Source organism: Chamaea fasciata, unplaced genomic scaffold, assembly GCF_029207755.1.
Source record: "Chamaea fasciata isolate MVZ Bird 193981 ecotype frontalis unplaced genomic scaffold, bChaFas1.0.hap1 SCAF_4, whole genome shotgun sequence".
NCBI lineage: Eukaryota > Metazoa > Chordata > Aves > Passeriformes > Sylviidae > Chamaea > Chamaea fasciata.
The window spans coordinates 61,031,487-61,302,067 of record NW_027094089.1 but is presented as its reverse complement, the minus strand read 5'-3'; the positions used below and the strand labels follow the sequence as shown (position 1 = coordinate 61,302,067).

Genomic DNA, 270,581 nt, shown 5'->3' with positions numbered 1-270,581 from the left:
TTCCCTGAGCCAGTGGAAAAAATGAACAAACCCCCCTGATGTTGTTTTACACCACAACGACATGGACTCTTAGATTCAGAAGGCTGAAAATGACTCGTTTATTCTTGGGATGTGTCTCTCTTTTATACCATTTTACAAAGACCAGTTTGGTTGGTGAAACAAAGGCAAGCCTTTTCACATTGGTTAGACCAGAGGGACATCAAGAAGAAATCCCTCATAGGAAAAGGAATGAATAACAAAGTTACAGTTACAAAAACATTTCTCCTGTTTACAGAAAATTCCCTGGGAAAAGAATTTCAGAAAACCCAAATACCTCAGGCATGGAACTAGGGCTACACCCCCCCAAGTCAGACTATCCACATTGCTCCACTCCATCATGGCTGCTTGTGGCACTTGGGGTGCACGCACACTGCTGGGTTCAGCATTATGTGGCTGGACTGGGCTGGCCTCAACTCGGCTCCATGCTGCTCCGCTGTGTTTATCACTTGGACTTGCATTCTCCCACACAAAAGAGAAACAAAATGGCACCACTTCCACTGTGTGATGGCTGTTCATTCCCCCTGAAGCCATGTTCCCAGCAATGACCTGTGGTAGTGGTTTGAGTGTCTACCAGAAATCATTCACTTTTTCCTACTGTGAGATATAATTAGGAGAAAAGCAAAGCAGGCTCAAACTTAAAGGGTATAAAGATAGGTTTATTAACACACACTAAAAGAAGAAAATGAGAATCAAAATGAAACTTTCAAAACACTCCTCCTCCCTCCCAAAAGTGTTCATTTTCCCAAAAACAACATAAAGAGACAAAACTCAGAACTCTTAGTCAGTTACCTCCCATAAAATACTCTCTCATCAGTTCATTTGGAAAGAGAATTCTCTTTAGTTTGTCATGGAATTTCTCCGCTGACAACACAGAACAGTTCTCTTGTGGGTCGAAACTGTTCCCAGAAACAGCCACCCAGGAAGCTGCTTTTGTGAAGTACCTCCCATTGGCAGCTTTCCCGAACTGCATAGGGGTCATGGACATAACTGGGCTGTCATTTTAAAATGGACAGTTCAAACGAAAACGATTTTCTTCATCTCTTGGAACAGAGATCTCTTTTCACTTCTTCACTGGCACAGAGGGCTTCTTGTCTCATATCTCTCTGTGTTCAAACTTCTCACGGGATCACAGGATCACAGCTACTTAATTCAATATTCACTCAGTCAGTTACAGATACCTTTGGTCAACCCATCTCGCCAGTTCCTACTGTCCACGGTTTAAAGGAATACTCTAGCATATTACAGTCTGTTACCACGGCTCACGCAAAACTTTCAGTCTAAAATGCCAAGGCATCTTCTCTATCTCCTCATCTCTTAAAATACAACTTCTCTTTCACCGACCCTGGTATCTTCATAGTGTCTCTTTAAATGTCTCCCACTCTGACCTCTTCTCGCACCCTAGAGAGGATCAATGTTCTGCAAGTTTCATCCGTGCAATGAAAGAGTTAATGTCTTCCCGGGGCCTGCGGTGGTCACGTTATCTCTGCCAGGCAGCAGCCACTAGGATTTCTAAGCCATGCCGATGGGGGAAGAGAACTCACGCCGAGGGATCTCGGAGCAGCCTGGCTGCTGGGTGCCTCCTGCCCACCCCTTGGCGACAGTCGGGGCGGGCCCGGCCCCGCCAGGCCCGTAGCTGCTGTCAGGGCCCGGGTCGGCTGGATGTGAACAGCCGTGGCTTCCCCTTCCCCGCTGGCCCCGCCAGGGCTGCGGCAGCGGCAGAGCCGGGCGCACGGCCGGGACAGGGCCGGCTCCCCCACAGCAGGGAGGGGCAGCGGGGCCTGGCCGGCCTGGGCTGCTCCACGGAGAGGCCGCAGGGGCCAGTTTTTACCTGCTCCTCCGGCCGGAAGGAAAAGGGCAGCTCGGTCACAGTCTCAGCTGTATTTGTGTATTCACAAAGTCGCATCCGGCTTCCTCAGGGGTCATATAATGTGTCAATATCTAAAAACTGATCTCTGATAGGTCCCTGTCCTTTCCACAGGGAATTAACAGGTCCCTACAGGGAACTGTATCTTCTTTAGCTAAAAACCAAGCTGTGTTAACCCATGACACCTGTGTGGCATAGAATAGGAAGCTGGCCATGCCCACACAGCTCTGGGCTCCATGCCCTCTCAGCAACTGCCAGAAAACTCGGGCAGTGCATCAGCAGGAAACCCATCATAGAGGTGATGGAAAGTAGGGAAATGGGGAATGCTTTAGCAGAGATTGGCAAGACACGTCCAGCGAGGAGTGCTACTTCTGGAGCTTTTATTTTGGTTTGATTTGCAGCTTATTGTTTATTTCAGAACTTTTAATTTAAAAGGCAAAAGCTAACACTCTCTCTCTCTCTCTCTTCTAGATGCAGGTTATAAATGGAAGTATTACCTGTAAATCCTCTTGACTTAATTAACTTCATGACTGAAAAAATGCCTCAGGCTGCAGATACTCCTTCTAAAGTAACATGCACACAGTAGACAAGCTTACAGTATAGTCATGGTCTCAAGTTTCCTTAAGCAATAGAAATACAAGGTGTTATTTAAAACAAGGGTAGGTGACACTTTCTTATAATACTGGGCTAGACTCCTTGTTCAAGGTGTCCTTTTCATATTGAAGTCATTCTTCAACAGGAAAAAGATTCAAAGTTATGAAACATGTGTCATGCAAATAGAAGGAAAGGATGTTTTACTAGCAATCAGTCAGGTCCTTGACTATACAGGCCTACAGTGGAAAATCCAACAAAGAGCAAATTCCTCTCACTTAAGATATACCAGTATGTCATTCCAGATGGCAGGCCAGACACATTGCTGGATTAATGAGAGCGGAATTGAATGAACAGTATAAATCTGAAGCCTGAAAACCTAAATCTGTGTAATTCCTAAACCCACCAACAGGACAATTTCTAGATACAGAACAAGCAGGTCCACATACGGATGTCTCTAAACCAAGTAAGAAGAGGATTAAGAGTATGCTATATACAAGTCCCTAAAGGCATTTGTTGTTAAACAGTTTACCACTTCACTGCTATACACAGTAGGACTCCAGGATACTGTAGTTAACAGTGTTAACTTATGACAGGAGAGCTAGTATCAAACAATGCTAAACAATTCCTGCAGGATTTTAGAAGTCTGAGACTCAGACTTACAAAATAAGCCCTTTTAAAAATATTTTAAAGAGCTTGGGTTTTTCCCTTTTTTTGCATGTCAGGCTACAGCTAGTCTAAGAAAGTTAGGCAAAGATCCTATTATCTTTATTTGCTATTATTGATCAGGAAGTCCTCTTTACAGGGGAAAATAAAACTTCAAAATAAATCCACATAAGAAATTATTGCATCTTTTATAATTTAGTCATCCATTCTTAGAAGGAGGGAATCAGCCTGACAGTGGGCATTACAGCTAAGCAGCTGTCCAGAAACTGTTAATTTCTAAGGGTAAGTCCTTCAAATAGTGTTTATTTCTAAATATGAAACCATTAAATTGTTTCAGATTTTTTTACAGTTATATCTCCCAGGGTTTAGAGAAAGCCCTGATACACAAGAAAAATATGCAGGGGCAAGACCCCCGTGGATTTAAACAAAGATCTATTCCTATGTTCCAAGACCAAAAAAAAAAATTTAAAAAAAAAAAAAGAAATTGAAGTTCTTCTGGAAAGGATTACTAAATCAGAGGGCCACCTTGTCTTAACTCTCTAATACCTTGACTTGATTTCATAGGTCCCATTTTTCTATTTTTATGTGAGTCAGATGTTTTTGTCCATCACATCATGCCTTTTAATCAATACTTCCTCTGCGTCCCCAACACAGAGTGCTGATTTCTGCCAATAGTTAGAACTTAATATTTCCCCTTTTTGTTTCCATCTCCAGTAAAAGGCATAACTGCTGTCATGTTGTGAGGACACATGACCCCCTTTGCAACAGTGAGACTTTTTGCAGCCCTGAGGACTCAACAGATCATTTAAAAAAAAAAAAATTCTACATCTTAGAGTACAAAATCTTAGTGGCCAGAATCAAGATATCTTGATTATCTTTTAGGTTTAACAAAATACAAATACTGTGTGAGATAATTTCATCCATGAGTAGAGGACCAACATATAATCCTCTTAGATTCTCAAATACTTGTGGGAAACTGAATCATCTGAAAATAAGGATGCGATTTTAAAAAGCTCATTCCAACAACTATGTGTTTTATGTCATAATTAAAATATTCAATTTAGTTGAAAGCCACCTATATCATACATAACTTCTCCTGATTAGACTCATACTTATTTCAGTGATGAAACAGCCTCAACACTATCTCCAAAGACAAGAAAGTGTATGTTGGACTTAATGTCCAACACTTTGCACCAGAACTATGAGATATTGCCTCACCTGTATACCTCATAGCTAGCATTTAGTGGAAATAATTAACAAATATATTCCTTTTATTTGTCTTTTCTCTCCAGCTCTCGTCATTCAAATCTAATATATTCTGGATGTGTAAGGTAGAAAAACAGACAAAGGCTATTCAGTTCACATGTATCTCTTTCACCACAGACAGACAATTGTCTCAACTCTGTTTTCCTTATGGATAAGATTTAGGGGAGCTTCCATGTAGTGGGAGCTGTTCACATTTCCTGAAAGCTGAATATCTGCTTTACACAAGACAGTGACTTAAAAGGATTTTGTTATTTTAAAATGTTTGATAGAGTAAATAGTAGGCCAACTGGAGACTTAACCATTCTGGAGAACCTATGAACTCTGTCACGGTCTAAAGTTGCACTTGTCATTCATTTCATCGAAACGTAAGACCAATAAGAACAACACTTCTTGACACTCTTATGGATATGTTGTCTATAATTCTGATGGTTCAGTTTAATTCAAAACAGGAAATAGTTTCCATTCAATCCATCTCTCCAATATCACAGCCACATTCCTGGTCTGCTTTAAAATATTTTATAGGATATAAAAAGTGTTTATACTAGGCACTTGTCAGCTAGTAAGGTTATTGTTCATTCGAAGTGATTCCATAACTTTCATTATTGACATTGACAGTCAATAACAACACTTTCATAACTATATCCTACCTATTTAATTACTGTTGAGCTGCAATTAAAAGCTTTCTCTCGCTTTCTTTAAACAATACTTACTTGCAACATAATTTGGGCTAGACTCATACAAACTAGAGGGTTTCAGTGGAAAAAAAAACAACAAAAACAACAAACAGTATTTTGACATTACTTTTTGGCTTTCAAATAACAAGGTGGAGTGACAAAACTCCCCACCACAATTAATACATCAGAGAGCTCTGCCAGGTTTTTATAGCAATACAGGATTTTTCGGCTATAAAGAAACATATTGAATCTTCAGAACACAGCCCATTCTTCACTGCTTCAGTTGTCTTCTTTTGTTTACAAGTCCCTGCCATCCTTCTGTGTGAATTGAATGCTAAACTGTCTCTGGAGAGACGTTATATTGCTTACAGAATGCCTCAGCAGATGGTGGTTCCTGTTGCAACAGAAGGCTGTGATTACACCTGAACTCTTCAAGAACTCTAACTTACACAGAAAAACAAGATAAATGGAAGTCTTACAGCTCTATCCTTTTCCTTCTCTGTTCTCTCACCTTCAGAAAAAAAAAATCTAGACTTGGAAACTGCTAACATTTTACCACAGTAGTTTGGCCCAACCTCCAATTCAGACATTTGATCACTCCATACCTTGTTAGAGCACTTCTTATTATAGTTATAAAATAGAAGAAACCTCCACCAAGAAGAGTCCATAAACACAAAATGTAGCACCATGAACACCACTGGATTCAAAAATTCAATGTTCTACAATTGCAATTGCAATTCAGTAGCAATTTGCTACTGAATGTGAAATGGACCTTTTTACAGAAGGTCTAGGAATTCTTTGCAGGAAAAGATTAATCTCATCTGTTCCCTGGATCTATTAATTTCTGTAAAATGTAAAGCTGATTTTGGGACCATACAGCTTAAAACAAGAATCATAGCAGCGTAATAGGAAGTTAAATATGTATGTGTTCTCTTAATAATTAGTGGATAAATAATTACTATTGAAACAGACATCTCAAATAAAGAATTTCTGTAAATTCTTTTCCCCTGTCTCTATATCCCTAATACTGTTCTGCATGGTTTCTACAGATAGCCTGCATAGCTCATATGGACAAGGCAGGACAGAAAAAGGTCAGTACTACTCTCTGCATGTATTAGTCATGCAAATTAGACTTTTATCTGGGAGATATGTCCTTGTCTGTTGTGTGACTGCATTGGGCTCTGCCTACCGCTACCATTGTTATTTTGAGCTTTGATTATCTTCAAGCTTTCAGCACTCAAGTAGGTTCAAATCAAAACCAATGTTCAATTTGTTTGTAGAGTTCCAGGTAGCCAGGGACCTCCTGGGACCTTGCAAAACAGAAACAGATGAGAATAGGTCCAAGTCCTTTTCTTAAAGGAGTGTGTGGATCTGCCCACATCTTAGTGTCTATTCACTGAAGCTGGAAAGGCTGAATTCATCCGTGATTTTGTAGCCAAATGACAGTATTTCCACTATAAATGGATTCCCATCACAGATGACCTGCTCCTCCTCCCCCTCCCTGACTGAACTAGAGAGAAAAATAAATTTGTATCTGGGTTTTTCAACTTTTATCAATCTCTCACCTTTTATATAGATGATTCATCAGTTTAACTGTAAACCTTAGCAGAATTAAGTCTTTGGTGTTTTCTGTGTAACTTCATGAGTCTCACTGTACAAAATCATTTATACAAGTTACTAGTTTAAAAAAAAATCCCTTCAGAATCTTACAGGTTTCAACACTTAGTAATTTGTTACAATCTTTTTTATGGGTGTGTTTTCCCCAAGAAGTTCTGGCAGATCTGAACAGTGTCAGGTAATCATTAATTTCTTTAAATAGGAAGAAAAAAACAACCTTACCTTATCAGGATATTGTCAGTAAAAAAACCTCTCTTCCTGCCTTCCCTTGCATTCTCAGAATACACCTTATCTTGTAACAGAGAGGAATGTGACTGTAGCCAACTAATTGTATTACTGCAGTGTTTCACACCAGTTCACCAAGCTCTAATCAGACCTGTCCCAGCTGTCCTGTTTTCAGAGTGTCTCGCAGTGTGTGACTTCTCTTTTAAAAATTAGGATAGCACTCAGTCATTACCTTAGTATGAGCCTACCAGGTGTTTGAACAAGAGACCTCAAAAGAAGATGTGGGGGAATAAGTAGAATTCAGTTCAAATAATATTTTATTTTAAAGTCCAGTATCAATTCCAGTTTTAGTCAGCTTGATTAGCATCTTTTAGATGTCAGTTGATATAGATATACTTAGTTGTACGACTACTTAGGCATGATGAGCAAGTATAGGAACCGGACAGTAACACCATTTTTATTAGAACACAAAAATGAGAAAGTAAGTCACAATGACTAGGTTGAGAATCCCCATAGACTGTAAAGCACTTTTAAACACATGAAAAGAGATGGCAACATTTTCATCCACATTAAAGATATGCAGGTCAAAACCTGGTGGTCATCTCAGATTCCTTCACTTCTTTTTCCTCTACATCTATATAAATGGCAAATCTTCTCACTTCTCATCTATGATGTTTTAAAAACCTCTGCACCAGTCATTCTCCCATTGTGGTGGAATAAAATATATATTAAAAAAAAACAAAAACAAAAACAAACCATGCACAAAAACAACCGCTCACTTCAGTTTTTCTGTCATTAATATGATAATATATTGCATAATTATGTACATGCCTTACCTCATGTTATTTAAATCCTTCTATACTTCCTTTACTCTCCTTTATACTTGATGTATGCTCATCTGTTCATATACAGTTTTATCTTTTTCATATTCACCTCATGTTCTCCTACATTTGTTTATCTATTGGTGCCAGTAAAATAATTTCATCTCTCAGATGACTCTTCTTTAAAAAAACTCTGTCCCAAAGCTATCTATTCAGGTAAGTTTCTATACTAAATTTCCTATCTAAAAAAAAAAAAATAAATAAAAAAAAAAAAAAAAAAAAAAAAAAAACTCACCCAAACTAAATGCTCCCCCTCTAACAAAACAAAACAAAACAAAACAAAACAAAACAAAACAAAACACAGCTACATCTTATGTAATGGGAATAAAAAAACAAATAGACAAAACCAAAATTTTAAACTTCTTAGTCACTGTAAGGTATATTTCTTCACACTTCTTCTTGGCTGATGAAAATAAATGGTTCGTTGACTGCAAAAAATAGAATTGTTGCCTTTTATAAATGGAGAAGGTAAGCCTTAAACTCAGGCACATTTGAAAAAGCTCTGTGTCCTCAGCCATTAATCGCAATGCATGATTAGCACAGTTAAAGTTGCAGCAATGTAGCCAGGACAGCTTCAGCCAGCCAAAAGTCTACACCTGGAGAAATATTGTATTTTCATCCTGGTGTCCATGCACAGTCACGGCTTGCTTGCCTTGCATATCAGAGAAAGCCATTTCATTCTTTCCTCTTCAAGCAGTTCTGAAATTTCTATTATTTAAAGACCTCTATTTTTTAATTTCACACATTTTTATTAATATTATGGAGAATAATGATTCCTGTGGCATTCTCTAGCTTCTGGACAAAAATTTGAGGCCTGACCCCATCACAAGAACAATACCATTTCTAGTGTCACCATCAACTTTTTTTCTGAATGGATTCTTTTTGCTTCTTATGACAGAACTCTGCTTCTCAGAAAATCAGCCTAAATATTCCCATATTCATATGAACACCTTAATATTTTTCTTAATGTTCTTTGGGATCTCTTAAAGGGCAATAATTCTTGTGTATTTTTGTGAGGTGCTTCACAAAACAATGAATTATCCCAGATATTGCCAAAACGTTTCAAAACTTACCACATTCCATTTTTCATGGCTTTTGGTCTCGAATGAATGTTAGGAGGACAATAATGGAAGGAAATTGGTCTAAGCAGCTGCTGAAGCAGCACACCTTAGTGGTGTTATATGTAAAGAGCAATTCAAACTTCACTTACTAGATACATGCAAAGATGGATCACTAGTTCTCTCTACAGAAGTTTCAAAGCACTTTTTTAGAGGTAGGCAAAAAGCTGTTTCATAAATTTTACATTCCAGTCATACTAGAAATAGCATATTTTCCTGAATCTTCAAATATCAGAACTTCATCTGCTGTTCATCCTGTTCCTCATTTGAGGAGTAATTATGTGACACCTACTAATGAAATAGCCAATGAACTTCAAGACCTCTACATCCTCATCCTCATATCTATCTTTTCATGTATGTTGACACTTCAGATGTACTTCTTGGATAGGATAGTAAAGGGAAAAAATGCAGAAGACCCATGTTTTCATAGGAATTACACAAATATTACTGAGAAACTGGTTAAATGGAATTACATAAAATTGACAGAAAGTCACTGCTAGAGTACAAAACTGAATTCAAAGATCACTAATATCATTAGATAAATACCCTTAGTTTCAAATCTTCTTTCCAATGCAAAGTTGTTTTTTATCCTTGACTTTACTGGAACGTTGTACACAATCAGGAAAGACATGAGTCAAACTTTAATATTGGATATGACAAGGGAGTTGTGTTTCTCTACATTGCAAATATCACCAGGTTTTCAGATTTAAACTTTAGTGTTAGATGTATTTCAGCATAAACACTAACCAGAATGAAGATGATGACAAAAAAAGACCTCCACAAATCCAGGGTCTTCCTTCTTACTCCATCCAAGTCTTTTGAAAGGTTTTTGATATCAGCTGTTTTCAGGAAGGTCTGCTGTCAATATCAGAATGAAATTACATATCCTCCTTCTCCACAGGACATCACCAAATGAGATAATCAAGATGCTTATTCAATTTCATAGCATGTTTACAAGGCTACAACATTGATTATTTTAAAAAAATTCTCATGCAAGAAAATTTCATACTGTTTCCAGTTCAAGTTGATTTAAACCATTAAAGTTCACAAGAAAAATTCTAATGTGAAATACTAATATTTTGCATTTTGTTTCCCCCTTGGGGGGTTAGATTTTTTCTTTTTTACTTATAGAATTTTTTGCCATAAGTTGCCAGGAAACTAACTACTGAGTATTTATGGGTGCTTGAGGAAAACAAAGAAGAGGTCAAAGGAGAGGAGTGTAGGAGCCGGCTACACCTTTTTTGGTCTCTAGGAGTTTCTCTTGGAGGGGAAAGATACCTTGAGTTTTTGGGGGCAGGTAAAGGACAGGGCTGAGAGCAGCTGCTCTCTCGCGCTCTTGGCATCGGAAGGAGGATGGCCAAGCTGCTGCTTGCTGTGGGTAGAATTCACTGTCACCACCAAAATCCAGTCCTATCTAGGGATCTACCATCATCTGCTCATTTATATATAGGAGACCCAGAGGAAGGATAAGATTTTTTTTCAAACATCTGAGTGGTGTTCCATCATTTTTTCCAATTGCCTTGTTAGACTATCAAATTTGAGTCAATGAATATATGGTTATTACTTTTAAATATGGAGCAATTTCCGTTAGGATTCCTGAGCTACGTTTTTTAATATGAACTTACATTTATTGGAAAGCCTAATGAGTGGTGGAATTAAATCCTATTATCTGATGCATTTTATATTTTAAAAGTACAAAATCTTTTTTCATGGTTGATGAAGGCAATTCTGAATGTGTCCACTGACCTTTGGCTGGGTAAATTAACAATTACCATTCAGTTGTCTCCTAAAATCTGATATTTTGTAGCTACCAATCAATATATTTGCATTTGACCAAAGACATCAGGTAGTATCTCATCTAATCTATAATAATGTCACTTTCTTTCCAAAGAGTTGTGCTAGATGCTATCTTTTTTATTATTTCTTTGTGTACTGAAAGAAATACTTTTTTTAGCTTTTGACAGATGTAAGTATATAAAGTAACAATGATTAAAAAAAAAATGTTCTATCAAACACATCGACACCACTTATATGGAGATACCATCATGTCCAGAAATTCATGTTCTTCCTCTTCTGCTGGATGCAGGGGGACTGAAAGTGCAGAAGGACCCCACAGTAATTTTGTAACATTCCTGAATAAATATCAGGGTTCCTTCATGGTATTGTTACCAATAATTAAGAAGCTTTTTTCTTTTTTTTTTTCCTCCCCCAGTGCATTGCTAGGTGTTATAAATGATCATGAGCCAATCCAAAATCCAAAGATTTATTTAGCAATTTCAGAAATCAATTTCAAAACACCACGATAAATCAGGACAACTTAGATCGAATGCTGGGTGGGCAGTGGGACGGCAGCAAGGGTGCCTTCCAATCTTGCCCACAAATTCTGGGTCTCAGTACAGGGTTCTTATACAGTTTTTCTGCCCGGAGGCAATGTCCATTGAAAAGTCCGAATATTCATGTATTCTTTTCTCTCCGAGTGAGGTTTTGAAAGGATTTCCTGGTAAATTGAAAAGACGTCCCAAAAGATCTCCCACATCCTCTTTTGGGGCACTTGATGAACTCATCTCCTAGATCTTCCACCAGGATCGGTATCAGATTCTTGAGTAGCTGTGAAAGTGCAGTCCACCCTTGATTAATGGGTCATCTCCAGGTTAGCTTCACTGTTTCTGTTGCAAATTTTGTGGTTTCACAGCAGGACAATGGACTTTGGAGTTTTGGAGACGCCCTCGAATTGCTTCCGAGAATCCAGGTTTTAGTTACAGTCTATAATTTTACCACGTACAGTTTTAATACGCGAATTTATACACTGCATCTATTACACTAGGCATCATAGGAACTCTTTGGGAAAGAATCACTAATCCACCCACAAAGGATCTTTTCCAAGGTCTCTCCTCTCCACCAGCACCAAGACTGACACCTGGTGACCAAGCCGAGGAGTCCGCTCAGCTCCTAATGAAAACACTCACCCAAATTAACACTGATTTCCAATAAAATGTATTGATTTAACAAGGCTGAAAGGCTCCCATCCCTTTTGACCACCAATTTGCATACATATTCTAATTCTCATTCGGATTTCTTGGAAGTGTAGCAAGCTTATGGACTACAATTTCAGCCTTGTTCATCCCTTAGCAGTTAAGAGTTGCCGGATCATTAATATCAATAATGAGCTAGAACAGCAATTAGTGTCTAAATGAAATATGCCACAAATTACTGATTTATCATTACGTTTGTCAGTAAAAATACACTATGGCATAGCAGGATAAGTAATTTTATCATTCCAGAGACTGCAAAACTGCAAGTTTTTCCTAGAAGGTATTTGAGAAAAATAACAAGAAACACTGTCATTTTATTGCCAAACAATTTGTGTGAGAGACACAGCTTGTAGTACAAGAAAATCCAGCAATTTTTTAAAACAGCAAACTCTTAAGTGCTGTCAGTTAAACAGTTCTTTGTTTGCTGGCTTGTCTGACTCATTGGCTTCTTCCTCAGATGCTTCTCCTTTCACCAGTTTTAGCTCTGTATCTTCATTCTCTTCCTGGACTAAATTTCAGACACTTGCAATAAACTGGCTCAGACTGGCTCAGGTGGCTTAGCCACCCCATTCTTCTCCTTTCTCTTGTGCCTATTTTCCAAAATCTGTGGCAGAGCAAGGTCCTAAAACCAGGTTTGATCCTCACATATCAGTTTTGCATTTTCTGATGAAATCATTGAAATACGGATCTCAGAGATATGCTGCTTGTAGTGTACTAAAAGCATTTCTAATGTCATCCTATACAGATACCATTTCTACCACTCCATCTTCTCCAACATTCCACTGCAGCAGGAAGAATCACACTAATTTGAGGGGTTTTTCAGAGCATGTCACTGGCAATTTCAGCTGAGTTTTAACATGAGTTTCTGAATGAATCTTTTGACCTAACTGTTTTAGGATACAGAAAAGTCATTTCAGTTTTATAAAATTAGAGGCATTTTATTATTTTTATATGCTCACATATTAGTATAAAAGTATAAAGTATTCTAAATGCCTGGTATAATGTAAGAACTATCAACAGCAACCAAAAACCCCCAAAGCAAACAGAAAAACTAAAAACTAAAAAAAACAAAACAAAAACAAAAAAAAAAAAAAAAAAAAAAAAAAAAAAAAAAAAAAAAAAAAACCAAAACAAAAAACCACTCAAAATTTTATCTTAATTCTGTTTTCATTTATTCAAAGACTTTCAAATTATGTCCGTCAATCAGAATACATCGTTACAGCAATAGAGAAAATCACTTTCCTGGAATCATTTGCCAACAAAGAAAGACCAGAATTTGTAGTTGATAATCAGCAAAATACAAAGTAGCCAAATTGAGACTCTCTAATCACTAACTGTAACTCAGTTCTTTATATAGAAGTTTGCATCAGAAATGAAAACTGAGTGATTCCTAGCTGTTTGGAAGAAATTTATGCTGCAGATCATCTGCTGCTCAAGTTAGATTCTTTCTGCTATTTCTTTAGCATTTTCCAAGAGTTCCCTGGGAAGATGCCAGCAGCAGCTTATAAACTCTAACAATCTTAGAAAACACAAACTTGCCTATTCTAATAAAAGTGACACTCAAATATGAACAGTGAAGAAAAAGTCAATAAAAACTTTTTTGTGGATGAGCCACGTGTTTGGGGTTAAAGTTTATTTGTAGTCTCACTGTGACCAGTATCCCAAATGAATTTTTACACCACATAGTCACAATCTGTCAAGATATTTAGGAGAATGGACTTGTCATATAGCCATATCACTGTAGGAAGGAAAAGGGCATTCTCCCATCACTATCAGCCAGATCACAGTTGTGTGGTATCCACTTCTTCTCAACACAATCTCTAGAAAAGTCTCATTTTTTTCTGAATTCCTCCTTCACGGACCTCATCCCTTGAACTAGAGAGGCACAGAGCTGCCTGCTATGGAGTGGAAACATTGAAGAAGAATGTGAGGAAGTGTTGGAAGCAAAGCAAGAGGTAAGATCTATTTAAGTAATGGGACAGAATTATTCTACAAGCCTGTAAAGGTTTCAAAGCTTTTCCAACCTTGCGTCTCAAAAGCCACACATCCTGAGAACTGTCTCTGCAAAGATAAACACTGAGTTGTCAATCTGGCTTTCTTTTTAAGATGACAGCTTCTATTTTAAAACAAATAGCAAAGACAAAGAAAGCATTTGCCAGGCCTTCGGTGTAAGCTGGAAATTCTCAGTTTGTAACAAATTTTAAGTTTTTGTGAGAGGATATCCTTGTGCTTCTTAGCAGTTGTCTTAAGGACTCTACCAAGAAGAGCAAGTGACTTGGGAGACCCAGGTGAATAGTTGGTCGTGTTTAGCACCTTCAGTTCTAAGTAACAAGTGTGACATAAATCTCTCACTCCAAGAAACCACAGTTTTTTCACAAAGGAAAAAAATGGAGAGCTGTTCTTGGAAGGTTTAAGTTTGACTTGATAAATTGTAAAAGCAAAGGATAGAAAGTATATGTCGCATATCCTTACAGCCTAAAAAAATGATGAATGTTCATGAAAATGAAGAAAAATATTTTGAAAGTAATAAGCAGGAAAGCTATACCATTATCTAACTTCTCACGAATAGAATGTCAAGACTCAAATTTCTCATGCTACTGTAACCACTTTTGACTGTGTAGCTTTTTCTCCTAAATCAGATTTCACAGTCGAAAGAGTATTTTAAGCAGAGGAGCACTAGCAATAGTAAGAGATCCATGGAATGCAACACGAATAACACATCAAAAAAAGGATAAATATTACATCATTATTGTCTTGAAACACAAACTTATATCCCTGATGGTGAGTTCATGGATTTGACACTACACGTCATGCGACAGCTTTATTGCAGGTATGCAGAAAAACCTCTCAAATTTGTGTTCTGTAAGTCAGTTCTCTCAGTGCATAAAGTGTAAAGCATAGTCTGCATGGCTCCAATAACTCCAACTTACTTTCCACAGAGGCTTATGGCTACTCAGATTCTTCCACTGTCGCTTCTTTATCTTCTTTATAATGCGTGCTATCGAAAGAAATATTGGTCCGTCATTTTCAACAGGAAAGGCAAAGGACAGGCTGGCATTTTGTTATTCATCTCCAGACATGTCCTCATCAAAAAGGCAAATTTTCTATAGAAAACACTGTAGTGTCACTTTATTGCCGTGAGATAATTTGTGCTCAAAAGCCTCCTGTTAACTTAGACTCTTGCCTTCATCCTTTAAAGTTCAGCAACAACATCATACACCATTCTTCAACATCATCACCATCACAGACATTCATTCAGCATTGGAAACAAATCAGTAAAGGCTTGGAGGGTCAGTTCAAATAAGCATTCAAAAGTTCAACTGTTTATCAAAACCATTTCCATTTTTAGATCAGACTGGAAATCCTTTAAAAGTAAACCGCATAGTAAGTTTACGCTGTGACATGCAGACGACCCTGAGAAGGAGATACATTAAGACTTTCATTCATTCCTTTAACTGACAATTTCTAAACAGTAATGTCTGTCTTAAACAGAAAATTCTTGATGTTTAGAGGCAAAATTAGGAACAGAAGGAGTAAGGACAGACAGAACAAAAAGCCCAAACTACTGTGTCACTTAGGACACTGGAAACAACGTTTGCAGGGATCTATCTGTAGGCTCATTTCTGCACAGCTCCCACTCATCTGTCCTGTTATGGAAGTCCCTGAGTAAGAATAGACAAATATCAGCTCAGTGAAACTCATCTGTGACTCCCTTCCCTGTCTACTATACGAGTCAGTCATTTCCCATTCTTCCTGGAGTATGCACTTTGAGGAGAAGATATAGCACAAGCTGTCTTGAAGGGTGGATGGTCAAGAAATAGGACAGTGTTCCAGTTTGACTGGCCAGCTGGAGAAAGTTTATGTGCAGTCCAACAGCACGCTCTCTCTTAGCCAACTTGTTACTAAAGACATGCATAAGAGCAAGCAAACTGTACACATAAATCTGCAGCTCATTAAAAAGGAAAACACACACTGTCCTTGACAATATCTTTCCACGTTGCCAACTATAGAGTAAAAAAGTATGTTTTCCCACCTTATGAAAACCTCAGCTGATTGAAATTATTGTTTTCACTTCTCTTACAAAAATGTATCTTCATGGCAAATTTTAGTTCAAATGACTAATATTTGTGACAACAGTTGTAATGGCAATTTCTGAGCAAATGTCCCAGAATTTCAGTGTGAAAAATTATCAGATGTATTTGCTTAGTTTTTTTACTATTACAAGACTGATTGATGTACAAGCACAAAGACCTGGACAGGAAATCACTACATTGTATTATAAAGATTAAAATTAGAGGATGGTGAGGCATGGAGAAGTGTTCATGAACAAGTTAGAAGAAGGTGCATTGAAGATACTAAACAAAATGTGCAGGTTTTTATTCATAGATCCCAGAGAAGTGACAATACAAAAGTTTTTTTGCTTTAGTTTTGCACAGCAGCACTTACACAAAAGTCATAATGCGCAACCTCATTGCATTAGCCAGCTAGTGAGCGTTACTGCATCTGAAAAATCTGTCTGTACGAAATCATTCTGAATCAGAGGTAGCAAAGGAGCGGCCTTTTCCTCTCCCGTCTTCAAAGATCTGCCAAGCATTTCAGACCGTTCATGTTAAATTATGCTGGATGGCATTGAGATGTGCACTGCTGTCATCTAACGGCTGAGTTGCAGCTGTCAAATCCATCGCACTGTGAGCCTCCTGCAGCAATTCAGCACTAGTCCAAAACAGGGAAACAGGCCTTTATCCACTAATTTACGACTAGTTCAAACCTGACAAATAAAGAATACACATGACAATAAGAGAAGAATAATAATCTTATCAACTCTAACATCTTCTGCTTGCCTGCAGATGAACTAGTTTATTAAAATCCCATTCCTAAACTCAGTTCTGGCACAAAGTGAGTGGTTTTGTTGATTCAGTCAGCAGCTTATTTGGCTATACGTTTTAAACCTTCACATCAGGCAGAAAGAGGGGAATTACCAAAAATTAAAAGAATATCCATGAGATCAAAATATTTGTCAGTGTTTCTATACTTTGAATTGTGCAGTGGCTTTACCAATTTAACTCAAATTACAAACTGAGACTCAGTAATAATTAAGCTTGTACCTTTTACATATTTATTGTCCCTAGTGACCCCTCTTATTTACTTAGTAAACAATCTTTCTTAAGTTTTCTTGTGGTTCAGTCCGTGCCAGGAAAACACTAATCTCTCCCAGGTTTTAGCTTTCTCAGTTCCCCTGCACCATGGTTTGACCTGCAGGCAAATGAAGCCATTCAAATATTTGCTTATCTTGTCATCTGTTCTCATCAGACTTGCAATTCCTGTCATGCCCCACATGTCAGTTTAAAGCATAACGTCATTAATACCTCCAGTGCACTAATGGATGCTTCACACATGAACGAGTTAATGAAATGTGTTATTGTTTTCCCTCACAGGACATTAACAATCTCGCTCATGCTGAGCCTCTGAAACCCTGCAGTGCTGCTGAAAACCACTAGCTATCAAATGAACCCTCAGTTATGCCTCAGTAACTTTAAGTTCAAGTTTATCACTGAAGTGTCACTAATGTGAGGAGAAGATACAAGCCTCTAAGGTCTTTTGGGCCCGGCTTCAATTACCTTAAAGAGTAACAGGAGGTAATAGCTGCAAGGGAAAAATACACCATCATATAAATGAAATGCTGTCAAGACAAAATAGGAAAGATCTGGGTGTCAATGTGGTAATTTGTTTCTTGTTTCTACCCTTTGTCTGTGGACTGGTAGCTTGGATAATGAGAACAGGATTGCTTTTCTAGGGGATTTAAACACAAATAGTCTAGTTTCCTGGCAGAGATTTTAAATATAAGTGGCAATAAAAATTTCTTACACAAACCACATTTAAAATTGCTTTTTGGTACCTTTAAGAATTATTTCCAGAGGAGTTGTGAAATGGCCACAGCAGGTTATGCCGCTTTTACATACAGGTTAGCTAAAGAAGACTGCTAGTTTTCTGTTAGACTGTGGTTACAGGAGCTCTTTGGCAGCAGAAATATAATGGTGGCATTTTCACATCAGGAATAATGTCACTACCTTTTCTGTAAGTCAAAGGAGAACTAAAATGAAGGTTTTTCCTGCATTCATATCCACTATAAGGATCATCTTCTGATCTTGCATTAAAAGGTTTTGGGTTTTTTTGCAAAGCCAATGGATGAAGGTATCCACTGTATGGTTAGACTTAAAATTCAGAAGTCACAGTGGCTGGTAACTTTAAATTCTGTAATTGTAATGTATACTGTATAATATTATAATGTATTTTTTATAATAAATTTTGTAATTATATGTAATATATATCATTAGGTAAAGCTCTGAACAGGATAAATACAGAAAATTCTGACATTTTATCTGGTGTTTCAGGTATGAAATCAGGAAGTTCTCTTATATTACAGTCAACATTTGGCTCTCATTCTCAAGTAGTGATGCTTCTATATAAGAGGCTATGACCGCAGCTAGGAGTTAGGCCATGCTAGGAACAGGCAGTAGAGATCTCCAGCTAGAAAATTTGTAGAGGAAATAAATAAGTAAATCCTGGAAAGGCTATTCCTGGCTTGTTCTACTCTAGCATACCTCTAGCACCTCCTTCCTGTGAACTCCCCTGAAAGCTCCATTTTTCCTCATTAGTCCAAGACATGACATGAATCTCAGAGCTGTCCAGCACAGGAAGTTTCTGATGAGTAGCCTGCAAGGTCAGGCAGGTCAGCCACCCCTATTTCAGTTTATTGCCTATTAACCTTTTAAGACTATCCCTGCATGCCTTCATATAGTAATAGCATAAATCCCATATACATTCTGTATATTGTACCAGGTAAGTGTCACAGAAATAAAACATAAACAGGAAGAATGAGTCTTGTAAGCAAAATTAATGAAGTACTCCAGGAAATCAGGAACTTCTACTGCCACAAATATACAGTTGTCTTCTATAGAATTGAGTGGATTGCCAAGAAATGTTTCACTCTTCTCAGGGCACCAACATATAGTTGCTGTTTCTTGTTTCTAAAATTCAGATAAATGGAAATAATATTACAGAATTTCTTATATTTACAATCTAGCAGCATTTCTTATACTCATCCTCTTGTTCATAGAGTCAGTCTTCTTTTGTAAAACATTTTCTTTTCTCCATCATATATTTCCATAGAGAGCATGGTAAAGTTAGTGTCAGCATATGAGAGGTTTTTCTTCACTGTGGATTTATTAGTGTTATCATGTCCTCCTTCTCAGGATCTCACAAATCAGTAATGGATCACAGTGTCTCTGGCTCAGATATCACAGACTGTCTGCAGCATCCTAATTTTTTCTTTTTATTGCCATTAGCTAATCAATATGTTACATAAATCTGTGACAAGCTAATGCTATTACATGTCATACTGGACTTCATTTCTGAACATTTCAAACCAAGAATTTTTCATTACCTACCCATTTCTTCCTCTTAATTTGCTAATGGGAAGACTTATGCTGCAGTGAAGAAATTTTACCCCTTGTGCTGCTGAACAAGCTAAAAGAAGCTATGGACCACAGCTAGAAAGGATTTCCTAATGACTTACCTCTTTTTTTTTTCTTTTTTTTTTTTTTTAATGTGCACTCATATATACCAAAGGGAAGTGTTCTAGCACCAGAAATTCTGATTGTCAACTAATGGAAAGGATGAATTGCATGCCATTTGGAAATGTTGTACAGCGTAAAGTACATGGTGACATGCTTCCCATGTAGTTATGAGTACACTCAAGCAAATCAACCATTTGTTTGCTAACATGGACAGTGGTAAATTAAAGCACGAGGGAATATTTCCATACACAAAAATCCAGTTATTTCTAATGCTAGGTCTTTAAATGGCCCCTACTGCTCTACTAAAAAAATTCCAGGTGCAGCTCAGGAGTTGGGAAGGAGTCGTGTCCATGCTAATTGATGGTTTAGGAGCAAACGTTGTGTTTCAGATGTCAGCAGTTTAAAAGAATTTGGACATAGGCTGCTTTGTGTCAGTGTTAAGAAAGCTCTAACCTCATTCAGCCTACCTGAGTAGATTACAGCCTTCAATATCACTCCAGATATATATGTTTATATACGTGTAGTGATATATATACAACACACACATACACATTTCCATATTAAGTTGTTACTGAATTCCTACTTACTCACTACACGTTTTTGTAAAGGAGAATATATACATGAAATATTAAGGCGTGTTCAGATACTGTGTGTTAAGATAAGGTGTGCTACTTGCTATGTCAAATGGAGAGGAAAGTTTATCTATCTATGTCTACATTAAAAGGCAATTCAATGCATTTACAATGACAGGGATAAAACACTGATGCAGGTGGCCCAAGAGGTGATGGACATCTCAACCCTGAAAATATTCAGGATTTGGTTAGATGGGGCTCTGAGGAGCCTGGTCTAGTGGTAAGTGTCCCCTCCCATGCCAGGGAGGTAGGTGACCTTTAAAAGACCACTCTCAATCCAAAATATTCTATGGTTCTCTGATTCCATTTAGATTGGATCTGTACATTTAAAGAACAGGTACTGAGGTGATTGAATGTGTACATCTAGACAGCATGCAACAGAGGGGGGTACTAGTTAGCACAACCCAGGGCTGAGCATTCCAAACACTCAGTAGTCTAAAGCTATCCAGTTCTCTAATGCACACAGAAATTAATTTCTTGAAATACTGAGCACCAACAAAATATTATTTGTTATCTGTTTTACTATTGCAGTGTTTTTTAGCTTCTCTTTCCCAGGGAATGAGTCTCAAGGGCAGCAACAAGGCATGCATGAATAATTATGAGAAAGATCTTGCAGATGCAGGGCTCTCAGCTTACGAAGGTGCACCTCAAAAGCAATTTATACATATATTTTTTTTTCAAATTAACTTTAACTTTGGTTAAAAAGTTATTTTATCATAGCTGCTGAGGTATTAATTAATTTGTCTTTTCACTTTGAAGCAACATCTACTGCAAAGTATAAAATGTGAACAACGCTATTATGCAAATGAGAAACTAATCTAAAATTTGTTTGGTTAAGAGTTATCTTTTCTCTTTGCTTAGCATTTTCTTTCCACAGTCTGGGAGCAGATGCTGCTTTTACTCCTTCCTTCCCCATGAAAGCATGGAAAAAGCATCTCCCCAGGTTGGGGACAAGCTCTGCCCATTGGTACTGCCTGCCTGAAACTATTAGCTCTCTGTATGTTTAGCAGAGAAGCATCTAGTAAACATTTTCATTTAAACAATGCTCAGATACACGACGCTAAATCAGGAAAATATCTGTTGTCAGCATTAGAGATTATTATCCAATAAATACATACATACATATATTTATGTGTGTGTGTGTGTGTGTGTGTGTGTGTGTGAATTTGTGTTTGTGTTCATGCAGAAAAGTAGACAACTTTCGAAAGTGCCCAAGAGACACGTTTCTAGAGTTGTTCAGGTGTCTAAAGAATCAACACCAACTGGGTCTGTAGGTTGTATTAAAATACTTCCTATGGTACACTTAGATAAAGTTTTGAAATATTTGCAGAAGCCTAGTTCTCCATAACTAAAGTAATGTGAAAATACAGAGGTGGAGAGAAACTTAGCCCATAAGGAGAAAAAACGACTTTTGCTAAAGAGAGGAGCAGTGCCAACTCCTACTGGTCATGCCTGCATTGCTTCTAGTGAGCAGTTGTCATAGCAGCTGGGATCACAGCATGCTTCCTGTCCACATGGCAGCCCACTCTGAAGTGACTCCCTGTACACGACTTCATCAAACAGGCACACACAGCTTCATGGACTTTATAGAATTCCTTCTGGCTATACTTCAAGCCATGCTTTCAGACTTATTTTCTGTATGGGAATCTCATGGTTTAACTGCTCGCAATCAAATACCTTTCAGCCTCTCACTCATGCACACTCTCCAGGGGAATAGGGAGAATCATGAAAAGGTAAAACACATGGCTTGTGATAAGAACAATCTAATAGTGGAAAGAAACTAAAATAATAATAATTAAATGCAAAAGAGAGAGAGGACTAAAACTCAAGACAAACAAGAGATTCCCAATACAACTGCTCAGCAGCTGCTGAATGAAGCCCAGCCCATCCCAGCAGTTAAGTACCTCCTGGCCACTTCCCTGCAGTTTATGTACTGGGGGGCATGACATTCCATGTTATGGAATACCCCTTCAGCCAGTTTGGGTCAGCTGTCCTGGTCGTGCTCCCTCCTGGCTTTTTGTGCACCTGCTGGCTGGCAGAGCATGGGAAACTAGAAAAGTCCTTGACTTAGAGCAAGTATATTCAGCAACAACTAAAGTATCTGTGAGTTTCCAGCAGACACCTGTCTTTCAAACCAAGACAATTCTACCCTGGTTCTCTAATATAATTAGAAAATGTAAGTACTTTGCAATACTGAAACCGGTTTCTGAAGACAACTTTCAAGAGTGGTAATATATCAATGAGGTCTCTTTGTGAATGAAAGAAATTCATTTAATTCAGTTGTATTTGCCTTTCACATTTTGCAACTGTTTGTAGTGAATCAGATTCTGATCCTAAGATAAGGGGTTGATAAAATATAGCAACTTTCTTTCTTATGCTAATAATTACATAGGAATCATCTGCCACAGAAGCCCCAAAGTCATGGAGTTTTGATCAGGAGTTATACTACACCACCTGGAAAAGCAAACAGTACATGTATGCAGGGAACCGTAACCAAGAATTCTATGCGCTAAATAGAATTAGCGTATGTTTCTAAATAGTGTATTGCATAGCTACAGATTTTGAGAAACACTATAAAAAATTACAACTGAATGTCAGTCATCATTTATCATGAATGAATAAAACATTCCCTAGTTCAGGCTAGTGGCTTTTTGAATGGAGAAATTCTTGCATTTAAATTTTGCATCTATTCTAGAGTAGCTGCCATTCACAATTTTTGGACTGTAACAATTTCCTGCTGCATAAAGGTCTGGGTACACAGACATTCTTCAGGTTGAGTCATTATAAATCATGAATTTTCCACTATTTGCTCATGATAGTGGAAAATAATGGACAAGTAACATCACCTGGACCTTAACAAAATTCATCCTATATTTGCCCCTCCAACAGATTGTGCATCATTGATGTTGAATCAGAAACCAACTGACCTTGTTATTATTGCCTTCATCATAGTCATCTTTAATCATATCACCAAACCCAAAATTCATTTAGAAGTACTGTAACATTGAATGTTTATCACTTAAGAAATCAGAATCACCATTTTCAAGAACAATGGAAACCAAAAAATCTGTGACATCCACACATCTATCCTTATCTGAAAATGATTTTTTTTTACTAGCCTTAGTGATAACCATTTTTAAAAAAAGCCCAACAGCACAAGAGAAATATTTAAGATTATATTCCTTGGTGCCTCATTTGGACTTAAGTTGTTAGAGGTAATTTATTATAGAATAAGTATCCATTACTTAAGAGAAGATTGCATTGCAAGAACCTGGTAGCACGTGGAAAGACTTAAATTAGACTTCTTTATATCCATTGACTTTACATGGATAAAAGTGAATACTCACTGAAGCTGTCTAGGCTTCTGGAAACAATCTCAATTTTGTTAGCCTGTCTACTTCTAACCCTACTTCAGTTTAAGTGTATTGGAGCATTGCTTTTCCTTTGGTCTCTGGGGCCAAGCAGGCTGATCACATTACACCTTTGTGAAGATGAAACCTTTCAGCCATGCACAATAGGCATCAATTCTGATGAATCCCACACCTACCCTGAACTTGGATAAAATTCCTTTCCAAAATATCCCTTTTATCTGTGTCTTGGATTTAAACTAAACTTGGTGGACTCTGTGGGCCTTCCATAAAACCCACAGTGAAAGAGTATTTATAGGTAGTAGAACTATGTTACACAAAGAAATCAGGAAAAACCCAGGAAGAATAACATTTCCAAAACACCTGATTTTCCCTGATGCTTTGTTTGGTCTGACACATTACTTTTAACTACAGTATCCTGCCAAGAAATAAGACAACTTGTATAAATTAGACCATCATCTAATGTCATGCAGGATTTTGGAACCTAAGTATGGGGAATTCACAAGGTCCCTCTTGGTGATATTATCTGGATAGTAACAGCTGACATGACATGTGAGCATGAAGAGCATATATGAATGGCCCATGCAAAGTTTTCACAAAATGTTTGCCAAAAGCCTGATAATAGTGTGAGGCACTTAACAAGGTTTGCATGAGACTACCATCAGCCAAGATTAAACACTATAATCAGGGGAATATCAGAAGACTTTTAAGAAAGAAGAATGAGCTTGAAGAGAAGGGTGAGATTTTAACAGTGACTGAGGGAAAAGACCTTGGTAGCAGAGCAGCCATACAGAGTGGGTTTGACACAGCTAGAAGTTCTCACCGCTACTGTGACCTTTGCCTAGACCTGATGAAGCAGCTTCACTCCAGAGGTATAGCCTGCACTATTCTGAAGGTTGATAGGGCCTCCCACCTCAAGTAGACCTATGTGACCTTTTAGAGGGGTATCTCACCATTGAGTGGTCAGCAAGTTGTGGAAGGTTACATGGATGCAAACTCAGCTGTAGCACCTGCACCTCTCCCAGAAGGGGTGGTGAAATAGAGGTACCTGCCTGTTCAAGAATGTGGGTGAGCTAGTGATCCACAGATTCTTTGATAATGGCATTAGGACTTTGGAAAATTACTGTTTTTGAGGGTTAAAGAAGCATGTTGAGGAAGTTGTAAAAATCATATAAATACCTAGAGATAGTGTCCTATTGTGTTGCTGATATTGACCTTGAATTTGTAAGATTACTTGATAATTACACATTGATACTAAATCAACAACTATTATCTGATTTAAACAAGAATTGAGCCGTGACAATACACACAACAATATTTATTGCTTTCAGATGGTACCTGTAAGCCCTCCCTTCTGGAAAGTCAAAAAGCTTAAAGACAATAGAGAACTTCTTGGATTCCTTTTGAAACTAGGAAGCTTTTCTTCTCCCCTCCTCTTTTGTTATAGATGAGTTAAGTCTGAAATAGAAGTGGTCCCACAACTAAACAAATGCTTCTCCCTTGACAAAGAGCTTATTTTATACCTGTCTCCTTCATAGACTGTTCTAAAAATTGAGATTTTTCAGGAGCTTTATCCCATTACATAACCATTTTGCTGAAACAATTTTTTCCTTTCATTTAAGTCAATTTCTTAGAACATCAGTGAAACCTGCCCATTTAAACACTACCTGTGGGCTCGATAGAGCTATAAATAGGTGTAATTATGACACTGAGGAATCTATAGTTACTCTTTCAAACAACAACTACACTTAATTACACAGCATAAGCCAGAAATTAGGTATGGCATATCTTTCTTAAAATCACCACAGAATATAGATAGGCAAATTAGTCCCCAAGTTATTAAATTCAAAACTTGTACAGTGAAAGCAAAATGTTTTGTGTTAATGAGCAGTTTCTTTATAAAGACGAAACTGGTCTTTTCTTACACTTAATTTAATAAGAATATTGCTCATCAGCAATATTCTATCAGAACAGCACAGACCTGTGGGTAATTACCTTATCGGTTTACTAAAATAACATCCATCAGTTCCTTTCAGTCTGTTTTTCCCAGTTAAAAAGGGTGAAGGCAGAAATCTAATCTAATCTGTATTTTACCCCATCAATTCTAGGACAATGATGCTGCTATAATCATCTTTCCTTGTTTCCATGTCAATTACATGCCATCTCATTCATCACTTTATATCAGCATTATTCAGTCTTGCATACTCTTTCCAGAAAATTTTATAATTAAGAGATTCTTAATTGTAGCTTAATCATAATTTTATTTTTTAGGTAGAACAATTGTAATTACCATTGGACACCATTTCAGACCCAGGAAATAAAATGGTAGAACATTACATTCCTGGGTTGGTTTTTTTTGTTGAAAGATTGAATGGCCTTGATCATGGGAATATATTATGAATATTTCTATTCCTCATATTTGTTGTTTAAAAATGGGCCTATTTAAACCATACCAAGCATTCTCCAGCTGCATGCCTATCACCTGTTGTTGTGGTTTGACTCTGGCTCAACCCCAGGTACCCCTGAGAGTCACTTCCTCACCCTTCCCTACTACAGCTGAGCAAAGGAGGGGAAAAAAATTAATGAAGGTTTCGTAAGTGAGATAAGGACCAGGGGAAATATTTCAGGGGCAAAACAGGCTCAGCTCAAAGTTGCAAAGTGAATTTATTGCTAACACAGTCAGAAGAGGATAATAAGAAGTAAAATAAGCCCTTAAAACACCTTTCCCCCCTAGCCCCTCCTTCCTTCCCACTGACAGCACAGGGAGACAGGGCATGAGAGTTTTGGTTAGTTAATCACCGAGATTTTTTCCTCTGCTCCAGGACAAGAGTCCTTGACCATGGGGTCCTCCCACGGGAGACAGTTCTCTGTGAACTTCTCTAGTGTGGGTCCACTCTCATGAGCAGCAGTCCTGCCAAAGCTGCTGCGAGTCCCTACCGTAAGCACACAGTCCTCCCGAAACTGCTGGGGTGTGGGTCTCTCTTTCCACGGGGTGCAGCCCTCCAAGGACAGGCTGCTCCAGCCTGGAAACAAGGGGCCCCCTCTCTCTCTCCACTGAGTGTCCAACAGGATCACAGCCTCCTCCAGACATCCACCTGCTACAGCTGGGGCACCTCCATCATGGGCTGTGGGTGGATCTCTGCATCCCCCATGGATCCCCATGGGCTGTGGGTGGATCTCTGCATCACCTATAGATCCCCATGCCTGGAGGGGCACAGCTGCCTCACCATGGTCTCACTATGGCCAGCAGAGGAATCTCAGCTCTGGTGCCTGGAGCACCTCCTGCCCCTCCTTCTCCACTGGCCTTGGTGTCTCCGTGTTGTTTCCTTCACATGTTCTTACATCCTCCTCATCTCTGACTAGGAGCAAAAACCCTGTTCCTGTGTTTTGATTTGGTTTTTAAATCTGTTATCACAGAGGCATTACCAACCTCTTTCATTGGCCCAGTTTTAGCCAGCAGCATGTCCATCTTCAGAGCCATCAGGGACAGGCTGTGCTGCACAGGGCAGAAGCTTTCAGCAGCTTCTCACAGGAGCCACCTCTGTGGCCCTCCTGCTGCTAAAAACCAGGCTGTGCCAAATCAATACACCTGTGTAGTGAGATTTTCTGGTAGACCAAGAATTTTTGAATACATAAATTCAGAACCAGTTTTTATTCTAAAGATGAAGTTGGACATGTTAATAAGAAATAACAGATTTTGGAAGAGGAATATTTATTTTTGTAGAAAAGGCATTGTGAAGCACAAAATGAAGTAGTAGCAAGCATTTAAGATAACATCTACTTGGTGACCCAGAACCACTGGTCCTTAGTACAGAAATCTTAGGTAAAATAAAGATCCTTGTTCAGCTCAGTAGGCAAACCATTCAAGGGAATTGTCAGTACCAATACTGGAAAAGAACTTTGAGAATGGACAGTTTTCTAGCTGAAATAAAACATGCAAAATCTTTTACTTCCTAAGATTTCAGCAAGCTTCCCACTGTAATCTAAAGAAAGACATCATGGGTGTTTTGTTGTTTGATAGAATTATTAAAATCTTCTGCTACAGAAATCTTCATAGGAGTAAGACCAGTTTCAGTTCTGATGATATGATAGGGCTATAAAACACTTGTTTGCAGTTTAAAAAACCTCTCATTTATAAATAACCAATAAACAGAATTTCATATATTTTTAAACATGCAAAAGGCTTGAGCTTTTATCTTTAAAGACCTCAAGTCAACAGGTTCATTGAAGCAAACCAGCTGCCAAAAATAAATTAAACGTGATTAAAAAGAAAACAGGAAAAAAAAAAAAAACCAAACCAAAACCTCCAAATCCTTCCCACTCTGCTGGGAAGGGAGGAAAAATTCCAACACAAAAAACTAATCAATTTGCCTTTCTCATCACAGATGTAAATAATACCTTATAGACCAATACATTGCAAAGCAGATGAAAGATAACAGATCTATCATAATCTAGATTAGGTACCTACAGTTAGATATGGATTGCAAGCCCCAGAATTCAAGACCAAAGTTAAGCAGCTTTTGAGAATTCAGTGTCAATTAACCCATGTGGAACAGCCTCAGAAATCATAAAGCAACACAACTTCTCTATTTGCAGTGTATAAGCAACATGCCTCCAAGACAAAGTCAGAAATGTTTATGCAAACATCCAGGACAACCATCAGTTCTCACCATTTTGAAGCCATGACCTAAAAAAGTGTCACTAACTTGTAGTTTGTTACCTTAAGTAAAAACCTTTGGTTTTGATAACACTTCTGCAACTGTGCATGTTTTGGGAATGAAGAGAATACCAGGTACAGAGAATACCATGCATGGTTTTATATGTCTGTAATAAACTAATTGAATGAAGACAAACAGGAACCAGACTACTTAAAGTGTTGGAAATAACAGCTTCTGTAAGTGAAGTCACTGGAGAATGGAAAAAAAACCCACCTTTTTCACAGTATTCGTAACATTATAAATGACCAGAGATAGTGATTCTCAAGTAGATCTAACAAGAACTAACATGTTGTCACAGATGTAAATTATATGATGTGGATCCTTATCCTAAAGGACATCTAACATTCCCTGCAAAAAAGGCAAGAGAGTCCATTGCTGTACTTAGTGGATTCCCAAAGGGAACTGGAGCACCTGTAGGCTGAAGACAAGGTGAAGAAACTCGGAAGGGGCAGCCTGGAGAAGATAACATGGAGATGTCGTAGTAAGCTCCCAGTATCTGAAGGAGGCCTACAGCAAAGCCTGAGAGAAGGACTCTTCATCAAGAACTGTAGAGATGGCACAAGAGGGGAAGGCATCAAGCAGAGAGAGGAGAAATTTGAATTTGGTATATAGAAGAAATTCTTTATTGTGATGCTGGTAAGGCACCGCAATAAGTTGCCCAGAGAAGCTGTGGATACTTCATCCCTGGAAGTGTTCAGGCCAGATTGGATGGGGATTTGGGCAGCCTCGTCTAGTGGGATGTCACCCTGCCCACAATAGGGGGATTGCAGTTAGATGATGTTTAAGGTCCTTCCCAGCCTAAAGCATTCTATGACTCTAAATCCAGACTGAGGTCGCATGTATCTGCATTTCGGTTCCATCCCTTTTGCAGGAGAGATAATGCAAGCGATGCTTTTCTCTGGAGCCAGTCACAAAATCCCAAAAGAAAGCATTATCTTCCTGTGTCTCATATTTTTGCTCTGCAATAGATTTATGATGCTTGACTTACTGAATTTTAAAAAAAATTTTGGCTGTTTCTCTCTAATATTCCCAAAAATATAGAGAATGAAAATTCATATTTATGATGCAAACTGATAGTTTCATAATACTTTTATTAATATGTCCACACTCTTAAGTTCTCAAGTTGAAGGAAGAATTAATTGTAAGTATTTATTTACACTGCTGAAACTATTATCATCTACTTGCTTATATAGTACCAATTTTTATATATGACAACCTCCCAATGAATCAGCAGTGCTAAATCTAGAACCCACTGAAAATATTTCAGATTAATTTACAGTAAGTTTGCTAGAATCTGATGCACAGTCAAATACAGCAGATTAATTGTTCTATAGGTTTATGGTTTATGCTTAGTGATGAATGTGCATTAAAATGTACTGAAGAATCAGATGGTGCTTATAGATAACCACCAAATGGATGTAAGGAAAATACGATGAGGTTGCATTACCTGCAATTGAAAATTAGGAGATGAAAATAGTAGAAAATAGGAGCAATATGTGAAGTAGAAAATGGTGAAACAAATGAGGAGGGTAGCAAGGTGTTGAAAATTAATGATCAAAGTATCTTGAACGGGAAAACTACTGTATAATTAGTAAGTATCATCATTAATCAATTTAAGTATCTTTTTTTTTTCTAGTAGGATGTTATACTGAAAGATTCCCCTACATGTTGTGGAAGAATGTATTACCTTCAGCATTTCTTTGAGCTGAAGGGCTTGTCAACTTACTGACTATTAGGGACACGAAGTTCAAATGCAGAAGCTCTGTAATAGTTCTTATGTTGAAACATAAGAAAGCCACAATAAAGCCATTTTGAAAAACAAGGCGGTCTAGTGAGATATCAGTGGATTTTGTGCACACAAAAATCCTATTAAAAGAGCCTTCATGTATGTCAGTACAAGTCAAATATATCAATGGATCATGTGAGAGTAAAGCAATTAAATATTGTCATGTTAAATATGAAAAGACATAGACATGACAGAGGGAGAGCAGTCAAGATTTTGACCAAGTGTTTCTACCTACACTATAGAATCTGTCAAGAGGATGTTTTTGCAAACAATCGATGTTTCAAAGTTATTATCACAGATCATCTGTTCCTCTGTTAAGGCCTGACCTGTTACTCATTCTGTTATTTACCGGTAGTTGTCATCAGATATCTCAATATTACACTTTTTCTGAAAGGTTACTCCTATGTGTACTTAGAGAAATTTGAGTAATGAGAGAAGCATCCATGAGCTGATCTCAATTAGATATGTATCTGTGCAAAGAAGTCTAGGATTATTTACCACACCAAAGATATGATTCCTACTTGAAAGTAAATCAGTGCTTTCACATACAGTTTCTCAACTAGAGAAAAATAATATTTTCAAACACTACTTTTTTCTTTCATATTTGAAAGAGATAATCCACCAGCATGGAATTTCTGCTCCAATAACTGCCCCAGCATGTGTTCTGCTGTCACTGATTGCAACACTGCCCTATTTGCTAAAACATGAATCAGAAAATTTATCTCATGTCCAGCAGGTCTTTTCCTCTTTTGTCCATTTTATTTATTTATTTATTTATTTATTTATTTATTTATTTATTTATTTATTTACTGGGTCTTACCTTCTAAAAACAATTCTGAACCACGGAATACTGGCACCATTGTTTGAGTGAGCTAAGGAACTCTATGCCTTAGTTGCCAGATATTTCTAAATCCAGGTCAACAGATGCTTACATTTGATCCAAATGGCTAAATCCCTCTCTCTTCAACCAAGAGATTTGAGCAAGAAAGCCACAAAGAAGGATTATCTTGGCAAGAGTACATAAGGCTTATTCTTTTACCTGATATTGTAGAAAATAATTACCTGAAATCTCTGTCACTTAGCAATCTCCTTTGAAAAACAACAATATATATAAATAAAGAAACACCTAAAAAAACCCCAACTCAGCTCCACAACTCTCATACTTAAGCAGAAAAGAATTGCACACATCAGCCTGAGCTTTGTCTGTCACAGAGCTTGGATTTCCGACACTTTTTGCCACAAAATAAACTTTTCTTCTTGACGTAAACAGGGACAAAAAGGCCATAAAATATTAGAAAATTTGATGTCAAATCGATTATTATACAATTGTTTGGCTGGGCCTTGTATATTTCTTTTTCGTGACAAAAAGGATAGTTAGTAGAATCAGACACTTGCCATATCCTTACAAGGAAAAAAGATCTCCTATCATATTCTATCATTTGCTGTCTAAAATTTGCTATCCTTCTCTGGTGTGAAAGATATTCTGTATGTCCTATCAGTTATGAATATACTTCAAGAGTGGCTAAAGTCCTTGCCACACATACTCTAAATTAAAGAATTATTTATTCAGAATGAAAACAAATGGAAAAGAAAGATAAGCTGATTTAAGTTTCATTGACTTCACATCCATTTATGGATGGTCCTTGGTACTATAGGTAGTTTGATTTAATTATGTTAGTCATGTTGTTCAGTACTGGTCCTTTTTAATCTACAGGATAGAAAATAAGAATAATCATATCTATAAAATTGTAGAACTTTTAGTGGAGGGTTGTCAACAATTCTTTTCAAATTCCCATTGCACAATCATCATAAAGCTCATTTGTAAACATAAGCAATTTCTCTTTCATAGTGTTTTAACCTCTTGATTAATTGCAAATTAGGCATCTCAAGCCAAAACTGAAGTCTCTGCATAAATAACACATTCACTGTCCATTTATAAACTGTGAGGAATTTGAGTGATTTCTCACATACTATGAATCTTAAGTACTAGCTTAAGTTTTAACATGTCTTTCTGAAAAGATACCAAAACCAAGTAACATAATTCAATTAAAACATAAAGGAGATCAAGCAGGAGCATTTCTCTATCAATAACAAAACCCACTCTACTGAGTCACATGAAAGGTCCTTTTCTGGCTAAGTTTCTGTCTCCAATAGCATCCAATAGTCAATTTCTTTCTATCTGCCTAAAAGGGAGAACTCTAAGCTTTTGCAAATGACACACATTTCTGGGGAGACATTTTCTTAAATATATTTTGTAACAGACAAGTGTGATGATTAATCCCAGCCAATACACAAATAATGCAGACAGCTGCTTGCTCACTCACTTTAGGGTGAAGAGAAAATAGGAGAAAGATGATAGGAGTCCACTGAGTTTGTTCAGCCCATAGATGGAGTTCCTTCTATAGAATACAGAATGGAATACAAGGCTTGTTGTGTTGTTGAGAAGCAAAGACAGCTCAGGCTGTCACAAGCTCACTCACCCAGCTCCTTCTGAGGTTGGTTCTCCATTCATTTGGGTTGCTCCTGCTATATCACTTCCTACAACATACAACTCAAGCCATCAGTTACAACATATATAAATGCTGAGGTTAATTGTATATCCATTTGAATCTGCACCCCTTTGGACCAGGTGATAGAGTTACCTTTGAAACAATATCCACACATTGCACTTGTGCCAGCACGAATCCTCCAGGGGTTGCATTTTTTCTGAGGGTGTGCCTGGTCCAGCATGGGTTTATTCACAAGCCACAGTCCCTTCAGGAGTTTTTAATCGGAATCTTTAAGTTCATTGTTTACTCCGTTCATGTCTGGTATAGCAGTACAGGAATGGAAGCATTGCCAGAGCCATATACCAGCCCAGGCACATGGGAATATATTCTTATCATAATATTACCAGGCATGGCAAAGTAAGATGATAAGCAGAACATCAAACAGCAAAAACCAAAAACAGACATCAGCAAGCCAAAGGCTCCAATACACAGTAAAGTAAATGAACCTCATGGCAAGCATGAGAGCCTGCCAATAAACAGTTAAGCAGTTATAACAGCTATAAATTCAAACTACAATCAATCTGATGTTATCTTGCACCTCTTAAGCCCCATTGTGCAACAAAAAATCCTGTGGTAGGTAGGGCAAATACCTACACATCTAGCTAGTCACTCCCTTTTCCCTCAGAAACAGGAGAAAACAGAACAGAGACAAGAATATTCACAGATTAAAACAGACAGTTTAATAGGGGAAGAAAAATTACATGTGGAAGCAGAAAAATTTCACTGTTTCCCATGGGCTAGAAGATGTTTAGCCACCTCCTGCAAAGCAGAGCTTTAGCACACACAATGATTACTTGCAGAAACACAAGCCAAAAACCAGAAATGTTCCTAATCCCTCCTCCTATTCTTTTATTGCTTTTATTGCTTTCATTGATGACAATGATATTATACGGCCTAAAAGATCCCTTTGATCTTTTGGGGTCAGTTTTCCTGCCCAGATCCAGCCTAATCCCTGAGAAGGGAAGGTGAGAGAAGAAAGAGAGACAAAGGGAAAACTTTGATGATGGGCAAGGAATACTCACCAACAGCCAAAACATGAATGGTTGGCAACAGCATTTCAGTTACAAGTTCAAAACAACACCATACAGCCTGCTATTTAAAAAGAAAAAAAAAACAACCCAACCCATACCCAAAAACACAAACAAAAAGAAACCCTCTATCTCAAATAGACACAGTACAGTAGGCATGAAATGTGGTACTTATCTGGTGAATTTCCTTAGTTTCAATAGGCCATATCTTAAGTTTTTCCTGAGATTATGGCATTAAGCATTTGATGGGACATCTTGTGCTATTACTAGAATTCATATCCCTCCTCTGTACTTGCTCCAACAGGTCCATGTCTTCCTGTACTGGACCCCAGAGCTGGATGCAGGGCTCCAGGTGGGCTCTCACCAGAGCAGAGCAGAGGGGCAGAATCCCCTCCCTTACCCTGCTGCCCACACTGCTTTGGATGCAGCCCAAGACATGTTTGGCTTTCCAGGCTGCAAATGCTCATTGCTGGGTCATGTCCAGCCTCTCATCCACCAGCACCCCCAGGTCCATCTCAGAAGAATCTTTTCACCTCACAGCGTGTGTTGGAAATGGGGGTTGCCCTGACCCATCTGCAGCTCCTTGCCCTTGGTGTTGTTGAACTTCATGTGATTCCCATGGTCCCACTCCTTCAATTTGACCATGCCCTTCTGGATGGTATCCCATCCATCAGGAGCGTCAATGGCGCCACTCAGCTTGATGTCATTTGCAAACTTGCTGGAGGTACACTTGCTCCCTTTCTCTGTGTCACTGTTTAAGTCATTAAACAGTACTGTTCCCAATATGGACCTCTGAGGGACACTACTTGTCATTGATGTTAATAAGGACACAGAGTCATTGACCACCATCCTCTGGGGAACCAACTCAATTCAACCAACTCCTCATCCACCAAAGACTCCATGCATCAAATCATCTCTCTAATCTAGAGGGAAGGATGTTGTGGGGAACCATGTCAAAGTTCTTACATAAACCCAGATGGGTGATGTTCACAGCCCTTCTTTCGTCCATTAACATCATCATTCCATCCCAATCATCTGAACACCCTGAAGGCTCTTTTGATCACCCAAAACCTATACATTGCAGCTTCATCACTACCCCCATGGGAGACTAGCAATGGGCAGTAGCCCAAGGGCCTTACCAAGATGTCTCCTGGTGATGTCCTTAACCCTGTCCTCAGGTTCATACAACATATTGGACTCCATTCCAATCTCAAGGCAATCACCTACAACTACATCCTGTCTTTTTCTTTGTTATGGAAGTGGTTCTGATTTGAGGTGTAGGTCTTTCAGACACTGGTAACACCTCCGGTGGAGTTGGGTCTTCATCCATCCTCATAATCCATTGACTGGCCTTCCACATAAAGACCCTCTTTTCCATTGTCTCCATTCACTCTTTGTTTTGTTTTTTGTTTTATGGTGGGTTTTTTTGTTGTGTTTGTTTGGGGGTTTTTTGGGTTTTTTTGTTGTTTTTGGTTTTGGGGTTTTTTTTTACCTTCTGCCCTACTACTTTCCTGTGTTGGGGGCATGACAGGCAATCCAGCTGATCTTTTTATTTTTTTCCTGGTGACTGGTTCTGTTTCACAGAGTTAAGGTGTTGCTGTTCTACAAGTGAAAAACATGCTTCATTGTGTTGGAGGTCTTGCACAAACAAGACGGGAACACTGTGAGATGTTCCTTGAACTTTTATTGTGGCATCAGTCTCATAACAGGGTTTGAGACAATTGAAAGATGGCAACAGTTCACATCTTGCCAGCAGCAGCCAAAGATCTCTTTGTAACAGGGCATTTTAAAAGTTTTCCAGCCAATAGCATGTTGCTAAAGCTTACAGACAATTGTTCTAGCCATTCACTGAAAGCACATCTACACCTGCTTCAAACAACGCTTGTTTATACGGTTTCTATTAACAATACACAATATTCCATTATTAAGCTTAAAACCTTCTATTATCTTGCTAAGCATATTTTTCTGCAGTCTTAAGGTCTATTCTAGTCAAGCCTAAAAACTCAAACTATTGTTTCATATCCTTGCTTACTGTATCATCTCTGCTTTCAGACTTTGCAAGTACAGCTAATTCTAAATTCTTCTGCTCTTTCTGTTTCTGGGGCCTGCTTTCACAGCTTCTGAAAGTCTTCTTACCTTTAGTATTTCCTGCACTTCATCTCTATTGGAAAGGCTCTGTCTGGGGAATTACACAGGGAAGGGAAAAGGGATGATGAAGGAAAAAGGACTACATGACTTTAGATAACCCTCAAAAATCAATACACAGATCAATCTTTCCTGCCACATAATAAGTTCTGCATCCACAGCAATTTGAATTGAAAAAAGAATCACAGAAAACTATCAAATAATTTTGTAAAAGTCATTCTGAATTTTCCATGTTGGATATTGATGCAGTAACAGATCACACACAAGTATGACTTTACATATTTTTCACCAAGTATAGAAGTAATCACTCTGACACATATTCTATTTCTCTCTCTCCACAACTTTCACTTCCGTTCTACTATTTTTGTGTTGCAAGTAAAAGAAAGATTGCATTATGCTCATTATAATTCTACCCCTTGCTTATAATTTCAGCAAATTTTACTAGTTAAGAATGAATTTATCATGCTTCTCTCTGCTTAAGGCTATATTGAATTTATTTTCATGTATCATCAGAAATTACTCAACTATTTCCCTGAAAAACCCATCCAAAAAAATCAAAAGTGAAATTACCCATTTGTATCAGGTAGTTTGTTGAACAGTACTAGCCATATCATGACATACATTCTGCAGACTATCAGAAAACAATCATAAAGTTACATTTTCTTTTTTGATACGAGTATACAGATTTGAGAACAAATAGTTGGAAACCAGAGAAATCTTCTTATGTCCAAGCTTAGACTGAGATTTGTATTTTAATTCTTCAAAAGCTCTAGCTTTCCCTGACATTCCCAAATCCCTTCAGCCAGCAACTTGGCATTCTTTACTTATTGACATGGGACTCTTACAAAAAATACACTTATTTATCAGAGATAATACTATGCATCTTGCAGTATCTTCCTGTAAAACCAAAAGAGAACTAAGTCTTCTGCCACACAGAGCTATAACATCTAGGATGAAAAGATTAAGCCTACACTTGATCATTCTATCTTCTGCGAGACTTTTTTTAAAAACATTTTATTCTTACACCAGAGTCAGGGGTCAGCTACAGGAATTTCAGGTATCAGCTTGCCCATGGTTTCCAGGTAACACACTCTAGTGATTCAAGTAACACCAAATCTCTAGTTACTTATGTCAACAACATAAGCAATAAAATGTAAGAATTTTTTCTTGTGCAAGATGAATCCAAGGCTGAGATGTGAACAATGAGTATTACAGGCCCTTTGGCCCAGTTGGGTTCCCTTGATCTCCTGAAACAATGGAAGAAAAAAGATTTACCAAATCAAACTACAACACCCAGACCACTGCTCCATCAGTCTAAGTGGCTCACAACATATACTTGCACTTTAGGCAAGGTTTAAAAAACCATGTTTTCATCTAGAAAAATGGTGTTTACCACTGAGGAGGGCTTAATATTCAGAATAATTTATTTCAGGCAATTTGTTTTAGATCTTATGCTCCATCATCATCCATTTAACGTGTTTCCAATGTATAGTAGAGATGAGATCCATAACCCACATGCTCCTGCCTCCTCATTGCTTGGCATTCAGCTGTCTCTCATTGAAGGTAATCTAGCTTTAATTAAGAAAACTTTAGCTCAAGCAGTTGTTTTGTGAGCTTGACTGATATGGACCAGCCTCACCAATACCTGATTTACCCAGACAGCACGAAAAACAACTTGGGCAGAGGCAGACAGCCTGGGGCTTTCTCAAAATAAATAGTTTTGCAATACAGGCAATGGTTCTTGCTCTAGACTTCATTTACCAGTGTAGTTTCATACTGAAACTGTAAATGGGGGGGGGGGGGGGGGGGGAGGTTGGAAGGGATGACACACACACTGAAAAAAAGGATCAGATAAAAATAAATTATAAATGAAGTTTAGACTTTCAGCAGTTCAGTTAAAGTTGTCTTGCAATGATTTTCAAAGTGCTAGAATAGCTTTACCTTTTCGTACACACTCAAAAAAAAAAAAATCCATGAGACCAAATAAGGAGGAATCATTTGTCTGCAGAGTTAAGTGACCAAACAGGGAGTTATTTTTTCCAAGTGCTTAAAGTGTACATACGCACAGTACATAGCCAAAAGATTAATTTCCATAGCTCAAGTATACATGCACGTCTTGTAGAAATGTTTCTGAATCATAAATGGAAAAGTCCTTGAAACAGCAAGTCCAAGATTGCCACAGAAAAAAAGAATAGCAAACATCTGATGTCAATATTTCATAGAATCATGAAATGGTTTGGGTTGAAAGGACCTTAAAGTTTATCTACTTCCAACCCCTCTTCCGTGGACAGGGACACCTTCCACTAGACCAGGTGGCTCAAAATTCCATCCAGTCTGGCCTTGAACACTTCCAGGTCACCCACAAATTCCCTTGACAACCTGAATTAGTGTCTAAGCACCACATTGTAGAAAACTCCTTTATCTGTTCTAAGTCAACTCACTTTCTGTTTGAAGCCATTCCTCTTGTCCTATGTTTACAAGTCCTTGTAAAGAAATCCATCTCCAGCTCTCTTTCAGCTCCCTTTTAGATACCAAAAGGGTGCTATAAGGATCTACCTGGAGCCTTTTGTTCTCCTGAATGAAGAGTCACAACTCTTTCAGCCCATCTTCATAGTAGAGGTGTTCCAGCTATCTGATCATCTTCACGGCTCTCCTCTGGACTTGCTTCAATGTCCTTCCTGCAAGGAGGACCCCAGAGCTGGATGCAGCACTGCGGGTGGGGTCTCACCAGAGCAGAGCAGAGGGGCAGAATCCCCTCCCTTGCCCTGATGGCCACATTGCTTTGGATACAGCCTGATTTTCTGGGATGTCAGCTCACCTCCAGCCTCTTATCCACTGGCATACCCAAGGCATTTTCATCAAGACTGCTCTAAATTCATTCTCTGTATTCATTCAAGCCTGTATTTGTGTTTGGGATTTTCCTGACCCCAGTGCAGAACCTTACACTTGACCTTGTCGATCTTCATGAGGTTCACACAAACCCATCTTTCAAACCTCTTTCAGTCTCTCTGGATAGCATCCTTTCCCTCCAGTGTGTCAACCATACTACATGATTTGGTGGTGTTCAGATAGACTCCATCCCACAGTCCAGTTTGCTGACAAAGCTGTTAAACAGCACTGGTCCCAGTACCAACCCCTGAGGACATCAGTCATCACTGGTCTCCATTTGGACCCTGAGCCATTGACTGCAATGCTCTGAGTGTGGCCATCCAGTCAATCCTGTATCCACTGAGTAGCACGTTTTCTGCTAGTTAAAAAAATGAAGCAAATCACCAGTGTAGACTTCTGTCCATTTCTGGCAAACATCTACATCTTAAAGATGCAGGAGAGCACTCTGAAGACAGTATAATAACCACAATTTGTCACGTTTCTCCCAATAAGTTCTCTAACTGATAGTCATCCTCTTGTTAGGATAAAACTTTCCAGGCAATCTTAGTCTCTTACTTACTAAGTTTTTATGGGATAAGCCAAGTGAATTTAACAATCTTGTAGACATTATCTAATAGATTCTACTGAGTCCAGCACTCAAAAATAGTTGCCCAAATACCTGTCACATCCCTCTTTCCCTAGGTGCAATCAGTTGTTCCAAGTCTGGATTGAATTCTAGGTTTGAAATTAAAGCTATTAAACTTCTAATGTATGGAACTCACTTGAAAGACAACCCTTCTGCTTTGCCATACTTGAGGAACTACTAACACCAGAACTTGAGATGGAATTTTAGTGATATATGAGAAGACGCAGCTGCTAAGACTCTCAGATTCAAAAAACTACTTTCTTACTTGTTCCAGATCAACCTTTATCTGTTGCTGGAACACAGTGGAAGTAACTGCGGAACTGCAAGAACCTGCAAGAAAGTGACTGGAGAATGACCAGTGAGTTAGTTGAAATATGGGCTATTCTTCTCCCACTCCTTGATTAACTTTTATCTGATGGAGTTTCACTCATCTGCTAGGACAGCCAATTCTACTCTGTCAGATTAATCATTTTGGAGTACTGGTGATATAAGGGTTAAGCCTGCTCTTGCAAGCTAATTTAAATTAGCATCAAAATGCCCTGTAGTAACTGTTCCACTACCACCTTGTAAAGGCTCCCAAAAGTCACATGGATATTTGTCTTCCTAAAATAACTTTCATAATCAATTCCTAAAATACACTGCCAATTAGGATTTTTTTAATTATTATTTATACAGGAATAAAGATCTCTTCATTTACAAAAACTGTGTTTGGCAATAGTCCACATTTCAATTGTACCACAATAAAAAGCAACATTTACATCAATTAAAAACAAGTGGTTCAGCCATCTATTTTAATATATATGTTTAAACCTAATTAACTTACTAAGTCAACCTGATTATGTCTTTTTAAATGCCTGCTTTACTTATTTGCTGAAAGCAAGCTTTTAAACACAAAATATACTAAGCAGCATTTCATCTGAATCCTATCAAACAAAGTTATTGAGGCATGAGTTCTACATAGCCAGTGAAGCAGAAGACCATGGTATTACATGGATAAATGCTCCAGAGTTACTGAAGCAACACAAAAACAATCATAGAAACATGACTTTTGAAACCTCATAAGCAACTCATTTTGGAAAAAGCTGTGTGGTGGGATGCGTGTATATATATTAATAGGCACACACACAGATATATATATGCCATTTGACATCAAATCTCCACAAGACATACACCTGGACTTGCTTCAAAATAATGTTATGTCACTGGACTCCTTCCAAAAACCACAGAAAAAGAGCCAGAAAATAAGGCTTTCTATGAGACATTAAAAAAAAAAAAATTCCTTTTTTTCTCATGGTTTAAGCCAGGCAAAGAAAAAGTAACAATTCACGACCCATTTTGTCTCTGGAAACACTATCACCTCACAGTAGCTTCAGCACCCACCATCTTACAAACTCTTTGTGAGGTCCAAGGGGTTTCTAATTCAACTTCTACTCAGTTACCATCTAATTTGGGATTAAACCCTACCTTTACACATCAAGATTATGCCCAAGTTTGTATGTTGTTTCAGCAGTTGCTCCCCAGGGTGACTGGAGAGGTCTATTGGGTACTTAAGCCTGAATGCCCCAGCTCCCATTCCCCAGCAGCTGCAGTCAGCAACCAACATGTCCTTCAGAGAGGTAGATGATGTCAGATCTGGGTCTCTTCCAGATAGTGCACATGAAACAGTCCTGAAGTTCTCTGTTGTAAAAAAAATCCAAAACTTACATGAACCACTGTATCTATAAAACTGTACAGCAGAGTCCCATAGAAGGGCTGTGCCCTGCTCCCCCACAGGGTGTGCAGGAGCTCAAGGCAGCACCAACAGCCAAAGTGTGGCAAGGATACATGCCATAGACAGGCTGGCTGAGAACAAAATACTATCCTTTATGCAATTCACCTAGCACTGCAGAAGAGCATGCTTAGAGTCTACAGTCCTAACACCCTCTCAAAATAGGTGCTGTTGTAGGCTATCCATATAAACAGCACTCTCAAATCCTCCACTCACTCATTTTGTGGTTTCTGTTCCCATCTCTCCCCAAGCCTCTGAGCCTGTTCCCTTTCATTAATTATGAAATTATTTTGTTCATTATACTGATTTCCTCTCCACACTCACCACAGCCTCACTAATCTGCAACAGAGAAATTTGTTTGCTCTCTCTTCTCCCTTTACACATGATATGGGAGAGGATTGGCTCAAAAAAATACACCCTGGGGCTTATCCCCAGCAGTAGATATCAGCACCCACCACCTCATCACACCATTCAGGCCAGCGGACAGTGTTTTATACATTGGGTACACTGGGCTGGGAGCCTACCTAGCCCTGCAGCTCCACCCTCTGCTGAGGGGGAGCACTGAGTGAGCCCCCAAAGCCAGGATCCTGATTCACTCTCACTCTCCAGCTCCCAAGATCCTTAGCCCACCTCAGCCACCAGCACTAGTCAGCACCTTGCAGGGTTGGGACCTTACAGGTGGGCAGAAATGTCATTTGGGCAGATCCATTTCTCTTTCGTTTATACAGCATATGGAAATTTTAAATTCAAGGATACCATGATCCCACAGGGGCATCAAGCTCCCCACAGCTGCAGGTACATAGCCTAGACCTCATTGGCAGGGGTTGTGGGAGCAGTGGTGTGATAGTTCTCACCTCAGTCCACCTCCTCCACAGTAAAGGCAAAAGCCACTGTAGTATCAGGTCAGTGTCTTTGTTCCAGGGTCAGAAGTTCACCACTTAATGAGTCATTTTTCCTATGTTTGCAAGTGTTTACCACTCCACAAAGGAAAGCTAGAATGGAGCTTATTTGTTTCCTATTGTAAACATTTGTTCACTACCCTAGGTTGATCAGCAGTGTAAAGAACTAACATTTCTGCATCAATGAAATGGAGTAATGAATAAATAACTACCTTGGGACTAGCCAGTCTAATGTAAACTAACATTTACAGCTGTTTTAATTGAATTAATTGTCAATTAATGCAAGCCTTTACACTACCAAAAATAATCAGGATAGTCTCAAAGTGAATTTCTTCTACTTCTTACATTTTTATTATTTGCTTACTCAAAATTAACATAGCCAGGATAGCAAGATACACACATAAAGAGATTCTTAGAAGTAATCTCTTAAGCCCACAAGATAGTCTAGGACACAAAATGCAGCACACATCACTCATTCTGTGACATGTCAGTCAGAGGACATAAACGGAGTTTTCTTCCCTCCATTCACAGCTATAATGAAATGCCTGTCATTACAGAAAATGTTATCATAATAATAAAAAAAATAATAATTTCATAATAATAATAGATTTTTTTCATAATAATAGTAGCCTAAAAGACAAAAGAAAGAAATCAAAGAATGAAATTCATCCAACCATTTTTGCAAGGCAGCAGTTGACACCCATAGTCACAGAAGTATCTGCTGTACCACAGACTCCAACAAGAGAACAGCCAAACCAGTCTATAGCAAAAACCCAACGTGATGGGGGTGGGAAGGAGGATCGGAAGGTGGTGTAAGATTCTTGAATGTGAAGTTTTAGGCTTGGGGGAGTTTTCACAAGCAAGTAATACACTGCTCAGAAAGGCTGATTTACCCTAAAATAGAATTGAATTTAACTAACATAGGGCAAATGTTCTGCTATACAAACCGACGTCTAAACTGTATGTGTTTCTAAAGTGGGGGGGGGGGGGGGGGGTTAGCTTTTGCAACACGAGCAAAACCTGAGGGATAAAATAGTTTTATGTTGGGCATTGCTGCCCTCCAGTGACAACACAGGACATGCAATTGAGGAAGAGAGTTTTGCTGCAAGAGGTTGCTTTACTCTCAAGGTAAGTGATCAGCTGATCACGGAACTATGACAGAATTTAATGAGACTGAAATCTTAATGAAGCTTAGCTTTAAAATATCGTTTGATTAAACAAAGTATTTGAATGTATATAAATACATATTTCTGCAAATGGAATGTGTAGTGCAATACAATTACAAACAGCAATACTTCTAATATACTTCCATATTGCAATAAAACTGTGTATGACAAACATTTCAGGAAAGCTGAAAGCAAGAAATCTATATTACATGACAATTAAATAACATGGGTATAATTTAGCTGTGAAACTTCTTATGAATGTGACAGTGTTTACACTACTGGGAACTTTCACAATAAACACTGTCAGATATTTCAACAAAAAGCAGTGTAAGTCATAAATATGCATCGTTTTCTTCATTTCATAAATTGCATATTTGCAGGATTCCCCAACATTTCGGTGGGAAAAAATGACTGCTTTAATGTTTACTAAAAATTAACCTTTATTTTTTTACAAGTGTGTTATACGGTAGACAAGTTGTTTGATAGTCCTTAATATTGCAGTTCCAAATTTCCAGTATTTTGTGACTTCTTTTCTCTTTGTTTAGCTTATAGATTTGCATTCTGATGGGACCTTGTCCATATTGCAAAATATTATGAAAGTCATATCCTTCCATGCAGTTTCTTGATGCAAAATCTTAAACCTACCTGTTTTACCAGGAAACAAGTGTGTACCTTATGGGAAACATGATCAGAGCACACACCCAGGCCTTACAGATCAGTCTGTCCCGAGGACACAACATTATTTTGATTTTGCAAACTTGTCTTCTGTAGCTAGTTTCAGTAAAATTCTCTTTTGAATCAGATTAATAGTAAAAAAAACGCATGCTCACACACTTTTAGTCTTTCATTTTGCACAGCTTTTGGATTCTCATGCACTTATGCTCTGACAAAACAGGACACATTCCTTTTTTTTTTTTTTTTTTTTTTTTTTGTTAACCTGGGACTACAATGCTCCAGATGAATGCAGCAAACTATTTCCTCTGTCATCAGTAAACCTTTTAGTTCTGCAATGAACCTGGCAGAACAGTTTGCTAAATACTAAACAGCTATCTAACTTATAATCAATCTCTGGGACACATAAATGCACTCTTCTAGGTTCCTGAACTTTTCTGCTTCACCAATAAGTTGTGATCTGAAAAGCAGTGATAAAAACACACTACCTGAAATGTCCCTAGCTGAATTTACCTACCTGAATTATCTCAGAGGAAATGTCTAGAACCCACTACCACCTAGGCCCCTTTTTAGTAACCTGGCAAAGAAACTATCACAATTATCTGAGAAAATTTTCTGTGACACAGGTCTGGGAGTGTCAGGAGACAAAGTCTTTGCATTGTTAAACAGAAGGGATGGATGTTTGCAAAAAAATAAATATGGGTGAAAGAAAATCCAAAAGGATTAGTAATTGCATGTAGATGAAGGGAAGGGCATGGAAAAGCATGGAAAGAGGATAGTGAGTATGGGATGGACAGACATGTAGAGACACAGGACAAAGAAAAAGATAAAAATATGAAAATAAGAATGAGAAAACTCCAGGACTTGGGAGCAGAACAGAAAGTCTTTCCATGTGCTGTGCAGACTTTTGGCCTTCAAATATTTTCTTACATTTTTTCAATAAATTACTTTCCTTCACAAAGAAAATATTTTAAATTCTTGATATATAAAGTACTCACTTGCCTAAATCCTAAATCTCAAATTTAAGATAAAAGTAAGGAAAAGATGGAATTTAAAAAAAAATCATGACTTAACAAAATGTTTATAGAACTTGTCTTCAAAGAAAAAGATTACAGATTAAACCTGCTTATACATCTTTCATTCAAAGTTACATTGCAATGTCCATAGTTCATTGGTTGGGTTTTAAGGCTCCCCATCTAACTTCAGACGTATTCATCGGAAGTAAAATTTTACTATTTTTATTTAACAAAATCCTATCAGTAACTAATCACCAAAGATATTTCACACTCTAAAGTACCTATTTTTTTCATTATTGCCACAACTGTGAGATGGGACTTCAAAAGAGGAGTGCAAGAAGTAGTCCAAGCAAGAAGTCAAAGCAAAAAGAAGTCACTTTATTGTTATCACAGATCAGTTTATATACTTTTGCAGTCACATCCTTAAGCAGAAATTTCCCACTAGTTATACAACCAGCCTACTGTTTGCATTACTTGGCAGCCTTACAAAACCACAGAGTTTTAAAAAACTTGATAGCTGCATATGCTGTATTTTCAAGTTCTTCTTTTCACATCTGAGGTTGCTTATCCCACAGTCTGTACCTGACCAAGGCCAGAATATCTCGATCCATAAGCTCAGCTGTGCTCTCTGTTTCATGTCCCATCTGTTCTCCCATACTTTCACTTGAAGTGTCGTATTTATTTTGAACTCGCTTAAAACCTTGATTTGTCATCATTCTCTCTGGGAAAGCAACTACACCCAGGCTCCATGATTTCTACGCACACTAGTACTTCATTATTTGTAAATACACTGAGAAAAAAAAAAAAAAAAGAGATCAAAAGACACAAGACTTTCTTCATCAGGAAAAAAACCTATCCATTATGCACACAAAATGATCTGTGTCTCTTTCCCACTTAAGAAGGACAGATTTCATGTCCATCACAGCACTTTGAGGCTACAATTATTCACGTTCCCTTTCAAAAAGCACAGCTATTCTGTGAGAACTGTAATGCTCAAATGGTCCATGAATTCTTTAGAAAAGCCACTATTTGTTCCTTAAGACCACCTTGCAGTGTAAATTATCCACATAAATCTTGAGAGAAATTCATTCTGAGGCACTTCTATACTCAAATGTTGATAGACATCCTCAGGTAAATAGAGAATTGGATGCAAAAAATTGTTACGATATCTGTGCCTGGCAACCTGGTTGAGTCACCAACCCAGAAATATTTAAAAGACAAGGAGAAGTTCCACTTTTGGTTTAGTTACATGGTTTAGTGATGACTCTACTGGGTTAACAGTTGTACTGATAACCTTTAGGATCTCTTCCAACCTCAATAATTCTGTGATCCTATATACAAAGTAGCCCATAACAGTTTGCAATGAAGCACTCAAAATTCTCTGCATTTCAAAAGCAAAAGTAGTTGCCAGTACGTATTTAGCAAGACACAGCCTTGAATACAGAGCAGACATACACTGAGAGAAAAACATGACAAGATGACTGATGTCACCATTATCTTTTATGAAAACCACTACAGGAAGGGTCCTGTGATCTAGGATTTTAATTATTTTAAGGGAAAGACAGTAGTCATTATTTCACATGTAGGTATGCATGCAGCATATATACATATATGTGCATATTTGTATATAAACAAAAAGAAGAAAGAGTATATATTCTATAGTTTATGTATACACGAGTATGTATAAGTATATACCTCCCTAAAACTGATTTTCCAGAACTGGAACATTGCTACACAAAGCAAGCGTAGCCTTACACTATCACTCAGGTCACTTCTGATGACTTGGAAACAAATGTGGAAGTGTATGTATTCTTGTGCATTTGCAGAAATCTCTTAGTAGAATTTACTTAATCTATGCAGCTTTGGTACAGATTTCCACCAGTTTGTTCAAGTATAATGAATAAGAATTGCAAGAGTTGGAAAAGGCTGTATATGGTTCAGTCAGGATTCTTGTGGCTCAGAACTCAGCTATGGGCAAATTTAATGCTACAGCTCTGATAATGCCAGAAAAATGCCTTCACTTTAACATAAACACTAGCAGAAATATTTTGGAAAATATTAACTACTCCACAAGCTATTACTATAATTCAGTTTGTGGTTTATGTTTATCTAAAACATTTCACTCAATTAATAGCTTCTATTTTTTTTTCATCACTTACACACATAGTTTAATACAATACCATCTGCTCTCACAGACCTGGTTTTAGTTTGGCATCTTTCAGAGTTAATTTGCCTCCTTATTTTATCTTAGAATGTGCATCTATTCAGTTTATAAATGTTACATGAGTTTGTTTTGTGGAACCATTGCAAATCTCAGGCACTTTGACTTATTCAACTGATAAAGAGAATTTTGATAAATTTACTGCAAAATGCCTGAAGATTTTCTCCGACTACTCCAATTACAGTTATCTCTTTAAAAATATGTTTGTGACATGAAAAGAACAATTCCCTAAAAGTTACAAAAAGGAAACACTCGACTGGAATGGATAGAGACTGAAGTGGAAAGCCCCTTTCAGAAAAAGCAAACATGAGGCAGTCAGTATTGTGTACTAAATATAGTCCCTTTCTTTTTTTCCTGTATCTTACATTTTGTTATTTGTCTTTTATTCTGGTGAAAATACTTCAAATTTTTGTCCTTGTAGAAGTTTTCATTTGGTTCTGGGGAGCAAGAAAAATAAGCAACTCACAGAGTATTTTTTCCACTCTTTTAAGAACTACGTCCTTGATTCTGTCTTTGAGTTGTTTCCTATTTTTAAGATTTAAAATATTTTTAAAATACCTTTGTCAAAATGAAAACAATAGCCTGTTCTTAGTAAATCTGTGATAATTGACAGAAAGTAACAGAAAAGTTTAAACACAAAACCACCAGGTATTTTTTGTTGTGGTAAGACCACCTTTTGTTGCTGCTCACCTAATTTTCCTTGGATTACATCACTAGCTTGTGAACAAGAACTCTTTGCTGGTTATATCAGCAAGAAGATATAGCCCCCAATGTAAGATTATAAAAAATGTTTCTGATTATATGCTGATAATACATAGGTGTTATATATGGCTAAATATTTCAGTTTCAACAATTTTTAATTTGTGCAAATAATAAAGAAAGTAAAATAATATTTTAATTCTTACTGCTTTTGTGGCTGGTGAAGAATAGGTTACAAAAATAGAAGTGAAAAATACCTTAAGAGGAAAATGAACATGAAAATTAAAATTTATGTCTTAGTATCTTTGTGTCACAGAAGAGAGGAAATCAGGTTTTGAAAAGGGCATTTTGTCAGTGATGCTCTCCTCATCCCCATCGCATCCTTCCAGGGCTTATTGCTCTGCTTCAGAAAGCAGCACACATTCATGTGTTAGCTCCAGATACAATCGCTAGTGAAGTCACATGAGCTTAGAAGAACGGGACTTGGTCTTACCCAATGGACTCAATCTTGGAGGTCTTTACTAACTTACATGATTCTGTGCTTCCATGGTAAAATTTAAATTGGCCAATTTTACCTGATGCAGCCTCTAGTTTTTATTTTGTAACGTTTTTGTCTTTGATATATGTACCCCTAAGTATTTTTTGCTTGATGCCTAGACCCCTTTATAAAGCATATTTGCAAGAGACTGGTTCTTCTGGGCTACTTTGCTTCTTTTCTTTCTTACTTTACCAATATCACAGCTTAGTGGTTAGAGACAGCATGGCTGAAGCATCTCTATAAAGAGGTACAGCAAGATTTCTTCGAGAATCACAGTAAGGGACATCTCTCAGCTCAAAGCTGATGACTGTTCATTGAGGCTAAAAATTTGGAGGCAGCCAGATACCAGTGATTGGTTGGACCACTCTTGCATGCAACTGGCTGCAGAAGTTGGTGAACCATAACAACATTAACCTGACAGGTCACAGATGTTATGCTGGACTGCTGTTCATAAGCACTGAATAAAAGAAAACACACTGAGGAAAAATGGCTATTGAAGCATTTTTTATTATACAGTAATTTGCAAAATAGAAAGGTATTAGTTTTAAACATATATTAACAAATTTACAGTAAATGAAGTGACCAGTTGTTTTAAGGAGGAACAAGCTGCATTAAATCCAGTTTTACTTGTTCACAGTATAAAATTTTAAAATACTTTTCACTATATAGAACCTTATTTATAGACTATACAGACTTTTACTGAAAGATGAACACACAATAGGCACATTTTCTTCCTCATACTGGTATGAAAATACAATTATATTTTACATACTTCCTTTTATGTTCAGTGGGAAGCATCCACAGCTTGGTTTTATTTGTTACTTAGCCACTTAATGACCAATTTCCTACTAGTCCAGCTACCTGAAACCATAACTCGAGCAGAATTGTAGAGAAAGTACTTCTTTGTACAAACTCAGTAACATTTAATCTATTGAGTCAGATTTTATTTTACAGGAAGTTTTCTCAAAATAAAAGTTTAAAAAAATTAATGGCATAATATTACTAGTCCTAAGGGTACCAATAGGAAAGGATTAGGACTGATAGTAATACAGAGGAAGATTAATTGAAAAAAAAAATAAAACCAAACCCAAAAAAACCCTAAAAAGCTTCTCTAATCCATAAGTAGCCCAGACAGGGTTAGAGAGAATTACACGCTATATCAAGTCTGGCAGAGGTAGTGGTAAAGGCCATTGGAACTGTATAGGAGATATTGGTCAATTTTTATAATTATGTAACACAGCTAGAAACATCTTGAAAATATGTTTCTTTATAACATAATGAAGTACCATGACTACATGAATATATTTCTCCCATTGGTTTATACATTGGGGATTGTTGACTGCAGTATTTTTACCTAAAATGTTACCCCTACCATTGCTGTATAGCAGTGGATAGGGGAAAAAATAGAAAACCTCTTTAAAAGGATATGTGGATTGCCTGCACTAGCACAGAACCTATTACTTTATTTGGAAATCTGCATGTGTGCACAGCTAAACGAAGTTCCTTGAAGGAGTGCCCTATAGATATTTTCCTTAAACTACATTTTAGCATCTTACACAGATTTATAACTGTAGTTTTTTTTTTCCTAACAGAGGATTTTCTAGTCAATACAAAAGTAGTTACAAAGAAAAATACTTAAACTATGTAAGGCCCTAACAGAAGTTAGAAGCTGCAGTTTGTCTTGTTAAGCCACTAATATATGCTAAACAGGCACACAGTGGTTACAAGAGGTTACATGATCAAAACATTTTTGGAGCATGTTACAGAAATTATTGCCTCAGAAATGTGTAATAAATTACAATTAAAAATGGTCAAAAATGCAGAATAAAATAATGTTTCCATGTCAGCTGAATAAAAATAATTTATTTACAGACCATGAGGAAAAACATAAAAGACTTTTCCTTTTCAAATAAATACATGTATTAAGGGAACACTTCCACTAACTAAAAAAAAAAAATTTGTGCGATTAAATAGCTCTTATGTACTAAACAAAACCATAAAAACATTCAAAGGACAATAGTGCAACCATGTCAAAGCATAAAGCTGACATTTGCCATTTTACCTTTTAGGGTGAAGACAAGGTAAACTTTTAAAGCAGAACAACAGAAAAATTTATGCATTATTCCCAAGTATAAATACATGCTTTAATTTCTAGATTTAAATCTTTTTCCAATTTCTTTTGCTTTAATATGAATTCAACATGGTATTACATGAGCATTCAAGACATGATGGAGCTGACCATCACAGGATTTCTAAAATGAGTTCCAACTGAGCTATAGCTATATCCCCATTAAATAGTGCATTTTCAGTCATCTAGACGTTGATCATAAATTTACTCCAAGGTAAAACTTTGTTAACAGCTAACAACATTGAACCCTGAATCTTATTTAGAAAACAACACTGTTTCAAATTAAAGTTGCTTTACATGACACAAAAAAACCTAGAGAACTTGATAAATGGATTCAGGCTACACAATTTGGTTAAATAACATAAGATAGATTCTGGTTATTAAAATAAATGAAAAAACTAAAGTACCCAAAACCTCAGTGACCTGCAGAGAGGGAAAGACTTGTGAAAGCAGGTCCTCGAACTCACATTCCTTCCACCAGCCTCTCTACAAACATGGATATTCACATGGCACCCTCTGTATGATAAAAATATTAGATACTAAAGCAATTACTACACATGCACACATGCCACTAATTCTGGGATGGGGAACCCAGAAATACTATGCAAGAGATACTCCTGCATCAGTGTTTACACTGATGGAGAGAAGGCCAAGGGAGATCTACAGATACTGAAAGGGAAGTCACCAAGATTGAAGTAAAATTCTTGTTAATAGCAGGAGATGATGTAATGTGGGAAAACTGCTGTAAATTTGTAGTCATTGGGGAACTGAAGTTGGACATGAAGGGAAATGTTTATCCAGAAAAAAAAGGACAAGTATGAGAACATGTTGCCCAGAATGGTAGTAGTACCTCTGTCTTGGGGCATTTTCACAGGCTGGCTACCCAAACCCACAGATACCCAAATCTGGGGCTGGCAAAAGTCCATCTCTTCTTGGGTCCTTGGAAGGCTGGACAAAACCACTTCCAGAAATTCTAACTGTAAATCACTTTATGTGATTCTCTGTATCCAGCCATGCTGATGTGTCAATAATGTTTAAGCAAACATTGCACCTCATTTACTGCAGGCCAAGAAGACCACAGAGCTGGTCAAACACAGCAGCTCAGGACACACACAGAGAACACTGATCCCCAGTCCAGGCTCTCCAAGTTAACAACACTGAAGAAGAAACATTTTGGAATATAAGAGCTTATAACCATGATCTTATCCTGAGAAAATGCAAATGCCTACACTTCACAAACCAAGCACTGTACCATCTTCCTCTCTTCTCCCTACTCCAAATACATTCCAAATTAATTTTACTTCCACTTCACTCGTATTGACAGAGGGGAGGGCGCACACAAAGAACACAGAAGAGGCCCTCATCAATGCAGTCAGTTAAATCTGGCTTTTCTCCTCAAAGAAGCTAACTGAAACAGTGGCATTTTTCTCTTTTATTGATATACGGTTAACAGCAAACAATATGTACGTGATATGGCATATGCCTGATACACGTGAGTGACCTGCATTCTCTGCCACCTGCTTCAGATAAGTCTCAGAATTACACTGAGGCCTCCTGTACTGCTGTGTGGGAAGATGCTATAACCCTCAATTCTCCTGCATGGAGTTAGGCAGCATGTGAAGATTCTCTCAGTACTTCAAAAAACCCTCATCAAACATGTTTTGTCTTCTAGGGCTGAACTATTATACAGTGAAATAAAATGACTTGTTCATTCTGGCATTAGATTTCTCTCTGTTGTTGAAAAGTTTTAGGATAATTACCCCAGGATCAGCTGCACTGATTACAGGTTTAAAAGGATACAATACTTTTCCTAGTTGAAACCTTTTTAATTTTTGTAAATTATGAACCATCCTGTTTCTCAGACCCCCATATTTTTTACAAGAGATAACATAGTACAGGCCATACAGTGTTCACATATGGGGCTGATAAAGTGCAGCAAACAGCTGCTAGTCATATGGGTTTTCCACCAGGTGATTAAACATTTTATCCAAGTTTGATTTACTGAACTAGGCTTCAGCCTGGCGATGCTTTATTAATGGAAAGAGAGAAGACAACAGTTTGCTGGCTCTGAAAAGGTCCTATCCTATTTTGATCAAAATCAGTGAAAGTCAAGAATAACTGGATTTTGACTGCTAACTATATAAATGCCTATAATTTTTTTATTACATTATGGAACTCTTGGGAACTATTTTATGTAATAGTAACTCAGTGTTTAGAGATGCTGACCCCTAAAGCTGCCACCCCCTGGTAAGTATCTCAGAACTTTTCTAAAATCAGGTGAAGGAACTCTCATTAGGGCAATTGCTGTTCATTCCAGGGTTCTCTTTTAATGAAAAATTTATACAAATGCTTGTGCATGTGCAGCAATTCTTTCAAATGCTGATTTAAAACTTATTAAAATGCATTAAAAATATCTATTAAATCAGACTCCTATATACTATTACAATCCTTCAATTACTGACTGAAGATATTTGAAAAAAACAAGGGAAAAATTACAACTCATATTGCTCTGTAGTGACAATAATGATCCAGCCTAAACAGGCAGATAGATATTAGATCATAACTCATTTCAGCAATCCTACATATCACAGGTGTTACATTCTCTCTGGAATTTTGAACTGTAATAGTCCAGACAAATTTTTCTCTCATCTGTGATGTGTAGGATCAGATGTAAAGTCTGCTTCTCAGTTCTTAGTCAAACCCCAACACTCAAAATGAAATACATTCTAAATAGCCAAGTTTTGAGGAACTACAACAGAACACTATGCATCTGCCACTGTCTTCTAGCAAAGACCATTCTGGTTCCCCTAAACTTAGGGATTACTTGGATCTAGGCAACCCTTAATGGTTTGGAGTTTTCTTAAGAAATGTTTAATCAATATATACTTGAGGCTGTCAAAAAGTAGATAAGCAGACATGATCAAAAAGAGATTAAATTAAATGAAGCTGTATTTTTTTCTTTAGACAATAATATATATTACAATATTGTACACAGTGACTACTGTAGCATTGATTCTGAGATCGTTGCACTGAATTATATTACTTGAGAAAAGTGAAACCAGAGTATATGGGGTGAAGCAATTTCTCAAATCTGAAAGTGCAGAAAGTAGAGTCTGGATTTTTAACATTATGTGTAGCTTCTAAATATAGAAATGCATAAATCCATAATAAAAAGAAAACACTACTGAAATATTTCAGTTTGGTTGTTGGCTTGGTTTTTTTAAAATATAGAAGTTATTTAATTAAGGAAAATTCTCTGTCATTTAAACACTGCAACAGTTTTTTGTGAGTGCCAACTTTTTGACAGGTGTCCCAGCCAGGCTGGTTACTGATCTTGTATCATCTTGATTATCACTTCGTTTTCGTACCTCACTGTAAAAATAACAAAACAAAACAAACAAACAAAAAGGCACTGAATTAACTTCTATTCATGTTCACTCTTCTATTTTTTCCCTCTATATATTGCAGAGATCATCACCATTATTGTACGGCTAATACAACCTAAATCAGCACAGAATCAACATGTCTCACAAGTTTCAAATTTGGGAATCATATTAATGTTTCCATGCAATTCATAGTGATAAAAATATGATTTTTTAATATCTAATAACTCCCCCATGTTCTGATTTATCTTCCGTTTTCTTTTGAGAAGTTTTTCTTATTTGCTTCTGTATTTTACCATAGAAAAAGAGTATGTTCATAGCTCTAAGTATAAAAACAAGTAACTTCAGTTTCAAGTATAAATTTACTTTTATAGAAAAAATGTATGCTGTTAGATGTTTTTTAGAAATGCAGACTAAAAAGCTGTGTACATATGACTGACTATGGATTACAAACCACTAGCCCTTCAAAATTATACTTCAGCCAAAAATGGTTTAAAAAGGTAGTAGAATTGTAATATTTGGCTCACATACTATCATAGAAATACCAGAGTACTAAATGAACATAAACAGAATTTCTATCTTGTAAATAATTTAGAGAATGGAATATCAAAGAAAATATGTCTAACTAGAATGGTCAGTAATAAAACTGAATACATATTAATATGTGTGAAAGAATTAAAAAATAATTACACACTGAATTATTACATTTCAAAATAAATTATGAAAGAGTTAAGAAAATGAATCCATGTACAATTAAAATTACAATTTATTCAGCAAAGCAGTCTTAAAATGGTTTGGGCTCTGTAACTGAGTCCTGGTTTAAATATTAATTATTGAGAGAGCTTTGTAACATTTTCAAGGAAAAATGTTACTTCATTAAACTGAGAATATATCCCATCTTCCACTTATCTACAATGACTTTACAGAGTATTCTCTTTACATTTTTTTAACATTGGAACAATTTGTAAACCACGTATATATCTTTCTATGTATATTCACACACAATGTCCTTTATATAAAATATACTCAGATGTGTTTAGGTGCAAATAGAAAAACAGCTACTTACCGAGCAAGATGAAGAACTGCTTCTACAATATTAGATCCATCTTTAGCACTTGTTTCACAGAATAGTGCATTATAAGTCTGTGAGGAAAAACAAAATATTAAGCTAACTGATCTGAGATGGTTCCCATCTGAGAATGGGTACATTTAATTACAAATTGTTTCCTGAAAAACACAAAGAATGACAGTACACTTAAATGAACAGGATTTCTTCTAGTGCTCTTCATTGTCCAACACATTCTCATTAGTACTGTGAAATAAAACCGTAGTTGTTTTTTAATTATTTCTGGTTTATAATCAATACATTCTGAATTAATAAACTGAATAAAAGCCATAAAATAAGCTTAATGCCCAAACTCAATTTTCTTGTGCACAAGACTGCAAAACAGTAAGAAAGTTGCCAGGACAGATTACTTAATCTAACTTGCTAGCTACTTTAGCTACAGCATCTGGGTATTGTAGGTTAACCAAAAAACATCATTCCATAAGTAACAGACATGGTATCTGCCCCAGTATAATCAATTGATTTTGCAAGCACTCAGCCATTCAAGACCGTTAAGGCTTTTCCTATTAATCTACAAAATACAGGATTTGTGCATTTCTTTTACCCCATATAAATAAATGCAAAAAAACCTTATCCACACTTCCATTTATACCAGAGAATTCCTTTTCCCTTTCTGCACATGTGGCAGGAATACAAGAGTGTATCTTGAAGATGAAAATACTCGACAAAAAATCTCGACAGACACAAATTAGTCAATAGTGTGCCTCATATTTGAACTGGCAACTTCTGTTTTGCAGCAGAAAAATTCAGTCTTCTGTCCATCCACTTTTTTACAAAAAGACTGAGAAGTCTTTCACAGCCAATAATGAAGTTCAGCTCAGCAGACACTGAGATGTGATTTAACCCACCAAATACCATCAAAACACAATAGTTTAATGAAAAGTATCCATGGGTCCTCATTACTTGACTTGGATAAATGAGCAGAAAATTACTTTTGTTTACTAGTTTCTCACACAGTTTTCAGATTAAAATTCTTAAGAACATTTTATACTAATAAGGTACACTTGGACCTTACCATAGCCAGCTTTTCTCCATAGTTTATAGGCACACACTTCTGCCCTTCTTCTGTAACATCTTGACGGAGATCTGCCTTGTTTCCCACCATCATAATTGGAATATTCTCGTGAGCTGCATCCTGGAAAGAAAATTTTATTTCCTTATTGCCAGAACACTCAGAATACAAAGCAGTGGCTAACATCATCATGTCATACCAATTTCCTCTCCACAAAGTCTTGCACAGTAGTGGAAAAAAATTGACAAATTATGAAAGCTATGCTGAGAGCTTTTTATAAACCACACAAAATGTAAGCAGTCAGCTTAACTATCACCCTGCAAAGATGTGCTTCCAATCCCATAAGCTTTGTTTCCCAAAAAGGAATTTAATGTGTTAATCTAATGGAATGGATTACTGTATCCAAATGCTGTAATGACAAAATTACTAAGAGAAAAAGTAACCAATTCCTACACCATGACTAAAAGAAAATGCTTTCAGAGAGGATTAACTAAGTATTTTGCTTGCCACTTTCCCTCCTATTAAGCACCTCCAGCACAAGAGAAAAAATCCTTGCACTAAATGAAAATTCATATTCAAATAAAAAACCAAGAAGTACAAGTAGAAAGAAATACTGAAAATTTCACTTGAGCTATAGCTGATTCACAGAATCTAATATATTGGTTTAAAATGCAAAGACTCCAAGGAATATTCAAGTCATCCACAAGAAGATATCTGAAATGTGCTGCCATGTTCATTTCAAAAGGAAGTGAATAGGGAGAGTGTCATCAACATCCTTTAACACAAAAAGATGTATCAGACTGAATTCTAACTGAGTACGTCAGGATATATTTAGGACTTCCATGTAGCTTTTATTTCTATGACAGCCTTTAGTCTGAATAATTACAATTTACATCTAATATAATTTTGTAAATAATAAGGCTAACAATGCCATGAAACATAGCTTCTAAGTTGTATATATGTAAGGGTCTTACCTCGATCATATCCACCCATTCTCTCACATTAATAAAGCTTTTTTCACATGTTACATCATATAGTAGTAAGACACCATCTGCTCTTCTGAAGTATGATTTAGCAATACTTCGAAATCTTTAAGAAAAAAAGAAAATATTTGTATAAGGCCACATTATCAAATAGTAGTTCAGTTTAACATCATTAAGAACACAGCATCATTTAATTTCACTACTGAGAATAATTCTTTCCATATAATACAATGAATTCTTGAAAACTGCCCCTTAATGGATCAAGGATCAACAGGACTCCGTCCTAAACTACAATCAACATTTTGTTTATCAAAACACAGTGTATCTATTACAGATAATCTAGTCTCAAATTGGGTGAGGGGAGGTTCAGACTAGATAACAGGAAAAATTTCTTCTCTAAATGGGTGGTCAGGCATTGGAAGGAGTTGTCCAGAGAAGCGGCAGAATCCTCATTCCTGGAAGTGTTCAACAGGTATGTGTGGATGTGGCACTCAGGGACATGTCTTAGTGGTGAACACAGCAGTACTAGGTTAACAGTTGGACCCCATGAGCTTGGAGGTCTTTTCCAACCTTAATGGTTCTATAATCCTACAATCCACCTACATGTAACTTCCTAAATTGATTGGTTCACTTTACTTCCTTTGAAAAAGATAGAAACCCAGTAAAATTATTCCAGAGCTTCATGATCAATTACAATCACCTTTGTCACCAAGTTCCTACAATCTACTCAACCAAGTACAGTAACTAGGTATTTATACTGGGTATTAAAATATTCATCACAAATTTATTACGTGAAAGAAAAGTGATTGGATCTTTACCTACATACAGCCCAATACAAATCTTGGTCAATGAACATATTAAACTGACTTCCATGTCACTAGATTAAGCTCCTACTAAGCATTAAACATACACTGTTGGGTAAAGAAGCAATGGCTCTCAAGTAAAGATGTCACAGGATTTTGAGGGAACTTCACACAATATTGAAGAATCTTGAATGTAAATTCAGCAATACGCAAAGATATTTTTGGCAAAATTCCAAAGTCTTTGGAAAGAAGTTTTTATATACTAAATACAACGCAAATCAGGACCAGGATTTTCAAGGAAAGAATAGGAAATGGGGAGGAAGGGAAGGGAATCTCTAAGAAAAAGCCTGTTTAAAAATACAGATGTATAAGAACAAAGAAAGCTAAAGACTAAAAATAGAAGAAACCACATGGATCTACTCCATTGTTTAGAATTGCCAAGGAGGGACACACCGATTGAATTAATTAATCCTGTGGTTAACCTCAACTATTTCTCTCAATGCCAAGAAAAGATTACCTCAAGCACCACCGAAGCTAACAAGAAAATATTCCACCTGTCTTGATGTCTCAGCCGAGAAAAATTTCATCTGTTTACAGATATTTACATATGGACCATACAATTAACGATTTTTCTCAGCTACATGAAAAAAGGCAAATGATTTTTACAAACAAAACAATTTAAACTAGGTAAGTGCAGAGGATCACTAACCTCTCCTGCCCAGCTGTGTCCCACAGCTGTAGCACTGTAGGTTCTCCATCAACAATGAGTCTTTTCATTTGAAAATCCACACCTGAAAAGAATCATGTGTATAGTCTAAAAAACCCATCAATAATCTTACAGAAACCACAGAAATTAAAAGATAGGGACTAGATTTACAACAATTTTTCCAAAATTCATCTCTTTAAGTTATGAGATTATAAGTTATGATTAATAGGTTCTGAGACTTCAGTCAGTCATGCACATACTTCTGAACTGCCATAATCCCCTGAATGTATTTGTCTTTTCCCAGAAGAATTGATTCCAATTGCATTCTGAACAACAAATAAGATCTCTCACTCCTTTATTTGGCTAAAAAGTTTTACCAAAGAAGTGAAAATGTTTTACAAAAAACTTGATTTCAAATATCAAGGAAGAAAAAGATAAATTAGGACAAAAATCATGACAAGAGAAAATAAAACAAGCATTTAAGCATGATTTGATTGGAAAACAAAATTCAATCTTTGGAATCATTAAGACTTAAGTTTGTTAGGTGACAACTATACTAATACACACAAGAAGTCAGCCAGAAATCCTTCTAGCTGTATTTAAACCAAAGCTTCAATAACACTTTGAAGAAATCACAACAAAAAACAGTAGGAAAGACATCAAAGGATAGTACAAAATACGAAGAAAAGAAGGAAGTGTTGAGAAAACAAGAAAGCAATGAAAAATGCAGGAAAGTTCATACACACACTGAAAGTTCCTTACACTGACATTCCTTGTCTGGAGCTTTGTGTTATTCAGAAAGAGGCTCCATAAAGAGAAACTAAATTAGACCAGTACCCTATTGTCCACTACAAACAGCTGTTATTACTAAGCTTTAGTACTCAATTAGATCTCACAGTCTGTGTGAGAAACTTCTTGTGTATACCCAGGAAACCCCAGAAAGCAATCACAAAGGCAAGCTTATCACCCACTTCACTCCAAAATAACATGAAATTTATTCTAATATTTTAAGAAGAGCACAAACTATACCCAGAGTTGCACTGGTATTGCCTCGAAATTCATTCTTGCAAAGTCTCATAAGAAAACTGGATTTTCCTACTGCTGCATCTCCAGCAAGAACAATCTTGTAAGCCTTCTCTGAACTGGGGTATTTTGGAGTGAATTCAGTTGCATCTGACTGAAAACAAAAAGAATCCCTCTATTACAACTCATTTTAAAAAAGCCCTCTGTATCATTCTTTTCCATTTTTCCCCTGAAGAACTGGTTACCTGAGGGGTGAGAGCAGATATGTGTTTCCTCGTTGAAGCAACTGAGCTGCTTTGACTTACTGGCTGTGAGGGCTTCCAGTCTAAAACTGCAGTGCTGCTAGCAGGGCTGTATGCTTCTTCATCCCTGATCTCTGGAACCTGAAAGTACAAGTTAGTTCTCTGGTGAGAAAAGTATGGTTTTTTGGAAAGGCACAGCTAAGACTGATTAAAACATTTTAACAGTTTGGATTAAACAGAGAAAAATGACCAGATACAGCTGTGCAGTTCTAATCAAAATACTGTGATTATTCTGTTCTCATTCATTTTTGCTGTTTACTATAATTACATTTTGTCTTACAACATTTTTATTGTTCCGCATGCATTCTTTCTGTACTCAAATACAGCAAATTAACTTCTATATGAAAATTTCAGCTTAAAATATAGTCACAATAAACAATTGTGACAATACAACTTTATTTCAAAGCTCATTTTGCAAACATCTTCCCCAAAGACATTACTCTCTATGCCGTTACTGCTCAAGCTAAATTAAGTAGAGCACAGCTGTAATCAACATTAGTCATAGCAAAGTCTCCACAGAGATTAATGTCTACTAAATGCACAGCAATTTACCTCAAAAAATATACACATTCTACTGTGCTTGATACAATTTTTGCTATGCAGTCCTCAGTAACTCTTTCAATGTTAAAACAATAAAACGGACACAGTAACACCTTCTTAGATTTTTTTAATTCTCCCAGACTTAGCCTGTAAGTTGATGTGTGCACTACCAGTATTCTCTCTCATACACACTTTTTTCTCCACTGCCACAGCATAGTAAGAGGAAGTGAACGGAAAGCTATTTTACTCCTATCTGCTTTTTTATCATTAGAAAATGAGCTCCTTTCCACATACAGTTTAACAACCTTCAAAAATCACAAACTTCAAAAATTAAGTTCTTAGCTCAAAAATGTATGAAAAAAATGTAAAAACAAAAAGAAAACTATTTATACATTCTCAAAAAAGTTTTCAGTAATAAATTTAAATGTGCATGACCCACATATTTACTTTTAACTGGGCTGTGGACAAAGATCCATTTTATTTTAAAAAGAGGAAGCTAATTTTATCTCCAATCAAAGGCCTTTCTCAGAGAAGGAGTAAATCTGGCACTTACATCGGTATCAGAAGCATCACCACCAAAGCCTTCTTGCATATACTGTGACCTTTGAAAAATCCTTTGATGCCTATATTCCACTTCTGAATCGTACTCATTTGAATCTCTCAGGGTAGACAAACCACTGTCAAAACAGCTCTCAGGTAAGCTATCAACTTCACAGTTTATCCTTTGCATCGGATCACAAAGCGCTAAAGAATCATAATCTTCATCGACACAAGACGAATGAGACGACCTAATAAGAAAGTATTGGAGGGGGAAAAACAAATTATTCCATATAATAAATTCCAATAATAAATAATTGCTCTTCCCAAAAAAATCTGAGCCCTTCTGGAACGGTCAATTCTTAGAAATGCTAATGTTAAGTCTAATATATATGTCAATCTGTATCTTGTCTTTATAAAGAATTTCTCTTTCTCAATCATATATCTTGGGAAGCTCAGATTAAATTATTTAATCTGTGTTATTGATGATGACTTTCCAAGTTTCAGTAATTATGACTATTTGTTAATTTTAAAAAACCTACCTAAAAAATTCAGAAAAATAAATACAATGTTTTAGCTAGTTTTGGCGTATTCTAAGACATAAAATGACCTTGACATACTGTATCTCCTTTAAATTAATGCATTTGCTCACAGAGGCACACATACCAATAAGAAACAACTATAAATGTAGCAGGGGGAGCAGCCAAGTTCAGGAGATCAGTAACAGGGGAAGAAGTCACTGAAAAATTTTCTTACCATTTGGTAGACTATGCAAAACAAACTCTTACACAGAATTCCTCTCTTTTCCCTTAACCTTCCTTCAAAAGTCTTTTGGTTTTTTTCATTCTGGATACTTCAATATATGAAAATACTTAATTGAATGCCTCAACGCCAGTATTGCTTACAGAAAAAAAAAAAAAGGTTTTATTTATGTAAATAAAACCACAGAAAAGGAAGGTTAATAGAGTGAATCTTAAAAAACCCAATCTTATAAAAAAGGTTACAATGGCTACAATCATTATCATGCTCCTTCGGCAAGACAGGGACAGGCATCAACTAAAGTGAGGCAGTAAAGGTCTCCAAGTCACAGCAGAAAAGATAGGGTCTGGCCCTGCTGAAAATGGATGTGATGCACTGAACTGCTAAACCAGACAAGGTCAGCATCAATCCTTGTAATAACAGCTTGCTCCCAGAGGGGCTCAGGCTCCCCTGTGATGGCACAACACAGGAGAGTACACTGGGGAAAGTCACCAAATTATGAAGTTGTTACTGAGTTAAATTCCACCCTTCAACTGGCCAAATGAGGCTAACAGTGGCATCGGTGTCCCATGCAGTAACATTCAGAAACATCTAATTTACACCCCTTCAGGCTAATGAATAATCACATGAATGCATGTGATCTTTGCTGCAGGATATCAAAGTGTAGATGGTCTTTGTATTCATGCACCTACTGGCATATTTCCAGTCACTGAAACACTGAGGAAGAGTTCATGCTATAACAAAGTTGAGCTTGTCGGGCATTCCCTGAAATAAAGCTCCTTAGTAGGCAAATTTCAGCTTCCCTGAACCATGAATTCAATGCTGGGAATTTCATATATGCTTAAAGCAAGTTAGACCAAGATGAATCTTACAGATCAAAAAATAAAAATCATAGCTTTTAGAACAAATTGCTTAAAATATGTTAATACGCAAACCAATACCTCTTAAGGCTGATCTGATGTCAGGAGACAAAGTACTGAAAATAAAGAGGTTTTGGGACACTCACATCTCTTTCTGTCTTTTGATACTATCAAGTCACATGTTAAGATTAAGCTTTATTCCTACCACATAAGCTTTCTTCTAAAGTAGCTTTTATTTCTCACTTTTGTGGGAATACAAGGATTGCACCATGTGGCAGGTTAGTAATAAATATTCATGGAGAACAACATAACTAAGCCTCCAGAGAGGTTTTAGTTACTCCCTCAGAAAGTTACTGAATGTAATATGCAACTTAGAGTGGATGCCTCCAAAAATTTGCAGAGGGTCTAACATTAGGGAATTGGGTTTACGTGTATTCTAAAAAAGGAAACAGCTTGTGACAACCAAAACTTTACAGCCAGAAAACACACCTCACATGGAGACAACAGAATAAGAATGACGCTACAGAATGAACGGGTATATAATAAGCGTGAAGCAGAAGTCAATTTAATTCCTATCCAAGATACTTTTCTTTCTAGCAAAATGTAAAACACAGACTACAAAGACCTCTATTAGAGATCTCTCTATGGTTTGGAATACCACTGAAAGAAGACAAAATAATCTATCAATGGAGTAGGGACACACATTTTGCTGATGGATCTAACTGTTAATAAAAACAAGTGTGACAGCACAGTATGACTGACAGCATTACAGCACTCCACTGTCTTCAGTGAGTCTCTGAAATGATGAGAGGAAGTTCTGATCAATGATCTGTATCCAGTAAGTACAAAAACAAACACCTCTGACCATCTAATTAGATAACTTTCGATAACTTACTGGTTTTGTACTCTTATCCCACTCATATCCAAGTGCATTCACTACTCTCACATGTCAGTGTGAGATCAGGTGGTTTATTCTTTTGAAGAATCAGGCTCACATTTGTAGTAATTATTACATGGGAAAAAAGGCACACAAGCTGAACACAAAACCAAAAATGTTTTATTTCTCAAGTACTGCGTAAGGCTAACAAAGGCCCTCAGAAGAGTTTTACAGCTTCTTGGAGACAAAGACACTGAGAATCAAACTACAATCAAAAGAGGTCAAGACCAGACAAGAGGCTGTCTGAATTCTCCGTAAGTTTATGGCTTCCACTGAGGAGGGTTATCCTGAGCTTTCTGAAGTAATTGAGAAGATTCCTATTGACTTCAGTATATTTTGGATCATGTGCTATGGTCACACATTACTTCTAAATAAGACAGAATTATTGTCTCTTACTTAACAGTAATCTGCTCTTTTAAAACAAGACATTTTCAAACTAACAGAAGCAAGCCCAGCTTACCTGTCATACCGTGGGTTCAAAGGAGAATGCTCACCATTAAATTTAGGACTGCTTCTAGAAATGGTACTTCCTGGTGAGGTATTTGCTAAACGCTGCAAAATAATAAATGCATTATAACTTTGATGAACACAGAGAAAGTATCTAGATTTGTTGAGAAAAAAAGTGTGCATCATCAAAATTACAAACTGGATGTATTTAATATATGCTTCTTTATATTATATATGTATATTTAGCTACTTACATTTAGTTAAACCTCATGGTTTATGTATTACTGAGCATCAGAAGGCCTATTACCTAGTGCATTTAGGCTTAACCACAGCCTTTATACTGAACCTACTACACACATTCAACCGCAAAAGACAATAGAATTTCCAAGAGGGTGATTTCATCCACACCTGAAGACTCTGAAATGCTAAGCTTTGAAAAGTGGTATTTAGACCCTGGCATGCTGACTACTAAATAGAAAGCGTAATTGTCACTAGTTGAGTTATTTTCAGGAGAGCTACCTCCTAGTTCTTGAGAGAGATAGTGAAGGAAAGGTCTTGAATGTGACAAAATATTTTGTACATTCTGCTGTGCCTCCATACCATACATTTATTCACTGGAAACAGCTTCTTCTGTCTTCTCTGTAATACGCTCATTTATATTTCCAGGCATGACAGCTGGAAATGGTATTCACTGTTGCATCTGTAATGAATCTCTGGTGGCTTGTACCAGCAAAAGGAGTCACATTCACTGGTATGGAATACTGGAAACAGGCAGACACCTGACCCCCTATTTTCCTCCTTCCTGTCCAGTATTATCTTTGTGGGCCCATTATTCTGCTTCCATCCTTCTAAAAAAAGCTATCTGCTTTCCTTATGATGCCAAATCATTAGTTTAAGAGTTTTAACACATTTCACAGGACTGCAAAATGACAGTGCAATAACTTCTTACTTTCAAGCCTTTCTTTCTCTAGTTCGGAGGATGTTGGGTGACATTTGTTAAAAGAGACTCCAATGCAGTTCTGAGAGCCCAAAAGGGTATGACTAAGGTCTCTGTCTAGTAGCCCATGCTATTCATTTTCCCTGTGACTTGCCTGGAAAAAAGTTCAAGCTAAGACCTTGCTCCTAAAACAGGGAAGTTTTCTGAGAAAGTGTGTTGTCAGTGGTCAGACACTCCCATGCAAAACACAAATACATTCCCTTTAGCACAAGGGAAACTGTTGATTTATTCACGTCACTAAAAATCACAACAAATTTTAAAAAGTTACTTTCCAGAGCACCTCAGAAAGCAGCTATGTTTTAACAAAACTTCCATTATTTAACAAAACGTAAGTAAAATCTAACAAAACTACACAAGATTATTCCCACAGTGAGTCCACTGAATAAAACTCAACTTTCTCAGTACCCACTGAGGTACTTTAAATTTGCTGTGTTGATTCCTACACCTTCCATGACAATGCATAAATACATACCAATGATCTGTTGTACTTGCTGAAACTGTTTTCAAGTGCAGTTCTTAAACCATCGTTGCTGTCATGTAACTTTCTATTAGCTGATCTAACAAGAGAACACAGTTTAACTTGCAGAACTAGAGAAAACATGAAAAAGTATATAACTTCTCAAAAAGAAAAACTTTAAAAACACTTTTGGAGAACCCCTTTTTTTCTTTAGCTAAACACTAAAGAGTAACATGAAACTAGAAATATATTGACAGATACTCAAATAAATTATCTGAAAACATCACTGTGCATTTTAAGCTTCAGTTGCAGCCAAGGAAGCCCATTTTCACTTGTACACATGGTCTCTGGTCAGCTGAGTGGAAAAAAATATACTGTAGGAATGGTCACAAAAAAACAAAAACCCTGCACAACAAAACAACTAGACCAGCCATTTCTGGTACAAAGTACAAAATGACTACCTTTTAAATATTGCTGAGGGGATTCTGAAGACAAATACAATTCATCATACATACTGCACACTCTTAGTACTTTCCAGACAACAGTAAGACAGGAGTTACTGGAGAGGCAAAGCCAGTAGAAAAAGGAGCCAGGCATTAATTTTTCTGATAGCATGTATAGACCCAAACTGCATTCAGCTTATTATAAAGAAATGAAAGTTAGTGGGGCTAAGAAAAGAAATGGAAAGAAACCAACAGAAGTGTTAGTGGGCCAGCACCACAGCAGAGTTATTATCACAGTAACATTTATGACAACTGAGAACACCTTTTATGGTAATTTAGGCCATTTCAGTCTTTTCACTTGGCACTTTTTCCCAAAGTTCAACCCGATCTTTTGCATACAAAAACATTTATACCAAATATGTTGGGACAAAGTTTGATAATAAAAAACTGAATTACTAAAAACTTACTGAAGTATTTCAATTTGTCTTTCCAGATTATCTCTGTCTTCTGTATACTCTCGGATAATTTCTAGATCCCTGGAAAAAAAAACAAAAACAAACACCGCAGTTAAATTAACTTATACTTAATAGGATATTCTTATATTTTCACCATATTGCCTTTGGCAGACTCCTTTAAAAGAGTAACTAGAAGTAACTTTCATTCACTTTAGAAAAATAAATGGTTAAGCGAGACATAGAAGGCTTCCAAAACTATTCTCCCTAATATTCATACAGATACTCATGTGAGTGCAAGCCATGAAGAAAACAAATGCCTGATGCTGTACTGGTGTTTTATTCCTAATAAAGCTCCACTAAAATCAATGGATATTCCTGCAAGATTGTGAGAGTTTGCATCAGAACCAGAACTTGCTCTTTCAGAAACCTAACAAGAAAAGTGAACAGCATTGATGACACGGTATCAAACATGTACCTACCCTTTAATGCAAACTTAGGAAAATAACAGTTGCCAACTGTATACATAATAATTACATCAGAAAATAGATTTTGTTTTTCCCTGGTGAAAATATCATGTAGAAGTAACTTACCTCTCAGTGCTCAAAGACTGATCTGCATACTCGCTTTTCAAGGCATCTAATTCACTCTGTAGAAAAGCTATATTTGTCTGCGCTTCTAGAAGATCTTTCTTAAGTCTCTGATTTTCCTTCAAAAAAGGAAGATATTAGATGTTAGCTGTCCTAGTCACCTCCACAAAATGTTGATATATTATAGTAATAGAATAAAAATCATCAAAGTTAAATAAAAACAAAAACACTATAAAATTTGGCATAGAGAGTGAAAGAACATGAAAGAACACTAAATCAACAAAAAAGTCAGTAAATTAACATGCAAGAATCTCTTAACTTTCATTTTTCCATTCAGTTACAAAAAAATGGGACCACATCATCTCAAGCCATTTCTAAATGTCCTGCACAGAATGTGTATACATTTAAACAGGTACTTTTTCATCTTAAAAGATCCACATACCCATAACTTTAAAAGTTTACTTTCTACCTTACCAGTACTAAAAGTAAAAAAAAAAAAAAAAAAACCCCAAACAAACAAAAATCAAAATCCAAATCCCCACTAGTATAACAACCTGTATTGCAGACACTAAAACTGAGGCTAATTTAGTATGTTAATGATAATAATCTCTTACTTACTAGCAACATATCATGTATTCTTTTTTTCAGTTCAACTACATCTTCCCTTCGACTGACGTATTTGGATTGCTCCTCCAGCTTGAAGTATTAAAAAAAATGCACAATTAATGTATTTGATTGTTCTGATTAAAAAAAAAAATTATGGAAATCACAATAAATAATCCTTGAAAGGTTTTACAGTAACTAAAGATTTTAAAACTTAGGAGTTTTTCCGAATGAAGCAGACAGCATTATTTCAAAAATTACTAGCTTTCTAGAAAATTGATATACATTTTGCACTCTTTGAGTAACAAATACTCACAACTAGTGAGACAGAAGACAAACTATTAAAACAGAAACAGATGGAAACATTAACTTAAAAAAAATACACAAAACCATTACTATCTCAGCTATATAGTATTTGGACAAGAAGATCTCATGTTCCATTTCTACAAACGTTCTTTAAAGTGCAATTAAATACAAACTCAAAAATATATCCACTTTGCTTGCTATAATTCTGGTAAAACTTACAGCAAAAACCAAGGACAAAATTAAACCCAAATTACAAAATACCCCAGAACATCATTCCTGAGATTTCAGTTTACTTTACTATTAGGTATCAAATTACAAGATCTGATTGCAGTTGGGTTCTAAAAGGCACTATACTGTAAATTACTATATCTGGACTACTAATTCCATCTTTATGTATAAATTACAAATATTTAGCTGCAATATATTGGACTATTTCTAATGGACCAAATACAAGACTAGGTAACTGCAATTTAATAATTTGATGGACCTAGAAAATTGTTAAGCCACAGAGTTTAGGTAATAGCTGCTTCTCCCCTTCCTAGGTATTTCAACAGATTACACAGCATAAATACAAAAGCACAGAATGACAACACAACTTAAAATTATGTGCAGTTGCCATTTACTAATACAAATTAAATTAGAAACCTACAGTTATGATTATCCATTTTGAGGGAGGCATTTCATAAGGACAAAATCTCTCAAAACATTTAAACTCACCAGACTCCAACTCACTTACCTTTTTAAGTTTTTTTATTGTCACCTGAAGATCCCCAACTTCAGTGTCATACTGGCGTTTCAGCTCATTTAGTGCTTCTTCAGCTTTTTGCTTCTCCTGAAACATTTTCAATCTCATTAGAAGTTGAGACAAGTTTCAAATGCTTATTAAAAGATTCATTCATTGGTTTGGAAAGCACATACTTTTCATTTAAACAAATGTGTCTTTCCATTCTGTCCCTTCCTTAAGATCCATAGATTCTGATTCTGTAACTGCAGCCCACTTATACAACACTTACAGAAATAAATTGGTGGCATGAAAGCAAAGTGTTTCAGTGTTTTTTATTCACGATTCCTGTGCTTAACATTCTCAATATCACAGTAGTTTTACTTCTGTTTTTCTTTTAAAGTTTTTTGCTTGCAAGTGCTGGAATGTTACAGACCCCTGTCAGTAAAAAGCAAGCAGATAGCACCTCTAGTTTCAAATAGTACTGTCCCAGAACAGAGACAAGCGGGTGGTTCCAGGGCTGTCTATTCAATACCATCCACATCACCAGGATTGTCTCAGCAGGAAAAATGTCGTGGATGGAAAAGAGAGCAGTGCCATCTTTTTCCAGGACAGGGTGTGTGCCGGGCTGGAATCAGGACTGCACAGATGTTGAGCACTGGGACAGAGCCCCTGTTGAAGCTGCTGAAGCCACTGTCCCATGACTGCTGCCATCACCATAGAGAGAGCCCAGATATCTGCACTGCTGCCACCATCACGGCCCCAGAGAGAGAGAGGGGCTGCATTGGTACTGCCACCACCACTGGAATCAGCATCTTGGCAGCATAACTCCTTATTCAGACAAACTCTCTTTCCAGGTTTTGGGTTCCCCCTGTCTTCTTCAGAGGTCCAGGGGGAGGAGATTGAGCCGTGAGAGCCTCCAGGAATGCTGCTTTTGTTTTCCTCCATGGAATGGGGAGCTGCCATCAGGATGGTCATCATTTTGCCTGTGTTTAGAGATTGTAGCAAGTACTGCACACAGGGACCTTTAGAGGTGAGTGCCCTTTTGTGGGTAAAACTCTCTCTTTGCCTTGTGTACCCTGTATTATTAATAGTGTTGTCATTATTGCAGCTTTCCGGTAAACTGTATTTCTAGTTTATAATTTCTCCTAGTTTCCTCCATTACTGGAAGGAGCAGAGGGGGTGAAAGGTGACAACTGGAATGAGTTTAGTTTTCTCACTGTGTTTGAAACCAGTGCAGGTGCTCAGTCTAAATACCAATATCTGTATACAGTACTCAGTCTGTGTATCAAACCATGTACAACATTCTGAAATTAATTTTAGTCAAATTAGAGAGATTTATTTTAACCAAATCAGGAATAATTATAATTTATATTAATCAAATTAGAGAGATTTTAGGAAGAGGCTGGATCAACCACAATGAGAAGAATTGTGTGTGCGGTGTGCTATAGACTGGTGTGTTTCACTCACTCCAGTCACTCCCCAAGGACTCCAGTTTCACAACACAAGAAATCGAAATGCAGCAACGACAAGTGCGGCCAATGAGACAGGTTGAATTTTCACATGGAAGAGGCCTGCATGGACTTTGCTTAGTATTCAGAATTAGAATTTCCTGTAGGTAACGCTGACATTGTGTTTTAAAACAATAATCAAAGTAATCAATTTAAGGTGAATTCCCCCACTGTTGACAACTATATAGACTCCTAAGTATTGTTTGGTAACTATTTGCTTCCCTTGAAGAAACAAAATACAGGATAGGCTCATTCAGAAGCAGGTGTCCCGGTGGCATGAGCGAGATCACTCTGACAAACAATAGCCTTGATTACAGACATTAAGATTAATGGCTTAGTACATTCCCACAAAGTAAACAACTTAACATTTACTCTCAGGGCGTTTTAGTAGGTGCGGTATGTGGAGCTAGGAGCTACAAGGAACACTGGAGAGTGAAAATGAAAAAAGCCTTGTGAGAAACAAGTTAACAGACCATCTTTCATACCTATGGCTAGATGCAAACAGTGACTGAGAATACAGACTAGAATTAGACAATACATAGAAGGTTGACTTTTGCATAATTCTAGTACACAACTGTGTATGTTCTCAGAGTAAGCAAACACACACATTCCAGTCATTTTTTAAGACAGTGAAAAAGAGTATTCAGAGCTTTTTCCGTAATTTATTATTTTTTGAGAAGAGTAATTTTTCAGAGAAAATGTACTTGATTTCTAAACATTAACAACTTAGTTTCTCTGCAAGTGAAAATTTATCCCCACTAAGAGCTGCATTACCATTAGTTAAACATATTAAAACACACCTTTTTTTTGTAGAAGTGATGGCTTTAACATTTTTATGCCATTATATTTTGTTTCTAGAAACACAATAGGCTTTTAGGGTGCAGCAGGACTGTTTTCTCTTGTACAGGAAAAAAAGACTATTTGAAGTAAATCTATCAGAATACCATTCACCTTAGCGTATCAGTTAGTGTGAACTACTTATAATTAGCAAGTTAGCAGACAGCACTTGGTTGCTTCTGGTTCTGCGAATACTCTGGTGAAAGAACCCACAGCAAATATATACATATGTTCAGTATACTGAGTGTCCTACCAAGCAATAATTATGCCCATAGTATATGTTTTAATTAATGCATATCTTATGCCCACATTACAACACTTCCACAAACTGTTATTTTTATGCCCATATAAAGTTTGGCTTATCTTAAATGAATATAGTAACAACTCAAAATGAAGCAGGGAGCTGGTCTTGCTCCTTTGAATTATGAAGTCACATGTTGCTCTAATGTATTTCTCCCTGGGTAAAAGAAGAGGATTTTTACACCTTTTCACATAGACAGCAACTGGGTTGAAACAACAGCTAAAATTGAGCAAATCAATCATCAGAACTTCCCATGAAGTTTAAAAGGCCCAGACCCTCACACACTGTTACCACAGCTACCCTCTCTTAGGTCGATCAAATGTAGTTACAAGGGAATGGAGGAAAGAAAGGCAGATATAGAAAGCAGGAGTAAACAATCCAAACAATAAATTCTACATAAATTCTTTTACTAGGAGTGCTAGACTGCATTCTTTACTGCCAAAATATCATTTTGCCCAGACTGTTTCCAATATTGGTCTCAGAAAAAAACTCTTCTTGTCCAGTATGTTCCCACAAAAAGGAAAGACTTTTTTTTCTTGGTTTATTACACTTAAACAGATACTTCTCTTTAGGAAAGCATTAAGATAATCCATTTTTTATCTCATGGATAAGCATTAAGATAATCCATTTTTTATCTCATGGATAACCTTTTTTTAATCCAGGCCCTGCCTACAGCAGCTTTGAGTCAGTCCATCAGGATCAAAAACCACACCATCAATCCTACATAAGACCACTGAAAGTTTAGTAATTATGAAATTCTGTAAATATAAAATACTCACTTCCTTTTTAACTTTATGCTCTGCAGCCTGTATCCGTAGTTCCATCTCTTCCTCTAACTCACTGAGTTGAACTGCTGCTTTGTCCTGAGCTCTAAAATTTTGAGGAAAATATTCTCTTAGGAATTGCCTTCAGGACTGAAATAAACATTGTGGGAAACACAACTGCTTACTTCAGCTGAAACAAATCAAGACAGACAGATGGACATGGGAAGAGTTTAACATTGCCCAGACCTTGAAACTACTGCAGCTGGGAGCCTAAATCCCGAATTATTTTGAAGATAATTCAAAATATCTGAGTGGAAATTTGAAGATAATTCAAAATAACTGGCAAATTAGATTTTAAATAATAGCTGCAAGCTGATGATTAGCATGAAATACATCACATCTGCATTTTTAAAATTAAATTACAAAGATAAAGGTTCCTCTTGATATCCTATGAAGAGTCTTCAAAAGCAACTTGTATCACCCACATGTACGAGATCTCTGTCCAATCTGTTTGGTTAGGGCAGCTACAACGTGAGAATGACAGTGCCAAGTAGTTAAAACAGATAAATACACTCCTTGAAGCTCATGAAGCAAAAAAAAAAGATTTCTAAAATGAAAGTAGAGTGGACAAATATGATAAAACTCAAGGCTGCAGCCAAGGAAGAATGTTTTAAGGCATTTACAAACAGAGTTTGCAAAAATTTGGTCCAGAATTTATCGAAAGTATGAACATCTTATCATTTGCAGGCTGCTATATGTGCTTTTGCACAAGGGTATGCATACAAACTAACTTTAGAACTCAGTTCATGCAAATACTTTGCATTGCCTATTTTGGCATTAACTGTCAGTAGTTTAATCAAAAGAAGCACGAGAAAAGAAAAAAAAAAGAAACTGCAGAACTGAATTAGAAACACGATTCACTATACCTTTTTACTGCTATGGCCAGAGTTTCCATCTCTATGCTTTGAAGTTTTATCTCTTGGATGAAGTTCTTAATGACATGCTCGTATGGCTGGATTAATCTTGGTTCTGCTATGTGTATGTTCTGATACAGAACACTGACCTGCTCGTGTCTGAAAAAGAAAGATATGCACATTTTAATTCACTTACTTGGAACAATGTTCTATTACAGGTTTGAAAACCTTACTACAAATTAAGATATTCCCATCTTTGCCTATTTTTAAAATTTACCAAACTAGATAGAGGCTTTGAACACTCAGTACAGTATGTCTAAATTCTTTTAAATTTATGTTTACCACTTCTCTGCTTTATTATAGCTATTGCAAAAAAGCCCCAAACTGCCTGATGAATTATTTTTTTACTTCTATCCATAGTGTAGTGAAGAGAATGCCACTGGAGTAACCCACAATGTACATCAAGTTTCTTGATTGCTGGAATGTTAACCATAATCTGTGAAGAAACCTAAGATTTCAGGAGGTTGCATAAAGATTGAAAATGGGTATGAACACCAACTACCTAAGTTAAAAGGGAAAGGGGATAGAGGGAGGTGGGCTGTAGGCAAAATAATAAAGCTCTTCAATTTCAGACAAATGAGTCTGGTCTATACCCAAATAAATTCGTTGTTATATGAAGTTAATTCTGGTCATGACTCTCATGTGAAAAATGACAGATATATCTCATAAAGAAGAAAGAAAACATTTCTGTAGGTATTTTAGTTGTTAAAAGTTCTCCTGAAATTCATAGTGAAAAGCTGCCCCAAAGCAAGAATAGTATATTCTAATTTCTATTTAATCTGGACTAACTTACATAGATTGCATACTGTTATAACTATCAGAACAAAGAACCGTTACAAGATTAAAAAAAAAAATAGCATAAGAGGCAAACCACTATTACAAAGTCCAGTACATAAATAGCACTGATTTCAGTTCATGCTACTGGTATGTCATGCAAACCTTTGTTTTACACGCTAGGTTCCAATTCCTGGATTACATTAGACAACACACCAGAAAATATTCTGTAACAGAATTTAGCTGTCCTAAGGAAAACTGAATCTGCTTGACATAGACTTGACATATGCTAGAACATGAACAGGTATTCAGCAACTTAAAAAACAAATGGAAAAAAAGGAACTTAGAAGATCAAGTCTAGAAAGGTGGAAAAAAACAGGCCAGTAATGAGGAAATACATGTTATCAGAAGAAGAAATGCAACCAAAAATAATGTTTTGCAAGTTTAAGTCTAACGCCATATCTAACATCACAAATATATGTCCTCTTTTTGGTGCTAATTAAAGCTTGAACTCTGATTAAACAATCCTCCTTGTCAGACAGCTGAAGTTTTCCTATCTTCAGTAGAGGTAGTGCTATTTAATACCTCCACCATACACACAGTATCAACAATCAGTGTATATTCTCTTCATTTTTTCCCACTTGAAGCAATTCCACAGCTTTAGCAATGTTGCAGCGCTCTGTTTCTTGTATGTGATTTCTCCACTGAAGGTCTAACTTAATTAAAACAGTACCAAAACTGTTATTATAGCTCAAATTCCCTTTTAAACAATTTAGCTACTTCAGGACATTGTAATACTTGTTTCCAGCTGAAATGTTGACATTCATTTTGAGACAGAGAAACATAAACGCAGCACAAAGAGACAAAGATTTACTGATGCCTGAGAAATTTCTATGCACATACATGTTTCTTTCTTGCAAACAATTTCCTTTACAAAGGCTTATGCTTCCCTGAATTTAGTAAGTTACATATCTTCCAATGTATGCACACAACTTTTTTTTTCAAAATGTATTCTAAACAGAATAATGCTGAGGTTCACAAACAGTTGCAATAATGAACAGATTTATCTGATCATCAGATGCTACATAACTGTACAAATAATATAACATTTAAGAACTCCTCAAATGTATATTTATTCATTTATTGATTTGCATTTAAAAAACTGCTGAAGTTATTTCCAGAATCGTCCTGGATTCCTCTAGTCAGTGGCATTCTCCAGGGATTAATACTGGAACCAGTCTTGTTCAATTTGTTTATCAATGGCTCAGATGAAGGGATAGAATGTAACCTCAGCAAATCAGCCACCTCACTAAATTGAGGGAGTGGCTGACCCACCTGAAGGTTCTGCTGCCATTCCGCGGGACCTGGATAGGCTGGAGAGTTGGGCAGAGAGAAACTTAATGATTTCAACATGGGCAGGCGTCGGGTCCCACACCTGAGTAGGGACAACCCCAAGTGCCAGGACAGGGCAGGGGGTGCTCCTACAGAGCAGCTCGTGGAGAAGGACCTGGAACTCTTGGTGGATCACAGGCTGTCCACGAGCTGGCAGTGCCCTTGTGGAGGGCCAGGGGTATCCTGAGGGGCACTGGGAACACCATGGCCAGAAGGCTGAGGGAGTTGCACCTGTACTTGGCCCTGGTGAGGCTGTATCTGGGGTACAGTGTCCAGTTCTGGGCTCCTCAGGACAAGGAAGACAAGGAGCTACTGGAGACGGTCCAGCCGAGGGTCACAAAGGTGATTTAGGGTCTGGAGGAGAGATTCCAATCTAGGAGAGACTGCTGGAGACTGCCTGTTTAGTCTGGAGAAGAGATGACTGAGGGGATCTCATTAACACATATAAATATCTTAAAGGTGGGTGCCAAGAGGATCACGTAAGACTCTTTTCAGTGGTGCCCAGTGACAGGACAATGAGCCCTAAACTAGAGCAATGGCCCTAAATTAAAACACAGAAAGTTTCACCTCAACACGAGGAAAAGCCTCTTTATGTTGAGGCTGACAGAGCCCTGGAAGAGGCTTCCCAAAGGTATTGTGGAGTGTCCCTCTCTAGAGACATTCAAAACACACCTGGCCAGATTCCTGTGTAACCTGCTCTTAGCTGACCTCGCCTTGGCAGGGAGGCTGGACTGGATGATTGTCACCGGTAGGCACACGAAAGAACCACAGTCACTCAGGTTCAGAGGTGAGCAGAGAAAGAGGAAGTTTATTATCATTTGCTATTTAAATAGGATTTGGAATTTGGTCAAGGATTGGTTGATGAGAGGAACACCTTTCTGACCTAGTGGTCAGTTCACCAGTCCATCACAGACTGGAATGAAAACAATCTACTTGTTTATGTTACATTCGTGAGACTCCACTAGAAATATGTAAACAGTCATCAGAAGGCTAAAGAATCAGGGCGACAGATGATCTCTGAAGGTTCCTTCGAAATGTTATTATCCTGTGATTTTTTCAAAATATATGCAAACCTGAGATCAGTTAGTTAGAGCATGGTGCTAATAAACACCAGGCTGTGAGTCCAATACCTGTGTGGGCCATTTACTTAAGAGTTGGCCTAGATGATCCCCGTTGGTCCCTTCCAACTCAGAATATTCTGTGACCTGGAAATACACATGCCTGAACTGAAGCTAGAAATCAGTATGTCTTTGATGCTGACCCTCTGCCATACAGCTAAGTCTACTTTAAGATGTAGTAGTCAGAAACTCAAAGTAGTTACTGTGACGTTTTATTCTCCCTCTGAGAATAAAAAAACCTTCTATATTTCATATCCCTTCTTAGCCCAATGACCAGCTACCACACAGATGGATTCAAAATAATTCAGCAACACAGTTTTAGAAAGCAGTACCTAGGATTAAGAAGGCAAGCAACATCCATACAACCACAACCATGCAGGATTCTGGAAAGGGCCTGGAAAGATCACAACTGGTCACTGAAACTCTCAATAATACCTATAGGAGTGCTTCTACAGCAATGATACAGGATGTATCATTTAATCGTTAATTTAAAAGTAGACTCACAACTACTACATCTACAATTTTAAAAAAATCATAAAAAACCACCAAAACAAAAGAAATGAGAAACCAAACTCATGCAACAAAATTAGCTGGATTACTTAATCACTTATACTTTCAGGAAGATGTAATACACTTTCATGAACTAGAAAGACTGTAAGTGATTTAGTCACTCCAAGTATCCATTAATCCATGATGAAGGTAGCAGCAATTATGTGGACTCTGTATCAACATGCAGTAAGTATTTGAAGACTTTCTGTCTTCAAATTTGTTCCAAATTGCTATTTTTATATTTTTAATCATTCCTCTGTTTTTACAGTCTTTGGTGAATATCAGTGACACTGCTGCAGCAGGGCAGATTAGCTGCAATGAATATTACCCAATTTGTTTGTCCTCACTTCTTCTTGAATACATGCTATTTCTTTCCGCAAATTCCTTAGGTATTCAAAATTAATTATCAAAGAAGACCTTACAAATGGATTTCACGAAGCTGACTTGAATTCTAAATAGTCTCTCCTTTTGCTGGACAAAATTTTCAGCAAAATTAATCTCAAATGCTTGGACATGTCCTTTAAAACTGGATTTCCTTGAAATCCTAGATTTATTTTTCAGTGTATTTATTTGCACACCTTTGAGTTCCACACCAACACAACTATGTTAGTGTGCAACTTAAAAGGTATTCACAAATACTAATGCATAGAAAGCATTATTTTTAATATATGGCATGAAAGTCTATCACTTTGTCCATCTGGCACTATGGTTACACTACTCATCATGCAGGCATTTATTTCTGCTGCTTCTGCAAAGTGTAGACACCAAACACTAGTACCCACAAAAAGTATAGCAGTGTAGCCAAGGACTGCTTTGGCTTTACCTTACCTCATTTCAAAGTTTTTATAGCATACACCATCTGTAAAATTAGTACTTAGTAAGAGTAATTAGTCAATATTTGCACAGCTTCATATGAGTTAACTTAAGCAAAGTTACAGTATTCACATGGTTTCAGAGCATTCCTGCAAGAACTGCATACAGAAAACGGCTCTGATTATAATGCAATTTCTAATATGATAGATTTAAAATACCATGGTTGAATAGAAGAGGAGCAGAAGGGAGCGGGAGGGAAGACCCACACCAAAAATTCCCACAACACTGATTTTGGGAATATCAGATATTTAGATTATATTGTGTCATAATTTCGTTTAATCCTTATCAATTCATAGTATTATTTCTCGTTTGCTGATTGTACAGTGACCATTTGCCTAATAATCCACACTCTGAATGCAGTTCAGAGGAAGGTGATGGAATTTTTCAACTAATAACAACTCCAGAGTTGCTCAGTATCTTACATGTGCTCCCTATATAGTCACCAGAAAGAATATGCTATGCTACACAGGCCCCCCAGTCTGACCCTAAGGGCAGTACTTGGTTTTAGAACACTATTCTAATGATCTCTTTCTACTGTAGGTCACCTTGTAAAATCGCTCTGATCACATGTAGAGGTTCTGTTCTGGTACAGACATGAAGAGATGAAGCGTAAGGTAGTCTGAACTGGGAAGGTCTGAGCTGGGTGGTCAGAACAAAACAAAGCTCAAGCATTATGCATCTCATAATTGCCCTTATACTGGAGACCAGCACCCTATGTATGCCTCCAAGAGATGGAGCCGTACACCTTTTCCAAAAGACTGACGCATTGGTTATGCCACTGTTACAGTGACCAGAAAAGAACAAAAAAATATGATACAGATTGGAAACTTTGTCACAGCTGATGAGTGCCGAACACTTTCTCTAGATTAAGTGCCTTAAGGAAGAACAGATTACACAGAATTTTAACACAGTGTAAAATTCAAACTAATTTGTCAATTTCAAGCACTATGGGTTTTTTAATACTACCTTTTCTTTTTATGTATCTGCCCCTTCAGAAACAGGCTGCATTAAAAGAAGATGATCAAACTGGTAATCCCCAGATCCGACAGCCAAGGTCTGATTCCCAGAGGAAGTATTTTTAATGCTCCCAAAGCATGAATGCTGTTCCCTTAGAGGCGTGATTTAGAGCCAGTGGAGCAGCAGTGGAAAAGACTGGGACAGGAAGGGAATGATGAAGTCTGTGGAAAAGGAGAACACCTCAAAGACATTATGGCAAATGATGACACCAGGAAAATAATCCAGGAAAATGAATGTTACAGTTCTTAAGTTAGTTGGTAAATATGCCATTTTAATTAAAGCAAAAATCCGAGGAGCAGTAAAACTTAAGGTAGCTCAGAAAGTCATTTAGCTCTCACAAAGGCATCCATCACATTTCCAGCAGAGCTCATCTCTCAACCTCCTGTCATGATACATATTAAAAGACAAGACAACATTCTTACAGAAGAGATCACCTCTCCAGCACTGTGACAAAAAAAATGACACAGCATCTGTTTTTTCTCTGGATTTGCCTCTATCCCCTCTCCAGGGAACATGCTTCAACTTCCAAGGAAACCTTTCCAGTTCTGACATCATGGCTCATCATCTCATGGAAGTAAACACAAATTGCTGACAAAAGTTAATATTGTGTTCTATATTGACAAAAATCCATCCTAGTTCATGACAGCAAGAGCATGACAGGTTTTGGACAGGTTTTTTATGCAGCAGAGCTTCTCTTCTTCGCTTTAGTACAGTAGTATATCTCACGAGCATCACCTGTGTTTACAGTTTAAGTAGCTCACATTAAGAACAGCATGCTTTTCTCATCTGATCACATCCCCCAGATATTTTCCATACAGGTCCAGATGACATGACTGGGGGCATACTGTTATCATAATAACATTAAGAGACTTTGGAACTGTATGAGGCACCAAATCTCACAATCAGGCAGCACTAAAATCTGAGTCTGATGAATAGTCAGTTTGGCTGAAAGTACAAGGTACACAAGTAAAACACTCAAAGACTAAAAAGCAATGGAGCATGAGGCCTCTCAGAGGCAGCAGAATTAACTGGAAATAGGGACACAAACTTTCTGCTTCTGATTAATCCACCCATTCATGCTCTAATTAATTTAGCTCATTTTCCAACAAGATTATCCTATTTGCCAAATATTACACAAAAGTTGCCTGGTAGGGCTTAGTCTTTTTGACAGTCCCAAACCTTTGTTCTTTCTGACTGAAGTCTTTCACACTGAAATTTAAAAATCTGTTTTCCAGAAAGTTTTTTGACTGTAATTTACAGAGAGAGAAATGTCATAACTTCATAAGAACAGGATTTCTCTTGTAGTGTCAAAGGATGTTAGATTATTCCTTGTTCATGCTGAGGAATGGAAAAGTATTGCCATTTGGGAGACATTCCCACACACCTAAAGGAATACATCTGTCTATTAGGAGCATGGAGGGAGCCTTTCAGCCTTGCCACCGAGACTGGCCACAAGAAAGAATGCAATATCCACTAACACCATCAAGGCCTAAACACTTCCAGTGTGGCAGTGCTCCACTGCCTGGAGCACCAAAAAGGTAAGTTTCTTTTTGGTCCAATCCTGTACCATTGCAAATACTTCCCAGAGGAATACTAACAAACATTGCTGACTTCTCAATAAAAAATATATCCAGCTGGCAATTCACTAGATATATCTAGATAGATATATATAGAGATATATCTAGATATATATTTATAGATATAGATAGATAGATAGATAGATAGATAGATAGATAGATAGATAGATATAAACTAAAGACATTGCATGATTCTACGTTTAATTACACATTATTCCTGATTAAATCTAACAATGCAGAAGGGTAGCTGCATTTAAATGAAATTAAAAACGAACAAAACAACAAACAAACAAAAAAACAACCCTCTGTACAATTCCAGTAAAGTCTGACTCTACATTATCAGCCTGGAAAGACTTTCCTCCTTTTTTTTTCTTAGAGGCTAATTGCCCCCCAAGCACAAGTAAAGGCTAGGGAAAACAATACTTTGACTCACAGTAACCACCTTACCAAGAAATCTAACTTAATTTAGTCAAAAAAATCTGTTCAGGTGAGGAAGAAAGGAGCAAGGCTGTAAAGAGTCTCTTTAATGTGACTCGGCCTGCTCAACTGCAAACAATAAAACCTCAGCTTCAGCACAGACTTGAATCTTTTGAAGTATAATCTGAAAGGACTGTGCAACTGATAACCAAATTGCAGGGGTATGATCCATCCCACAATAAAATCACCATTTTCAAACAAGTAATTAAATTCAAAATATGCTTATTGTAATATATGCTTATTTTAGTATCTGGCAATAAATACTTTTGCATTAAATGGCTGCTACTACACTAAGGACTGGACCAGGATACATATCTACTAATGGGTTTCACACTATGTTATGGAGGCTTATTTATGCTTTCAAAAAGATCGCTCACAGAAACTGAACTTTCAGTTTCTGAAATGGAGACAGAACCATGTGTATAGTGAAAATCTTCCCTGTGATTTCCATGGGTATTCACTCAAGCTGAGGAGTGACAGAGACAACAGGTGTTTACTGCAGCATTTTCTCCTGACTTCAACCCTTTTCTCACTACTTCCATTTGCTATGCCTCGTTTCTCTCTGTATAAACTTCAATTGCAACAAAGCATATATGTCTTGTGTCTTGCTAGTCGGTGGCCACGAGGCAGAGCATTTTGAGGAACTGAATTCCAAAATGATCAAGATAAAAACCACACAACTGAGTTTAAAAAATATGGATTACCAACTGCACTCCTCTGGCTTTGGGGAGTTTCTCCTCTGTAATTACTTTTCTCACAGATGTCAATGTCACAACAAATATAAGAAGCGCAATAAAACACAACGTAAGGATGCCAGCTCTTTTATAGCACTGAAGATGGAGGTGTGTTCCAAGCCAGTTCTAGTTTTCAAACTACTGCCTATTCCTGAATAAAAAGTTGAAATGATAAACAACTAAAACAAATCAAATAACTTAAAAAGATAAATATATTTTTTTAAGTCCAGCTTGTACTCCACTTGATTTTGTTATACTCTGCTTAAGGCTCCTCAAAGAATTTCAATATATTCATTACTCATGTAAATGGTCCTAATGATTTTAGTGGGATTACTCACATGAAAAAAAACACCTTACACATACGTTTCTACAGAAGAAGATGTGGGCGACAAATGGAAAAGAAGTTGAGCTGTAAAACAGACCTGCTTCCAGCACTTCAGCACAGGAGAGAGAAAAAAACAAAGGGCACACTGTTTTTCAGTTGACACTGACTCACACTTAATAAATACAGCCAACTATGAAGGATGTTCAAATCTGAACCTGAATAGGAAACATTTACATCAAATTACTGCCTACCTGATAGCATTTAACCATCAAATCTTAGTTGTTTTCAGTTTCTATGTAAAAGTATCATAACACAAATCACATTATGCCATGATGAGTTTTGCAAAACTACCAGATGTGTCTGCATAGTGGAGCCAATTAAAGCTGTACCTCTTCCTTACTATTATTATTCTAGATATTCAATTAGACTATACTGAAACTGCTGCTGCAAGCAGTAACCAAGATACTGAAACAAAACTATTACCAAGAGTTGACAGATACTTTCACAAGTTACCACTGTTCCTGAGTCAGATTTTTTTCAGCTCCTAATGAGTTTCTGACTTCAGGTTAACTGTGTCTGCAAGCTTGCAAACAGTCTTTTGTTCTTGTTCTCTTTCAGGTGAAAGCAAGTGTCTAACAAGGAAAGCACCCTGAACAAATTAAGACAGACCTGTAAGAATTTACTGATCTGTCTGAAATAGGGCAGTCCAATAAGACAAAAGAGAATTAGTCCAAAAAGAAAAGAAAATTGACTCCAGATTTGCACATGAGTAGTAGGTTAAGTAACTGAAAATTTCTCTGAAGAAACTTTTCACTTCATAATCCAAACACATTTTTAATGTAGCTGGAACCAAATTATTGGTATAAGTAGGAATTTAAGGAGCACTATATAGAGACAACACAGACATATATTCACATACATTACCTTTTTAAACTCCCTTGACTAGCTACCAAGTCCTGAAACTCAGATTACTTGTTTTCCATGATAAATTACAATTTTAAAATGAAGCAGAATCACTCTCTACTTTCTATAGCAAGTATTTTCATATTAATTTCAAGCACCTCAGCTTTCAGGCAGATTCCTGAGAGTCACCAAAATGCATCTCTGTACACTGGAACCAGCCTCTTACTGACAGACCCGTGGTAAACGCGTTTAATCTCAAACCGAGATGCCATCAGCTGCCTTCATTTCACTGAGACCCGGGACAAAGACTCTCACAAACTTCAGTGGGCTCATCAGACCGAGGGCCATATTTACCAACACCGTTAACGTGGTGGTGACGATGTTGCTGGTCAGCCTCTACCAGGAAAAGGTTGACAGGGCTGAAAGAAAAATGCTGTGGGCTAGTCGGGGAATAAATAGCACGGGGAGAAAGCTCCTGCGGAGGCAGCAGAACTTTACAACTCGTGCGTTCTAGAAGCCTGACTTTCTCACGTGGGTTGCCAGCAGAGCAGAGGAAGGCAGGAGCGGCTGCCCACTGGGAGAACAGCATTTGAAACCACCCCAGCCGGAATGCAGGTGTGCGGAGGGCTCTCTACATCTGCAGGCGCGGGGGGCGAGGGTCAGGCGGTTACCCGGCCGATACCCAGCTGGGATTGCATCAGCGACGGCGGCGGCTCCGCCAGGAGGGCCGTTCCCGCCCCGCAGGACGGCAGGGCCGGTTCGGCAGCGGCGGGGCCGGACTGCCCACGGCTCAGCCCAACAACCCGGGGGCCGCAGACCGCACCCACCGCCGGGGTCCAAGTGGAAGGGAGCGGGCGGGTCCAGACCTTACCTGGGGATGTACCTCGCCTCGTCCCCGAGCCGCATCTCGAAGTCCTTCCAGGGTTGTTCCAGCCCCGAGGCGACCCAAGCCGCTGACGCCTCCTCCTCCTCCATGTCCTCGCTCCCCGGCTCGCTGCCACCGCGCTGCGGCCGCGTGGCGCCGCGGAAGCCACGGGCGAACTCCGGGAAGGTGATGGCCCCGTCGCGGTCGCTGTCGAGGCGCTGGAAGATGGCCTCGGCCTCGGCCGGCCGCACCCGCAGCTCGGCGCAGAGAGCAGCGAAGTCCTCCCGTTCGATGCGGCCCGAGCCGCTGGCGTCGCACGCCAGGAAGAGGGCGCGCAAGCGGGACAGCTCGTCCCTCGCCGCCGCGGGATCCATCGGCCAGCGCCGGGGGCGCAGAGACTCCGGCCACGGGCAGAACGGGACGGGATCGGGGGGGTGGCTGCCCTACCTGCGGATCCGCGGGGCGGGCCGGGTCCTGCTCCGCCCCGGCGCTCCGCGGGGCCGGGCACAGCCGGGAGGCGGAACGCAGGTGGCGGCTCCTGGCCGGGGCAGGTGCAGGGCCGGGCTGCCGGCACCCCCGGGAGGGCAGGGCCGTACCGAGCCGGTAGCCGCCCCGCTGCCCCACGGAGTGCAGGAGCACGGGGTTCCTTCCCCTCCGACCCAGAATGTTGCGAACGGCACAGGTAACCACAGACAGCAACTCAGGGTAAAAAGCATGTCTCACCCCCTGCAGTAGTGAAATTTGAGTCCTGATACTATGCGGTCACCGTAAGGTGTTAAACCTAACTTCCGTTTTCCAACGTAAAAATACGCTTCACGTTCATGGGAGACCCGGAACCCAAGTGATGAGTCAAAGTTTGAACAGATAAATTCTCACTGACGCGAATAGTGATGGAGTTACACCTTTCGGATATGTGCTCGCAGATGTCTCATCACCAGTGATTTAGAAATGTGGATTGTAAAATACTATCTTAAACTGAAAATGCAAAACATGCTTTCAAATCAAAAAAGCAGAGGAGGCAGCCCTCTTCCTATCTCCCTTCTTAGTCAATGTGTTGGAACATTTCCCCAGAAGCAGAAGATTCTAGTTTAAATAACTGCCTTGCCTGAAGGGAATTAAGGTTACCTTTCTTTTTCCTCATGCAAGTGTCCTAACCACAAAGATACTGGAGACAGTGATGGAATTAAGCAACATACAGCTTCTCAAAGCCACTGTTCCAAGCATCTGTGTTTTATAGTGCATTATAACTAGACAAAAAAAGTCTTTATTGAAAATGCTAGATGACAATTTTCTATATGCCAGTTGGTCACTAGCCCATCTTTTATTTCTCTCTGGCTGGTCCAAAAAACCTTACATTATTTTCACAGATTCTGACTAAATGGTATCTATTCAATCACTTGAGCAGCTGTAAGACAGTCTGAAAGATATTTGCTTTCCTGGAGCAAGAAATACTTAAATCTGTTCAGACAGAGAAGGAGACTGAATTCATCTCCGATCTTGTATGTAATGCTGTTACCTTCAGGTTCCTCCTTAAAAAAGACACACACATTCAGTACTTCTTCCTACATTATCCTAGGCAAAAGTGGCTGCCACTCTTTCACGTTGTGACACCTTCTGCTGTTCATGTTAGGAAAACTCTGTTTACCGTCAACAGGGCAGGCCTTAAAAGAATGGGGGAAGAATGTCTCGCTTGTGTATCTGAAGACGGCTTTTTTGCCATTGAGCTGCTCAGTAACCACAGGATCATTGGACATTCTTACAACGTGAGGCTTCTGGGCAGTGTTCCTGTGGAAAACATCACTGGTCAATGCCCCATTGACAGCGGGTGTGGATGGTGACATGGTTGAAGTCCAGCCAGCAGCCAGTCCTCACCCAGCCGCTCACACATTCCTCCACCAGTGGGATCAGGGACAGAATTCGAAGGGTAAAAGTGAGAAAATTCATGGGCTGAGATAAAAACAGCTTAATAGGGAAAGCAAAAGCCACACACACAAACAGAGCAAAACAAGGAATTAATTCACTGCTTCCCAAGGACAGGCAGGCGTTCAGCCATCTCCAGGAGAGCAGAGCCCTATTACACATAAAGTGACCTGGGAATATAAATGCCATCACTTCAAACACCCCTTCTTCTTCCTCACAGTTTATATACTGAGCATGATATCAGATGGTCTGGAATATCCCTTTGGTCAGTTGGGGTGACCTGCCCTCCTGGTTGTTTGCCCTCACAAGCTTCCAGACACCCCCAAAGACCTCACCAGTGTGGCTGTACGAAAAAGCTGAGAAGGCCTTGGCTCTGTGCAAGCCCTGCTCAGCAATAACAATTTCCATGTTATTAACCCGGTTTTCAGCACAAATCCAACACACATCTCCATGCTAGCCACTGGGAAGAAAATTAACTCTACCCCAGCCAAAACCAGATGGTTTCTGTCAGTCCCCGTGATTGCAACTAATGATTCTGTAAGTGCTAGTTCCCAGACAAAGACTCTGAAATTCAACTACCAACACTGTTTCATTGTTTAAAACAATCCCTGGCATTGGTTTCAGCACAGCTAGCATCTCCCATGATTCACTGTCTAAATGAACAATATTTGGGAGGTGGGATAATCCAGTTTTAATGTGGTCACCCTCTTTTGAAAGATATGTCCAGTTCAAAAACAAAGTAGACACTGCTGTGTGCACTGACCTCTGTGTGCCCTGACCTCAGTGGCAGAGAACAGTCCTGGGGGGGGGGGTTTGGGTTTTTTTTTGGTTTTGGGGGGTTGTTTTTTGGTTTTTTTGTTTGGTTTGTTTTTTGTTGTTGTTGTTGTTTGGTTTTTTGGGGTTTGGGGTTTTTTTGTTTGGTTGGGTTTTTTAGTTGTTTTTTTTTTTTAATTTACAAGGGTAGGAAAATAATCTGTGTAGGCCTTTTTATTTATAAAAGGTCAGAATAACATTTGAGATGATAATCCTATTAGAATTTACTTCCTGAATATATCATACTTTGACAAAAGTTCAAATCTAAATGCTGGATAATTGTGAACATGGCCAGTTTGACTTTTCTTCACCTAAGGAGGGTTAATTTTGTATCATGAGAGACATAAGTGCATTCAAAAACCCTAAGTAATTAATTACCTTAATGCATGACCAAAAAATATTGCCATAAAATATTGGGGAGGTGGGCAAAAATGGAGATGTATTAAAGCATTCCTAAAGGATCTTCTAAACAGGAAAACATTAAACAAAATTAATAGGGAATTTAAAGCAAAAGAGATTAAAGATTACATGAATCAGAACGGAAAGTAAAACAAACCATAAAACAATCACGAAGTTATAAAGCCAGTCTAATTTTTCATTTCTATCAATTTAAGGAGTCTTCTTTTCTCAGCATGGAAATTGCAGAAAAGACAATTCATCTCAGCAACACAGTATAAAATCAGAAAGGAAAAAAGAGAATTCATTCTATTTAACATTTCTTCCACGAAAGGGTGACTAAAAGAGGGTTTCTTCTCAGCTGCCCTCAAAGCATAAAGAAAAATAGTATCTTCTTATGAGCCCAAATCCATTAAGAGACCTGATATACACTTTCCTCAATATTTACACGACTGGAGAAGACTACAACAATAAGTATTCCAATGTATTTTTTTTTCTACGGGTGAAATTGCCTCCCAGTATTCAAGAATACCTATGAAAATCAATTCTGTGTTTGTAGCATAAATGCTTTTGGTGACAGGCTAACCCTCCTTCTAAAGCACCTGAATTCTGAAACCCAAAAATAACAGCTGATGCATGCTCAGCCGCATGGAATTACGCTTTAGCCATGATGAGGTTCAAGTGCTTTAGCTGACTATACTACAGGACTAAAAGCTGTGGGATACTATATTTCATACCACTTTATAGCTCTATGAAAGTTGAATGTGTTCTGCTGACTCCTGGGGTTTTTCTCCGGCACAATGAGGCCGTCACGTTCTCCCAACTGATACAAGAGGAAAGACATCTCATGTCATTTTGTCTTCAACAGAAGTAAGGGCAGCTCTAATTTCAAATAATCACTGTGAACTGATAATTTTCAAACTAAAACTAAGGATGAATCAGTGGATAATTTTGAACATAGGAATCTGAGGGGAAAAAAAAAAAAAAGAAAAAAATCTAAAAATTGTTCACAAGCAATCCAAGCAACGGAAAAACAAACAATTTCTTAAATGATCCATTGTAACAGTGCCATGGGTTTTCGTAATTTTTCTTACTTTCATGGTAAACTTTTTTTAAAAGTGATATTTAAATAAAACACAATCTTTTATTAAAAAATCTACTCTTCATGGGTTCTGTGCTATGTAATTTTAAATATAGTACTTAAAATAACTATGTCATAATGCTGTAAAAATTCTATCTATGGGAGCTGAAATTTTGAAAAAGTAATGGACAACATATAGGAGTGAAAAACAACAGTCATTATGAATTAGTATAACATGAATATAGCATCCTAAAGTGCAAAAAAATTCCTGTACGAGTAACACAATGTGACTGCATTTTAGAAGTTAGCAATGAATGGCTTTTAAAACACATTTTGCACTTAATGACAATAATAATGCTTTCATATTTGAATTAAATCCTCAGGGTCTGAAAGGAAATGCTGCAGCCATAGTCAAAGACTGAAGGATATTCAAGCCCTCACTTGTCTTCTGCAGTTACTAAAGAGTATTTTAATGGCACTGAAAGTGGTGTCTCTGCAGAAACTGAACTTCACAGGTTCCAGACTGACCAAGAAAAAGCTGGCCAACAGCACTGATAGCCACAAACAAAAACCAAGCTAACCCTGCATTCTTCCAGGTGTCTTTAAAAACACCTTCATAGGTTCTATAGGCATAGAGACCTACACATAACACCATTTAAAGGCTGATTCAGCTTTATTTTTGGAAAATCATAAATAAATATTAAATGCAGAATATTTCAACAATAGTAATGTAGATGAAGTTTCAATTTCATTTTCTATCCTTTAGAAAAATCAAAGGAAAGAAAAGGAAATAATGTCTAAGTTAGCAAAGGAAGAATTTGAAGAAAATTTTAAGTAAGAGAGAATTTTAATGTATAGAGTTTGAAAGAGGTCTTCCAAATGCAACTTAAAGCTCCTTTACAATTCTTCTGACAAATAAGTAATACCATCTTACATTATTTTAATTTTGCTTAAGGATGGGTGACATAAATGAAAAGGCAAAAGATGGTTTTGGTTTGAACTCTTCACTTGCTTTTTTAGTGGTTTACCATTAAAGCTACTGCGGTGCAGCAGGAGCCAGCAGAGATCTCACTTGCAGCTGAAGCCTCATTAAGGATCAAACTGCTTTGAAAATACAGATTATGATTAGGGACTAACTAGAATTATTCACTGAACACCGTCTGTATTCTGCAACAAACCACGCTGCAGCTTAAACTGTCCATTCATCCCAAAGGAGTCACACAGGACAACGTGGTAGGTTTTGTAGCTGCTTTCACATGGCAAATATATGCCCAGATAAGAAAATCCCTGTTTAAATTTCTCATCATACACTTGAACGTGCAGTGTGCTGGAAACTTTATGGTGTGATTATTTCCTGAAACTAGTAGCATACAAAAGAGAAGATAATTTCTCCTGAAGAGAATTGTATCTTACTTATACATCTCATATTATGTCAAACTTCATTCTTTGTTCTTATTACCAGTTTCCTTTTACATATTTCCTTCTTTCTGATAAAAAAATATTTTTGAAGTTATCACGATTATTCTTTTTTGCCTCTTCCAGTTATTTTTCTTCCATCTGAAGAAGAGACAAATCAGTTATTTCATATTCCCTGCCTCTAATGCCATTTCTACTATTTTAGGAAAAAAAAGGAGCTCCCCTCTCCATGTATTGCATAACAACTTCCATCTGTCTTCATATTTTGCAAGACTAGAGTCACTTCTGTCTTACAAAATTTGAGGGTCAGAAGAGGGGATTCATATTTAGTACAAGACCTACGTGTAAGCAGAGGAACAGGTATTTGAAAGTGGTAAAAGAGAAGTTAGAGAAGAACTGTCAGGAGTGCCACTGAAACTTTAATTACAGGATGTGGATCCTGTCAGGTTTGTTGGTATTTAGTTGCACTTGGCAACCACCTGTCATGCAGCCTGATGTAGACATAAAGGAAATTGAAGAATTTGATAGTCAAGTACTTGGCATATTATCCCAGGGCTTAACCAAGCTAGTTTAAAGGCAGATATCCCTAAAGGACTTATTACTAATCATGGTGAAGAGTTTCCTGGGATAACTGTGACTGAGTTATCCATCCCAGGAAAGCAGAAGTTTCCTCTGCACTGGCCTGCCTAGATGTAGTCCTGCAGGGCTGCCTGCTGGGCCCCTGTGCTCCATTTCAATCCAGCCATTGACTGCCACAGGCACCTGCCGCTGTCACTGTGGGCTGCTCCAAACCAACTCAACACTTCTCTTTTCTTAAGTTGTGAAATTCAGTTAGCCCTGTGAAATGTACAATGGTTACACAGATTATGTTTCCCAGCTGAAAAAATCAGGTCAATCTTAAAGTTATTCTGTAAGTAACTAATTTTAGATGCCTAAGCTTGGAAGAGGAAACTCAAGACTAAAGATTGTGTCATAATTACAAAGGAAGATAATGTTTTCATTGTGTTAGAAAGGTCTTCATACTAAAATAGTATTAGCCAATGACTCTCAGAACTAACTGAAGCCTGCCATGAAAAATATAAAACCACACAAACAAAAATATCAGATAGATTTCTGAGAGGCCATCTGGAGCATTAGATGCTCCTGGGGCAAGGGCTTGCACCCTACTGGGTGTCCTTTGAATTAGTTGGGGCTCTAGTCCATCACAAACAATTATAGTTGACTGTGAGGAGTGGAGTCCTGCCTTAAGCTTTGATATACATTAATTTATGGTAATACCTGATACTGTGTGATATGAAATAGGAGGATCAGATGAAGGATTCAGCAGTTAATCACATAAAAATTATTTTATGTTATAGAGTCAAAGAACCATGTCAGTCTAAATAAATATATCTGTCAGATGCAACCTTAACAGAAAACATTTAAGCAACCTCAGAGTTTTTAAAACATGCATAATTTCTTTGTTGAAGAGAATCAGATAGATGGGAAAGAATTTGTTTTCAGCACCGTAATGTATAACATACATTGTTTGCACAGAGTGCTGAAGAACCACTTTGAGGACAGTACAGCTGTTTACTACTACTCTCCTCTCTTCTTGCTAGTGTAATTTATTTTAAGGAATGCACCATAGAAAAAAAAAACCTGTTGAATTATGAAAAAAATCCTTCCCTGGAATGGGCAGCACAAGTGGTAATAGTTTCCACTGGATGATATTACTACAATATCTAAAGTGTGTCATTCTTACCAATAAACAATGCATAAACTGATTTCATGGGTATTAGCTGCTTCAAACAGATAAAAATTGGTTCCTATTGCTCAATTTGTCGCAATCAGTTTAGTGGAAAACAACTGATACTATCGTGAAACTTCTGAAAACTTTGACAAAATGCAGCCTTTAAGAACTATGAATTTCCTACCCCTAAGAGAGATGAGATATTTCCCCCTTTTTACATGGAGAACTGCTTTTCAAATTCATAAGACCTACAAGATGACACCCATCTGTGTGTTTCAAAGCATCGAGTCCTAAAAAGAAGGAGATGACGCTTAGTAGGGGGCTGCCACATGTAATCCATATGCATCACCTTCCCCCAAGAGATCCTTTTATTTCCCAGAAACTTTGTACAAATTAAAATTGCAGTTTGGCCATTTGTACAGGATTCTACACATGCCTGAGAGCCTGATCAAAGGAACTGCTTTCTGTGGCTACCAGACATTAGGACATCCCAGGCTTCCTCAAATATAGAGGTGGCATGTGCAGTGAGCCTGCAGTTCTTCCATGCATTGGACCCTTGTGTACTCAACCAGCACAGCTAACACAGTAGGTTCCACTTGCTACCCATGTGCTGACCACTGCAGAGTGTCTGTGCTCACGTGTCAATGTCTCTCAAATGAAATTCAGCTAGCTCAGTCTCACCCTATCAGTTAATATACTTGAGTGAGTAAAATGTACTAGTTATTGGCATTAATTAAAAATAATAATTTATGGTGTGGCACCTTTTTGTCTTAAGATGATGCAGTTCTTTAATGTGTACTCATTTATATGTATGTGTATATATATTTGTGTATATATTATCTATAAATACAAATATATACACATATATATATATATAAAAGATTGTAATTTTAAACAAGATTAACAGAAGTGGAAACATTCACATTCTTATGAGAATATAAAAGAAATTTCCTTACAGAACATTGCTTAAAAGCATGTCTATTTGGAGGATCATTTGAGTACTAATCATCTCTTAAGTAGTTAATAAGCATGAAACCATTCTGTACTAACTGTATCCAGAAAAACATGCCAAAAAAAACCCAAAACCAACAAAAAAAGCAGTTCCCAGAATCCTGGAGCTCAAAAAGGATTTTTTAAAAACCCTGCCAAGAAGATATGAACAGAAAAGACTTATACAACTAAGTCATATGGGGTGGTATGCCCAGGGAGGAAGTGGAGTCACAATCCCTGGCAGCGTTTAAGGAAATGTGGCATTCAGTGCCATGGTCTAGTTGACAAGGTGGTGTCTGATCAAAGGTTGAGCACCATGATCTCAGAGGTCTTTTCCAACCTAACTGGTTCTGTGGTTCTCTAATATATGGCAACTGATTGGCTAATGTGTGAGGTCAAAAATGGGTAGCTGTCATCAGTTTGGGCAGAAAGAGACTGACATGCCCCTTCAGCAGGAAGAGTTAGTCTAGACCAGGAGGACTGATATACTCCATACTCCTGCACAGATCCAGAGTGTGCAAAACAAGCAGAAATCATCGGTTTAGCCTGCACTGAGTTCAACAACTACATCAGGCAACTCACAAGACTGACGTTCACTAATGTTTTCACCCATTGCCCAAACACCATCAGAGAAGTTTTCTGTCCCCTGAAGCCAGACAGGTGCTGGAGTCAAGACTGGATTTCATGACTGAATTTCAATTCATTTGTACTTGTTGCACACTGAGGAAGTTCTGAACCAGTTGGGTGAACTCCTTATTAGAATAAAGTCAGAGAACAGCATTTCTTCCCAACAAATCACAGTGAGAAATTTGCTATTGAATAAAATATATTGACTGGCTGAGCTAATAAATCATCAGCCTCCTCTCCCGCCAAATAAGGTTTTTACTGAAACTCAGCTCCACTACATTTCAGAAGAAATCTATATTAACATCTACATAACCCTTAGCTCCATTCACATGATTTTATTGTTTGCTGCTCTCCACCCTGAGCAAGCATCTGAGGAAAAGGACTGGTCGCTGGCTATAAACAGAAGACAAATAGGTGTCATCTGGCTGAGCTTCTCTGTCCTCTGTGTCACACATACTTGCAATAGTGAACAAAATGTGAGAAACACACACACATGCAAAATACAAATTTAGATGTTTTCTGATTCCATGTATTAGAAGGAAATTCAATTCAACTGACAAGCCAGCAAGGCTGCTCCAGAGTACTCCTTTATCTGAATAGTTAAAAAATGTCACAATTCACACTCAATTTTTCTGTTTATTCTTTAGCTGCCACACAGCCAGGATTCCTTTTATCACAGGGTGACACATGCATTCTTATACTTTACTGTCAAAATATTTAATGTAAAAAAATTTTTTTGGTTTTTAACCAGCAATATGGAATACACATATGCACAGTGTACTCTTTCTGCTTTGTAGATTTGTGTATTATGAAAAAATATAAAACCACTGACTTACTGCAAAAATTAGCTAATTTTCTCTCATTCTAGTGCATCTTGTTGCTTTATTTCTCCAAATATCATGTTAACATAGCTTTCACTGTTAACAAACTCTTAAGGTTTTACAGAGTTTGAATTTTTTCCTAGAAAATTACTTGCCTGTTATATATTCTGAAACATAAAACTCATGTAGGTTTATATTCAGATTCTTACAGAGCATATCAACCAATTGAAATTGTACAAAGCCAGGAAATAAGCCATTCATACATTCAATTCTTCTCTTCCATGTTTGATTAGCTCTGTTACAGCACAGAATCCTTTTAGAGAAGAATTTGTGCAGTCTTAAATCTGAACAGTCAGATGGTGACATACTCAAGCTGAACTAATTCATGTTATGACTCTTCAATGTATAACTCATAAACATGTCTGGAATGAAACCTGATCTCTCACAAGTGAAATGTAAATACTTGTAAGGGCAAAGCATATTAAGGAGATACTCCCTACGAGAGAGTGGGGAAATTGATGGAGTTTTGCCTTATCTCTTGACTTGTCTCAAACCTGTGGTCAGGTCACTTTTCAAAACTCAATCTACACTAAAAGCTCTGACATAGGTCTGTGTTTCTGGAGTGTGAAAAACACATCTCCAAGCAGCTGCAATGATTAATGCCCTCAGGTAAGCACAACCCATCTGTCAAAACCATTATCACCAGGTGTTGTTCTGCACAGAAAAAAGCTTTACAGTTCTGTAAAACAAGCACTTTTTAGCAGCAGCTACATCCCCATTTCAGGAACAGGTTCCTTGGACATTATAATACTATCCACCTTCCAATGTAAACACAGTTGTGCACACCTTTACTAAGACAGGTCAAAACAGATGATGAAACTTCCAAGCCAAAAACTTTTAAGCTTGTAAGATGAAATTTTTAAGCCAAAAAAGCCTGAATTGTCACAGTAAACTGATAATTTTACTACACATGGTCATTTGAATGGCAATTATCTTTTACTGTGTTTTGCAACCAGGATATTTAAAGTATCATCAGTTATCTGGCATCCATGGGCAGAAGTACCTTGAAACTGAGATGCAAAAAATTAATGTCTATTTCTCCAGTCTTCGAAGGAAAAAAAAAGAAAAAAAATTAAAAACAGAAAAAGGAACAGAAAAGCAAACACAAGACAACAACAAAACAACCCAAAGCTGCCAATTTCTCTGGCTTCAGATTTTTCTTTTTAATAGACTTTTACCAGCACATTTAAAAATACAATAGTATGTGTATATATATATAAACCTACACACAACATGTACTATATATTTTTCATATACAAAGTGTAGACTTAGATGTGAAAAATTAGCTGTGTTTGCACTACCTTATGTTTACACACTACCTTGTGTTTAGTTACATGTTGTATATGTTGCAAAACTAAATACATATTTCTGTAGGTGTGAATAGGGTACATCTTTGCAAAACTCTAGCTGTTTATTGATGTGGCTGCATGCTGTTGAGTTTCACTTCAGTCTGAGTTGAAGTTGTTATACCTCAGTGTAATATTATAGCAATGCCCTTGTTCTCAACATTCTAGTCCAGTAGAACTTGTTCATTAGTTGAAGTCACAAATGCTGACTATAAAATAATGGATAGCAAAGGTGATTTTTGTTTCCTTGGTCTATTGTTACAAATAACATTATAAACTGGAAGAAGCTGGGGCATTCATATTTTGTTCTATCAGTTTTAAAAGTTCAAAACCCCAGCTGTAAGTTAAAGGCAGTTTTAATTCAACTTAAGACAAATTCATTGGAGAAATGCTCTACTCAGAGGTTACTGGTAGGTAGCTACAGACACCAGTTTAGAGTGTTAATTGGAACTTGTAGCTCCCACACTGCTCTCTGCTCAGCCTCAGGGGTTATGAAGCATGAGCTGTGGGCAGCAACAGCAAGCAATTACTCTGCCAGCCCACTGGCAGTTCATCTTTGGTTAGTTCTCAGTGTGACAGCACTCACCACACTCTTATGGACTACCAGTGTGTATTTACCATGTGGTGTGGAGACAGCCAGCACCTGGGTTTGTGTCCTCTCTCACCTCCTGTTCAGCCAGTGAAATCCCCTATCCCAACCCAGTAGTGCAGTGGAGCCTTTGAGACCTGTGCTTTTCTCTGCCCTCTGAACAGAAGGCAGGTTCACAGCTGACAGTCATATTACAAGGTTGTCCTTAATCACTCCTCACAAAGCAGCCTAAAGTCCTTTGCAAGTTCTCTTTTTTTCTCTTGGTTATAGTCCACTGAATGCCAGTGAGAGTGAACTGAAGCCGTATATTATGGGCTGACCCCCTCGGATACTCCCTGCCGTTTTCCTCTGGTTGACATTCTGTCCCCTTGGAAACTGAATTCTTTCTACTCCTGCTCTGAAACCTATTCACTCCAGCAGAATGAAACCAATTGTGAATGCCAGAAACTTTACTGTGGTACCACAAATCGTTTCGCTGTAAGGCAGGATACAAACACGAATTTCCAATGAAAGCAAGAAAATTTGTGTTAATCAATGAAAGACTCATTATTATTCTCTTATGGAATGAAGCACTGAAACAGGTTTCTAATGTATTTTTGATAATTTTAAAATCAATTACCAAGTAATGGTTCACCTATGCAATCTTCAAATCACTAGGTACTATAAGTAAAATACTTCTACTGAATTGGCTCATTGGACTCCAGTTAAATATTGTAGTTTCTTTCCTTCTCTTGCTTTCATATTTGATATGATAGATATGTTAACAGGATTGAAAATTATTTATCATTTTAATCCAATATTCTTCCCCACTCATCTGCCAAGATAATTTTGTATTTTTTAGGACTGTGTCATCATCACACTTGACAGGTAAAGAACACGTCTTTCCAGTGACCTCTGGGAATAAAAGTGTTATGATTAGCCCCATAAAAATATGAACTGAAGAGATGGGTATAAGAATTCTGGAGCTGCTACAGAGCTGTGCAACCAAACAGATTTTTTCAGGTTTGCTATAAAACACTATAAGACCATTTATAAACTTAAGATGAACCTCAAAATCTGTAAACAAAGAGGAAAAGAAAAACCTGTCTCTCACAGTAACCACTAGGGACCTTTCTATTTCCAGTAATGGAAGTTGTATTGGCTCTGAAAATCTAGTTATATTAAATGAGCTATGAGTAGAAAGGGTATTTACTCCAAATTCCATAAAACATCGATTTCCCACTACCAGAGCTAAGAATTAATATTGCTACCAAATAAAGTCCCACAAAATACTGGAAAATGTACCCTGCGACTTCTTCATCAGAGTGGATTTTTTTTTTCAAGTCAGTCCTCTGAAACTTACAGAAAAGGATCTATAATAAAATAGTTATTGCACAAAAATTAACAGCTGCAGAAATCAATTGAACTATTCTTACTAATCTTCTATGTCTTAAAATAATTTTATTGTTTAATGCAAGACTCTCATTAGGAAGCATGCAGCCACAGATAACTTTTGGAAGAGAACTAGTTAATTTATATAACTGACAATCTATTTACAAGCTAATTTCTTTTACCAGTAACTTTGGGTTTACTGCTAAAGGATTTGTTCACCTTACTTGGTCACTACCCAGCTCAAACTACTGATTTGGGGCATAATAAATAAATGAAATGTGTAAAATAGTTTGTCTATACCTGTGTGTTTCAACTGTGCACTTACCCAGTTGCATATGAAGTATCAGTCTCTAAAAAGACTACTTGAGTCCTATTGTTGAGAGATTTTCCACTATAAGTATAAGCAGTAGCAGCTCTGAGATTCCAACAGTCCAACTGACAAAAGCTATCCTATTTCCTCACTTCTTGCCTTTTGTGAAGCAACATGACATTACTGATACATACTCAGATTTGTTACCTAATCCTTACTGGCAAAGCCCTGCCACACCCCCTCAGTTTGGTTTCAACTACAAAGCCAGAAGCATCATAAGGACCACGACTAAAAAGTCTAAGCTAGAGAGGACCAAGAGCAAAGACTGTGAAGAGCTCAAAACATTCTTTCTATGCTAAAACAAATCACTGCCATTTTCTCTTGAAATAGATTCCAAACATTTTTTTCATATATTTGTAAATATTTGCACATAGCATGTTTCCCTTGATTACTTGTGAGAAGGACAGAGTGTCAAAAACTTATTTGGTATCTACTCTTACTCTCTATTCAAGAGAGCTAGCATATTGCAGAGCAAGGTAAGATTGACTGGAAGAGACTTACTATTACCTTTTTCTATTTTTTCCCTTCCCTATTAATAGTGAAATTTGATTATTTCTCTGAAAATTTCTCAAGGAATGGAAGTTATACATAGCACACTTGCTTCTCCTCCTTTCAAAAATAAGCACTGGTTAAGGGCTCTTAGTCTTCCAGGACCCCTTTTTTCCAAAATTATAACTTTATACCTATGGCTGAGGTTTTATCTGCCTGCACTTTAGGAGCAGTAGTCAGAAGGAAGCACAGAAGGCCCAATCAATTGCAAACATCTATGTTATCCAGGTCTTATCTAATCTGTATCTTCCCTACAAAATGTTCAACACCTACCCTTTCATCTCTGTTATTACTGATTTTATCCAAATGACTGTAGTTACCTTACATAAAATTCGATGTAAATATTTTCCCCACGTTGTCTGTCAATCATTTTCCTTGTCCAAATAATACCATTTTTTAAATTTTCCTCTTATTGCCACTTTTGTAGAAAGACTCCCTCTAACTAGGGATAAAATGCTCTAGCTACATCTCCTCTGGAAGTATGTGGCTATCTTTTTAATAAATGCACTCAAATTGCATGTAACAGCACCTAATAATTATGTTTCAAGCACACAATTCTCTGTGTTCTCTTATAGTTCTGAGACAGTTCCCTGGGAAGCCATTAGAGATCTAAGCTCCCCAGTCTTGCACTATGCTCACATTTCATTAGCAGAAAATGCAGTATATTTTCTTTGTAGCATGAGGCCTTCACAGTGGATTTCTTCTGCTTTTCTGTAAGTTCCTGTTCACCAAATAAGTTGTGGATGTCCCACAACTCTGGAAGGCCGATTTGGATGGGGGTTTGAGCAACCTGATCTAGTGAGTGGCATTCATGACCGCGCAGGTGTTTTGGAGCAAGATCATCTTTAGGGTCCCTTCCAACCCAAGCCATGCAATGACTGTAGTTATGCAAAAGTACATCTATGACAATTGCTGCCTGTGAACATTTTCCTCCTCAGTGTGGCAACACAAAAAGAAAACTAAATCCAAATAAAATTTGATAGAAAAATTTCTTAACTGAGTAGAGACCAGCTGAGTCAAATGAGCTTCAGGACCTTCTTTTTTTTTCTGGTTTTATACAAAATAAGGTTCTTACCTGTTTAATCCTTCCCTTATATAAAGGTATCATTCAGAAATGTACCATATCAAATAACTTTTCACCAGGTCCTGTTGAAAAGAAGGCTGAAGACATGTAACTACTAAAGAAAAAACATCATGCTAACTCTTTTAAACCACAGAGGATCACTTGTTCAGTATATTATAAAAGAAAAAGAGAAAGAAAAAGAGAAAGAGAAAGAGAAAGAGAAAGAGAAAGAGAAAGAGAAAGAGAAAGAGAAAGAGAAAGAGAAAGAGAAAGAGAAAGAGAAAGAGAAAGAGAAAGAGAAAGGGAAAGGGAAAGGGAAAGGGAAAGGGAAAGGGAAAGGGAAAGGGAAAGGGAAAGGGAAAGGGAAAGAAAAAGAAAAAGAAAAAGAAAAAGAAAAAGAAAAAGAAAAAGAAAAAGAAAAAGAAAAAGAAAAAGAAAAAGAAAAAGAAAAAGAAAAAGAAAAAGAAAAAGAAAAAGAAAAAGAAAAAGAAAAAGAAAAAGAAAAAGAAAAAGAAAAAGAAAAAGAAAAAGAAAAAAAAAGAAAAAGAAAAAGAAGGCAAGTGTGGTGACATGGGCTCCTCCTAGTGGTTTTTTAATGAAAGATTTTAATTCTCCACACAAACCCCTTAAATTTACGAGGACCAGGAACAGACAAGCAAGGGAATGCTCTGAAAGGAAATGTATGCTGTGTAAAAACATTTTTCTAAATCATCTGTAAATGATCAAAATCACAGAGTTCTTGATTCACCATTTTTGGGATGGAAAATTAATTAAGCATGCTGACAGGTCATGCTGCTAGACATCTGCAGTCTGTTAACGGCAACCAAAGTTAATCATGCTTATGGTTGCATTTGCTGGAGTAATATTGCTGGTTTTTGAAACCACATGTCCAAGATTTATTACAGGTTCTGCATCACTATTTCTCTTGCAATAATGCGTAGATTTGACAATCCTCCTCCCTAACTCTGGGCTTTTTGAATGTTCTTCAAAAGAGGAGATAGGTTTTATTAGCATTGAAGTTGCTGTGGGTTTTTTTTTGTTTTTGTTTTTGTTTTTGGAACTGAATATCCACACATTTATAATACTATGGATCAGGAACACTCTCAGTTTGCTATAAAAGTGGTAGAAGTAAGAGAAAAATTTTCCAGTGGTTAGCCTCATGGATACAAGTTAATTGTTCTTTGCACCAGCTGTAAAATCAAGACAAAAATTATGTACCTTAGCAGAAGTGCTGTATAGTTAGTTAGTTTCCATTTTAATCTGAAAACCTAATTTACGATACAAACACAGGGAAATGTAACTGTATCTGTTCAGTAAAATGGAGCTTTAATTAACCAACAGGTCCTTAGATGACTTAGGTTAAGAAATACCCAGTAAATAATGAAGATCAACAGTTCTGATCTAGGTCTTGGTCTACAATTGCAAGATCTGTGCCACTGATTTCTCTAGAATGACATTTCAGATTTTTTGCAATCTGACTGCATATGAAAGTTGCTTTAATTACCTGAATTTTATTTCACTCCAGGTAAGAGAGAAGAACTTCTGATATGCCTAAACTAGCAATACAAGATACTAATATTAGCAAGCAATTCTTCTCGTATTCGAATTCAATATTAATTGTGCAGATTTCTTCACATCCTTATTTACAGAATCCAGCAATATACATTATACAAAAAACCCAAAAATTAAACAAAAAAAAAGAAATTCGAAAGAAACCAAAAAAACAAACAAATGAACAAAAACAACACCAAAAAAACTGAAGCTTGATATCTCCAGATAAGACCAGACAAAAAATTTCTTCTTTAATGTCTTTGTAATAGATAAAAATAAAACCTGAGGATTTTGAGTAGACTTCAAATTATTTGTTATAGAACACTTTCATGCAATGAGCAGTAAATCATAACATGTATTAATATTATACAAGTGAATTGAGGAACAAAGGTTTTACACAAAACAGTAAATAGATCTTTAATCTCAGTAGAATAAAAATTAATGAATTACTAGATTGGAAACTAGTGGTTTCTTAAAGATCAGTCATTGCAACACACATGTATTCATTATGGAAATACAGAACACAGTTCCCACAATTAATTTTCTGTTCAAAAGTGCTAAATTTCCCACTGCAAAAAGCTGTAAGAAAAACTGCCGGGAAGAAGAATGTTCAGAGAAAACTGAACTGTGAGCTCTTTAATTAAAATTTGAAGTTATGACAAATGCTGTGTTTGGCAGAAACCCTTAATTCTGGCAATCTTTGTCTAAAGAGCCGAGAACACCATTTAGAAACAATTAGGAAAAAAAAAAAAATAATTTAATTACGTTTAAAAGAAGAAAATGGATGGTAATACAGATGAAATTATAAAGTGTGGGAAAAAGATTTGACAACCTAAAGATTTCTGAAATAAATATATAGTCAGATGTAAGGACAGCAAGATAGACATATTTCTTATAAATTAGCAGCAAAGGAAATAATGCCAATGATATATTCCCACTTCCAGACAGTGATGGAAAACTATACTGCATGAAAGGAAAACCTGTGGGTCCTCTGGACAAGTCAAAGCCAGCAATTTCCCAAAAGAAGACCAACAGTTGCCAGGGCTGCATTATGAAAGTATCACCAACAGATTGAGTGATGTGATCCTTCCTCTCTACTCAGCACTGGTGAGACACACCTGGAAAGCTGGGTCCATCTCTGGACTCCCAGTACAAGACAGACATGGACATGTAGGACCAACACTAGCAGAGCTATGAAGGAGACTGATATTCCATGGCTAGAGAACTTAAGCATCTGTCACAGAAGGAAAGCCTGAGAAAGCAGGGAGAAGGGAAGTTTTAGTGTGCATAATTACCTATGAGAAGTTATAATGAAGACAGAGTCAGACTTGTCTCTGTGGTATCATGTGACGGGACAAGAGGCAATGAACACAAAGTTAAATGCAAGAATTTACATTTAAATACACAAAAACCTTTTTGACAATAAGGACTATCAAACACTAGAACATGCTGTCCATGTAGGCTGTGGAGTCTTCCTGCTGAGTCTCCATCCTTGGAGATATTCAACAACCAACTGGAGACGGCACTAATCATACTGGCCTAGCTGGCTGTCTTTGAGCTGCAGTATTGGACAAGGCAATACTTAGAGCTCCCTCCTACTTCAGCCTAAATGAGTCTGCGAAACAAAGAAATCAAAATATTGAGAGCATATGCCAATTATCAAATCACTTTCTAAAAACTCTCTCCTCTCTTCATTTAAAGTCTAGTCTCAATGACTGTAGTTTGAAGTCTTTTACAAATCCACATGTTTAGCGGAAGGCTTGCTAAGGCAGGATTGAAGATCAGTTGCAGCAAAAGCAACTTGGCTTACCTTAAATGTCCAAGGGTTTCCAGCATGATGTTAATCCTTATGTTAAATTTTCAGATATTATCCCTTGTACAGAGTCCTTGTGAGCACATCTACAGCCGGAAATACCATACTAGGGAAAGAGCTGATCTAGTTATTAATGAACTGGAACACCACATTGCCATACAACAATATTAGCTTATGTATCTAAAAGCTGTGTAATTGCATCAGCACAATGCTACATCCAGGCTAATTAGCTCTGCCAATCAAACTAATTAGCACTGAGCAGAGCCATGCTGAATAGCAATTCTAGCTTCTGAACTCCTAATCAAAGCACTACTAGACAGTGAACAACAAATAAAAATCATTTGCATATATTCAGCAGTGAAAAATTCTATAATTCTGTCCCTACTGTAAGTATGTGTAAAACTTTTAGGAAAAACCTTTTCCATGCTTTTCAAGACACACCTTTTTAGCCTATTTGAAGCAACTGCAAAAAGTAATTTGAAGATTTAAAAAATGTGCTTTGCTGAATGCTTGTTACTCTGCAAGATGATTAGGTGCTATAGCAGATTCCTGTAAGTTTGTTTCTCTTAGAAGTTGAATCTATAGAACAACATGGATTTTACAGATGAAAATTTGTTTCTTCACATAGTGTATTCACAAAACTCTGTTTCCATTAACACAAATGGCATAAAAGCACAGTCACTTTTCTGGTTTTATGATACCACTTTCTTTGAAGTGCCACCCCTAATTTTCATCTGAATTAAAAAAAAAAAAACCAGTTTCTGATGTTTGGTACATTTTTGTATTTGTTTCAAAATATTCTGATGAAGTTTGGGCTAGCTGGTGCTTGCTCAAAACTGAAGGTGCATTAGCAATTTCCTGTAGCATGTCAGACTTACATAATGGACAGGTCAGCCTTGGTCATGCTCTGCTTATTTCACAGAAAATGATCATGTTGCTGAGGTGGATCATGTTTATTTCATGCGCTTCTAAATAAGTAATGTCTTTGATGTCAGCTAGTTAGTTCTGCACTGTTTGAACCTGTTTAACAACATTTGTGTATCTGGGCTAACATAATAAAACCTTTCAAGAAAGTTCATATAAAGTACACTTCTCAGGTCATATTTGAGAGCAGATTTCACATTCCACGTTTATGTTTTGAATTACCTCCACAACATGGTCGTGATCTGACAATGGTTTCCATCTAGGCAAAGCCCTTCTGGACTTGATAAAGTTTTTCTTCATCTTGGTCTTGAAAGGATCTTAATACCCACGATTTTACTGTATTTCTTTCCAGCTGTGACTCTTAACTTGGAACTACTCATTTGTGAAAGTGCTTTAGCCTTCACTCCAGCTAACTGACTTTGGACAAAATAACCAAGGCAAAATCTGAGCAGGGACTTGAGGCATCTCTGGCATGTATGTAAATAAAGTAACCAAAACACTTGTAATACATGCTCAAATGCAAATGATTTGTTATTGCAAATGTCAGTTTGACTGTTACTGCTGAAAAATCCACCTTAAAGGTTTGACATTTTCCAAGTTGCTGAAACTTATTCTACAGAAGGATCCCCTGGAAAGTTTAGTCCTTTTCTGTTTGCAGCACATTGTATACAAGTGCCCATAGCAACCCCATAAGGAACCACTGCTCCAGGGCAGACTTCCTGCTCCAAGCAGAGGGCAAGGCACTAATAAATGCCACCTCAGTTACCCTTCCTCTGTTTTAAATATTGTTACTTGGCTCATGATCCCACATCAGGAAGTACTCTATATAAATACCTGAAATACACTTTCAATTAGCTACTTAGTATCAAGAGCACTAGACAGCAAGAAAAAAAGAAAGCAAATCTCCTAGATCAATAAAAGATTAAATGATTGCACTTTACTTAGCTCAGTGCACAAGAAGAAGAATCCAAATCTAGGACATAAAAAATAAGTCATATTTTAGTTGTTGAAAGGGAAATTCTAACTGAGACTGCTCAGGAGTGGTAGTTTGTGACAGAGTGGAGGGCAGGGGGCCTTTGCTGCAAAAAAGAGTAAAAGTGGCTGGGAGCAGGAATGCCAAGGGCAGAAGGACTCTTACAGGGATTAGTTTCCCTTGGTGATGGGAGAAGAAACAAGCCTCAGTATTGTCTTGGACTTTCCTGGAGTTGGAGAATGCAGGGTGAACCTTGGGGCAACAGAGCTGGGCTGGGGAGTGGACCCACGGCAAAGCTCAGGTGTCTCAACTGCTCAAGGGGTTGGTGCTGCCGATGGTTCAATGCCTATGAGGGATCTGCTTGTGAAGCATCTTTGCAGACGCCATGTAGAACCATGTATTGCAGTAAAACTTTGCCCAAGCATTGTTAATTGAACTTTTCTGTTTTCAGCACAAACATGTGTTGAATTCTCCTTGAAGGGTACCATAGAAATTCCTAAAAGTTGTCAAAACTGTCTTAAAGAACACGCTGTGGGTTGAGGTGGTAGGACTACTCTGCTTGTGTACACCAGCCTTTATGCTGCATCCAACAAAAGCAATACAGGACAATATCTGTTACACTATTTTACATGGCTCTTCACATTCTCATTATTGCATAGATATTCAACGTAAGAGCAGTCTTAATTTGCACTTTCATTTGAAAGCATCCCAGAATCTGTTCCAGTAATGAGAAATGTTTGAGGACACCCTTTAAATAACTGGTTGCTGCCGTTTATGAGTTTCTCATTTTGCCTCTTTTAAGAATCTACAGCGTAGGATTTTAGACTATCACAAAAGTATATTAAGATCCTATTATCATTTATTGTCATTTATTCACTGTCCTTTGCTTCAAGTATCATTAAGTTAATCTAGTACTTTGCTTACTTGTCAAAAGCATACCACATGCATGTCAGATGGTGTAAAAATGGGATAAAAGCAAAAACATAATAAATTCACAGAATGCCTAGAATCTGCTGTTTCTCATGGTACATATTATATTACTTTAAATGAATCCCCTTAGTGTCTTTTTCTGTGAACGAAAATTCACTCTAGCATTTGATAACAAAACTTAAAGCAATTAAAAGTAGCTTAAATTAACTTAAATTGCAGTTCCAAGAAGTAAGTACACATTCCATGTTAAATGACTTGACTAACCTTAGCCATTTCAATTCACTGATTTAATTTCTTTCTTCTCATTCTGGGATGTACATCAGTTAGAACTGTACGTATAAATGACCCCGTGGGATGCAGTATATTGGCAAGCTAGGGCTTTGTTTAGAGATTATGATAAAATCCCCCAGGCTTTTTTCATCTGCAGAAACTACTGGTACTCCAAGAATGAGCCCAGAACACCTCTTATTTTCTTTCTAGAGTTTGTAACTCAGAGATTTATTTCTTTTAAAACCACTGCCTCTATGGCAGTTAAAACACGTAACATTCATATACATCCATCCGTGCTTTGTATTCATGTAAAGCTTGAGAAAAAATCTGTAACTTTTGCTAGGACCCATTTTCATCTGTTTCCTTAACAAGATACAGGATGCAATATAGCTGAGCTAAACAAGTCAGCTATTTTAAAGTCAGGTAACAGTCTATTTACTCAGGTAATACCATTTCCTAAAGAGAACGGCCTCATTACATGAGATTGCCCTATGCACAGTCTCCAAATCCTTGCTTAAGCATCACTCCCTAAAATTACATTTGTCATTGCTACAGACTAGTAGTAATTATATCTAAACAACTGATTTGGAACAGAAATTAAGAGTATGAGCTAAGCAGTAGAAGTAGAAAAAGATTGGACTTTCAGCAACATAAACACTGAGGAGCAGGAACTATACAGAGAGATGCCTCCCACTCCACTCCTGTTGCATGATAGAGTATTTCAAACCAGCTGATAGACTGCCAATGAACCCAGAACAGCTGTCTGCACTTATGACTACAGTGGAGCTAAATGATGTAATTATTTCTAGTTCAGCCTGATGAGGTAATATATTTGTTTGTTTATAAAATACCCATGAAAAGCTAATACAGATATGTTGTTTTTCCTAAAATAACCTAGTCTTAAATATAAAATATATGCTAATAACACTAGTGGGTAAAATAACCTACAGCAGCTGATTACAGGAGAAACCAAGGATCTTCACACCTTAGTATACTCATAATAGCTCTACCATGCTGCCATTCTTTGTGTTCCAGCCATTCTTTCTGTTCCAACCATTCTTTCTGTTCCAGAATTCTTCTGTGAATCTTTCTCTCAATAACACCTTGGTGCTGGCATGCAGATTTTGTATAGTTGTCTTTGTATAGGCTCCACCATTTTGTTTCCCTGCTCTTAATTATGCCAGTTAAGATACTGCTATGATTAAAGTGGAAAGTAGCTACAGTTATCAAACATATAAATACAAGAATTTATGAAAATGTTAATAATATTCATATAAAGTACATGATTGTGTTGACAAAGTGGGCTGAACATGATTTTGTGTCAGTATGAAATGTTAGGGTGAGATAAAGGCTGTCTATCGCTTCAAACACCTTCAGCTCAGAAAAAAATAGTTTCACTTGTTAGAAGCTTCCTATCCAGCTAAAGAAGATCCACATTGCCTTCATATTTTCAAACTTTATAAGAAGAGGAGTACTGATAGCATGGACATGTACATACAAAAGTATCTGCTGTCAATCATAGCAGTATACCTTAATCAGTCTTGGAAATTGAGTACATGTCTTTGGACGTACTGCATAACTACCTTCACCAAGTAAAAGCTGACAGTCTTTCTTATTCATCTGAGCATGTGCAACTGAAAAGACTTCCAGCTGAGCTGGAAGTTTTGGTTCATGACATACACGACAATCAAAGCAAACTAAACTACAAGAACCAAGAGAAAAACCCCTCCGACTTGCATTTTTCCATGCCTGCTTGATGATTGCCATTCACCTATATGTGTGTTACCTACAGCTGATAGCCAGTAACACCAGACAAAACCCTGCACAGAGGCCTCCTGCCTTGACCTGTCACAAGCTGCCCATGTGATGTGGGCCTGGCCTTGCCAGGATGCGGGATCCGCCTGCCGCGGCTGCTGCCACCGCCTCTCCACAGGAACAGCACGCTTCACTGCTGGAACATTTGTTCAGCTCTGCTGAAACGCAACCCCTGACGTTTGTTTGTGCAAGGTGTATTTGCTCAGGAATTCACTGTGAGAACATGACATAAGCCATGACAGAGCTACCCTACAGCAGGTGACCTACAGTTTCGTTTGCTTCTTTAGTCACAGCCTTGAGTTTCTTCTTTTTTTAGAAACCACATTCCTTATTAACTATTCCGATCATCTAGTGCATGCAGGTTTCTTTTGCTTTGTTTCTGTTAGCCTTTGGTCTTCGGATAAAAGTTTACTGATGTTTTTACTTTATTATATTTGACTTAAATTTTGAGAAAAATGAAATAAATATTCTTTGCCAATGGAAAATATTTGAGTTTCTTTTTTTTTCCTTCTTTAATGATTTAACTGAACTGAAGCAAATTGGGTTCACTGAGCAGTCCTAATCATAACAAATTTGTGGTAAAGATCTGAATGAGGATGTCCCTGAACACAAACCTAAAATTCCCCTACATACATATGTGTCTAGGTGGCTGAAGGACAGCAGAAAGCCTTTTTCATCACAGAAAACTTTCCCAAGTAACATCTGTCATAAGTAGTATACAGATTAGATCCAACAGGATGGCACATATCTATAAGTTCTTCTGTAGCAATAAAAGCATTTCTTTCATTCTTGGTATATGCTTATGTATACATCTAGCTGAGTAATAGTTCCTTCGTTAAGGAAAAAAAATCATCAAAGGCTCAGCAAGAGCAGTTATCTTATGGGAAATAGCAACAAATTTTTGCAGGGACAGTATTACCTTGTGTTTTACGTAGCACACATAATTTAAAACATGTACCTCAGTGCTACACAAACAATCCCGATCTATCTGTTTGGTACTCTAGTTGGCTTTGTGTTGTCAGACAGCTGGAGAAATGTGTAAAAAGCAATTCCATTGACTTCAGCAAAGGGGAAGGAAAAGTTCTTTTCCTGGGGAGAAATAACAACACTCGTCAAAACAAGCTGGGACAAAACAGCTAAGGACAAATTTGATAGAAAAAGACTTTGGGGTTCTGTGGGTAATTGAATATGAGTCATTACCATACCTTTGCTGCAGATATGTCCAGCAGCCACCATCTTGGCTGCATTAGGAGAAGCATTACCAGCAGATTGAATGAGGTGATCATTTCTCTCTACTCAGCACTGGTGAGGCCCACCTGGAAAACTGGGTCTAGCTCTGGGCCCCCCAGTATTAGAGAAACATGGTCATACTGAACTGACTCCAGCAAATGGCCACAAAGGACACTGATGTAGAGTCTCTGTCCTTGGAGGTATTCAATACCCAGCTGGAGATTGGCCTTGAGAAATCAGCTTTAGTGGTCCCTTTTTTGAGTGAGGACAGTGCATGAAGCAATCTCTGGAAGTTTCCTCTACTTCAGTGACTCTGTGATTCTACATTCATCCGGGGGCCTATTTACTCTCCCTCAGAAAGTGCTCTGATTTTTACTCTTTCTTAAGGCTTACCTCAGCAATGTGAACAATAAAATGCTTAGCTGAAATAGTCTCATGACAAATGGGGTGACATTACTTTGTATGTTTAAACCTACAAGCAAACCACAAAGCACAACCCTCTGTGAATGTTCTTCAGCAGGAGTAGATTGTAGGCAGTAGAAGGCCTCACCAAAAGCATGGAGAATAAAGTAAGAATGCCAAAGGAATTAAGAAAACAAGTTCATACATGACATGTTGAAATAATATACTTTTGAATTAATAATCAGAGTTACATTTTAAAGGCGAGTATAATGCATTTGGTTTTTCAGACTCAATCTTTCAGTTACTTTGTGTACCACACAGCAGAGTTAATCGGACATAAGAGAAGGTTAATAATCAACAAAGACCCACAGGGTCCAAATTCTTCTTGGCAGGAAAGAGACACAACGTGATTACCACCAAACTCTGGGATACTACACTAGTCTAGTTTTGTACTAGCTCTGTATTCCTAGGAATTCCTAAGAAATCCAGTTTCACTTTCTAATAAGAAGCCAATTCTATGCTTCCTTTTCCCTAGTTCATATTGAGAAGTGGGATGGAAGATAGTAGAACACCACATTTAATGGAACTGATTCAGAAAAGTGAAAAGAGAAGAAATAAAAGGAAGAATATTAAGTCAAATACATCGCTTCCCCTTTCATTGAAAAAACATGATGTAATGATTTCTGTTTTAATTAGTATATACAAAAAAATTGAAATCAATTTTCATGCCTTCATGAGGTTCAATAAGGAGAAGTGCACTTGGGTCACAGCTTAATGCAGGCTGGAGGAGGAGTGGGTCAGGAGCTGTTTGGCAGAAAGGTGCTTGCGGGAGCTGGTTGAAGGCAGGTCAGTATGAGCCAGCAGTGTGCCCAGGTGGCCAAGAAGCCCTGTGGCATCCTGATCAGCATGACTAAGGAAGTGATTATCCCCTTGTACTCAGCACTGGTGAGGCCACACCTCGAATCCTGTTCAATTCTGGTCCCCTCACTCCAAAAGGGCCTTTGAGTTGCTCTAGCATGTCCAGAGAAGGGCAACAAGGCTTGTGAAAGCACTCAAGAGATTGTCTTGTGAGGGGTCTGGGTTTGTTTAGTCTGGAGAAGAGGAGGCTCAAGGGGGGACCTCATCACTCTCCACAACTCTCTGAAAGGAGGGTGCAGTGTGGTGAGGGCTGGTCTCCTCTACTGTCCCTGCAGTGAGAGGACCAGAGAAAATGGCCTTAAGATGAGACCGGAGAGATTCCAAACTTTTTTTCACTTTTAGGGTCAAGAACTGGAATAGGTTGCCCAGGGAGGTGGTGGAATCACCATACCTGGAGAAGTTCAAGAGAATTCTGGATCTGTCACTGGGTGATGTAGTTTAGTGGTTAAGAGGTTACTGTAGTAGTGCTGGTAGGTTTCTTCCATGATGATTCTATGATTATATGATTAAATTTATCTCCTGTGTAAAGGCTTACATGATCCATGCTAAACAATCTACTCAAGTATACAAGCTTTGTATTTCTAGTAGTTACTTTTCTATTGCCAGTCTTAAATATGTCTTTTGACTAAACAAAGAAAACAAAACAAATGAAACAAAACAACAACAACAAAAAAAAAACACAACAGAAAAAGAAGCAATGAAGTTCTGAAGACTTTGAATAAAAATATTACTACACAGACATTATGGAGCTTTAGAACATATAGCAATACAGGACTTGTCTTATTTATGGATGTTCTTCAATGAGAAACATTAATTAAAGGAATGTATTCATTGTATTCTACCACCTTGCTGAAGAGTATATTAAAACAACAGTACTTGGCAACAGTACTCTGACAGCAGTACTTTGATTTATTGGACCTAAATCATTCACTGGACATTCCATAAGGCAAGACACTAAGAATTGAGAAAAAATTTAAAGCTAAAGGTAAGGATTGAGGACACTGCAGTTTTGAAAATCAGAATTAAAGCCTTTAAACTATTAAAGTATAACATTCCTTACAGATAAGAAATATCTCATAAAAGATGTAAGTTTAAAAAGTAAACCAATCTTGATTTCAGGTGTCCATTTAGGGAAGATGATTATGCTGCTCTGGACTTTTCTGAGTGCATCCTTGTACCGTTCACTTTTGTTCCAAGGATTATCTGTTTCAGAAACTTTCCTATCTATACTACATGACAACACTTAGTGTTACCAAACACATTTATTTAATGCAAATCATGATGAATATTGTTTTTAATAAGGAAAAAAGCAAAACTTCTCCTCCATTGTAAGGTTACTGTGTTATTTTAGCATAGTTCCATAGTTCTCCATTACATAGTTCTCCAATGTGCTGTATTAAAACCAGTTTTTGATGTCATCTCATGTGAACACCCAAAACCAGCTTTACTTCAGAGGACTTGTGTACAACCAGGCTACAGAAGTGCTAACATTAGCATTATACAAGCAACATTTATATGTTGTTGAATAACAATTTTCAAATGCAGAAACTGACAGTGCTGGAATAGATCAATCTATGAAGTAGTTTATTTTTTTTTTCAAGTAATACCTTTTCACCGCAATGCAATTCTTCCTTCTACTGCATTAAAAACAGCAACAAAGTGTATTTATGACATAATTAATAATAGCCATATAAAAACAGTATATACATATATAAACTTGTACTTAACAATCATTATCAGATTAACAGAATCACAGAGAATCACAGAACAAACTAGGCTGCGAAAGACCTTTGAGATCATCAAGTCCAACCTATGACCCAACACCTCCTCATCAACTAAACAATGGCACTGAATGCTCATCTTCAGGAGGTATGACCTGTTTACTGTTCAGTAATGGCAATGACTGTATATATGATCCTGCCTTCAGTACAGGAAATTTTTTAATGGGGACAAAGGCCCTCAAGATGGAGATCTCAGAGGATGCCAAATGAAGACAGAACTGTATTCCTTTATTGCCATTAGCCTATACTCCTAACATGAAATAAGTGAGAAGATTAAGTTTTTTTCAATTACAACATTCCCGCAATTAGAACTGGGCATATGCACAACTGGATTCTCTCCACTGCCTTTCTAAAAGTAACCAAAGTTTGCAGTATTCATAACAAGTAGGACATCTCATTCAAACTTTCCTTTACTGTCTTAAACATCCAGAACAATTTTTCTTCATTTTAATCTGGATAAATAGGTTCTGGTTTTATGAATGCATGAATATTTAAAAATAGCTGATGTTTAATTTGGTAGGTTAGAAAGCAACAGGCCTTTTACAGAGTATTTGATTTCTTCTTTGATATATTGCAAATCAAATCACAACTATGTTTACTATTATGTTTAAGTGAGATACAATTATACACGAAATTCTAGCTTGTATCAAAACTGTATGTTTTCCACTGGTCAAACAGGATTACATTGATTGACTTGAAAATCAAATCAGAAATTTAAATGGTACAACAGAAATAAAACTATGAAGGTATTTCCATAAACAATATCTTGAACAGAAACACAGTATAGGGCATACAATAAAATTGATATTTAGTCAATCAGCTGTGGAATTTTAAAAAAACTATAAAACTTAATCTTAAAATAAAATTCTGAATCCCAGCATACTATTCCAAGGGTCCCATGAGTGAAGTTCTCAGTCAAAAAAATAGGAAGAAAGTTTTTAAACTGTTAAATATTCAACAAACTCTTCAATATAGACACACATGCCTCTGCAAAATTCTTTTGATCTGCTAAAGCTACATGAAATCCCTACAACCTTGAAAGTGAAATCCTGACTTTATTCAGATGAGTGAAAATAATTCTAGTAGTATGAATGCAAAATCCACAGTTTTGTTTCCCAGGTTCAGCTGAGTCTGGAAGGCTCAAAAATACTAAATTAGCTCAGCTTTGGGAACACAAGCAAGTTCCCCTGAATGCGTACTGCAATTCATATGAATTTGTTGCCTCAATTCAAGTGAAATACACTGACGCTGCATGTCAGATAAAATTTATCAATCAAGATGTCATTCAAAAAGGATTATCATATATTTGAATTTGATGTTTACGTTTAAAATGAAAAGCTGCAATAAGGCTGATGTTACACACTTATTTTGTTGCAAATGTAGATTTGGGTGGATCTTACTGATGGAAAAGAAGTAGTAATGGAAATAGCAGGACATCTGGCCCATCCATTCTTCTCTTCAACTTTCAACTTCAAATGTATGACAGCCTAGGTTAAACAAAAAGCTGCCCTCTTCTCTCTCTTACAACTTAATGCCAAAAATATTCTTCCAGAACACAATCAAATAAGGAACTGTTGCTATCATTATCCTGCATGGTACTGAATATATAAGGGTTAATCTCAAAAAGTTTTCAGTGCTCACCTCTGTAATCATGAATTCCCCTTAAGATGAAAGAACTTCAGGAATGTCTCATTCAGGCTGAAGTGCTCATTTGAAAGTAGACACTTTCAAGTAGATACTCTTTTAAAGTACTTTCCTTGAGTATTTGAGTCCTTGGAGTCCTACTGCTACTTTTTATTTTAGGAAACAAGGCAATAAAATATGTTACAAGTTAATCAATATCAATTTTAATAATGAATAAGAAGGGAAGAGTGAAAGGGTGGGTGGGGTTGAACTGACAGCACATCCAAGACTTATTTTGTGTTTTCACGGATCAATTCTACAAGTTAAAATAATCATTAAAAATAAATTCATTCAGAAGCTGCTTTGGGGACAAATTCTCCCTACACAAAACTGACAGCAGATAGTTTCAATGCAAGCCAGATTCCTTAAAGTCTGAAGATTCCACAGGGTTTAAAGCCACTAAGGTGAATTGATACAGATTACCAAGAATTACAGGTGAAACACTGAATACTCTTGGACTTCTGTTCCCACCTTGATGTTACTCCTTTGCCCAAGTAACTCACATAAGCAGGCTTACTCATATAAAGCAAATAAGAAGTCAGAATTCACAAGTCATGTGATATCATTTTTCAGGTATAAGATATGTTAGACACACCTTACTACTGACAAGGGTCTTCCACTTCCTCCTTCTTTGGCATTCTGCCCACGGCCCAGAGGACACATGGATCCAGGTATCAAAGGAATCGAGAAAAAAATTATAACTCACTTGATTCTCTGCTCCAGAAAAGAGTTCTTGCGTATCTGTTGGCCTCAGGAACAGCATCCACATTAACAAAGCCACTGGGGTGAATCCAACCAAGCAGGCTGCACCTCCCATCTAGTTCCAGCGGAGCAGGCAACATCATCACCACAAGGCCATCAGAAGGACAGCCAAATACAAATGATACCCAATAATTAAACATAGGAGAATTCCTCTAAAATTATGGGAAATTAATGACATCCATAATGAAGTAGTCCCCAAGTGAAACCTATCATAAATTAAAGGTTAATAATATGGGTTTTGCAGATCTGAGGATTGCTACCTGCAACTATAAGTAAGCTGTGTAAGATAGAGCAGGAAATAAAAAAAAAAAAATTACAGAGGAGATAGTGAGAAAAAACAGGTCTTCTTGTTAGAAAACTTACTTGGAGATCCTTTCAAAAAATTACTTACTCATTATTTCACAAACTAAGTTTCTGCATTTTCCTTTGATGATCCAAAGACTTGACACTCTCTACATATAAAAGGTTTTTTCCTATCCATTTCTAAGTTCCTTAATTGATCTCTATTCTCCACTTCCAATTTAGACAACAAGAATAGTAAGGGGCTTATAAGCATTTTCTCAGCTGTTAGAGATAAGAAAAATAACAAATAAGCAGTTAATCAGCACAGCAAGAAGTGCAACCCAGCCTAATGGCTTTGATGAAAAGCAACGTAAAACAAGGAAACATACAAATAATATGGGCACAGAAACAACACCCAAGAACCCAGAAACAAACTTCATCTTACAAACACCATCTGAACAGTCAAGAACATTATACCAAGCTTATTCATAATCACTCTTCCTAGAAACCTGGTTTTCAGGTTATCAGCCCACAGTAATTTTCAAAGTAAGTCTCTTCCACATGCTTTTGCTTGCTTGCCTTCTCCAAGGGTAATTCTCAAATGTCCTTGGTTTTCTTTTTCTTGCTAAATGAAGTCTAAAACCACAGCCCTCTCTCTTGGATAATTTTTTCTTTGTGAGTACATCCTGTTCCCTACAAACTAAGTATTAGAAACTAATTTCATTTTGAATCACCTCAAAGATTTTTCAGGAAATAACCAGACAGCACAACAATTTTATCAATGATAGTTCTTTGATAAAATTCAAGAGAACAGATTGATAAAATGATGCAGGTGATGATTTCATTTTTGACCATTTCATTAAATGCAACAGAGGCCCTGGAGCTATTCGTCTGACAACAAACAGTGCCAGCAGGAACCTTTCATACCAAACTTGTCAGTGAAAAATCCTGCTCCATGAAAGTACTGTGAGATCTTGTTCTTTCTTAAGTAATTGGCTGTTCAAGAGAAAAGCAATCCCTTATAAATTGAATATTTCTTCCTGGCATTTCATGCCTCATCAGCTGCACGACAGTATTGGCTTCATTTCAGTTACCTTTTTTTCATGTCTACTCTCCAGCACTGTTTTTACCCATTTTCCAATGTGATATCAGATTCTTGAGGTCTCCCATCCTACTACACAGTGCTCAGGCCCATATGCCTACACAGAAATATAGCCACAGTCATTAGGACTTTTTAGAGCAATCAGTGAAGTGTATGCACATCAGAGGCCATCAGTCCTGGATGGACAGATTTCTCTTCTGTGATTCTGCCCAATATCTCCATTAACTTCTGGGACACCTGAACTACAACAGTCCTTCAGCAAATTAAAAATCACCTGTTATTTCTTTGAGTTTGATGAGAAAAGTAAGTTCAAATGCAGAGGACAGGCAGCAGAAAAAGTGACTAAATGACCATTAGACTAAAGTGGAAATATCTAAGCTGTGGCTATCCACATTCATCCATGATACCATCAGCTAAACACGATAGCATAATAAACACTTTTCCAAGCAGGGTTGAGAGGCACGGCCAAAGGCAAGCTTGACCTGCTGAGCAATGCACAGTGCCAGCAAGGGGGTCATTAGAACCACACCAACTCAGCCCAGGACCTAAATGCAGGGTACTCTCACTACACCTTACAGGCACAACTCTATCATATGTCTATGTATACTATACAGTGCAAATACAGGGATACACCTGTGTCCATGGACCTGCAGGGGAGCCAACAGCGGCAGAGCTCTGGCCAGGACAGCTGTGCATTTGCAGCTCCATCCAGCCCCCATCCCCTTGGGATGCCAAGAAGGGATACTGCTGGAGACCTTAGACATTGTGTCTTCCTGAACTGGTGTAAAATTTGATGCCAGATCAACCAACCTTGAAACACTTATTCCTAAAATTATAAATACCAATTCAAACACATTTGCAAATATTTATTTAGTATCATTAAAAAAAAAAAAAAGCCAACTAACAAAACAAAACCTAAAGAACTCCAACTGACTAACCAAACAAAAGTATCTACCACAACACCCCAACCAACTCCAGAATCTAGTTGTTAAGAAAAGTGTTTCTACCCAAGACAACTTCATACGGCTTATTCTGTAGTGCCACAAGAGGACACTCTTGAACACTTTTTTTTTTTTAATGTGGACACGTGCTTGACAAATTATTTTGTAGTCAGTGATAAATACATATTTCTGATCCCCAGGATCCCAGAATATATAGACATCTCTTCATATTAATTCATTCTTACTTAAGCTCAAATTTTGTTATTATAGCTGCTTTAAAAGTTTTAAATAAGCTAACAGTTGTAGCCCCTTATTTAAGTTGCATTAGCCTTTCATAGAGCTTTTTCTTATATTCTGTTCACAGCTTTTCTCTGAAATCATATAATGTATTATGCACTTTACTTACAACATTGTTGGAAATGTGATGTTTCCATATGTATAAAGTTCTGTTACCAGTACCCATGTACCTTGTCTTTACTTGCTAGAAGTAACTAGGCAGGTATAATTTTTTAAAGAAAATAACTTAGGAAATACATTTTGAGAAATGTAAAAATATGTTCTTAATATTAGTGATTGTATTAAAAGAACTGAAATAACTGCAGTGACATTGCTTCATAATTATTTTAAAGACATAGGGTAAATTTTTTTAGATGGAACAAAGCAAGTGATTACAATGTGTGAATTATATATTAAAACATCTGGTGTGATGTAACCCAATAATGACTTTGGGACAAAAGGGAAAAAAAAATATAAAATATCTTGCTTCTTTACAGTCAACTAAGTGGAACAAGTTTTTGCATGTAGAATCTACCTCCATTTGGCCTTTGTATTACCTGTAGTAAGTTCTGTGGCCTGAACAAGAAGAAAAAGAAAAAATAGTTGAATGATAAGTTAGCATCTTCATATATACAACTTAACAAGAAACTGGTTAAAACCAGTAGAATATAAGATATCTGGTGATGCTGGTTATATTTGAGTTAAATGTTTCATACTTAACTTCATTTTAAAGTCATAATGAAATTGAGTGATACTGTTATGCCAGCTGAGTAGGACTTTAACACTTTTGCTGGAATGGTTAGGTTTTTTGGGTGGAGGAACCCCAAGTTGTTATTCAGGGGTGCTAAATTACACTTTCAACTGACTTTCACCATGGCAGTAATTAAGTAGGTGCAGGAGATCCCAATTACCTGAGCCTTGACCAGTATGTCTGGCTCTGGATATTCTGCTAAGACTTGCTCAGGTCCTCCATATCTCTTCACTGATTTCAGTTCAGCCTGACGTGGTACTCACCTTTCAAAAAGCTTTTCCCACATTACTAGCTCCTGTCTGATTCATTGTAGCATTTCTGAAAAGCTAAATCCACCACACGTTCACCATAAACAGGAAGGAATTGGAAAAAGAAAACATTAGGAAACTTGTAGTAAAACAATATCTGAAGAACACCCAGTTTATAGCTGATATAAACTGTGGGCTTTGTCCTTGCTACTTTTTGTTTTGTAATCTATACACTTGGATAAATACAGCTGCTAATAGGACTATACGCCTTACTATGTATATCTTTGGAGAGGATATAAATACCATAGTTGTCAAGGCTTTCTCATGTACATTCAGAGTTTCAAAATATTTAGCTTGATGTGAGGTCTACTTTATTAACACCTAGTAGTGATTACAAAATTTTTGGTTTGCTATATCCTTTTTTCTAGGTTGTGACTTTGTGATGCATTAGTCAAGCGTCTTGGGGGGAATATCTTGTGATTTCAGAGTTTTGCTGGTCAATTTTTACTAAATGCACTTCTTGCTGCCCTGCCAAAAGAGTACTGATAACACCAAAAGTAAATATGCAAAGTACAACTGTTCTAAATCTTTAGGGGAGTGGTTTCTCCCTTCTGACCCCCTGGAGTTTTCTTACCACATAGAATGACCCCTCCTTCCTTCTCTGACCTTATTGGCTATGGTCCAACTATGTTTTCCCTGAGCGGGGGGCTATATAATGCCTTGCCTTTCCTTGTTCGTTCTCTCTCCCCTCTGGAATTTCAAAGAATAAACGCCTGGGACAAAGATCCTGGGGAAAGGGCCTCTTCTGATATCTTTATCTCATCCTTGGTAAAATTCCCTCCAAAGCCTCCTAATAACTGAGTAATCTCAGGCCCCCAGAGGCAGGCAAGGAGTATTTTTGCATGCAACCATAAAGCCAGAGCTGTTACTCAGAGGTGGTAGTGACATCTCCAGGGCCAAAATCCTTGTAACAGATGTTTCATAAGGGTCCTGATGTTTCATGAAGTTTCTGAGAGTGCTATTATAGTGTAGTTGTCTATAATTGTGGGGTCTTAATAAAAATAGCAAAGTGAGTGCTGCAATGCTAGTCATAAAAATTTGCACTTGTTAGGCACTGTTACAGACTTTAAGAAATTGGTCACACTGTCCAGCACACAATATTCAGGAATGAGTTGTACACATCTTACAGCTCAGGGGCTATGCTGAAGTTCAGTACAATTGTTTGTACATCCAGGGTGTGTACTAAATTTGCACATGGGAAGTGAAACCAGAAGAGAGGCTTTGGAAATGACATTTTGACAGGTGGTGCTTTGTGCTTTGTGGAGGGTAATTGCCTAAATCAGAACAGCAAAGGAGACTTTGATCAGAAGAACAACGTAGACAAAGGAGGAAGTCATGAGTACATGGCTGGCAGTAGAAATTCTGTTTTCGGCTTCTGAGCTCCCTTCCCACATGAAACATGCCTGCTGTGCTATTTTAAGGGTACATAAAATAGCACAGCTATGGGGCACTATGACAAGGGCTGCTCACACATTAGAAGATGAGTCCTTTCTCTGAGAACCAGTAGCACTTCTGCTCTTTTTAGAGACATGGTGTTTTATCTCATTTCTGAGGTTCCAAAATGAATTTTTGGGAAAACTATGTGTTTTTCACATTGGAAAAAGGGCAGGGGGAACCGCTGAAGAGGATGTTCCATACATGTGAGAAAGCAAAAGTTGTGGGGATATAACAACGGTCTCAAATATATAGTAAATAACATTTCTGGTGATCTGTCCAAAGAAAATACAAGTCAGATATTCAGGCTTAACAGTAGGTTGAAATTTCAAGAGCAAATTAGACAGCTATGAAACAAAATTGGCTCCATCTATTTTTCATTACCGGTTGATATTTATTTTGGTTTTATGCCCATTAGTGCAGCAGAGATATTTCCTTACATTATTACTTGTTATTACAGTTATTGTTATTACAGTTATTGTTATTACAGTTCCCTGTGGTCATATCAGGATCTCAGACACAAATGGCACATGCCATGAGCTAGGCAAAGCCAGTCAAGCAGTGGTGATGGTCACTGTGCTACTGAGTTGGGTATATCCAGTGGTTATACAACTGAGTGAGGATTGCATCTGTTGACTTAGCTCTCAAGAAGATTTCAGCAAACTTGGTGCTCAGAAGACTTTATTTTGGTGTGGCTTTGCAGAAGTCCCTTTTTTCCCATACCCAAAGTGCATGTCATTTTGTGCATACAGCCCTATCTCAAGGAAGAAAAACCTGAATATTCGAGAACCTGAAGATTTGAGAAAAACATATTAGATGACATTTAAGTTTCTATTGAGAGGTTCATTGCACTAGAAGTTATTTCAAAAGTACCTTTAGCCCTATCAAAGCTTCTCTTTAGGGAATTATTCATGTGCATAATATTGAAACACAGAAAATATTTTAAAATGTATTTGGAACTAGGCTTTTCAGGAGACACCATATGCAGTAGAGCTTTTCATTACAAATTTGAAATAAGATATATAGTATTACAAATGAGAGGCTATGTTCTTCTGTCTACAACTTTTTGTAGAAATAGGTGCCCTATTCAGTCAACATATTTAATCATTCTTCTATCCAGGAAATACCTGCTATATAATTATATACTTGTTGTACATTTAAATATATATTTAAATCTTGTATATAATTAAATAGATTCAAAGAATATACTTAATTATTCTTCAATCACAGAAATGTGACCTATTTCACCTGGACTTTAGTCCATTTAAACCAGTTATGCTCCTACATCTTTTGCAACTAGCAATTAGTAGGTAATATATGTTCATCATGACACTGATTAAGATCCTAGGGGATGACTTTGCTTCTCCAAAATATCTGCCATCTCATGAGCTCAACAGACATTTCTTCAGTGAATTTAAAAGTCAGCTAATATGGTGAAGGTCAGAATGAAATAAATAGAACAGGTGATGATTTTTCAAGCACATGTTGAATTTTTACTTTTATAACTGTTTTGTACTCCATCACTATATGATGCTGCAGAAATTAATGTCTTATTGTTCTTCAGCATAACACACAAGCACTGATCTGTGGTTGGTTATAGCACTTGATGGGTGTATGATGAGTTGTGCCACAGCTATAAATTCATATTATACCCCTAAGCATCACAGGGACAAATAGTGTCCCATAACTTTCTAGCAGTGAGCTATGAGACCTGTGAGCAAACTGTGAACCTTTGTAGCACTGCAAAATAGGATCACTGCAGGGAGTTCATCTAGCTGAGATATACATCCATCACCTGCCTTAAGAGAAAGAAATTTCAAGTAAGACAGCTTCTAAATGCCACAGCAGCCCCCTCAGATTTCTGAGGATAAAGCTGTTGAGGGAATCACCTTTGTAAAGGGAACTTTGTATGAAAGATGTAAACTATACAATCAGTCTTGTAGTACGTCATTTAAGAGTTGTGACGGCTGAAATGTTCACAGGGCGTCTCAGACATTTTTTTTTTCATATAAAATGACAGCTTTAAGGAAATCTACAGCAAATCCATGCAAACAGGAGAATTGCTTTGGGATTTAAACACAACAAAAGCCAACACAATCAAACAAAATGCTGAAAAATGTGCCTTTACTTCTAGATGAAGTTTCTTGCCTTCCAGTGCTTGTGATCTCCAGTTTGATCAACACTTTTGTCAAGGACCTACAGTGACCATTAGGGCCAAAAAATGCACCCTAATTCCTTCAAATGCACCTCTGGCATGACATTTCAGTCAGTTGTAATTTTAGAGAAATTTCTGTCATTCTTCAGAAAGAATTTCTAGCAAATGCTTCATAAAAATAATTTTTTTACAAATGCTGATTTCATAAATTAAAGCAGGGACTTCAGAATACAAACAATGTTGAGGAGGGTATATTTATTCTTATGTTAAAGCACGAACACAACCTCTTTTGAAGGTTGTATTACAACCTACATCCTTTTAACTGAATAAATAGGTCTACCTGTACTATACAGTCCTGGTTTCTTACATTACAAATTGCCAGGGTCTATTTAGATTTTGACACTTTCTATTCAGTAATATCTTCATCTAAATCTCTTATGTGCTCAGGAAGTATCTTGTATTTATCATAGCTCCTCAGAATTATTATCAATTGCTTCAGTGCAGACTGTACATTTCTTACCAAATACTTTTCCTCTGTCAGAGCTCCAAACCAACTCAATGTAAGAAAGCACAGATTTTCCCACATAACACTCTAGCCAGAGCTTCCTCTAAAAGGTTGCAGCCATACGTCCACTGCCAGGGCCTGACTGTAAAACCAGCCCCTCAGTTTTTACTCTCTGTGTAGCAATTGTATCTCAGGACTCTGACTCATTCTTACTTGGTAACTAGCAAACCAACAGCCTCTTGGTAAATGAACCATGCTAATAACATCCTATTTTAAAGTACTTTTTAGTGTCTTACCAGCTGATGAATGAAGACAATCACATTGTAAGAGTCATAAGAAATCTGTACTATGTTTTATTCCAAGTACTTTGTGACAAAAAAGTATTGTTTATAGTAAATCTTTCCCCATAAGAACTGTCATAACTACAGAAAGTTTTTCTCCAGTGTAGTTTTATTAGGGATTCCTGCCATCATATCAACATACAAAACAATCAGGATGTTGACATATATAAATGTGAAATTCACTGTACAAAGATAAGGCTCAAGTTACAGGTATATTTTCCCCTTACACTCCATGAAATAAAACCATTTTTAATTCTTCCCAGAGTTGTGTTTATAAATGTTAGACAAACCACAAAATAGATTTCAAATACATAACATTTTACAATATAATCCAAGCACAGACAGAAATACACAATACTGTACCTATAGACGCTCCATAGTCCAAGTCTGTCATCTTTACTAGTAAAAAGCTGCTACTCTCTGAATGTGCCCGCCCACATCCTTCTATGTATGACATGGTCCTGACCTTTAATTTCTAAGACTCTCATGACTGTTAAATTACTTTGATAGACCAGAGAATATCAGGAAAGAAGGTGAAAATTTTAAAAGGCCAGGTCTGAATGTATGCACATGGTTAGTAAAAGCAAGCACATGTGCACACACACTTGCATATAACCCTACATAAAACTTCACTGCACCGCACAATTTCTGAGATTATGTTCTCATGCAACTGGGCTATTTTCTGACAAGAGTTAAATCAAGCATTACAATATTCCTACTTCTGGAGTGCTGTAATTCGCAGGGACAAGACTGTTGTATCCAACATTTTTTTTTAAGTGATTATCAGACTTTCTAGGAAGGTTGTATGGAACCATGTCTACACAGTCCAGCAAGATGTCTGCTCTCTCAGCCTTCACCACTGAAAACTCCTTTTCTGACCCCTTTGTTTACCAACAATGCAAATGAATAATTTCCAGTTAAGACCAAATGTCTACATTTGTTCACTCTCCATTTCTATTAGGCTGAATGATTACTACCTTGTGGGAAAGGATCATTTAGCTGCAAGTAGCAAAGGAAGAAATAGACATTAAATAACTAATCATTAATGACTCTTCTGGGAAACAGATTAGCAAGGACAAAGACAATAAAAAAACCACAGTCATTTAATTTAGTCTTCGTTGGAGGGGAGATGAATAGCAACCCAAAAGTTTTCAGATAAGGAAAGGACCTCCTAAGCCCTGTAACTGTTCTGTCTTTTAAAAACTGGAGAAGATTAGAAGGGAAGGAAAAATCCTTTATGAAAATTACCATTTTAAAAGTAGACATTTGCAAAGGCTTACAAGAGAAAACCAAGCAAAAGAGATTCCCTGATACTGAAACTAAAGGAATTTATTTAGTAGGAATTAGACATGTGGTTACAATCTGTTAAATGTACCTCTAGTAAAATAGCCTCAAATATGTCTACATTTCATAAATGTCTAATGCAGGAGAAGGAGTCTGAAGCCAAAATTCAAGTTCCTTAATTTAAATATGAAACAAGGCTGCACTAAGATTGTGGGAGAGGAGGAATAAAAACTTTCTTGTCCTAAATACAATCTCTGTGGTATATTTGAGAGCCTTCAAATGTTCTCAGCATTGACAAGATTTTAAGTATATTCTCTAAGCTATATTGCAATACCTTTAGATATACAAATCCATGTTACACAAAACAGCATTAGATCTTGTAACTGGGCTCCTAATAACAAGGAATGAGAGTAAGTATGGTGCTATATGTGAAAGGAAGCATATTAGTACGCACAGAAAATATGTCTTAGAGATTAGTCATAAAGGGCATCAAGTATGAAGATGCATCTCTTAAAGTGTTTAAGCCTTTAACTGTGAGCCAGTGGATTATTTTTATATCAACTGTACAGCCTAATGCTTTGCTTTTTAAAAAGTATGAAAAATTTATTCCTTTTTCACCTTTTCATCTTTTTTATGGTTTTTAAAAGTAGCTCACTTACCTTCTGATTTATTTTTGGGTCCTTTTTTTCTTTTTTTTCCTTTTTTTTTTTTTTTTTTTGGCTACTTACTATTATTGTCTTTCGTTATGTACAATAATCTACATTTAGACTAGACTCAGTCTTTCTCTAAACATACTTGGACTATCTCTATCCTGTAAAGACTTTCTACAGAACTTTCTACAGAACTGATAAAGTGGAAGACAAACTGACAAACTGGATAAGAGGAAGGATCATTTCAGTTCTGCTCACTTCCCCAAGCTTTAGAACTGTGCCTTTCAGAAATTCTTTTGCCTACTTGCTGTCGCTTCACCTTCCCCAGGTAGCCCCTACTGAACATGAGTGAACTTTCTGTGTGTTTCCCAAAAGCAGTCCCTTTGTATAGAGCTACATTAAATTCATTCATTCTCCAGCCATAGTTAAAAAACAAATAATTTGTAAAACACTAAAAACACCCTACATGCTCCTCTGCATTATTCTTACCAATGTGTATGTTTAAATAACATTGTAAGTTGTCTTTTACTAAAAATTTACCAAAATATCTTAAACACATAAAAATGTAAAAAAAAACAAACAGAAAAAAAACCAAAAAAAACCCAAAAAAAAAAAAAAACCAAACAAACAAAAAAAAACAAACACCAAAAACCCCAGCATAAACATTGCTAGTATAGGCATTGGTTAGAAGAGATTGTTGTACTAAGGAGTATATTCAAAAAGGTATCATCAGTTTTAGTGTCATGGATTGAAAGGTTAAGGACAATGAAACTTATTGTGACTCTGTCTTATATAATGTAATAAATGAGCTGGAAGTCTAATATGTAATCATAAAATAAAGCTTATTTTTGGTTATTGAGAGGTGACTGTACAAGCTGGTAACTAAAATGGCAATTTAAGTATATAAAGGGAACTTAATAACCTCAAGAGTCTGCAACAAAAACTGTATGTGAAGATATGAAGGCAATTGCCAACAGATGGGCCCAGGGGCATTATGGAAAGCTGTCACTAACTGAAATTTTGAATATAGCCCTTAGTTGCATCATATTCACGTAAGATTTAAAAGCTGCCCAGCATATCACGGATGAAGTTTATTTTGCAAGCCATCCACTGCCTAAGGGGGCAGTAATATTCAATATGAAACTGCTGAAACTCTGGCGTCTGGCGGATTTCGTGGAGGAAAGAGATTTGAAGGTCCGTCTCCAAGAGAACAAGGAAAAGGGGGAAAACAAACAACAATAGTCCAAGGCCTACAAGGAAAAGTCTCGAGAAACTCTTCACAAAAGCATTCACCTCTATGTTACCCATTAGAAAGTCATAGCTCCATCTCAGGGCTCTCCGAGCTTCTTTCAGTTCTTCCTCCTCTGCAATTAAAAATGCATTTTCATCTGCTTCAAGTTCCTCAAATGAATCGGTATCATCTTTCTCATTTTCTGCTCTTGGACAGGTATCAAAAAGCATGTCAATCTCATCATCAACTGGTGTGGGCAGCAAGCTGGCACTTGGATTGTATGCCAGCTCTGAGATGGTTAATGGCTCCTCTTTCATCTTCTCTTCATGTTCAATGGCAAGGTCAACATGCTTTCCAGCATCCTTTACTGGAGAGCTAGAAATCACAGGTACTGAAATCTCCTCTTCCTTTGGCAGTTGGACACCTGAAAAAAATGAAATTAAAACAATGACACTAAATTTCTCATGGCCTGGTGGCAAAAGTCAGCCTTCCAAGAATATCTAATAAATGCATGAAAAGAAGATTCTGCAATAATTTTGCATATTAAAACTAGACTGTACACAATTATCAAAAACTGAAAAAGCTTTTTGAAGAGGACTGTGTCTTTACAATGCTGCAGTACATCAGATCTGCTTAAGAGGGTCTGATGCAACTACTGATGGTAATAGTGTAGTGCAAAGCAGAAAAGAGAGCAGCTTATTTTCTACTGACAGTGTGACTTCTGGTATAAATTAATACTTACTACATCTGTGAATCTGTGCTCTTTGGTGTATAATAATAATAAGAATAACAACAACAAAAACCACCAACTCTCATTGCTTTGAGATGAATGAGTGTGGTAAGGTAATAGCTAAGGATGAGAATAGAGCGTGACATTAAAAAGAGACAACAGATTATCATGATGAATTCATTTTAACAGCAAAATGGGCAAAAGGAGAGGAAGGTTAACACATGGTATGAGAATTAGGTATCATAGGCACTGCCTTCTAATAGCCTCACCTGTTAAAAAAGCTCCTTCTCCTGTCTTTTTTTTTCTACTCATCTAGTTCTTTACTTTCTCTTTTAAATTTCTCTCTCTCCTTTACAGAAGAGACTTTCTTATGACACTATTCTCTGCTCAAGCCCTTTCCTCTCAAAACTGATTCTCCTTTGTCCAGTCTATCTCTAACAACAATAAGACTGCAAAGAAGTCTAGCTGTTTACAGCTACATCAGTACCTCAGTGACTGCTGTTAGTTAGTTGGAGGAGTGGAAAAGAGGACAGCTGGACACAGACCTGCCTTACAAAGCAATGTTAAGACACCTCCTCATGGAAATTTCCCGTTTCAAGTATTCAAAATGGCCCAGACAAATCTCTTCCCCCGTAGTATGTTATCTTTTCCTTGCTCTCTAGACCTCACTGGCAATGCCTCCAGGTGAGGTTTCACATTTTGGCCAAATGACCAAACAGACATTTTCTGCTTCCTTTCATTTTGTCACTGAGCAAAGCAGCTTGGCTTAGCATCTGATGTTTTTTCTTCCTGAGCTGGCTTGTCATGTGGTCTTGTGGAGACAGCACACTACCAGGGACAGAGAAAGAGAGCAAGAGAGTTCCTTTCAGCAGTAAATGCACATAGCTGAAATGAAACCTTGTCCTCAATAATTATTAGTTCAATAATTTAATTAATTTTCATAAGTTTAATAATTCCTGGCCTCTCAACTACTCTGTCCTCTCTCATCACAGCCAATTTAGAAATTCATCACTTTTCAGCATGAAACTTGTTTTGTGCTGGACCTTAACTGTCCACACAAGTCTTTTCGTTAAGAAATACACTTGTCACAGTCATCAAAAGGAGGAAACAAACCAACTGAAATGAGACAAAACAGTGTATGAACACCAAGAAGTGAGAACAGACTTTGAGGATCTTAATCTTAAGAAACACAAGGTAATGCTGGATCATCAAACCATACTCAGTTACTTGAGAGTACACCCATGACATATTAAATGACAAAGGCCGAAATTGTTTAATTCTTGGACCCAGCATTAAGAATCTACACATATCTTTAGATACATGAGTACTACCATTTGATTCTCAAATATACTTTTCAATTATTCTTAATAGGTGTAAAATTTAAGTTGAGCCACTTACTTAGACATTTCAAAATGGTTGAAAGCACCCAATTTTACTGTCCCAAACTTGAGAATTCTGGCCATAGGCCTCTCTATACCAGCTTAGGTGCAAAGTCAGTAATATATATTTCATCATTTTTCTTATCATAGAGGACAGCTGCAGCTACCACAAAGAAAGGTCACCCCAACTTATGATTCTTGAGCCTCCTCTTCCTCCCCAAAGTCAGCTCCAGCTTGCATAAAATACATAGTTAACATGAACAACATATATCATATTAAATTTCATTAAAACTGTATTTTTGTCAAGTAACTGGCAAACTTCTGACTATGAGGTTAACCTGTTAACCTGAAGGCAACAGAAGAACATTTGCATGTCAGAAGGGATTTGTTGTAATTCTCTAGGGGAATGGTTTCTCCCTTCTGGCCCCCTGGAGCCTCCTTACCACATAGAATGACCCTTCCTTCCTTCTCTGACCCTATGGGCTATGGTCCAACTATCTTTTCCCTGAGAGGGGGGCTATATAATGCCTTGCCCTTCCTTGTTCTCTCTCTTTCCCCCCTGGAATTTCAAAGAATAAACGCCTGGGACAAAGGTCCTGGGGAAAGGGCCTCTTCTGATATCTTTATCTCATCCTTGGTAAAATTCCCTCCAAAGTTTCCTAATAACTGAGCTAGCTAAAGCCCCTGGAGGCAGGCGGGGGGTATCTATACAGAGATTGTATTAGAATAGTAATGTATTGCAGCTCTGAAGCACACATGAAATTTACATTCCACTATTTAATTTCAGCTGCTAAGAAGAATTTTCAACTCTTTTGTTATTTAAACTCAATAAATCAAAGTAACTGCATTTTATATCAGTCAAATACTAGTGTAAATCAATATTTGAAAATTTAGAATGGGCATTAAAAAGTACCAAAATTCCACAGTACAATGAATATTCCAGAAACACAAATTTAAGAGAGAAGAAAGTTTTTCAGATAGCCATAGCTCTTTTACTCAAGACAGCCAGTTATCTGAAGTTAAAAAATCAATTTAAAATAAAAAAATCCTCAAAATGTTCCACTGAAAAAACCCAAAATTTAAAAGTTAAAGCAAGCCCAACTCCTTATACTCTTTAATTATTTTATGACTCTACTGCAAATCCTTTTCTCCTATTCATACATAAAAACTATTTTGGTACTACCTTTATAAGGCTATCATTTTATAGAATTTTTGGCAAGATTTTGAAAAGTCTACTACCTCTTTAATAATAGTTAAAATTTATGTGGTGTTCAGATTTAGGGGACTATGAGCTGAGAATTAATTACATTTGAGAAGAAACTCTTCTTTCCATTTTTTACCTTGTATTCTTACTGGCAATTTACATTCCATAAATCAGAAACTTCTAATACCGATTACTGGAGTATAAGGTAGATCAACTCAGGTTTATTTCTTGTATTTCCACAGCAACGGTTTGCTACATTTTTCCGGCAACTTAACAAATTTTACAAACCCAGAGATCTCATTATCCTAGGTGAAACTCAATATTTCTCTTCCACCAAATACTGTGATTGCTCTAAACCAGGAACATGAACAGCTAAATAAGACAAGAGATTACTGTGGTCATCTGCTGGGAACATGAACATGTAAGAGGTCTGACATAAAAGTTGTTGGTTGCTAGCATTTCTACAGGGGCCAAAACCAGTAGCTGAGGATTAACAAAATGAAGGGCAGCTCTAGTTCCACCATCTTAAGAAGCTGCAGTTGTTGGAAGTACAGCACCCAGAAAAATGTATCATTTGCTGATTTAAAAATTCAGTTCACACATTGCCTGTTGGCCAGATATCCTGCACAGGGCTTTTCTTACCAGAAACAAAACTACACACCTGTAAGAGCCTTTTATGTTAGAGAAAGGAACAAGTGTGAATATACTGTCATTTAAAGAGAGAAATGGAAAATTAGATACGGTCCAGAGAGAACAGTGCTAGGAATATTTCACACACACATGTAAACAAAAAATGCCAGCCAGCCTGCAATTAGGAGAAATCCTTCCTCTCCTTTTTATCTTCCTCTGGAAATATCATGTATCCTTTGCTTATTTTCCATGTGGGCAAAATTCATTTGTACTATGAATAGAATGACCTTTCAGAGGGAAGGAGAAGGTGATTTTCTCACATGAGCAAAGTCCCTGAATGTCACAAAGAAAATGTAGAAAAATGAGACAGAGTCTAGAATCACATTGAATTTAAGTATTTCCCTACACAGGATCTGTACCAAGCAGGATTTGCATCACAGCCAGACCTCCTGCCCCCAGAAACAGGAGGTCACAGATTTGTACCATACCCACATCCCGTGCCCATAAAAGACACCTGTTACAGCTTTGCAAGGAGAGTTAATCAATGACAGTTTATAGTAACTCCTTTTTTGGCAGTGACCTGGCTTTCCCGCTGGCTATTACTGTTTGCTTTAGTCTAATGAGAACTTCTAGAAGGGAGCAAAGCCCTGTCCCAGTTGCCAGTTTGTATGAGTTGCCTGTTTTGTGGCATTACAGCTTGTCTCCCAGCTGTGCTGTGTCACAGTGTTCAATGTCACAGCTGGCACAGCCACTGAAGGCCACTGCTCTGCTTGTCATACCCCACAAAGTGCACCTAAAGCACAGAGGCAGGAGCAGAGCAGAGCATAGTGCATGGCAGGCATTCTGGGATGCCTGTCTTCAGTCTCCCTTTGGCCTGGAAGGAGCTCAACCCAGAGTTGTTGATCCCCTTCCAGAAACAGGATTAAGCAGCAACAGGACTGAAGGAAGCATCAGAGAGAGACAACTGTGTATCATGGGAGCAGGAATGAGAAGACAAGATACATCTGTCAGCAGTTCAGGAAAAGAAGGACCTGATGATGGGACTGCAGTGACTCAGTGTCCAGCACCACGCCAAGGACAGTGAGGCTGAAAAGAGATGGGTACTGATGTGGAAGCTTAGCACCCAAGCAAACGGGCAAGTGGGACATTTCAGCATTCCCACTCAGCTTAGGTGACCCCTCCTGGCACAAGTCAGCCTTGTTCTGGAAGGGTTGCAATGGGGTTCTCCTGAGGAATCATGTCCCATGTTAGGAGTCTTGCACAAGCTACCTCGTGTGCTTTGGTGCTGGTACACATGTTTTATATGCTGATATACAAGTATTTTTTTGCATGTGTGCCTCAAAAGGAATAACATGCTATGAACAGTACTACAAAATCAAGGTGTTTAAGAACAAATGTAGTCCCAACATACAAATCTCTTATCATTGGTATCATTATATTAAACCAAAAAGATGTCTTGCATCTATTTGGAGCCAGTATTTAACCTCTGAGATGTAAGAATACAAAACACATGTCTTTTTTTCTTTTTCTTTTTTTTTTTTTCACTACTAATTTGGAATCAAGGGAATTGGGTGCATTCTCAGAGATTCTACAGTTTCCCCTGAATTGTGAATTCAAGAAGCAAAGACAATCAGGAGCTGTTCCTACTCAGAGACAAATCACTGCAAGAAGTTTCTCCTGTATCTACTGCACTCACTGCTTTCTAATTTTCACATATCAAAAGAGTAGCAATATTCTAATCTTTGCCAGAACATTTTCAGTTAATTCTTTGATTAAAAATAATTTCTGAAATGAAGATTCAATGCAAAGATTTAATAATGTAGGTCAGTAAAAACTGAAATAATTCAACCTGTAGGCACCCAAATGTCAAAAGCAAACAGTACTATGGAAAGCATGAAAAAACAATTTTTAAAAAAGCCTTATGATATTAATGAAACAGGCATATTTACTGACAGGGGGGACAATGGATCCTTGGCAAGGGCATTTCCTAAAAAAAACCACCACTTTTCTGTGCAAGGCAATACTGAATGCTCTTTGTTCTTTGGGTTGCACTCCTCTTGTGTGTAGTGAAAAAGGGAGATAAATCAGACTCTGCCCAAGCTCCACCTTCATATACTATTATTTAGTATATGAAACTATTCAGTATCTAGAAAAATAAACCAAAGAAAGCTACAGTCTGGAAAACCCATTGAAGTAAAAAGTTGAGCTGTCTCAACTACTGCATTCAGCTCACATTCAAAATCTACTACCTAGTTTACCAGCTATTTAGTTTGGTCATAAATTAACTACAGTTGCAAAGTATTTCCCCCACCTCAGTCCCACAAAAATACAAAGGCAAAATTCCTGTCCCTCATTTGTTACCAATTAACAAATAAATTCAAATAAATTTTCTGTAAAATAATACAACAAACTTAGGTTTTGTCTCATTCATTCTCCATTTGCAACTTTGTTCTTGTCAGTAATTTGTCCTTATTCTCTGCTATACAGGTCATTTACAGTACAGTTCCTTTCCAAGGGACGACCTAAACTAAGGTAAGAGGGTTAAAAAAGGGGTTTGAGGAAAATAAATGTAAATTTACCAGCCCTTCTGGCTGTGATCTTGGAGCCATGCCGCAGTAAACGAATGCACACTTCCTTGTTGCAGTGGTTAACCATCCGCAAATGAATGCTTCTCTTGGTTTGGATTTTTACAAGACATTTCACCATTTTGACTATTAATTCCTCCTCTCAAAGTCTTGTAAAAGCTCTAGCCATACCAGCTTTGACCTTTTATTAAGTTCCCACTGAGTTTTAAGAGACTAACAGAAGTCACTCTCAATGAATCAAATGACAAGCTTCTAACATGGCTGATAAAAATATCCCAGCAGGGAACACAACCAGAGGTTATTTTTAAACATTTCCAAATGCCTCATAATGTACAATACAAACTTTCACAGCACCCATCTCAGTTAGCAGTTGCTAGCATAACAGCTGAACCACACACAGAGGCATAAAAATATATAAGGCACCAAAACATAGTGCAGTTAAAAAAGAGGCCAGCATTCATAGTCCCGTTTTTTTTTTCCAAAAGGCTTTTTAATATGCCAGTAATGTCAGTTCCCCATTACTGCCTGGAAATTATTTGTGAAACATGTAAATACAATGGAAAAATCCTATGCTGTGCTTACAAACCTTCATCACAAAGCAAACCAGTGAGACAGAAACATGTTCATTTCTAGCCTAAGATGAAAACTGACTTGCTCAGTTAAAAACAAGAACAGAAAATTTCTAAGTCTGGAAAAAAATTTCTCTTTATATATGAGCTCTAGTTTCCACTTGAGGACAATTGTGGAACAGATTCTTATCCACCAGAAAGAAGTGTTGTTTCACAAGGCTGGTTTCACTTCCCTGTTCCTGTTCAGCAGAGATATACAGGTTCCCAAAAAAAGCATGATGCAGGTATTCTGACTGCTGATAATTTTCTCCTGCTGGGAGCTGGAAGGCAACCATATGTACAACCTCACACTATCCTAGTGGGAAAGAAACTCTTTCCTAGTACACCAAAGCCACGGAGAAGAGATAAACTGTACTGGTGGGGATGTAACCTCTCACTTCCCAGAATATTAATCTGTAATATTTATGACATGTTGGGCTATCTAAGTCTTCATTATCTGATGTCCTTGTTTTCTTTGTACCAAAAAAACAGTGATGTGCATGCAAATATGTGGAAAAGAGAGGAGTAGGGGAGGGGAGTCCTACGAAAATCTACTTTACACCCAAATATTTCTCTCATAAAAGACATCTGCTTCAATGAAGCTTTTGGAAAGCATCTTTATGGCAGCTCCCTTCCCCACACAGCCTGTATAGCACAAATATCCAGCAGAAGTCCTGTTCACTCCTTCCTCTGCCAGAGCAAAGATTTGTCTCTTCCTTTCCTTCTCTGCAAGCACTTTCTTATGGGTGTGAGGAAAGATCAAGTACCCCTTCCCTTCCTATCTCCATTTTGTCACCCCTTCAAAAGTAAGATTCTATCTTATTTTCTCATTTTTATTCTCATAACTGTTGCAGCAACCAAAACAGGATCATCAAATTCTAACTAAAAGGGGTTGATTCTTCATTGTGTACATGGCTACAAAAACTCGAAATCATGAATTCTTACAAAAATCTAACCACCAGTGTGTTCAATACATAAAGGAAGGCCTATACAAGGACTCAAGTGTCAGCCAGACAAGGTTATAAAAGATTTCCAACATTTGAAACATTTCCAAATGCCTCATAACATACATTGCAAACTTCCACAGCATCCAGCTCAGCTAGCTGTTGCTAGTATAACAGCTGAACCGTAAAAAAGCATAAAAACATGCAAGGCATCAAACCTTAGTGGAAGGGAGAAAAAGGCCAGTGTGTTCCTGCATACTGATGTTGAAAAGTAAAAGATATCATTTATGTTTCATGTGACCCTGCTTATGCAAAAGAGAAATGACTGTATTAATTTCAAATCATTCCCCATAGTTTTACCTAAGCATAACTGAGGGAGAAATCTTAAAATCTTACAACTGACTCAGCAACTCATAGTCTATACTAACTCTCAGCAAGACACTATCTAAAAAAAATTAAAATGGTTGTGCCTACAAAAGCTCCACATGCTTCTCCTTTACAATCAAATCTTACACAGCTGAGTACCTCACAGAGACAGACAATTAGATTGATGGTAGCATCTGTGTGCTCATTCCCATGCATAGAATCATTACAGCTGGAAAGCTCATCAAGTCTGTTAGCCCAGCACTGCTGTGTTCACCACGAAACCATGTCCCCAGGCACCACATCCACATGCCTTTTGAACACTCCCGAGGGGATTGATTTAACTGTGTCCCAGGACAGTTGGTTCCAACGTCTGACCATCCTTTTCATAAGGAAATTTTTCTTATTTCCAAACTAAACCTTCTCAGGTGCAACATGAGGTCACTTTCTCTTGTCTGTTATTTATTACCTGGGAGACAAGGCCAATCCCCACCTGGCTGCACGCTTCTTTCAGGGCGTTGTAGAGAGCGATAAAGGTCACCACAAGCCTCGAGACTAAACAACACTGGATCCCGCAAATACTCCTCAAAGGACTTGGGCTCCAGACCTTTCAACTCACACCAGTGCCCTTCTCTGGACATTCTCCAGCCCCTCAATGTCTTTCTTGCAGTAAGGGTCCCAGAACTGAACACAGGATTCAAGGTGCAGCCTCAGCAGCACTGAGTACAGCTCAGTTCTTGCTCCATGTGTAGTTGAACACATTACGTCTCTTGTAGTGCTGCTGTGCAGATTCTGTGGCTTCCTTCTTTTATTGTCTGATTTTGGTGAGACAGATTACTGCCTTTCCTGATCACTTGGCAACTGTTTTGCAGGTGGTAGTCCATTGTCTGGGTATTTTCTAGCACCAGATGCTACCACAGCTTCACTTACTTCAGTAGACTATTTCTTTAAAAAAAGGCAAAACCATACCTCTCCAGTCACAAGATATTAATGTCGTTTTGACAAAGTGATGAAAGCTTCTTTTCAGTCACTTGATACTTCTGTGCTGAGATTTCATGCATGATTTATTGATCGGATAACACTGACTTTTGCCTTTGGAACAACAAAAGTGAAAATGTGCTTCACTGGGCCAAGACATACACAGAGATACCAAGGCTGTTTCATGTTTGTATCACACCAAAAGCAGTTTCCCAGGGCAGTTGTGTCAGTTTCAGGGCTGGATGCCTCCTCTCTCCACACCTTCTGCTCATGCCCTTACCCCAATAAAAGACCTTGGTTGGCCCTCTTGATAGCCCACTCAAAGGTTGAGTAAGACAATAACAGGACACCATTAAGGGGTTTTTGTTTGGGTTTGTTTTTTTTTTGTTTTAATTTGGTTCACTGTTGTTATTTGGTTTGGTTTTTTTGTTGCTGCTTTGAATTTTTTTTTTTTACTGGTTTAGGTTTTTTTAGCTCCTTCTCCGAGTTCACACTGGTACAATTAGTGCTGGTGCAAGGGAGAAGGTTGGAATCCACAACAGTGGATGTTGGGAAGAGAGCCAGCCTCACTGTCAGAGAGCTGTGAGATCAGTTCAAGCTGAAATTTGATAATATAGCCAAGTTTTCTGCAGGAAAAGACTGTAAAAGTCTAAATACTGTTAACTTAGCAGCTGGTGACATTTAACAACATATAAAGTATGTGGTTAAATACCACCAGCAAATATGTCTATTAGCTCATCACAGTAACAACAATCTGTCTGACTGAAAGGAAATGTAATTTTCAAACTCATGCAACACAAACATTTAAAACACGCACTGTATGGTGAGCATATAGCAATAAGTCACCAATTTCCAAAAATGGATTTCATTGCCTAGAGTTGTAAGTGTGGTCACAGGACGCAAGCAAGGACATGTGGTTACATGCAGCAGCAAGCTGCTGTTATTCTAGAGCGGTGACAACTGCCCAGAGGAAAAACAGCAGTGGCACTTGGCTGCTGGCAGGTGAATTCTCAGATACATGTAATTCACAGCAGAGGTAAACTAGTAACTGTTAACACTAACAGCTGCCAGTCCTAATTATAATAAGGTACGTACACAGACAATGTAATTCACCCTGTTCTTGCTACATCCAGCATCCAAACTCTGAAGAATGAACAAAAGATGTTCATACAACTCCTATAATATAAAACTAGGACATACTCCCATGAAAAGGAAGATACTCAGCTATTTTCTGTTTCCCAATGATCAATAAAAAGCAACAGCAAAGATCATATTTCCCAACCTTTGAAACAATTACCTCACTACATCTCAAGCAAGAACCAGTGTCAGATTTTGTTTGGTTGGCTTCATTTTTATTAGGATGAAGGCAATTATCCTCATTTAAGATGGCAATGGTGTTCGTGACATTGTTTGTAATGACTGTATCTCAAAAAGAAAGGTGTTCAATGTGATATTTTAAATATGAAGAAATAAAGAAATATATGGGGAACATTGTTCTACAGAATAAATTCAAACTGATCTTCCAAAAACATCCCTTTCTGTCAAGGAAGATAAAATTACAGAAGATCTTTCCTAGCTTATCTTCAACTAATGTCCTTTTTTTCTGTTACAGAAATTAAATTAGCAGACTAAAGCAGAAAGAAGGAAATATAAAAGTAAAGGGAATAGAGAAAAACAAAATACCCAGCAGTAAACTGCCAGTTTCCACTCCTGAGTGACTGCTGACACTACCTAGAAAAAGGTGCCATCTTGAGACTATTTCCTAAGACCCTTTTGGCTGACAATTCAAAAGATTTTTTGAAACAGAAATCAAATAGCAGTAACTTTCCTCACAATGTATCTCACATAAGGCTTATGCACATTTTCTTGAGATAGGGATCATTTCTGAGTATGACATACAGAGGTTTAACAATGTATTTCCAAGGAAAATTATTAGATTTTTTTTCTCCATATCTCCGAGTCAGTATCATACCTTTTTCCATATGCTTTGTAATAAATATTGGCAGGAATTGGGTAAGTGACTCACCTTCATTTAAAGGACCCTCTTCCTCCTCACAGGGAGAAGGAAGGAGAGGCTGCAGAGGTTCCATACTGATTATGAGTTGCTTGTTCAAAGAGGGAGAGCTACGACTCTGAGTAATGCTGGTTCTAAAAGAATGGGGAAAACAGGGTCAGTTTGCTTAGAGGAAATAACTGCAGTCCAGTAGGTCTCATCTCAAAATCATTTTGCATAAATTACTAGGCCTTGAGCTGTGTAGAAAGGACTATACATTGAACACTGCTTTCAGCTGTGTTGCTACACCCTCTGCAGGTGTAAACATTTTAACATCTGAAGTGTGAGAGAGGTTTTGTGCTCATTTACCTCCTTTACACTGCCTGACTTCCCTTCATCATAGGCAGGATTTCAGTGTGTTGCTCCTCTCCACAGTGCATGGCAAACATTAGTATGTGGATTCAAGGAAGGGGAAAGTTGTTCCATCGCCTCCAGAACTGGATAAAGGATTTGTTACAGTTTGGGCACTGAGGATCAAAGACTAAAGCAGGAACAACTGTGTCCCTGCAGTTTACAGATACAGAGTGCTCTCACTCGTGCCCACGCGTCCCAGCTGCTTCTCTCCACCATGACTCCCAGCACTCAGGCTGGTTCTCTTTCTCATCTTCACTGCAACAGGCTTTCCTGGTAGCAGGTGTTGAATATGCTCTGGAAAGTTTTAGGAATGTTGCTGATTTTCTTTAGTCGTGATGCTTATTAGCCTAAAAATATATTACTGAGAATATGAAATGGCTCTTTCGAATATGTTATCTAGGATTTACACAATACAGGCCTGAAGCAAGAGTCCTGCAATAAATCTTAAACATTGTATTATAAAATATTTTCTCTGACAAAAGCAAAGAAGAAATGGAAGAGCATTCCACTTGACTTCGAATGGTATATTGATGCAGTGCCGAAGTTTCACAAAATGCATTTTGAATCCACAGAAAAGGCTCAACTTAAAATTCCACATAACCTGAACAAAGAACCTATTGCAAGTCAGAAGATGGAACTGTTTATTGCTGAAAATTTAGGTAAACTTGGGACATGGGTGTTCAACTCTTAACCCACACTACCTGCCAGTAAATATTCTGTGAGAATAAACAAGCTTTCTTGCTCAATTGACATGATTTCTTGTGCCATAACACATGCCCAAAGATTTCTATATCCTCATTTGCATTCTCTGAACACCCTCTGACAACTACTTAGTTTAAATTTTCACTATTCACAAAAGGTTTTCACTCAGATTATTATAATTATAGTCACTCCAACCTAATGGTAAATCCTTAGACTTTTTATGCAATCCCTGAACCTTTGTGCTTGTTGTAAAAAGCCCTCAAGCAACTCTCAAAATACAAGCTGTGCCTGGGAACACCCATAGGCTTCTGCTCCAAACTTATCTACAAAGATGCCTCCTGCAAGTATGCTCTGGAAGCAAAACATTAAATCGCCCATTTTGTGTTTGTCAAAAGAACTTGCCACTGCATTATTCTTGCATGACTACATAGTCCAACAGATTTTCAGTACACAGTGTTTTAAGTGTAATATCCAAACATAAAGATACTGAATAGTACCCTCCTCTCAACCGCATGTTTCTTCATGCAGCCATGGTAAAACTGAATTGACTTTGAGGGTGAGGGCACTTTATATCAATATATATGTTTACCTTCAATCAAATATTTTTTGCTGAATTTTTTGCTTCTGGAAAGCCATTGTTTCCTATCCCCAAATCCTCTTTCACAGAGTAACTTTTTTAGAAACATGCCTCTTTTTTGAGCTGAAGATTTTCTACACATTTTGCCTGCATGTGCCTCTAGAAGGATCAGCTACCTCTGTCTCCCATTTCATAACCTGAGCTATAAAATTATCTGTAATCATTACACTCCTGTCTTTCTAGGAAGCTGAACTTGGAGCTTCCATAATACTATAAATGCAAGCTTTGTAAGAAGGTTAACGAGAGAAGATACATAATGATATTTATGGATGTTAAATCCATATGATGTTGTTTTATAAACTTGTTTGCTCTCTGATCTGTTTTTTTTTTAGTAAGCTAAATTTTAAACTATATATTTAAAATACTTCTAAATATAGAAATCAATGGAAAGCAAAATACAAGATAGAAATAAATGTATGAAAATCTTTTCTTATCTTGGAAAAAAAGAAACCTCTTGGAAAGCAGGCAATAAGCTAATTTCCTAAAGTGAGCAACTATTCTCATTTAAAATACATTTGTGTGCCCAGGTATTTTATACCATCTTAATGATGAATCTGTATTCTGCCTTCTGTGTTATCATTTAACCCATTCTAGACCTTCACTTATCCCATTTTAAAATGTAATCTGGAAAAGCATGTTAGAAATCATGCCTGCATGGCTGAACTATTAATTATATAGTAGGGCTGGACAACATATTATAAATATTTACTGCAAATATATTCCCCTCTTTTAGTGAAGACAATCCACTTTTATCTCAAATATAGACAGAATATCAATAGTCAATTAAAAATAAATAAATCATATTCCCACCAAACATGAAATCTCAACAAAAATAGGAATATGGCTGTAGAATGTGCAGAGTGTTAAGTAACCTGCTTTTCAAAAAGGTTTCTAATAGTTTTCCCTGATGGCCGCCTTTTCTGAAGTGCTTTCATCAGGTTCTTAGGAATTTTTACTGCCACTACAATGACTGATAAGAACCTGAGAGCATTAGTTTACTTGCGAAGTCTAGCAGTTTATTTCTTACAAGCCAAATTTTCCTCCAAAAATAAGATCCTCTAATATTTTTTCCTCTTTACTGAATGAACTTCACACTTTTTAATCTGACTGCGTTATAGAAAAACTATGAAGTAATACTTTGAAACATACCCATAAACATATATAAACCAAGAACTATGGAAATCAAACAAAACTCAGGAATGAAATTAGAATGTACTTTTCAGTCAGGATCATATATTAACAGTTCATGCCATAACACAAAAAAAAAAATTAAGTTATCAACCTGATTGATTAGTTAAACTCAGCTTCAAAGCAGCACAGATTAGGTTCTCCTTCATAGGAGACATTTGTCAAAATTTCATAGCATTGTGAGACATATATTTCCTAAGGCTTGCATGCGAAATCGTGGAAGCTCGGGATGACAGCCATTGCACCCAATAGTAAAGGAAGGAGAATATTTCTGTACAGAACAATAATCCTCCCTAGTCCTTAAACTTTAATGCTGAAGGTCAAGACATACCTGTGAACTTCAGGAGGTTCCCTCTGGATTTTAGAGCTTGCCTCCACAACCTCTTTGGCTACTTTTCCACTGCAATTAAAGATGAAATGAATATTCAAATAAATACTAAGATACATGCCAAGAACTACAGAAATGTGAACAATTAAGTTACATTAAACAAAATTTAAAAGAAACTGAAAATAATTGCAATAAAGTGCATACATAATGTCCCAGAATAAAATTGTGCTGACCACTTGCCTACAAAGCTATCAAAGAAAAAGCAATCTCTTGTATTAGCACACCATGAGTGGAACTGGACTGTCTCTTTATCTCCCACCTGGTTCAGAGCTGCCCAGCTGCAGGGAGCACAAAATCTCTGCACTGGCCATATTTACTTGTTTTTACAGAAGCTACACCAAAAGTGGAGCTATCTGTTGTGGAATTACTCTTGACAGAAGTGTCTGTGTGAAAACTCCTGCTTATTTTTTATGTGACACTAGAAAAGGCAACAGAAAGACTTTCAAATCTTGACATCAGCTAGGCATGAACAGACCCTCCAGCAGGAAAAGCCCTGAATTTGCCATGAGTAATTACCAACATTTCCTTTCTTCCTGAAATGATTTACCATGAATAAGAAACAGAAAAGACCTACCTATAACGAAATCTACTGCCTTTAAAAAATATCTTGCTGCTGGACATTGTCTTGATCTGACTGGACTTTGCATACCTGAAGAAAAATAACAGAGGCTGTCACATTTTTGAGGACATGATAAGCAAAAATGAACAAGCCAAACTACAAGTTTTGTTATTTTTATACCATAAAATATTCAAAAACTGAGTTTTCAGTTTTTTAAGGCCTTTATACAAACTAGACTATGAAGCACACATAAAATCATTCAGATAGCTTAAAATTACTGAACATGGAACAAGTCAAGAAAATAAAATGCAGACACTTGCTGCATATGTATGAATTTTCAATCCCAGGATGTGATGGTATACCAAAAGTCTCTGGAACACGTCTCCTAACACCACCTTGTTTGTGGGAAAATACAGCTATTTCTGCTTTTCCATTAGGAAAACAAAGAAATAATAAAGACAACAACTTGTCTCCCAAAGTAGGTACTTTTCTCTATTCTGTCAACTTCTTAGTATCCTACATTATACCCAACTGCTTCTCTGTAATCACCAAGTACACAGCAACCGTTAATCACAGTATTTCATGACAAAGACCATGGAGGAGTACTTCACACATATCATTTCCTTGATGTTCTCTTGAAAAATGGCAAACTGATTTTGTACTGAGTCTCTCATTCCCAGACCCTAGTAAACAACTTTCCATGATTAATATCTACTTGAATAATTGCAACAGTGACCCCTGAACCTGCATTCAAGAAAGGACCTAAGCTGTTTTTCAAAACATGTCATGTGATCATGACCTTACCTTAAATTCCAAGTTTCAAACCCTTCTAGGAAGAGGAAAGGACCAAATTTAATTAAGGCAAAGTGTCATTGCTGTGATTTACACAATCTGACTATGTCAGCTTTAATCTTATTAGAATATCTTGTTGGTATTATACAGAACTTAAAAAATGAGAATAGAGGAAGAGTGTAAGAAGGAAGAGGAAGCAGAAAGGAACTTTGATCCCTATTCCCCATCTCCCTGAGCTGCTCAGAGCAAGGAGGACATAAAAGAGTCAGAAATAAAGGAGTAAAGTTGATCTGGAATGAAACAGGGGAAGGGTGGTTTTAGTTTTGTCTCTTTTGACAATGTGAAATAAAGTGAAAAGATTAAAAGAAAGTCAAGTCTATTTTGCCTGTGGCAGTAATTGGTAAGCAACTTTCTGTCTTTATCCTAAGGTATAATCTATTTTATCATACTTTCTCCTCTTGACCTGTTGAGCAGAGGGAGTAAAAGAGCAGCTGGGTAGGCATTTGGCATCCAGCCAAGATTAAATCCCCTAAACTACTTATTTGTGACCAAACTCCAGTTAATGTTACAGCCATTTAACAACAAGAGCAGAAGTGATATTCCTGTGAGTCTCCCTGAGACATTTTTACATTGATCTAATTTCTACTCAAATAAATTAATTTCTCTTCTTTAGATTGAAATCATCTCCCATTCCCTATTTATTTCTTGTAACATAAAATAAAACTATTCAAACACCATACACTGTTTTCCTACTTAAGTCTACTTCCAACAGAAAATGCTTCCAGATAAACTTCAAATTAGTCTTTATCTATAGACTCTATATAGCCTTGATATAGCCTCAAGACCAGTAGAGGTTGACATAGAGAATTAACAAAGGCATAGTGCCAGCTCCTACTTCCTATTTCTTTTTTCATCCAATTGAAAATATCAGTTGGAGAGATTATATGTTATTGTATCATTGTTGAAACTAAAGAGAGACAATTCTCCAAATTAAAGCAGGTCATTAACATCCAGGTTAAAAGACACATTTTCCTACTTCATTTTTATTTATCCTTGCAGCAGCCCCCTGGTGTAGCTATGTGCCAAAACAGAAAGAGTAATATTTATAAAATATGTGAGAGGCTGTAAGGAAACACTGAGTAGCAAGAATAAAAGCTACATGCCTAGAGGGAAGCATCAATAAATGGATGTAACAAAGTCAGTGTAGAGCAGAGAGAATGCAGAGGAGTTTTTAATGAGGAATTATTATTAGGTTCTCTCAGGGAATAAGGAGGTAGATACTTCTTCTTTTTTTGGTCACTTTACGGCTTTTTTATGTATAAAAAGATCACAGGTATCTTTCAAAATGTATCTAAGAATTTCTTGTCTTCCTTAAATCATTAAAGGGAACTGTTTCTTTTTCAAATCAGCTCTAACTAAGCCTTGGATTTCAAGTGGAAGAACAATTACTTCCTCTCAGAAGAGCCCAGAAAATCAAACATAACAAATTTTTTCCTCCATTCTCAAGATGCTCCACAGCAGGGCTAAGATCAACAGCAATGTTCCCAGACAAGTGCAGTAGTCTGTCCATCCAATATCTCACTACAGAGCAGTAAAAGCATTATGTTGGAGCCAAAACCCTCCTGCCTCATTCAGATTCTAAACAATTTCTAATAATGGCTTGAAGTGAAATAATACTCTCCATTAACTTGCATATTTTCTGTTTGTGTTTTGCCTTCTGTTAGTTAAATGGAACGTTTCACAATGAACAATCTTCCACTCACGTGCACTTTATTTTTTTTACTTTTAGTATGGATAATTACTTCAGGTGTACATACTTGTAAAAAGCCTGGTTCTCCACCCCACACTTCCAAAGATGCTTGCAGGCTGCTGGTGTAGAGGTATGGAATGATAGCACAGCCTTCTTCTAAGTGCAAGGAAAAGAAAGCAAATGAAAGTGAAAATGCTGAACTCTCATCTGTTGAAATAGCTGTACCTAATGGCATCACCTTTAACCAGATACACTGAAGACCAAGTTTTCCTATGTAGTGTAAATCACCCACAGATGTACAATCCATACATAGCTGATATTTAAACTGCCCAGGCAATTTTTTCAGAAGCAAAAAGAGATGCTTGGAAGGGGTATGGAAGAGCATATGTACAAGTGGCTTTTAAAACAACTGTATAACTGGTCAAAATCAGAGGGAAATCTCTATGTCCAATATTCTTCATCACACAGTTGCTGCACTACTTACCACTCACTTCCCCCTCCTTCTTACTATTTTGTGTCCAGCTATCAGAATCTCCTTGCAACCACACAATCAGTCCTGATACCACTGGCATTATTACCTTCCTTCATTTTCTTTCCTCACCTCCATTCAAAACCATAACCTTAGGCTATATCACTCTGATCTAGGGAAAGAACTGATTACAACATGCTGTAGGCAAAAGTCTCTAGGATTTCAGTGGCAAGAGCTCAGTGACAGGACTCCTGATTGCATGATACAGACTCTAACCTTTTCACCAAGATTTGAGGATGGGATCATAATTACCCAAAATATATCTCACATTGATCCAAGTACCAATGCTTACTTGAATTTGCAATCATATACAGACATCTTCCATACTTTAGAGTGGGCGAGCTTTAGCACCTTAAAATAAATTAAAGATTGACTTCAAAGGCATCCAAAACCATGAAAAATCCACGTTGCACAGCGTGAATATTAAGTGAAAAATGTCTCAATCCTTTGCAAATTAGATTTTTTTTCAAAAATTACTCAACATTTCTTCATATTCTATGTTTTCATTACAATATTAAACACAATCATTGATTATTTAGAATTTTGTTTAGCTAAAAAAAAATGTTATGCCTTATAAAATCTTAATCAAATACAGAAGTTCTGTAAAAATATTAAATGTAACCTCTTTCTGAGCTCCAAACACATAAAATGTCTTCCCTTCAAATTTCAGTTTGTAGACATCACACCTAGAAAGAGGAAAAAATATTTAAGTATGGGGGAAAAAAAAAATCTATAAGTAAGAAAACTAACATGTAAGTTTCCCTGATTACCAAAGTCAAGCAGGCTACCAAATGAAAAAATCCCTCAACATCCTTTTTACATCCTTTTAGGATAAAATTATTTATTAGTTTAATTTTTTGAGAGAACATAAGCCCAGAGTATTTCTCTTACATCCTTATTACCTTTAAAGAATTAACTTTGTCTGCTGCAAATTCAAAAGGAAATTAAAGGTAGACAGAAGCATATATTTATATTTATGGCACTGTTTGTAATTCCTCTTACATCTTAAAATCTTACAATGTCTATTGTAATTAAACTGAGGGAAAGATAATGTTCTTCTCTCTATACTAATTTCTCTGAGGTTTCATATCGCATGTCTTAGTAACTGACTACTTATTACAGAACACAACAAGAAGAGAAATGTTTGACAGCACTTGTTATAGGGGGGCTTTTTGAGTTGCAAAAACTATATCAAAATTTAATTTAATCAAGGTTGAGTGCTCAATCTACATATGGAATAACAGCGCACCATAAAAAGGGAATGCCAGGCCTCTGTTTAAATTGTAATGGAAATTTTGTCATTACCAGAGTTAAAATGGAGACACTATTGTTTTTCATAAATTTCCCTAAGAGTTTTGGATGTCAGAGTTGAAACAGGAATAATCTTGGAGGCAAGGACAGTGCTATACCTGAAATTTTATAACAAGAGTTTTCCTTTTGCATGAGAACCCCAAAAATCATTGAGAAAGCTTTTACATTGAAAAGAAAATCTCAAATACAAATTTGGGTTTTTATTGTGTAGTGCAAATTTCAGCTAAAATAAGTTACAGCTCCTAGCACTTCCCTCTAGGCCTCTGAAATCGAAGAAGCAGTACATAGTGTTCAGATAAAACTCACCAGAGTGACCTTTCAGCCTCTACTGTAACACTGATATAGTTTATTGGCCTTTCCTTTATCACTACTTTATTTTTTATCTGGTTTACATATTAATGTACTTAATAAATATGCCTCAAATAACATGAGAGGGTAAATGCTGTGAGATTTATTTCCCACAGTACATAGGACACATGCTTGGCAAGCGGTACTCTCTCTTCAGTGTACCATAGACTGACTTTGCTGTTATACTTTCTTTGTGCCAAAACCACAAACCACTGAAGTACTGTGACCATGACTACCTGCAATCAACCCTGGGGAAACTATATTGTAAATCCAGGATTGCAAATGGGTGGCATGTCCCCAGAGCTCCATAGGAAACTCAATTGTACAGATAGCACTACACTAACTTTACACTTCTGAGGATCTCAGGTTATTCAACACTCAGGAAGTTTCTTCAGATATCCAGCAAGGACCCCAGCTTCACCTGCCCATCTTGATCCTACAAGGCAGGCTGAGAGCTCAGAGATGGAAGAGTCACACCTAAGTAACTGTTGTTGGCATGCATGTAGCAGCAGGGCTAAAATGAGATTATCAGTGTCTAAGCATGACTGGTCACTTTGCACCACACTGCTGAGGGTGTGGCCAGCTGCTCTTAACATCATCTGCAGAAGCTCAGTTTTACCTCTTCCTCAAATGTGGCTGACTGAGGCTAACAAATTAAGTCCAGGAGTTCAAATAAAAGCAAAACCACACAAACCAAGGACAATTGCATAACTTCCCATTTATTTTAAAAAGAGACTAAAAAATAAAAATTCAAAGGCATTCTCACTCCACCTTCTCTGCTTACCAAATAAGTTCTTTCATAATTTTCAAATTGAAGGTAATTAAATGAGGAAATTACAATATTTCCAGGAGTCAACGATTAAGGTGGACTCTTGTAAGTATTTCAGATATCTCTACCAATAAGCCTCACTGGTGATTTACAGCATAGCTGAAAAATCAATAACTTACTCAATTTTAGCATTTGTAAATTATGTTGACTAATGTACCCTGTAAAATTATTTTCACTGGGAGTTGAATGAGACTGAATTGTTGTTGTTGTTGTTGTTGTTATTGCTGTAGTTGTTATCTAAAATCCTTTATAACAGAAACATGATGGGGCAGGAGATGTAATATTCACATGATTCTCCTTAAAGAAAACAAATGCAGGTGAAGATGATAGGAAGAGAAGATATGCTTATTTATTAAAATAAAATTCTTACATCATATGCTTACCATTTTAATAAATGAATTCTTTTATTCCCCTGGAAAACTACAAATCCTGCAGCTGTGAATCCTAAAAATGTAGTTGTCCCAAATGAGTCCTTAAAAGAGAAAAAGAAACATAACAACTTTTCCCTCATCCAATGAAGTATTTCTTACAGATAGCATAAATTGTTACTCCATTCTAGATTACCTTTATTTTGTTTTCCTATTCAAAACAAATTTTGAATGTACAATGCCTTCAAAATGTACACTTCTAAAGGAAAGGATTGCCCTTGGCAATAAAGACCTTATTTATTTCTAGGCATTCAAGCAACAGTATCTTACACTTTGTTTCCATCAACCTGTAGCTTATGACAACAGGGACTCCTAAGGTAGACTTACCAAATTTATTGAAAATGTACTTCTGCGTATGTCCCATTCTTAAAATGAGGACTAACTACAAACTAGGGATTCGTATCTGCTTCCACACTGATATGTTTTAAGATTTCACAATACATTGTTCCTCTGCAAGGTGTCACATTGGAAATACTGCAGACAGACAGCATTTACTAATATAAGCTTCTGTTTTTACTCATGTACTCTTCAGTACAAAACCAGAAGTAATAGTGATACTTGCCTTTCAAATAAAAACAGAAATTTTAAAAATATAACTCCACAATAAAAGTTTTGGCTTACCTTTTTTGATTGATGATTGAGATGAGTTTTATATTTACTGGATTTCATGTCCATCCCAAGTTCCATACCTTCATCTTACTAATGATAATGCACTTTATTATGCCTTATGTTTTATCAACAAAATAAAGGGGAACAGAAGCAGGGATGGTTCTGTATTAGCAGCCACAGCATGAAAGTTGCATGCCATATGGACCCAGCAATGAACTTTCCTTTGCAGTTCACTTCCAGAAGACAGGAATTTTCCTTAGGTATGGGTGACGAACCTCTAATTGTCTCCCACACTACAAGCTCTGCCACACAGGTCAAGAAGTCATTCTGAGCTAGTTATGCCTCAGTTTTTGGGATGCCTTTTGAAAATATGCAGTATAGTTTCAAAATTTACTACATCACTGACTACACTAAGCGCTGAATCAGACCCTGTCTTTCACACAAGCGCACCCTTCCTCACAACGTACATACAAAATCGTACACAGTTTTGTGTTAGAGCTGGCTGCTTAAGGATGCTCACCACCAGAACAGCTAACTAAATCGTACTTCTGTCCCAGCAGAAGAGGTAACACACGAGCCAAAGCAAAAGCAGCAGTCAAAACACAAACCAGGTCACTCTAAAAATAAACACTGCAGATTATGCAGATACAACCAAGTAATTAAAAATGCACTCGTACAAGATAATCAGAACTGGTAATTAAGATGACCTTCTTATAGAGGACCACAAAATAAAAAAGTGGGAAGTGGGAATGGGAAGTGGGTTCTCCTCCTTGTACATTTAGCTGCTTGTTCTTTCTAAGATTTACATCTTTTGATGGTGTTTGAAAAACTGATCTGCCATGGACTATCAATGTGTTGCATCTTCTTGTCAAAATAACAGTGAATCCTGAAAATCTTAGCAAAAAAAAAATACTTCTTACCTGAAGTAATTAAAAGAAACCTTTGCACTAAATGCAAACAAATTATGGACTATAATCAGGGCTTATGCCATTACAATCTGCTAGATTCTCCTGTGATGTTCTTCCGCTTCCTCTGGAGAGACCGTATTTTTGACTGATGCAGAAATGTCAAACAGTCAGTGTTCTTCCAAGGCTTAAGCATAACATGTAGTTCCATGGCAACTTTTTAAAAAAATGCTCCCTATTTTTGCTTGGATAAAAAGCAGAGCTAAATCAATTCCATTACTGGCTTTTAACTAAATGTTAGAAAAAAGAACTTTTTATTAGAAGTTAGTAAAAAGAACTGTTACCTTGCATGGATGAGGATCAACACCATAAGTTTCCAAAGAATTTGCTTTAAGAAGCAAATTAAATTCTGCAACAGCTTGGCTCTGACCTCTGAAATTAAAAAAGAAAAGAGTTTGACTGCAAAAAGAAATAGGAGAGACTTTTTGACTGGAGAATTTAAATGCCTGAAGACAAAGGAAAGGAAGGTTTTTACTGACATTCAAATGATTTCAACCATGCTTTGTTTGTAATAAAAAGATAAAAAAAATTTCACATCTTTTCTTCTGCTGAATTGTATAGTGCCTAATGTTTTCAGGTAAATGCTGATGTTTTTTTATAAATCTTGAGATAACAACTAATCATAAATATCTAATATTCTGCAAGTATTTCTTGCCTTTCGATACACCCTCATGTAAGTCTGAATATGAAATAAACCTCAGCATCTTTTTTCCACAAACTCTTGCTTCCCATCTCATTTAAAAGGATTCTGCGGATTAACAAACATTCCTTCCAGTGCAGGGTATAAACATGGCAATCATATTACACTGCCTACTCAGATGTATGCCTAATTATAGCAGCGCCTGCTACCAACATGATAGCTCAGAATCTGTCAGCATTTCCATTTATACACCCCTATTTTTAGGGTGTCTATAATCAACAGTGAATATATACTAAAGCCCAAAATGTGGCATGAAGGCTAGGGGTCTAGAGTAAGTTTTATCTGATTTTTGGTAACTGTTGCCATTATAATAAGCTCTAGCACAGACTTACCATACCTATTTGAAAGTGAACTGCTTCAAGTACTATTTAATTTCTGTATCTGTATTACTAGAGTACATGATTTTGATAGATAATACAGTTTTATATAATGAACAGTGGCAAGGACCTTTAGAAAGCCAGACCTCAAATACTTTCCATGCAAGTTAAAAAAAAAAAAAAAAAAAAAAAAAAAAAAAGAGTCATAAACAAATTTTCAAGGAGCATAGTAATAATCATATTATTCTACCCCTGGATTTTTTGTGAGTGCATCCTCACACTGTGACCAGTTGTACATGGGAATTGACATGTAAAACTTCACTGTGTATTGCTGTAGCCTAATGTCCTGGGTTGAAGTATATTCTATCACCATTTTCATGAACTGTTGAAACCAGGTGAGGCAGTGCTCCCTGCCTCCTCCACTCTGGATTATCTTCTGTTAATGGGCCCATCAGCACCTTTGCTACACAGCTCACATATAACCCCCTCCTGGACTACCTCCTGTTAATGGGCCCATCCGGCCTTATCACATGACTCACCATCCCATTGTGAGATGCTCCGCCCAGAGGGAGGAACCAAGCATTCCAGCCTGGATATAAGCTGAGACTCTGAACACCAGGGGGGCACTTACCCATTGGATTCCCAGAGGACCCGAGCTACAAGACCTTTCTGCAGGATCACTGTTTCAGGAAGACCACCTCATCTGGACTGCTTCCATCACTCCGCTCAAGTTGTATTCTGACTCTGTCAGTGGTCTTTTGTATTATTGCATCTATTTTATTCTACTTTCTTTCTTTTTTTTTTTTTTCCCTATTAAATTGTATCTCTGACTTGGAGCCTCTCATGTTTTGCTTTCAAACCACTACATTTTTGACGCCCAATGTGGGGCACAAGGCACTGAGAAAAGTCAGAATTACAATTTTGTATTGAAGAAGACACCTGTTCGCTATGATGCTCAACATGCTTACATGTGTCTTATATCTATCTCTCTATATTTTTCCACAACTGGGGCACTATCTGCTGGTCTTAATGCTCCCGTGTAGACCAGGGTATGGTACTAAAATTGCTTTAGTGGTCTATTATGTCCATTGCTTGATAAACTCCGAGGCAATGAACATTATTCAGAATATACACCCAGTTTTGTTTTCTTGTTCTGGTCTAAGATGCTACATCTGGGGCCTCAACAATCTCATCCACCCCCTGTGGGGAGGGGTGAAGAATGATTTTTTCCAGCTTTTCAGGCATGACACAGCAGTTTTTGAAAATATGGAGTACCCTCTGGATGCCAAGGACAGCATGATGTTGTTGTTAGTCCTGCTTTGTCTTCTCTGCACAGCCCGCACCATGCTTAGAATCAAAAAACTACATGGTGTGATACAGTGTGTTCTGAAGGAAGAGGGAAAAAGCAGAGCAACAGCATCAGTGTCTACACAGAGTGTCACAGAAGCGAAAGGAACCAAAGGCAAGGCAACAGTGTCCTCATCTACCCAGACCGTCACAGAGGAGAAAGAAGCCAAAAGTGAGGCAACAGTGTCCACATCTATGCAGACTGTCACAGAGGAGAAAGGGACCAAAGGTGCCATCAGCATCTCCACACAAACCATCACCGAACCTGAACAGCCTAAACCAGTAGCAGTTGCCCCCATTCAGAAGAAGAAGTCAAGGACCAAATCAGTCCGCACAGTGACTGATGAGGGTGCAGCAGGACCTTCACACCCAGCAGAAGAGACAGAGCCAGAAATCATCACTCACTCTCTATCTCTGGGTGAGCTGCGTGACCTGTGAAGGGAATTCACCCGCCAGACCAACGAATCCATCCTCACCTGGCTGCTCCGCATCTGGGACACTGCAGCCAATGACACCATTCTAGATGGAAGTGAGGCCAGGAAACTGGGATCGCTGTCCCCGGATGTGGTCATTGACCAGGAGATTGGGAAAAGCCAAGAACCTCTCAGCCTCTGGCAGCGACTGCTAACAAGTGTGAAGGATAGATACCTTTGTAAAGAAGACCACCAAGTGCACCAAAGAAAATAGAGCACAATAGAACAAGGTATCCAATGCCTGAGGGAATTGGCTGTGTTGGAGATCATTTTTTCAGAAGATGAGAAATTTCTAAAAAACCCAGATGGTGTCCAGTGCACATCATGGATGTGGTTGAGATTTGCACGGCTTGGACCCGAGATGTACTCACGTTACCTGGCAACACTGCAATGGAGGGAAGGTGAGGACAGGGTAGGTGTCTTGGCTAATAAACTAAGAATTTACAAGGACACTGTCACTGCCCCAGTTCGTACCCATGTCTCGTCTGTGGAAGCAAGACTGGCTGAGCAAGTCCGGAGCTTGATTGAAGAAGGCCATCAGAAACTGAAAAAAGAACTTAAGGAAGAAATTGACCATATCCCACCAGAGCCGATAAGAGTCTCTGCCATTAGGAGCAGGCGCTGCCCAGCCAGGGAGAGAGGATACACACCACGAGGCAACCTCTGGTCTTTTCTTCGGGAGCATGGAGAAGACATGAGGAAGTGGGATGGAAAACCCACCTCCTCCTTAGCAGCCCGGGTACGTGAACTGAAAAGAGAAACACCTACCACAAAGAGCCCATCTAGAATCAATGTTGCTCCAGTCTCTCGTGCACAGAACTCCAGACGGTACAGGAACGATGATATGACTGATCCTCTTGAAGGAACCTCAGAAACATATTTACAAGAAGAGAGCAATGTATGCCATGACCAGGAATAGGGGGGCCCTGCCTCTAGCCAGGTAGAGGAAAGGGACAATTGGATCTACTGGACTGTGTGGATCCGATGGCCTGGAACATCTGACCCACAAAGATATACGGCTCTGGTTGATACCGGTGCTCAGTGTACTCTGATGCCATCAAGGTATGTGAGAGCGGAACCCATTTCCATTTCTGGGGTGACGGCAGGATCCCAGGAGCTGACTGTACTGGAAGCTGAAGTAAGTCTAACTGGGAAAGAATGGCAGAAACACCCCATTGTGACTGGTCCAGAGGCCCCCATGCATTTTGGGCATAGACTATCTCAGAAATGGGTATTTCAAAGACCCAAAAGGATACCGCTGGGTTTTTGGCATAGCTGCTCTAGAGACAGAAGGCATCAGACAACTGAGTACCTTGCCTGGACTCTCAGACGACCCCTCTGCTGTGGGACTACTGAAAGTTGAAGAACAACAGGTGCCGATCGCCAGAGCAACAGTGCACCGTCGGCAATATCGCACCAACAGAGACTCTGTGGTCCCCATCCATAAGATGATTCGTAAGCTGGAGAGCCAAGGAGTGGTAAGCAAGGCTCGTTCACCCTTTAATAGCCCTATATGGCCTGTGCGTAAGTCCAGTGGAGAATGGAGACTGACAGTGGATTACCGTGGCCTGAATGAAGTCACACCACCACTGAGCGCTGCCGTACCAGACATGTTGGAGCTTCAGTATGAGCTGGAATCCAAGGCAGCAAAATGGTATGCGACCACTGATATTGCAAATGCCTTTTTCTCCATTCCTCTGGCAGCAGAATGCAGGCCTCAGTTTGCTTTCACCTGGAGGGGTGTGCAGTACACCTGGAACCGACTGCCCCAGGGGTGGAAGCACAGTCCCACCATTTGCCATGGACTGATCCAGGCTGCACTGGAAAAGGGTGAGGCTCCAGAACACCTGCAATACATTGACGACATTATCGTGTGGGGAAACACCGCAACAGAAGTCTTTGAGAAGGGAGAGAAGATCGTTCAGATTGACCTGAAGGCCGGCTTCGCCATCAAGAGGAGCAAAGTCAAGGGACCTGCTCGAGAGATCCAGTTTCTGGAAGTGAAGTGGCAAGATGGACGGCGTCAGATTCCCACCGAAGTCATCAATAAGATCACTGCAATGTCTCCACCAACCAACAAGAAGGAAACACAAGCTTTCCTACGTGCCATAGGCTTCTGGAGGATGCACATTCCCGAGTATAGCCAAATCGTGAGCCCTCTCTACCTGGTTACCCGCAAGAAGAACGATTTCCACTGGAGCCCAGAACAGCAGCAAGCTTTCGCCCAGATCAAGCAGGAAATCGCTCATGCGGTAGCCCTTGGCCCAGTCAGGACGGGATCAGAGGTGAAGAATGTGCTTTACTCTGCAGCCGAGAGCCATGGTCTGTCATGGAGCCTCTGGCAGAAGGTGCCAGGTGAGACTCGGGGACGACCACTGGGATTCTGGAGCCGAAGCTACAGAGGATCCGAAGCCAACTACATTCCCACAGAGAAGGAAATCTTAGCCGCCTATGAAGGAGTCCCAGCCACCTCAGAGGTGATTGGTACTGAAGCACAGCTGATTCTGGCACCTCGACTACCGGTGCTGGGGTGGATGTTCAAGGGAAAGGTTCCTACCACACATCACGCCACCGACACCCCGTAGAGCAAATGGATCGCCCTGATCACGCAGCGCGCCCGTATTGGAAACCTGAATCGCCCTGGGATTCTGGAAATTATAACAAACTGGCCTGAAGGTGAGACCTTTGGATTATCCTCTGAAGAAGAGGAGGAGCAAGTGACACGGGCCGAAGAAGCCCCACCATACAACGAGCTACTGGAGAGTGAGAGACGATATGCCCTTTTCACCGACGGTTCCTGCCGAATTGTAGGTGCTAACCAGAAATGGAAAGCTGCTGTATGGAGCCCCACGTGACGAGTTGCACAAACTACCGAGGGAGAAGGTGGATCGAGTCAGGTCGCAGAGCTTAAAGCTGTCCAGCTGGCTTTGGATATTGCTGAACGAGAGAAGTGGCCAAGGCTCTATCTCTACACTGACTCATGGATGGTAGCTAATGCTCTGTGGGGATGGCTGGACCGCTGGAGAAAGGCCAACTGGCAGCGCAGAGGGAAACCCATCTGGGCTGCTGAGATTTGGCAGCACATCACCACCCGAGTAGAAAGGCTGACCGTGAAGGTTCGACACGTGGATGCGCACGTACCCAAGAGTCGGGCTTATGAAAAACATCATAACAACGAGCAGGTGGATCGAGCTGCCAAGGTGAAAGTATCACAGGTTGATCTAGACTGGCAGCACAAAGGAGAATTATTCCTAGCTCGTTGGGCTCATGATGCCTCTGGTCATCAGGGGAGAGATGCAACATGTCAATGGGCTCGTGACTGAGGGGTGGACATTACTATGGACAGCATCTCCCAGGCTATCCATGACTGCGAGACCTGTGCTGCGATCAAACAGGCCAAGCGAGTGAAGCCTCTGTGGTATGGTGGACGATGGTCAAAGTATAGGTATGGGGAAGCCTGGCAAATTGACTACATCACCCTTCCCCAGACCTGCCAAGGCAAGCGCTACGTGCTCACCATGGTGGAAGCGACCACTGGATGGCTGGACACCTACCCTGTGCCTCATGCTACTGCCCGGAACACCATCTTGGGCCTGGAAAAGCAGGTCCTGTGGAGACATGGCACCCCTGAGAGAATTGAGTCAGACAACGGGACTCATTTCAAGAATGGCCTCATAAGCACTTGGGCCAGAGAACACGGAATCGAATGGATATACCATATCCCATACCATGCACCAGCTGCCGGGAAGGTGGAACGCTGCAATGGACTGCCTAAAACTACCCTTAAGGCACTTGGCGGAGGGACCTTCAAAAATTGGGAACTGAACTTAGCGAAGGCCACTTGGATGGTCAATACCCGAGAGTCCATCAATCGAGCTGGTCCTGCCCAGTCTGAATCCTTGCACACAGTGGATGGAGATAGGGTCCCTGTGGCACACATGAGAGGTATGTTAGGAAAGACTGTTTGGATTAATCCCACCTCGGGCAAAGGCAAACACATCCGTGGAGTTGTCTTTGCTCAAGGACCTGGTTACACTTGGTGGGTGATGCAAAAAGATGAGGAAACCCACTGTGTACCACAAGGAGACCTTATTTTAAGTGAGAACTGTGTGTAGGATTTCATTATAGATATATGTGTGTGTGTGTGTAGTTTAAGGAAGGTATTGATTTGGGATGATGTAGATGGTAATAGAATAAGGGGTGGATAATGTCCTGGGTTGAAGTATATTCTATCACCATCTTCATGAACTGTTAAAACCAGGTGAGGCAGTGCTCCCTGCCTCCTCCACTCTGGCTTATCTTCTGCTAATGGGCCCATCAGCACCTTTGCTACACAGCTCACAGATAACCCCCTCCTGGACTACCTCCTATTAATGGGCCCATCAGGTAGAAACCAAGTACTGGCATATGATATCCAATATCTGGCCAAAAGTTCAGTTTAACAGGTAAAACAACATCTAGCATGCTTGTGGTCATCAAATCCTATTTTGAGCAAAACAGGATGATGACCTATGTCAATGTAAGTGTCAACAACCATTTCTGTTACAAAGTTTTAAAACTAATCATTTGTACTTCTTTTTTATCATCTCCTAGTCAACCCTATGATATTTCTTGGGCTTCTTCAGTACCAATTTGACACTACACAACCTTCACTTTATTTCAGACCACATTTTTGTGGATGTTTTACTTCTAAATTAAAAATACATATATTAGAGAAGAAGTGGCCTTCGTTCTCTTTCCTGTTTTGGTCTCTTTCTCACCCCTTGCCAGTGGGGAAGAGCATGTATTAAGGGGAACACCAAAAACTACAAATGTGTATTTACACAGCTAATATTTAAGGAGAAAATGCATGAAAGACATAATCAAAACAAAAATGCTTATTTGTCCCCTGAGTTTTTTGGTAGCTCTAGTAAGCTTCTTCATTTTAAATACTGCTAAATCACAACTTTATACCATATGACCATAAATGGCCCCTAAAAAGACAACAAGTTTATTTCATGTACCAGTCAACTGCATTTGACAGAAGCAATTAAGTAGCTTGACCTAAACTACTTAGAATAGTTACATTGCATAGTGATAAGCCAAAAAAGTAGCTCGGTTGCCTATTAGATATTGGACCTTACAGAAACAAAGGATTACAAAATGGTTTTTTTCAATCCACCTCCATTTGCTGGTACAAAGGATTGTCAATCTTCTGTTTTCAGTGGACCAAAAAATGATAAGTAGTTTGCAACATCTGGTTTAGAGAATTGGTATATTCAAATGGGGAAAGAATCTCAACTTGCTGTTACTATTAAAGAGACATTTTATAAAGTATTATCAGGCTCCCCTCTCCCATAACCTCTGCACCTATGATGATTTTGTGTACATCAAGTGAAACAAGCTGTGACATTTGAGGAAAAATAGCAGAAGACATGGAAAAATTTGATCTTATCCAATTACAGACCAATCAAATGGCTGCAGTGCAAAGGATTAAAAGAACATCACAAAGCACAAGAGTCAAGGACAATATCAAATGAAAAAAATCCTCATTCATCTCTTATCGAAGGATTAACATTTAAGCCTTGATAATATGCTTTTTGTACATTAGTAATGAAATTTTTCTTACTAAATAAAAATAGAAATGTAACAAATCCTATCAGCAAAGTCAACATTTTTTTATCAGTCACTGATCTAGCATTACATATGCCTTTGATTTGCTTTGTTTAAAAGCCCTTAAGCTTTCTATATGCAACAAACAGCCCTACACAAGAATTTATATATAAATGTACTCACTTTTGCAAGTGTTCTACAGTGGAAAAACAGGGAATATTTAGGCAACGCATATTTGCTCTTTTGGAACACAGTACTCTCAGGAAATTCAGGTCTCTCAGTGCATTTACTGCTCTTGACCTTATTTTTCACTATTCATTCAGCATTAAGGGACAGATATATTCTCTTTCTATTTGTTGCAGGCACTAGAGCACCCATCTGCCACATGGCAAAGGTATTGAACAGGATCAAAAAAAAAAACAACCTACTACTCAGAAAAGTTTCTGCATACCATATGAATGATAAAAAGTAGATTATTTGTGAAATTAGAGCTCCACAGCCATTAGCTATGAATTAATGATTCAACATAGGAATCAATCAATCCAAAAGTTCCTAGTAAAATTTTAATGAAACAAAAACTTCAATAGAACACTGAGAAGTATGCAATACGCTCTGTTTTAACTTGAGGCTCATGAGAAGTATGCATTAGAGGATGTAAAATTTTTTATTCTGGCCCCCAGCTCAGAAGTGCTTCAAAGGCAATAAAGCTCAACAGGGAATAATTTCCAGGGTGTGTCACAGTGATGGTCTACTTGCTTCACTCACTGCCAATACCAATTCATTCCAGAAGTTTCTCCCCTTCATACCTTTTCTTTGAAATATGTATCTGTTACATACTGAAGCCGTAAATCTTAGTGCAAATTAAGGATGAAATACCACAGGATTGAGCATTAACTCCTTTTGGCAAAGAAGACCATGTAGCAAAAACAGCAAAGAAAAAAACATTTTCAATGTTATTTCCATCCTCTTGGTTCCTGAGTGCCATTAGTGAGGTCATTTGATTTGTCTTCTCTGATTCTCTTACTGACTTATAGAGTGCTGTGAGATACTACTATCACCAAACTAGTAATAATAACAATTACAGTCCACACTTTTGCCTCATGTCTACGTCAAGAAAAGGTACTTGCTGCAGAATACAATAGGAATACTTTACTAGAGTGTGTCCTATCTATGTTTAATAGATATTTGCGGTTTGTAAGGTGAATCAATGTCTTTTACTAAAAAAGAATAAATAAATATGTACATAATGATCTGGCCCCTACAGACTATACATATCCACTTCCATGCAAACCAGAGACAGCAGCCATGCTTTAAACAACACAGGCTCAGCCTCCATCAACCACTCTTTGCCCTGCCCTGCAATCATGGACATTTTCCATTGTGATCTCAGGAGAGACAACAGTAACAACTTCCAGAAGGATGGCTTCCTATTAAATATTCTTGCTGTTATATCCCAGAGCTTGCAGAGGACATCTCCCAGCAGATCTGAGTTACTTAGGGCTCCTTTTAACCCAAAACAAAGCCAGAACTCTGCAAAAGAATCAGCCCATCTAGCTGCGCTGTACACTGAACACAGAACTGCTTGCCACATGGATAAGTTTTTGCTGCTGCCTCTTTAAATCTTTTTACACATGGCTGAGACTCCAGTTGTTAAAAAATTACAGTGCTAATGGTCTTGATCAACTCTTACTTTAAGGTCAGAATATTTTGGCAGATAGTGGAGATGTTTTTAAAATAGTCTTTTTGCTACTATTTTTAGTCACAATAATGCTACTATGTGGCATTGAAATAAACCTGCTAGGATTGCTAATGTTTTAGTTGTAGCGGAAAAAATAGCACAGTGGTGGTGATCATTTCAAAGAAAAGCACTAAATGAAGACACTGTTAAATTGCATTGCAGGCTATGGTCCAGTTCATCAAAACGATAAGGCCAGACTCAGCACATTGCCCAGGCAGCAGTGCAGCTGCCCAGGAACTGCCCAGCTTGGCACTGGCAGAGGAAAGCCTTTAAATGGGTCTGTATATGGAAATAAACATCATCATCTCGGAAGTAAATAAATTGCTGAAAATTGCTGAAATATACTAAACTTAGAAAGCTGCAGAACAACTTAAACATCAATTTTAACTTTCTCTGCAAAGTTGCTTGTTTCTCTCAGACAGATAAAATCCAAGTGATTATTTGGGGAAAAACTCAAATAACCACTTCAAAACAATAATCAAACTCTTTTACTGAGTCTATTAAATGCTTATGGGTTTTTATTTCACAGAAGGCATGCTGTGATGATATGCACCACTTACATAACTCCTACCAGAACATTTCAAATTATTTGTGTGCTTTCAGAGACCAGACTGAGATGGTACCTCTGAAGTGTGTGTTCAGACATTTGTATTTCAGCTTTACTTCATAAATTGATGCAGTGACACAGACAGCTTTAAGTGTATTCAAAGACAGAATGCATTTACAGAAGAGATGCAGTTTTAATTTACCTAATATTAATTTAAAATGTATTCCCGTGCTATAGAGAAATCTACTAAGCTTTCTGGTTATCACAGTAGGTTAATATTTCTGGTCCAGACATACCTAGCCCATAAAGCCTTCCCCAAACAGAGAAGAGGTGAGGAGGGAGGCAGAGGAAATAGTTCTTTCCAGCTAAAGGAGAAATATGTACATTTTAAAATTTCACACAGACACCTGAAGTGTGTTGAGTATGCAGAACCTGAATCCAAATGTCACGAGACAGGCAAAAACAATGACATTTGCAGATCATGATTATGACCACTCTTCCCAGTGAATAAAGAAGGAAAAAAAAAATGCAGTGCAAGTGCACATACACACAAGAAAAATCTCACCTAAAGCTAAAAAAATTATCAATGCCGCCATAAGTTTTACAACCTTTTCAACTTAAACAGATTACCCTTTCTACTGAATACTTCTTGGAATTACATAAAAAGAAAAAACCCATGTATTGATATATCTTTTCAGTTTTTCAAAAGACGATGGGAAAGACAACTCTTGTCTGAGCAGTTCCTTTCTCTAGATTGCTGCTGCAGCTGCTCTTCCATTAAATTCCCACTCAGAGAAAGCTGTGCCTCACAATACAGCTTCTGGAAATATTCTCTGTACCATGCAAACATTAATCAAACAAAACAACATCTCACTCTTACTTTTTTTTCTAGTTAATGAAACCAGAATTACAAGAACAGTTCCTTGATTTGAATTGATTTTAAGCACACTTCTGTTGGAAGAAATATGGTTCAGAAGAAAACGGTTGTGAGGAAACCAGCACACAGAATTCTTCTATAGAAAGGACAAAGTAACTACATTCCAACTATCTCTCTGATTCATCCAGATTACAACAGATAAAAATTCTGGAGTGAAAACACTGAGAAAATGCAGCAGTATGAAAATAAATTATTCACCTATTAGACCACTCACAATGATGTTCAAACACTTAGAGAATTAGTTATTTTTGAAGCAGTGATAGTTGCCAACATATGGCCTGACAGATAAATCTAAATGACTGGGAAACTCTTGAGGAAGCATGGGATAGCAAAGCTGAAATGAAGAGGACATTGGACTCAGCATATTTTGTAAAACCAAGAACTAAAAAGGCTTTGGGCTCTGAGGGCTGGAAGGCACTTATCTCTGCAGTAGCCCAAGCCCTCTTCTTTTCTAGGCATCCCTGTCAGCTCCACATAAACCTTAACAGATCCCCAGAGAAGCAGCTTCTGTCTCCTGTAACATGACTTGGAAGTTTTGGTAATACTGTCCTTTCAATTTAACTCTCTTGGTGTATACGAGGCTCTTAGATACCACTAGAAGCTAAATACAGAGTGTTCAAGAGTGGACCACCAGCATTACACATAAAACCATACAGTATGTACTTTTAATTCTAAGAAGCACTTAAATGAAATAAATCCACCCTATTCTGGACCTGCTAAATCGTAATTTAGTTTTTAGTGCTTTTTAATATATCCACTGTATGCTGAATTTCAATGTATTCAGCATGCAAGAAGTTGTTTAATCTTGAATGAAATTATATTAACACCCAGAAAGAAAAGCATTTTCTAGCAACCATTGCCAAGTCTTCTAGGACAGCCTCCCACATTGTACGCAGGCAGTAATATTTGTAGTAGTGCTTGCCAGTGGCTCCACTGACAGCTGCACAAGACCTGGAGAGCCACATCAGTGAAGAACTGGGATATTCTGTGCTCCTGATGGAACCAGTGCAAAAGCCATGTGGGAACTGATAGGATGGCTAAGGTAACACAGTAAGAGTCAAAGCAGCACAGGAAATTGTGAAGTGTTTAAATCCTCACTGAGTAGTTACAATGTAGATGATGCAGCAAAGGATAAAAATGTTATATGCCCTTCAAAAAAATTTAAATAACACTTCTCATTTAGCTTGGATCAAAGACAAGCATTAATTTGCTACTCTGGTTTTCAAGAGAATAGTCCCTTTAGCTTAACACTTAAAATGGTTTTTGAGATAGTTATTATCAGAAAACTGCAGTGATTTCACATCCTCAGAGGAAAATTTTCTTCTCCCAAAAGACAGTCTGTCACATATGACTTCTGCAAAGCATTTGATACACAAAGCAGAGACAACAGCCAATTCAGTAACACTCACGTATCTTAAGCCTATATCCAAGGTCATCCAAGGGAATAAAAAATAACTTGCATTTACCTATATGAGATCAGCATTGAAAACAGGCTCTCGAACAAGTCATGTAACTTTGAAAAAGTGAATATTTGTGGGGGGCTTTCAGATAAATTCAAGGCTTTTTACATAACACTACCATAAATACATGGTGCAATATTTAACATCAGAAATAAAAATGAAATACTAGTTTTCAGATGGGATACAAAAAGTTCTTGACTTTCAACCAGTGAGTTCTTTAAAAAAGAGGAACAAACAAACACACACACACACCCCCATCACCCCACCCTTCAAAAAAAAAAAAAAAACAAAAACAAACAAACAAACAAACAAAAAAAACCAAAAAAAAAAAAAAAAAAAAAAAAAAAAAAAAAAACCCTACCAAAACATTAATCTGATAAATATTAATTCCCTTGTTAGAAACATATGTCAATATTTCCCTTAAAAATCTCTGTATCTTCTGGTGCCTAGACTCTGGAAGCTCCAGCAGAAAGGTATCTTTCCAAAACTAGGGAACTTCATCAGAGTAAGAAACTCTGTTAAAGGACATAAGTAAAACTTGATAACAAGTTCATTAGAAGGTATTTTTGTCTTCTGCATTTTGTCTTGTTTGTACCTCCTCCTTGCTTAATGAAGGAAGAATAACTAATTAAAATTCACAAAACATTCACAACTCAACAAACCTGCCATGTATTTCTGGCTGTCACATTTATATTTTTGCAACTAAGTGCAACAGAAAGTCATATAATGGATTACATTTTGCAAAAATCCAGTGATGTTATCATAGCCAAAAACTAATAAGAAATATTGAAACCCTGTCATACATCTGCTTTAAGTAATTAAAAAAGGCTTCTAAATAACATCCAAGGAGTCACTAGAAGCTATTACAGTATCCTACTGTTGCTTCCAAGACACTTCCCTCTTGATCTTCGTGTTCCTTTCTAAAGTTAAATTCTTTTATCATTCTGTAGGAGAGAAGAAAAGATGGGACCAACAAACAGGCCTTAAGGATGCTGACACAGTATTCAGAGAACTGGCCTCTTCCAAGCCCCAGGGCTTTGGTGATATGGAAGCCTACCGCTGCAGAGAGATGTCATCTTTGTTTGTTTTCATATGAAGAAAACAAAATCTGGTTCACAGAGCTGAAATTGAGAGGTAACAATTCTGAAGGCGGATGAATGGCAGCTGGATTAAAAATGCTCTCAGTCTCATCTGCTCTTCTCTCTTAACTGTTAGCTAAAATGTCACTCAAGTATCTTGTAAGAAAAACCTGAGGAACCACTTACAACTTTCAAAAATACTCACTGAGCAGCACAATATTAATTGTTATCAGAAAATTTGACTTGCTGAGGAATGCATTGAAACACATATGCTAATTAATGCCATAGAGGAGCCTGTTTTTTCCTATCATTTTTACCAGCTAGATGTACCAAAATCTGATCATCTACCCCTGGAACCCTCTCTATATAGTTCATTATATGTCAGATATGTTCTAATAATTTGTACTGCTAGAATAGAGATCCATGGAATTAAATATCCAGTAAAAAGGTAAAACTTCTCTGTGACTGGTAAATGTCTGGTGCAAAAAATGTTAGAGGATGATCAATTTGGGGAAGACAGAGCTGCAGTGGGAAATTGCCAAAGAGCAGTTACCCAGACAGCTCTGAAACTGCCTTTGTTATCTGAAAATAGTCAAATAGGTAATAGGCTTATGTCAGATGCTGACGTAAGCAAAGAAAACAGAAAAGAAAGATGGCAGTTCCTGAAGGCTACAAGCCACTGAGCCTAAAATTCATAACATGTAAATTGGTAAAATATAGAACAGAAAGCAAATTAAGAAACATATAAGTGGAATACATGAGAAGAATTCTGCTATAAATCATATTTAAGCCTCAAACACCTCCTGGTTTTGTTTTTGTAGGAACCAGCAGAACCACAAGCAAAAAAATGTCAGCCTGATACTATCTGATTTCCAAACGGCAGTAATGAATGGTGTCCCTTGACAAGACTACTGAAGAAATTCATGGACATCCTCATGTGCTGAACAACCACTGATGGGAGGAATTCAGGACCTGGAGAATCCCAGAGGGATCTGTGTGAAAGTTCATAACATTTACTGTCACAGGATCAGACAGATTACACCAAAAGGAAAGGGGACTTAAAAGATGAGCTCAAAATTTGTCTGATTATTCACAACAGGAGAACTAGATGATTAAATCCACAAAGGATGTGCAGAATTGCACATACATGAAAAAGCAAACCAACACAGAAAAATACATCTCTCCCAGTGTTATAAAATATAAAACCCACCAGCACTGGCCTATCACCCTTCCTTCTCTTCTCCTAACTTTAACTGAAGCATGAGCCCATCCTTGAAAGATTGAATTTATCAGACTTTTCAATTGCACCTTGGCTTAACTAATGAAATATCTTGGTTTTTAAAGGTTCAATTTATGCTTTCAGCATCTGTAGACACTGCATCAAAAAATACTGACAGTAAAAGAAATCATTCTTATTTTAAAATGTTGTTTCCTATGGGCCTGTGTACAGTGCAGGTTGCTTTAAAAATATTAGATATAAGCTATTTAAAACATCATTTCACTGGAAGAAATGCAAAGAAGATTTCAGGAGGAGAAAAAGAAGACACATTAATACTGACAAGCTTACTGTCATGAGCGTTGCACTTTACTTTAAAAAGCATATTTTATAGGCTTCTAGAAATAAAAAAGTGTTTTAAGCTTTAATTCTCGTGAAAAGGAATTTTTCTCCTTTCTTCACATGTATTGAAACATGAAAGCAGAACACAGGGTAAGCAAGTGCAAAGCGCCTTATAATCTTCCAATAAAAACTGTCCTTCTAGTTTATGTAATCAATATTTTCCTTTCCTTTGGTTTTCTGCTCATGCTCTGCCTTTTCCTCGTGGGCTGAGGACTATCCTCGGCTAAGCAAGATGCCAAGGGCCTCGTGAAATCTCCCTCTCGACACTCGGCATGTCATTCACTGACAACCCTGAAGAGGGTAGAGTTGCACAGCTCACTGTTCCTTTTTTCCTGAAACTCATTTAACTTAAAAACCAAAGACTGAACTGTTTTCTCCTTTGCCTTTTGTTACAGGATTAAAAGTTTAGGACAGAAAAAAGAGCATGCAGAGAGTTCTGGATCTCACCTCCTTAGTCTTCCAAGGAAGTTACTTAAATACATTTCTGTGGAATTCACCACTATGTTAACCACCTATAGATAAAATAACCTAATTATAGTTTCAATCAGGTCAATATCTATCAAGAATTTTAGAATCGTACTACAGACAGAAATTTCTGAGCAAAAAACATGTGCTCCCAAATGAAAGATGTTATTCCACTAATCAACTAGAGCAGCAATGACCATGAGAGCTGTTCCCACTAACTAGACCTACATTTCAGGCAAATGAAGTCTAAGTTACCAGCAGTCATGCAGGAATCAACTATGGTTAATGAAGGTTAACAGGCAAAGAGAACCCCCTAAGCTATCAGGTAGAGTCTCTATTATAATTAATGGAACAAACCCTCCTAAGTTAACATGCACTACTTGGACACAGACAAAAGTATTTCTTAGCTGTCTCTTTACCAAACAGCATTATAAATTACCTGAATTCATTTTTATGCATTTCAGCTATTTTCTTCTCAAGCTTTTGTGACTGTTTGGGAAAAATCTTAAAGTCGCTGATGTAATTCTCTGGGTGTTCATCGGGATCATAATCACCAAGCTCAGCTGAACACATTCAAAACAAAACAGAAAAATCAAATTGTGACATTAATTAATAGGGAAAAAGTAAACACAGTGTAATTCAAGGTACTTCCACACTCAGTAAGAATCCAGCATGTCTCAAGAGATGCTTCTTTGAGGAATTTATAATTAATTGAAACAACAAAATCCTCATAACTGTCACTTTAATCGATGAGTTTCTAGAGAAGTTCAATGCCTTATTAACTACGGCATTAATTAGCAATATTAAATTATTTCCTGTGGCAGAAAAACACTCTATAAAACAGAAGCATTGGCAATATTCCCCTTTGAGTATCTATTATTCTGGTACCAGGAAGAACTAAAATAATGCACTCTTGATTCTCCCCTTTTCCACATGATTTATCTGCACTGGCATGGACTGGCAGAGAAACACAGACCATAATGTTAATCAAGGTACTGGGCAGAACTTGATTTCTCTTCTAAAAGATGTGTCACCTTGGTAACCAAACCTGACATTTGGAGCTCTAGTTTTCTGAATGAGCCTTGTTTAATAAGGCCTGGGCTCAGTTTTGGTTTGGACACACTGCCTTGTAATGCATTAAGAGCTTTGTTATGCTTAAGGCAGAATAAAGATAACTTTCACACATATGGTTTCCCTAATCAGACATATAGATTATTATTCCTCTCTGTACAATTCAAGACATATATCTGAATTTGATCCTAAGGAAATGATGGGGGGGGGGGGGGGGGGGGGGGAGTGTGGAGATAGGGAAAATGAAACAAAATTTATTTTGTCTTGAATTACATCTTCTATTTCTGTCAGAGGTTCCATCATCATGCAGGTCTTCTTTAACATAAGAAAGCATAATTTGGTGCCCTTTCTCCTGCTTAATTCAAACAGAAGAGGCTACATTTCCATTCAGGATTCATAACAGAGGTTTTCTTTTTTGGTAAGTGGAGTCTAACATTGATATCATACTTGTTCACTAAAATGCTAAGATAACTTATTTGGTTTAGTTTTTTTTTAGGCTTCACTTCATTGGCTAACTGGCTGAATTATTTACAATGCTTCACAATACAGGGAAACAGTACAACAACAACATAAAGTTACTGCTAGCTATAGTCACACAAGTTTAGTATTGCTGCTTTGATAGAACCAACATATGAGTGCTCATACTTACCTTGGACAATACAGGCACCCAAGTAGGCAGCATCAGAAAAGCAACACAGCAAACGGCCATGGAAAATGTCCCTTTTTATTTGTAGATATAAGAGGTATCTGAAATATAATTTTAAAAAATAAGAAACAATGTGCTATCTTTTTGTAACAGATTTAATGTATTGATGTGAAGCCAGCCCTGCAACTGTTTTGGATCTTTTTCTTGTTATTTTAAATGACAGGAAAAAGAGGCAAAACACAACTACAAGGAAAAAAATAGGGGTAAATAGTTTTTCTTCAGTAACAGTGAAATAAGAGCAAAAATAACAAAAACCCACTAAGAAATGTCATAGAACATGCTTTTTTTTAAATACATAGCTATTACAATGCTCAATAATGTGAAATAAATTATGGGAATGTAAGCTTGTTTGAGCACTCCTGTTCTCATTATATACAGGTTTACACAAGGAAATCTTTCTCTTGCTGTTGGCACAATAGCACACTGACCACAGTGGAGATTTTTCACTCGCCTGGTTTGTTGGGTTTTTTTGGTTTTGGTTTCAGTTTTTTTGGGGTGTTTTTTTTTGGTTTTGTTTTTTGTTGTTGTTGTTGTTGTTTGGTTTTGTTTGGGTTTTTTTGTCTGTTTTGTTTGTTTGTTTTTTTTATTATCGGTGAAGAATCCCAGAAGACGTTTGAAGGGAGAAATAACTTCATGAGGCCTAAAGAGCATGGGAGACCTGCCTGGTGTGGGGGTCACCTCTCCCATTCATCTCTTTCTCTAAAGAAACGGGGAGAAGAAAACAAAACACTCCTTCTACCTGTCCTCTGCCTTCTACCACAGAGGATCTTTTATCTTTACTTCTAATAGCAAGTGGAATGGCACAGCCTCAAGGTCACCAGTTTCTCTTCTGCTTTCTCCCCTGCAGAATAGCCTGCCACAGACGGATCAATCCAGTGCACAGCAAGTCACTCACAGCTTCTTCTCCAGCACCTAACTGGAGAAGGTTACAGCCTTACAGTCCTAGGTTACAGCCACACCATCCAGCCAGTACTACCCTCTGGGAAAATAAACTATTTAAGCATTGCTTCAACTAGACAAAATATACCATCTAGAGGGTTCTATCAGAACTCAGTGGCTTCTGCAGACCATCAGGACATTCCTTGACACTGCCAGTCCTCTCCAACCTTGAGCAACATACAGCATAGCCAATAAAAATGTGGTTTATAAGTAACAGCAATGTCAGACATATTTTGTCCTAGTTACCTGCTTCCTAGTACCTGCTCATATCATGAGCTTCTGCATCAAGAGGAAGCCTGGAGCTATTATCTGAAGGGCAAGAGAAACTTTTCTCCTTTCCTTGGACTTTTACTGAATACAATAAATGGGATACAGTTATCAATGAGAAAAGCAATGTTCTCTCATTGTAAACATATACCTTCACTGCATTACAAGGTCTACAGAATCTTTGCACTTCAGGGCATTTTTCTTTTATTTTGCAGCACCGTTTTTTCCCCCTGTAATCAATATAACAACTCACAAATTCACTTCCATATGTTGGTACTGCTATTCTACAGGTAGATCCCAGAGGAACTACCTGTACCAAAGGCCTCAGTGAGATGAAGTAAAAAATTTAAATCTGCAATGACAGTGTACCAGAAAAGGTACCGTGTACTGATGTAAATACCATATATACCTTAGGCAGTTGAGCAGTTCTCCTGGGTTGAAGTATATTCTATCACCATCTTCATGAACTGTTGAAACCAGGTGAGGCAGTGCTCCCTGCCTCCTCCACTCTGGATTATCTTCTGTTAATGAGCCCATCAGCACCTTTGCTACACAGCTCACATATAACCCCCTCCTGGACTACCTCCTGTTAATGGGCCCATCCGGCCTTATCACATGACTCACCATCCCATTGTGAGATGCTCCGCCCAGAGGGAGAAACCAAGTATTCCAGCCTGGATATAAGCTGAGACTCTGAACACCAGGGGGGCGCTTACCCACTGGATTCCCAGAGGACCCGAGCTACCAGACCTTTCTACAGGATCACTGTCTCAGGAAGACCACCTCATCTGGACTGCTTCCATCACTCCGCTCAAGTTGTATTCTGACTCTGTCAGTGGTCTTTTGTATTTTTGCATCTATTTTATTTTACTTTCTTTCCTTTTTTTTTCCCTATTAAATTGTATCTCTGACTTGGAGCCTCTCATTTGTTTTGCTTCCAAACCACTACAGCAGTCCCTATTAAAAAAAAAAAAAAAAAAAGGTAAGATTTTCCAGGGTGGAAAAATAGGATGCTGTACACCAGAGTGACCATTAGCATGAGGCCAAACTGTGTTCAGCTTTTAAGCAGTGCCAAAAAAACCCACCCAAGATTTCAGAGCATGGCTTATTAGCCAATCTGTGAGGTCAACAGACCAACATGTGTCACTTCTAAGCAAATAGTTTGTTCCTGACCGCAATCAAAGATCTTCAGTGTCATTGGCCGAAAAACCAAGCAGTGTGAGGGTCTGTCAACATAGCTGCAGGGAAGAGATGCCATCCAGAGGGACCTTAACAGGCTTCAGAGGTGCATCTGTGAAAACCTCATGAAGTTCAACAAGGCCAGCTGTAAGGCTGTCCTGCACGTGGATCAGGGCAATTCAAAGCACAAATACAGGCCAGATTGAGAATGAATTGAGAGCATGCCTGAAGAGGACGACTTGGGAATGTTGGTGGATGAAAAGCTCAACAAGACCCAAGAGTGTGCAATCACAGCCCAGACAGCCAACCTTATGTTGGGTTACTTCAGAAGAGGTGTGAGCAGCATGTCATGGGAGGGGATTCTACCTCTCTACGGTGCTCTGGTGAGACCCCATCTGGAGTACTGCATCCAGCTCTGGGGTCTGCATACAAGAAAGAGGTGGACTTGTTGGAACAAGTCCAGAGAAGAACCAACAAAATGATCAGAGGGCTGGAGCACCTGTCCTATAGGTGAGATCCCCAAAGCAAGAAGAGCAGCCTGGAACAGGACTAATACTTTAGAGTTCTTTCTAATGAAGAAGATATATGAATTTACAATTGAAAGGAATTTTTGCATGTTTTGCCAAAGGCTTGTTAGACTTCAGACACTTCCTGTAATCCTGATGTAGTAATTTATGTTCCAAGTCAGCAAAAACTTATGAATGTATACCTGACTCCTAAATTCACTAAGGTGTTATGCATGTTCTTAAAACTGTATACACTTACAGAAATAACTTGCAAAACCAGATCTGATTTTGCTTCTTTGTGTGTCCTTCCACCACAGCTGCTTTGTCCGAGCCCTGACATATCATTATAATCTGATTTACAGCCTTAAGTATTCAAGCTTAACAAGAAGCTAGTAAACTTATGCTTCAGTGCTTACACTCACAAATGTCTCTCAATGGAAAAACCTCATTTCCATCTATCATCTGTTTGCGATACAGATGGCTCCACTTCAGGTCAGCCAAGCCTTTCCTGCCATGCAGATTAAAGGTCAGCAATGTCTATTCTTGTTTTTAAGCAGGCATCATGACCCCCAGAGACCATGTTGCTAGCTGCTTAACAGACTATTTATCTATTTTAAGATGTTCAGTGAAGCAAGAAAGCTTTCCCATAGCCAAACTTTGTGATTTGGTCACAGAGTGGTTTATTTTCAAGTCATTTCACTCATTCCCATAGCAAACGTATCTCCCAGTGGTTTTGTACTCTTTACATCTGACAAATATGTTCACCTCCAGAGATCCAGCAATTCTTCAGAAATTCTTATCTCAGCATGGTGTCTGACTTTGACTCCCTACTCTTTTCCATGGTACAGGGTGTACTCAGGTACACAGTGGTAGGGGGCAAATGAATGTGTTTACAATATTCCTGGATTGGGTGCCCTTCTACCCAGAAAAAATTTTGAGTTCTTTATGCATATTATTCTGAATACCAACTTCACAGTTTGTCTTCCACAGTAGTACACACATCAAGTACACTGCAGGAGCACGTTTTCTAACAAAGCATATGAATCTGCACTAGACACTGGCTACTTTATACAAGTATGTAATATCACAAAAGAACATATTTTCTATGCTTTACAGAGCCATGAAGTGAAAAAGGCTGAACATGAGATGGCAGTGTGTCCAGGTGGCCAAGAAGGTCAATGGCATCCCAGCCTTTATCAAAAACAGTGTGTCCAGAGCGACTAGGGAAGATATTCTCCCTGTGTACTCAGTACAGGTGAGGCCACGCTTCCAGTCTTGTGTCAAGTTTTGGGGTCAAGGAGGACAATGAAGTGCTGGAGCAGGTCAAGAGTAGGACAAAAAGGTTGGTGAAGAAAAGAACAGGAACACAAGTGCTACAAGGAGGTGGGGTTGTTTAGCCTAGAGAAGAGGAGGCTCGGGGAGACCTTATCACTTTCTACAACTGCCTGAAAAGAGGGTACAGCCAGGTGGGGGTCAGTCTCTTCTCCCAGGCAACCAGGGACAAGAGAAGATGACACAGGCTTAATTTGCACCAGGGAAGGTTTATGCTGGACATTAGGCAGAATTTCTTCACAGAATGAGTGATTAGACTTTGGAATGGGCTGCCCAGAGAGGTGGTGGAGTCACTGTCCCTGGAGGTATTTAAGACAAGGCTTGATGTTGCAGTCAGTGCCATGGTCTACTGAACATGATGGTTTTAAATCATAGGCTAGACTCAATGATCTCAGATATCTTTTGCACACTAATTCTGTGACAGAAAAGGTAATTATATTAGTTAAAATATATTGCTTACTTATTTGGTAATACTTGAGAAGGATTTTGATATTTTTTAAAAAAGGAAAAGTCATCACTCTGAAATCATCAACTCAGGGTACAGCCAAAAGCAAAGCCAAGAGAATGTTGGGCATCACTGAGAATGATTCTGTGGAAAAGACAGAGGGGCATTTTGCCACTACTTACAGAATTGAAGTAATCACACCTTGAATGTTTTACCTAGCTCTGGTCCCTGTAGCCTGAGTAGGACATAGCTGAGGTTGATTAATAGAGAAGAACTAAAATGAATGAGAGGACAGAGCCTCCCTTACAGGGCAAGATGGTGACTAAGGTCCCTCTCACTATAAGAGTCTTCTGAAATGATGAGGGTGGTAGGAAAAGCAAATGCAGAACTGCTTTCCACTGAATTCTGCAATAATAGAGCTACAGGAAAATCTGTGAAATCAGGAAATTGCTTAAGGCAGAGGAAAGAAAGTACCTGATATAGCAGATGGTAAACCAACTTTATAAGAAGGTTGTGAAGAAAAACAGTATTACTAAGTGAAAAAAAGAATGATTACACAAGTATGAGTAAAATATCCAGAAAATAATACTAAAATGAATATGCATGAAGTTAAGTGTTGAAAGTCCTAATACAACAAAATTCAAAAAAAACCTTTGGTGAATTTGAATAGGAAGGAGATCATCTATGAGTTTTCTTGTTTTTCTGAAACAATAGGAAAGTTCTGTTCATGATAGTATGTCTTAAACCCAGCTCTCCATTTGCCAAACAGATGTACATGACAACAAGCATGCCACACTGATATCAGTACAGATGGTGCCCTTTTAACATATCTGATCAGCCATAAGACAAATTCCAGCAGAGGAATTAGGAACTGGGGGCATATCTATGAGGATTTCAAAGCATAATCTTCATCCAAACACAAGAAAAAGGAAAACTCTACTTCTCTTAAAATATCTAATACCAAAAGTAGTAGAAATCACCTTGTTAGCTTATTTAAGAAACTGCATTACTAGTTCTGTATTAACAGGCACCTGTAGAAAGAATCACCCTTCTTGTTTTATGTCTTCTGAAGAAGTATACTAATGCTAAGGACTCAAAAGGTAATGAAGGTATCAGTACTCCGTATCTCCATTCTGAACCTATGCCCCTCCTATAATGCAAAATCATGAATATCTAGTAATAAAAAAAGCCCCAGAACACCCAAAACTATTCCTTCAAAAAGAACTATTTCATTTTATGCCCTGGGGTAGAGGGTGGGAAAGTGACTTTAATAACAGCTTCCAATAATCTCAAATCTCTGACTTCTGCAGTTGAGATTATGACCGCCACTTGCATCTTGCGAGATATGGGTTTGTCCTCTGGCTCCAGAGCTGGTCACTGCCTGCATTACAGTGTATGATCTTTCCTTGGGGAAAGGGTGATAAATTACCATCCCAGTGAGTCGCTTGACAGGGTTACGGGGCGTTGGGGGAAATCTTTATTGTTATATAATAATTAATTTCATTAATAAGTAAAGCAGAAAAAGGAGTGGTAAAAAATAACCATTGTTTTGGCTTGTGGCTACATAAAAGTCCCACCACAGAACGGGAATAGTCTTTTCTGCAAAACACCATGACCAGACTGCATTTTCTTTGCTGTTCTGCCTGTTCAGTCTTTCCTTTCTCTGATGTTCAGAGGACCACAAGAGCTCTGAACACGTACAAGGTTTCTTACCCCTCAGTCACAATCTCCACTAAAAAAAAAGACCCTTCTTGGTAATTTTTTTCCCCACACTGAATGTTATCTGCAAGCCTGCAATGTCAAGTGCTCTTACCAACAAAACACTCACTTTAAGATTTATGCTATTCAATCTGATTATGACCACGATACTATTAAAACCACAAACTCACTTGGCAACTTCCAAAGTGGCCTTGACAAAGCCAAAATATATATAGTGGACTTTCATAGATATCAAAACACAGCTGTGACTGCACACTTCATGAAGAACAGAACAGGGTACCAGGAGAAGCAGAGGTATTCCTAAATGATGTCTGGAATAGAGTTAGCAGCACAGGCCCAGCTCATATGAACTCACATTAGAACTATTAACCTATTGCCCAACTTTGCAATTTGCAAATAAATAATTTGATATTCAGGCATTAACAAACAGATGCATTCAGGCGTTAACAACTACTGTCAACCTCAACTGGCTTCCTGCATCTGGAGGGAAAAGGACCAGACCTTTCCAGCACCTGGCAATATCAAGTACAGCTGATTGAGGCTGGACTAAACAAACATTGACTGCCATGTTTACATATCCCAAGTTTTTTGTTATTTTATATGACTTCTAATTAAAGAATTTTTTCATCTGCTTTTCCTGCTATCAAAATACTCACTACACTGATTTATGATAGACTAGTCATTGAAGAACTGCTTCTTGGATTAAGAAGTATGGATTAGGGAAAAATGGCACGATGAAAGCTAGCTGATAAAATACATCTTTGGATTCTACCAGCTACTCATCCATGTCCTCTTCTAGAACTTTTTTTTTCTATAATAATAATGGATTACTGCTGATGCAGTATTATCTGCAGCATTTTAGAGCATTCCTTTGGGACCTCAAGTGATGTCATAGTCTCTGATTTTAATTATGCATACACACTAAAATGTAGGAATTTGAAGATAGGAGAGTATGAGGCCCTGGGATGCTTTCTTATATAAGAAATAAAAACCACTGATTTATTTATTTATTACCTAAACAAGAACACTGAAGATAAATAAATAAAAAAATAGAAATCTGTGCCCAAGTAGGATCTTTGGATCTATCTGTTTATACTCTCTTGACTGTTCACACCCTGTTCATGTACAACATCTCAGGCTTTTCCCCATTGTGGACCCTCTCAGGGCTCTGAGCTGTGAACAAGAACAGGGAAGAAGGACACAGAGCAAAATATCTGTGCTTTTCACAGAGTCTGTTGGGATGATGCATATGTTGAAGACTGAGTGATTTCTGCAGGTAAAACTTTCTTCACAGCAATTTTATATCTTTGCATGCCATGCCAGCAGAATAACCTTGGGCATTATAGTGAACTATAGAATATCCTTTTTTCTGCACACAGTTTGATACACATAGCAAAAGAAAACCTCTCCCCAACAAGCTGTCATGCTTTCTGGAAAACTAATGGAAATTAACAAAAATAGAAAGCCCCCAGTTCTGTCAGGCTACAATGGAAATGCTGATTTAAAAAGAAAAGAAACTAAAATTATGTTTTATAGGTATGTCTGCCAGGGGAGATGTGAAGATCTCATCCTATGTTGTATTGTATAACTAAAAACTGGCTCTTACTACTCTCATTAGATATGCTCAATGATGCCAGTTAAATGCTGTTTTCTAAAACTGAAGGACCTTGTCCTGACTTCGCACCATCTGTGAGTGATAGACAACCAGACCTAGAAAGCCACAGACGTAACATTCAGAAAAGCCTGATATCCTCCACATACTACACATGGAGCAGAGGAGAATGGGGTGAGAACACGTGGGAGGAACAACTGTGCAGACACCAAGGCCAGTGGAGAAGAAGGGGCAGGAGATGCTTCAGGTGCCAGAGCTGAAATTCCTCTGCAACCTCTGGTGCAAACCTTGGTGAAGCAGCTGCTCCCCCACACACCCTGGAGATCCACCTGTAGCCCGTGGACAAGCTCCACACCAGAGCTGGTGGAAGAAACTTTGACCATGGGGCAACTTTTTACAGCAACAGGATTTCTAGAGTCAGATGGACTCCATCTCTCTAACAAGGGCAAAAGGATTCTAGCCTGCAAGTTGGCAGGGATGATTGAGAGGACTTCAAACTAGCTCTGAAGAGGGAAGGAGTTGAAAACAGGCTCCCTAGAGATAAGCCTAAGGTGGCAAACCAGAGTCTGGGGTGAAATCAGCAGCTCAGCTGACATGCTGTCTTGGGTTTTGTAACTGAAAAAACATGTTATTCTATTCCATCTGTTGAAACTGGGTGGAGCAGTGTTGCTTATCATTGCCCAAATGGGTCAGTGTTACTTATCAGATGGTGGAGTGTTGCTTATCTCTCTTCATTGTTTCACTACCCCCATGGGATATCTTCTGCTAATGGACCATTAAAGCTCACCAATGACAGGACACATTACATCATACTATTGTAAGATGCTCCACACAGGGAGGAGGAGCCAAACCATCTTAACCTAGACAAAAAGGAGCCACAAGTGTGACCAGTCATTCCCGTTTTCCACCAGATCCCTGGAGGAAGACCGGATCCATCTCACCATTACTGGACTCTTTCTTTGACAGGACCATCTCTACTCCAACAGAACCACATCTGCCACTCCAGGAAGACTTACTTTGGACTGCTTCCAACACCCTGACCAGCAGGGCGGCAGGTTACATTTCTGACTCTGTCAGGGTTTTCTAAGATTTCTTGTTTGTTTGTTTGCTTGCTTATTCTTCTATACTACAGCATTTGTAATTTTTTTTACATCCCTAGTAAAGAACTGCTATACCTATTCCCAAAATCTTTGCCTGACAGCCTTTTAATTGCAAATTTATAATAATTAGGAAAGGGAGGGGAGGGGCTTACATTCCAAGGGAGACTCCAACCTTCCAACCTGTCTACCTAAACCAAGACGCATCCATGTACACTTATGCATGCAGTGTGGGTGACAAGCAAGAGTAGTTGGAAGCCATTGTACAGAAGGAAAGCTATGATGTCACCATTACAGAAACATAAAGGGATGACTTGCATGACTGGAGTGCTGCAACAGATGGGTACTTGCTCTTCAGAAGAGACAGGCAAGAAAAAGTTGTAGAGGTAGCTCTGTATGTTAGGGTCCTGGCTCCTCACTCACTAGGGGTGTCCCACATGACTGGAAGCTGGCCAGTGTGGCACCCATCCATAAGAAGGGCCAGAAGGAGAATCCAGGAAACTAAAGGCTGGTCAGTCTGACCTCAATACTTGCCAAGGCTGTGGAACAGATCATCTTGAACACCACCACATGGCACCTACAGGACAGCCAGGAGATCAGACCAAGTCAGCAGGGGTTCAGCCTGACCAACCAGCCTTTTATGACCAGAAATAAAGATCATATGGCGACCCACCTAGTGAATGAGGAAAAGACTGTGAATGTTGTCTACTTGGATTTCAAGTAAAGCCTTTGACACTGACTCCCACAGCACACTCCTGGAAAAGCTGGCAGCCCACAGCTTGGACAGGAGTACTCTTTGCTGGGTTAAGAACTGGCTGCATGGCCGTGCCCAGAGAGTGGTGGTGAATGGAGTTGCATCCAGTTGGTGGCCTGTCGTTACTGGCGTCACCCAGGGATCCATGTTGGGGCCAGTCCTGTTTAATATCTTTACTGATGAACTGGATGAGGGGATCGAGTCCACCATTAGCAAGTTTGCAGATGACACCAAGCTGAGTGTGTTGATCTGCTGGAGGGTAGGAGGGCTCTCCAGAGGTACCTGGACAGGCTGGATAGACAGACTGAATCCAACGATACAAGTGTGCCAGGTCCTGCACTTTGGCCATAACAACCCCCTGCAGTGCTACAGGCTGGGGACACAGTGGCTGGACAGAGGACAGGCAGAAAGGGATCTGGAGGTACTGATTGACAGCAGGCTGAACATGAGCCAGCGCATGTCCATGAGGCCAAGAAGGCAAATGGCATCCCAGCCTGTATCAGGAACAGTGTAGCCAGCAGGAGCAGGGCAGTGACTGTGACCCTGTACTCAGCATTGGTGAGGACACACCTTGAGTGCTGTGTCCAGTTCTGGGCCCCTCAGTTTAGGAAGGACATTGAGATGCTCAAAAGTGTCCAGAGAAGGGCAGCAGGGCTGTTGAAGGGTCTGGAACACAAGTCCTGTGAGGAGTAGGAGGGAGCTGAGGCTGTTTTACCCTGAAGAAGAGGAGGTTCAGGGGACACCTTATTGCTCTCTACATTTATTTGAAAGGAAGGTGCAGCCAGGTGAGGGTTGGTCTCTTCTCCCAGGGAATCAAAGACAGTTCAAGAGGACACATTCTTAAACTGCACCAGTGGAGGTTTAGGATGGACATTAGGAAGAAGCTCTTCACAGAATGGGTGACTGGGCATTGGAATAGGCTGCCCAGGGAAGTGGTGGAGGTGTTTAAGGAACAACTCTGACCCTGAGGGTGTTTAAGGAAAGACTGGATGACCATAGAATGGTGTTAGGTCATATGCTAGACTTGATGATCCCGGATGTCTTTTCCAACCTAGTCAATTCTGTGATGCCTGAGGAGGCTGTGAACTCATGGGAAGCCCATGGAAAGAGGAGTCCCTACTGGAGCAGCCTGTCCTTGGAGGACTGCACCCTCTGGAAGAGTAACCCAGGCTACAGCAGTTTTGGGAGGACTGCTGGCCATGGGATGGACTCACATTGCAAGCCACAGAGAGCTGTTGTTCATGAGATGGACCCTCATCAGAGAAGTTCATGGAGAACTGTCTCCCACAGTGTAGGAGAGGAAGATCTCCTCCCCCTGAGCAACAGAAGAAACAACTTGTGATAAACTGACCATAACCTTATTATTTCCCATCTCTCTGTGCTATTGAAAGAGCAGGTAGAGATGGGAAGGATGGAGGCATGGGAGGGAAGGCATTTTTAAGGTCTATTTTGCTTCTCTCTCATAAACCTGCTCTGATTTTGTTAGTAATAAATTTAATTAATGTCTCAAATTCTATCCTCTTTTCCCATGATGCCATTTGGTAAGTGATATCTCCTGTTCCTTATCTCAATTCATGGACCCTACATTACATTTTCTCTCCCCTGTAAGAGGTCTAGCTGTGGAGGAAAGTGAGAGAAAGGCTATGGTGGGTGCCAGGCATCCAGCCAGGGTCAACACACTACAAGAAGCATCATTCTTCTACTAAGGCTGAGCATCTTTTCCCTTTTAAAAACCATTCAAAAACATATATACACTGCAACACTGCTTGTGTTGCAGTCCGCTGAACCCTCAGTGCACACACAGAAGCCAAATCATTTAAGAAAAATAAGTTAAATCCTTGCTAATTTCCCATCACGATTTTTTTTAAGGCATTGGGAAAAATGCCTAATTAAAAAGAAAAAGTGTATCTTTAGTCTTTCTCAAACATGTTTTAAATGTGCAGCCTCAGTGCCCTGCTCTAGCAACTATTTCCAAAAATAAGAACAGGTCTTCTAAATCCATGTTGACAACCATTAAGGTGATGAGCTGAAAAGCACTGAAGTGCATTAAGATTTAGACTTCATTGACAAGTAGGGTTTCCAGGTGATCTATTACTACATAAGCAAGAGAGACCATGGCAACAACCCCCACGGCCTCTGAAGATAACTTGTGAATTACCATCCTAATGGTAATTAGAATTACCATCCTAATCCTACCCACTCACTCAAGAGTAAACAGTGACACACAGAATCTCCCTTCCATAGTGAGAGGCAGAAATATTTTCCACAGAATTTCTTCCTTAGCAGTAATATTTCAGAGTGCCTTGACATCCAAAGGCAGGGACTGATTTTATTTCACAAGCATAGGTATGGAAGCGGTTATTAATTAAAACAAGAGAAGATGAAAGTAAGTGGCTGAAAAGGTACAGTGTGACTGACAACATTCTTAGTTGTCCATAGCAGTGTAATAAAATGCAGTGACAAGCAAGGACACAGCATCATCTGTTGCCCAAGGCACTCCTGGCCTCCAAACATGCAGTGTACTGCAGGGTTTTTCTTCTATAACACCATAGACATAGTGATAACTTCAGACAGGTCATTCTCCACCTTCATTTTCTGAAAATAATTTCACATGTTAAACCACAGAGTAACTCAAGGATTACAGTCAAGTCCAATTTATAAAAGGTAGAACAGAAATGAAGCATCAGTAATCTGAGGGGACAACTCTTTAATTCTTCCTGTAAGTGATGTCTAAATCCTGAATTCTGAAATCTCTAGCCATGTTACACTGGTTTCACAAAAATCAAACCCTTACCCCATAGACACACAGCTACATGTACTGAATAGATGATTTTTTTGCATAAGCTATTTCTATGGAAGAGTAAGAAAACCAGTTCTTTTTAAGAACTGTAAGTCTCTCTGATGTGTCTAAGATGCTTTATTAAAGATTCCTATAAAGCTTTTACAAAGACTGCATTGACAATAATCCACATGAGGGATTAACCACAGGGTTAATTAATGTTCTGAACCAAGGAGTGGTATGGCAGTGTGACAGAATGCCTTACTGTAACTTAATTTCATTATTCATATGGGGACCACAGACACCCATTAGATTTCCACCCAGCTGAGGAAGTGAGAGAGCAGCCCTGACATGCATAGGCACAGAGTAACAGAAAAGCAAAGCACTATTACTCTCACTCAGCTCACTGTACATACAGCTGCAAAATTCATATGCCTTTTAAGTCAAAGGGTGACAATATTATTAATTTATTTGCAAAACATCGTAAGAACACACAGCAAAAAATATAATTGTCAAGTGAACACAGAAGTACTAAAAAAAAAGGCAAAGAAAAAATCTACCAAGAAACCAACTAGTACTCAAGGTTTCATGACTGTCTTCTGCAAGTGTAACAAACATTCTTCTGTTTGAATTTCACCAATCATTGCAATTCAAGGAAAAGAAAAATAACTCCAGACAATCTAGAGCATTACCTTGAATCTGACCCTCTGCTTTGGTCATGAAGCAAATTCTCAGAGGTGGGTTATGTGGCTGCATATCACTTGTTCATTTCAGGAACATTTTCTGTATTTTGTTATTGTGTAAGACATATGAGCAGAGACAAAGCAAAGCTTCCCAAATAACAACATTGGGAAACTATTAAGGTGATCCAATACAAAAATGTGTTGAATTAATGATGTCTCGAGTTATTTCTCCTTTTAAAGCTCTTAATGGTATTAATTTTTTTAAAAGACTGTAACCCATTTTTCACACAATAACTTGAGTTTATTTGAAATATCTGAGCAAAGACTAAAACATACAGCACAATACACATCAGTGAGCCAATTCTCAGTGCTTTGCATTTCAATAAAACTTATCCTGGAAGGATATCCAAGAAGTTTTAAAAAGTCAATTAATTTAGACCCTTGAATTAGAAAGTTCTACACAATCATACTCTGGATCATAGAAGGTAAAATGTTCATCCAAGGACAAACAGTAGCAAATAATGAAAATCCATTGACTTCCTGGTTTACAATCTGTTCATTCAGCTGAACAGTTTCAGTTTTTCATCCAAGATAAATAGCTATAATATGAACAGCATGCTCCAACTGTTCTATACAAACTACAAATGTACCATTCAGCAGAACACAAGCTGTTTCTGAAACTTTCAGTATAAGACCAGTGACAATGGGATCACTCACATTAATGAAGTGACTTGTGAGCACAAGCATATGCAGTGCTCCAGGAAAGGATCAATGAAGAACCTGAGGCAACAAGTGCTGAGGCACTCAGTGCTCCTGCAGCAAGCAGGCAACAGTGAGCAGTGTGGCCTGCTCTCTAACAAGGTGGTAAAACATACATACAGTCCTGCCAGCTGGTACAGAGCTCAAAAGAGCTGTTACTCTCCTGCATTTCCCCTTCCCCTGCTCCCCATGTACACTTCTTGGAAAAATGCCCAGAGCAACAGAGTATTCACAATGGCCAGTAGGAAGGACAAAGCTCCCACTCATTACATACAACTGAGCTGTTGTACAATTTTGTTTTCACAGCACAAATGTCAAAATTCCAACAAAAGCAGCAAGCATTCTTACCCTCCAGAGTAGTTGTACTTGAAAAATATTAATATATTGCACCTCTACATCAGTTAGTTAAAGGTCTGTCACTACTTTGAAAAGACTATCCTATTTGTGATGCTAAAGACACATCCAAGAGAAAATTAAGTAAGACTATACATAAACCTGTTGAAATAGTTAGGGATGAATTAAACGCCCCAGATTTAAAAAAAAAAAAAAAAAAAAAAAAAAACAACAAAAAAACAAACACCAAACCCACACACAATAGGAAAGAAAGAGAGAAAGGAAAAAGAGGGGAGGGGAAGGGAAGAGGGGGGAAAGGGAACTTATCCCTTCCAGGAACCAGGATAAATTTTGCCCGGGATTTTGACCATTGCTTCAGTTTTTGAATGTTCATGTACAGTGTAACTATTTGTCTGTATGTTATAGAAAAGTTCCTTTAAACTGCTTTAAAAAAATCTATATGCATCACAATAAAAAGAAGATGATCAGTATTGCAAATGTCAGCCTATGCTAGTTTTATCAGAAATAGTGAGAACCCTACCCTACACAAAACTCTGCCTTTTCTTGAGCTTGTTAGCAATGCACATTTAATGCACAGACTAAAAAAAGGACCAAAACAAAACAACCAAACAAAAAATACCTGGTGAGCTCTTCTTTGATCTTCAAGGGTTCATGTGGGTAGAATTTTACTCTAAAGCACATGGTATATGGTGGATGAGCTGAAAAAGAAAAGAAAGAGCATGAGAACAGTCGCAAACAAACCGCTGAAGCCACTCTTAAGACCTTAAAGAGTCTTACTAATGATTAGTTTAAGCAGAGATTCATACAAGAGCATTACTATATATACTTTATTTTGGGGTGTTGTTGTTTGGCAAATGATAAGCACTAAGCAATGATAATACCACAAAATTGAAGAAACCATTCAGTTAATGAAACCAAAGACAGTAGAAATGTTTCTGTTCCTAGTATTTACTTAGGTTATAGTACCCAGCTCTCAGCAATGGTATCAATACCAGGCCTGACATACAATCCTTTCAATAGGAAAGAAAGGGGGATGGCAGGGGGGGAAGAAAGGGGAAAGGGAAAGGATCACAACAATAGGAAATATTTCAATTTTGCAATCAGTGCCTCTCAGGCACTTTGATGTAGAGCAAAGTGCAGATCTATAATATTCTAGTTAGTTTTAAAATACTTTGGTCTTGGTATATACTCAGTGTACACAGTCAATTTTAAGTTTCCAAAACCTTGAAGAGATGGTGCTTTTACAGTAGGAAAGGAGAAGGCAGTAGGAAAGGGCAAAAAACATTACAGAGAAAATGGGAGATAATACCAGGTGAAATCAATAATCACTATTTAAAATTGTAAATTGTAACAGTAAAAGCTACCAGTACATTTTACTGTACCATCTTCTTAAACTTACCAGTTCATAGGCTAGTATAAACTTCATATGATAATTAGTTAAACAATCATGATACTCATCAATCTACTCTGACTGCAGTATTTACTTCTATGCTGCAGTGTTCCAGAAATACATCTCTGGATATCACACAGTTCCATGTGATATACAACAGCAATAGAAAATAAAAATGCATTAAATCTTTTATTATTGTTGGTATCTTTTGGAAGGCTCAATTCTTCTTGAAGATAAAGGAATATTTTTGTCTTTGAAAACTTCATATTGTACTTATTTTAAGTACAGTCAGCCTGAACAAAAAGTTTTGATTTCACTTTTATTCCCTTGTTTAAATAACTATTCATTTAGGACACAAGGAATTTCAGAAGGGATGGGAATTGAAATATGAAAAATATAGGAAAAGAAAAAAAGCAAGTAATCAGTAATAAATAGAAATTAACAGGAAACGAAGAAAAAAATAAGTCAGTTTTTTTCTAGAAATGGTTTGAACTTTCACACTTTTCAAATCTGGAGAAGCCCTCTGAAGGCTAGAGAAACTCTCTTTTTTCTGTGGGATTTGCTGTCATAGATATGACTGCACCACTGTCTTGCAGTGACAGGAAACAGTCTGCAAAACAGAAGACATCGTTCTGTCTTCCTTGCTCTTTAACAGCAAAGTGGAACGTAAAGTGAATTCACTGCCCCAGAAAGCAAAGCAGCCACGCAGAAACTCATTAAAGAGTCGTGTTGCCTGGACAAAGCAAAACTAACTGAAGTCATCTTAAATGATTCTGTCACTCCTCCATAGCCATGTTAACACTAAGCCAGGGAGGAAAATCATGCCCTTTTGGAATACTGTTCTACTTAAAAAACACAACAGAAGAGATAACTTGTATTAAAACAAGCAAGGGTTCTTCCTCTGGGGGGAAAAAAAAAAATTAAAAAAAAATAAAAAATGAGTTTTTAGAATTAGTTTGGAAATAGCAATGCAGCCATAAGAATAGCTAATGCATGGGTCTTCAGGGCCCTAGCAAATACAAGCCTACTACAAGACCCCAAAAGTATGCTGAATTTTACTCAATCTTCCAAATGTCAATTAAAAAAAAAAATTAAAATTTGCCTGTGGTAAAAATAAAGAGAGAAAAAAATGCTATATTAGAAGAGTCCCATTCTGGTAGTATGTGATAACCACATAAAAGTATCAACTGCCCTATATCACAGTGAGGAAATGACAGCATACATTGCACTGTAAAAATAGCCCACGTTCATAGGAAAGATTAAAGTAGGAAATATTTTACTTGCAGCAGAAGAACAGTATGTGACAGAAGTACACACCAATGCACAGGACATGCAGGGGATTTGTCAAGGCACCTTAAAGCCTGTTTCTCAAATCTTTTCCTACACTCAAGCTTCTGTAACAATATCCCTCCTCAGCAGTGCAGCAATACTCTACAAGTCTGCTGCAGCCTGCTAAGCCAAGATCCCTTCTCTATTACTGTGCAAGAACGAAACAAAAACAACTTGCAATTTGAAATGGTAAAAAGAATATGAACATATCATCTAATTCATCTCCGCAGATCAGAAGGTCCCTTGCAATTACAGAAGGAGATCCCCTCTTTCTGTTTCTTATTCTCAATTAAAAAAACAACCACAATGAACATTTGAATGGGGAAGTAGAAACTCCCAAAGCTATCCACTTTACTGTCCATCTTAATTTTAAGGTAGATCATAAGCTTAATGTTGTTCCAAAGACATATTTGATGATATGTAAACATTTAGCAAGGCCTTTGTCTTACAGATTTTACCACACTGGAGAAATGCACATGAGGACTTCATGCTCTCTCTTTGTTTTTTCACAGTGGAAACCAAGACAGGCTTTGAATTTTATCAGCTCGAGATATGACTGTCAAGACAGATAATTTTTCAATTCCTTGAAAGTAAAATTACTTCTGACCACTTACATATTAAAGTGGAAAAATTAACAGCAAACTTTCCCAAAACAGAGAAGAATTTGCAGAAGCACATTTCATCAACACAAAACTAGAAAACATAATCAGTTTTTTAATAGCTATTTCTTATAAGCCTTTTCTTTCAGAGGGTCCTTTATGCCTCAGATAAGGAGCAGCTGGCATAATGAAATGCCCAAGGCTCTGTCAGGATTTTCTATCATCAGAGTTCACTTTCTCACTAAAAACCATTCACAATTGCAATAATTTCAAGGGATTTTAGTGTGGAGAATAGTATTGACAGCAAACTCCACTGAAGCAGAGCCATTAATTTGTCAGTTTACATGCAAACAGTACCTAAGAGGTGAAGGGAAAAGTATAAATAAAATAATTTAAGTTATGTTAAAGGCTGAAACCAGTCACAAAGGAGCTACACACAGAGAGCATGGTTTCCCAGGCAACTGGTTGCATGTTTTTGAAGTTTATTTCACTTACATTTAACTAAGATATAGTATTCTATGTACATCAAACAGGAAGGAACTCCCCGAAGTATACACAAACCTACAACACCACAACCAGAAGAACGAGGGATATAGGAGAAACCTCCCTTGGTACAGACATTAGTAAGTAAGGGACTGAGTCTCACATGAACTATTTTTAAGCACTCTACAAAAAAACCCACACATTCATATTACAATTCTCTTCATAGAAAAAGAATCTGAAAACAGAAGAAAATATTTATGTGTGCTGGTTTTGGCTGGGGTAGGGTGAATTTTTTTGTAGTGGCTTGTATGGGGCTGATTTTTTGATTTCTGTTGAACACAGGGTTGATAATGCAGATATATTTTTCGTACTGACACCCTGGTGAGGAGATTAGGTGCACATGGGAAGTTGGGAGGAGACAGACAGGACAGATGACCCCAAATGATCAAAGGAATACGGCAGATGACATGGCATCGTGTTCAGTATATAAAGTAGGAGGAAGAAAGAGGAAGGGGAGACTTTTGGAATAATCGTCTTCCCAAGTCACTGTTACATGTGGTGGGGCCCTGGAGTCCTGGAGATGGCTGAACACCAGCCCATGGGAAGATCTGGATTAATCCCTTGTTTTGCTTTGCTTGTGTGTTTCTTCCTTTCCCTATTAAATTGTCTTTGTCTTAACCCATGAATTTTCCAAGTTTTACTCTTGTGTCCCTGATCCTGATGGTGGGGGACCAAGCAAATGTCTGCATGGGACTTTGTTGCTGGCTGGGGTTAAATCACAATGCTATGAAAGATGAAAATAGTTTTTAAAAGCTGTAGAAATTTTACATGTGTCAATCAAATAGAGAAAGATGGAAAACTCCCAGCTGACACTTTTTGGAAGGTTTGTTTTTCACAATCTCCTTTTCACCAAGCACAAATGCTACCTTCTATAATGCACTGCACTGTCAGTGTTGGGGCTTTTATATTAAACATGAGGTACTGATGGACACTGAAAGCCAAAAGCAGATGTTAAAATTATCTTCATAGTCCTGAGAATGCAACACTGCAGAAAACTCCCTGCATCTCTCCTTAATATTACATGTTCTCTGAACTACAATAGCCCACAAAAAATTAGTGAAATTTAAGAAACAAACAAGTGTGAAAAAATATTGCACTCAAATAGTCTTCGTGTTCACTAGTTCTGCAGAAGCATCTCTGCGGAATCATTAAGACATATGCCATTGTTTCCATATACCCCTTCCCTTTCCAGATGAATCAGCTGTTTATCCATACTCCCTGCTGAGAATTTTTAAGACAGGCAGAACATTACTCAATGTTTTTATGGATAAGGGATACCTGATTTATCATAAATCTCAAATTAGGGGTTTCCCACATTTCACTCATTAGTTACAGAACAACACAGGGAAAGGTGGATTTTTCTCAGGTGTTTATAATAAAGCTTAAAATGCTGTTATTAAATCCTCATGAGGATCATAGAATACACAGCATTCAGATTAGTGACTGAAAGATTACAAAAAACTCTCATTCTCATTGTAAATGTATTTATGAATCTCATTTTTGATTAAACTTTTCTTTACATTTGTACTGAGATCCCCTGGGTCATTCCACCTCCTTTCAGGTTTCAGGACAGCATTAGAGATCATGGAAATCAATTGAAAAATTCCAATGACCTGACACAGGAGAACATCCTTTCAGCATTACTCTTTTAGATCATTGAATCATACAGTGGTTTGAGTTTGAATAGACCTTAAAGATCATCTAGTTCAAACCCTCCTGTCATGGGCAGGAACAGCTTGCACTAGACCAGGTTGAATCTAGCCTTAAACACCTCCAAGGACAGGACACTTACTATTCTCTGGGCAACATGTGCCAGCGGCTCACCATCCTCACAGTAAAGAAATTTTCCCTAATATGTAACCTAAACCTACACAGCAAAAAAAACCATGGAAATTTAGAACTTCCGTACACATTATTCTGTTCCACTGTCATCAAGAACAAACCCCATATATTTGGATATTTCCCACCAAGCAGGTTATGGGAGCGCTGCATATTACTATGCAGAATAATCTTTAAAAGTAATCAAAAACCAGGAAGAGAGAGAGTGCATGGGAAAACTCTTCTTTACTTAAACTTTGGTGCTGATGCGACTCAGGTTTTACCATAATATTCCTAGACAGAAAATAAGCAACAAAAAGTGTAAGATTGCCAAATAGAGAACTTTATTGTGAGCATTTGGAAGAGACTAATACTATACACAAAACCATGTAAAAGAACAGGAAAAATTCCTTTTAGAAGTTCCGTATTCTGAACCACAAAGATACTTCCTTAGGCAAACTTCCAGAGAGTTTTCCATTACACTACTGGAAACACACTGTTTACAGCTGCTGATTGTGGGTCACCAATTGGTTTCAATGTGTACAAACAAGATTTGCAGTGGTTCAGGATATTTCTCAAACTAGATTTTTCCCTCTCAGTCAAAATTATTGATAAAAATGGCTGAGGCACAGACCTAGACTTTACACATCACACTTAAACACAAACATTACAATGTCAATGGAAAGTGCAAAGGTAGATGGTGGAAACAAAAAATATACCATGCCTTAATTCTTTTTGTGTGGCACCAAAACATATTTTAATATAGTTTCATATGTGATAAGACAAAATAGAAAATATTTTAGAAGACTATTCCTACCGTATACCAATGCTACTAAATATAAACATAAAGGAATATTTTCCAAAACCAAAGAAAATTGTAGCACATCACATAAGATCCTATGGACAACTTCAGAGCTTCAAGGATACAAAGATACCTATTCCACAGGCAGAAATTGTCAGATTGTGAGTTCTGTACAACCTGACTCTATATAGAGAGATAAAGCCTGAATGATTCATGTACTACTGAAGCCCATAAGAGCTAGGACCTACTAAAATGTATACTAGAATACTACTAGTCATTTTTTTCTGCTCCAAATATTTTTCAATATTGAGTTGCACTAATAAACAGACTGAAAATCTTGCTGTTGTGCTAGAGGAAAAGGAAGCTCCTCACAAATGGTAGCTGAGCTCAAGAACACAGACAGCATTTTTGAAATTTTTCTGCACATATGCAAGTGCTTCACAATTCTGTGTAAATCTAAGCATTCAACTGAATTTAGAACTTTGAGTCACTAGTGTTATCAGAGAAAGTCATTCATTGTTTCCTGAAATCCTTAATGCAAAGAAATGAAACATCCATCTAGCACAGTCACTGTGAATAGCTTGCTGCCATCATTTCTCCCAGAAGTCATGTATATATAACGTATGTGCTATTAACCAATCACTCCATTGCTTCAGTTTTCAGACTTTCCACCTTCTACTAATTTCAGTCCTCACTTGTGCCAGCTGAGACTGGGATGTTTTGCAAATGAGTACCAATATTTTTTTCTTCTGAGTCTAAACCTTTTCAGAGTAAACTGAATATTTTTAGTCAAACACGAGTTAACCTTGTTCCTTTAGAAATTGTTTGGTTTTCTACATTAACACAGCCTGTTTTAGAAAAATAAAAGGTTCTTGATGCCAAATTAGTACAAAAGTGTTCTTGAAACCCATGGCAGCATAATCTTCAGGGATTCTACACATGTACAAATACATATATACATAGCTTTACTTTTTTTCCTTAGAGGGTTATTGTAGCAACTAAAGTCCTTCTTCTGTGACATAAGAGAAAGTTAACTTACACTAGAATTTTAAACATAAGTTGCCAATCATACAGTTAATTCAACTTTTGTATCCTAAATCTAAAGCTGGTAACAAAAATTCCTTGCTGGTATCCCATTCTCTTTGGCTGTTGTTCTTAAGACATTTTCACCGTGATAAGCAGTCTCATGCTAGCTGCATTTTATTTTGCTTGCATGCCATGCATTTATTTGTTTTTAGAGTTTTGATTAAGATTCTATTACAAAAACCACAGATACCCTCTGATGAGGCTATCAAATCAGTAATCCATGGAATTCATGGACTGCCAGCTATCACATCTAGGCAACATCCACACACAGGAAAGGTTGCTTTGAATAAGTCAAAACATTCTCAGCACATCTGTTGGCAGAGCCCCGGCATGTGTTGCTATGCAAAGTATTCTACAAGAGGAATAAGCCCTTATGCTTTGTTGGGTAAAAGCAGTGACATAAATGCAGGCCAGAGGATACATTTATGAAACTGTTCAACTTTTGATACGACATTGGAAGGAAGCAAGAGACTAAGATAATTTACAGTTACTACAATTGTTCTTCCTTCTTTTCTTCCTTTACTAGCATTGCCCGAGGAGCACAACTTGGTTCTAATTTGACATTTTTGAATTTGTTTCTGCATAGTACTCCAGCTAGCTAAACACCAGATATATAAGTTCACACTGAATATGTCAGATATATGTGTTTTGGCATATATGCACATGTATGCATATATTCCACTATGGCTGCATTAATGGAAGAATTCCTTGAAGTATTCCATATAGTGCAGTCAACATCCAACATTAACTGGTTTTGCGTATTAGACAGTCTCTCAAGCCTCACCACATTTTAAAGCAAATACATTATCTCCCACACAAAAGGCTCCTTGTACTTAAGCTTAAAACAGAAAACTGTATACAACTATATACAAGCAAGATAAGGATTCTCCTTCATTTCATAAGGTAGGTAGGTAAGTAGATAGGCAATGGCTAAGGCACAACTTCTAATGTGCCATGTCAGCTCTCCAGAGCTGCTAAATAAAATCTCTTCTGCTGCTGGATATAAGCTTCTGAGTACCAAAGCAATTCTGTTTCCTGAAGAAGTCCTCACAGCTTGACTATTTAATGGAAACTATAGGCTAGACAGAACATTTCCAAAAGATAATTAAAATAATACATTCCTGTTTTAAAGACCTTTTTTAAAATACTGATCTTAAGTTTCCCCTACGTGCGGCAGAAAGCTCACCACCTAGCCTACAGTACTTGAGTTTGCTGGACAGTAACAACGATCTCAAGCCAATTCTCTGCATTTTCAGGAAGCAAAGGACAGGACTAAGAAGGAAAACCAGAAAAGACCCAGAAGCAATTGCCACGCTCCATTTTTACTGCCATCTCCTAGTGGCAGACTGCATCTGACTGAAAATGAGAGCTGGAACATACAGGTCTTCTGACCAGATCTGTCACCCCCTGTCTGCTGCCCTCTGGCCCTGGCAGCTCTGGCAGCCATGAGCAGTAAGGAAAAGCTTTTGATGTGCAGAACACTGTGAGATGGTAAGATCAGGGTAGCATGGAGTTCTTAGGACTCCATGCGGAGCACCTGTTTACAGTAAGAAATAAGGCTTATTCTAAGTTACTGCATGAAAGCACAAGAAAACCTTTAGTTATTTAAAAATCAGTTTAAAAACATGAGCTTTCAAGACTTACATTTCATTTGCTTGAAGATGGACTTGTTGGGCTCAAGCCAGTGCTGGAAAGACAAAGCAGAGAGCAGAGGTTAATATGGATCACAGTAGACAAAATTAGCCTTGTAAATGTATATGGTACCAAAAATGAGAAGTGGGAATTTTGTGTCACCGAGACATACATAAATACGAAAAGCACCTCCATACTGCAATGTACTGTGTAAGTATACTTAACCTCACCAATGCCTGTAAAGTAGATGTAGTTGAGATAGAAATAAGACAGATATTTCGAAGACACATTTAAAACAGAGAGGTTGTAGTCTTCAGATTGCAGCAGACACTTTAGTCTCACACTTTCAGCCATTTTTTTTCAGAAGAATGATCATATTAGACAGTAGAGCAGACTACCCAGAAACTTTAACACTGTCTTTTCCTTAGTGTTGTCTTCTACCTTTCTTAAAAGTGAAGAATGTCTAAGTACTATATCCGCAGTCAAAACACACAGGACACAAATTATTGTTCTCTTCTAGCAATAACTAAAGATCTCAAGGGGAAAAGATGGCACTTTTCCAGGAAATGTTCACAATACAGGCAGCTAATGTACAGCAGAGACAAATGGATGCCTATCAGTAGGTGCATAACTTCACAAGAAGAGATGCATTTGGTAGGAAAAGTTTCTTTTTATTCTCTTAGAAAATAAACTCAGGTGCTTCTGTAACCAAAAGTTAGGCTCACATTTTAGTTAAGAGCCTTAGCAGATCCCCTGCTAGCACTTGCTGACCTCCTCAGGAGGATGTTTTGTCAGACAAAAGAACATGCTGATATTCAAATGCCACTTCTGGCCACAGCCAGCAGCTTTTGTATTAGTGTTTTGTATTATTTTTCATGTAAGCAAAAACCTCCACAGTAAAATGAGATTTCTGCTGTGGAAGCAGCTGGTCAAAAAGCACACCATTCAATTTAATAAGCATACTCAACACTGGAAGGCCTTGCACTAAGGGTTTTCCTTTTTTAACCCTTTCATTCTGGCTCTAAAACCCTTTGGTAAACTGCAAAAAGAAAACCTAGCATTCATTAAACCATACGTAATACTGAAAATATCCTACATGGGCTACTATTTCTCCTCTTAAACTTTAGTTATTCTACTACAGAGAAAGGTCAGGGTAGATTATTTTGTAGAAGTTGTTAATAACTGACAGAAAACTATTCCTTCAAAAATTATGACATATCAAGAATTCAAATTAAGTCATGATAACTGCAAATTAGATTTCTGAAAGAGAACTTTTGATAAAACAAATACCTTGGAAAGAACATTTTCAAACATCTGCGGTTTATGTGCTATGGTTGCTCAGAAAATCACACACATATAGTTTACAGTAGCATTGGAGATAAGCTCCGCAACACATTTCTATTTGAAGTTCACTTATCACTGAGAGACTGATATGGAACCCTGGTACAAACAAAACAAAACCCCAACAACCTCAAACTTCACACACACAACAAAACAACAACCCTCCAACATTTCTTTACCTATTCAATTTTCCCAGAATCTCTCTTTCTAGGGGAAAAAGATGAAAGAAACAGAATTGAATCAGCAATGACGGCTCCACTGACTCGCCAGAAATATCTAGCTTAATATAATTCTTTTTTTAGATCATACATTTAAATTATTTATATGTTTCATTCTGAATAATGGGAGGTGAGAGTTGCTCATAAAAAGGTAAAGACAATCTGATTTAAGAAATCTTACACAGTCTGCAGTGTGTAATAGTTACATAATCCAGGCCAAATTCACAGATAAGGAACAGACATACAGATACACAAGTGCACTTTTCCTTAACCTCCTCACAGACCCACCCCAAATCCACCAGGATCAGGCCAGTCCTAGATGAAGAATCAGACAGCAAAGGGGTACTTGGACAGGGAGCCACACCATACTGCTCCCATGAAACTGAGAATATTCACTATCTTCATCTAGCAGAAACACAACAAAATTTTCTTAATATTTCTTTTTGAAATACCAATCTAGAATGTCAGCACAGACCAGAACAGCATTTAGAACTGTTCACAAAAGTTAATTACCTATTATAACAAAACACTGGTAAAAAAGCCAATTTGCAAATATGAAACCCTCATAAAAACCATGTGAATAATGAAAGAGGGAAAATACAGATGAAATTCCTCAAACCCCCCAGAATGCAGATTTACCCAACACATCCAGAATCAAACACTTTTCACTAAGACTTGATCTTCATGGGTTAAAAACAGATTGAAAAGACACCATGCAATTAAGCAATCTAGGCTTTCACATGGAAGTCATGGAACTGACAGTTCCTACAAGCTCAGATTTCTGTTGTGACCTTCTGTTGGTGGAAGATTGCAAACGTTTACACAATTCAGCTGAATCTTCCAGAAAACTGAGAACTTACTTTATAATTCGTGGAGAATTTGAAAGACACAGCAATTAGGTGCTTAATGCTCTCTGACTGTCAGAAGAAGATAAACACCTAGTCATTGCTAATACTTCTGAAAATAGCCACCCTTATATTTGTTTGCATATTTCAGTTTGAGTTTTAGGAAAGATTTTCCCCTGAGTACTTATCTTTGAGCCTTACAGCATTGACTATTAGTAATTTATACCTGTGCCTCATCTCTACTGTACAGTATCCAAGCTATATTTATTCCAAGATTAATTAGCTGTTATAGTTAGGAGGAGATTAAGTTCCTGTAAATTAATCAAACTGTTTCTGCAGAAACTTTAAATTGAAAAGTATTTGGTTGTCCAAAATCCTTTTTTATGTAATAGTTTTTTAACAATTGTCCTGAAAGAGAAAAAAATCTTAGGTAAAAGGAAAGTATAACATTTTGAGTAAACTAATCAAGATAAATTTTAGAAACATTTTAAATTTTCAGCTGCAGAAACATATCATTAATATGTATGCCACACTGCCTTGCAAGAACACCCCATAAATGTTTTCAATTCTTCATTGTAGGGAGTTATTGTACTTGATAAGACTAATAAAAAATCCAAACCAAACTAGTCAGATATAAGACTGTAACTAGAGACAATCTTTTATTTTTTTACTAACACTACAGTGTGCAAATGAGGGACAGAAAAGAACTCCAGCAATTTTAGGCAGTTTCATTTCTGTCTCATGTATTTGACATTGTAGTCCACAAAGGCTGCTTTAATTCAAGGATGGCCTGCACCCTTTAACCAGCTTGGCTTTATGTGTGATAGTATCTAAAGATCACCAAAAATCAATCCTGCAGGGGCTGAACTTCTTGTTTCATTGAAAGCAGGTTAGCAACATGGTTGCTGCCCAATGGGGAAGAAAAGACTTTGTTCCTAATCCTGCAAACACATTGCCAAACATCCTGAGAAGATACTCATGTTCAGCACTACTTATTTCTAATCACTTTGCCAAAAGAGGTTTCAATAGCTGCTGGATATCTCAGTGATCAGACAGATGCCCTCACAGAAAACAGAAGAGAAAGATACACTGAAATCTTGAAGGTCAGTCATGGGATAGCTAACAAGTCTTGGTGCTTCAAGTGCCAGTGGTGCGTAAGCAAGCTCTCACAGATATCACTTTTGGTGCTGGGATTCTAAAATAGGCTGAGCATTGCCTTCTGACTAAGATTTCATTGCAATTGTATGCTGTGTTTCAGACTAGTGCAATTTTTACTTTGTAAATAGAGCCTTCACCTCTGATCAGCTCTTAAATGGCGCTGAGTAGTCATTAGTGAGGCCAGGTGTGTTCTTGCTTACTCACAAATGCTGAGCAGCTGATGTGCTATCAGCTTTCACAGCAATATCTCAGGGTGAACAAGGACACCCTGCAAGGGTAAAAGCTCCGTTCTAGAAAGTCAACTGAACTCCACAAACACTGATATGCTTTTAGTAAAAGCACTTCAACCTGTTTCAAATGAAGCTGTTCACTGAGAAGGTCTGAGGGGACTGAGCTTGGTCTTGATTCAGCACAGGGCAGAGATTTTTAAAATAAGAAGCTGTGAGGAAAGAAGAAACTGTGATAGAATCATAGAATAGCCTGGGTTGAAAGGGACTTTAAAGACTATTTTTTCCACCTCCCATGCCATTGACAGAGATACCTGTCACAAGACCAGGTTGTTCAGAATTTCATTCAATTCAAATGGGCCTTGACCGCTCCCAGGGATGGGGCATGAACAGCTTCTCTGGGCAACCTGTGCCAGTGCCTCACCACCCTCAATGCAAAGTCAAAACCTCTTCCATGCCAAGAGGCTTTTGATTAAGCCCCTATGTTTGCAAGAGGAGCAGTTAGGAAGGAGCAACTGAAAGTGGCCATATACCATGAATACTTAAATTTCACGCAGCAAGCAATACTTAGCCAAGTGCTTGAATGTGCATACTGTAAAACAGAATCAGAAGAACCTGCAGGTTTTGCAAAAATATTCCAGGCAAGGGCTGGATTGGAAAACTTTGTTTAATCAACAGAAAAGAGCAGGAGAATGGAGATATGAAACACTGCTCAAAAAAGTAAAAAAAAAAAAAATTATTTAAAACTCCACCCTATATTAATCTTGAAAATTGATATAAAATATTTTTCTTGAATGAAGAGCAAATCTAGGTAAATTTGCTTTAGCATCAAAGAAGTGACCTGCCAAAAAACAAAAAAACCCCCAACAACCCAACAAACCCAAAACCAAAAAAAAATCCAAAGCTCATACAGGGGAATTAATTAGATGTCCACTCTATACAGGCACAAGAGATGGCAAAGGACCCAGAGCATAACATGTGTCTCCTTTCTTAAGCCCTGAGACCAATACCATTTCTTCATGGTTTCAAGAACTTCCATAGCAAGAATATTAACATTGTCCTGCTGTAGCAAAAGAGCTGCTCTTCAGTATTTTTTCCAAAATCCGGACACCGATGCCAATCAGCAGCATGCTAACGAGGAAGAAACAAGGTACATCACTATCATAAATATTTATCTGGTCCAGAAAAGGTAGTCACATACACTGGAACAGAATCACCATTTGTATGATTCTGAACTGGAATCTATTAAACAAATTTCCAAATTATCACTGCTGTGTCTTGGAGTTTTTATCAATGTATCTTGCAAAATTATTTAGTTTCCAAGTTTGCTAACCTCCACACAAGATATTTAGCTAGTAATATTTCTGCTGAATTAAGTATATATTCTATTCAATTCTGCCACATTTTTGTTTAGTACATAAATGCAACTCTTGTAGTAAAAGCAGGCTGCCATTTAACTCAGCACTTACTCTCTGCAAATGGTCTGAGGAGAGCATTTAGAAAAAGAACAAGAGCAGTAGCTCCCATTGTGCTCAACGGGCCTTTTCCACCCAGCTTCCATTAAAATTTGTTTGTAAATCTTTGCAGGCTTTTACCTATTTGTCCAAACTCCCATTTCTAACACTTCTTTCAAATTCATGACAGCTACAATGAATTTTATTACTGCCCATGGTTTTCTAAAAACTATTTCTCAATACCAGTGACTTTATACTTAGTTTACTTTGGAGTGTTTCAGTTCTAAGAACTACAAGGCAACTTTTCCCTGATCACCTTCTCCAAGCTAATTTACATCATATCTTTCTCATCCACTTCTTCTCACCTCTTTTCCTAGCTGTATTATTCTTGTCTAATCCATCTCTGGATGAAATCCATTTCTACTAGATATAATTCTCACAGCCTTCTTTGTTCCTTTTCCAGTTCTACTTTTTTTTTTTTTCCTTTTTTTTTTTTTGAACCAGCATGACCTGAATTGCACACAGCAAGCAGTGCTGCAGCAAGAGTTCATGTAAATGCAATAACTTTTTTGATAACGCTGTCCTGGAGCAGAGATTCATATGCATGGATAAGGACTAAGATTTTTATTAGCCTATGGCTCAGTCACTCTAGGGTTCTGCCCAGGATACTTCTGTTCTACCCCTCCACAGAGACTGGAGATCTCTCAGACTGATGTATTCTCCCAACTGTATGGAGCATTACAACGCCTTATGCAAAAACATAACTTCATTAAACTGAGGTTGCAAGTTATCTGATGTGTCTTTCTGCCAAACTTCATTGTTGGATCTAATCTCCAATAATGGCATGGGGCAACAGAGAGGCATTCCATGAGTTTTTCATTCCATTATCAGTCTCAGTGAAGTTGGAGACATTAAAGACGGTAAAATTCACGCCATGAAAACAGAAGCCCAAGTTCTTTTAGTTACAAGGCCTTTTAAAAGTTATTTAGCCAATAGGCTAATGCTAAAAGTTTACAAGCACCTACTTCAGCTAACCAATAAACAGTACATGTATACGTTACAGCATACAATAGTTGCTTCTTTTATATCTTTTGCAGCTCGGACACTTTCTATGCTCCAAATACTTCAGTGCCTAAAATTCAACTCTGTTTCAAACCTCTATCTATGTAAGCTTATTACAATGCTGTGAGAATCCTCTGCTTTTTCAGCTCCAACAAATCCCCCTCTCGGGGGGGGGTGGGGGGGGGAATCCCACTCACATGTGGGAGTAGGTACACATTTTTAGAAACACGTATTAAATAGCTGCTCTTGCTAAAGCAGAGATCAGCTGCACCCAAGATTTGTTGACCCTTTCCAAAGGTATCTCTGATGAGGAACTGCTGTACATTTTGTCTATAGCTCCCATTAAAAACAGAAGCACTACTTCATGATAAAGAAATTAATTACAAACAGACCAGAGGTTACAATTTCCTTCCCTAGTAAATAGTGGTACAAGGCTGAACTGCTTAGATTGTAAAATTAAACAAATATTCTGCCCAGGTCAATTCCAAGTCACATACTTTGGTATACATCTCCCCACCACCCTTATTAGTGAAATAAATGAAATAAAATCTGACCAAAAAAACCCCTATATCTGTGTAGAATTGTCACCCAATTTTCAACATATTTAAGCTTGAAAGCAAAATGAGAATTGTATATGCCACAGTTCTTTAGGAGGAAATTAGCAGGCAGGCCAACAAATCCATAGTCTGCAGAGTCATCTTTTGACCAAAGCACCAAACCAGGCTCTGTGCACTAGGATAGCCAGAAAATCCCAGTGTATTCAAAGATATCATTCAGCATCAGCTACACAGAGGGACTGTACGGAGAGTAGTTTCACTAATTTGAAAGCATTATTTTTATACTGCCAGACATACAAGCACAGACATACAACCACTGCACTGCTCTGCTGCTCCCAGACAGCCCTGCAGGACACCCACAAAACAAAACATCTTAATGCTTAAGGGTGATAACAATTTCAAACATCTCCATAGTGACAGGTAAGTCTTCACAGTTGCTTCAGTGTCCTACAAAGCCTTTTCATGACATTTCCAACCTACCCCATGGGTAGTTCCAAGGTATTTCTGTCTAACTACCAACTCATACTTCCACATTCAAAAACAAAATCGCAAGTATGTGCTCAGATTGATCCACTGGGAATGAAAAATAAAAGAAAATAAGTATTTCCAAGCTCAAATAATTGCTCAGGTGCCCTTCTGAAGGGACTTAAAGACTATTTTATAACACCAACATTTCTTTCTGTTGAATCTCCCCTTGCACTCAAGAACAACAGCCTCTTTCAACAAGAAAACCACTCTAAAGAAAATGCTGAACAGCAGCCTTACTCTATCATTCTATTCTCATCTCATACCAGTCCAAAAAACACAAAGCAGCTGCTCTGAAACCCAGAGTATTTGGCACAGAATTAGCCATTCTGCATTTCCACAAGTGTGAGAGTGTGACAGTTGGCCTCAGTACAGTAGTATATGAAAAGGTACAAGGAATAGTTCCTTGAGTAGGAAAATCAGTAACGGCTCATCCAGGCATGAGTCCTATTTGAAACTGTTAAAAAGTAAAAGCTCCAAATGATGTTTTCTGGGTTCTCACAGTGTATCTCTCTTTACTCTCTTGAGATTTTCTGGGTTGGGTTTGGCCTTCAGCCTTTTCCTCAGTAAGAAAAATAACAGGGTTCCATCCACCAATGTGGCAGCTTATCTTCATGAAGCCATACTTAAGAATGTTGTCATTGTTACTTTCCCACAGACTCAAAGACATAAAAGAAGATATAATGCTACCTTCTGTTAAGATTGCCTTCCAGTGTTTGGGTTAGTTTTTTGGGTTTTTTTTTGTCTGGAGTGGAATATGGAAAACTATAGAAAATTTTAAAAAGTTTAAGTATGCCCAAAACATACATACATTTATTTATGTGTGAGGAAAGGATTATTATAAAAGTGGAGTTGGGGAGAGGAGGAAATATATATTCTTATTTACTTGAAAAATAACCTATAAAATGCTCTTTTCCCACATTTCAAAATTGTTTTCTGACAGAAGACAATTAGCTAAATTTTCTACATTTTTTACACTCAGAAATTCTGAATCTTCTAAACACAAATATTGAAACATTTAATTCTAAGCATCTGAAATATTGAAACAAGTAATTTCTTAAGTTCTCAAACTCAGTCAAACATTTCGATACACCTAAGTCAGAATGCTACATTTTAGTAGCATACGCTATATTTAGAAAAGCTTTTGGATTAATTAAAGCTAGTATTTTTGCCTGTTTGCGCTCCCTCATTACAAAACAAAAGGGCTACAAATTAGCTTTCAGAGCAACTATGGAACCTTCGCACAAAAAAAAAAATTAGATTTCAATAAAATGGAGGCAAGAATCACTGCTAGACTAAATGACAGCAGGAGTAAATCTGCATAATATTTCATATATATATATATGCGTGTGTGTACACTATATAATAACATACTATTATTTCATATAGTTTAACTATTCAAAAAATAAATCAAGAATAATTCACTAAAAGCCAGAATTAAATGCATGATTTTGGCAGTTTCTTTTGGAACCATTGATACAGCCCTTTCTGGGTAAAAACAGAGACTATGCAGTCAAATATAAAATTCTACAACATATAAAATGCTACAACAGAGGCATTTAACATTTCCAAGGCATTCAGCAAAGCAACATCCATTGTGTGCTATGTACATCAGAAGCAATAATAACACTCCTAAAACAAAGTTCTGCTTTCTTGTTTCAGCTACACATTGCTTGACAGAACAGTCAGAAAATGATGCCTAGTCTCTATCTCTGCCAATATTTAATATAAACTCCTTCCATAAAATTATAATTATTTACCAACCTGATAAAATATTTTCCCCACTGTCTCCATTAGAACTGCCTCAGACAGTGCAGTTCTCACTTCCATCAAGAACCACCTCCCTTGCTAAACTTTCTTCTTTCTGTTTTTCACTCTGAAGCATGCATAACCTATCTTCCTAGCCATTGTTTCCTGTACTAAAATATTGCAGCAGCTCTCTTGTTAGAGGGTAGAAAGGAGCCAAGACACAGACTGCTTGTTTATCACAGCATAAAAAGGGTCCTGGTTTATTCCTCTTTACCACTCAGCCACCCTGACGCCAACTATTTACTGACTCTGGCTGCAGCAAGAGCCTACTGTAGGTTTCCCTTGCAGCCTCTGACTGCTGGTTATGTCCTGCTAAATTAGGACTGCATGTATTGGTCTGCAGGCTCTGAATGGAGGTTTTTACCTGGCTAGACTGTAACATAGGTCCCAACAACAAGCTCTGACTGCAGACCCAGACTGACCTCACAGCAAATCCTTCTTCTTCACAACTCTCATATTCATGATCCTCCATGATGAACCCCTCCCCACCTAACCCATTCCCTTTTATCACACTTCTCTTTATTGGATGTAGCTGTGACTCATCAGGGGCGAGGCTGTATTGTGTAATTAACACAGCTGTTACTTATCAGGGACAAGGTCGCCTGTATTCCCTTCTCCTACACTACAAGGGTGTGCCCTTCTTAAAATCATCTCATAAACAAGCACACTACTCTCTTTATGTTTCCAATACTCCTTTCCTCTTTCCTTCTTCAGTTAATCTGATCTTTCTTGAATGCAGATATCTAGATCAGACCAGCTGAGGTCTCATTAGAGTCTAATGGTATTAATACCTTCTCACAAACACAGTCCTAAGAGGCAAACCAAGTGTTGTCTTTTACCACACACGTCTCATGCACTAAAACCAGATTAGTCGATATACATTTTATTCATTTTTCCACATCACTTTATTTGTCTCTGGGGCACTGAAGTACATTGTCACACACATTATTAACTGGTGTAGCATGAACTTTTGCTTTCCTTCAAAGTAATTGTGCTTGGTCAAACCACAAGGTTTAGATTGAAAAAGAAGCTGTTGCTGAAATCCACCTACTCATCTTTACTGGGCTACTGTGTGTTGTTTTGTGGCACATCTCACCAAGCCCTAATAATGTTCTGCAGAAAATGTGTCTCCCATTCTCCTTGGCAGGACCTGCAGGAATTCCATTGAATCTTGGAAATTTCTTCTACCAAATTATTCCACTGAGCTCTGAAAATTTCTTTTACAGAACTATAAGTACTCTTATATGTACAGTGGCTACAACCATATGATATTTCTCTTGTGACCCCACCACATCTTGCTATAGCTTATCTCTTTAAAAGCATACCTAGACAGATACAGATGGGTTTTTGTTAGATGAATTCCAGGCCACCTAAACTCACAACTGCTAAAATAAAAAACAGTGAGGAAAACTGTCACATACCTCATAAATTCAAAACCATAATTTCCTTATTTTTTTACTGAGCTGCCCTAGTTTTGGCCTGGACAGAGTTAACTTTTTCCAGTAACCATGAGGTGGCAAAGCCTGGAGCTGTGTGGGCATGTCTGGGTTATCACATATTCACCTCATTGCTGGGGTGCAGAAGTAAGGAGTTCTTGGACTTCCAGGAAGATGTTCATGACAATATAAGATACTTAATAGAAAAATAGCTTATTTTGATGAATTGCAACATAAGAGAAGAATGTACATTGCTTTCCACTCATCAACAAAGCATTTAAGTCCATCCAAAGAAAAGTCCCTTATAAATCATATCCTAATTCATGACAGAATTTAAAATAAAGAAACAATATCCAATTAGAGAAGTTATCAATATGCTTGAAAACTATGAGAGCAATTGCAAATCAGCACTTAAAAATGTACTTATGGAAAATGTAAGTTTGGTAAGTGTGTTTAACAAAATCCAGCTGAAGAGTGGACCAGATGATACAAGCCACCATACCACAAGTGGTGTCAACAATATTCTCCAGTTGTGGGATACAAAGGGAAATGAAAACACAAGACTCTTTAGGTAAGAACATAATTTTTTCTCTCAAATTGTCTTGTTCTGCTAAGCAAGAGAAAATTTTAGCGTCTGCATAATCTTCCATAATCTTAGCACTAAATTAGCTATACTATGAGATGTAAAACAACAACCATATAGCCAAGACGGATAAGACAGTGCAGGGAATTTAGCTAACAGTATAGCTAATAGCTCTTTGAAACATGGGAACTGCATTTGGTACGATATAATGGGCAATGTGTTTGGGATTTTGGAGTTTTTTCTGAAGCATCACTATTTTAAAGTATTCTGACAAAAAAAAAAAAGGGGGGGGGGGGGAAGTTTACTTAAAAGACCTTCTTTATTTCCATTAAGTAAAAAAAAATTTCTGTAGCTTTTTTGAGCGACCATCAGAGAAACGCCCAACAGAAGTAAGTGTTTATTAAATCTTGCTTAATTGTAACCCAATCCAGTGCTCCACTTAATTTTCCTATCAATTCCAAGCAGGTGAACATCTCTAATTTTTTGATTGTGAAGAATTAAGAACACAGGTCAGACTAACTGCTAACTATTTTTACTTTAAAAGGGGTTGCAATGGAAATTATTTGGTGTAGCTTTTCAAAGCTTTTTTAGTTCTATAAGGTTGAGCTGATGGTGATACCCCAATTTCAGTGATTTTTGCCAAAACTGATTAAGGTGTAGCAAGAGATATCCAGCCAAATGATTTTTTTCCTCTTCAATCTCAGCAGCTTCAAACTGGTAATTGTTTCCAGAAATTCAATGCCATTATATGTACCCAAAGCCACATATTTAAGTCTTAATATTGAGACCAGCAGGACAATATGGTGAAGAAGTAGTTCTGAATTTCAGTGTCTGAGGACTTCTGCTTCCTGTGTTCATCATTTGCTCCTACTGTCATACAGTAAAAGTCATCTGAAGCTACGCAGGGGGTAGCAGTAGCAAAACACCTATAAAATACAACCTGCAGAACCACCTAACACCTAGGAAAGATGTAAATTACTGTAATTACTGTACACAATTAGATGTAATTACTGTACACAAAAATGCCTACAGCATAGGCCTGAGAGTTTTAGTGCAGAAATGCAAAGATGCATCTGGGAGTACCAACCTGAGGAACCCCACAAAGCTTGACAAATCACATCTGTTTTCTGTATTACAGATTTTAAATCCATTCAGTCTGTGATGGGTGAAATAGAATGACTGCTTTTACTTGCTAAACGTAATAGGATTTCTTCTTTCATATCCCAAAGTCATACACTAAGAGAAAAACTAAAAACCCAAATTCCAGCACACTGTCAGAGCCTGGAGCTGCACTGTCCTGACTCTGAGTCATGCCTATAGATTCTTTTCCAGTTTAAGTGCCCAGAACTACACAATCAGAGTATAATAATAATAATAATAATAATAATAATAATAATAATAATAATAATAGTAATAATAGTAATGCATGAAGTGAGGGGAAAATTAATTAAATAATGCCACTTTAGGAACACCTACAGATTATAGCCCAAGTTCAAATACTCAGAGATACATAACTTTGCATTAGAACTTACATGCTCATTTTAAAAAAAAATCAATTAACTTTACTTAAAAGCAAATTTAGTCAGAGATTATTTACATACCCTCTGCTTCTCAGGGTCAACATATCGAATTCCAAAATAGTCTTTTTCCAGCAAGCTGTAATAGTTGCAGATGTGATCTATAAGAAACTGACCTTTGGTTTCCCTCTGTAAAAAGATAAAGAAATTATACATTATGTTAAGTATTCTGAATTTTCTGTCTACAAATCTATGCAAAGTGTCAAGGAAAATGGCACATTAAATTTGTTGTTATTCAGATGAGGACAGGGATTTAACCACTTTTTATCTTCTCCAAAAGATTCAAGAGATTAATGATCAACACAGTCCCTGCATATCCACAGATTGGTTAAGAAAATATCAATACTACTTCTACCTCAGGAAAACTCATGCTGCTCTACTGACTACAAATTTATAAGACTTCATATAATACTAACAATCATATTTCCATGGATGCAATAATGGCATAACAACTATTCATTTCTATATAAAATTTCAAAACACTCTGTGGTTTTTTATCCCCCAAATTTGAAAGCAGATCTGAATGTGAATATTCTACTGGATCTTTACATACTGCCCACAGCAAGAGAGATCTGACCCTTAATTCCCTCAATTAAGTCAGAGCTACAGTACAAAGAACAAATGCCCAAATGACTGAAAGAGAGGTTTACATCTCTGTGTTGTCAATGGGTAACTATGGCCTTATCAAATCTTACTGTTACACATGATATTTAGCTAACAATCTCATTCTTTCTGTTTTCCTCAATCTCAAGAGTATGTATCTGTTCTCCTTTATCTGATGCCTAATATGGAGATCCTACATGAGCTTTCACATTTCTTCTGGGCCAGCTAATGTGAAGTTTCATGCTGGGTTTTTTTCTGAAATGTGATTTGTGTCGATATTAGCATGGGGCTAAAGCTGTTTTCCTAAAACAGTCCACTCCAAGCAGACAAAGGTGCTTCACTACATAGTGGTGTCAAGTCTCTGCATTTTTCTCCCTCTATGTGTCTACCCTGATCCTGCACTGAAATGTCCCAGCTGTGGACCAGGTAGTGAGTCTCTACCCTTTACTGACATGAAACAATTTGAATTTAGGTCTTTAATGTCTACTGAATAGAAACTACCCAGGACATGAAATCATTTTATATAATAATAATATCTAATTGTTTTTCTCCAAACTACTCCCTGAAAACTTTAATGCTATGCCTTGTCCAAACTTTTTTTTAAGAAGTTAAGAGGCAATTTAAGTCATAAAGAGCATGGCAAGCCAAACTGAAGAGATAGCCCCCATATACAACACAGCAGTTTAGAAGCCCGGGTATTGCTATCATCTTCATTTTGCACAGAAGCAGCTGAGCCAAAACCAGTACCATGGCCTGTCACAGGTCATACTCTAAAGGGCAGAGGAAGCAATGGCCTGGGGGTACCACCACTGTCTGGTGAGACCTACTGCTTCCCACAGGAAAAATGAGACATGCTTCAAGACTGGAGAGTTAGAAAATAAGACAATCCGTAAACTATATTTTTGTTCTCTTATCTTTACAATTAATAAGGAATTCTCATGTAGATTCAGTTGCTTCTTTTTTGGTTTCCATCACTCAATCAACAGATAACTAAATAAAAAGCATCCTCAGTTAAGGCCATGACAGTGAGATGTGTTGCCTTTCCGTAGGCTGAATCTTCTGCAGATGTAACCTTGCCTGCCATAGGGACCTCCTCTCCTCCCAAATTCACTTCCAGCCACAATGGAGTTGCTAATTTCTCTACAGATTTCCTTTTCCTAGATATGTGTGCCTCTGTTTCAAATGCTACCTGTGTAAACCACCTGCTTCCCCTACTCCTATGTGTCTCCACCTTCTACAAATTTAAGTCCTGTTCTCTTCCATACACTCCTATTTGTCTAGAGATACATGTGCCTTGTCTGCACATGGTGCTTCCATAATTTGTTTTCCTATTTTTAAACAGCCATTGTCAAGGGATGTAAACACAATTTGTTTCTTCAGTTCCTGCTCACGCAACCTCATGCTTTACACCCTGCATTGTTACCTTTTTCCATGTAACCTAGATGCAACGGGTTTCCTTTTGTAATTGTTTCCTTTCAGCCTCAAGACATTTAAAAATTAACTTGTTTACTGTTCAGAGTGGTTAACACATTCACTGACATTTTTTTGTGCTGTACCCAGTTACAAGTATGGGCATACTGGAGACTACATAAAGAACACTATCCTCAAAAGGAAAAGTCCTATTAAAGACTGAAAAATACAAAAGGAAAACTGTCACTGTCCTCTTGGCTGACAAAAAAAAAAAGGTCTACCCTTATGCAGTCATATTTCAATTAACTGCTTCCTAAGTGTCTGGAAAGTTTTGTGACTGTGAGAGACCATCGAAATATTGACAAAATTGCTTGGTAACATTTCATTACAAAGGCAGTAGGAAAAATTATAAACACAGATGTGACATTTAAGTTGCACACAGTTTTAAACAAATCTACAGCAAATTAAATAGGACTGGGAAATAACAGCTTTTAGATGACTCAGGTACAATCAAACATGAAAACAGATTTTACCAGCAACAGTGTACAAACAAAATCCATTTTTTAAAACACTGGAAATGAGGAAACCAGACTATCCATATTTTTATGTGGCAATATTAGAGGGTATTACTGGAAGGTCAGTAATACAATCTCCTACAACAAACTGCTAGGGGTTTACATTCTAATCTATGAATTTTAAAAGCCCTTTGCTTCAGCCACCTAAATAATCACAAATTTCTGAGTTCCTGAAGAAACTGATAAAAGGGTATAGCACACATAATGTTTATAAATCCAGTAACAACATTCTGTTTCTAAAAGGAACTGATGCCCTAGTTTTCTCCCCTGGAAAACAGATGATGGAAACAAACCAAACAAAAAAAAGGCAAAAAGCCTCCAAGCTAGATTCATGCTCTAGCAATCTTCAGCCTTCCATCAATAAATAGAAGGGACTAGTTGATAGCTTCACCTTTGGTTAGTGTACCCCCTTCAGTTCATTATATTTTAAAAAATATTCAAGATGCACAAAAGTGGGCTAATGTATAATGCATAATGTAGAGAGAGTCCTCCTATGAAACTGTAAATGTTCCACTATTAAAGCCTTCTAGACACCTGAAATTTTTTGATAAAACACAGATCTTAATTGATGCACAGAGGAAAATACTTGATGTGGCACACAGCACATCAAGTCCTAATTTGTAATAGATTGTATGACAAGGATGGTCAATGCAATGGCAGTAAATTTTATTTTCTGTAAACAGCATACATAAATATTTTCCACATTTCACTAATAATGCTTCAAATTCTTACAAGCATTAGAATCTAACAATCTTTTTCTATTACATATTACTCCATATTACCATGCTACAAAAGAATATATTAAAACCAAATTTTATTCTGATTTGTGAAAGAATCTGAATAACATAAATTAAGAACAGGTAGTCATCCACAACAGAGCAGAGGAATGGATTTGGGTCAAAGAATCATGAATAAAAAACATTGCCTGAAATTTCAGACAGTTGCCATACAGCTTTCCAATTAAGCGATTCCTAAAAAAAAAAAAAAAAAAAAAAAAAAAAAAAAAAAAAAAAAAAAAACACCCCACCCAAACAAACAAAATCCTTAAACCCTTCCATACTAAAAAAAGACTTAGCAACAATCCAGAAAGATAATCTTATATTACATTTTAGAATGTTTATCTGAACATGAAAAAATTACATAATAAAGAAAGCTATTATTTCAAGCACCACAGAAGAATTTCAACCACAAACAACAGTAATCTAAAAGTAAAAATCAAGTCGTACATTTAAAATTTTCACAGGTCAAATAGTTGAGAATTATACCACAGTTCACTCAGAAATCACCAATTATTGTCCACTAAAGAAGATACATGCAGGCAGAAACAAGAGTCAGAAAAGTCTGTAAGCAAGAGATACAAAATGTCCTGAATTGTAATCAATACATTGTTTTCAATGAAAAAATAACATTAAATAAGCCACTTTTTTCTAAGTCTATTAATTCAAATATATGTCTATCTCAAATGAAAAATATTTTCCTTCATATTTTTGTAACCCATGCACTGGCTTTAAACAAAGTCCTATAATGCAGACATTCCACACACTCAAAAATTTGGATATTTCTGTAAATAATTTAAAGAATGGCTTTCTGATTTATTTAGATAAATAGGCACAGACAAGATTAGTATGTTTTTCCTAAGGCAGTATTTGAATATCTGATTTTAATACCACTAAAATCCCACAACAAACCCCAACACATATGCAACGGATATAATACCATGTAAATGACAAAATCCCCAAACACACAAGGTCAGTGTGCAAATAACTTTTAAAAACTGCTTTTTAAGCTGGATCAAAAGTTTTTGTTTCTATTGACACAAATATGTATCAAACAAAATTTGCAGCTCTGGCAAAGGAATTAAGCAAAACAGGGGATGTTCCCTACTCCAACAAGATGCGAAAACATGATCACACAGAGTCTTCCATTGATGGACTCACGTGGTAACCTAAGTTTGTTCCTTAGCTCTGGGAACTGAGTAATAAACTGGAGAAATGCTTGATTTTCCCTACCAGACACTCTTATTACAGCTTCCATTTCTGCAATTCTGCAAATTTGTGACTGAGTAACAGAAACCAATCCAAACAACAATCTTTGTCACTCTTGAGCAGTTTAACATATTATCCCCATCTCGTGCTTGGATTAGGGATTTCTTATTTTAGTTCAACTATCTTGATACAACTTAAAAAGCAAGGCAGAGTGTAACTTGTTCTACCAATTTAACAACTCTCCAATGACATAAAATGAGACCACAAAACCTTTGTGACTGCTTCACAAATCTGAAAGTGAGAGAAAAACTACTTATAACAGTTTAGGATCTCACATTCAGGGAAATGTTTTCCCTATTTGCATTTGCTTCACTGTGGAGTTCTGCGTCTATTTATCTGAATGTCGTCACAAGGAAGAGCAAGAATTACAAGCAGATTAAACACAGTGTTTCTGCTCTGTTATCTAACCACTGAAGTCATGCCAGCTGCGCTTATCTCTGTCAGGAAGCCACTGACATTACTAAGAAGTGTGCAGAGTCATAAACACAGAATTTATTTGTACTGGGGATTTCAATCCTGATCCCATAAGTGTCTTTACTTGTGTGAACAGCTCCCAACAGTGACCCTGTGCGTAAAGCTAGTCACACACTTAAGTGCTTACTTAAGCACAAAGCCATGTGCAAAAAAACCCCCAAACAAAACAAAACAAACAAACAAACAAAAAAATCCAAACCAACAAAAAAAAAAATCAACACGATAAACAAAGCACAATGAAACCAATATTTCTGCCTAAATTAATGGAAAGGCAGGCTCTCAGGTAAGGCAAGCATACTGTTTGATTTTGTATGCTTGTTTTCTTTGGTGTGCAACATATTTTGAACTTCTATGGATGTAAAAGAATAATAATTAAATACATGAGTTGAAGAACCATCATGATAGAATCATAGAATGTAAATTAACCCAGTCATAAACATTGACAAAACCATTGGGGGAGAAAAAAAAAAAAAAAAGAGGAAGCATTTTTACCCACTGAAAAACATACTTCTATGGACCATGCACAATAATAATTATAAAAAGCAACAGAGCTAAACTGCATCTTTGACTGCACGTCCCACATTTTTGACTTTTCTTTGGACATCCTCTACCTCTAAGATAATATTTCTTCTAGACTTTTCATAAGAGAAATTACTTGAATGCCAACAGGCACATGCCTTCCATTCCACGGACAAAGGAATAGTTCAGTATGGGGCCAGGTCTCATACACCAAAGTATGGCTGTGAAAGGATATCTGGGAGTAATTCTCCACTCGTGTCCATTTCCATACAGCTATCATCACATTTGCATTTGTCTCCAGTGGCACAGCAAAAAAGTTCATTAAGCATCACTGGACTGCTATGTGCCCTGGAATGGGACTCATTTAATAACAGCCCTTTAAAGCTGAATAGGGAGGGAGAACTAAGGGCACAGAGAAGGAAGACAACTAAGCATGCCCAAATTTCTCAGTATCTTCTAGATAAATTTTTAAGTCTTGCCTGAATAACAGAATCTGGAACAGAACCCTCATTCTGCAGCAACCAAAGTCAGTGAGCTGGAGCAGACTCAACTCCAATGTGGCAAAACTGGGCCAGCCCTAACCATGACAATCTCCAATGCCCGCTGCAAATTTCTTATGGCTCTTTGGATTTATGGATTCACTGAGACTACAAATGACAGCAAGTACTCACAAGACAGATACACAGACAAGTCCTTTGCCATTTTTTGTTCCTTCTTTGGAAACAAGAGGAATATATAAAAATGCTCACAAGAACACAATATTGAATAATGCCTTCAAAATATGTATAACAATAAAAGCATGCCTGTTTCATTCCTCAACTAAAGTGGTATAACCCTTTACAAGGAATGTCTTCCTTCCAAAATCAGCATCCTACAGTGTTTTATACTATTTGAAAATACACTGGAAGTCTAGTCTAGTCCAGTATATAACATTTAAATGGAAAATTTTCTCAGTTGTGAGAAGAGCCAGTTATAACTTACTTCTTTCATTGTAGTTTAGGTTTCAAAATAAAAAAGGCAAAAAACTTTTGCTGAAAGAAAATGAACAAATTGGAAATGGAAGATTTTATTTTAGTGTAGTCATTTGAAAGAAAAACAAATGAGAGGCTCCAAGGTAGAGATACAATTTAATAGGAAGAAAGGAAAGAAAGTAAAATAAAATAGATGCAATAATACAAAAGACCACTGACAGTCAGAATACAACCTGAGCAGAGTGATGGAAGCAGTCCAGATGAGGTGGTCTTCTGGAAGCAGTGATCCTGTAGAAAGGTCTGGTAGCTCTGGTCCTCTGGGAATCCAGTGGGTAAGGACCCCCTGTACTGTCCCAAACCCCAGATTATATCCAGGTGAGAGTGCTTGGTTCCTCCCCCTGGGCGGAGCATCCCACAATGGGATGATGAGTCATGCAGGGGGTTCTTGATGGCCCATTAAACAGAGATAGCTCCTAGAGGGAGTTGTCTATGAGTCATGGGCAAGGCATTTGATGGGCCATTAACAGAAGATAATGGCCCAGAGGGAGGGGGTCTGGGAAAACACTGCCCCACCTGGATTCAACAGTTCATGAAGATGGTGATAGAATACTTTGTGCACATCCTATACTACAACCCAGGACATTTAGAAACAAAGTATTTATCACAGATTTTTCTTCTGTAACAGTGAAGAATTAATTATATTTCTACAAATCTGAAACAAAGGGGAAAAAAGGCCAATGATTTTTAATGAAAGGCACAAAACATGCAATAAATTAGCTTGCATTTATTTAATTAGAATGATCCTCTTCCACACGTTATTTTATATTAGTTATCTCTTGCAAAGTATATATTTTGTTCTATATACTAGTCAATATTTCTATATTAATTAAAAATCATTTCTATCAATAATATCTAATTCTAGAACTTAGGGAAGGAAGATTTTTTAATCTGTCATTTAATAAATTTTATTATGTATCAAAGTATGTGAATAGGTGATAGAAAACATAATAGAACTAATGCTCATCTTATTTCGTAGGGAATTTGCCAATCACTAGTGATAAAGAATACTTCATGTCTGAAACACAAACTACCCATATTCCTCTGGTTTCAGAATTCATTAGGTAACATGCAATGGGTCTTAAAGAACATAATTTCTATAAATATATCAGTCTTTAAACTCCAATTTCTACACTCTTAATTATCAGCTGAGCCTGAAGCTATAGATACTAATAAAGGGAACTAAAAAGAAAGAACTCCATAAACTAATCTTTATTTATAGTTTATTTTTGGCCAGAAAATACAAATACATCTAAAAAATGAAGCAGAAAGGAAAGAAAAAAGAATAATGTCTGTGTTGAGAAGAAGAGAAATAAGGGAAGAGCAATTTCAAGGCTGTATGTGTGAAAGTAGCTGAGGAAGTTCTATTAATCTTAAATGAAACTGCATGGCTAAATGTACACAGCACTGAAAATTTACCCAGAAATAACTGTTGCAGTGAAGTCAGAAACATACTTGTCAAATTCCTCTTATGTGTTAACTTGTTTGGAAAACAAAGATAATTTTGGGTTATTTATTTTTCTTTAATTTGCACTATTCATTTGCCACTGATGGACAGACTTGTCGATAAAACAGCATGTTTTTACACCCTCTTAAAATAGAGGTTATTGTATGAGGATAATGATCAAACAATAATACACAAAGAGGAAAAGGAGAAAATTACACCACAGAAAAAATCCCACAATGCCAGTCCCATGCAATGAAAACTATTCTAAAAGCAAAATTCTATGGAAAATGAAAAGTATATTCTACAACAGAGCAAAACCTGGACAGCAGCAGTGAAGACAGGTAACAGCTGTCACTCAATCAGTTCTTGACCTCAGTAATGTTCTGCAAGTAAATGACTCCTGGGTAAGTTATAAATAATAAAAATAAATATTTATAGCTTGCATACTGCATCTCTTAAAAGTCTCCACCAGTCTGGCCAGCAAGCTCTGAGGAAACCACAAATGCAATATTAATTTACAGGGCTCATGCTCATTTTCTGTTGTGCACATGGACATCACTTAGCCATTTAGGTTTTGTGTCCCTGAAGTGTCAGCCTCACAGAAGGCTTGCAGCATTAACTGCTCGCTTCTGGTAACAGCGTCCATTAGCACAGCATTTGTGATGCCATCTGAGGCACTATTGATTTCTTAAAAAGAATTGAGTCCTTCTGTCAAAAAATCTATCATTTATTCAGTATCCTGCATTGTTCAGCAAACCTGACTCTGCTTTCTCTTTCATTCTTGACATCATACCACATCTAAGAAAGTGGATTAGAGATTTCAAGAATGAAATCTCAGTCCCCACCTCCAAAACAACAAAAATGGCAAACCAGGATTTCAGTAAAAATACTTAATATTCCCCAGTATAGGCGATGGTCAACAATCCTCCCTTAGCCTGAATCCTCTCTGTAGTTTCAAAAGACACAGAAAAATCAGTACATATCAAGTACAAGTCCAAGGACCATTCTTTAAATATGTCTTTTCCAACAGGTGCATAGCAGTCTGCCCTTATTTTACAAGAACTGTTTTTAAAAAAAGAAAAGCAACTAAAAATTCTAGCCAAACAAGACACTTCCCTGAGCACAGGCAAAAGAGAGATCCAGCATGGTAAGACACAGCTCACTTATGCTGCCCACATGAAAACAGGCAGCTGGGGCTGTTGCAAGGATGCCCCTTCAGGAGCACATTCCAGGGCTCTGCTGGGCGTATTGAACTATAACCACAGTAAGGGTCATGCAGAAGCAAACACACCTTTGCTTCCACACCAAGTGGGAGAGAAGGGTGGCTTGAAAGAAGCTGTGAGTATAGCTGAGGAACCCCTGCAAGTGCTGAGAGCAGCACCTCAGCTAGTCCCCCTCAAGCCCCTCACAGCTTGGGGTTATCCCTGCATATTGGTTGCCTTGCGCGAGAAAACACATCATGAAGGCCTGCAAGCCTTGACATAGGATGTGCATGCATTGGTGGGAGGAATGAAGAAAGAAAAGTAAGATCATCGAACATATTCTCTAGAGGGGATGGAGTAATACCCATTTGAAAGGTTATTAGAGGGATGTGAAAGGCTAAGTGCTTACATAATGAACAGAATATACAACTAGACATTACAGAAATTTGATCCATCACTATGTGGATTTTTCCAGAAGCACAGCTGTGTAGTCATTGATCTGGCAAATATCATCTCTGGACCACATCCAATCACAAGTGCTGCAACTCACAAATAATGTCTCCTGACACACAAGACCCTCAATCATGGTGATGAAGTCATCAGCTCTCAGTGATCCAGCTGAAAGCGCAACTCATACACTAATCTGGTGTGATAAAGGCCTAGATAAAAACTTTTGGTTAACTGAGGAATCCTCACCATGCTATGCACTTGAACTGTCAGATGGACACACCATATAATTATATCATTATGCCTCAGAGGACACTTGTCATAATGCCTACTGTGCATTTTCAAAAAAGTTTTTAAGGAAGAAGGTGAGGATAAACACAAAGATCTCTGACCATCTACTTATTTAGAATCCACCAACAGACTTTTTTTCAACAACTCATCTTGCTTACCTGCCTGAGGTAAGTAATTCCTTTCTATCCACCTCTAGAAGTATTTCAGTATGCTTAATCACTTTTTCCATGTTCTTCAACTGCAGAAATTTTATCACTTCAAGGATCATGTTGGCTCATTTCCCACTCAGCAAAGTGCTTTATTCCTGTACTTTCTTTCAGCAGACTGTAGGAATAATTTTACCATGAGAAACTATTTCCAAGCTGCTCAACTAGTGCTTTATAGACACATATGGTTAAATATATTTCCCTGTCAGAAATAATTACCCAGTAAAGAATCTTTCATCAGTAATAATCTCATAATAATCCCAGTTGTTAAACACTTGTTATGAAGGACAACAAGTATTAAATTTATAAGATTTGACATTCAATCTTCAGGAGAGCAAATTAATGGCAGATTGAAAATATTGGAGGAAGAAGTCCTCCAGAAGCATTCCTTGGACATGAAGCCCCAGGAATTTACACCAATGCACGCCAATGGTATTTAATAAAGGCCAGCTATTAGCATCAGGGCAGGAACGCATTCTCTGTGTCATACAAGTTTCTGTCTACTTGACAGAAAGAAAAAGTTCCCAGCTCACAATATCTTGTAGTAAGGAAAGCTGGATTTCCTTCTTTCTCTCTCTTTTCTTTCTCTCTCTTTTCTTTCTCTCTCTTTTCTTTCTCTCTCTTTTCTTTCTTTCTTTCTTTCTTTCTTTCTTTCTTTCTTTCTTTCTTTCTTTCTTTCTTTCTTTCTTTCTTTCTTTCTTTCTTTCTTTCTTTCTTTCTTTCTTTCTTTTTCTCTTTCTTTCTTTCTTTCTTTCCTCTCTCCCTCTCTCTCTCTCTCTCTCTCCCCCTCTCTCTCTCTCTCTCTCTCCCTCTCTTTCTCTCTTCCTCTCTCTCTCACTTTCTTTCTCTCTTCCTTTCTCTCTTTCTGGAGGTCATTCAGCCCTTGAAAGACATACAAACTGCCTCATTAGCACTACCTAAAATAAAACCTCCATTTGATAGCATAGCCAGAACTACCCTTGCATTTGTAATCATCACCTCACAAAATTGCAACTATGGGGGGTTTTTTTCATTCTTTAATAAACAATTTATAAGAATACAGATTTAAAACAAGCCTTTCTGAATTTCCTTTAACTACATCACAAAAAAACCCAACACACTATAGAAATTCAAATAGAGGGCTCTACAGACTTATTCTGTTAACCACAGCTGCAGAAAAAAGAAGATAATAAAGCAATACATTTTACAGACCTCATAATTGGTTCACCTTTACTAGACTTCATTTTCTCCCTTACTGTGTCAGATTCTTCTTCATCTTTCCATCATGTGCTCAGACTTCCTGTTCCCACACACTCATCTGAGATCAAAGGCAAACTGACATCACTTTTTACTGTTTCAGTAATTGGTCTGTTTTCCACATTTTTTTCAGTTGAGGAACATACTGACACACTATTAAAATACACCCTTTTTGACTAAGTTGGGAACTCATCATACTTCTTTTCTTCTTGGCCGTAGCTACTCTTGTATCCCTTTTAAGATGTCCTCCCCCAAAATAAATCCTAGGATTCTGCAAATTTTTCTTTCCACCTAGTAAATGGAAAGCAAAGCCCTGAATTACATACCAAATGTATAAAGCTCACTTTTCCTGACTTTACAAAAATACTATTCTGTCTATTCTTTCCTATTTATTCAGGGCAAAATTTGCTGTCTTTGACATTTATAAAATTTTAGCTCTCGGCTAAAACTGAATGAAAAAAAGAGGGGGGGGGGAAAGACTGCAGATTATGTGTTTATATAATGGAAGTTTTCTGATATACTTCACAGTGGCTGGCATTTTGGGAAATCATTGCGTGGATGCAGAGGATGTTTACGCACACTGATCGATTTCCCTTAACCACCCACATTGCCTGTTACAACTGAACACAAATCCCATTAAACAAGAAAAAAAAACAGAAGATGATGCTTAACAGGATCACCTGTATTCATTTTACTATGCGTAGTGGCAGATTAAAAAAAAACATACAGTGGAAGCTACTTCCTGTACGAAAATGAGCACATTTTCCTAAGCAAATTTTTTCAGAGAATGTGCCTTTTTAACAGGTACTTAAGCATCAAACCGTAATTTTGGAACTAAACTCCTGTTCTCACACAGGTAATTATGGAGTGGAAGGAGACCTGGCAAAAATTATAACATACAGTAACTTTCCTAGGTCATTGTTGCATCACAAAGGTTTCTCTTTAAATTCCTGTCACATTCAAAATTGAAGCAGAGCAATAACAAATACCAGGAAGAAAACTAAGCAACTTGAAAAAAGGAGTGAATGGCTTTGAATATTATCACAAAATAAAAAGTAGAGTACAATTCCTTATTGTCCTCTGAGAGTAGAAAACCTGTGCTGAACCTCTTGTAATTTGGGTGTAAACTAAACCTACATTCTCCTCACCCAGGTCATCTACATGTACTACAGGCCTGAAAAAAAAAATCTTAAAAAAAGTCTCAAGAAAGAGCTAGACGCAGTGCAGATCTGACGTGAATATTCTAAGAAGTAAAGCTCTGACAGCTTTGTACCTGCTCTGCCAAAACTGACTGCAAAACCTCAGGATGAAATTATTTTATAATGAACCTCTTTTTCAAAACTGGAGAAGTTACATAAATGAGCGATGACACCAAAGAAGAAAAGGTATCATGTCTTGCAGCACAAGACAACTTTTTTGATTTCTCTTTCTGCCTGACACATAGACGCAAAATAAACTTTTGGGAAATAAAGTAAGAAACAAGCCAGCATGGAAATCAGCAAGAGAGTAATCAGACATTTCAGTGGCCTTGCACCCTTCCTTGTGGGATGCAGCAATCATCCTTAGCCATGTGCCCTAAGTACAAGAAAAGCAGCAAGGAGAAGGAAAGCAGAAAACAGGGGAAGACCACTGGGATTGATTCCGTTGGTTAGAGCACGGTAATGTCAAGGTTGTGGGTTCATCCTCATTTGAGGTATTTGCTTAAGAGCTGGACTTGATCCTTGTGGGTGCCTTCCAATTCATAATATTCTGCAATTCTATAATTCTCTGAAGGCTTTGCCACCAAGTGCATTGCTGCCATTAACCCAAACCCACCCATATTCATGTGTTCTCTGAAGAGTCTTGAGGAACGGACTACACTGAAAACTCAGCTGAGAATGCACCAGAGTTAAGCAAAACCATATCAGATATGAGACCCAGTAAACCAGGAAATATTTTTCTAAAAAATATGAAAGATTCCCTTTCTTACAAGGCATTTAAACTTTAATTTACTGCAGAAATCACACTCAGCTCTCATGCTGCCCAGTCTCATGACCTAATCTTCTCTAACCCTTCCCCCTTCATCATTCTTCTTCTTCACCATGCAATAGTGGGTGGCCAGCCTCAGTGAATGCAGGTAGGTATCACACATTGAGGTGCCCAGCAGCCAATCGTCTGAGGCTTTGTCTTAGTCACCTTCTCTCAGCACCAAACAAAAATAAAAATATAAACTAATATCAGCTTGCATGCTCTGAGCATTGAGCCTGTACATTGGGTTATAGGCATGGCAGAAGAGCAGCACAAGTGGACAACAGTGCACGGCTGTCAGGAAGCACCAACCTACTGAAGAACACAGTTTCACAGGATGGCTGAAAGGTGTTTCAGTAATTCCAGACATTACTACCTATTTGAACACTGACTCGGCTGAACCTCTGCAGTGCACACTCATACATGGCTGGACACATTAGTTTTGAAATATTTAATAAAGAATCTCTCATAGCAATGGCAAATATATTAAATATGCTGACCATCATCATGCATTATCTTGTTAAAGGCATCTCCTTTTTTAGTTTATACTGCCTTTGCTACATCTCACACATACACACCCTGTGGTTTTTGTGCATGTGTGTCTATACATACACATAAATGTACACACTTTATATATAAATATTAAAAAAATGTCAAGAAAAAGGATTAAGGGATTCTAACATTAGAGAACGTCATTAGATGATTTGGCTATCTACATAATTTGGAACATAAATTTTATCCAATTGACATCTCATACTTGCCAGCATTATCTTTTGTAAAATGAAATAATTGCACTTTTTTTTCTCCAGCATGTCTTCAGACAAGGCAGTCAATCCTGATTTAAAGCTCTTTTAAAAATAGGTTGAAAATATGCAGATTCTGATGCTAGTTAATTCTACTATATTACAAGCTTTACAAAACAAACTTGGAAAAAAACATGCTTCAGTTGTACTGGCAACATAACACCACAGAGCACCATAATTTCCATTAAACACTGTTACCAAAATAAAAATACTTAAAAGAGAGTTACCTATCTAGAACAATCGCCTTTCATCAAATGGATTTAATGAAGGACTATGATCTATTTGACAGCATTCAAAAACTGTTATTTTAAAATGTATATATGCTGTCATATTTAATAATGTTTACTTTATCAAAAGCCAGAACACATTCCAAAGTTTTAAGCATAGCTTTCCTCAAAAAGTTTTAAGCACAGTTTCATCCCTGTTTCACTGAGTCCCTAAAACTGTTATGACCAGTCAACCTGAAGCATCATATTCGGTGAAAGTTTTTACATATCAACCAAATCAAGTCTTAAAATATACATGCACAATAATCTGTGTCGAACATCTACCTTGTCCTTTAACATCACCCTTCAAAATTATTTGAAACTCCACAATCCCAAAAGCTCCTCATATGCTGAGCAGCTAAGCAGTAGAGATTATAGGCATCCTTTCCCCAGAAAAGTATGAAAGAAACAAGAAAGCATTTGCAAACTGGGAAAATCTCCTCTGCCCTCCAACAGCTGATCCTGAGCTAGCACCAAGGAGAGTGTAAAGGGGATGGATATCCTTTTTATATTGGCACTGGAAACACCCAGTCAGTTCATGACAGACTAATGAAACAGAAGGCAGGTGGGCAGCTTGCCCTTGGATGGAATTGTGGATTCCCTCCCGTAAAACACAGGAAACCAGATGTCAGCTTTAGCTCTGTGACTGTCATGATTTCTGTCTCATTCTGGCACAAAATTTCAATGATATCCTATATCAGGAGGAAAAATGAGGCTCCTCCTTTGTGGCAGAATCAAGGGAAATCCTCAGAGCCATGCACTGAATTCTTAAGCTGAATTTTATATTTGTCAAGGTTCTCAAATAAATCTCAACAGAAAACACATCCTGCTTACAGCAGCTGGCAATTCCATCCACTTTAGACTCCTTGTGGCATTTCAAACTCTCCCCTGTTTTTATTCAAACTTTCCCCAGTTGACTTCACCCTCCCTCATCTACCACTTGGAACTATCGGTTCTGCCAGAGATCTTTGAAAATATCAGAAAGCTAAAACATTAAGATTCTTCTACTGCAAAATTATTATTGGTAAACTGCATTGTGCACATGAAAAAAAAAATCAATTAAAAAAAAAAGAAAAAGAAAAAAAAAACCTCTGACAGATTTAGGCAGAAATTCACCTTTTTTTCAGCTTTTTTCTCTAATCACTGAAAGAAAAATTGCAATACTCCAAAACAAGTTGTGCAACAGGAGCAGATCCTAAACTCTCAACTGCACAATTAGGTTGCAGCTGTCATACCCTTCTCTTGCTTCATACCACTCTCTGTTATGGGTAATTCCAGGAGATGACAGTGACAGCTCCCATTATTGAACTAAAATCATTGTGATATTTGATCTACTTCTGAAGGAATCTTTTGCCATAAAACTGGGCAAGAATCTCTGGTTGAACTTAAAAACAAAATTTCATGTGGGAAGCATAAGCCTCAAGCTAAGGGAAGTGCACACATCCCCTCAAAAGAACAGAAAGTGAGAAAGGAAGCAGACACACTGTGTAAATATAGTCTTCTTTTCTTAAAAGACAATCTTCCCATTTGGGGAATGATTTGGATATGCTTGGAAAAGAATAGCAAATATGCTGTGTGATACGCAGCAAATTAAATAGTGCAATCAAAACAGTTATCAATAAACTATTAGCCTTTAACAGCACCCTGCCAGGACTACCTAAATAAGAATTCAACTCAGCTTTTCTACTGAACATAGAGTTATTAATCTATGTCAAGAAAAAAGTTTCAGCTTTCCTAGTGCAATGCTATTCTGCCCACACCATGGAAAAGTAAACATCTAAAGGTCATTTAAATCACAGGTTTCAAATTTTAAACTGCAAAATTAGTCCCCTTATTACATAATCAATTTCTGATCTACAAAGCAGTACAACACATTTTACTGGATTGGCTTAATGAAACCAGACAATTAAACATAAACTGCAAAAAACTGTTTCTTTTACTGTGAAGATCAACACTGTGTTTAAAGGCAGCTGCAAGACAACACAGAAGAATACCTGCTGTCTGAATTCTACACCAAATCTATAAATAACCTATATCTGATAACATACAACAAGCATCTGACAATCTTTTCCATTTAATAATTTTTTGTGCTTGGTAATCCAAGGTTTATTGACAAATTGCCTTGATTTAATGAATTATGTTTTGACAGTTTTCCGCCTTACCACTTGTTTTCCTATCATGTGCAAAAATAGCTGTATTATACTCCTCACATTTTGATGCCTATTTTGCTACAGTGTGAAATAAGGTATGTTCAAACCCTATTTTATTGTATTCTTCTAGCACTGAACACCCAAATTACAGCAAGAAAACCATCTGTATTATTCAGCTTCATAATCTAATCATGCATCCATTTCATCCACTTAACAACAGTATTTCAGTCAGGAAGACAGTCTTGGTCCAGACTAGCCTGAACAATTAGCCCCTCTGCAGAGGGCAAATTCTTAATAACTTTTCATCTTAATAAGATGACTGTTTCCTGGCAATGTTAAAAACATAGGTACAACATAACTCCTCCGGAAAGGAGTTGCATTAAGGATGTAGGAGGAAATTTGTCTGGTAATAGCAGCATCTCAGTTGCTAGCACATTCATGGGAAACATCTAAGTAACAAAGGTACATATTTGTTTTCTTTTAAAGACTGGATTTATTTATTCAGAATGAAAAGGTAAAGAGCAGCATCAGTGAATGTCCACCTTCAGAAACCTGTCTAGGGAAATACACTAGTTCTTTCCTAGATACATCCTAAGTTAATAAAAACCCTACCTACTCTTGTACCCACTAAAAGCATCACAGGACAAATAGAAAGGCAAACTGGCAACTTTCTTGCCTATACTGGCTTCTCAGAGAAGCTCACAGGTAATTTAATGTCTTAATCAGACTATTAATTGTAGTCCAACATTTCCTAAAGATCACATAAAGGAAATACAGACAACATTTTTATCCCTCGACATAATTTTTTTTACAACCCAGGACAGGCAGATGATTCCAGTGGTGAGACATTGTTATACAGGGTAAGGGAAAGCAGAATCATCACAGAAAACAGAGGAGGAAAAGATTACTATGGGATGCATCCAGCGACTTGACTCAGCTTTGTTTTGGTAGAGTTTATTGTGGCTGCCTCTACACCAGTTTTACTGGTGACATGGTGGAATGCAAAAATAACATTCAAACATTCAGTACTAATTTACTTCAGGGTGTGCCATGCCTAAAGCAGGTAAGAGTGAGAGTGACAGCAGAATCAGCATAAAGCAACATACTACTATCACCACAGTAACACCAGCTTCTGGGCTAGCAATACAGACATTCAAGTTACCATGGCAAATTTTTCATGGTTTTCAAAAACGCATGTGTGAGAAGAATGTTGAAAAAGTTCATTAAGCCCTTCTAAATCAGTAAGCAGTATAGTCAAATATATGTTCAGATTTCACTTTTAAAATATTAGCTGAAAAGATAGTTTTAGAGGATCCCTCCCGCAAAAAGTCATATTTTAGTTATTTATTAGAAATCTTGGATCCCACTCTGAAAGTCTCAACAGTATTAAAAAAAAAAAAAAAACAAAACAAAACAAAACAACCTAACAACAACAACAACAAAAAAACTCCAAACCTTAAAAAGTCACAGCCCAATTCTGCAAGGGTCAGTTGCTGAAGTAACTTTACATTTGATAAAGTCTGAATGAGTTAACAGCTACGAGGAGGTAAAAAGAAAAATAAGTATGCACCACACAGCATTTTGCAGTCTCAGGCTAGCATCTCAGCCTACAATGCAAGCTGCTATTCACACATCACAAAAAGGCTCTTCCTGCTAATCTGTGGAGCTCAAATTCATACACAAATCCAACAGTCAAATATAGAAATCAGAGCACAAATTCTCGTCTTAGTCTCAATAAAATTCAATGTATATGAAGCATGAGTTAGCCAGTTAACCCTTTCTTGTGTTTCCCTTTGCACGCACTTACATATTTTAGTTAACCTCTATTTAATTTTTTTTTCTGTTTCAGTGTGTTAAACATTGCAAAAGTGGCAGCACAGCCCATTACACAGACTTCCAAAGGCCTGAACACATGCACACATCATGGTGATGCCACATGCATACATCATTGTGTTCTCAGGAGAAGGTGTAAGAGAGACAGATCTGCAAAGGGAAGGTGTGTGTGCCTAGATTATGCTGCTCACTAGCATGTGCTCTGTGCAGGGCAGTAAAAAAAAAGCAGGAAACTGTCAACAGTCACAAGACTCAGTAGCAGCACAATGAAAGTACACTTGAAAGAGGCAGATCAAAAGCATAAAGCTTTTGACCAACACCTAACCAGCAGCAAGGACAAGTGTGAAGGTTCAGCACTCAAGATTTACATGGATGTGTACATCCCAAGATGCACGTGGGCCTACAAAGGATAAAACAGCTACTGACTCCAGACTGCTGTATTCCTTTAATCTACTCGCAGCAGGAGACTTTGAAAAGTTTACTATATTCCCAAAGGAAATCCATAAAAAGTAGGTTTGTTCTCAGTATCAGGTGTGCAGTCATGGGAAATTACATCAGAGCACTGTTCAGAAATGGTATGAACTGGAACCAGTAGAACAAGAGGAATGACATCTTCAAGGCAAAAGGCTGAGTAAATTATGCAATGAAACAGAATGATTAAGCCTCATTTCTTCACTCTGCTTTCATGAATACCAAAGACATCTGTATATTAATTTCATTATTATTAAGTTTTAAAGTTTTCTAGAAATTCCATCCCAGAAGAACCAGATCATCTAGAAATGAAAAAGCTTATTAATTACTGCTGCTTTTATGTTCATTAGTTCAAAAGTAAGCTGACCAATAAGTTGCATAAATCTTATATATTTTAAAAGTAGTAGGGCTTGAAATTTTCTTTGAAATTCCTCAGGAAACTGAGTAATATAACAGATCTCTATTTTGCACATTCCTTACACCCTTTGATCTTTCTTTCCGGGAAATGCCAGTTCCTCTTTATGTTTTAGCACATCTAATGCTACCAGAGAAACTTCAAATGAGAGAGTGCACATTCTAAAAACTCAGTCTACAGAAATTTGATATTGATTTTCTTTATTTAAAAAATTAAAAGGTAAGAAAGCTCTTTGTTTTTAGCACTCTGATGAATTTAGATAATCCATCACTGAACATTTATTGAACAATCATTGCTTAAAGTAAAAAACCAAAGCCATTTAAATAAAATAAGAGGAACAGAAAATCCACCATTTTGAATCATCTAAATGAAAATCTAGCATTTAGCATCAATTTTTCCTCTGGTAAACAAACATGAAGTAAATGGGTTTTGCATGTATGATCTGTACCGTAAAAATAGCAAATGAAATGCTTTCCCAGTTCAGAGTAACGTTCTGACCACTTCTGAGCCATGCCTCCAGTGCATGGCCTCTAACAGGAACTTCCCCATGGCTTCACACAGCTCAGTAATGATGCTACAACTTCTTCCTCAGCTGACCTCTGCATGTCATTGAACAGAGGGCTAACAGGGAAGAGCACATGCTCTACAGCTCATGGCAATTAAATACCCAGCTCTGATCTCAAGAGGAGGTCTCCATTTCTTTCACTGGAGACTTGATGCTTGTAAATACCTTTAAGAAAAACAAGAATAAAACACACAGAAAACAACAAACCAACAAACAAAAATAAACAAAGAAACCCCTACAACAACAACAAGAACAACAAAAACATGCCAGGAAACTAAAAACTAGAACAAGGGAAAAAAAAAAAAAAAAAAAAAAAAAAAAGGTCAAATGCAAAGCCATACAAATATGGTGGAGATATTAGAATTCTACTTGGATCATGCTTTTCTCTGCTCATTACTTACGCCTGCCCATTGCAGGGAGGTTGGATTACAGGGCTTTTAAATGCCCCTTCAAACCCAAACTATTCTATGATTCTATCATGCTGTGATGATGATGTACGTTAAGGATCTCTGCTTATAGCAGAAGAGGCCATCATGGACAGGTAAAAGAATTGAGCCACCTACTAAAATCAAGCACATTCTTCTCAGTTTCACTAACCTGAAAAAGGAAGATTTTCTTCTCTGCTCTTTTAGGCAAAATTTGTTATGGATAGCATTCGTGGCAGCATGGCCTCTTTCCACATTTTTATGCTCTGTTATTACTGAACACTGGCACTGACCAGTGATGACTTGACAGTGCTTAAACTTACAAAAACACAGGGAAACCTAATTACAATATGTATTTACAAGTGCAGATCAGAAATACTTGTTCCTTTCATAGGTACTGACAGTTCCAAGCATATTTAAAGATCACATCAGTACTGATGGGAAGTTAAAAATGAAAATTGTGAAAATAAGGGCTAAATATGATTTTAAAATATACAAGCAAAATCAATCACAGATATTTCTCAAATTTTTAAGACCTTGTATTGAATACATATTGCAAGTGAATATAACAAACCAAAATGGTTTACTGGAGGTCCCAAAAAGCCTAAAGCAACAGAAAGTAAAGGTGGGGAGGAATTCTCAGTTTATGCTCCCTCAGGGTGGTAAGATGAATAACAGAGAAAAAAATTAATTAAACACCTTTATGATTCATCAGAGAAACTCAAATATTTTCTGGGAAGGAGTATTTCTCCCTATTCATGTTCCCTTCTCCTATCTACTTGTGTATTCACCATTCTAAGTTTGTCTGTGCAGAGAGATTGTTTAGCATTTCCTGCAACAAAAAAAAAAAAAAAACCAAAACAAAAAAAAAAAAAAAAAAAAAAAACAATAAAGTGATTTGTAATCTTCCTACTTACAGGTTGTGCACTAGATTCCCATCAATCTGTCCTACAGTTCACAGATTTACAAAGTAAGAAGATGAAGTCATTGCTGCTGATAGAAGCTGTTTCGAATAAAAACATAAATATATATTTTTAAAGGTGGAAAAGAGGCTCACCTCTTTTTAAAAATTATTACTTAATTCATGGAGATTTAAAATTAATGGACAACTACTAAAAATTGAACATGCAAAGAGTAAAGAGTGGAAACAGTCTTTATGTACACCATTGAATATTCACCCCTTAAACTTCTATAAAATCATTTCCTCAGAGATGAAGTGCTCAACATTTGCCTCCAACTTCAGCAGACTCTGAAATATGAGGATCCAAGGAAAGATCTATCTGTATGATGGCGTTCCTTTGAAGGATCTGTGTGCATTTTTGCGGAAGCCAGGTAAAACAACATCTCCATACTACATTACCAAATAGGCCATATATCACAACATTGCAAAAATCTATGAAAAAATTCTACAGTCCTTCATTTTAGAGCCTAACACATGCCCCCATCTTTGTCACATAACACTTCTGAGAAATATTAATAGACACAATTCTCTCGGAGCAGCTTTATGATGGCTATTAGTACAATGCTTCCTATTTCAGCCAGGAACTAAGGTATTTTGAGACAGTTGGAGAAACTGAGTTTGGGACCCTGAGACTGAGAATTTCAATGGCTTCCGGTGAAGGCAAGTTCCATACTTTGCCCACGTAAATATATATCCTGAGAATCTGTGAGTCTCCAGTTTTGAAAACCATAGCCACAGCACTTTTAAATTTGGGGACCCACTGAGAAATTTTCCTAAACTAAATGTAAGTGTATTTTCAGAGATACTCTCTCTACATACAAATTTTTCCTTCACCTCTTCTGTCTCCACTACAAACCAGTCCCCAAGGGACTACTCAAACATTTCCAAGAGGATGCCAACAGAAACATTTACCTTGCTTGCAGTGTAGGCTTATATTTGCTGTTCACTTCCTCTGTCTCATCCTTCTGCATACCAATTTTGGACCCAAACAGCCCAGTGTCACAAGGCTGTTAATACTATTTAAAACAAGCCTCAACACACTAACATTTTGCCAAAATGCCATTTTGTGTCCCCATATGACAATCCCGCATGTCTCAATACCAATCTCCTAGTAGAAATCTGATGTGTCATCAGCCAACTACTATTCATCTGTAAGTCGTTTTTCTTCAGAAACATGCATGAACTAGGAATGTAATCCCTGTAAAAAATACCAAAGAGGTTGTATTAAATAGGAATAAAACAGAAGCACACTATTCTGTAAGGATGATAGAGGCATGTGTCCCATTGCTCTCATACACTGCTCTCATACAAGCTCTGCCAAACTTTTTCGACAAGAAGCAAGGAAAGCTTCCCACCACTCATTCAGCTTCCCACTTGCACACCAATTTTCAAGTGTAAGCATGAGAAATTAACCAGTGTGACCCGACACTACAGTGATGCCATTCATTTCATGGAGGTAAACAACTCTGTTTTAGATAAATGCAAACTTTACAATTGCTTCAAATTTTACAGGTTCTTTTAAAATTAAAGGTTAATTACTATAACTGAATATCTTACATATTGTAACATAGGACCTTAGCATAAAGAAAACCTCTATAAAAGCTAATATAAAAAGATAAATTGCATTCCTAAAATTCACTTAAATAAATTTTCAGTAACAAATATTGGTGCCTAACAAGGAAAAGATCACTGATATAACTGTGATATCAGAACTCAAAGAGTTGTTTGCATGTTTTAAAATACTTAGCTTCTTTCACTCTGCACAAATTTTCTTTTTAAAAGGAATACTAGGATGGAATTTAAAGATGACTTAAAGTAGGATTACTGTACATTTTTTAGAAGTTCACACTTGTAAATGACCCCAGAGGGAACCAGTGTGAAGCATAGGGTAGAATCGGGGTGTGCAGTATGCAGTAAGCATAAATTTCTAAAGTGAGGTGAACAGCACTTTCAAACCCGTAAAATCGTTGCTACAGAGAACCAACCACATTAAATTTTGTGAGAGGTGGGTAAAAACACATGTAAAATGGAAGCAAAGACAAAGTGGCACAACCATGACTTTGGCTTTTGCTGCTTGAGTATTTTACTTCAGGTCAATTGCTCAAGAAAATGTAGACAATTTATGTTTTCATGCAGAACTGGAGGAGTAAAGATATTCACCTACACATAACTAAATTCTAAGAAGGGCATTCATATGCTTAAATACTTATTAGAAGTGTCTCTCAGGTAACTTCTTTAGCTATAGACCCAATGCTGTTAGTTTCTTTATACATATTTTTCTGCCTCTAACACCAAATTCTGAATACAGTGAAGAGTACATCACACCCAAGTGAAAAAGACAAAAATCCATGAGAGTAAAATACACAGTGTTAGCACTAATCTTGGTCAGTCAGCAGTTCTGCAATGGATCACATCAGTAACTACCTGTTTAAAAGGTTACTCTTGATCCTCCTAAACCAGTGTACGTATTCTAAAGAAGGACAGCGATTACAGTCTTCTACAGGAAGGAAACTGCAAGTTCAAAAATGCACAGTAGATAGAATCAAAGAATCATAGAATGGTTTGGGTTGAAAGGGACCTTACAGATCGTGCCCTGGGCAGGGATGCCATTCACTAGATCAGGTTACTCAGGGCACCATCCAACCCAGTCTTGAACACTTTTGGGGATGGGGCATCCACAGGTCCTCTGGGCAATCATAATCCTAAATCAAGCACTTACTCAGTCTCAATGCTTTGCCACTGACACGGTAAACAATAAAAGCTGGGGGGGAACATAACCAGGAGAGGTGACACACACTGGTCAAATGGATACTCCACAACATAGAACAACCTTCACAGTATATAAAGTGGGGGAGTTACCTGGACACAGGTAACAGGTCTGATAACTGTTTGGGAATGGGGTCTGGCATCTGTCAGTGGGTGGTAAGCAATTGTATTGTATATCACTTGGTTTTCCTTGAGTTTTATCTTTTTTCTAACTAAAAAAAAAAAAAAAAAAAAAAAAAAAAAAAAAAAAAAAAAAAACCACAACAACAACAACAAACCTCAACCTATTAATTTTATATATTTTGTTTCAGGGTTTGTTTTACATATTTTGTTTCAGTTGCTTAACTGTTCTAATCCTAACCTACAAGTTTTCCCTTTCATTTTTCTTCCCCTTCCACCAGGGTGGGGGTGCAGTGGGAGCTGTGAAAAAGTATGTGCCTGATGCTTAGCTGCCATCTGGGCTTATATGATGACAGTCAGTTAAGCCAGTGATATACAGAAATTTGTTAAAAACTAAAATGACTTACAATGGGAAAACATAAAGTGATAAAAAGTGATGAAGTGATAAGCGGTAAGAGATAAAGTGTATTTAGCTTTCCAGCTTGCAAATTCCACCTCAGACTTCAAGTGTTTATAGTGAGAAAGTGGCACCTTATTTAGTTTGGTATTTGCTGGTACTTGAATTTTCTTAGATAGATGAGCAGTATACCCAATTATAAGCCAGTAGCAGAAACTTGAATATCACCCAAGCAGTCATTTGATTTCTGCCAGAAGAGTCCTGTTCCAAGTTGTGGTGTTTCTTTACTTGGCACTGCATTGTGCTACTTTAATGTATGCCCAATGTTGAATCCCTTGCTGCTACTGCTGGTGTAGCGTTTGCTCCTAAGAGAAGGAGAAGGTGCAGCTGCTAAACGGAGATGCTAGCAAAAACCAGGTTCATTATCTTCCTTCCCAGCTCTAGTATTTTGCCATTACACCTTCTTAACTGGAAAATCAGGAAATGTTGCTGCTAAATTATCATGGTCTCAAGTGGCTATTGCATATTTTCTGAGAAATGGCACTGCACTATGACTTCCACTGTTCCTCAGAAGATCTGTGAGAAGAGTTCAATAATCAAAACATCAGAAAATCACTTATAAACCCACTGGAAACTGCCCTTATTTCAAAATTGGTCATTAGGATTACTACTTCCTATTCTTGCCACTGTCATTTTAATATAGTTAGGCAAGTATATTAGCATCTGAATCTAGAGTGAGTGCAGATTAACACAGCATGTCATTTGAAAGCTGTGATTATAAATTTCCAGTTGGAATGCACATTTGCTTTAGTTCCATTAATTCTGCAAGAACAGACATAGGAAATAATGTGAGGGTAGGAAGAAAAGAAAGTAGAACTGAAAATAAGAAATCTTATTTTGTAAAGTCTAGCGGATATTGCTAAGAATAATGGTCAACCTAAAATTCCAGGATTATATAAAAATCTTCAGGGATTATAGGTCTCCAAACTGGTTTCTGGACTTAAAATCTCAAAGTCCAGATATGCTGGAGATAAAAATGCTGACATCAAACAATCTAGCACCTTTTAAAACAATCATAGGTATGAAGCCTTACAGTCTTAACATTTTTCTTTTTTATAACTCTAAATATTACAGTCATATATATATGACATATATGACACTGTTAGCCTCACATTTCAAGCTACTTTCCATTTTCTTTGATGGCTTTGTTGTATTTAATACATGCCAAATATGAAGGGGAGATTCAGAGAAAATGAGTGAGTGTGTGTGGATAGGGCGGGGGGGAAGCATATGTGTAGGCAGGAGGAGCAGACACATTTTTAGATCTGGAAATTTCTTCCAAACAGAGGCACCTCTGTTGACATCAAAGAAAGCTATTTAATAAAGCACTGCTAACAACTGGACTTTGTGAGAAGGCTTATTCTCTACTAAACCAAAATACACATCACAGCACCTGGATTGAGCTGCTAGTCTGTCTGATGGTCCAGCCCAATTAGGAGAACCTGTCCTGAGGCAAGAGGATGTCAGCCCACGGCCTTTGAAGCTCACCTAGGAATCCTGATCAGTAGCATTCAGTGTGTGTGCTGACAGCACTGGTGGCACAGTGAGAACATTCCTGCTAAGGAGCTGCTTCTGCAAGCCGGCACAGTTCCCATTTCTGGGGGCAATTACTATGCTTGCATAGCCAGATGACAAGCTGGCAAGTAGACCATGCACAAGTAGTAAATTCTCCATGAACATGCAGTGTTCTAAAAACTGCAGTAGGACATCACAGTTTGAGGGATCCCATGAAGGCCTTCTACCAGGGGGGCTAGCTGGGAACAAGATTTTGCCTATTCTTAGCTCATTATAAAAATGTTCTGTAGTAAAAATTAGCATCTCTAAAGAATTAACATTGTAAAAACTTGCAAAAAGGTTTTTCTGTAGTGCTGATGCAGTGCATGAGGCAAAAAGAGAAGGGAGAAGTAAGGACAATCCAGACCAAATGATAATGTTTTATGATATCAGCATATTCTTAATTAAAGATTTTTTTAAATTACTCTAAGGTTGGACTTCTAATCTATCCAGTATATTAAATTTCAAATAATAAGCATTAAATGTTAGGATGAAATCTCTAAAATTCAGAAGTTCACAAAGTAATATGGAAACGTGTCTGCATTTGTTACCCTTGTCCTGCTGGAATATCATTGGACTGTTGACCTTTAAAGTACTTAAGATTTGAGGTTAATGTGATATCTGTTAATACCTGTATGATGGTTATTATGAGTGGAATTGGTAAGATCTCTTTTTAGCTTTGTTGTGTATCCCCCAACTGCTGTTCTTAGGAAAGCTAATTTCTAATTGTTTCCATTAGAAAGGAAAATGGGGAGGATAAGAGGAAAATCAAATGTAATTGAGGTTGATTTTGAGAACTATTGTAGTAGTATCACCATATATTGCTAGCCCTCGGAAGTGTTAATATTAGAGAAACATTTGGTGTACTGAAAGTTCTGATTCTCTATAATCCTATGATGGTGATATTTAATAAAAATTGCTTAAGCTACTGCATACAAAACTCTTTTAATATGGTAAATATTATTTTTCCTGTAATCAGAATTACTGCATGTTTTCAATGCATCTTGTATCAACCAACTACAGTACCTCAAAATTTAATGGGTGTTCTGCTTCAGGTTAATATTGTTCCCGAAATCACCATTGACAGAAACAAAGTTCTTCTGTCTTAAAATAGATTTTCTCCTTTCCTTGGCTATAATTCATCTAGTGTTTGGAAAACTATTTTTAGTGTTTGTGGGAAGAGTGTTCTACAATCATTCATCCTCTTTCGTCTGTCAGTTCTTAAATGTGCAAGTCAGAGGAACTCTGATGTGGCCATGCTTCTCAGATGATTTGTTTATGCCTTAGGGTTTGTATACATGTGGGTTTCACAACATGTTTGTGAGGGAGAAATATTCCCTCTATCCATACGTACAAAGAGCTTTTTTGCATATAAATCATTTACGATAGCTCCTGAGACTATAAGCAGGAGCATGGGGGAGAAGCCTAATTATATCTTTAACCTAATTGTATTTTGAGTTTCTGTTTTGATGTATTTTTAATCCTGTTATTGGTTGACGTAGATTACTGGTTTTGGTGCAGTTTATGTCTTCAAAGATATTTCACCAGTTGGCTTAGAAGTTGAACCATTGCTTGCAGTGAGCTGCTGCTGACGCACAGCACTAGGTTCAGGAATGTTAAACCTGTGATTTAAAATGAGGTATACTAATCAAGGAATCATCAAAATATAGAGCTGTTATTGGAGCCTCATTTCTGTGCCTGGGAAGACAATGGAGCAGATCCTCCTTGAAGATTTGCTAAGGCACATAGAAGGCAAGGAGGTGATCCAAAGCCACCCATATGGCTTTACTAGGGGCAAATTGTGCCTGACCAGTAAGGTGGCGTTCTATGACACGGCAGCAACAATCAACACAGGAAGACTGACAAGTGGCAGCTGCCTAAAGTTCTGTAAGGCCTTCAACATGGTCCCATGTGACATCCTTATCTCCTAACTGGAGAGAGAAAATGGATTTGATGGATGAACTATTCAGTGAATAAAAAATTGACCAGACGGACACAGGCAGAGAGTTGTGGCCAATGACTCTACATCCAGTTGGAGGTCAGTGACAAGTGGTGTCCATCAGGGCTCTGACTGTTGCTCTTTAATGTCTTTGTCAATGACACAGACAGTAAGATTGCAGATGACACCAAGTGTAAGGTGCTGCACCTGTGTTGGAGCAGCTGCTGGTTCCAACACAGTCTATGGGATGAACAGATGGAGAGCAGCCCTGGGGAGAAGGACTTGGGAGTGCTGGGGGAGGAGAGAACAAACCAAGGGACCTCCTTGTACAGCTTCCCCTCAAAGGCCCTTCACCATTCTCACTGGCCTACTTTAAATGCTCTCTTAACAGTATCATGTCTTTCTCATACTGTGACACCCAAAACTGCCCCCAGCACTCGAGGTGAGGCTGCCCCAGCTCAGAGCAGACCAGGACAATCCCCTCCCTTTTGCCTGGCTGGTGATGCTGTGCCTGATGCCTCCCAGGACAGGGTTGGCCCTCCTGGCTGCCCAGGCACTGCTGACTCATGTTCAACTTGCCACTGACCAGGACTCCCAGTTGCCTTTTCACAGCTCTGCTTACAGCAATCTCATTCCCTAGTCTGTCCATACATCCAGGGTTGCCCCATCCCAGGTGCAGGATCCAGCACATCTTTGTTATACTTCATACAGTTGGTGACTGCCGATCTCTGCTTTGCTTAGGTCTCACTGCAGGGACCTTCTGTCTTTGAAGGTGTCATCAGCTCCTCCCAGTGTAGTAGCATTAATTATCAACATCATTCCCTTACTGAGTCCCAAACAGCACTGTACCAGATACTGAGAAGCAATTAACTCTACCCCAGCCAAAACCAGGACACTGACATTCCACATTCAAACTATTTTCTTCTACATATCACATTTTGAAATAAATAACTTGATTCAAATTACTTTGCAGCTGTCTACAGTACTCAGTTTTACAGAACTGAATTTCAGTACTGTAGTTTCACTACAATATTGAAATGCCCTGAATACTATTTTTATTCACCACTGTGTTACAACTCCATAGCTGCCATGAACCATCTTCTCCACAGATATGGTCACCACACCAAGGCTTTTCACTTAATCTTAATAGTACATATCTTGCCTAGCAAACAGTATTAACCATGCCTATTGAGCTAGTCAAAAGGAGAAAATCAGCTCATGTGAAATACTGATCCAATGAGATTAGTACTGGTTTTTGACAAGAATTACACAGCAGATGCTGTCTTTTGCTAGCATGCAACTTGGGCACAGTTCAGCTGGTCATGCCTGTGCTTTCCCATATGCTGTATTTTATTTTATGTTTCTGTTATAGAGAGAAGATGGCTAATACAGAGACCTGACCTGCATGCCATCGGATCTGCCCCCTGCTAGAAATGGCTCCTTCTATCACCCCTCTGCAACAAAGGGAGGTGCCATTCACACAAGAGAGAGGAGTCAAGCTGACTCTGGGAAAATGGACTTCTGAAGGTTGCCCTAAAGATATGAGTTGAATTTTAGAGAGACATTTTCACAGCTTGAAGGTGCCACTTTTACTCATGTACTACTGATCAACACTGAAAGGCCAGTTCAGATTGGATACTAGAAAAAATTCTTCATCATGAAACAGGCTGCCCAGGTATATGATTGAGAATACCAGTCTTTGAGGTATTTTAAAAGACACATAGGCATGCCACTTAGGGACACGATTTAGTGGTAGACTTGGCAGTGCTAGTTTATGGCTGGACTTGATGACCTTAGGGGCTTTTTCAACTTAAAACGATTCTGTAATTAAATGCAGAAAATGCCACTAATGCAGTTATCTCATACTTTAAGTAAGATAAAATTCTTAATTGTACAAAACACTTACTATCCAACAAGTGAACAGAAGACTTCAGCCCAACAGTCCAGTTATTAAAAAAATAATTTTGACCCTTTGAAAAGATCCTGAATTAACTGACAATACTTAAACAGGAAAACAATAAGATGCAACCTACCATCTCTTATGCTTCTTTAAAGCTTTAGAAGTGGTGCTTTTCTTTTCAAATCCAGTTTCTGACCACCACATCGCTTTCTACATTCTCTTTCACTTCTTACTTTTTTTGCTTTAGTTCAGTCATCATTCTCTTTCCTTCTTTCCATTTCCTCCAAGATTTATCACTAAGAATTATTACAACTTATTAAAAGAAGACTTTACAAATAAACCACAAAATATAAAGGAGTAGGAAAGCAAAACTGAAGATGACTGTCAATAGGAGTAGGCTGCAGTTTTATATTTTAATTATAATGCTGTAATATGTTTAAAATTACAGTAGTATCTGCCCAGAAGTGCAAACACAAAAGTAAACCTACTACATGCACAAAATCCTATATTTATTTTGATATTTTTTCCAAATTAATTCTACAGTGTTTTGAAAGCAGTGGCTGATGCTGAACAGTTCTATTTACTTAGTGGTTGCTGCTGCTTATGCGTTTCCAACATGTTAAACCAGGCATAAAATTATTTTAAATGGCAGATTCTGGTCCACAGCCAGCTTGTACTTTGTAAAGGCTCCACCAATGGCCCAGATATGCAATGCCTTTTACATTCTGGCAGGAAATTCCTTCCCCACTCTCCCAGGGTTTTCGGAAGTAGCTGCAACATGCTGCTTCAGTTCCCAATTGATTAGAAAACATGCAGTGCTTTTTGGCATTACAGAGCTGGAATCAGCACAGTGCAACTACTCCCTGATTCTTGCCCTTGTGAAAAGTGAAATAATCAAGGTCTACTTTCACTAGACTCAAATTAATTATTGTAATAGATACATAGTATTAAATTCGTGGATTAAAATTGTATTAAACTTTGCAGTGGAATGTAAAAAACCCTGAATTCCTGAAAACAATTCCAGGGCATCTCTTTGCATACCACAGTCTTTTCACAGTCCAAAGGTGTTACCTCGACATCTGCCAGAGAGATAACCGGGAAACGGCCCATTAATCATGGGCTGACCACATCTTCACAGTTCATCAGGAGATCCGATACCAGTCTGGGCGGAAGGCAGCAGAAACCTTCCGATAGAAGATTCAGAGACTTTTCATTCAGACGTCTTTTCAATTTCTCAGGAAACTCTTTCAGATATTCCTTGCGGACATCAGACATTTCAATGATTATGTTATGTACATGATGTCACGTTCTTCGGGTTCTTTGTTACCGTCTTTTTTACACCTCAGGGTAGAAAAATGGTATAAAGCACCTACCCTGAGACCCCGAATTTGTGGGCAGTTGTCCGGAGAAGCACCCTTTGCTGCTCCCGGATTGTCCACTCAGCATTCAATTGATGTTGACCGAGTTTATCGTGGCATTTCCCAACATTGCTTTTCAAATTTGTTAAATAAATCTTTGATTTTGGAAATTGGCTCAATTCATTTATAACAAATTGGTGCCCTGACTCGGATACAATATCGATGCTACGGAACCCCTTTGCGTGAGAAGGTGCCTCTGCCGATTTTTTCGGCGGCCCCCACAAAATGGGAAACCTAGTGGTACCTACTGTATCAAGAACAAATTTAGGCCAAACACCACGATAAAAGGAGGTTCTGGATCCAGAAATATCAGGGAACTCGGGAAGGACCAGGGAAGGTCCTTCGAAGCCGCAGCTAAAACTTTCACTCGTAAAATTCTCCGTGCACGAAGACTCCACACAAGAAAATAGCTGTAAGTATTCCAGCTTGAGTGAGTGTGATTGGGTGAGTGAGTGAGACGTGACTTTGTCACGAACTGACTGTGGACCTGCGTGCTGCATTTCCAATCTCCTGCGAGGGATTTGTTCAGCAAACAGGGAAGCAAATCAGCAAAACTCATTTTGCTCATAAAACCTGGATTCAAGGGGAATCCAGGGGACTGATCACAGGAAAGCTAAAAGGGAAGGTTACGCTCCTTTGAGCTCGGGAAATTGGTAAACCTTTTGGCTACGGGCTTGGTAAGAGCCCAGGACACAAGGTAGAGGACCGTTGCTGGTGGAAAAAACCCTCAGTACAGCTCACTGAAAGGGTAAGTAAACCAGCCCAAAAAGCGAAACCCATTGTGTGTGGAAACACCTTGGAGATGAAATCGGCTCTTAGCGAAAGCCAAGCAAACACCTGTGAAAAGGTAAGCTGCCCTTGGAAAATGGGACAGAAAAAAGATTAAGTTTCAGAAAGAACCAAAAGAGAAACATGCTTTAGAGCAGGAAAGTTAGTCTCTCGAGATCCCACAGGAAAGTCCACTGGACTGGATGTTAGAACATTGGGAAGATTGCTCTAAGAGAAAAGGTAAGTCTAAGGAAAGAATAATTTATTATTGCATGGAGGTTTGGGGAAGGAAAAAAGTAAGGAATCATGTAATCTGGACCACGTTTGGCACGTTTGAAAAATGGACCTGCAAGGCTTTATGTAACAATGTAGCTAATAAAGAACCACAGGACCATGAGGAAAAGGAATATGAAAAATTATGGGCAGGATCTAGGACAGGATTGTTTGCTATAAGGTCTAAAACGGGAGTCTCGGCTCCAAGCAACACATGAGACCCCCCCCCCCCCCCTCGACTCTCTCCCTCCTCCATACCTAATACCCACGCCGCCACCTGTACAGGCTCAGGCGTCCCCCTCCACACTTCTGGGACCTTTGATTTAGCCCGTACCAGCGCAAGGTCCCTCACCAAGGCTTCCGGTTGCAGGATCGGACCAAACCCCCGTGTCTCTCCTACCTCAGGACTCTCAAATCATACCCCAGCTGCCTCCCCCACTTCTACCCCTACCTCCTGACGGGTCCTCCGATCGGATGCCTCTTCCCACAACCCTGGTGGCCCCGCCAAAAAAAATCCCAGCGCTGCCTCCTCAAAGTCCAGAGGCACCAGACGCGCAGGCTCTGGGACTACAATTCCCACAAGACTCCTCGCACCCCCCGCCCTTCTGTTCACCTCGCAACCATTGGAAGTATAACCTCCCTTGGCACAATCTCTGATTACTCCTCAGCCTCTTTTCCCTCCCCCACCAGCCACACAACCCACGGGAGCCCAGAAACCGGCCTCGGTGGATTCTCCCCCAGCAAGCAGAACATCAGTAAGATGTTTGGGGAACGTCAAAGGAAGAATCCCCGTCGGATTGGTTAGACCGACTATGGAAAAGTTTACAGGTCTATTCCGGAATGGATCCCAATTCCCCTATCAGGGAAGTGTTGTTAAAAACACAATTCGTTGCAAAATCTTGGGAGGACATAAGGAGGAAATTGGAGAAAATGGATAATTGGCAGGAGAAAAGTTTGCAGGAATTATTGAGGGAAGCCCAAAAGATATACATGAGGAGGGATGAAGAAAGCCAAAATGTACAGGCTAAGGTACTAGTAGCAGCTGTGAAGGAGGTGCAAAAACAAGAACGTTATCGAGATAAGGTAAGAACAACTCAGAGAAAAACCACCAAATCCTTCAGATAAGGATTCCGGATCAAAAAAGGAGCCTCCTGAGTGTTTTTACTGCAAAAAGAAGGGGCACTTGAAGAAGGATTGCAGAAAAAGGATAAAAGATGAAAAGGTTTTTCAAGATTAGGGGTGTCGGGGGCTTTTCATTTTGGGGACCAAGACATCAAATGAGACCTTGGTAAAGTTAAAGGTAGGTCCCCAGAAAAAGATAATAACATTTTTAGTAGACACAGGGGCAGAACGGAGCACTGTGCAAAAACTACCCCCATGTTGTTGCAAAAATCAAGAAAACATGTTAGACATAGGTGCTAAAGGAGATCCGTTCAAAGTACCCCTGATTAAAAATGTAAAAATGGAATCTGAGAACAAAACCTGTGTTGGAGACTTGCTTCTGGTAAAGAGGAAGCTGATTACAATTTGTTGGGAAGAGATAAGATCATTGCTCTGGGAATTAATTTGACTGTGAGGGACTCACAGTTGGTGGTGAGCCTATATAAGCTTACTGCACTGGACGAGGAGCAGATTGTTAAAAAGGTTTGGTATTCTCAAGGGGAGGTTGAATAATGAACCTATTTCCATTGAAATAAAAAGACCTGAAGAACCCATAAGGGTTAAACAGTACCCTATACCTTTGGAGGGGAGGAGGGGGTTGAAACAAGTTGTAAATGGCCTAATTAACAAGGGAACCTTGGAGCCTTGTATGTCAAGGCACAATACATCCATCCTGGCAGTTAAAGAAAACAGATGGGAATTACCGGGGACCTCTGGGCAGTGAATGAGAGAACAAAAACAAGGTTTTCCGAGGTGGTCAACCCCTATATCCTTTTAAACAGGGTCTCCCCTGAGGATGTGTGGTACAGTGTCATAGATTTAAAGGATGCTTTTTGGTCCTGTCCTCTGGCAGAGGAAAGTCAAGACTATTTTGCCTTTCAATGGGAGGACCCTGAGACAAATAGAAAACAGCAACTTAGATAGATTTCTTTACTTCAAGGATTTGTAAACTCCTCTTTGGCCAGGCTCTGGAACAGTTACTAAGGCAATTTCAGCCCGTAGGAGGAACAAAATCGTTACAATGTGTTGATGACTAACTGGCGGTTGGCCCCAGAGAAGATGAGGTAAGAGAATGCACTATCTCATTACTAGACTTCCTAGGAGAGAAGGGATTGAAGGTGTCAAAGGCAAAACTTCAATTCACGGAATCTGAGGTAGAGTACCTGGGACACTGGATATCAAAAGGGAAAAAGAAATTAGATCCTGACAGAGTAGCTGGGATTATTGCTCTGCCCTCTCCACGAACAAAAAGAGAAATTAGGCAATTACTGGGACTTCTGGGATACTGTAGACAATGGATTGAAGGATGCAGTGAAAAGGTAAAGTTTCTCTATGAAACACTAAACACTGATAGGTTGAAGTGGACTGAACAAAATGAATTGGAATTTGGAAAATTAAAGGAGGCCTCAATCACTGCCTCAGTGTTGTGTCTGTCAGATGTAAAAAGGCAGTTTCAATTGTTTGTAAACGTCAGTAATCACACTACTCATGGTGTCTTAACCCAGGACTGGGCCGGGACCAAGAAGCCAGTAGGATATGTTTCTAAGCTTCTGGACCCAGTAAGCAGTGGCTGGCCCACGTGTTTGCAGGCTATCGTAGCGATAGCCTTGCTTGTGGAAGAAGCTAAGAAGGTAACTTTTGGGGCTCCCCTGGTTGTTTACTCACCACACAGTGTGAGGAGCATTCTGCAACAGAAAGCAGACAAGTGGCTCACAGATGCCAGGCTCCTGAAATATGAAGCCATCCTAGTGCATTCCCATGGCTTGGAACTGAGAACAACAGCTGCTCAGAATCCAGCCCAGTTTTTGTTTGGAGAAGCATTGAAAGGAAACTAACACCCAAAGAATACACCAAAAAGATTCTGAAGAGATTGCATCAGCAAACACATTGGGGGGCACAAGCCCTAGCAGAACAATTTTTAAAGTTTTCAGTTGTAAAGGGATCTACGAATTGGCAAAACAAGAAGTATATGGGTGTGTGATCTGCCAGAAAGTAAATCGAGCCAGATCCAGACAAACAGCTTTAGGAAGCCGTCAGGTTACCTATCACCCATTTGAAAGGTTTCAGGTCGATTTCACTGATTTACCTAAGGTGGAGAGGTACAAATTTCTGTTGGTAATGGTAGACAAATTGACTCACTGGGTGGAAGCCTTCCCCAAGGCAAGGGCCACAGCCCAAATAGTGTCAAAAACACTATTGGAAGAAATTATCCCTCACTATGAGATAGTTGATAACATCGATTCTGATCAGGGGACACATTTCACTTCAAAAATTATCAAACACATGGCAGAAGCCTTAGGTTTTCCGTGGCAGTTTCACACCTCATGGCATCCTTAAAGTTCAGGACAGGTAGAAAGAATGAATCAGACTTTGAAAGCTCAACTTTCAAAATTGATGATAAAAACAAAAATGTCATGGGTAAATTGTCTTTCTCTAGCTCTCTTAAACATTAGAACCATGCCCCGCTCTGATACAGCATTGTCACTGTTAGATGCCATATAAGCATGGAATACCTGTTGGGCATCCTCAGATAGAGGATACCCAAATCCAACCATATTTAATCACAATAAATAAGAATTTGCAGGACCTATGAAAGAGGGGACTGATTCTCCAAAACACTGCCTTGGGATTTGCTATTCACAGGATAAAACCGGGAGATGAAGTCCTGGTGAAGACTTGGAGGGAGTTCCCTCTGACACCTCATTGGGAAGGTCCTTTCACTGTCCTTCTCACTACAGATACAGCAATCAAGACCACTGAAAAAGGCTGGACCCACGCATCAAGAGTGAAGAAGGTGGAACCTAAACAACACACTCCGGAGTGGAAAATTTCCTCGTCTCCTGGAGACCTCAGGATCAGATTACAATGTAACCATAAATGAATAGAAGGGAGCAGATAAGCTGCACTGAACCAAAGTGTGAATGTTTTCCCTTTGCTCAAGTGTGTTTACTGTAATCGGATCTGGGTAACTCATTGTAAAGGAGGGTACTGACCAAGGGGATTGTGTACCAAGTGCTTGGAAAAAGAGCAAACAGAGACTAGCCGCTTTTTAGTAACTGCAAAACACGTGGGTTTGCTAGAGTTAGATTCTCTAAAGTGGTGGACAATATACCAAAAAGGAATAAGTGGGAAATTGGATGCAGAAGCAGAAGTGTTTACCATTGAGTGCCGAAGGGCAATCCAGGTACCGTGCTATCATGATACTATCAGGCTGTCCCGGTGGAGTCTCGTCAAAAGGAGATTCGGGGCTCGGACTCACAGGATCCCAGAGGCATTTGCTTGCTGCCGAGAAGATGGAACGCCCCGCCACAGACTGCTACCCCGTGGGCGAAGGGAGAGGCAGAGGCATGTTCTGGTGGGCAATCCTAATAGTCCTGAGCATGACCCTAAGTCAAGCAGGGGGATTCAATCCCAAGAACTTGCAGGGGCTGATCCCCAGGAGCAGTTGTGAATCTTGTTTAAAGACTACACAAGACAGACAAACAGCCCTGGAGTATCAAGCACAATATGATTGCCAATCAGGGAAGAAAGGATACTGTTACATTAACGGTACTCAATTCCAAATTTGCAAATCGGAAAGGGGGGTGGTGCGTCACAACCCAAAGGCAGTTACTAACAGTGGGCAGTCAATGGTACATCAGGTCTACAAGAGGAAAACAAAAATACCAGTCATTCCTGTCTGTGACAAATGTAACCGGACTGTTTGGATAGGTGGAAGGAAGAAATTCACCTTTCTGGGATACTATCAAATCAACAGGCTGTGTTATGATAAAAATAAATTGAACATGTGTACTATGGGTGGGAAAATGTACTGGGTGGGGAGAAATCTGAAATACGAGGGAAAACCACGCTTTGGGAATGAACCCATAGTACTGGACCTCCTCAAGAATGATGATGATAGAGCATGTTTGCAGTTTGATGAAACTTTCTGCTTTTCAAGGAATGAAGAAGAATTAGACTCGGAAAGCAAAATGCAAATGTTGTCACAGGAACTGAGGAGACAGGAGGCGGAAGCAAAAAGAGTTGAACAAGAAAGGTTAAAGAACCTGAACGAGCACTAAGAACAGTTAGAAAAACAATACAAGGATTGGGGACTGCCTGCTCCAAATCAAAACCTGTTTATAGATTTGATGCAGGAAATCGTCACGGAATTGGGTCTGTCTAACTGTTCGATCTGTGGGGGGTTAAAATCTGCAGAAAAGTGACCATGGAAAGGTGAGGGTTTAACCCCGGAGCAGCTTCTAAAATGGGACAATACCCGGATCTCGAAAACTATTCAGAGACCCGAGGGATAGATTCTGGAAAAAAGAATAATTGGAACAATCTGCATTAGCAGGGAAGGTAAAGAGTTCATAGAGGTAGTGGGCTACACTCCCTGCACAACCACTTTAACCATAAATTCAAACAATAACTCTAAAGCCTGGCAACCTGAACCCCCAGCTGTGTTTTGGAGTCAAAAAAAAAGGGAGACAATTGTGAATGGTTTCATTTAATTGGATTGTGCTGGCATAAAAGCTCCAGAGCTAACCCTTACCAATCCCTTGAAGGTCTGAGAGATTACTGGGGAGAACCTGAGAAGGTAAGCCTGAAATGGAAAGCCCCTGATGGTATTTACTGGATATGTGGGAAGAAAGCTTACAGCGAATTACCTCAGAGGTGGAAGGGGTCTTGCACACAGGGGATGATCAGGCCTTTCTTTTTCATTTTGCCCAGGACTGAAAGTAATCTTCTAGGAGCCCATTTGTATGAGACTCTAGATAAGCAAAAGAGAGACCTAAAAAAGGAATAACCCTCAGCAGGAAGAAGTAAAAATTGGGGAAATGAGGAATGGCCTTCAAAAAGAATAATTGAGTACTATGGTCCAGCAACCTGAGCAAATGATGGGAGCTGGGGAAACAGAATCCCCATATACCTCCTGAATAGGCTGATAAGGTTACAAGCAGTAGTAGAAATAGTCTCCAATCACACATCAGAGGCTTTGGAATTGCTGGCAAAACAACATTCCCAAATGAGGGCATTTGTTTCCCAAAATCGATTAGCCCTCGATTACCTCCTAGCCGAGGAAGAGGGTGTTTGTGGAAAATTCAATGAATCAGAATGCTGCATCAAGATAGTCAACTATAGAGAGACAATAAGGAGATTGGCAGCCGAAATAAAAAAGGTGGCCCATGTACCAGTCCAAAAATGGAATTCCATACTCCAAGCGTCTTGGTGGGATCAGTTGTTCGGGCAAGGGGCTTGATGGAGAAAAATAATATTTTTCATTTTGTATTCAGTATCAGGAGTCAGTTTCCTACCGTGTCGAATCCCGTTTCATCAGGCTAATTCACTCAGTTGTACAAGGAATGCAGGTTGCAGCCTTGCCCATTGATCCTGAATTAGCTGGAAGAAAGGCCAGACAACTCTCAGCCGCATCAAAACCGATGACGTTAGAAGAAAAGAGTAGAGCTGCTGAGGCCTTGAAAAAATTTGAAAACAAGATAAAAGAGGAAACCACGTCCCACCAAAAATACCGTGAAGTATCATTGGAAGACTGGGACGAACTTGAGAAAGCAGAAGAAGATTAAAGAAAAAGAGAAAAAGGACAGAAGAAAAATGTTAAAACATTCAAAAGGAAATAAAAAAGGGGGAAAAGAGGTTTTTTGGTGAAGGGTAGTTTTAACAGGTTCCTAAAAACTGTGATAATAAAGTGAAACACAAATTTAATGGGTAAACAAAAAGGTGGGGGACTGTAATAGATACATAGTATTAAATTCGTGGATTAAAATTGTGTGTAATAAACTTTGCAGTGGAGTGTAAAAAACCCTGAATTCCTGAAAACAGTTCCAGGGCATCTCTTTGCATACCACAGTCTTTTCACAGTCCAAAGGTGTTACCTCGACATCTGCCAGAGAGATAACCGAGAAACCGCCCATTAATCATGGGCTGACCACATCTTCACAGTTCATCAGGAGATCCGATACCAGTCTGGGCGGAAGGCAGCAGAAACCTTCCGATAGAAGATTCAGAGACTTTTCATTCAGACGTCTTTTCAATTTCTCAGGAAACTCTTTCAGATATTCCTTGCGGACACCAGACATTTCAATGATTGTGTTATGTACATGATGTCATGTTCTTCAGGTTCTTTGTTAGCGTCTTGTTTATGCCTCAAGGTAGAAAAATGGTATAAAGCACCTACCCTGAGACCCCGAATTTGTGGGCAGTTCTCCGGAGAAGCACCCTTTGGTGCTCCCGGATAGTCCACCCAGCATTGGATCGATGTTGTCCAAGTTTATCGTGGCGTTTCCCAAAATTGCTTTTCAAATTTGTTAAATAAATCTTTGATTTTGGAAATTGGCTCTGATCATTTATAACCATTACGTAGTTCTTTGTTAACTGTGATATTCACAGAGTAAATATCTCAATGATGAAGTCAGCATGGTTCATAAAATAATTACAGATCATCATCAGGATACGAGGTTTTTACCCAAAATCTGTGAATAGTGCTTTGGGAAGTTGGTTATTGTGAGGCATTCCAGTGGTTCTGAATCCAGTCCTCTAGAAAGAAACTTTTATAATCTCTCTACACATCACCTTTTATGAGAACCTGCATCAAAATAAACAATTTTCTTCAGTGTGTAGGGAAAGCGCATCTCAGTTTTAAAATGAGTTTGAATGCAGGAAGGAGAGATGAGAAGGTAGAGCAAGAGAGCTCAGCTAGTGAAAGATCATACAATACTGGCTTCAAGCTGATAAGTCACAATACCGTGCTGAATGAGGCAGTAGCAACTGAAAACACATGCTTGTGATTGCAAATTCAGAACTAGTCCAGGCTCTGAAACTAGGCCATACAAGTCATTAATTTCCTCCACTGAAGCAGGTATTATATCACCTGTGCAACTTCATATTGCCCAGTTGGTGATTGCCCAGACCCCTGATTTGTCAAAGTCTTTCTGCAGGGCCTCCCTGCCCTTGGGGGTCAACATCTCCTCCCAGTTTTGTATCATCTGTGAACTTGCTCAGTATCCCTTCTAGTCCTGTGTCCAGGTCATTTATGAAGATGTTGAAGAGCAGAGGGACGAGGATGGGGTCCTGTGGAACCCCTCCATTGACAGATTCCCAGTCTGATGTCACTCCATTCTCTATAACCCTTTGTGCCCAACCTGTGCCCCTATTGCTCACTGTGATAGATATTGTAAGATTAATTCGTGGGTTTTTTTTATAACATGGTATAAAATCTATATAACTGTAGTCTGAGAGTTAGTTTGCATGTTAGTGTATAATGTTCTTAAGCCTAAGGAATGCAGGGTTCCGGGAAGACGTTCCTCTGCTGAGAAACAGAATCACCCACCACCAAAAGAAAAGAGGGTGCCACCCATGGGAGATGGGGCCAAGCCCCGCCATCACCGGCCATCGGCCCAGCGCTCAGCACCCCATACCCATCATCCCAATCTCATCAAGGACATACATCTCAATGCCTGGTTCCTGCAAACCCAGACATAGGTTAATGTCTCCCCGGAAAAACTATTCACCAAAATCACATCCAGAAAAGAAACCAGATGAATATGAATCCAAGACCATACACACGAAAGAGCCAATGACGTAATCAGTTGCACAAGCCCAGGAACTGTATAAAAATGGACCCTGCACTCCCTGAATTTGTGAACCAAAGAGGGATTCTGTGCCACAGGGGGCAGGATCTGCAGTTCACCCAGTGCCAATTCCAGGGATTGGAACTGCGCTTTAGTTGTGGTTTTTTCGGGGTTTTTCTATTTCTCAAATTCTTGGTTTTTTTGTCTTTATTAATAAATTTGTTATTATATTTTTAATTCACGGATTTGGCTTATCATTTATAACACTCACCAATCTCATGATGTGCTTATCCAGCTGTGGGCTGGAAATTAGGTTCAGAAGGATCCTGTGAGAGACAGCTGTGACTGGTTACCTCGTCAGCTGTGTGGGCTACCTTGTCATGAAAAAAAATTAGGTTCGACAAAAGATTAGGCTTTGCTCTCAAAGTCGTGCTGGCTATTAACAGTGACTGCATTACCCTTTAGTGTTTTTCAGTAATTCTCAGAATAATCTTCTCCATAATTTCACCAGTCACTGAAGTGAGACTGACAAGCCTGCAGCTTCCAGGGTCCTTTTCACCCCTCTTGAAAATCAGGACATTGACACATTTCAGTCAATTAAGAACTCTTCAGATTCCCAAGATCACCCAAAAATCATTGAGAGACCTCAAAATGACAGCAGGCAGTATTGAATATTTTCATATTCTCAGATGAATCCATCAGGCTCCATAGATTTGAAGGTATCTAGCTGGAGCAGCAGATCCCACACAACTTCAGCTGAGGATTTATGGTTGTCACACCCAGTCCTCCATCTCAGGATACTGGGTCTCTCAGAGTCCATCATCTGTGTTGAAGACAGAGGCAAAGAAAGCACTTAACAGCTCTAGCTTCTCTGTGTCCCTGTTCATGAGGAGACCATCCTCACTCTGCAACAGGCCAATGTCATTTTTGCACTTTTGCTATTAATGTATTTTTAAAAACTCAATTTTTTGTCCCCCACAGTTTTTTGCCAGCTTCAACTCCATTTGAGCTTTGGCCACACAAATTTTCTCCCTGCAGTGATGAGCAGTATCTCTGTATACTTTCCATGTCACCTGATATTGCTTCCACTGGCTTACATCCTCCTTTTTTGCCTTATCACCAAAAGAAGATCCTTGTTCAGCCAAGCCAGCCTCACACTTTGCCGACTTGAGAGGTGACATTTGGGAACTGCTGTTCTTGTACCTGTTGGAGGAGGTGCTTAAAAAGTGACCAGCAATTTTTAAGTGCACCCCAGCACCTTCAAAACCATTTCCCACAGGACCTCACTAACTAGTTCCCTGAGAGGCCTGAAATCTGCTCTCCCCATGCCCAGGGTTGAAGTTTTGCTGTCACATTTCCTCCTGACAAAAGAAATTTTAAACTCGATTGCTTCATGGTCACTGTAGCCAAGACAGTGCAAATGACAACTTCACACGTGAAACCTTCTCTATTAGTGAGCAACAAAAAATATCAAACCTGAACAGGCACAAACCAAAGAATTCCGGGAAGGATTCTGGTAGATTTGATTCTTCATCCGCAGATTGACTATAGCAGAAAATACAGACCTTGCAATATTACATATGACTGAATACTTTGCCTTTTGTGAAGATATATTCAGCATGCAATTTTTAAAAATGGGCCAACAAATGAGAATATATTTAAAAAATTGAAGCAAATGCCTTTGGATCACTACAAGTTAGGAATAAAATAGTGAAACTAATATAATAAGATTGCTTACAGCCTGGTCAAGAATTATCCATAAAGCAAATAGGTAAAAGCCCAGTTCAGATTTTCTGAATCTTGCCAGTACCACGTTAAGCAAGTTTTGAGTATTCAGTATGGCTTAAACCAATGAGTCTGTCCCAGTCCTGAAGACTCTTTGTACCCTAAGTATACCCCCAACCATAAGATAAATACTATCATGAAAAAACTTCTAAGAGATACTGTTTAACTGAACTAAGAAGAATAATATGAATCTCACACTGAAAATCAAATGTTCCATAGTTGTTTTTTTTGGCAAAACATGCTCACTACTCTACAATGAAAGTGTAAGCACATCTTAATAGTCAAGCTACAACTATACCTTGAGGCATCCTATAGTGACTAGAATAGAAATATACCAAATTTGTATGCTGTAACTGGACTGCTGTCAGCTTGAGATGTTGGAAATGGCATAAATAGGACTAAAACCGTTTTGCAAGCATTCTATAGTCCCAAAGAAAGAATACCTGTCCAGTGAAGTGGATAAGAAAACACATCAAGAGGATGAAGTCAGAGAAAGCTCAAATGTTTCTACACAAATGTAATCTTGTCTTTGTTGCATCAACAACAAAGCAAGTCCATGGGGTCCCAGCTGCCCTCCTCATGGGCCTAGACCCAGAAAGATTCAGGAGCCCCCCAGTTACACAGATTTTGCCCCATAGACCCCTCCGCTGCCTAATACAAGTGGCATGAAAAATTATCCCTATCCTGTGTAGCCCTCACCATCATTCCCAATTAATTCCATCCTTCTCCAAGCTATCAATGAAGCACTGTCCCCTGTCTCAAGGCAAGGAAGCAGCCATACCTGCTACCAGCCAAAGTAGCAGACGCCACCAGGGTGTGGTCAGTAGCTGTGGTGGCACAGCCACAGACCATCACTGCCACCCCTCCATCAGATCTTGAGGTACAAAGGGATGTGTGAAGTACGTGCAGCAATGCCATAGTTCCTGTTCTTAACACTACATTGCTAAAACCTTCAGCAAGAACAAAACCTTGGTCCTGCCTCCATCCCAAGAGACAAGACATCCTTATAAAGTGTGGGTGTGCAGATGCGTATGAGGAAATGAAAACACTCTCTGCTCAATAGCATCACAGATGGATAGAATTAATTCAAGACCAGATATGCTAAATTACTGAGACTTTAGTCACATATCAAAAGATAATGGGCCAGAAAGGTTTCTCTTTTAAACTATCAAGTGGTTCAGAAGCCAAATAATTGAGCTGAAAATTTCAGATAATGATAGCAGCTTCCAGCCTTCAAGGATTTTCAGAATAATTTTAATCCACTGCCCCTAAATTGAAAAACAGATAAATACATCCAAACATGTCCTTTCCACATATGGCTGAGACATACCTCAGTGCAAAATTTCAGATACATGCACTATATGTGGTAATACTAGCAGTGGATCTGGGTAATACTAGCAGTGGGTAACACTGCTTGAGGAAGGATAACTTTACTAAATTATGCTGACTTCCACTAAAAATTAAAATTTCTCCACAAGTGACACATATTCACTTTCTGATTTTCTGCCCCCAGACACATATAGTTTCTTTAAAATAAAAATAAATACACTGAAATCTAAAATAAATAAGTAAATGTTTTTACTACCAAGTAATAAAATGTACTTATTCCCATTTACCTAAAAACCTTTGCTGGTACAAGGACATCTTCTGTGATCAGTAATTCAACCTTTAGCATTACTATATACTTCAGTGAAGTACTGAGCAGGAATCAGAAAAAAACTTAATAATAATCCTTTCTATAAATTATGTTTCATGAGAAATTGCATGCCCCAAAATTTCTCTCTCTTTAACTGAAATAGGTGTGTTTAGAGACACACACTTAAATACACTTTACTAGCTCTTTCATACAGGTTAAATTAGGTTTATGAAAATGGAAGAAGCTAAAAACTTGTTTTAAATTACTTAGAAAAGATATATTATTAATGGGCTGGATTACTTTTAGCTCAAAAGCAGAGTAAGACTTATATCTTCAAAAACACGTCTTATTCTCAGAAAATTATTTATTAATAAAATGTATTACCAATCTAACAGTCTCTCTCCTGCAAAGTGCTTTCAAACATCATTTTGTTATGATAAAAAGAAAATATTACAAAAATAGGACTGACACACTTTTATGACTTTTCTTTGAAGAATATTACGTACATTGAAAGATCTATTTCAGTAAATGTGAGTACCTGGGACCTTTATAGTTGTCTCCTCCTAAGCATAACAATTAAAGAAAAAACACAGAGAACACAGCCTTGCAAATTCCCTTTAAATTGATAATTCACTCTGTTTTGCAGGCCAGTAGCAGGAGTGCCCAGGAGCATAAAGCAGCACAGTAGCACAGCTGCAGTCAGTACACGCAGCAGAATTCTCAGCTCTGACCTACCCCGCACCGTGCAATCACTGACTGCAGTCACAGACATCTGCATTTGAAGGTAGGATTTAGCCCACAAGACGAGATGCAAACGTGGAACTATTTGCAAAAATCCCTCCTCAGGCATAATTTACAGTAGCAAGGAATGATCTTCAGTTCCAAACTAGTCAGGGCTTCCGCTTGCTAATTTTTGTTAGTAAAACCTGAAGCCAAACTGGCACTTCAGCCATTATCCATATTGAAAACCATTGGGCAAGCACACTTGATTTAAAATAGCAACCAGGAAACTACTGACACACAAAATAAAAAATTACATTTTAATATTTGCACTTTTTCTTCTTTAGATTAGTTGTCTGTAGTTGATTATCTTCAAAAATGTTGTCCAATTTAACCACGTCGTTACATTGAATATACATACCAAATTATTTAGGTAGCTAAATATCATCATGCCTGGGTTCAATACTTCCATTTCCATTTGGAAGACATCCTAAAGACATTCCATTTGTGTTCTGTTTTAATGGGAATGGTCACTAGAACTCAACTGAAAAGTAAACAAAATAAATGTCTATTAATTAAAATTAAACTATTGCTTGGAAGTGAGTTGGAGGTGTAGTTGGTCTACTTTCATGTATGTTCCTGGGCTTATATTTTTTTCTTATAATTTCTTCAGTTCCTGTCAGTTTCTGAAATTTGTACAAGACATTGAGGTGAACGGTGTGTGTAATTATTCAAGAAATGCTATTGCTGTAAATATTCTATATAGAAATACCATTAAAAAGTAGACATCTCTTTTAGGTTTGTCATTTTGGAAAGTGTTGTAAGTTTTTTAAACTATGAAACAATCCAAATTTCAGATTCCACTGGGTACTTCGTTATTTAATCCTTAATATTGTGCAGGGAAAATGAAGCAAAGTGTCTATAACAACTTGACAACACTCTGTTTTGACAATAGTTTGTAATTTTCCCTTTTTTCCCTTTTTCCTGAGTTTTTCTGCAACTCAGAATTGCAGACTGGACTAGCATCATCACAGTTTGCACCAAGCATAAAATCAGCTTTATTACAGTACATAAAGCAAACAACCTCAATATTCTGAGTGCTTGAATAAGACCATCTTTGTGAGAATTATGTAGCCTTACACAATTTATTTATTTGGCCCGACAGCAGTTCAGAATTGTGGCATAAAATTAACTTTCAAAGCTCATGTGATTTAGGTAAAGAATCCTCAGCTTCTTGAAGAAACATTACTGAGGATACTAGGTGTAACATGTAAACTAGCTACTGTTCTTGCTGGAAGTCCAAGACTGTCAGTAGCTCTGTACCAGCAGAGCTGGATACAATATTCCAAACTTCTGTTAACTTCAACACAGCAAGCTAAGAAACCACTTACAGTATGTTTAAAAAAATGAAGACCACTACCAAAATGAAGTCATGCGTCTGAGAAAATTACCCTCTTCAGTGTAACAAAATTGTAAGAATGCACATGATTTTCATAGCAACTGCTTTCATGTACTGTCCATGTGCAGAGTCTAGATTCCAAGCATAATTCAGGAAATAAAGGCGACTCATGTATAATCCACGTGCCTTCCACATATCCTCCACCATATTGCTTCCACTGACTGCATTGGAACCACTCAGTTGGTTTCACTCACCTTAATGCAGACTGGAGTAGTTTTTCAAAAAGAGCTTACCATTTCTCCATACTGGTACTGCTAGATAAAAATTTCTGTTTCTCACCCTGAGCTTCTGAAGTGGTTTGCACCTGAAAACTGATCTATTTCCTGCATGATGTTTTGCATTGAAAATTTGCTTCAAGGGGATGCTGCTAAGTGGTTAAACAAACAGAAGTTGTACACGCCTTAATCTAAAATTTAAAAATTTGTGCAAGCTCTGTGTATTATTCATGGTATGGTTTTGCCTAAAGCTGATGCAAATCATAACCTATTCCCACAGTAACATAGATCAACAGTAAAGCACTACACACAGCTTCTAATTTCCCTCTAAACCCACTCTGCAAGGAGCTGGACAAGCACCATCCAATTAGTAACATGCTTACTTAACTGGCATCAGTGCATTTTAAGGTACCTAAACTTACGTGCCTTCATATTCAAAGACTAAATTAATGGGCTAACTTAATTTCTTTGTAGCTAATGAACATGTAATCTGTCATACAGCTTACTTATAACTGATTTTAAAAAATTAAGTACACTAAAATCTATATGCAATGAAAGGTATATGTATTTGAATATCCCTCTCCTCCATCTCTGGTATCAGCAGTAGGCAGAGCACTATGTACAACTACATTCACTTCTCATTAGCCAATGAAGTTAGGGAGAAATCTGCTGCAAAATAAGAAAACCACTTTCATAAATCAGGTGTACCACATAATATCACTGAGTAGTTAATGAATAATGAAGTAAGGATTGAAATGGTTTTCCTTCACGTATTTGTTCAGGAATAGAAAACCGACACAGTGAGTTGGCATTCTTCACTCCACAATCTTAAATCACACTAAACAGTCCTTTAAAGATAACTGTGAAATGTTGATTTAAAGATATTAACGTTATTTAACTTTGTAATTTCTAGCAGACATTCCTTATACTGCTGTCTCTCAGCACTAACATATAAGCCGATTGCCTCATGCTGAAAGCCTGTTATCTAATCTAACTTTAACTATTCTTGTTGAGTAAACTGATCTAGTCTAATTCAACTTATTCTAGTCAAATGCCTTACACAAATCAACAGAAAAACTTTTTTTTCCTAAATGGAGTTTCATTCTCCCTAATACCTGAACTTTTTTCTCCAAAACAGCAAACTACTATTGGAAATCAATAAGCATCTCACCTGCTCTTGCACTTTATACAATGTTCCCTAACATTTTGCTAAACCTTTGAGGTTTTCACATTAAAATTTTCACATTAGAGATGTCAGCCATTTTTGATTGTCAAAAACTGTAATTTTTTCTTAAGAATTGAAAATCTTACCTCTCAAGGTCATAGTACATATGATTTGTTGTACAAAAGTATAGCAATTTTGTAGTAATTGAAGTGCTCAATAGAGTTGGAACTCACCTTTCAAACCTGTAGATAATATTAGAGACAACCCTGAAACACAGAAAACATAAATCTAGATGATATCATCCAGAAGACTGTGACCCTGCCAGCACACAAAGGGGCAGTAGCAATCGGTCAGAATTCTCCATGCCAAATTCAAAGCAAAGAAGTATTAAAATAATATTTATTAATTGCAAATGGGATTCCACTGTTAAGCATCGAGAGATTTATGACCTTCTTGGAAGCATACCTAATGCACAACCAGCTTCACAGCCCATGCATCCTCGGCCTGTCAAGGAATGCTTTTAAAACCCTCTTACTTGTTCAGTTAATTTTGAAGTATGACAAAGTTCATGCTCTCATAACACACATCTACTTTGTTTCCTAAAACCATATTCTTACTACAGATAATCATTACTCATCCTAACCCCTAAGCAGACAAAAGTATAATAAATGAAGACATTATTTCATTATTGTTATTATGTGACTACATTATCCCAATATCATATTCTCTGGCCTGCCAAATACTATTTGCTCCATTGGTATCTTTCCAAAAGATGATGCAAAGATCTTCTCCATGTCTCCTGCTTCAGCATACTTCTTTAAGTAGTCAAAGTCCCTGGTTCCTGTGGGGGACTTCAACCACTCTCACATCTGTTGTAGGAAAAACACAGCAAAGCACAAATAATCCAACTGGTGGTTGGAAAACATTGATGACAACTTTCTGCTACCAGTGATGGAAGGGCCAACCAGAAAAGCTGTGCTGCTGGACGTTAAACTATATAATAAGGAAGGTCTGGCTGCAGAGTGAAAGGTCTGGCAATCTTCATTGCAGTGACCATAAGATCATGGAGTTCTGTATTGCTTGAGGAGCAAATAGCCCTGGGCTTCAGGAGAGTTAACTTCAGTCTCTTCAGGGATCTTCTTTGAAGAATTTCATGTGAACGTGCTCTACAGAGAATAAAGATCCTAGAGAGCCAATATTCAATGATTACTTCATCCAGACTCAAGACCGGTGCATGATGAGCAAGGAATTCCTGTCAAAACTCAAACCTAGGCAGAAGATAGATATGAGGTGAAAGAAGGGTCAGGCCACCTGGGCTGAATACTGTGATCTTATCACAGTATGTAAAAATGCAACAAGGAAGGTCAAGACCCATTTGGAACTAATCTGGCCAAGAACATCCAGGATAAAAAGAAGGGTTTTTTCCAATACACGAAGGACAAAAAGGAAAGTGTGAGCCTGTTTCTGTGTGGAACAGGAACCATTGCAACAGAGGCTGCAGAGAAAGCAAAGGTACTGCTTCAGAGATACTGAATGCCACCTTGGCTTCAGTCTTCACTGAAGACTGGACCTCAAGAATCCCTGACCCATGAACAAGGTCTGGAGGAAAAAAGACTTTCCCATGGCTGAGGAAGATTGGCTTAGAAATTGCTTAGGTGAACCTGATATCCGCAAGTCCATGGCCCTGATGGGAGTGATGGGAGTCCCACGAATGCTTGAGGGAGCTGGCAGACACCATAGCTGGGCTACTCACAATCATCTTTGAAAAACTGTGGTGATCAGGAGGGGTGCCTGGCGGTTGGAAGAAAGCAAATAACACTTTGGTCTTCAAAATGGCCATAAAGGAGGATCCAGGGAACTACTTCCAGTCAGCCTCACCTCAGTCCCTGGAAAGGTGATAGAATAGCTCATCCTGGATACCATCTCTGGGCATCTTCTGAAAAACAAGTAGGCGATAAGGAGTAGTGAGCATAGATTCACCAAAAGGAAGTCATGCTTAACCAAACTGGTTACCTTTTATGGTGGGACAGTTGGCTGGATGGATGAAGGGAGAGTGGTGGATGTTGTCTACCTGAACTTCAGCAAGGCTCTAGGTACCATGATATCAAAAAGGCAAAGTCAGGAATACCATCTTGATAAGTGGATGTGGAGGTGGATGGAGAACCAGCTGAATGGCAAAACCCAGAAGGTAACAGTCAGTGACATAGAGCCTGGTTGGAGGCCTCTCACGAGTGATTCCCCCAAGGTTCAATACTGAGTCCAATGATTTGGGCAAAGGGACAGATGCCTCCTCAGCAGGTCACTGACAGCATGAAGCTGGGGGCAGTGGTCAATAACTCAGAGTGCAGCCGTGACAGGATGGAGAGGTGGACAAAGAAGAACTGCCTGAAATTTGACAAGAGCAAAGGCAGGGTCCTGTACTGGGGAAGAATAACCCCAGACACCAGCTGGAAAGCTGCTCTGGGAAGAAGGACTGGGGGTTCCTGTTGGACAGCAAGCTGTCCATGAGCCAGCAGTGTGCTCTGGTGATCAGGAAGGCCAGTGGTGTCCTGGGATGCATTAGGAAGCTCAGTGCCAGCAGGGTGAGGGAGGTGATCCTTCCACTCTGCTCAGCCCTAGTGAGGCACATCTAGAGTGCTGTGTCCAGTTGGGGTCCTCAGTGCAAGAGACATATGGAGTTCCTGGAGCAAGTCCAGCAGAGGGCCATGAACATGATTATCTACAGATAACCTTCACCCACTTGTTCCCAGTTGTAGCTCAGCCTGTCCGGTACCCATCAGGACCCTCTCACTTTAAGCTTCCTTGTCTCCTTCCCCATGAGTGAGAGAGGATAACAATCACCTATCCTTCTCAGCTCCCACAGTACATTTCTTAAACTTCCAAAACAAGGAACTGCATTTCCTTCCAGGTCAGACAAAAAACTGAATGCAAAATACATTTCATTATAGCATTCCAACTCGCTTGTTTATTGGCAAACACGTCAACATGCAGAGACCACCACACCACACTGCCCTGAGTCATTTCTTCATCTACTGGTCTCATCTACTGGTTCTTCATCTAGGCAACAGTCTCAATTAAAGGACTTGGGCTCAGAACCCTGGTTCAGAAGATAACTCAGTTGCATTTGATGATTCAATAATTATTGCCTGCCTTTGTGAACACTGTCCAACTGAACATATCAACATGTATCAGCAAAAAGGCTCCAGACTGCTATGTTTTCCCTCCCATTTGTCATAAACCAAGAGCACATACAGATTCAAGTACAACTTCTCATCTAAACGGCATCAAGCTATTTTATTTATGTATATAGCACACTATTCCACTCTGTCTGTATCCTTAGATACGACAAGGAAGTGGATGTTTGTGTTTACATAGCAAAATGGGGTCCTTATCCATGCCTTAGGCTCTGTGGCACTATTGTGATAATGTGATAGTGCAGTAAACACTGCTGTCACTGCCCATGGAAAGGCACTCCACATGTTTCATTCAGTTTCAAGCTGTCATTTGCATGCTGGCCCTCAGCTGCTTGCATTCATAGATATACAGAAACAACTGAAGCATCTGAGTGTTAGTTGTCTGGTGTGGCTTTTTTAAATTACAGAAATGAAATAACAGATATTCTTAATGAAAGTTGCTCAAACTTTCACAACATGTATTTTTAGTTTAGAAATGGTAAATCCTGCAAAAATAAAATGGTAACATCATAGACAAAACAAATAACTGGCATGAAGGAAAATTATTATCAGCCCCTTTTGCAAAAAAGAAAAGGGTAGACTGATAATCTGTGACAATTCTGGCACTGAGGAACAATGGGCTCTGAAAGAACATGATTCTGCTTTCACCAAATTATAAGCCCCTGAGAGGCATGTGGTGTGACTTCCGGAAATTCTGAATGCTCCCTGTGCTGTGCTCTCTATTTGTATTCCCAAATGGTTGTCTCGTAAACAATATTGAAAGAGAGTGCTTCAGATGATCTGGTGAGCCTGAGGTCTGGCAGTAGCACTGCTGTACACAAGGTCAGAGCTCGCGAGAATAGCAGAGATACAGGGAAGCTTAATGCTTAACATTCCTCAGGACACAATATATATCCTGCACAGCAGAAGAGCAAACTTTTCAATTAAACCCCACCAACTCAGGAGCAGTGACAGTGTAGAAACAGCCAGCATGTCTACTTCTCACCTGAGAACTTCAGGGGGACACAGGGACCTTGCAAACCTGGGGTGAGTATTACAGCTATGCTGTGATGAATTCAAGCTTCATCTCCTCTCTCTGCAAAATGGAAGAGGCTCAGAAGGCAGACCATGAGTAAGAATGGTAACTCATTTTTCCACACTACTCACAGCACAGCACATTCTCATTCATGAGCTCTGCAGAAGACGAGTTCCAGTGCAGTGCAAGACACTATCCCACACAGTCACCTGAGGAACTAAATGTATCTTTTGAAATACAAATCTCAGAGAGCATATTCCCACATGAATTTATTCACATGTATAGAGGGGAGAGCATTCTAGCTCAGATTTTTTATTTTTATTGTCATTCTTGCAGAACTCAGTTCTCCAGACTAAACAGCCATTACAGCCTCTCCTCCAACGGCAGCTTTTATTTTTAAAATCTTATTTAATCTTTAAAATCTACACCTCTCAGCATGCCCTATAGGAACATTATAAATAGATAATAGGGGATGATTATTCCCACTAAAACCATAAAATTCATGGGAAGTATCTCTTATTTCTCTGAGGGATGGGATCACATCAGTCAGCCCACTTCCCAGGCGCAGCCCCGGCAATGACCCTGGGTTAATGCAGCCCCACTTCAGGCATTCTGCAATCTCATATTGTAAGCCCATAAAGCTGAACTTCAATACTGCCCAGTCTGGCTAAACATTCCTATTGCTCATGTTTAATTTTTCACCACCTTCTACTGCTGTGTCCTAAATGCCAAATGCTTCATCAAATCTCCAGACCAAGACCAAGGAAGATGAAAAGCAACAGGCGATTTGTACCTCCACACACTCTCATATTCTTTCAAGGATAAAGGCAGTCACTCAACATACAACTTGACCATTATATCTTGCAACATTTTATTAATTGCCTCACTGTGAGAGAACTCTTCCAGAATTTGCTTAATCAAATTCTCACACCAGATATGCCATAACCCCAGTGCACAAAATTCAGAGTTGTAAACATTTTTCATTTACTTAACAGAAAGCATGTTCCATGACAAATCTGTAGCTGTAGCACACATCCTTTTTGTAGCCTTCAACATCTGTGGTCTCCCTATATAATGAACAAAATTTGACTAGTAGCATATGCTCTTTTACATTTGGGCCTCTAATAAGGTGAAGGATGTCATCAATATTACAGCAGATCTGGCACCAGTTAAAGCAAATCTGCATAGATGAAGGAGCAATTATTAAGGCTTTACAGACACACTTTCCTCCAGAGTGTCTAAAAATCGCTCCCACATGCCCTCAAGTGCTGGAGTTCATTTTGATCTCTGATGTAGCTGAAAGATGTGCAAATGGAGGCACAACATTAACCACAGACTAAGTGCTTGAGACAGCATTGTTTTGTTTATTCCAGTGAGTGCATAAAATATCTAGCATTCATGAATTGTGTCAGGATGATGTTTACTTTGAACAGAAATATACAATTATCTTGTTCATAAAGCAGAAACCCCTCTCTCAGCAAGAAAACTCAACTCATAGTATTTCTGCAAAGAAATACTGCTACAAGGATCCCACTGAACCCTTGGGAGGACAGTACTTTCCTTTCTGTTTTCCCCTTTCTTAAGCACACATTGAGTTGATCTATTTCAGGAATGCATGGGTAAAGCTTCACAGTTCAAAATGAGTAAACAATATCCTGTAGAAGCAGATTCAACTTAAATTACAAAGCAATATCAAATTTGTACAGCCAGAATAGGAAAACAGAATTCACTGAACTGACTTCCCCACGGATTCACAATCTTTCTGCATCATTCAGTCTGCAGGATAAAACACTGAGAATCCTCCTCCAGCAAATATTTTGGTTGCTGCATAAGCAGGAAACCTCTGGAGACAGAGAAGGCAGAGGCAGGCTAGAAAATGCAATTTCTTCTGCATCTCTCAGAGAAGTGCCAAACATTATGTAGGACACAAACCAGCTTTGCAGGTTCACCACAATCACAGGTCTTCTTGTCTTCTTTGAGTACTGCAAAGTCAGTGAATCGGGAATTTCAGGAAGAATTTACATGTCACTGTAAACCTGCTTGTTCTTTAAAAAAACAGAAGCTAGGAGTGCAGTTTAAAACCCACTTTAGCGCAGTGAACAGAACAAAGTCCTTTTCTCAACAGATTAGCTTTGTGACCAACTGTGAAAACATGGAGTTTTGCTTCAAGGGAAAGAGGTTAATAAAAATTATACTAGTGATACTGAGATAGGCAGCAAGGGAACCACAGAGCTGTCTCTGAGGCAGGAGAGAAGCAAGGACATCACCAGCAAAACCAATAATTCTCCTTGGGAATCAAGAATAATGCATTACTTCTTGGGCCACACCTGTCAACACCTGGTGGAATTTTAATCCTTCTTGGAATACCACCAAAGTACAGCTTGGCTAAGCAGAAAAAGGGTATCAAAATAATTTTTAGATTGGTGCCCCCAAAATTACCAAAATCTCCTCCTGCAAAGGGTGGGGAGAAGCAGAAAGAATGCAAAGGCAAGTAAATCCACATCTGCATCTTCCCTGTAATTTTCTAAACAATGAAAGATAAAGCTTTTAAAAGCAGGTTCATGGAAAGACATCAAATCCAAGTTCTTCCATCATCAGAATGCAGGCTATTTATGGAAAATCTAAAAAAGAAAATACAACTTTCTTGAAAGTTTTGGATTATGATGGTAGTTCAGACCACAAAGAAACAAGAGCATTCACAGGGTTAAAAAGAATGGTGAAAAAGCAGATGTTGGAGCTATGGATGAAAAACCATTTAGTTTGTGTCCATTTTTTCAGAACAGAGATATCCACTGAACTACTTATGGCCTCATGGCAGAAAACTATGTACCATTGCCTGGACATGGTGTGTAAATAAATTCTAGTGCAAACACACACAAATACACACACACAAAAGAAACATTAAAATATGTGAATATTCATACCAAATAACATATTAGCAGTGCTGAGTTTTAACAGGAAGAATGGAAGGTTTAGCTGTCAAAAATTATTTGTTTTCTCATGCATTATGAAAGTACATGCAGGATCTAGAAACATTTCCACTATTTCTGAACCACCCATTATCCTTCAGGATTTCACATGATAGTGCAATTAAAAAGAACAGGCAAAAATCTGTACTACAAATACTGTAAGTGTTTAACTCTAAGATTTTTTAAATTTCCATTTAAAAATGCATAAATACCATTAAAGTTGTGGAAAAGATACATTAAAAATGTGATTTGGGTTGAGTCTCATCAGCCAAGAAGTCCATGAAAATGAAGATTTTTTAAATTTTAAAATCAATTCAAATAAATTAAACTTTTAAGAATTACCGAGTTAATGAGCAAGAAGGTGTAGAAATTAAAGTTTTTAAGGTACAATGCAGGTATTGCAAAATCTGATTCATATAAAAGAATTGCAAAACATCCCCATAGAAAGTTTGGATATAAAAGCCTCAAACTTTACAGACTACTATATGAAAATGATAGGGTGTGCATACACATTACCCTATGCAGAGAGTATGTTACAAGAGCAACAAAATATAACAAGTGAGGCAAGATAATTCATGGAGCAAATTAATTCCAGAAGATTACCAAAACAAACAAACAAGCCAAGCAACTAAACAATTAAAAAAAATAATAATAAAAATCAAATGAACCAAATTTAAAATACAAAAAAATTCCCCCCAACAAAAAACACCCAAAAAAACCCAGAAAAACAACATCTGTCCAATATATTGCATGGAACTTCTAGCCATAGCTGTCCAAAGGCTAACTCCAGATCATCATTATCAAAATGACAATCCAAAAAAGTACCTTGGTGTGAAAAAAGTCAATGGGACACAAGTAAGCAATGATTTACATAATCTATAACAATTCTTAGAATAGTCCCTGTGAAATAATTGCAGGAATTAGCAAACTGGGGAATTGTTTATCAGCCAGTCCAGGTTTCTGCTTCCAAGACAGTATAATGCCCCACTTCCAAAGAAAAAGTAAAAATCATAGCGTGGAAGTGCCACAAAGAGAATCTGTGAAAAGGACTGAAAACTGTCTGGTGGACTGAAGAAACAGGTAATGAAAACGAGGTGAAAATGACAAATCAGATCCTGGCCTCAGAAGGGAGTCTGTGCTTAGGCACAGCTTAGTTATCTTTACCCATTACAGAGAAGGCAGTAATATAGGTGTTGCCAAAAGGCAGGAGTAGCAATCAAAAACACTGTGGCTACAGAGAACTGTAATTCCTACTTCCCCTTTCTTCCCAATCCAACCCAGCCTCCTGTAGTTCTTCCTACATTCACAAGATGAATGAGCCTCTAACAGAGTCAGGAGAGACCAAGTTATTTACACAAACCTAGCTGAAGCAGAACTCATCCCTTGACACCTGAAAGCAAATGTGAAATATAAAACAAGGAGGGAAACATATTAGATTAGTAAAAATTACTTCAGTGGTTGTGATTGTAGATTTAAAAGCTGTATGTTTTTTCACTGGAAAGAATTTCTGCGTAACAGAATGAAACAAAAGTACAGGTGAAAATGATGGCAAGATGTAACCAATATTGCTATCTTTGCATTTTACCACATAACAACCAAAATCTCTACACAGCTGAAGCCGTGTTCTCTTCCTTTTCCACAAAGGGGACAGAGGGGTCTCTACCTTTTCTCAAATAAAGTTGATTTCTGCCTCTGTCTCCTCTGTGGACACTGGCCTTTGGCAGCATGATTTTCCACATGGCCACATATATCAGCATCCTGCTACCAGAATTTCTCTTCTACAGCAGCATTTTTCCACATTAAAGTTAAAACTCAGGTCAACTGCATGACTTACTTTGTGAGGTCTCATCACCACAATGTGAATTAAGCATTCCCCTATTGTGTTTTCACTGAAATTACACCATAAATTCTTCAAGGCAAGATACAAACCAGCCTCCAATTCTCAAGAAGGTAAAAGGATGAAAATTGCTACTTCTTTAGTGCACATAATGTTTTGTATAACACACAAAAAATAACCAGAACTGTCCTGAACACACTATCCTGAAACTGTATGATTGGTCATTTTCCGTTTAGATGTGCCACTCTTCTTGCTTTAAGCCCACAAGCCAGCAGCATGGTTTGGGTTGGGGACTGACAACTCCTGCTCAACTCCTCACAATTCTGGTGGCTGCTAAGTACCAACTGACAGACGGTATGAGAAAATTCTGGAAATCCTGGAAATGTGAGTGGATTCTCCAGTCAAAACAGAAAACCTTCCTGGATGTGCACCCAGCAACCGGCAGGGGCACTGCAAGCTAGCTGCTGGTGTAATTTTATCCGAATGGCTGAATCTGCATGCTGAATTACTCATGGCACCATCTGTAAAATCTCTGCTGTTTCCTTCCCTTTCCAAGGATGGAGCTAAAGAAAACTCACACAGAGCAGGAGCAAGCAAGGTCAATGCGTGTGGTGCACTCCACCGACTGGCACACTGAACATCTCAAAATAAATTCTTGAAGTCACTAAAATTCAGGCTGGCACAGCACAGCTTCAGAGTTAATTCACACCCCAGCTAACTGTCCCATCTAACACAAGAGCAACGATCATCCTCTGACTGTGCAGTATTTATCTTTGTTTCTCAATTTTAAATTAATAGGGCAAGTTTGAAAGATCCACTTCCTTTTGTTCTGAAAACCTTAAACAAATAGGATTAGAAGTATGTTCTGTAACATTTCTGTGGCATGCATAGCACTCCATAGAGAATTCCATCTGCATTTTTGCAAGTACTCTTCAAATAAAGAAACAGCCTCATCTCATTTATCACACCTCTATAGGGTTTGGAGCTTGTGTCCATAAAAATAAAAACAGAACACCATTAACTGAAGTAGTACAGAGTACTTTTGTATTAGACTCTGTTGCTAAGAGCACTCAGGGGAAACAACAAACGCACAACCCCCACACCCCCCAAAAAACTCAAGACAGTCATCACAGAACAGATTACAGGTACAAATCCAAGATTACAGCCACATATCCTAAATGCAGATGTTTTGCAAGCACCTACTAAAACCAGTGGTTTAACTACCAACAACTTTTAAGACTCTCCTCTCAGTTCTTCAGATTTTCCACTTAAAATGAAATTGCCAAGAACACTGCTATCATTTCCCATGTTTTAGTCTCAAACTATAAAAGACATCTTCAGTCATTAAAAAACCCTCTTTTTTTCTTCCCTTTTTTTTCTTTTTAAAAATGGAGATTGCATCTATACTAAGACTACTAAAACCCCCCAAGCATTTTTGAGTGTTGAAATCCACCACCCATGCCAGGCAAACAGCTAGGACACCGCCTGATAACAATACTGTTTCTCCTAATAGCATTCTTGCTGACTAGTTCCCAGGAGAGTCCAGGAACCACTCCCACAAGGCAGTTCACATACAGACACCCTGTTTTGAAGACAGAAGTGTTAGACTAGTCTCCACACAACAGAAAACACACCACTGCAGTCTAAACATGCATCAATATCCTCACAATTTCATCTTATTTATATTTAATAAATTATTATGTCTTGTTGTAAATTCTTCTGACGCTGTTTGGGTTTGGAAGATGAGGGTATTGTGTGTTTGTTTTTGTTTTGTAATCCCATTTCTTTTTTAGATTTCTGGTATGTAAGGAACTGTGAAAACTGGGCGTACAGACTGATGGCATGAAAAAGGTTTTACATGGTGTTGTCAGAAGTTCCAAAGTTATCTTTACAACATTGCCCTCTTAAAGCAAACTTACATATTTCAAGATCGGGAAAAAATTGGCCAGATGGAAATCATCTTGGTTTGTGCTTTTCAATGTAGAATTCTAATCCAAAGGGAGTTGCTATGGGGAAAATATCTTTGTGGTATTTGAAAGGAGCAAAATTTGTCTTCAATACAAATCATTTACTTCTTCCTGGGGTTCAAGTAAACAAGGGAAAAATAACAGTATTTTTAATGAAGGTGTTGACTCATTTGACATATTTTCCAAAGGAAGCACTTCGAGAGCCATGATTTTGCAGCCACTTAATACCTACGTATCTTACTGCAATTATTTTGGATCGCCGGACTTCCAACTATTGAAGGAGTTATTTCCATTTGTGAGCACTCCTGCTGAAAAAGATCTTAAGGTATACTGCCTTCACCTTCTCATTTCTGACCATGAACAGCCTTGAGAAATTTTATACCTTTACTTAACCACATATGGATTGCTATGATACATTTTCTCTCTAGTTTCCAGAGGGGAAACTTTTCCTCTAAATGTAACAGTAGTAGATCATCAGTGTTTATTCTTCAGTAACTCCCATAAGCAGCAACCACAAATATGATGACCACTGTTCACACTTGGCTTACTACTGCTATAGAACAGCATCTATCTTGAAATGGCAAGCACACTGAAATGTCAAGAGTTGATTATCAATACACCTCCACCAAAAACATGTTAGACCCCGATAAGAGGAACACAGAAACACTTTAAGGAATTGAACACCTGTAGCTGGAAAAGATAACAGAAACTGACAGTGGAGGAGGGAAGAAAGAAAAGTGTGATATTGCTATTATTGTTGTTGTTGTTATCATTGTCATAATCATTTTTATTATTATTTCATGTCAGAAGGAAGAAGATTTAATATTAATTTATTTACTGCTGAATTATTAAAACTGTGTTTTCACTATCAGACAAGGAATTAAAAACACAGTGAGAAGAAGGAACAAAACTGTGACTTGTAAGGTCTAGAATGGGTGTCTGAGAAAGCAAGGCTAAGGAGAAAAATGAGGCAGTATTTAAGCAATCAAAAATGAAGGAACAGACAAGAAACCCCAGCTGAAGGAAGAACTGTAAGGAAATATATTCCATATGCAGCAGGGAAGGCACAGCCAAAGTCATATGCTGACAGCTCGACTTTAACAGGAAAATGAGAAAAGGATTATCTGGATGTTATGAACATTGCCAACAGGTTGACATTATTCACACTAGGGAATGGAGGGGAAGTGCAAAGTGAGAGAACAACAAGAAGATGAAGAGAACCATTTCAGTATGTTTGATTTAATAAGCCAAAATACCCGGAAGAATAAGAACCTGTGCTACAGAAAACAAACATTTTATCACAGAGATAATTACTTTCCAGTCTTCCAATCCACCATCTTTTTTTGAGGAGTAAGAGAAAAATCACCCACCATTTTTTCCATTCTTTAACCTAAGCATTTAAAACTTAAGTTTTTAACAAAATATCTGTTACAGGGGACCAGAAAAACCACTCAGACTCTCAATTTCACCTTCCCATATGAAAGGCATTAATCTCTCCTTTTCTTAAAGCTCAAAGTTCAGGAACATTGATACACACTATTAAATAATTTCTGACCTCTACAGGAAATTCAATCTAGGAAAATACAACCAAAACATGAAAATACATTACTTCCTTACAAATTAGTTATTTTGGCCAGTTAATTCTGCTATATTATTTCATCTTGGCTGCCTCCTCTATTCAATCTGTATCAGTGCACTGAAGATGCTTATATAGATGAGGGTGTCTCGAGTTACAAGAAAACTGTGGTGAGGTGCCAAAAGCCCTTTCAAGATGAAAAAGTGCATCAAGTTCCTGTAAAGAGTCCTGTATCCCACAGGAGTCACTTTTCTACTGCACAGGATCAAAATTATGATTTGCAGTTCAGAGATATAAGCTGTGCTGCATTGTGCTATTGATTTTCCAGTTGCCTTTTCTTATTACTTCAGCTCCATCTCTACTGTTCAGCTAGTGTCCAAACATGCCTGACCATGAAGAATGTAAAATTTTTTATGCAAAGCTGAAAGAAAAATGAAAGAAGGCTAAAAGTGAAAAGATTATATATATATTTTAAACCAGCAACTCTCCTTTTAGCTTGTTCCTTTTATATAGACAGCTCTGTGTTAGGATAACTTCCTTTTTAATAACTTTTTTCCTCTAGGCTTCAGCACCACACCCACCAATATATTAAGCTACTTATCACCTACATTATTTCTTTTTACTGAAACACACCTTCATCTTCAACCATGAATTGGGTAAGTCTTCAAGCACACATGCCTTTATTTACTAGCAATCAAAATATAAATTGCAATGTCAATCACAACACAAAACAAACCAGCAGTTAAAAATTAAAGGCAAGATTATGGTCTTTAGGACTGAGAATTTTCAGATTTTGATCATTAATCAGACAACATGAGAGCGTGGAAAAAAACCTAATTCATCATTAATGAGCTTTAGCCAACAGTAAAGATGTTCAGCTGCAGTTTAGTATACACTGGATAAAATCCTGTATAAACCAGCTTTGTGAGTATTTTGATTTAAAAATAGCAAGAAAGAACAACAGAGTTCATGAATCGGTAGCAATATGGCAGTATTACACATAGGTATGCACCTTTTCTTTACCAAAGACAAAGAAACTAATGTTAAGCAAATACCAAGTTTCAGAAACACATATCAAAATCCATGAAGAGAATTAATTTCTTAATTTTTAATGAAAACCCCCAACACCTTAGTAATCTTCTAGGAGCACGCTATATTCCTGTTTCCCTTTCAGCCTTGGAAGGAGTTAAGAGCACATCCTTAAGAACTAAATGTATAAAACCAAAACAAATAAATAAACTCCAACAAACAGAAAATAAATACATTACAGCAACTTTAGTCAAACACATACAATTACAACAGAGATAGCTTTAACCCGTAGGTTTAGCTTAATTAGTGTCTTCTCATGTACAACTCTCGCCAAGAGTACCCCTTGTAACTGTACAATTAGAGGCTCAAGCATGAAATCAGGAATACAAGCCCAAGTGAGCGGCTTCTAAAATGTGTCAACAGAACATAGAAAACAACTCTTCCTGACCTGCATCTCCTTCCTTATCTCATCTTACTATTTTGAACCACTGTAGTATCAATCCAGCAGCTCAAGGAGCTTGCTAGTTACGCTTCTAACATCGTTTACAGGATAAATATAAATTCACTAAATCTCCTGCCTTCTGTCTACATAATCCCTTAACCTCTCCCTTTCCAAATCTATGATTCTCTGCCTTCTTTCCATCTCTGGCCTCTTCACTCTTTTCAATCTGCCTTCCCTTTTCATGCTACCTTCCCTCTCCCACTTATTTGTTTTAACCCATTAACATTCAGCATAACTTCACAGTGAGACTTGTGGTCACTACTCTTTAACTTCACAGCCTGCTTCAACATGTTGTTTTAGTTTTTTACACATTTTATTGAGAGATGGGAATTTTAAATAGTGTTCTCTGGTTAGTAGATTTCTATTAAATTTAGCATTTGCCTGCAAGAAACAGACCAAGCAGATAATATTAAGCAAGTAGGCAGCTTTACAGTGATCAATGTGCTACAAAAAGAACTAGACAGAACACTGTATGTCACATTTAAAAGAAAATCAGAAAAAAAGAGTCAAGCAAGTAAATTATTAGCCGAAGTACAGGCAGCAGTATTCAAACAGAAGCTGCTCCTAAAATTAGATTAGTAAGCACAAGACCGTTCTACACTATTGAACCATCAGCAGCGGAAGGGAGAGAGCTTTCTCAGATTTTATCACCTTCATTTTAAATTCTGCAGAAAAAATTAAAAGGTCTAAGTATCACAGACCTGATTCCTAAACCAGTTTTTAAAAATAACATCTTTTCCTTGCTCAAAATCTGGACACACTTAGAAATTCAAGTTTTTCTTTTAAGTAACTATCAAATAACTGTTTAGATACAATTAAAAAATAAAAACCAGTATTGTAGCCAACTGATATTTTTGGGAATATCAAAACAGATTTTAGTATGGGAAAGCTCATACAAAGCAAAACCTGTGTCATTAAAGAGACCCCATTACAACAAAATTTTATATATGGGCTGAGGCACAAGAAGACCCAGTCATGCAGTATTTCTACAAATAAACACACGGACAGCAGAGTTTATACCACTTTCAATAACAAGCTCCAAATGACAGTAAAGCTTCAGTCATGCCGAACTTATCTCGTTATACACAACTGGACCTGAACATCTCAAGGAGTAAAGCAAAACTTGAATTAAGACTTGGTCTAGGCTATTGTAACTAAAAGGACAAATTACTTCATTAAGTTACTGGTTGAAGTCTACAAAGATGGAAATTTTTTCCCATTATGTCATTGATTCAGAAGAGAAGTATCTCATTAATACCTCCAGAAAGGAGGTCTTCTTGCTGCTCCAGATGCATTTCCAATAGTTTTCAAGACTTACCTCCCCCACTGCCCTCTTTCAAACCTTGGTTCTGTGTTTTATCAGGCAGGCTGCACAAGCAGGTCACCTCTTTCTCTTGCAAATGGAAACAGACAGTGGCCACCGGCCTTTCAGGCTGTTTTTCATAACCTCTCAATTTTAGCTGTGCCGCAGCATCTTCACCCTACTGCTGCTATAAGACTGTCTGATTACAGGTCACAGCCTTCACAAACAAAAAACATGGGAAAAATAAACATCACTGTAAGAATTAGTTAGGTGACCCTCGGGCCCCAGCCCATTCTTGCGTCTGTCACCACTTCATCTATTTTGCAGTCACAAAATCTCTCAGATGAGAAGAACAATGCACTGAATCTTGACCTCTGAGCTGCAGACCTAGCCTTGAGCAGCTTGATGACCTACATGGCAGCTGCACAACTCGATAACAAGTTGGCTGAAGTCTGAAAATGCATGTTTCACTCCTGATTCTCCCCACACCACTCCATATGCTGTCACTAGATTATTTGCTAAAAAATGTAATTTCCAAAAGCAGACTTTATTAACTTGATGGCTTGATGAAACACTGCTTTGAAAGAACTTCAATAATAAAAAGAAAAACGTATTTTCTTTTCCTACCTAAACACCGAAATTTACACAATGTCCAATTATTCCTTTTTCTGACCCAGAGATGGGGTTCTTGAGAGGAATTTTAAAAACTTTTATTCTATTTTTAGTCCCCTGTGAAGGGTGAGATGGTACCAATGTTACAATTCATTCTAGCACAATCAGAAGCCAAACTATTTCCTAATTACAGTACATTATAAGTGTTCCTTGGCCTATCAGCTTTTGCTACACAAAGTTGCTAATGCCCTAAAGTCAATTATCTAAAATTACCCCTCATAGGTGGTACTACAATACATCTTACATGGTTATATTTGTCCAAAGTATCTAGTCTATTTGCAAGGCCATCATTTGAAACTTGTTTCTAGTTCCATTTCTCTCTAAAGAATGTCTGTACTAATCCATGGTCTTTCTAAGTCAGTTTTTTAAAGCTCAGAGTTCGAATACAGATATATACTATGTGAGCCCTCTGTCAGGCTTTGAGAATTCTCTACAAATCCATTTCCCACAACACAAAAAAGAAAAAAAATGCACACATATGCATATGCAGCTTTTAAATATACCTGCTGCTCCTTATTTTTTCCTAAAACTATCTCCCAGTGTATTAGATGAGTAACGTACAATTCTGGTTGCATATTTTGTGGGTCCAAGGATCTACAATGAGTCTGAAAATTAGCACACACCTCTGCCCAGAAATGGTACCAGGGTCCTGTGATACTAACCTGTGTATACAAGCCAAGTGCTGGAAAGATAGACTGGAAAAAGTAAGATTTGATAAAACTTGCTGTGCTGAACTGCAGCAAATCATATCTACATACCTCATCCTCCAGATTAGCTACATATCTCCCCACTTTTTCCCTGAAAGGGCAAAACTAGAATTTCAGCTGACACATTCCTTACTGTATCCTGTGTCCCTAGGAGGTTCTGATAGCATTTCTCAGTGTTGTAGGATTAGGCTTTCTTATCCTCTTAATGACCAAAACACAGCTGTTCAACATATTCCAGCTGGCACAACCCTGGCATCTCTAGAGTTAACCCAGCAGCACATCATCTGTCCATGTGACTATTTTGTGCCAGTGAACATGCATCAGTATGCACGTATATATCTAACAGGCAAGTGGGGGGTTCTTTCATATATATATATATTACTGCTAAAGCTCCTAGCAAGTTTTGTCCACATTATGAAGTTCAAATACAGGTCTGACAAAGAGACTAAAAACAAAAAGTTGAGTGGTTTGGGATTCATTGGTCTTGTGTCTTAAAAGCACACACAGGAGGACAAAGAAACAACCCGACCTATTCACACATTTTTAATCTTCTTGTCAGTGTGCAGACTCAGAAAAACAAGTTCTAAATAAGATTAGAACAAAATTCAAACTTCAGATTTATTCTTATAACTCTAATAGTTGAAATATTTTCAACAGTGATTTTTCTCCTGCCTGCAGAATGAGCCACAACAATGCAATACCATACAACTGGTTCTGAGCTCATTGCCCACCTTGCCCAACACAACACCTAAAGTAACTCATTTTTTCTACCCTGTAGGCATTGAAGGGAATACTCTTAGTATGTGTAAATTTGTTGAATACTTCAAACCTAAAGAACTGTCATACCACTGGTCTCAGATTCCGACATCAAATTTATGATTGTTTAAAAAGACTAATTTTTGAAGGTCCCAAATAAGTCAAGCAAAGCTTGCATTGAGCTCCAAGAAAAAACTCTGAAGGCCATGCTGCTTCTTACCCAACAGATCTTATAGCCATGCTCTTCATTAATAAGAGCATTAGAATGATACACATACAAAATGTTTTCAGTAATTTCCTGTTACTTCCAGGTTACACGCTGTTCGAGAATAACTAGCACACAACCACAGACTGGGAGAGGATTGTATGTAGAGCAGCCCTGCAGAAAGGGATCCGGCGGTGCTGGTGGGCAGCAGCTCAGGGTGAGTCAGCAGTGTGTGCCCGGGCAGCCAGGAGGGCAAACCCCATCCAACACAGCAGCACCAGCTGTGGTTGGATCATCCTGCTGGATTCAGCCGTGGTGCAGTGACTCAGACTCACCCTGAGTCCTGTGTGCACTTCTGGGCCCCACAGGTTGAGAAGGGTGGGAAGGTGCTGGAATGGTCCAGAGGAGCAGAACAGAGCTGGTGGAAGGGCTGGAAGGCACATCCTGTGAGGAGCGGCTGAGTGCTCTGGGTTTGTCTGGTTTGGAAAGGAGGAGACCCAGGGGTGTGATCTCATTGCTCTGTACAGCTTCCTTGGGGGGACCTGGAGAGGGAGTGCTGGTCTGTTCCTGCCATCCAGCAACATGGAATGGGAATGGTTCGAAGCTGTATCAGGGGAGATTCAGACTGGAGATCAGGAAACATTTTTTACCAAGAGGATGGTCAAACATAGAGCAGGCTTCACGGAATTGATGCCTGAAACTTGCCAAGGCCTTAAAAAGAGACACTTGGGCAATGCCCTCAGTAACAAGCTTTATGTTCTGGTCAGCCCTGGAGCAGTCAGGTAGTTTGACTATTTGATTGGTTTAGGTCCCTTGTAACTAGAAATATATTACTCTGTTCTGGCGTTAAATAGCTCTGTTAGAACTAAGAAAAAAACATAGTTTGGTCCAAACAAAAATGGAGCCTGCATTTCATGGCACTTGGAGTTTTTCAGCCATAATGGTCTTAGTATAAGATTACCAGCTCGATTTAAAGTTGTAGTTCTTTCTATCAGAGAGACCGAAATACCAACTGTGAGTGATAAACGACTTCCTAAAAGATCACCCATATCTTCTGATCTGGATGCCAAGTTCTTCTTTCTTATTCTGTGAACACTATGGAAATTTCAGAGGGTAACTTGATTTTAATGCTTGCCGTTAAATCTGTAAGAATCTGTAAATCTTTCATAGTGCAACCAGAGTTAGGTTCCTGTTAGAACATCTGAAATACCCCTGCTTTCACGCATCACAAACATTGCTGTTTCACCAGAAAATCAGAGTCTTCACTGTTCACATCTTTATCCATATTACTTGAAGGAATAAAAAGAGGGAATAAGTAATTAGGAAGAGGGACTACGGCGAAGTTGTTTGGGATGTTTTTCCCCCCAACCACACAGCAACTACTTTCACTGAGAATCCTGCTCAAAGTTATCTTTTGTCTTAGATGAAGAGTAAGAGGGGGCAGAGCTTCATTTTGAACTCTGCCCGCTATCTCGGTAACGGCGGTTCCCGACACCGCACGCCGCGGGCCTTGCTTCCACGGCAGGGCTTTCCCAGTATCAGAGAGCGAGTCCTCCCGCACACCGGTTCCGCAGCCTGCGCTGCCGTCCGGGGCGCCCCGGTACCGCCTTGCGGGACGGGGAAGTCGCCGCCGGGATTTCCCTCCTCGCCCGGGCCACCGCAGTCCAGAGCGCTCCTCCCGCCCGCGAGGAGGCTGTGCTGGGGGTGCCGGAGCCAGACGGATCCTGCCGCTCCAGCAGCGGCCGGGCGGGCTCCACGCCGTGCAGTACAACGCCGTGGCGCAGCATCAGGAGGCGGCGGAGCAGCCGCGGCTGCCGCGCCGCAGGTGCGCGGAGCCTTCGCCGAAAACGGGGCGTGCGGAGAGCGGAGCTCCCGCCGCGGCCGCGCCAAGTCGAGCCAAGCCGAGCCGCTGCCCGGGTCCTGCGACCCAAGCGCCAGCCGCCGCCCGCACCCGGCCCCCAGAGCCACCGCCCCCCGAGCCGCCCCGCCGCCGCCGCCCCTTTCCGCGCCGGCACCTGGATGTGGCAGGAGATTTCGGAGTCGTCCAGCAGCCGCACGGTGCATTTCATCTCCGCGCTCAGCGACCTGATGCTGGAGCTCCGGAACCGGATCATCCCGGCAGCCCGCCCGCCGCTGCCGCCCCGCAGGCAGCCGCAGGGGGCCAGCCTGCAGCGGCGCCCGGCCGACCACGGCACGGCACGGCGCGGCACAGCGTTGCACGGCGCGGCACGGCGCGACACGGCGCGGAGCGGCGCGGCGGCAGCGCCACCTCTCAGCCCCGCGGCGCCCCGCCGCCGCCCGCCATCCTCCCGCCCGCCGCGGCTCGGGCCGCCGCTGCGTCAGGATGCGCTCCGCTGGCCGGCCTCAGTATTCTCTGCGCCCGCCCCCGGCATGGCATGGCAC

At 38.2% G+C, this 270,581-nt stretch overlaps 2 protein-coding genes across 7 annotated transcripts; both read right to left on the bottom strand.

Annotated features, from left to right (window-relative positions):
* Positions 1 to 48,773: 48,773 nt before the first annotated feature.
* Positions 48,774 to 83,803, bottom strand: RASEF (RAS and EF-hand domain containing). The gene is made up of 17 exons (XM_066181773.1): positions 83,382 to 83,803; positions 72,724 to 72,870; positions 71,813 to 71,903; positions 68,400 to 68,495; positions 67,373 to 67,450; positions 66,758 to 66,873; positions 66,180 to 66,248; positions 65,285 to 65,369; positions 63,829 to 63,920; positions 60,829 to 61,063; positions 59,679 to 59,816; positions 59,440 to 59,587; positions 58,414 to 58,495; positions 56,893 to 57,007; positions 55,922 to 56,041; positions 54,847 to 54,923; positions 48,774 to 53,769 (listed from the first exon to the last, which is right to left on the bottom strand). Exons 1-17 carry the CDS (start codon positions 83,747 to 83,749, stop codon positions 53,661 to 53,663), a joined length of 2,166 nt encoding a protein of 721 aa, XP_066037870.1. The 5' UTR covers positions 83,750 to 83,803; the 3' UTR covers positions 48,774 to 53,660.
* Positions 83,804 to 121,757: 37,954 nt separating this feature from the next.
* FRMD3 (FERM domain containing 3) lies at positions 121,758 to 270,292 on the bottom strand. 6 transcript variants are annotated; one of them, XM_066181766.1, is made up of 14 exons: positions 270,194 to 270,292; positions 202,185 to 202,289; positions 189,381 to 189,423; positions 180,789 to 180,867; positions 165,688 to 165,785; positions 164,407 to 164,530; positions 147,979 to 148,066; positions 146,076 to 146,164; positions 143,827 to 143,890; positions 142,743 to 142,831; positions 140,149 to 140,223; positions 139,518 to 139,586; positions 136,279 to 136,400; positions 121,758 to 125,255 (listed from the first exon to the last, which is right to left on the bottom strand). In XM_066181766.1, exons 1-14 carry the CDS (start codon positions 270,290 to 270,292, stop codon positions 124,660 to 124,662), a joined length of 1,740 nt encoding a protein of 579 aa, XP_066037863.1. In that variant the 3' UTR covers positions 121,758 to 124,659. The 6 variants fall into 6 exon arrangements, with proteins under 6 accessions (XP_066037863.1, XP_066037864.1, XP_066037865.1 ...); XM_066181767.1 differs by lacking the exons at positions 202,185 to 202,289; positions 270,194 to 270,292 and adding an exon at positions 198,929 to 199,097; XM_066181768.1 differs by lacking the exons at positions 202,185 to 202,289; positions 270,194 to 270,292 and adding an exon at positions 198,929 to 199,097 and having other exon boundaries at positions 142,743 to 142,828.
* Positions 270,293 to 270,581: the final 289 nt, after the last annotated feature.

Coding starts and splice junctions, on each gene's coding strand:
- RASEF (XM_066181773.1), bottom strand. CDS start 83,749: ATGGATCCCGCGGCGGCGAGGGACGAGCTGTCCCGCTTGCGCGCCCTC. Junction 72,871..83,381: donor GAGGCGAGGTACATCCCCAG/GTAAGGTCTGGA, acceptor TTTCTTTTTCAG/ACACGAGCAGGTCAGTGTTC. Junction 71,904..72,723: donor CTGGCCATAGCAGTAAAAAG/GTATAGTGAATC, acceptor TCAAAATTTTAG/AGCTCAGGACAAAGCAGCAG.
- FRMD3 (XM_066181766.1), bottom strand. CDS start 270,292: ATGATCCGGTTCCGGAGCTCCAGCATCAGGTCGCTGAGCGCGGAGATG. Junction 148,067..164,406: donor ATGCATAAAAATGAATTCAG/GTAATTTATAAT, acceptor TTTTAATTTCAG/AGGTCAGAGCCAAGCTGTTG. Junction 143,891..146,075: donor AGAATTCATTTATTAAAATG/GTAAGCATATGA, acceptor TCCTCTTTCTAG/GTGTGATGTCTACAAACTGA.